This window comes from Emys orbicularis, chromosome 6, assembly GCF_028017835.1.
Source record: "Emys orbicularis isolate rEmyOrb1 chromosome 6, rEmyOrb1.hap1, whole genome shotgun sequence".
Lineage (NCBI taxonomy): Eukaryota > Metazoa > Chordata > Testudines > Emydidae > Emys > Emys orbicularis.
Genome location: NC_088688.1, coordinates 32,146,012 through 32,434,369, shown reverse-complemented (window position 1 = coordinate 32,434,369; position 288,358 = coordinate 32,146,012).

Genomic DNA, 288,358 nt, shown 5'->3' with positions numbered 1-288,358 from the left:
TGTAATGAAAATATCAAACAGTAAAATACTATGGTAATGAAGGCCATGAATCTTTGGGTTGGGGGGCGGAAGTGGAGGGCGAGAATCCCATTCCATGGCATTCTCTTTTTCTGGCTCTGACTGTGGAACTCCATTAAATTCAAATATTGTGTGTGGTGAAAAGATGACAGAACAAGTAGCAATGGTCTCAAGTTGCAGTGGGGGAGGTCTAGGTTGAATATTAGGAAACACTATTTCACTAGGAGGGTGGTGAAGCACTGGAATGCGTTACCTAGGGAGGTGGTGGAATCTCCTTCCTTGGAGGTTTTTAAGGCCCGGCTTGACAAAGCCCTGGCTGGGATGATTTAGTTGGGAATTGGTCCTGCTTTGAGCAGGGGGTTGGACTAGATGACCTCCTGAGGTCCCTTCCAACCCTGATATTCTATGAACAACAGAAATAGAGTCTGAAATAACTTTAGAAAAACTTCAGCTGTCCCCAGGTAATCTGAACAGATTTTTTTTTCAGTGAAACTAATTTTATAATAATAAAAATCTTTGTCTGATCCCCTAACATTTTTCACAGTTATTCCTTCTTCTTCTACTTTTTTAAAAATAAACACTTGTCACCACAAGAAAAAGTTGTAATTAATAACTTTAAAAGAAATATGGGAAATTTTTGCCTATGAATTTTTGTCTTCAAATATTTTGCTTTGTGTATGTTCTAGTTTTGAATCTCAGTATTTCTGATGCATTATAAACTAATGCATATTTCTGTTGTCTTTTCTTTTTACCTATTTTCCTATCACACACATGCACATTTATTCCTATGTATACACATTACATATTGATGAGTATATACCAGATGTATATGCAAACAGACTCATGGATTATGGATTATTTTTCCTCAGATTTTTCTATGTAGGATTTCTATTTTACACCATACTTAGCAATAAAGCGGTAGTGAAGAATATGCAGTTCTCAGCTTGTGATGCACAGCAGCTATTTGGATTGAAAGTACAGCATGGGAAAGCTGTCTCAACACACTGCTGCTACTGCTTCTGTTCTGAAGCCTGGGAGTTTGGGATTGACCCAGTCAACACAGTATAGACTTGCTTAGTGTCAAGGCTGCTAGTGCCAGGCCGTTCTTTTTTTGTAGGGAAGGGAATTACCTTCGAAAAGGAAACTTGAGTTCATGTTGATGTCAAAGAGCACATGTTGTTCAGGCCCCCTGGTGAAGTGGAATCACAACTGTTCAGGATTAAATTGGTTACATTCACAATACAACTAGAAATTGGTTACATTCACAATGCAAACACATGGAGATATACCTATCTCATAGAACTGGAAGGGACCTTGAAAGGTCATCGAGTCCAGCCCCCTGCCTTCACTAGCAGGACCAAGTACTGATTTTTGCCCCCGATCCCTAAGTGGCCCCCTCAAGGATTGAACTCACATCCCTGGATTTAGCAGGCCAATGCTCAAACCACTGAGCTATCCCTTTACATCTATCAGTGGTGGCATCTGAATGGAGAAGAAGGGAATTGAGGCCCATGCTGGGGAGGATATTCCAGTAGTTTATATGTGCTAAACACTTCCTATTTATTACTTCCTTTAGGATCATGTGAATCGGTCACAAGAGCTGGTGATTTGTGGCATGGACACAATATTGGGCATTTGGCCCATAGGTAGGTTCCCTCTGGAAGTTCACTACTGTGGTCCAGTGGTGAGGCAGCTCTGATTTGGCACGGATGAAGGGGTATGATATGGGGAGCCAGGGAAAGGGTCAAGATAGCCAGTAATTGGATCTGTAGGCATTGGTCAGGTGGGCAGCCAGTTTCCTTGGAGGTGCACAGCTGAGCCTTGGCGATGAGTTGAATCTGAGTTTGCATGGCAAGAGGGGCCTACTCCGGGACCAACTTATGACCTTTGAATACTCTTTGTCAGCCAGGAAGCAACCACCTCAAATAACTATTGTACACTTGGGTAAATCGGATTTGGAATTTTTAAGGGGGTTGACTTAATCATCACGGCACAGATATAGGGCAGAGCCAGAAGCTTTTTCCAGGGATGACTGTAAACTGGAGTGAAATGGTGCAACGAAGGATGTGACGGGGGGATGCCAGGCCTCAATGAGTTGACAAGGCCAGAAGATCATGAAGCATCAGGAATGGGAAGAATCAGTAATTAACCACCAAAAAGATCATATTTAGTAACTGGGTTACTGAGGGGACAATAGGGTAAACTTGTGTGTGTATGAGCAATGCACTATAGTTATAATAGTAACCTATTTTCTCCACTTCGATTTAAACTCTCAAAACTAATAACTCCCAGAAGTCTCCCCACTAGGCCTCAATACATGTTGTATGTAATTAAATATATGCACCTCAGATTTTGGAAATACCCATTTGCTATGGAACAGCATAGAGTTAAAAAATATGGAAATTTGTTTCTTGTGTTTTGGTTTCCCCCCCACTCCATTTAAGTGAAATGCAGTTGCTATTTTTAATATAGTTTGTGAGTTAATAAAAGTTTGATGAGGATATTCAATGTAAAGTTAATCCAAGAAAATAAGGATGTGATTGCATATTTTTGTCATTATCTTTTAAAATTTATAACATTTACCTTGCCAGGTAAATAAAGTCCTGGCATTTTGCATTTCATACAAACTCTCGCATACTTGATGAGGATGGGAGTCCCACTTTATTTATTTGAGCTATAAAATTTAGATCTGCGTTTGGATCCAGACTTTCTCAACATGTGGGGAAATTTGAATTAAGAGATCTAGTTCACATCGATCCCTTTCATGTTATTTCCCAGCAGTGGCAATTACTATTGAGGCATAGTGGGGAGAGTTCTGGAAGTTATTGGTTTTGAGAGTTTAAGTCGAACTGGAGAAAAAAAGTTACCATTATAATGGTAGTGCATTGTTCATACACACACACGTCATATATTATGCTCCCTTTGTTATATTTAGTTAGACCTCTTTAGAGGGTCACTGTTCAAATGTTAAACCCTACATTTTACTTGTCATAAAAGTTTTTTATTTTATTTTTGGTTTGAACTATAGCAGCTCTTTTCTCCCATCACAACTAACCAACACAACTTTTAATTGTGAGAAATTAAAATAGATTCAGCTTAATCCAATTCAGAACAGATCCAGCTGGTGGTGTGTAGTAAGGTGGCAGATAATGTGTGAGAATGGTTTTGCTTATGTTAAAGCTCCAGTGTTGGTGGTGCTTTTGTTTTGTTTTGACTGCTTAAAGGAATGGTTTGAAAAGAGAATATGATTGGTTTATGGTTGAGTTCCTTTAGGAAAAGTTTACAATAGCAAGCTATGTAAAAGCAATTTCTAAACTACAGAGCAATATACAGTACTGAGTTTATTTATTATATCTTGAGTGAGCCTATGATAAAAAAGTGTGCTGCTAGAACATGTTAGTTAACACATTCTAACACATTTGAAAAAGCCTACTGTAGACAATATACTAAGTCTTTAGCACATACTAAGCACACACTTTAGCACATACTAAGCTGGTCAAGTTAAAGCCTAGGCATGTACTAAAGTATACTGGGCCTTCACTAAACTAGTTTTTAGTCATGTTTGTCAGAAAATGCTGGCAAACATGTTCTAACATCACATCATTAACTAGACTAAACCAGATCTATAAAGGGCATGTCACTGTGTTTTCCTCCCCACTGGGCTCTTCCATGGTAGTGGCCAGCTTGGCCAATATAGATTTTTAAAAGCATGTCCCTAGTTGTATTAACTAAAACGTTCTAGCCCATAGTTTTCCCAGACTGTTCTGTCTGGGTTGCTCCCCTGCCCCCGCAAATAATAAAAAATAAAACATGCAAGGACGTGGCCCACAGGTCTCCCAAGATTCATGCAGATCTGCTGGCAGATCATTTGTGTGGAGACTTTATGTTAAACCATACCACCAGGGCTTCCCCCAATCACTTTTGCCCCTGAGTCATCCTCTCAGGTTTGGGGCTTGATGATGAAGAGGAGACTCCAGGAAAATTAACAAAACTCAAAATTACATTAACTTTTTGGTAGATTCCCTGCAGTGCTGTGGGGGATGATGTGAATCCTATTGCCCTTTCCACAGGCTCAAATCCCAGATCTTCTAAAAAAACCCAGAGAAAAAGGCTGTCCTGTCTGTGTGAAAATGTAGTGTAAGTACATGTAGTGACCCATAATTTTTAACCTCGGAGTGGACCAAATTCTATTTCCATGTATATCTGGTATAACTCTACTTAAGCCAATGGCATAACTCCTGGTTTACACCAGTCCCTTTAAAAGAAATTCCATCAAAGAAAGGCTGAATGAGTCTGGATACTGATCAGTTTACTTATTATGATTCCTGCCTGGAAAGAACACTGGTTGAACTGGGAGCTTTGAATTACTTCATTCTTTTCTTTTCATTGTTATCCAAGTTATCATTTTCACTCGCACTGAATCCTCTGACTTCTTCACCATTAACACATTATTTAAATGACAGCGTGAGTCACCCAGAAAGTCTTCATATGAAAGACACCACTTTCTGTTTATCACACACTCTCTTATGCTCCTCACTTGACAATCTGAAATGAGTATTTGAGTGAAAGATCTGACACCTGTGATACGGGACATGCAGTCTTTGCTAATTAAGAGCTGGATTGTCCTAGCAATGACACAGCTGCACTGTGGAGGAGGGGAAGGAGTAAGGACTTTTTTCCCATTTGCCCCTATATTAGGACTACCTGGATTGCAGCTCCAGGCACTGATGGTAGGTTGCGTAGCAGCTTCACCAATGATACTCTTCCACATGAGTAAGTGGGCAGGGAGGAAAAGGGAATGGTCGGAGTCATAGCTCCATCCACCTAGTTGACTTGTCCAGGTGTAAAGGAAGGGGTAACTTGCTCTCCCTCATGGAATTGTGAATTTGAGTCACAATTCTTTTCTGGGTGGCACAGCTGTGCACTGCCCCCTACATAGGGCTGAACTTACAGGTTGAGACTGGTCCTAAGCCATTAGTCTGTCCCCAAAGAATATCATTACTACATCTGGGTCAATAATTCATAGCTAACAGTTCACTAGACAAATGTAGCCTCTTTCTTGCTCACACAGTTCTGCAAATGGGTCATGCTTTCCTCAAATGTGTTAACTATTCTAATCACTCTATTTTTATTTTTACAAATACTGTTGTCCCTTCGAGTTGATCACAGATAGGATTTAAGCCTCCAGATTCCAAGTTGCAACTGTGTTGGTTACAGCAATGAGGAGCAGTGGGCGCTGTCCAGGGTTCTCTGCTTGGTGTCTTCCTCTGGATACCTAGTTTTGAACCTGTGACCTCCACTCCTTGACCTGTTATTTCTTATTTGTCTCCCAGGTTTCCCCAGTGTCTGTTGCCTTTGTTTGCATGCCAAATGGTGGCAGGATTCCCCTTCTTTGCTGCAATTAATTGTTCCTGGGCAACTCCATGGGTTAGTGCATTAACTCTAACCCATATTTAGTTGGATCCCAGGTCCAGTGGTCCCTCCCGCAAGGCTGGGGGAGGGACCTTTAGAAGCAGGCGGTCTTGTGCCTGCCCACCTCACAGAATTTCCAATAAGGCAATTGTGTTGATTAGTTCTGATTGGTTGCCCTAATCACATGGCTTAAATGCCTTTCCCTAATTGGATAAGTATAACTTGTACTCAAGAAGGCTTCAGGAAGTTTAGGGAGATGTATAAAAAGATAAATATTAGGGAATTTTGGAAATATTTAGACCTTTACTGTCTGGGGCACAATTCCTAACAAAATTAAGATACTGTAAAATGTATTGCCTGATTGCGGAGTTTAAATTTAAATGTAGTCTTGTGTATTCAAGTTATGTTATAGTTCTGTGTGTGTGAAAATTGTAATGTGATCCTTTTCTGGTTTACTTAATTGCCTTTGTTGTAAGTCTCTCATGATGGGTTTTGGAAATGCTGTTCTCCCTGCTGCATCATGCAATGTCCTGTTTTACCCCAAACACACCCATTCTGCTGAGAGCAAGTACCGGACTCTGCAGTTTCTACATTTTGGGAACATTTTTCCCCTCTTGCTTTTCCTTTTTGCTTATTCCCTTGAGTTAAATCCAAGAGTGTGACTACATAAGGCACCATGGCACTCTGAGTGCCTGGACCTTTCCCACCAGCATCACCCACAATATGACTTGCCTGCTGTGACCATTTCTCACACTGAGAGAAATTTAGGAGGCAGATTTCCCTAGTGATAAAATCCACCCTTAGCCAAATAAACCACAACCCTCTAAAGAAAAGATCTTCCCATACACTAAATGTCAAAACCTCCCCCTCCATTACCAAGTGCTATTACCAAGGCAACACAATTTAGAAGCAGCAGAGAGTCCTGTGGCACCTTATAGACGAACAGACATATTGGAGCATGAGCTTTTGTGGGTGAATTCACTGAATACCCACTTCGTCGGATGCATCCGACGAAGTGGGTTATTCACCCACGAAAGCTCATGCTCCAATACGTTTGTTCGTCTATAAGGTGCCACAGGACTCTTTGCTGCTTTTACAGATCCAGACTAACACGGCTACCCCTCTGATACTTGACACAATTTAGAAATTACCTATGGACTCTATGCACCACATTCTAAACGTGGCCTAATGAAACCTAAGTCTGCCTCTGGGCAATCCCCAAAGAATCCCATCCCAAATTTTACATAAGACTTAGTGCATGATCATAGAAATGTAGGAATGGAAGGGACCTCAAGAGATAATCTAGTCCACCCCCCTGTGCTGAGGCAATACTAGGTAACAAGCCTTCTCAGGTTGGTGTCATCTACAAATTTTATAAGCACACTTCACTGCATTATCCACGTAATTAATTAAAATATTGACTAGCACTGGGCCCAGGACTGACCCCTGTGGAATCCCACTAGATATGTCCACCCAGTTTGACAATGGACCATTGATAACTACTCTTATGGTCTTCCAACCAATTATGCACCCACCATGGTAATTTCATCTAGACCACATTTCCCTAGTTTTCTTGTGAGAACTTCCTGTGGGACTGTATCAAAGCCTTATTAAAAATCTAGATATATCACATCTATATCTTCCCCCTTATCCACTAGACCAGTAACACTGCCAAAGAATTAATTCATTTAATTCTAAGTTTACATCCAGTTACTTTACTAATACTGGGGCTTGGGGCTAGAGTCTGATCTCAGCACAGTTTGGATCAAAGTAACTCTGGTTCAATGAGGTCAGAATCAAGCTATAAACAGCTGACTTCCATGACAGGATTCGCTAAGAAGGGATTTAAAAAAAAATGTAGCTCAAACTTTGAGAATCTGTATGGTCAATCGATAACAAGTGTCAATGTTAGGGAGGTGAGCAGTTGTGCTAGGGGTTGGAGCAGGAGTCAAGCCTTGTGGTTTGTGCAGGACTCAGGAGTTAAAGTCCAGGGTCAGAGCTGGAGTCAGAGATCAGGTACCAGAGCCAAAGGTCACAGCCAGAATCAGGACTCAGATCTCAGGGTCAGAAGCAAAGTCAGATGCCAGAGACCAGGGTCAGAGCTAACGTCAGGAATCAAAACTTAGGATGAGAACCGGCTTGTCTGGAGTGTAGCAGGCAAGGACAAGGCTGGGGCCAAGGCAGGACAGAGCTGGAACAAGCAGGCATAGGAGCTATTACAGCTATAGGCAAATGCTTTGAGCCACTGGACTCAGGGCCGGCTCCAGGGTTTTGGCCGCCCCAACCAGCCAAACAAACAAACAAACAAACAAACAAAGCCGCGATCGCGATCTGTGGCGGCAATTCAGCGGGAGGTCCTTCGCTCCGAGCAGGAGTGAGGGACCATCCGCCGAATTGCCGCCGAACAGCTGGACGTGCCGCCCCTCTCCGAAGTGGCCGCCCCAAGCACCTGCTTGGTAAGCTGGTGCCTGGAGCCGGCCTTGACTGGACTGAAGCTGCTCCTACTGCTGTTGGGCTTAAGAGCTAGTTTACTGCTTCTTCCAACCAATTGGGCAGCATACCTAATAAGACAGACAGCTTACTACAGGCCATCTGTGCTTGTTAGATTGCCCGGAGATGGGCTCTGCTGTAGCCCCCGATTCCTGACAATAGGTACTGCTGAGGTCCATCATATCACACCATCTTACAACTAGGGCTAGCCGGAACACAAGATCTCCCTTTCATGAAAAAATTAATGATTTATAAATTTGTTTTCATTCCACATTGAAAAAAGCAAACCAAAACTTTTTCAGTGGTGAATCTCTCTTTCTCTTCTCTCCCTCTCTGATTTTGACCAGAAATTCTATCCTGGACTTCAGAAACCTTTCCCAATGAAAATTTTGTCAAAAACACATAAAGTTTCAATTTCAACAAATTGTGATCTTCCAAAGAAAAAAATGTTGCATTGAAAAATTCCTGACCACAACTGTGTACTCTATTATTCAGATTTGCTCTGTAACCAATAATACATTAAGGATTTGTCTACATGGTCTCTACATCAGAGGGGTATGATTTGTAAAGTGTACTAACATGCTACACCAGGGGTCGGCAACGTTCGGCACGCGGCTCGCCAGGGTAAGCACCCTGGCGGGCCGGGCCAGTTTTATTTACCTGCTGATGCGGCAGGTTCGGCTGCCAGAACCTGAGCTAATACATTTATTATGAAGCATTCACCCAGTTTTACTTAGAAGCTAAATATCAAAATAATCAGAATTTAAAAATACTGACAGCGGATCCATTAAAAAAAAAAGTAGAGCTCTTTTTTTCTTCCTTTTTGGGCAGCAGTTTTTAATTTGTAGGGTTGCAAGGGTTTCTGAGGATTCTTGAATCATCTAGCCATTGAAGAGGAGAATTGGGGAGAGGACAGTGCTTAATGATTCCACTGAGATTTGGGTGGAGAAATCTCCTATCTTTGTACATGATGCAAATTATTCAATTAAGATAACATCTGGAAGCACAACTATTTTCATGGAGCAGCTGCTCTTCCTAATAGTTTCCTCTATACAAATGCCCTTAGATATTCAGCATGAAATCCTATTGAAAGAATAATTGATCAATGTAATGGGGGCGGGAACAGAAGACAGTTTTCCAGTGACATAGTTTAGAGCTCAGCTGCAAAATCTTATGGCACATGGCATACAATATATCAACATATTATCCTAGGAACATATTACTTTTCAAATTAATGTTGGTTTTCAAAACTGGGCTAATTCTGGGTTATTTCTGTTTCTTTGTTTCAAAAATTAAAATATAATTTTCTGTTCCCTTATTCTGCAAAGTTAGCTAAACTCTTTTTGGTATGAAAAAAATTAACTGCATTTGATATATTAAAGGTGAAACATTTTTTACAGCTCTTGATTTTGTTATTGTTGGGGGGACAGGCTTTAAACCTCTTTTGTATGACTAGGAGAGCTTGTAAAGTGTGCAGCCTTAAAAAGTTCATTCTGGTTTTAGAGAAATTATAATTTTCATTAGTATTCCCTATGTTTACATGGTGATACTGTTAGACCCAGTAATAAACAGGGAGTAACATTTTCAGAAGTGCTTAAGTACCTTTGACTTTCAGTGGGACTTAGTCAATTAGGTGCTTTTGAAAATTTTACGTAGATTCTCAGCTGATGTAAATTGTTTCATTGACTTCAAATGGAACTATGCTAACTTCAGTTGACACCACCTGATGATCTTGGCCCATATCTCTAGAACTGAAATGAACCTTTTTTACTTACATGCATTGTAATTAAGGAGTTTGATTTTAGGTTGAAAGCAGGCAGGGCTTGGATGAGGACTCAGTCCTGTACAAGGATCCAATTAACCATGAATATTTTAACTGAAGGAATTACCATCCAATCTTGTGATTCTGGTGACTATATAAATCAGTTGATCTTCACTCCTGTGGATTATGATCCTCCCACAAATCCTCACTAGAATAAGAGTGCTTTTCTTTTATTTTTATTATATATTGTTATTCTATGTTGTATATAGTGTTACATATGTTCATTTGTAAATTTGCTTGTCCATCTGTCATCCCCCCCACAAAAAATACCCATTTTTGTATGATGATAGACATTTGTGTGCACAAATCTGGAAACAAGGATAAAAATGGCTAGATAGCTGTATAGTTATCCAATTTGCTCCTGCAAGAATGATGAGGGAAGAGTTAAAAATTGCACTGGGGCATGAACATTTGGTAGGTGAACTCACTATAATCATGGGCTAGATATTTACTTTAGCTATAGACACACGTCTGAGGCACAATTCCTGCACTACTCCCTGTACAAGAGTTTGCCGGGGCTCGACCCTCTCCGGGGCGACGGGGAGCCACACCGACTCACTATCCACCGGGGCTGGGCACTCTGTCTGGCGGCAGGGTTTCCCCGGCGGTCCTTGCTGTCCTGAGAGGCACGAGAAGCCCGACCCTAGCTTCGGGCGGACACCAATGTTATGTCAGGGCTCAGACCCTCAGTCGGGGCTGAGCAACAGTAAAAGGTATTTCAGCCCGGGCCCTAGGTCAGGGCGGGGCAACAAACACTAGGACAGGCGCTCAGGCCCTCAGTCAGGGCTGAGCAACAGTATAACCTAAGCCACAACAGGCCTGGGAGAGGGGGAGACTGCCACCCATGGGTTGGGTGGCAGGGGGGACGCAGGCCCTCCCACTACACTGCGTCCCAGCCCGGGGCCCTAGCAGCGGCAGAAGGCCCGCTGCTTAGTCAGTGGGGATCCTGGCTGCAATACACTGACATAGGCTCTGGTAATGTTGCAGCCAGACTGGGGTCGGCTGCCCCCGGGCTACTTCCACACTCCCCCTCTGGGCCTACCTGGGGGCTGGCGTCGGCCTCGGGGGGATCCTGGACCATGGGTTCGTCAGGCCAGGCGTCGTTCGGCAAGTCCGGCAACTCCTTCGAGTAGCGGGCGCAGGGCAGGCCCGGCGGCTCCTCTGGGTAGCGGGCGCAGGGCAGGCCCGGCGGCTCCTCTGGGTAGCGGGCGCAGGGCAGGCCCGGCGGCTCCTCTGGGTAGCGGGCGCAGGGCAGGCCCGGCGGCTCCTCTGGGTAGCGGGCGCCCCGGGCCGCGGAGGTTTCCCCACCCTGAGCTAGGCTGGGGACGTCTGGTCTCTTCGGCGGCTGGGGCCTGACTGAGGTCTGAGGGCCAGCCTTTATGCTTCCGGGTCGCCGCCTGACCCCCTGAGGGGCGGGCTCAGGGCTTCCTGGCTCTGCCCCCTGCGGCCTCCGGATGGGCTCTTCCCCCTCCGGGGCGACGGGGAGCCACACTGACTCACTACACTCCCCTTTTGCTTTGGGGGAGGAAGGAGAAATAATTCATTTACTATAAGTAATTTACTTCATTCACCCGCTGCAGCCTACACTGGCTCAGCTACTTTGGTCAGGAAATAGAGGGCTCTGTGACAGCCCATGTGCTGCCTTGTGGCTGGATGCAGCATTTCTGGATTTTCCCCTCACCCTAGCTTCACTGACCAGCCATTCAGGTCTGCTGGTAGCCCTCTTTTGTTCTCTGACTCAACCCTCTGGCCAGGTCACCTTCTAGTCTCACCCCTTTCAGGGTAAGTCACCGTCAGTCCAATAACAGTCCATCTGCCTTGTGCTAGGGATCCAGCCTGACTCTAGGCCCACAAGGCCTTATGACCCCTTCCCCGGGCCTTCACCAGGCCTTTCCTTGGTGGCCTGTAGGGGAACCCATTCCCTCCCTCTAATCTGGGTTCCAGTCAAGGGCCGCTGTTGCAGGCTATTAAGGTCTCCTTCTTCCAAGTTCCTGCATCTTCTCTGTAGGCTTCTTCCTACTGTGGTCTGCCTCTAGGCCTTCTTCCCCAGCTCTCTTCAGGCCTCAGGGGAAAGGTAACAAAGGAAAGGCACAACACAAAAATAGTCAAAACATGTCCCTGGCCTCCCTCCGTTCAGGAGACACCCGATGGACCATAGCCCAGCTCAGTGACCTCAGTATCATGCAAAGTTTGTATGAACTCTCTGCCAGCTTCATCCTCCACAGTGTTCCTTCCAGAACTGGTCAGCACCAACCTCTTAACTCTCCTCCTCCAGGACTGGCTTGCCTTGCATGATGGCTATGGGGGAGAGGGATGTCTGAGTCCAAAGCTGCTCCTAAATCCCTTCTTGCCTGGTACAGGGTTTGTATACCCCATCACAGACTCTTGTCAAGGGTTTGCTGATTCCCTTCCCTCCCATTCCATCTGCCCCAGGGAAGGAATAAGCAGAAGAATAGCCTCATTTATGCCTATGCACCAGTAGTCCAAGTAGATACGATGGGGGGTGGGGATTACTCCCTCTTCCTTCCCTGTACAGACTTGTAGTCACAATATAGCCCCATCAGTGTAACTTGTTTTATCTGCTCTTTGTTCATTATGTCCCTCCAGAAATCATTTCTTGAATTTCTTCTCTGCACTCCTGCCAAATATCTGAGCTGATAACAGGGTTGCTCAGAATTGAAGTCAGTATTTTATCTGTGGTCACATCAGAGCTATGCATATATACATAAAGAGAGAGAGTCCCAGGCAATCTCCAATTCATCGAGATACTTAAGCACATACCTAACTTTAAGCATATGAGTAATCCCATCAATAGAGCAGCTCACATACTTAAAGTTAGGCATGTGTTTAAGCACCTTGATGAACAGGTGCAGCAGAAAGGGACCATTACTTCTCCATTCTATAGTGTGAGCATGAAAATTTCACTTCTATTTATTGCTGCTATACCACATTTCTGCTTTCTGAAGTTCCCCATCTCATTGAATAGCTGAGCTTTGGAGTCATTCTCCTAATATACGTTAGTTAGTTTTTTTCAAGATGATTCAGAATCTATATGAATGTTTTGGGGCTCATTTTTTCCTGAGCCTGGGCTGTGGGAAGGAGGAGCGAGAAGTAGATGAGGAATGGGCTCTGTTTCCTCCTGTGCCCTGGTGAGTTTTGTTTGTGTGGTGTTTCTGTCTACTTTTTTAATTTCTCTACAGCCTTTGTGTGTTCACAGTAAGGATGTTATTTAATTCCTGCTCTCACACCACCAGCTGATATGTTTGAGAAGGATCAATTAAGAAAAATCCATCTCTCCTCCCAGGCTATTGTATGGGACCTGAGGTTGTGTTATGGTTACTGATCCACCTCCACCTGTCTTTATAGTCCCCACAAATTCTTCAGCTTCCATCATTTTGGAACTACCCTTAATTCTTTTATGATATTTGGTGAACTCCAAAGGTGAAATTATTGCCTGGCTTTTGTAAATCTTCGTATTGTCTTTCTATAAGTTCTCATAAAGCATTAGGGACAAGGTAAGCTTTACAAAGTTAGACATGACATTTTCAGCCACAGGCACCTTTGCTGTTATGACTTTTTCTAATAGTCTGTCTTGTAATTAATACAGATTTCTATGTTGCTTCCCTGTTGCATGCAACAGATGATACTCCAGTCCATCCTAAGCTTGTTTAGCCATTCTCTGCCAATCAGGAAGGCTCATTTCTTTCATTTGCAATGAGCAGCAATGATAAGAAGGTACCTTTCATAATGGACTGTGAAATGTGGACATCCTAATACTTTTATCTTTCTCTGGCCATAGTTTTTCAAAATTAGTTTCCCTGCTATTTATTGGCCATATTGTGAATCCCTTAACCCCACTGGCTTCGGCGACACCACTCGTTAATTTCTTACCAATGGGAGTTGGGGGTTCACAGTCTATCTCTATGTTAGAAAATGTTTGTACATTTAATCAGAAATTACAGTTAACATGGCTCTGTATCATCTATTTCCATTCTCATTTTCACATCAGGCTAACTCAATATGGATTCTAGTTCCACTTATTCCACGCTAAGTACAGTTCCAAGAAATGGTATACAACATAAAACCAATGGGACTAAGGCTCCTAATGGCAAGTTTTTTCTAAAGGTGCAGATGGGTGCTTAGTGGGATTTTTAAAAGTGCCTAGGTACCTAACTCCCATTGAATTCAATTAATTGTAGTTTGAAGAATCACTTCGGAAATGAGAGACCCGGTTCACGTCCCTGCTCTGACTCAGGCAGAGAGGAAATTTTTCTATGGGTGGAAACGTAGGTGCCTTGGGGTCTTTAGGAACCATAGGATTAGGTGGCAGCTCTTCAGGGATTTATGAGGTCAAAGTGACAGGTGAGTGTCTAAATCCCTTTGTGGATCTAGAACTAAATCCTATGTCACTTGACTTTGTCATCTAAATCCTGTGGGCCTTGAACTGCTGAACAGAACAATGCCTAAATACCTTTAAAAATCTGGACCTAATTACTTCACCTGGGAAGTTACTGTGGATTAGGCACAGGACTACAAGTGACATTTTCATTCACTTTAAAGTCCCTTTATACAACCAGAGAGGTGTGAAGGGGCCACAATGTAAGATAGAACAAGGACCAAGAATTCGCCAAGATGGTTAGGGAATCAACCTCATATTCTGGGTGTCCCTAAACTCCTGACTGCTAGAAGCTGGAACTGGATGACAGGAGTGGATCACTCAATAAATTGCCCTGTTTTGTTTGCTCGCTCTGAAGTATTTGTCGGAAGACAGGATACTGGGCTAGATGGACCATTGGTCTGACATAGTATGGCCGTTCTTATGTTCTAATGTATCATCCTGCTTCTAGGTATACCTAATCCTGCCTCAGTGTGGGGGGATGGTCTAGATGACCTCTTGACATCCCTTCCACACCTACATTTCTATGATTTTATATTTGTGGTGACCATGAAATTAAACTCTGTAAGCCTCATTTTTCTCAGCTGTAAAATGGGGGCAATTACTTTTAGGCTAGGATTTAAAAAAAAAAACTCTAAAGGAGTTAGGTTCCTGAACCCCACTGACAACGTGTAGGCTCCTTTGGGAATCCCAGCTTTACCTCGCACTTTGTCGTGTTTTGAGGAGGGACTTAATCATTTTTGTAGGAAAACAAAGCTAGGTACAGTCTTAGAATCATAGAGCTAGAAGAGACCGCAAGGTCATCTAGGCTAACCCCCTGCCAATATGCAGGATTTGTTGGGTCTAAACCATCCAAGTCTTATGCATAAAGAGGCCAGCATTCCTTGCCAAAACTTATTTTTCCTTAAGTTTGGTATCTGAGCTGTTTTTAAGTCATCTTTTCTTTTTCCCCTGCTGTTTTTAGGATTACCTTTGTTATCCTCCTTAACCATTTGGTTTGGTTTTTTTTCTTAACCCCGTTCTGATTGTTTGCTCTCCTGTTCCTTGTTCTGCAAGCTTATGTGATGCTGCATATTCTTGTTTGGCTGCCTCCCTCGATATTCCATTTTTTTTTGTATTTTTTTAATCTTTGAATAACCATGCCTAAAACCATAGAGAGCTTGATCCTGCTCCTACTGAAGTCCATTGGAAAATATCAGTTGACCTGAGTTGTTCAAGATCAACCCCATTGACCTCTCTACTTGTTCCTTGCATTCTTCTTTTTCAGAAGAAGTGTAGTATGATGTATGTTAGTGGTGGTGTATTTTAGAATCCCACAGTCATCTCCTACAGTGATGGATTTTAATACTTCTCCCAGTCTTACTCATTCTAGCAGCCTGATCTTAATTAGAGTTGAGTAAAAGAAATCCCATGAGAATCAACAGGGAATGCTGATGATCAGCATTTCTCAGAATCAACCTTGTGGGGCAGAACTTCATCTGCTGTCTTTTTTTTTTTTTTTTTTTCTTAGTTCCATAGACGTAAACTGGGAATTGGCCCCTTTACTTTCTTAACTCCTACAAATTTATTTTCCTTCAATCCTTTAAAGTAGTATCAGTGTACCAATGAAGTTAATTCCAGAACTCATTAAACTAACGTAGAGGTGCTTCAGATCATTTGATATGTTTACCCATAGAGCTGCCTTCCGATATTTCAGATTTGTCCTAGTTTATTAGCATTTCTTTTGCATAATACTGTACATGACACTGTCTTGGATTAAGCTTCACATTTCTTATGCACCTTAAAGATTTCTGCTGTCCCTGGTATTCTTCCTTTGCTGACCTTTCTAGGTTCAGGACAAATTACTGTGTGTGTGCATGTTCACATGTTTGCATGCTTAGTGTACACACACAACAAAATGCATAGATTTATACAACAAACAAGATATGCTCTTCATTATAATATCTGGGGAAAATAAACTGTTGGAAATCCTATTCTATTGGATTCTTCTGTCAGTTTATGAACATAGATTAATAGATATCTGTACAATGAATACACATTTCTCTGGATATCAGGAAAATCCTTTGTATATATTCGGGCCATGCATTCTAGGGGTATGTGCGTGTCCCTGTGTGTATACAAACACACTCAGATAGATAGATAGAGATGAACTATATTGCTTCTGAATAATATTTGTAATGCTCCAGATGCTGGAAATGACAGTCTTTGTGTATGGTATGTCTTCAGTACAATTTAGACCACCATACGCTCATTTGCCCTCAAGTAGGCCTATTTAAAGTATAATTGACTGCCCTGGCAATTATTGTGAATAGCAGCTGTCTGCTGGTGAAAAAGGCATATATATAATGAGAGAGAAAGGATCAAATACAAGCGATAGAAGAAAGGCATAAAGAAAATATCTATATCACGTATTTTAGACCAGATTTTTTAGAGAAAAGCCACAAGGCCTATTAGCCATTTCCAATTAGGGACTATCAAAAAATGAATGAAGGTACTCATCTATTTATGAAAAGCAGCTGGGTCTACCCTAAATATAAAACTGGCAAAAGTTTATTTGTTCTAAAATTGTTACAGCTTACAGCACTTCATTTATTTTCATTAGCTACGTTAGGTTTTGTGAAAACCTTTGTTGTATCATGTACCTTCTGCATCAGACAAAAACACCTTGCTTTGTTTTTCTCCTAAATAGCTACATAATTAGATGGATTATTTCATGTGTCTGTGCGTGTGTTTGCTGAAGAGAACAAGCCAGATAAATTAGCACTTAGCAGAACACACAATAGCACATAATATGCCCTTGTGTTTCGTATAAAGCTTTATTTGTCATTCACGGCTGGTTGGCAAAACTGACTTTGCTTTTGAAAATGACAGGTGGTACTCTGGTGCTTTCTGTATGAAAAAGAGAAACAACCTTCACCAAGACAGCTTCTGTCAATAGCTCCTGTGATTTAGCATTCAATCCTGGGCTTGTGTTTCTTCTAAAGTTTTGTTTCATTTGCATCTCTTAGGCCTGACATCATCAAGCCAGTTTAATAGTTGAGATTCTATGCCACAAGTTACATACAGTCCAGAAAGACCTTCCTCCTTCCTACAGGTCTGATTATAAGACAGGTGAAGTTCGGTATATTTCAATAAACTTCTACATTCCATGTCAGGAATCAATAGCACTCCTCCTTTCTTTAGGGGTTATTAAATTGCAGCTGTAACATTAGCCTTCTTTATCTAATTGATTGTCTTTTCACAGGGCTAAGAAAATCAATAGCAGTCAATGGGACTGCCCTGTTTTTACTTAATAGATGTTTTCTCCTAATTGGCTCCCTGGGTGGCTTCAGTGAGCTCAGTATGTTTTCAAAAGTCCACAATATGTTGCAGCTCTTGTAAACTATTTTACCATGTGCAACAGTTATTGATTTTATAATGAAATCTAGAAAATTCAATAGCAATCAGGAATATAGATCAGGATTCCTAGGTAAGTTAAGGCAAAGAGCAAACTCACTTTGCTACCACTTCAAGCTGTGATCCAATTAAATATCTCCTTAAAGTATTACATTTGCTAAAGACTTTCATCAAAGTCACTTGATCAACTGTACGAAACTGCATAAGAAGTAAAAAGTATGAAAAACAGATGCCAGTGTTTTGACCACACTTTGGCATTATAATTGTTTGCTAAACAATCATTGACAAAAAATGAATAAGAGAAAAAAGTGTGATATTTTCATCAAAATCATTACAATTAGCTGATCATTTAATTGTGTCCACCTTGACATCTTAAAATGTTAATTCAAATAAGCTGACTATTGAAAATCAAGTTAAGGGGGGGGGGGGAGGGGGAGGGACAAAAACCTAAACCTAAAGCCACTCAGCAGTTAAGTACCAAAATGATGCATTTGACCTTTGCTGAAAAGGTCAATATGTCAAATGCCTTATTCTCAGAGTCCACTCAACACTTAGAAGCTCAGTTCTGTCTCTGAAGAAGCTTCAGAGGAAGCCAGATCATGCTAGCACTTTTTATTTAATGCTGCCCCACGTCCATTCGATAAAGGGACTAGTTTTCTTTCTTTTGCATCATTGTCAAGAAGTAAAGCAGCATCAGCAGCATGTCAATCAAAATATGCAGGGATCAGCAGTCAGTGTTGCAAATAGTAGATACTAAGATGCTATCTATATTAGAGAAATTTGCATTGGTTACTGATGTAAGACCTGCTTTACATAGGTGAACTGCATCTGCATTAGAAGTCTGGAGCAAGGTAACTACATTGATTGAGTTACAGCCATCCAAATTTCTGTAATAGCAATAGGGCTTCACAAGATCTCCAGTGATGAGATATAGAAAGAGGGAAACTCCTCCTCCTCATTATACACAATTTTAAAAATAAAATGAAGAAAATCGGGGCTTATGTTGTCTTTTAAAGGATAGGACATTTTGATTTGTGTCTTTGTTTGCCTTTTAAGTAAATGGAACAAAGAGGAGAAGATGTCATCCCCGTTTAAATTACAAAGGGAATAAGATTTTCTTTGGTTTTGTTCTTTTATTTCATCTTTATTGGTGACATTGTCCTAATGCACAAAACAAACCCTTTGTTTGTCCCACATCTTCAGTGGAGGATTCTTCTAACTTCATCAGGCGGATCCTCATAATTTTAACTCCCCCAGCAGGCTATGGGTGCACGATTTGTTTCCTCCAAGAAATAAATTTCCCAGACTTGCTATCTCTCTAATGACTAAGTCTCTTTTAAAATCAGGATGGAACTGTTGTTTGCATACACACAATTTGGTTTGTATGTGTAAATGATAATTGCTTATGTATAGAGGTACAGTAATGACACAAGTTAATTAGCATCCGGGCACAAGCTAGTACTCATGGTAATATGTGGCATTACCATGAACTAAAGCAACCACGCATATGAGTTCTAAACATAAATCATGGACCCATCATAAGATCATATTGTTTTCTCTTTTGCCACTGCTGTGTGTTGGTCACAGAAATCATGAAAATCTATCACAAGAATCAAAGAATTTCCTGAAATTTTCATAAGTTTTCAGTGTTCTAAGCTGTATATGTGTATATTACATAATTTGTGTACACGTAAAATGGAGTGTTACAAGACTAGCTTAACACATGTCACAGGAGGTCAGCAAACTCTGAGAAAAAATATATGTATAATACAAGTGTGACTGAGTAAAGCCTTTTCTACCACAAGAGTATCTGGGTGCAGTATCAAGGAAACTAGGAATCCACAGAAAACAGTCCCACAAACATAAGCATGATGGAAAAACAAGTGCTTATGATTTTTTTTAAATACACACAAGAAACACACACAGTCCCCAATACACCAAACCTACCCTGAGTTCCTTCTACTCCACAAACCCTATGGCAAAACCAAATGGTTAGCTGCAGGTCAGCTGTCTGCCTAGAATAGCTGTCTTCTACATGTCCCCAGCTTCTCTCCTTCCCAGGTCACTGCCTCCCAAGGCAATTACCCTGACTCTTCATCTAACCTGCATAGTCACCAGGAAAATATGCTGGACTTTGAGGCCATCAGTCCCAGAAAAGTCTTCTAGTTTTCTCATGTGTGCTGAGCAGCTGCTCTCTATATGCCTGAGCAGTGTGAGTGAAAGAACCGTGGCTAACAGCCACTATGTTACGTTCAGTGGCATTCATGCAGAATTCAGAATGCGCATGAAGAAGGAGCTTGGGACCTGCTTCTGTGAGGTGCCAGGTGGGTACTGAAGTGGTTCGGCACACTGCAGAAGCAGGCTCAAAGGTCCCAGTCTAGGCAAGCACTTAAGTACATGCTGCTTTGCAGGACTGTGGCCTTAATAAATTGCCACCATGCTTGCACAATGGCACAGTAAGTATGTCTACATTGCAATTAGACACCTGCAGTTGGCCCATACCAGCTGAGTCAGGCTTGCGGGGTTCAAGGGCTGTTTAATTATGGTGTAAACATTTGGGCTCAGGCTGCATCATGAGCTCTGGGTCCCTTCCACCTCGCAGGATCCTAGAGCTCAGGCTCCAGATCGAGCCCAAACATCTACACTGCAATTAAACAGCCCCTTAGCCCAAGTTCTGCGAGTCTGAGTCACCTGGCACGGGCCAGCCGCTGGTATCTAATTGCAGTGTAGACATACCCAGTGATTTTTTCCTTACCATTCTCACTTATTTAGGATGAAGACCCATTTCCAAGTATAGTGTGAAGGAGATGGTCTTCAGCGTGCAGGTCTTGTGACTATCTCGAGGACAGAGGAGATTTGAAGTTGTAAGAGGACACTAACATAAAAGAGACTTTCTTGTATTACAGCCTAATGCAGCTCCTATTTAAGTCAATAGGAAGACTCCCTTTGACTTGAATGAGAACTGAATCAGGCCCTTAGTTAATGAGGTCAAAGCAAGAACAACGAAGCTGAATCAGATTTACTCTCCAGAAAATTCATAATGGCATAACCTACTGAATGTAAAAATAATGAATCAAATTCACACATGAAGCAGCACAGATCTGATATCAGATTCTGGTACATAAAATCACCATGGAAAGGCCTCTGGTGCTGGCTTCCCCTCACTCCAGGAAAGCCATATTGTGGAGCAGGTATATAGACACCAGTAGACCACTCTTCAGCTACAAGCCAGTGGGATCTCTCCATGGGCCAGGCCAGTGATTTTTCTCCTGAAGCATCTTGCTTTATTCCACTCTGTTGAATATGGATCACACCTTGAATCTGAATTGAAGTAAACTCAACATGATGGGATAGTATGCAACTTTTAAAGGTCAGATTCTGCCTTGACCTTCTCAGTGTGGGGAGGTATGGTGTGAGCAATCTTCATTCCCCTTGCATGACCTGTGTAAAAGCCAGTCTATTCTCTGGGGAATATAGGAGCTGCTGCTTCCCTGCTCCCTAAGGTGCATGGTGCCCCAAAGGAGAAAGGGCTGTTTCTACTTGCAATGATCTGTTTGCATTTACTTATTTGGGGCCAGGTTTTGACACCCAATACATGTTCCATTGTCTCACTGATTTCAGTGGGCCAACTCATAGAATAAAGTACTACTTATTGATTAAGGGTGGGGGGATTTAGCCCTTGAGGCTACCATGGATGCTGTGTTTTGCCCCTGTGCACGCACACATGCATATTTTGTGAGAACAGCTTAGCATCTAGTTTTGAAAACTGGGCCCTTAAGGTTCAACATATTTTAATGAAAGGGAAAAACAGGGGAAAGGCATATATTATGGATGGGGTGTAAGGTAGCAGCCAGCGACTTAATGTGGAGTGGCTTCACTCCTTTGGTACTATTATGTTGTTGCTGTGGGAGTGCAGGAAATTGGCAGGTACTTAAACCAATATTCTCTTCAGATGAAAATAGCTAGTTGGAACAATCCTTTTCTATTAAATCTGCAACCTGATTGTATTTTTTTTTCTACAGCCTTCTCTAGAAATACAATGACCAAGACTAAATGCATCATGTTCTGCCTGGAGTTATACCATGTACCATGTAATTTAAATGAAAAATGGTGATAGAATGGAACAAGGTCTTTTGTTTAAATTATGCAATATTTGTATGCTCGCTCTTCAAATTTAGTGCTCATCTCAGAAAAATGTGCCTGATGCAGGAGAGGTATGTTCATATGTCCAAAAGTGATGGAGTCTTGGGATGGATTAATGGTTGTGATTAAAATCAGAAACCCTCCCTGCCATAGCACATAAACTGTAGATTTGAATACAAAAGAGATGTCATAAAGGATGGGTGTCATTAAGAACATTAAAACACATTACCCATATTTATTTCTCCATATATCCCACTTCTGATAACTCTTTTTAATTTACATACACTGAAAAGCTATAGAAGCCAAATAAATAAGAGTTTGGATTATTATAAAAGAAGGACAGAGTTTGCAAAAATATGTAAGGTCCATAATCCTTGACACAAAGTTAAGGCAATGAAAACCATCTTGAAGTAAATGATAAAAGCATAATGGCACTGCCACTGTGATTAAAATATTAGTAAGATATACACCTCTACCCCGATATATCGCGACCCGATATAACACGAATTCGGATGTTACGTGGTAAAGCAGTGCTCCAGGGGGGCGGGGCTGCGCACTCCGGCGGATCAAAGCAAGTTCGATATAACGCGGTTTCACCTATAACGCGGTAAGATTTTTTGGCTCCCGAGGACAGCGTTACATCGGGGTAGAGGTGTATATTACTGGTTTCAATTAATAACTATTCTTATATGTAAAAAAGATAACTCCGGTGCCACTAGAAGTTTGTGTAAAAGTCACTGCTGGAAATGGAAGTAGCCAGTAGAAATTATGTATTTCATGACTAGATGGCTAGGATAAACACAGTGGAACCCTGTTTATCTGATCTAATTGGGACCAGGGCCAGATCGGATAATCAAAAGTTTGGATAATCAGGAGAATGGGCAAAGAGGTTATTTAAAGATGTGGAGTTGCTTTTAAACTAGCTGACCCCTCCCGAGCCCTGGTGCCAGGGGCTGACAACCCAAGCCCCACTGCCCAGGGATGAAGCATGTAACTTTGCTTCATTGGCCCCTGTGGTGTGGGGCAATTGCAACAAAAAGGTTGAGAAACACTGTTCCTGTTTGTGCGCTGGTGGTTTGGTTTATATGGAGAGCTGGATAATGGACGCTCGGATAAACAGGGTTTTATTATAGAAAGAAATGTTTGAAAAAAATCATATAGACAATCTTTCTTGTATATGTAAGTGTCAGACCTTACTATACTTTCATTTTTATATTTTCACTTAAAACCAAACAAAACTACACTTGCATCTATCTTTTGCTTACTCAAAATTTATAAACACAAAACCATAAAAAATGGTGAAATATTCATGTACAATGGAGTTCTACAAAGAGTGACAAACTCCAGCACCTGGTTCACACCATACCTCCCCACACTGAGAAGGTCAAGGCAGAATCTGGCCTTTAAAAGTTGCATACTATCCCATCATGTTGAGTTTACTTCAATTCAGATTCAAGGTGTGATCCATATTCAACAGAGTGGAATAAAGCAAGATGCTTCAAGAGAAAAAAATCACTGGCCTGGCCCATGGAGAGATCCCACTGGCTTGTAGCTGAAGAGTGGTCTACTGGTGTCTATATACCTGCTCCACAATATGGCTTTCCTGGAGTGAGGGGAAGCCAGCACCAGAGGCCTTTCCATGGTGATTTTATGTACCAGAATCTGATATCAGATCTGTGCTGCTTCATGTGTGAGTTTTTCATTATTTCTTTACTATCTAGTAAGAATATCTGGTAAAACAAACCTAACTAAACCAAGGATGATTAGAAGTATGTGCATTCTCTGTGAAACCGATAGTGTAAGTAGAAACATGTAAAAGTGTCTAACTCTGACACTAGATACCTTGTGAATGTCACAGTAAATACCTTCAGTTCAGGTCAAAAGGAGACTCAGAACAAGGCTGGGATTGGGCTTGACCACTTTATGCCTCCTTCATCCCTTGCACAGCCAGGCAAACTGGACTACAATCTGGCCCTCAGATGTCACTATTTTCACCAAATACACTACAGAACACCTACTAACATATGCTGATATATTATTGTAAATAATTAAAGCTAACCATACTTGTTAAATAAGTGAACATGGTGAATCAGTAATGTATTACTCTTGCTGTTTTTTTTTTTAATTGTGCTTTCATTTAGACACAAGTAACTAGGATGGGTTGCAGGGAAATTCCACAGTGAGAAGCCAAGGCAGGAATTTTCCCACTCATCCCAAGGAGACAGAATAGGAGTGGAACTGTTCTGCCCTCTTCCATGAGAGGAATGTCCAGAGGACCTTGCCTCTTTTTTGCCCCAATCATCCCTATACATGGATGTACTAGGAGTCCCTTTGGAGCTTCTCTCTGCAACATGAAGCAGCACATACCCCTACACAGTCTCAATACATTCTATCCCTTCATTATGCTGTGGAATCACACAAGTTCTGTGGCTGGTGGATCATTCACTCTCATGGAGGAGGCAGTAGGTTTTTCCTCTTGCTTGCTAATTCACAAAATTAATTAACTCACAATGGATCTCCCACTATGTCTGAAATAGTGAGATTGCACAGTATCTAACGCAACCTGAACCATTACTTAAGGTTTTTTTGTATGATATTAAATACTGATTTAATCTGTAACATCCTGCAAACACAGACTTAGAAAAGCTACATGTTAAGATTGAACTGAGATTCATTCACACATCGTATACTATTGACTTCAGTGACAGGAGGACTTGGTCCCATATATGCCAAGAAAAGCCAGCTAGAAACCCAGAGAAACAGAGATCTGGATGATATAAAGGGACAGATTCTCTGTTGGTGATCAGCATCATGTCAGTGGAGCTATGCCAATTTACACCAGCTGAGAGGGTATGGCCCTCTCTACCTGAGCTCTATGAGAAATTCCTATGTCTGATGACACAGGAAAAAGGTTCTATTGAAAGGAAATGTAAAAGCCTCATTCAAGTCATACTATGTCAATGAAGGATTTTGTATACCTCAGAACTACGTACCAAATCCATCCCTAATGTAAATCCATTGACTGAGCTGTACCAGGGATGAATTTGGCCTAGTAACTTTTGTAACATATCCGTTCATCATAGATCTTGAAATGGCGATGCTGATTTCTTTTATTTGTTTAGTTACAGCACTGCAACTTGTGTGAAAAGACTAGCTGTTAAATGGAAATTCTGCTCTGTTGACTGGAACAGGGTTTATTTTAAATACAAAGATAATCTGTGACCACAAGAAAGGAAAGACGTATCCATGAATGTGAGACTTTAATTCGCCTGCTTTCCCCTGTTAGAACTGTGTCTTGAAATATAAGCAAGGGGATTTATAATAGCAGACTTTTTGTACAGGCACTTTACAACTGTCTGTAACAAGAATAAATCTATAAAGCAAATTCAGCTCAATAAAAGCAAACTTCTTTCACTGACCTTAAACTAGGAACATTTCTGACTCTCATCTACATATCAACTTTCCACAATACTACTGGTTGCACACCTGCAGTATACTAACTGTTACTAAGTTTGAGTGTTAAAAGCAACGTGTATTTCAGACACGTGATTCTTAGTGTAACCAAACTTTCTGTGATATGAACTTCCCATTACTCATTACCTCCACTGTTCTGATTACTGTAACCAAAGGAGATAGAGCATGTGAGAGGAGAGTGTGTATCTGGGCCTTGCAGAATGAGTATGGGACATAGTTTAACAATTAAAAGCTGCTGAAAATGGTTTCCAATTAGTTTGTTTCTGAATTTGATGTTTTTTAATCAATTAGCAAACACAAGAGGGGTTTGAAGGGGTTAACTGGTGAAACCTAAGTTCATATCAACTAAGTATAAATCTGCAATTCCCATGCAGTAAAGACAACCTTTCCAAATGTGGGTGCCTAAAGTAAAGAATGTACATCCATATTTTGGGTCCTACATAACTTGCCTGATTTTCAAGATGCTGGGTATGCGCAGCTCTTACAGAAGTCACCTCTGAACCTCTGGACGCTGATAGGAGGTAAAATGTTGTTGCCCTTTAGAAGATTTGTTTAAGTAAAGGATTTTAGGAATTAAATACGTTTAGCTATTCGATGTCTCATCTCTACCCTTGCTAACTCTTCCCACAGACTCAGCCCTGATTCCTGTTTAATGCACTAGCAATGTCCGTACATTACAAATTAATGAATACATACTAACTATGTATGGCTCATGAAATCTGTTACATCCAACATATAGTAACTGACTAGTAAAACCCTGGCGGTAGCAACTAGGGTCCACTTACATTATATGTGCTGCACAAAAACTACTTTCTATTAAGCACAATAAACCCATATGTAAAGTGGTAAGCAACTCAGAAAATGGAAAGTTCAGTTTCTATAGCTCCTATTTAGCAAAGTATTTAAGCATGTGTTTAACTTAGGCATGTGCTTCATTGCTTTGCTGAGGATGGATGGTCTGCTGAATCAGTACTTAACTCCGTTCCATTCCTTCTCAGACTTAATAATCTGTAAACAGAAAATGAATTCATTATTTGTCATTTACAGTAGTTTCCATTAATCATGGAGCAAAAGATGTAAATAGAATTACATTAATATTAATGTGCATGTGTACACAGAAATGAGCTACATATATACAGCATGATCATAGACAGCATTAGGCAATGAGTGCTATCCCTATTTAGTAGAATGATAACAAGCTTTTTAGTAAACCCTGACTGACACTAGAAAGACCCCTGCTCTGTATTGTTCCTATTCATAGAACAATTTGTAGCAAGAGTACCTGATTCTCTCCTCCCCACATACAACTATGTTTCCTGTAATAAGGTCAACTGTAGCAGAGCAATGCGTTGCCTGTGTGGCTGCCAAGTTTCAATTGAAATGTTGTGATAAATTTCACTGCCAGGTCAGATGTTATTTTCTGGTTAAGGAGGGTTCAAACTGGTTTCTTAAAGAACCACTCTTGATTTTTATAGGGTCCAGTGATTTGTTCCTGGAAGTTGATTTACCACAGATTTGACCCCCTTTACTCTTGACTGACCTCTTCCAAAATTGTCACAACTCAGGTTCACCCATAGTCATTGGTTGAGAAAGTATTTTAGTAAACTGGGCTTCATTTAATTAGTGTGAAAATAGGCCTTACCAAATCAATAAGACAGGAAGCATTCACTTTATTGCTTTAGACTAGAGACTTAAAGGTCATGTTATATAAACAGAGTTGGTCACATAACAAAAGCAGTAGTAAATGCTGGAAGTCTCAACACCAATAATTTTGGTGACCTTTCAGGAAAAAAATAGAGACATTTTTATATCTTTCCTTAACAAAAATATTAATTTTAAATGATCTGGTGTCAATTTTGTTAAGAAATATTTACAGAGATGGTACATTTTTATGAACTTTTAAATTAAAGGGGAGAATTCAATGACTGTGTTATTTAAAAGAGGGAGCTTGTAAATTCTGAGCTCTATTCAGAGTCTTTGAGGAGAAGAAAATCAAAACAATAACTCTAGCTACAGTAATGGGAATTCAGTCCATCAAAGTATTTGCCAATGCAGAGTTTGACTCTATTTTATGTAAGCACTTACAGCAGGCCTGATAAATATCTACCCTACTATACACATGTTCAACGTCATAATTATTTAAAAGTCCATGATTTGCCATGTAAGAAAACCACATCTCACTAAAAGCATTCAATTTGGTATATTAAGGTTTTTCTGAATGGGAACATCTTCCCAGCTTAAGAAAGGAAATATGCACTTGTGCTCCTTTTATAACAAATCTGGTGTAGAAAGAAATATGCCAGACAAATCGGCAAGAATCATTACCATTCACTCAAGACTTTGCAAAACTGTAAATAAAATGATGATATTTATTCTCTACTGCTGCTATCTATTTACTCAAGAACACTTCTGAAAAGTAAACTAGTTGGTTTATGAGAATAACCTCCTTTCACAAGATCTTTCATCAGAATATTTCTGCCAATATCCTAAAAAGATGGAATCATTTTGCTATGTAATTAACAAACCTGGATAAATTACTTTGAATAGTCAAATTCACCATAATCATAGAGTTTACATTTTAACAGTGTTTAATTTAGATCTAAATAATTAAACTAATTCTAAAGTTGTGTGTGTAAGTGGCAAATATTTTCAAAGAAAGTGGGTATATTTTTCCAGAAAAATTATTAAGCCTAAGCCTTTGTGAACCATTTGTGTAGACAGTATGCACAGAAAAATAGCAAGCTGGAGAGGCAAATGACTGTTTGCTCATGCAATTTAGGAAGTGTGTATCAAAGGGTCTGATTAGACTTTCTTTTGTAGGTGCAATGAATTGCAGACAGAAATGCAAGCATTTAGATTTCAAGCTACCTAGAAAAAAGGTAGTTATCTATCTAAAGGCAAAACATTTCATCCACAATTAAATGGAAGGCACAATATATTATTTACAAAAAATATAGGTGATATTGAGTTCTCTTTCCCCTAAATGTTCTTTATATTTATTGTTTTATAACAATTCATTGATATGTTTTTGTCCAAAAAAGTGACAAAGGCTCTCACTATTATAAAGGCTTAGTAGTGCCTTAATCTGAAAATAAACTTATTGCAATCAGTGGGGCATCTCATGGAGGAGGGTACTATTCAACATGAATAAGGCTGACAGAAAGTAGAATGCAGCATATAAAAGGCAATAACACCAAAATAAAATTAGTTTTAAAAAGTTGTTATCTTTAATGGTTTTTGGTTTCCAAATTCGAGTACCAGCTTACAATTAAAAATATGGACAGGCTCTCCCTTGTGCATGTTATTCATATATAAGCCTTTAAGAAAGCTGAGTACTTTAGGTGTTCTTTTATAATGGAGTTTTAGCCAAGCTTTAAATTGACACTATGCAGTTGTCACTTGGCTTCTTTATCGATGGAATAATAGTTTAAAATGTAATGAAAGTAGTCTCTGCTCCTGTGTGATCCTTAGCAGATGTCGGCTGTTTACAATGCACAGGTTGTTTGTTGCAATTGGGGTATCACATGTAAACAGTTCTTCAGAGTACAATTACTTTAGCTCTTTATGGAGGGTTTGTCAGCTCACAGGACAATGCTAATCAAAGTAAAACCAACTGTCCTTTGCAGCATCAGCTGCTCCACTGAGGTTGATGTTTTGGCACTGAAACCAAGTCTCTTTTTCTTTACTAGGTAATTAGCAGTAACATGTCTTGCTGCTTGGCTTTGTTTCAGGGGTAGGCTTATTTCTTTCAGATTGGGGTGGACTTCAACAGCTAAACATTAGGTGGCCTCCTATGCTCAAGCTTGGTGGCCTGCTTGTCATATGGACCAGCAGGCAATTCTGTGCTTAATTGCATCCCTTTTTGGTTCTTTCTACTAGGCAATACACATAAAGTCTAGAGGTAATTTTTTTTTTAGTCTCTCTCTCTCTCTCTCTGAAAGAGAGACAAAAATATTCATAGAGATCCTCACAAGTAAACATTTGATAGAACAGTCAGCTAAAAATCATTGGCCTTCAAAGTTTTCAGATTTTATTATAACTCCACATCTTTAGAGGAAACTCATTGTAGACAAAGTTTATTCAAATGAAACCCAACTGTACAGACAGGCAATCTGAATGTGAAATATAGGGAAAATTCAATTACCCAGCATTATACAGATGAATGGCTTTTTTCCTCTTTGTCTGGTCATCACTGCTAATGTGGATTCTTTAAACAAAAGATATTCACTTAAATATAAATATCTTCAATGCATTGCAAGTCTAAAGCTAAGTGGGAAGACTTTGTGAGTGTGTGTGTGTAGGGGTTGGGTTTAGTAAATGTATGTTGCTGTTATTTTTAAATTACTCTTTTACTGAATTTTTAATGGGACAATCATACTCACACACACACACACACATTTCACAGCATGAAAAACAGAGAGAGAGATGGGGAAACTACACAATGAAAGAATCCCCAGTTGTTATTTTGTATCCGAAGATATTACCTTAAATAGACCTAAACAGTTTTGAGAAAATATTTTAGAGATAAATATTTTCGTGGCTGCAGAAAATTTCCCTAAAATGCGGCCGAGTCTATGTTCGTCGGCGCTAGCATTTATAGGGGATGACAAGTTTGGTTTGTATTTTATCTCTTGCAGGCAAATAGCAAAATGGATATGTCTTTTAATTAACTGTTTACTTGGGGATTAATGCCAAAGTATATTTATAGTAGTGGGTAAGCAGCATGCTTGCTCTTTAAGATAGTGTGTCCAGTGAGATTTTTGTCCTTTGTGTAAAAGGTTTGAGTTTCCCTCCCATGCTCATACACGAAGGCCTCAATGAGACTACTCACATGTGTGAAGTAACTTGGTGCAAGCTTTAACAGGACTGGGGCCTGAGGTGCTTAATAATATTTAAGCACAAGAATCACTTTGCTCATGCATTCAATGTCACTACTCAAATGGGCAAAGTTACTCACATGTTTTCAGGGGATTGGCCCTCTGGTCTTACCTTCTAGATAGTGTTGCAATATATAGATATATTTTAACTGGAGGAGTATGTCCTCCATTTTGACATCGTCACCTGAGAGACAGCCTCCCCTTTAGCTACCCCTGCCCTTTCGACTTTTTTTCAAGAGATAGAAAAAATATCTGCCTTAGGGGACTTCTTCAACCTTGACTACTTATTTTGGCCTGTTGGTCTGACTAAAATTTGGCAATGAAAGATAAAGGCTGTCAATGAAGCAGAGATTATTTCACTATCTCTAGATCACAAAATCCTAGGCCATGCCCTCTGAGAAGCACCATGATATGTGAGCCTCCTAAATGCTACTCTGTAGTTCCAGACCATAGTTGGAAACCAACACTAGAAAAGGGGCAGGATGGGAAACCAGCCAAAAGCAGGGGGGTCACATATTGATGGGGTTCCTGGAGCCAGAGGGAGGTACTGTGGTCTGGTAGTTAGGTCACTAGATGGCTAGACCTCATGGAATGTCAAGGGAACCAAAATGTATTAGTACCCACACTCCAGAGATCCAGGACAAAGATGTCTGAAAGAAAAGATAAGGAGCCTCCAATTATCAAAAAGTAAGTGGGTAAATGATTGTTCAGAGGCCTCATTAAGCAATAAATCCTGCACGCTGCTGAGCACCTTCCCCTTAATCCAGCAAAACTTGCTTAACTTTAGTCATGTGAGTAGTTCCTTCAAAGGACCTTCAAATGGGACTGCTCATTTGCATAAAGGTAAGCACATGCCGAAGTGCTTTGCTGGATTAAGACCAGAGTACTCAGCACCTTGTAGAACTGAGCCCCCAGGAGTAAATAAAATAGAGCTACATTCAGACTGGAATGCTGATAACACAATGCACCCATGTTCTGGTGATGCCAGACGCCACAGTCACAATGTCTCCCCTAAACAAACTTGAGGGAACCAAGTGAGAACCCATAGCCAATCTGCCCATAAATACAGTATCTGAACATTATAGCAGAGTAAGAGGTATACTCTAAAATTACAATTGTGCAAACACTTTTGAATATGAAGTCAATGGGCCCGCTCACAAAAGTAATGTTATTCATGTGCATACGTGTTTGGGCCATAACTGTGGCATCCTATGATCATCAAGGACAGAAAAGACTGCCTGAGCATGGAGATTTATTTCAAGCTATTACCTATGGGGAATTCTGAAGCTAGTTCTGTTTGCCACGCTGAAGAGTCACAAAACTCTGCAACTCTTCAGCATCTCCATGCAAAGCTGCAGTGATGGCTATCCAGTGATCATGAGCTTTGTTATACTTTTGTTGTTATGAAATAATAACAATTTGTATTTATTGGGCACCTATCATCTGAGTTTTGCAAAGAGCTTTCATAAACATTAAATGAATTATAAATGATATATGTTGAGATCGATAGCACTACAGTCTTGTAATGGGTTATTTTAATAAATGTGTATATTAGTGCACAAAGATAACTTACTATGTGCAGTATTATTTCTGTTAATTATACATGTATAGACACATTTTTCACATATATCTCTACACACATGTAATTTATGCATATATATATATATATATATATATATATTGTATATGACATTTAAATTCATATGCATGCATAAATTACATATATATATATACTATATCTATAGATATAGATATTTATATACACCTGTAAAATTACTGGGTATGCAAAACAGCTGTACTAGTTAGTCTGCTTCTCCAGAATTTTATATTTTCTTAAAAACATGTCTCAGCTGCTACCTTTCAACAATTTTACTCTGAGGCAATAAATAATTCAATGTGCTAATTTGACAGATGACTCTCCAGGAGCCTCCTACCATTACTAGCATCATTAGGCCATAATATGCATGATGGGCAAAGACCATTCAGCAAATGTCCTTCACTTGTTTACCCCTAAAGAGCTGTAGTCTGCACAATTAACTAATGAAGCATTATGGGCTCCCTGCACCCTACCCGTCCCTACTATTTCAATATATCAATGCACATCATCTAAAGGGGAAATATATTTTGTTTTCTTTTGGCAAATGATATTTACAGGGCAGCTATCAGCCACTCTTTTGCCCACCCCTGTGAATAAAGAGAAAAGATGGCAAAAATCATTATTATTACATTTATGTTCAGTGATTTATGTGGAAAATGTGTACAAATATGTTTTGTAAGCTTCATAGAAAAATACAGGGCTAGATTCTGTGCTCTGTCTCTTGAGAGAGGCAGCACATTAGATGCATCTCAGGGCTTTATGACATCTTTGCCTCACTTATACTCTGGGCTGCTGTAGGAGTCAAAATGGGAATAAGTTAGAACAGCACCAGTAAGTATATTTTTAAGGGAATTAGAACAGATTTTGGCCTCAGATACGGGCCACGGTTGAACACGTATCATGCAGCAAATTTTGATCTAATAGCTTGTAAAATAGATCACAGTGAGTTGCAAAAGTTATATATTGAATTCACTTGTGAATGCAATTTTAACAATGGGTTTACATTGGCTCTTTCTTTTTTTACTGTCTGACTTTCACCCCTTCTATTCTCTTTCTTTCAATTTTTTTCTTGAATTTTGTGTCCTTTTTGCTATTTTTCTCCAGTGTTTCACCCCGTGTAATTTCTTTCCCTTCTCCTTAACCTTATCTATCCACCTACTCTGTTCTTACCCCTCCTCTGGGTTGTATCCCTCAAGCCCTTACCCATGACCCCCATCTCCTATATTCTCATTCTATTTTTTCACTCCTGGTCAGACTGATGCATTTAGACCTATGCCAAATTGTGGGCCATGTGTAACAACACTGCCCCTAAAGGAGCTCTGTGAAGGATTATGTCTCAGGAATACAGCTGGGCAGAATTTTTCATCATAATGAAAAAAAAAATGCAGTTGAGATTCCAAAATGAAAATTTTGTGGTGTTTTCTAAAGTTTTCTTTTTACAAAAAAAGGTTTCAAAAACATTTTCGCTTCAAATGAGAAAACTCAGCTTGTTAGTTGTTCCACAACATCTTTTCACTAAGCAGCTCTTGATTGGACAGTTTAGTCACAGTTTGGGATTTAAAGTAATAAATAAATCAGTAAAGCCCTGAATTTGCAGTTAAATCTACTTTGGTCCTTCTGCCCAGACAGCCTATCTGGGTGGAGGGCTCCACCCCGACTGATCCAATAGCAGGAGTGGGGCCATTTTGGATTTCTCAATTGGAAAGTTCCATTTTTTAAAATTCTTTGATTTGAAAGTCTGAAATATTCCAATATCCAAAAGGATTCCGTGGGATTTTTAAAAAAAATAAATCTGAGACTGTTACAGAAATGAAAATGTTTTCAAATGTGCTGAAATTTCTACAACCACCACAACCCCATTTTTTACCACTTCTACTCAGGAAATGCAAGCAAGAGACAGAGCTTCCAAGTATGCAGAAGGAATGCATATGTAACCCCCTTGTTACTGTGTTACGTGTCCCCACCTGTGCCCAATCTACAGAGGCTGTGAATGTGTTACACCTCTTTGCTAGAGAGCCTGGCTTTCTAGCTTGATCTATAGTTATTTATCATTTTAGTTCTGGATGTCTCCAGTTCAACCCCCAGTGTCAGTCAAGATGAAAGATGTCACACATAATTGCATGGTACAACTTTGTCTGCCCCTTTCTCCAATGTGCCCAGTTATCTTCACAGACCACTGTGATGAGTAGTATCATGGACCAACAGCCTCTCTATCTTCTTTCGGCCCAGAGGTGTTTGAATTCCCTGTTCTTCCCCCAACACCTTTGTGCCAGGTGCTTTAGCAGGAAGGCTGAAGTACATTATGTGGAGATAATCCCACCACAGTGCTGATTTATTCAGGTTATCGTATTGAGATCTTATCGTCTTATCATTTATCACCCTCTGGTGAACACAACACCCGTTGCATCAATATGATCTTATTTTAAATCAAAGGATATACTGAAAAATACTTATTAAACTCTTGGCTTAGAACAACATGTAACCAGATCACAGTTTCTTCTCAGATAAAATATGAAATGTCAATTCAAGAAATACTAAATGACCCAACAAAGATTGTGCCAGATGCTCATTCAGTGCAAATTAACATCTATACTGACTGAAAATCTGGCCCATTCATTTTTCTGTTTACATGCTAATACTAGTGCTTAATTAAATCCTAATCAGAGACTAACTAAAATCCACCAATAAAAAGAGCCAATGGAAAAGGTCCAGACTATGCCCAGCCCCTGTGTAAGGTGAAGAGGAAGGTGTGAACACTTCACTTCTTCACACACTCCCCAGACACAGGCCAGAAACATTTGTATTCCTTGTACTTCTTCTGCTGCAAGGGGTGGATGGAGAGCAGGCAGGGCTGTAGTCCCAACCCCCTGAACTGATCAGATCTTTCATTCCCAGAGTGGAGAGAAATAGATGCTTCTATACTCAAGGGGTACAGCAATGGGGCCCATCTGGTGCTCTGGGAATCATTGTGCTCAATACAACCCAGAGCTCTCTTTAGGCCATGTAGCCTCACTCCTCTCACCAATGCCAGCCTGGTCTGTAAAGGTGCAATTGATTTCTTAGTGGTGAACATGCTATACATGAAAGAATTCCAGCCATTCTGAATCCTTTATCTTTGTGGTAGCTCAGCAACCTCATTGCACTGTTGAGGTTATGTGTTCCTCAAAAGAATGCCGATTACCTTACAGATAACTTTGGAAAGATCAACAATTATATCAAAGTAATTGCCATGGTAAGTGGCTTCAGTACTCAAAGTTTACCATACGCTGAAAGGATATGTTACTGTATAAGCATAGGTAAAAATTCAGCTTATGAGGTATTGTCCTCTGCCAGTTAATAGTGCTGGTTTCAGTATTAGTTCCTGTTCTCACCCTTCTGAAAGAGAAGGAACTCCCAAGTCATGAAGTAGACAGTCAATGGCAGCAAAACCCATACTATCAGATAGGATGGGAGCTGAGGTAACAACTACAAAAGGGTAGGTCCTCTACACAGATGGTTGTTGGTCTATGGTGATGAGGGAATTGGCCTCCCTGAGCATTTGTAGGGTTTGGGAGTCATGGTCTTGCTCCACCCAACAGGCCTACATAAACTTCTCATTAGGAAGAAGTGTTATCTAGTGATTTCAACATACCTCAAAGACATGCAAGGATGGTCTAGTGGTTAGAGCATTAACCTATGAGTTGTGAGTTCAAGTCCATGCTTTACCACAGACTTTGTGTGATCTTAGGCAAGCCACTTATGCTGTCTTTGTGTCAGTTCCCCCATCTGTGACATGGGGGTGATAGTAATTTCAGGGGTGTTGTGAGGGTATTAAAGACCATGAGATGCTCAGGCACTAGGATAATGGGAGCTATACAAGTACCAGAGATAGATGGAAATCGTTCAACATGATTCTGTTCATGAGGTGACAGCTTACTTACTTAATTTTATTAGTACATTTAGGCCCCGATCCTATAAATTTCTTGTGCACATGCAGAGAGCTGCAAGCAGGATTGAGGCCTTAGAATGCAATACAAGACCTAAAAAATACCCATACAAAGCTCAACTCAAAGCTTGAAACCTGCTTTATACATGGTTTATAATATTAAATGAAACAGGTATTTGAACATCTTATTTATTTATTGAAATAGCATAATCATACATCAGATTTAGAAAACACTGATTTTCATAGGAAGTATTTGCTCCAGAATATATGCACATAGGTATCTACGAGCATGCTCTAGGATAAGAAAAGTCTCCATTTCTGCCAAAGAATTAAACAAAATTCCATTGCATGAGCAATATTGTAATTTTGCTCTTGGTGAAAATAGAGAATTTTTCACAGAAAAATGACAACTTTTTAAAAATATATCCACAAAGATGGTTTTTAGCCAGATGTAAGAATGTTTATTTCTGTATGTAGACAGTGAAAATGACACAACCTATGTAATTTTTTTTAAAATAACATATGCATTACTACTGGTACAAATATTGGTAACAGAATATGCAGATTAATATTTTAATAAATAGTAACTCACAAAAGAACGTGGCACTGTATCTTTTATTCAAAAACCTAATTTACATTTCAGTGTAAAATTATAAGAATTAAGAAATACAGTATTAGGTCATAATGAGACACTTTTCTTCTATAGTTTCCATACAAAGACTTGTTTCAATATAAACTTCTCATTAGCACAAATGCAGCATACCATGGCAGCCAGCTAATAATAAAAGGGCATCCGCCATGGGGGAGTAAGAACAAAAATCAACAATTTGCATAAGGAACAAGGTTTAATAGGGTGGCAACTTGTGTTGTCTTGTACAAAACAATGGCATTAGCACTCCCTTATGGCCCATGCTAAAACACTGGACATGTGGCCTCAGAAAAAGAAAACCCCTCTCATCCCACTTTCTCCCAGTGGTGCTTTGTTGGTTCACAGCAAGGGCCTGACTTCATGCTCTGATCCCTCTCTGAGAGAGGAAGTCCAGCTCAATTCAATTTGCCTTTCTGCCTTTTAGTAATGAAACAACATGCATGTGAGCAAGCCCCATGATAATGTAGAACAGATGGGCAGATTTTTGTCTAATTAGATTCTAGACAGCTTGTTTGCTTGTAGTAAATGTGCGTATATTTGCAGATTTCACACTTATTACAGTGACAACAGATTAGTCAAAGACAAGGACAGAAAGCTACTTTTTTTTCTGTGAAGTTCTATGTGTAGATCTATTTAAGAGAGCTTCTTGATAAAATCAGTAAGCGTAACTGAATTATTGTTGGCTATCTCTTTCTTCATGGATCAAATGGCATGCACTTTGACCTCAAAAGACAATACTCCATACACATGTTCTTTTCTTTTTCAACAGATCACAGATAAGATAAGGATTTCCAATGTTTGTGTCACTTATGGTTTTAGATATTTTTGTCAGTCCATTTTAAGTACAGTACAAAGGGAGCTACTTCAAAGAGCCTTTTATTAGTCCATTGTAGTTATTCTCTTCATACATATTTACTAGCATGCTTTATTTTTATTATTATTATTATTATTTATTATTTACAAATAGTATCCTTAAAAACAATTTGAAAGTTTCCTATTAGAGCTTTGAAGTACCCCTGGAAAATTTCAGATTACCTGTAATGTCATTCTGCCCTTTAAGGCACACAGTATAGTATATTTAAAAAAAAAAAAAAAAAAAAAGATAAAATATCAAGACTGCATATATGCTGTACACAAAGGGCCAGATTCTGATCTCAGTTATAAAAGGGCATTCCTGGAGTATTTCAAAGAAGCTACTCCAGAGTTACCTAAATGTAGGTGACATCAGGAACTCCTCCATCCACCTACACGCCAGTAAGAGTCCACTCAAAGTTAGGCACCCCTTTGTGGGCAGATGTGGCATCACAGATCTCCTGCTGGACTAGCACCTCCCGGTAACAGCTACTCCAGCCATTTCTCTGCCTGGTAACCCAGCCCTCTGACCAGGTCATCCTCATTTGTCCACCCGTTCCAGGGTCCCAATTGTCCCAAACTAAACATTCAAAAAGTGTTTTTTGCAGAAACAAAAATCCCTCTATTCTCTCTAGAGTTCCTTCTCAAGAAGTCTTCAGCTCAGCCTGCGGCCTCCTTGATGGGCTCAACTACCTTCGGTTGGCTATCCCCTTTCTTGGACTGACTAGGGAACCGAGTCCCAACCTGTACTCTGGGTTCTGGCTGTACCAAACAGCTAGGTTTGGTCCATTACCTGTGCTGTGGTTTTCCTTGGGCCACTTCCTACTTCTCAAGTTACCCTCTGGGTCTCCCAATTACTTCTTTGGTTAGGCAGTGTCTCTCCCGTGTCTCCCTACCTGGAGAGCTTTTCTTCCTCACTCTCCTCCCTACAGCTTCCTTTTTACAACAGAGCTTTTCCCCTGCTGACTCCAGGCCTGTAGGAGCCTTCTTGCTCCCTGCAGTCTCTACAGATCCAGCTGCAGTCTCCTTTTATACAAGAATCACCCTGCAATCAGGGTTGGGTTAGCCCCAGGATCTACAACTCATAGGGCAAATCACCTATTACATCCTCAAAATAATTAATGATCATGGCTGTTTCTCACTGTAAATTCACCCATACCATATATGAGCCCAGTCCTCCATTCCTTGGGCATCCAAAATTTCCCATGATTTTAAAGGACATTTTGGAAGCACAGGATCTGGCCCAGTGTTAAGCTGTACATTTAAAAGCCTAACTCAAAAAGCAGTGATAGGTAACTGCCCCTCTTCCTCAAGTGAGCTCACCTGTAGTGTCCCACAGGGACCCATCCTGTTTTTCTTTCTCTTCATCATCTGCACTTGGAGAGGTGATGAGATGACACAGGCTCTGCTGATAGTACACTGGTGGCACTCAGTTGTATATCTTGTTTTCCACAGATGCAGCCAACGCTACTACAGTGATATTGGTGGCTGGTTGAAGAACAGCTGGTATGATGGCCAACATCTTGACTGTGACCATCTCAAAATGAACTCATGTAAAACTGAAGTGATGCTGCTCAGGAAAGGGAAATGCTTTGAAGTATAAACTGGGACACCACCCTCACCTACCACTGACAGCTTCTCCCCTTTGATTATCAGAGTGTTGCAAAGCCTAAGGGTTATCTCTGAGCCTTGAAAACCAGGTAGCTTCAGTTCTCTACCTACAACATCATACAAAACTTCACCCCTTCCTTCCACACAAACAGGGCCGGCTCCAGGCACCAGCTTGCCAAGCAGGTGCTTGGGGCGGCCACTCCGGAGAGGGGCGGCACGTCCAGCAATTCGGCGGACGGTCTCTCACTCCCGCTCGGAGCGAAGGACCTCCCGCCGAATTGCCGCCGGAGATCTCGATCGCGGCTTTTTTTTTTTTTTGCTTGGGGCAGCAAAAACCCTGGAGCCGGCCCTGCACACAAAGATATGGCCACAGCTATCAGGGCTGAATGACAACATTTCCATATTAGAGCTGCCCAGAAAACAGATGAATTTGTGAAAAAATATTCATCCCAGATTAGAACAAAATGTCAAAAATCTGAATTTTTTCACAGGAGCTGAATTCTCTAAAATTCCTTTGTGGGATAACTAACAGAATTTTCCAGCTTGTTTCCCAGCTCCCAGAGAGTCAGACAGCCCAGGGAGCTAGACACCTGGACAGTCAGGCATCTGGCTGTGCTGGGTGTTGGGGATCTGGCTACCTGGGTTGACTAACTCCCTCTCCAGGTTACCCAACTTCCTGGGCTGAATGACTTCTCCCAGTATGGGAATCAGGCAATTTGGGGAGCCAGAAAGCTTGGGGTGGGGTGAGACGAGATGTGAGCCCTGAGAACCTTGGAGTCCTGGCTATCTGTAGTCTGCCAGGTAACCAGCCAGGGTTCCCAGAGAACTGGCCAGCCAGGGAGCAGGGAGTACTGGGGACTGAACTGCCTGGGGAGCCCACCAGTTAGGGAATAGGGAGCACTGGGAGGATCTCAGGGAGCGGGGTAGCCCAAGGAACTTGAAAGCCTGGCAATCTGCTTTACTGTAGAACTTCTGCCTATAACCTTCCCCATTTTCTTCCTTCTACAGATTTGAAGGAGGAGTGCACATATCCTCACAAATTCCCTCTCTCTGACCCCTGGTGCTGTTGCCTCTTTGGAATATGGAACAGCCTATGCATCTGTGCAAGTTTGGAATCTTGCTCATGAAGCACACCTCAGCTAAGGCTTTGAAGTGTAACAATCGCCACAGTAGTCAGTAAAGGCTGAGCCCCTGTCATGTGACATGAGTATTGACCTTTATTAGCCTGATGCAGGTCATGTGACAAGACAATAAAATAGTGTTGTTTTTACTAGCACTCATGTGAGTCAGAACTTGATATCACAAAGTATCTCAGAATGGACCTGCGAGAGAAATCTGCCTTCATTCAGAAGGACAAGACGAGTCAGACGATAAATATTTTTTTAAAACTGCATTGTAAACTAGTTTTTATTGTTGGAGAGTAAGGACACTTTACTGTATTTTAAGGCACTATGTTACATTCAGAATCTAAATTTCTAAATTTGTAAATAAACATGTAAAGCCAAAGTTCAGGCTTGGATTTCTGATGGCTTTATTAGGTGAGAGAAGAAATCTTCCTGTTTACTACATTATCAGATCCTGTATTATGTAATCATTAATTGACAAAACATTATCTTAATTACAAATAATAATGGGCCAAGCTTTTGGAATAACTTCACTGAAATGAATGGAGTTACAGGGATGACGCTGAACCATTGCACACAATTATTGTTGTGGACTATGCTATGTGAATTGTCCATTTTGAACAAAATAAGCCTTGATTCAAAAAAATAGTGAACCAGCAGTGGTTTGTGAAAGCCACTTTTTCTGATTGTGAACTGTCCACAGAAACTTTCTGTGAGGCTTTTATTTTGCATAATTTATTACTTGCAAACTAACAGGCTGCTCCTCCTTGGGTATTGTGATCTGAGACCAGTTTGTTGGACTACGTCACCTGGGAAAAGTGATATTCTATTTTTTCTGTATCCTGACTGGCTGACTTTGTCCCATGTGATCAGGAGGGTTTGTCCCCCTCCTTTTTTTCCTCCCCCCAGAAGTAGTGGTTGGATTTCATTTATGCTCTTGTTCCATTAGGGTAGAGTTAATGATGCTTGCTTGACCTTAATGTGTTATTGCCTTCTTTTCTAAATTTTAGGGTTTTGGAAATAATATTTGATTTGTATGCTTTTACATTATTGCACATTTCTACCTGAATCAGTGCATCTCTCTAGGGGATTATGTCCCCTTTTCAGCAAATGCAAACCATTTGGGCAGATTCACTGGCTGCCTTTGAAGCCCCTGCTAGAGTAGTGGTAGCAGGAACCTGATGCTGCTATGACCGCCCAACCCACCACCATTGTGACAAGTAAGTGTAACTAGGGAATGAATTCAGCCCAACATGTTAATTCAGGGAAGGAGAGCTTTGGAATGAGTCAAATCACACCAAGGCAACTGTGCTCATCGGAGGAATGGAAACTGGAAGTGCTCAGGTGAAACTTTTGGGAGCTGGAGGCAATGGATTCTCAATGGAATGCCCTACTGGAGAACATAAAAGTGAGCTCTGGTTTTAACATACTCAGGACCTGATGCAAAACTCACCTTCAGCTACAATGAGGGTTTAGGAAATTCCTGAAGTGATGCACACTAGGATGGAAAACTCAGAAACTATTCATTTTTGTGATTAACACAGTACTGTGTGTACATATCCTGGTGATTGATGTCCTATAAATACTGCAGATTAGACAGGCAGACAGACAAAAAGAAAAGTGGACTGAAGTATCTGTGAACTATTCCGCTAGTGAACACTGAGCCAGATGTAGAAGACTGAAAACTATTGCTGTATAGTGAAGCTCTGTATAATGGTCTCTTGCTATAATTCTATTTTATTTTACTGTTTGCAATTAGGAATTCTGCAGCCTTAAACATTAGAAATTAAAGCCATGGATGATTTCTTAATTGTTCAAGTCCTCAGTACTCAATTAGCATCACTCTCCTTTCCCCTTACAACTGTGTAATACTTTACTAATGAAAAACAGGGATTCTTTATTTGCTATGGCCTTGGGGTCAATTATCAATTTATCATTGTGTCCTGCAGGTTTAAAATAAAATACTCTGTGCAGTGTAACCATTGTACAAAATTGACATTAAGTAGATTCTGTGAGTATGGACTTAATAAAAAATACGAAGAGTGCTGCCTAAAAGGGTTCTACTACTATAAATTCTATTAGGCTGCCTTTAATATAGGACAGTAGGAAACTGCAAAACTAAATTAAAGGTATCTCCTATCTATATATTGTATGAGAACACCCAAGAAAGAGGCAAAAAAGAAAAAGCACTTCCTTTTTGTTTTAAAGATTGCTTATTATTGTAAACTTGGCTTTAATATCAACAATGTAACTGCTGCTCTTATTGGTAAAAGGTGGATTCAGAGCCTTACTTTTTCATTTGTGTAAAATACTGTTATAGTATAAATGTATTACCAGGCCAATTGAAAACTTATTGGAATATAAAGTAACTGAAAAACAACACCTTTAAATCAGACATGCAGAAAGTAGTGAACCAGAAGTTGAATCTCTGCTAGAAACAAACCCCTTGTCTCTGGGGCTCATTGCTGTTTAATCATTACACAACTTCTGCCTTGCGGGGTCCAAAAGATGTTTTTGGTTAGGCCTATAGTCAGTAAGACCTAAAAGGTGCTATAGGCAACTGTACTGGCATGCCCAGTATGTGTGCAACATGCTCTAAAGGGAAAAAAATGAAGGCTACAAACCTTCATGCATTGGATGTTGTTGACCCCTAACATGAAATTCCCAAAAGAGGTGTTTCTGGGAATTAGGTCTCATTGTTAATCATTGTCCTGAAAGCCTAGTTTCTCAGATGCTGAGATGCTAAGAATTAGACCAATTCTGTGATTGGCCTAGTGAGTTTATGGTCTCAGTATTTTAGAACACTGTCAGTTAAGGAGAATATTGGTGAGGACAACCAAGCAGGTTAGATGATCTTTTTTTTTTTTTTTAAAGAAAAAGCTATCTCTTAAACAAGGATCAGGTTATGCTTCCTTTCTCTCTCTCCTATTTTTTCTTCTTAGTTTCTGTCAAGTTCAACCATTAACTCAAAAGAATATTAGCTGAAAAAGAAACCCATTCAAAATGAGACCACATATTTCAGCAGCTGGGTTGTATCCTACCATCTTGCTCCAAATGCCCTTCTTTTAGTTATTTGCTTTACATATGGTCATCAAATTCCAGACAAATAATAATAATAAAAAATAATCATAAATTAATAAATATCCTACTTATTTGTGAAGACAGCCAAGAATCTTATCTATATGAGCAAAACCTCAGTGTTGGAGAAGAATAACACTAGTGACTCTGACTCAAGATGAAACACTGAATCTGTTGTGCAGAAAGGCTGGATTCTTGCCAGCAGCTTCTCAACCTCTTTCCCCCCCATCCCGACTTCCAACACACCTAGCTCCTCCCCCCCACCACGCTGTGTAATCTTCACAAAAATAATCAGGGTACTGATGACTAGATAGCTGTTGAAAAATCAGACACATGCTATGCACAGCAGCAGTATGAGTGCCACTGCTTATCTATCTGTAGAACAGAACACATATCTGTTGCCTTACCTCAGGTGAGCTGGAGAGAGATCCAGAAGATAGAAAATAATACAGCGGAATTCAGAAACATGATATCTTTATGCTTTCCCCCACCTCCCCATTTTTAATTTTACAGCCAACTTTAATTAGACTGTCCCCATGCAGTTACTACTCTCCTGGGGCACTATTTTGTCACTACAAGAGACTACAAGTAATTCACAATAAACTCAGTAGGAGTTACACATATGCTGCAGGGAGTGATGGTGAGGAGAATAGGACCCCTGGCCCTGTTGAGAAGTGGTCTTGCTTGCCAGACAGGTTTTCCCAACATGCTCTCATAGATCTGTTTCAAATCTCTAGTGGCATCAAGCATTTTAAGTGTATATCAATATTTTCATTATTGAAACCAAACCGGCAAATATCACAAGAGGAGAGTAATTTTTCAACTGGCGCCTTCTTCTGTGGCAGCACACAGGGTGGCATGACTGAGATACTGCCTGTTTAATTGATTAGTGTACTTCAGATAGGGCTGGGTATAGTCCAGTACAGATCATTCTAAACATTGATAAATGACCACCTTTGTGTGAAATGGTTGAGGCGGGACCACTGCCCTTTGACAAACCAGAAAATGAAATGATTACTATTGGATTCTATTGACTTGTCTGGTTAGAGCAGTTGTGCTTCTTCCCAGAGGTTAATTGGACTTGAACTCAAGAAATTAAGAGGTCAGCTAGGGTCACAGTGACAGCAGGCAAACTTTTAACTTCCCACTAATAATATTTGTCAGGGGAAGGACATATTAGGGCTCTTCAGCCATGGTGCAGTTCAAGGATTTGCTATAAAATAATTGTTTGTCTACATTATTAAACAAACCATAACTCTGTCTGGTAAATATGCATATTAACATTTCCTCTTCCAGCAGATATTCTTGACTGAATGTGTCTTTCTGCTCACAATGATGTTAAATCCGATCAGTATATGTTGATGGGCATTACAAAATCTTCCTTATAAAGATTATAAGAAAATTCAAGTCTTTTTATTAGATTTGGAATAACTTCGCCAGTGAGAAAAGTGACTCTAATGTCAAGTTTTTGTTGTCCCTTTTTAAAAATTATTATTATTTTTAAGTCTATTAGTTTGGGGCACTTAGGAAAGCTTGTACTAGTTCTTGATTTTGTAAGCTTGATTTTTCTCCTGCATCAGTGTGAATCAGGAATAACTCACTGGAATTACACAGTGAAAAATAGGTATTGCGGGAAAACACAATCTGGCACTGTGCATTGTAAGGAGGGAGGCATTTTATTCTTGAGATTATTTTCCACATTGAGCCAAATGCTGCTCTCATTTACATTGTTTGTACAGATTAATTATATATATATATTAATATGTATAACATTTTTAGTTTCTTTTTCAAAAGGTTTTGCCATTTTCTTATATTCTGACTCTAAAGGATATATCTGCACTGTGGTTGAGACTGAGCCTCCTCGACCGGGTAGAGAGACTCATGCTAGAGGGGCTCAAGCTAACACTCTAAAAATTTCAGTATAGTTGTTCAAGATCTGAGGATCTGAAAAGCGATCAAGAATACACAAATATGCTTTGACTCTACCCTCTACTGAAGAAAGGTTCTGGAAATATAGTTTATTCTTAAAGAAGAAACAAGCTTCCTCTGTTAAGTCAGTCCCAAATCTTCAGAGGAACAATTTTGCATGTATGACTTGGGTATGTGCAACCCATACTTTGCGAATGCAAGCTGGGTTGTGTCAGTACAAAATTATAGCTTAGAAAATTCGTGCTATACATTCTGTCAAGGAAGTCCCTGAGCCTTGCGAGTTCACTGACATCTGAACAGTAAGTTTACAATTAAGACAAAGGGTAAAATTTTTGAAAGTGCCTAAGTGGCTTGGGCCCAGATTTTTAAAGCTAGGAATTGTGTCACTCAGTATTGGAAGGCCTAAGTGACTTAGATGGCTAAGTTCCATTTTCAAAAGTGCCTCAATCACTATGGAGTCTAAATTCCATTAACTTTCAATGATACTTAGTTTCATAAGTGTCTACATCATTTTTGAAAATGGTACTTAAGCTTCTAAATCACTTGGATGTTTTTGAAAATATAACCCAAAATCTAAAGGGGAAAAAAAAGGAAAATTTTAGCATTGAAACTTACGGAAACACAAACTCCAGGTCCAGCACCCCAAAACATTTCCGAAACTGTAAGATAACTCTTTAGAATATAGCGGTGACAGATATGGCTATTTCCTGCAATATCTTTGGGAGATCTTATAGTATTACGTTTACATATTGTTATGGGCCAGAGACTGTATGTAATTACATGTGGGAAGGTAACCACAGACCCTCCAGGAACTAAGAACAGTGAGGGGTGCTTAGGCAAATTCACTTATGTTGTAACACCTCCAGAGAGGTACCACCTCCTGTGGAGGCTCGCCTATACTAGTTCAAACTGAACTCTCCCAAGGCCAACAGACAAAGAAAGGACTTTTGGATAAAGAGCCTGAGTTTAAACTGATTTTGAGCCTTCTTTCTGATCCCGCAAAGGGACAGGACCTTCTGTCCAAAAGGAGGGCCCCAATCCTTTAGGAAAGAGTTGGAAGGACTGACACCGACGAGAAAAGCCAATGTGGAGATTTATAGATTTCAAGGCCAGGCAGAACCATCATCACATGTGGTCTGACCTCCTGTATTCTCCTAGTCGAGATTTCCCTATTTACGCGTCCCAAGATTGTATTAGCTCTTTTGGCAGAAGTCAAATTGGGAGCTCATGTTCAGCTGATTATCCACCATGACCCAAAACATTTTTCAGAGTCACTGCATACTAGGATAGGGTCCCCAACCTGTAAGTATGGCCTACATTCTTTGTTCCTAGATTTATATATTTACATTTAGCCCTCTTAAAACACATATGGTTTGCTTGCATTTGTTTACAGGATGAGCTAGATTGCTCTGAATCAGGGACCTGTCTTCTTCATTACTTACTACTCCCCCAATTTTTGCATCATCTCCAAACTTTATTATTGATTATTTTGTTTTCTATCATGTCATTGATAAAAATGTCAGCAAGGGATCAAGAACCAATCCCTGCGGGACCCCACTGGAAACACATCCACTGAATGACAATTCTCCATTTACAATTACATTTTGAGACCGATAAGTTAGCCAGTTTTTAATCCATTTAAAGCATACCATGTTAATTTTATATTGCTTTAGTTTTTAATCAAAATGTCTAGCAATACGAAGTCAAACTCCTTACAGAAATCTAAGTATGTTATGTCATTATTACCTGATCACATAAGTGTAAATTCTATTATTGTTTTTAATGTTTTCTCTGTAATGCTTTTACATTAAGAATAAATGTGCTTACTCAGCAAAAGCTGTGTGGTACCTTATAACTGTGAGCAATTACACTGTTTATAGCCTTTGGGGAGAAAAGCAAAGCAGGCCTCCTTAAGCAGTCTGATTTCTGGGAAATTCACAATGTAGGCAGGGTACTGTGAAGCCTGGAAATACATTGGTCAGGAGGGAATGAGACCTGTGTCTCTGCCAAAGAGAGGTGGCGGCTGGGGAGCCTACAGCCTGAGAGAGGGTGCCCTTATTGGACCATAGAGGGGGAATGGAGGTGCAATTGCCCTCAATTGTGACAATAACTATTGAAGTATTTAATCCTCAATGTAATGGAGTGCTTGTTTATGAGCTGTTTTCAAATGAGCTGGTAGAGTTAAAAAAGGGGAGGTGGGGAAGCTCACAAAAGTCTTTTTTTTTTTTTAATTTCCTGTAGTTTTCCTCAAAATTTGATTGAATTTCAATACATTTCAACCTGTTCTGCTCTTTCCTTCTGTTAGCGAAGACAGAGTGAGTTGGATTTTCCTTTGACTTATACATAATGGACAAAACTGTTCAATGAATTTCCCTTGGTTATCCCTTTGCACACCACACTGAACTCACTCGGTGTGTACAGGTGTCACAAAAGGTGAATTTGGAACATAGGATCTCTTTTCTAGTGATGATATGTGGACAGAAGACAACTCAACTTAATTAACAGGTCCCAGGTTGAATTTGCAAGACACAAGAACCATGTATTTACATATAACCTTAGCACACTGATATAAAACATATTGACAAACAATAGAAATAAAGACCAAGATACCATTTTTCAAGAATTCCTTTTGAGAGTAAAACCACAGATTCTGGACTCTATTCATATTGAATAAACCTTTTACTGCCAATGGATTACTCGCCAACTAAGGTACCATTCAATGTGAGAAACAGTGGCAGAATATGGGCCTTTGCTTGTTATACACAGCAACATTACATTGGCAAAAAAGAAATTAAATGGGTGCATTTTATAACTTTCATCTGAGTTAGGACTTGAGTTTCTGTGAGCTTGAAGGAAAATCAGGTTATGACTAAACATGGAAAAAGTTACAAAAAGTACTCTTGTTATGTCAAGTGGGCTCCAGGTCAGCACTTAATGTGTTTTATCGAGGGAGAGAAGTAGGTTTCATTTAATCTAATTTTCTATGTGGGAAGTGCAGTAAAACAGCCATGCAGGATCTGGCACATTGAAGAGTAGAATGGAATAGTGAAGCAGCAACTAAAAGAAATAGAAATGAACTCTCCAATTTCTGGGTCAGATGAGATTCTGTTGTACTTGGTGTTGGTATTGCTGGACTCTACAGTACAAGGAATCCTATATTTCACATTGCCGGTAATGGAAAAAGTTATTTATACAATTAGCATTTCATTGCCTTTTAGCAGACCTTGCAATCAGTAGAAACAAAGCATTTTTGTCCCACGTTAGAAGGTTCCAGCGTTTCTGTCTCAGAAACATGTTCAGTTTCATAAAACCAGATGTAGAAGCTTAGTACAAGATTTTCTGATTAATATGTGCGTAAAGGAATTTAGCCAAGTCCTCCATCCAATGTTCTCAATGCAAGATATTTTATGTAGCACTTTACGAATTGAAGCTAAAGAGCAAGTTACTTCTTCCGATGGCACTTTAGAGGAGCTGGAATGCACTCATGGGCTTGGGAACTGATCATGGGAAATGTCCTTTGCTGTATTTTATGCAGTAGTCAATAAAGCATTCTGCAATTTCTTCCTGTGGTTTATAGAGAGTTTAATCAAATTTTGAAAGTTGCCCCTTGACAAAAATGCATTTTTCACAATTTACATTTAAATATAATTTTGAATTAAAGAAATGCTTGGTACTTAGTATGTGTATGTGAATAGCCTCCTAGTGTATAACTGTTATTCTTGTCAGAAGATACACCTGTTAACTACAGTATGGGCTACTTACATATATTTTTTGGCTTCTATATTTGTAATTTTAAGAACAAAATTATCCGTTCACACTACAGACTGTTTCCTGCTACTGTATTGTGCTTAAAGGAGATTTGGCAATAGTTTTAGAATTTAGGCCTTGCCTTAGCCTTCCGTTCCTCTTTTTTGCACCTTCACTCTGCCTTACTTCTCCCCCTTCCCTCTGTACATCCTTTCATGTGTGGTGTTCTCATTCTCATGCTAGCGATTAGACAGGTAAAAGGCCAGATTTTTAAGGCTCCATTTGTGCATCCATGAATTGAGTGTGACAGACATGGCAGTTATCCTTGGAAAATCTTATTGTATTAAATGCAAATGTATTATTCTGGGCTGGGATTGTATGTAACCTCCCTTGGGGGGACATGTGATGTGAGGACTGGGAATTCAAAGGACTATGTGGAAATTGCACCAGGAAAAAAAAATGGACTGTTTAGGACAGTAAGTGTGAAGTGGATTTCCTGAGAAATGCCTAGGGAGACTTAAGTGCAAATTCCCCACCTCCGGTTATGCAAAATTCCAGCCTTTTGAAACCACACCCTGAGGAGAGGGTGATTGCTGATTACCTGTTCTTGGTGGTTGGAGATAAAAGCCCTTAACTATTTAAAGCAACAGGCTGATCTGCCCACTTTGGGTTTTGGTTCTGAATCTGAGCCAGTTATGAATTTGTATCCATGAGAAAAACCTAGTTCTGGGTTTTGAAGAACTGACACCGACCAGAGCTCGAGGCTGGAGTTGGGGTGATATCTGGTAAATATTTTAGCATGCTTCTAGGTTCTTTTATGCTTTCACATTAAGAATAAATGTGCTTGCTTAGAAAGAGCTGTGTGACAACTTCCAACTGCAGGCATGTGATGAGGTTTACAAAGCCCATACTAAGATCGAGGCGGGGAAAAGCTGGAACAGTACTTGGTCAGGAAAGCTTTGCCCCTCAGGCACTGCCAAGCCTGCTCCCAGGGGAAAGGAGCACTATAAAGAGAGCTTCAGCAACTTAGGTGGGTGGGGAGGAGAGAAGCCTTATTGTAACTGGGGTACCAGATCAAATACAGATACACATCTGTGATATCTGCATAAAGTAGGGTATAAAACATCACACCCACTTCCCGTTTCTCGGGCTCTTGAACTGGTGTCAGCTGCATCTGTGGCTTTCTGAGGTGCTCCACTAACTGATTCTTCATCCCTGTATTCTTCTTTTCTTTTAGTGTATGCGTACAAAATGCATTTATTAGCCCTACTACTCTGTGGACATGGGTTGCTTATTTGGATAGATTTATGTTGTTTGGTAATTATATGTGGTGCAATCATTTGGTTTCTTTGTCGTGTTATAATTGAATCTATACAGCTGGATCGTAGATCACGTTAATCCCTTGAAGAAAGAGAGGTGGTTCTAAGAGAAACTTCTGGGTAGCCAACTTTGGAAGGCACCTGTGTTAACTGATAAACATTGATGTGGTTAATTATCAACATTATAGGTGTAGAAAATAAGCAAGTGCCTGAATTTAAGCATGTTAGTAGTTCCATTGACCCAATGGTGTTACACGAGTAGAGAAAAGACATCAAAGCCTCTTCACCTAATTTACATACTAGTGTAGCCCTGATAAATGATGCTGCTGCTGAAGTGCCTTGAGGAATCAGAGCCCTTAAGGAAAAGTTAATGTCACAGGTTGCCCCCTTTTGGATGCCACTGATGTGCTGAGATACCACTGAGCCTGCCTGTTAGGCCAACCTGGGCACCCTTCTTACCTGTCTTGCTGAGCCAAGCTATTAAGCTTCCTCCAGCACACACACAGGCAGGGCCATACCAAACTGCAGAACATAACAGACACTGAGATCAGTTCTGGGAAGGCTCAGCTTAAGGGACTTGCCCCACCACTCAGGTGTCCACCTCCCTTGGAGTGCAGACCCAAAGATATATTATGAAATCTGCCTCCTCCCTCAATTATGAATTGTACACATGGGGTTATGTTATAAACAAGAAATAAGTTTAACTACAAAAGGTGAATTTTAAGTGAATATCAGAGATAATAGACGGAACAAAGCAGATTACTGAGCAAATAAACCGAAGTTCGCAAGCTATGCTCAATATACTTAAGAAACAAAATGTAATTTCTTACCCTAAATGTTGTTTTTAGGCAGGTTGAAAAGTTTCTGTGGTTCATAGTTCCAGTTATAGTTCTTTTCAGACTGGACCCCTGTCTCAGGTGGCTTTAGCAGCCCTTCTTCTTGGGCAGACAGGCCATAGAGCGGAGGAGTCCCGTTTGCCTTCCTCCCAACCCTTAAATAAGATTTACATGAGGCAGGAATCCTTTGTTTCCCAAACTTGACACCCCCCCGCCCCTTCCCTTCCAGTGGAAAGTTACAAGAAGTCCCAGGTAATATTTAGTATCAAGACAAGACCACCTGACCTAGTAGTGTCACAGTTACGTCCCCGGATGCCTCCCAGGAGGGAGAGAGATTAGTATCTTCATGGTTTTGTTGTTCCTTCCTGATGGCTCATCAAATCTGATGGCCTGTCGTCTGGTGGGTGTCTTCCCAATACACACCCAGTTATAATTGTTACCTAGTCCATATTTCTAACTTGAGATACAGAATGACAGCTTCATACTTTTGGGTACTCGTGCAATTGAATAGGCTTATTAGTTGCTGGTCAATGACTTTTCTTAATGAATATTAGCCATAATTATGTGATGGGATTCGCTTTGATGGGACCAGCAGAGAAAAGGAGTTCATCACTGAGCTGGTGATGGTTCTCTGTCCAAACCCAGCCCTGGCCCCAGGCACAGGTTAGAACAGCATGGGCACTGCTCTAACATATGTCAGTTAACAATGGTTTCCAAGGGGCATATGCCAGTGGGAATTACTGGAGCACATTATGCTCTTCCTCCCCGATTCCTGCACCAGGATTCTTTGGGTGGGAGGTGTAGTAGCTGTCTTTACCGTGAGAATTTCCAGCACCAGATTTCCTTCCAGTCTCTGCTCCTCGGCACCACTCAGCAGTGAGTCAAAGAATCTACTGCTATATGTCTATGTTTTTAACAAACCAAATCCTTATTGAAAGTATAAAGAGATTTTAGTATGTGTAACGTTGCTTTATATGTAGATTTCTAAGTTCCCTTAAAAGATTGATTTATTAAAAATTATGCTGGAAATTGGAACTTTTTTGCAATGGGCAAAACACAAACTTCAGCTACTATAGTTAGCACAGATGCTTCGTTACTACAGTAATGAGTATGGACCAGATCCTTGAACAGATTCTTTGTGAATATGCACACAATCTCATGAAGATAAGTAATGTACAGATTTTTGAAAAAGAGCCTGAGTTAGGCTAGGAGAAAAAAACAAAGGATGAAGTTGAATATACTGTATCTGTGGAATATAAATTATTGATAATCATTAGAGCCTTGTAGCATGTACTTTAAGCCTCTTTCTTTTCATCTCTGCTCTTTTCCCAGCAGTGCAATTTCTTGCAGATGATGCTCAGATGTTGTCTATTCTCAGAACTTAGAGTTTTTGGTTTCTTTATACAAATGATAAAGATTCATTTCCCAGATTTCATAGCCATATTGTGATGCTGGAAGTATGCACATATATGCCATACTAAGAATAATGTAGACAATCACACAGCATGTTATTTGACCAGATGGTTGATAACATAAACATAAGAAAATGTGATTATTTGTAGCCCTTCATGAAAGGTAATGTTCAGTCTAATAAAATGACTAATACTTGTTTAAATAAATTACAGTAATCTTTGTAGTGCCGCTGAAGCTAGGTATCTGTTAAAGTTTAGTATGGAATCATATCTCTCTCAGTTTAGCACAGAAAATACAGTCTATAAAGAAAACATATGGATATTGTGTGTAAACTTAAAACAGTCAACAGCCATGAACGGAAGGTATGGTGGAGTAAGGTTTATCTATGTGTCCCTCATTAACAGACTATCTGAATACCTCACAGTCACTAATGAATTTTATCCGCACAACACTCCAGCTTACAAATGATGAACTGAGGCACAGAGCGACGACTTATCTTGCCCAACATCAAATAGGAACACTATGGTAGAGCCAGCAATTGAACCCAGATCTGCTGAATCCTAGACCAGAGCCTTAAGCACAAGACCATCTTTTCTCTCTGAACTACTGTAATTCAACCAATTTTACATCTAACAGGTAACACAATCTTTTTTATAAAATACACTATGATTTTCTTTTCTTAATGGCATCTTCTTCTGGAACAATATTCCAAATAACGGGTACAATTAATTCCTATGTTTGCATGTTTAATTTTACATCTGTATCTGGAATGTGTTTTAGAACATCATATATTCCATCACGACAAGTAAGTCTTTAGGGCCAAGGTTTGGAAAAATAGGATTTCCTATTTAGAAGTAAGAAGTTAGGTTCCTAGGACCATATTTAGGCTCCTAAATAGCAGAACTGACTTCCAACCTCTTTTGCAAAGTGCTTTCTGATCTAGAGATGGGTATTATTACAATTATTTTCAAAAGTGTTGAACACTCAGCAAGTCCCATTGAAATCACTGGAAGCTACTTCATGCTCAGCATTTTGAAAATCAGGCCACTTATGTAGGAGCCTAATTTTAGTCTCCTATTTTTGAAAATCTTGGTTTAGGTTGCAAAAAACCTGACCAAGTTTATTGTCCCAATCCTGTAATCTATCTTCTAAAGCCAAAGAGCTGAGTAAAGACTTCTATGGGCATGTTCTTTATCCACATCATGATGCCTCCTTATGGAAATGGTTATTGATTCCCCATTGAAGTTAATGGAAGTTCTGCCTAAAAACAAAGGAGTTCACGGCTTTGCCACCACATGAATTTCTGAATGGTATCTTTTGTAGGCTTTGCTTTCTTTCTACTCATTCATTCCCAGATATGGTTTAGTTCCTTTCCCCTTCACAACCATGGGAGATATATTAAAAATACTTGTTTTTAAAGAAACTGCAACATCCATAGCAACATTACAGCACGTCTGTGACTAAGTCAGTCTTACTGTGTCACCTTTCTCTGTGTCAGCTGTGGTGCTCCCTTATTTGGATAGAAAGAGACAGAGGGAGATGACAGGAGGGTCAGGGGACTCTTCTCTTTCACTCTGAGTCTTCCTCCAATGCCATCTGCAATCAGATTGTTAGCATGTCAGTTCAATCTGTCAGAATCCCCTGAGTGCTGTTCAGTCAGCCATGAGGAAATACCTTGTGTATTGGCAGCGGATGTCCCTTAACAACACCCAGTCACTCAGTCATGCAGCCTAAATGGGGCAGCAGACAGCACCTTCACACCAGTGTATGTTAACTGAGCTCTCCATTGATGTATCTTGACCTAATAAGAAGACCAGCAAAAAAGGCCAGGGTGAAGAGCAGAGAGAGGCTTGATTGTTGCTAACCTTGCCTTGTCTGTTAAAAACACCAGCTTTCTTTCTCCAGTCAGTCAGCAGAAGCAAATTTTATATGAAGAACTCAGAACAGAAATTCTTTTATGCAGTATGGGAATGTAACCACTAGATGACACCAAGAGATAATTCCCATAGTCCTGATTTTCTATTCTTTATTCATCTGTCTGTTCAAAAGGTGACATTCTTGCTGAGATTGTAATTAAGATTACAGAGGTACACAAATTAAGTGATCTGGCAAGTATTAATAGTTACCTTACTTTAATATTACCAATTACTGTCCTAGAGTGCAAAGAGCCTGGAATTTATGATCATTTGGACAGTGGACCTCAAACACTACCTCTCTTTTCCTGCTGTGTGTACCTTTAATTAGTTATTATAGCAGAATCATTTGTATCACCACAGTTAGGGGTTTGTCAGTATTTCCATTGCTCTCTCTCTCTCTTTTCAGTGGCTTATAATTCACTGGTAAAAATTCACTCTCTGTGAAAACGTGGTATTGCCATGTCTCAGGACAGGAGTGAGTATTTCTATCCATTTTAAAAGAATTGTGTTCCTCTTCTTTTTTTTCTCTAACAATTTTAATTCCAGATGATGTTTTTAGATATTTATTTGTACTTCTATTTTTTTACTGAAATGTTAAACGTGACTAGTCCATAATATGCATAATATGGACTAGTGCAGTTTAGGATTTGTGAAGAAGGAGAATTTTTTTTAATTACTGAGTTATATAATTTTCATAACTGGTTACCTGACATTTGTAGACTTTTTGAAACAAAAAAATGCATTTAAATGCATAAGCATTTAAAGCTGACAGGCTTGCATGGGTGCTTCATTGATCAAAATGCTCTAAATTTCAAAGTGGTGCACAGAGACTTAGCTATGTGACATTAACGTCAAATAGAGCTGCACAGCCTGCTTTCAAAAGACAGAGGGTTATTTTGTCAATTCAGCAACTGCGCAAGCTTGTGGGTTGCTTAACCTCACCAAATCTTTGTTGTACCCCAGACCCTCCCCCCAAAAAATCCCCTTTTACCTAAAGCAAAAAACCCCCACAAGTGTTCATCGGTTTTCACAAAGAAATGGTGTCATTGTTTTTCTAACATGAATTTATGAATTTGTAAGTACCTATGTCCTTTATGCACTTTAACCTTCATATTGCTAAATTTGGGTCTACAGTTGTTGTCATTATAATCATTACAGTTTTGTCAGTGGACTAATAAGAATTACATATTATATCCATTATAATACATTTTTTAGAGGATGGTGAGACTATCATGGCTTTATTAATAACTTGTGAAGAGTAATGGTAAAAATTTCAATCATGAACACTGCACATATAAGCAAAATCAAAGAACAAGTGTATGCTTAAATCAGGTACTAGAACTGTGACACTAACCAATTTTGATATCTTCTTTTGATGGTTTCAGCAAGGATAGCCCTTCGTGGAATAAATTATAGAACTGACCTACCTGGACTTCCTGAAACTTGAGGTTCAAATCCCAATATGGCAGATTCCATTCTTCACCCACATGAAATACTTTGAATTAGTTCAGTGCACTTTCCTCTTTGTCGTTCTTTTTATATTATTATTAATAATTATTCATTATTATTATAGTAGCACCTAGAGGCTCCAATCATGGATTAGAGCTCTATTGCGCTAGGTGCTGTACAAACACAGATGAAAAAGACAGTTCCTGCCCAAAACCTTTTCAATCTAGGAAAAAGATGAGACAACAGATGGACACAATTAATAGATGGGTAAAGAGGGAGCACAAAATAACAGTGAAAGGATTGTGATCAGTATAATAAGCAGTGGTTACACATCTCTTGAATGAGACCTGAAAAACCAATGTCATGTCAGCAATTCATGGATGTGAACAATCTTGTAGTACTTTTTGGAAAATAAGAAGTTTACCTTGGGATCCTTGGCCACACTTTCTGACCCATTTGCAGTGTGTAGTGTCTGTTTGGTTCCTGCACTCCACTTTAGAAACACATTCATAGACTATAAAGCAAGAAGGGACCATTCTGATCATGTCATCTCACCTCCGGCAAGTACACTGTCGTTTAGTGATGCTGTAGTATATAGCTTGTGAAGTGTTTGGGGATCGTGCAGAATGTAATGGGACATGCATGTAAAATATTACTACTATTATTACTTTGTGATTTTTTTCTTCAAAAATGGAGATTTTCATGAGAATGTGGACTGTGGTGTTATCCTTCTACTTGTGCTCAAACACAGATTTTCACAAAAGTGAAAAATGGTGAAATCCTGCCTAAGAACAAACCACAGTGGTCAGCATGTTTACACACAAAACAAATGCACACTTTCCAGATTAAAAGGGATTTTTTTTTTAATTTGTGTGTTCACCTGAGAAAATTGAGTTCCATTTTGATTAGAAGCAGTGAGCTATCTGAAGTGAAAGCACAAAATGTGCTTGTTGCCTAATTGTGAAAAATCCAATTATTTTGCACACATCAGTTTTATAGGCCGTTCAGATTGCCTCATAAAATTATAATGGTTTCCCTCGTGCTTCAAATCCATTGTGAAGCATTGGGCAGATAGCTGAGTTTCTGCCACCTGAGATGCATCTACAACTAGTAGAAATGGTTGATATTTTCAGACAAAATTAATTTTAGTTAAAAAAGCCTATTTTTAAAAAATCCTGAAAAAATGATTTTTTGTAAATCTCATTTTTGGAATTTTTAAAAAACTTTAAATATTTATCAAAAACATCATTGAAAGAATTATCTAAATTTTGTGCACTGAAAACTTTTTTTTTTTTTTTTTTTTTGTAAATGAACTTTTTGGTAAGTGAACTTTTATAACTGTAGCTGTAAGAGACTGTTGAGAGATGTATAGTTGGAAACCTTTCCATTAATTGTTTCCTTCCTTTCAGAATGTCTGTTATATTAACTGTAATGGCTGAAAAGTAGTATCACTATCACCAAGCATTCAAAAGTCATGAGTCAAGCTCCCAAAATCACGAGATTGTCTTAAAAATCATGAGGTTGTTTGTTTTTTTAAATAATACTTTGTTATTTTTATTGGCCTTCTAGCACCTTGCTAGCCTTTGGGGTGCACTGTTTTCACATTCTCAAGCTTTTCTTCACATGATGTTGGAAAATTAAATCGGAGTTTTCAGCTTTTGATTCCAGTAGCTGGAGCTTTAAGAATGAACAACAAATGTTGTGAGATTCCAGATAAAATTGTAAGCGTTATGCTGCGAGTAAACAAACATTTCTAGAAGTCCATACATAAATACCAGTTCATTCATATTCAAAAAAGCGACTGACGAAGTGGGTATTCACCCACGAAAGCTTATGCTCCAATACGTCTGTTAGTCTATAAGGTGCCACAGGACTCTTTGTCACTTTTTTCAGATCCAGACTAACACGGCTACCCCTCTGATACATTCATATTCAACTAAGTCAATAATTATTTTTTAATTCCCTAAAAAACATATTGTTGCAATGCAAAGCTTTTTATTCATGTAAATTCTATCCTACTACAAGGGAATTTTTATTTTAACATAAAAGAAACAATCTACAATTATAAACAGAAGTTTAACACACACAAAAGCGCATTTGTTCAGCATCATGATTGTAACACAAACCAACACTCCTTCCTCATTCTTAGGCCCAATTATTCAAAGGGAGCAATTTCTAAGTACAGATTACAGGATTCCCTTTCTACCATCCAAGTTATGATTGTTGTTGTTAATTATTTGTATTACGGTAGCACTTAGAGGCCTCAGAAGAGGAGTCCTATTGCATATTCATCCTACAAACATAGAGTGAGACAATTGCTGTTCTAATGAGCTTACCTTCTAAATTGACAAAACAGAGTGGGAGGGGAAATATGCTCATAGAGGTGTAGAGACTTGCTCCCAAGTTTACACAGTAAGTCTGTTTGTAATGTTGTTATAGCCAGGTTGGTCCCAGTATATTAGAGAGACAAGTTGGGTGAGGTAATATCTTTTATTGGGCCAGTGTCTGTTAGTGAAAAAAACAAGCTTTTGAGCTACACAGAACTCTTCTTCAGGCTCCATGTAGCTCAAAATCTTGTTTTTTTTTTCACCAAGAGATGTTGGTCCAATAAAAAATATTACCTTACCCTCCTTGTCACAGTAAGTCAGTGACAGAACTGCGTATGGTGCACAGGTCTTCTGACTCCCACTCCAATACCTTATCCACTAGAGCAGCACACTGTGGGCTTTATTTCCTCCCTAATATCCATTAAAGGTGGCTAGATATGTACATACGGTGAGACCTAGACTGTGCCACAACATCCAGCCGAGTTAAGGACTGAATGTCAGTACTAGGCCCCAATCCTGCAAATAGTTCTTCCCATCCATGATCTTATTCCCACACAAAGTTTCACTGAAGTGTGCAGGATAAACTAACTGTTTGCAGGATCGGACACTTAATCTGGCATTTCCCATTTATTTTTGCTTTTTCTATATAACTCTAGCAGTTATATAAGTCTAACCCTTCTACCAGGTGGTGGTGTCAGCAAAAAGGGGCCAAGTTCAATTTTTTAGGGGTTTCCTTAAAGACTTAACTAACACCGGCTTGACCCCCCACCCAGAAACCTGGTACACTGTTTAAACCACACAGGGCTCCTTTGATGGGCAATTCTTCCCCACTCACAAGCACCGAGTCCAGGGGTTACAACAACAACAACAACAAAATGTATTAGGAAGAGTTGGGCAGCGGGGAAGAAAACAGAATACATTTGAGAAACTCGGCAATTAACAAGTTACCAAATTCAATGATGTAAGACTCCCGCCCCTCAAGGGTGTCTTAACAATAGTACTAACCTCAGTCCTTGTTCTGGCCACTTCCCTCATTCCCAGCTCCCTGCTCAGTTAGCTGGTATGGGTTGGGGATTCCAATGATTCTAGCAGGTCCGTGCTGCCTGGGCTGCTCTGGGGGCTCTACTACCTAACCCAGCTGGAGTGATTTCACCTTTAATTCCTGAGTAGGGAGGCCAGCACCAAAGGCCCTTGGGTATGCTGCTGCTCTGTCTGGGGTTTTGGCCCAAGCTGCCTAGCTCTGCCACCACTCTGCACTGTCTGTTGCCTTACAGAAGTTGCTCCTGCCACTGGTGCCCTTCGTCACCTTGGACCTGCTGCCAGTTTGTACTCTCCCCACCAGCAATTTCACTCAGATCTTAGTGGGAGATCAGTCCTCACCACCAAACAACAGGACTTTTTCTTTTCTCTCTTCCTTGCTTAGCTTCATCCAAGCTCCCTTCTCCAAATGCATCTGACAGCAGTCTGAGTCAGGGTGACCCAGGTGCCTTCAATGTCGATGTCTCATCCTTGTACTTCCCAAGATGGTCAATTGCATTTTATTGCCCCCAAACTCAAAACTTAACTGGATTTTAACTAAAATGACCCAAGTCATCCCCAAACTGAAATGTTAATGAGGCCTAGCCCATTCAGTCAGCTCTCTTTGCTCTCCAACAAAGGCCAGCCAGAACTCCCTCTCCAGTGGAACCTGTGTCCATCTGCAATTTGTAAGCAGTTCTGGGACGCCCTTCTCCCATTTCACAGAGGAGTCAGCACTGAGCTCCCTTCTTCCTCAGTCTTCAGGCCACAGGGCTTCCATCAGCATAATTTGTGTGCATTGATTATTGATAAGAAATTTCAAATGAGCATTCTACTGGACTTTAAAAAGATATATCATAGAGCAGGTTAAAAAGTAATGTAGTCATCTAATTTCTTTTTTTCAGTTTTCTGATAGAGATTCTTTATTATTATTATTTTTTGTCCAATTTACAGGTGCAGAATTAAAGAATGTGTTCACTCACTATATTATTGATGCACTTAAGTGGAGTGTTCCAAAGCATGTAATTACCGTGTAGGCTTATGGCCCTGAAGTAGATGGGGATAGTGGTGCTGCATATCCATGATTTGAAGGACATACAGTGATGATTATAGAGGCAGTACTCTACATCCATTCCAGCCCTTTTGTGTTTAGCTGGTTGCCATGGAAAATAATTGGATAGAATTTAAGCCACTTTCTTCCAAGTGGGAAATTCATAATTTTACCCTTCACCTAATTTTGAACGTACTTTTAAAGAATCTTAAAGTTTCTGCAGGAATTACGTAGAGCTGTGTGTGGAGCGGGGATGGGGGAGGGGGATATGTTTCTACACAAGGTGGAATCACTACAATAGGACTTCTTTTATATATTTTTTTCTATATAAGGAATCAGATTCTTACCCAATAAAATAGCCCCACTGTGAAAGGGTCAGCTCACTGCTGGTGCCTCCTCGTGGCCAGGTGTGGCATGGCAGCTCTTTCTCCACTGGGGTCTACAGCTGATGGCCACTCTGCCGCTATCATTGCCTGCCTCTTCCTATGACTTGTCCCTCCAGCCAAGTCATTTCAAAGTCTCTCCCTTTCCCATGTAGTCTATGAACAAAAAGCAAGAGGATTTAACACAAATAACTGAATTAGTAATAGATAGAGGGGAATGACTCCCTCTGAGGGTCAATGTAAATATTGTAAAGGTTATATGATTTAGGGGTGTTCAGGATGAATTCTCTATCCTTGTTATAGGGAAAGGAGGTAGTCCCTCTCTGATAAAGTGGGAGAAGGTTGCCTCTGCCCTATGGGGGAGAGGAAGTGAGAGTTGGAGGAGAACAAGGGGATGGTGAGGAACAGAGGCAGGCAGGGGGAAGCCTGGGAGAGAGAGTGAGCCCTACAGTCTACACCACAAACTTATGTCGGTATAATTACGTCCCCTGCGTGACACAGTTATACCTACCGAACTCCTGGTGCAGATAGCACTATTTTGACTGGAGGACTTCTCCCTTCGATATAACTACCTCCTCTCAGAGAGGTGGAGAACCTACACTGCTTGGAGAAGCTCTCCCGTCAGCATAAGTAGCATCTTCACTAAAGTGCTGCAGCTGTGCCACTGCAGCCCTGAAAGTGTCGACAAGCCCTGAGAGAAAGAGAGAATCTGAGAGTTAACTGAGAGAAAGAGGGTGAGGAGAGAGGCAGCCAGAGGGATGGAAGAAAACTGGGACTGAGAGAAGCCGAGAGTGAGTAGAGAGACTGAGCTGGGGCAGGACAAACAGATGTGCGGGAGAGAGTCCCGTTACTTTAAAGCTGGTTGGTCAGGTCAATCTGTGTATGATGGCATGTTTCTGAGCATCTGTTCCTGAGCATCAGTTCCCATCCTCTCCTGTCATTGATTCATATTGTTCCAGAGATCTGGAGAACCAAAGATTCTGGTCTGGGTCTGGTCTAATGTACACCTCCACAAGCCAGCACCACTGGAGTCAAGTCCTTCCTTCAACAAGTCACAAGAGGCACTTGAGGATCAAAGGCTGAATTGGGCATTAGACAGCATCCAGTGAGAGATTTGGGGAAAAGAGAAATAATAACAATAATTAATAACCTATACGTTAATAGCCTATACATACAACAGTAGATATAGATATATTTTTATTTAGAGGGTTATATTTAGCTAAATACACTTAGTAGTAAGTTATTGTGTGTGTGTATTTGAATTGTTATTTTTTATTATATATATTCCTCATATATTTAACATTATTCTAGGTATGTGGAATCCAGTTCTGTTTGTTCTGTGTGACAGACCCAGACCAGTGGGGTACAGGAGTCTGGTAGAGGGCAAATATACTGGTCACTGGATGAGTAGTTTTCTGTTCCCTGAGTGACCAGAGCAGGGGCTGCACTAGAGTAATCAGGAACCTGCTAGAACCAGTTAAGGCAGGCAGGCTAATTAGGACACCTGGAGCCAATTAAGAAGAAGCTGCTAGAATCAATTAAGGCAGGCTAATCAGGGCACCTGGGTTTTAAAAGGAGCTCACTTCAGTTTGTGGTGTGAGTGTGAGGAGCTGGGAGCAAGAGGCACAAGGAGCTGAGAGGGAGAGGGTGTGCTGCTGGAGGACTGAGGAGCACAAGCATTATCAGACACCAGGAGGAAGGTCCCTTGGTGAGAATAAGGAAGGTGTTTGGAGGAGGCCATGGGGAAGTAGCCCAAGGAGTTGTAGCTGTCATGCAGCTGTTACAGGAGGCACTATAAACAACTGCAGTCCACAGGGCCCTGGGCTGGAACCCGGAGTAGAGAGCAGGCCTGGGTTCCCCCCAAAACTCCCAACTTGACCTGGACTGTGGGTTCTTCCAGAGGGGAAGGTCTCTGGGCTGTTCCCCAACCCACATGGTGAATCTCTGAGGCAAGAAAATCCGCCAATAAGCGCAGGACCCACCAAAATAGAGGAGGAAATTTGTCACATCTGGTTTAAATATAATCCCTGTTATGTATTTATTTATTTATTTATTTAGAACCAGTTATATTATTTTGTCTACCATTAAATAACCTTTTATCATGGAAACCACTCTGAAACCTTTTATCATGGTGTAACACCCCCACCCCACTCCCAGCTCTCACCTGCAGAGTGAATTATACCACCACTGAGACAGACCATTACTAAATTTTGATTGGTGCTTTTGGGACAGAGTGACCCTTGGAAGTATTTCCAATTATAACACAATAACTCTACTCTGAAAGGTCAGTTTATATCAGGATCTGACTCTCCCTTCTCTCAGGGAGGGACCTTCAGTCAGTGGTTATCTGGTAAGCTTCTGCCTTCCCTTGGCCCTTTCCTCAGGAGCTGAGGGTTGCAGGTCTGATCTCTTCCTGGTCTGCCCACAAGTGAGTTGTTCTTCTCCCCTTTTATGCTCCTCCTCCAGCCTATGCACTTCTTGCAGATGTGGCAGAGTGGGGCTGACTGAGTCCAGAGCAGCCCCTTAACTTCTTGTTGTCCAGTGTGGGGTTTGTATACCCCCCCAACACACTGCCTCCCCTTCAAGATGGCACCTGGAGAACTGGGGCCAATTGGGGGCATGGTCAGAAACAAGCTTGAATGGATTTCCCATGAGGTAATATTGGGGAGAGGCCACAGCCCATTTCATGACAAGTTCTTCCTTTTCTATCACAGAATATTCCTGCACCCAATGGAACTGTTTGTGGTTCAAATAGAGTGCCAGGTGTTCCTTTCCAGTTGTTTAGTGGGGCAATACTGCACCTAGTCCCACTTCTGAGGTGTTGGTTTGTAAAATAAACTCTTTTGGAGAGGACAGGCTTTTTACACAAGTGGTCTTTCAACTTCTGAAAGGGCTTTTTGCAGGCCTCAGACCAGTGAACCTTCTTGGGGCTACTGTCCTTAATTAGAACTGTGAGGGGGGGCTGCTATCATTGAAAACCCTGGCATAAATGGGCAGTAGTAGTCTGAGAGCCCCAAAACCTTTGGACTTGTTTCTTCTTGGTTCACATGCTTTACATGACTGGACTTTGTCCACAAGGGGCCAGACCTGGCACTTTCCCAAAGTATATCTCAGGTAGGTGGTCTCTTCCTTCCTAATCTTACACTTTGCTGGCTTTGCAGTTAGCCCCGCCCCCCATAGGGACCGAATTATGGCAGCGACTTGTGCTAGGTATTCCTCCCAACCTTGGCTGTAGATGACCACATCACCTAAAAAGGCTGCTGCATATGAGCCATGTGGTTGAAGAACTTGATCAGTGAACCATAGGAACTTTGCTGAGGTACTATGGAGGCCAAAAAGCATAGTCCTAAAATGATAGAAGCCAATGGCTTGGCAAAGGCGGTTTTCTCCTCTGATGCCGGTATGAATGGGATCTGCCAGTAACCCTTGTTTAATTGTAATGTGGTGATATATCAGACCTCAACCAGCTGGTGTAATAGCTCATCCACTTGGGACATGGAGTAAGCATTGACCCTCCTGGAGTCTATGAAAAACAGGATAGGGCTGTCTGGCTTTGGAATGAATACAACCAGATTTTGCCATTTGCTGCAGGATTCTTCAAGAACCCCTTGTTGCAACATTGCCTAGACTTCTTGCCTCATGGCCTCTCACATTTTTGGGGTGTGTGGCTGTGATTTCTCCAGAACTTGTTGCCTAGGTTCTGTTTGGATATTGTGTTGCATGAGATGAGTCTGCCCCAGATGGGAGACAAACACCATCAAAAAGGCTTTTACTAGGCCTCTGACCTGGGCCCTTTGTTCCAGGCAGAGGTGTTCCCCCATCTGAATAGGATCTGGGTCCAGTGAGACGGGCACCTGAAGCTCCAGTTCTGGCTCAGGAAGATAAGGAGGGATAAATAAGCTCTCTCGCTACTTCCATGGCTTCAGAAGGTTAACATGGTAGACCTGGGTTAGTGTCGTCTTGTAGAGCGACCTGATTTCATAGTTAGCTGGCCCAACTTGGCTGACTACTTTGTATGGCACTTGCCATTTAGAGAGTAACTTGGACACTGCACTTGGGAGTAGAAGTACCCAATCACCCACCTTCAATATGCGCATATTCTCTCCTTTGTTGTAGACTTGCTCTTGTGCCTGTTGAACATTGAGGAGGGTTTTTTTGGCAAAGGCCCCTAGGGTTTTGAGCCTCTCCCAGAGCTTTAGTTATGCACTGGATAACATTTGCCATCCTGGGAACCTGATCTGTCCATGTTTCTTGGACTAGGTCAAGAATCCCCCTGAGGTTGTCTCCAACATAAGAGTTCAAATTGGGAGAATCCAGTAGATGATTGGGGAAATCTCAAACAGAAAATAACAGGGAAGGGATCAGCTGATCCCAGTGATGAGGGCCTCAGCAATAAACTTTTTAGACATTCCTTTCAGGAGCTGGTTGAATTGTTCAACCAGCCCATCTGTTTATGGATGATAGATAGGCATACATAAAGTCTTTATTTTTAGTAGGTTGCATACTTCCTTCAGCAGCCAAAATGTAAATGTGATGCCTTGAACAGTGAGAATTAAGTACCCCAACTATGGCAAAGACTTTTGTAGTTCTGCTGTAATAATTTTTGAATAGGTGTTGCGCAGTGGGATTCATAGAATCATAGAATATCAGGGTTGGAAGGGGCCTCAGGAGATCATCTAGTCCAATCCCCTGCTCATAGCAGGACCAATCCCCAACTAAATCATCCCAGCCAGAGCTTTGTCAAGCCTGACCTTAAAAAACCTCTAAGGAAGGAGATTCCACCACCTCCCTAGGTAACCCATTCCAGTGCTTCACCACCCTCCTAATGAAAACGTTTTCCCCAATATCCAACCTAAACCACCCCCACTGCAACTTGAGACCATTACTCCTTATTCTGTCATCTGGTACCACTGAGAACAGTCTAGATCCATCCTCTTTGGAACCCCCTTTCAGGTAGTTGAAAGCACCTATCAAATCCCCCCTCATTCTTCTCTTCTGCAGACTAAATAATCCCAGTTCCCTCAGCCTCTCCTCATAAGTCATGTGCTCCAGCCCCCTAATCATTTTTGACTCTGGACTCTTTCCACATCCTTCTTGTAGTGTGGGGCCCAAAACTGGACACAGTACTCCAGATGAGGCCTCACCAATGCCGAATAGAGGCGAATGATCACGTCCCTCAATCTGCTGGCAATGCTTCTACTTATACAGCCCAAAATGCCGTTAGCCTTCTTGACAACAAGGGCACGCTATTGACTCATATCCAGCTTCTCGTCCATGTAACCCCTAGGTTACATCTGTACCCATCTTCACTTTTTTACAGGGGTCGAATGAGGTCCAATCCTTTCACATGAGATGTGGACTACGGGGAGTGGGAGCAGAAGGGCTTTGTCACTTCTTTAGGTGCTACGAGTTGTCATTCATGGCAGAAGCTGCTAAAGTCTTTAACTTCTTGATGAATCCCGAGCCAAAAGGAACTATCCAAAATCCTGGTCAGGGTCTTCTCATGACCAGGGTTACCTGCAGAGTGGACAGTATGAGCCAGTTGCATAACTTTGAACCCGTTAAACTTCCCACATCATTTGGTCTTTCTCCAGCTGGTACAGTTGCTCTGCCTGGAGCTCAAACCGGGTCTACTGTTCTGTTCATTGTAGGTCTGTCACCTCCCCCTTAACCACTGGCAGTTGGTTTTAAACCCGGATGGAGGTTTCATCCTCTCTCTGGTCTTTTATGAAATCAAGCTGTCTAGTTAGGGCATCCCTCTCCTGTAGGGGTTCAAATATCTCTTAATGTTTAGGTGGCCCTTCTCGAGGAGCTTCCTTCTGGCTGAATCCTCACTCTCCATGGTCCAGCTCCTCACCTACACCTGCCAACATCACAGGTTTTGAGATTCCCCTCAGTTACTCCCTCTAGGACCTCTGGGGCTCTTTTATACCCCCTCAGTATCTCAGAGAAATACTCCCAATTCCAACCCCAGATAATGTGGTAGGCTAGTGTTAAGGCTAGCCTCACTAAAAGGGACTTTGTGTTTTCCCCTACAGTCAACTGTACATGTGAACTGGGTTTGATGTCTCCATGGATAGACTGTAGAAAGATAATTTCCCTGGCAGCTTCAGGGTTTGGGACCAAGTTGTCCTGGACCAAGGTCTGCCCACACCTGGAATCCACCAGACCCATTACCTCATTTCCATTTATCTGAACAGAGACCATTACAAGACTTTCTGCTGTCCACACCTGTCCATAACCACACTCCATATAAGGGTATTCATGATCCTGATGACCTGGGCACCCACATGAAAAGGAAGCCTGCACTGCTGGCTACATGGTCGCTGTCCCTGAGTCTAATGTCAGAGGTATCCCTTCCCTGTGTGGCTTGTCTGATCCCACCCCCTGACTTTCCAGCAGAGGAGCCCACAGGGGCTACAGGGGCCTTTGTCCTGGCTGGGCCCTGAGGTCGTTGGGTTTCCCAATGGGGGCCAGCCCAGGGCCTGGCTACTTGCTGGACCCTTTAGAGGTTGGTGCTTCCAAGACCACACTGCTCACCAATTCCCTTAGTTGGGTTCTTCCTTGATTCAAAGGGTTCTCTTGGCCTCAGGCAGCTTCTCATGTGATATGACCAGAGCCATCTTCTCAGCTAAATAATTTTCTATCAGCCAGACAACACTGGCAAGGGACTCTGGCTGCTGTTTGAGTGCCCAGTCCCTACCCCCTGCTGGAAGTATGTGGGCAAACTGCTCTGCCATGATGACTCCAATCCAAGTTTCCAGCCTTAATCAGCATAGGTCTCTTCATTTCTGGTGACCATGTTGGACCGAGCTCCCAGAGGGTATTTCTTCCCACAGAACCTCTGTCTCCTCTATGATGTCCAGATAGTCAAGTATGGCCACTTTCACATGCACAAATTCTTGGGCAGACTCTGCATCCAAACCCCAATATTCACCCTGCGCTGATCTCGTCCAGTGGCCACTGGGCTGCCATCACTTGTTCAAATGTTACCAGGAAAGCCTCTGGGGCATCCACAGGGCCCATCTTTTTGAATTTCACTGTCATGGGTGGGGCCATCGAGCCCACATCTTCAGTCCCTCAAGAAGAAGCCATGGGGACTCCCTGAAGCTACATCAGGGCCACTACCTCTTGGACCAGCCATTGCTGCTGTTCCTGCTGTTGTGACCCTAAAGCCTGGACCAGATGCTGCCACTGGGCATCCATTTGTTGCAGGAATTGTTGCTGCTGCTGGGCTGCCTATTGCTGCTACTAGTTTTCAGTTGTCCATTTGAGAAGATGCTCTAGGTCCATGTTGTCTATGCTACCAACCCACATCTTTAGCTTGAGGGTGTATGAACATCTGGATCAGTCACTCAACCCCATCTTCAGGGGTTGGAAGGATGCCTACTTTCTTTACCAGGTGTGAAGGGGTTGGCTCATTGCATGGCGCCTCCTCATGGCCGGGCGTGGCATGGCAGCTCTCTTCTCTCCAGTGGGATCTCCTACCAGTGGCTGCTCTGCCTCTGTGATGGCCTGCCTCTTCCTGTGACTTGACTCTCCGACCAGATCACTTAAAAGTCTCTCCTCTTCCAGGGTAGTCCATAAACGAAAAGCAAGGGGAATTAACACAAATAAACTGAGTTAGTAAGAGAGAAAGGGGAATGCCTCCCTTTCAGGGTGTGTCAGGATCTGGCCATCCCTTCCCTCTGGGAGGGACCTTCCGGCAGTGGTTGCCTGAGAAGCTCCAGCCTTCAGTTGGCCCTTTCCTCAGGAGATGAGGGTTGAAGATCTCGTTTCTTCCCCAGTCTCCCAACAATTGAGCTATTCTGCTTCCTTTTTAATTCTTCCTCCAGCCTGTGCATGCCTTGCAGATGTTGCAGGGTGGATCTGGCTGAGCCCAGAGGAGCTCCTTATCCCTTTGTTGTGCTGTGTGGCTTTGTATAGCCCATCACATCCAGATTTTGCTCTAAGCAAAATTCAAGGGTGTTTGATCTCAGGGGTGATGGGTAACCTGAAGGTGAAAGATCAAAAGCAAGATCAATATATAATTTAGTATCAATTAGGGATCATTAAAGAGATTGGTATATAATATGAGCCAAACCAAATCTCCAGCCTTACTTAACCCAAACCTTTTTGAGCTTTGAAAATAGTTAGCAGTGTTCTGTTTTAATTTCATACTTTTCAGTTATCATACATTGCATCTGTCTTTTCAGGAGCTGGTATCTTTCTTTTGAGGATTGTGGGTTAAAATATTTAACAGTGCCTAAGTGATTTAGGCTTCAAAATCCCATTGGAACTTAAGTTTTTGAGTCACTAGGGTTTTTTTTGAAAACTTTATCCTTTGTTTCACTTCACAAAGCTTGCATGGGGGAGATAATATGGAAATCAAATAAACATATTAATCTTTAATGTGTGTCAGACATGGGCTATTTGTTATTTATACTTATTATTTTCTCACTTTTCAATACAAATCACATGAATGTATTGACATAACTGGACTAGAAGTCTGCAAAGGGCAAATGTACAAAGCCTAATCAAAAGAATAATATCAATATTTTCATAAAACCCTTAAGAATCCTGCTGTACATAAAGGTCCAAATCATTGGCCACATTAATCATTGGCTGGTCAGTAAGGAGCCATATAGTCCCAGCATGTGCTCTGGGAGACAGTGCTTCAGGGGATGCTCAAGGACTATGCAACTCTTTAAGAGGGTACTGTAGTATATAGGAATTGGGTATATCCCTTTAAATAATTTGTGAGCCCATTAGTGGCCCTCACAATCTTTCACATTTCTGAAGCCACCAGAACCCTGCCAGAGCAGCAGTATATACATGTAGCTAGGTCTTGAGTGTTACATATGTTTAGGAAGCACAGTTATTTGGACCTTCACAGTGCCCATGTCATTCCTCCATATTACATATGTCATGTAAAAAGCAAAAGGCACTACAGGTACACTATGTGCTGCCTTCCATGGCAGAAAGTTGGGAGGTAGTAAATAGCACTACTTCCTCCCTGTCCTCACAAGGTCTGTGATTGTGGTTGGCCTCTCTTCAGAGATGCAAGGGGCGGAGAGGAACATTTTACTGTCCTGTCTCTCTAACCTCTATTGCACTCCCATGGAGACAAAATAATGCAGTAAGAATAATGGGAGAAAAAGAGGCAAACAAAATCCTAGCATTTTCACACAATCTAGAATGATGAAATCTTGAGACAAATCTTCAGATGCGTTCGATAGACACTTCAGTTCCATACTGATTTCAGATTGCGGGTTTGACACATTAAAATCAAGACCTGTTTAAAAGGGCTCTTTTTGCCTTAATAATGAAATTAGAAAAAGTATGATTTTAATTAAATCAATCTTCCATGCCAAGACTCTATTAGTCTGACTAGATCAGGAATTATGTGGATTCAGAGGCCCTGAGAGGAGAGAATTTCCCCCCCACACACACACACTAAATATAGAACTCTCCTTCCCCCTTAGATTCCTAAAAAGAACAATCTGAGTTCTGCAAGCTTGATCCTAGAAGCTTGGTCCCTGAATTTGTGGATACCTGATTAAAACATGAAATATACTTAAGATTTAAAAGGACAGTTACATTGTTTTAAAAATTCAAAATGTATTCAAATATAGCCCAAGGTTAGAATCAGAATAATTGCTCTCCATTCCCACTAAAAGTCAATTACTTACAGTCACTTTGATTTTTGCAAGCTCTGTATCTTTTGATGCATTAGAGATTTATCCTTTATTAGAACATTAGGCAGCGCCTTTTGAACTTTCCATTTCAATGTTAAGTCATTGAATTTTCTTTGTTAGTGGCTTATGAATCAGCCTTTGATGATAGTTAAGATTTAACTCCAGTTTTTACCATACACAGGGCCTGGGAAATTTGCTTTTGAAAATGGTGTCCAGGCTAGAGTCTGAAATGAGAGAATCATCTAGCTGAGTTGTGAGGCTACCGACCTCTGTGATTGCCTTTCTTTGCTTGAGTCAGTTGTGGATGCAGAGCGCAGCTTCAAATTGTCCCTTCTATATCCAGTCTCAGAGCCTGTGACAACAAAATTGTCTAATGCTAAGGGCTACAGTGACCACATCTTTTCAGTGTCATTATACTCACCACAGGAAGAGACTGACTGCAAAAATGTAGTGTCACCAGGTCCCTCAAAGACTGCTGAATGAATCGGCTTCAGAGGAGGTACCATAGAGTAGCTCCTTCATAAAGATGTCATTGCTCCAAAAGGGGTCAAAAAGGCCTAACTTCTTCCTGAGGTTTTGGATTTATTTTTAACCAGACTATGAGCTGCCTTCCTGAAGACATGCTACATCTCTGGAAGGGCTTGGGCCATTGGTAGCCTCCCTAAGGAGATTCTGCCTTGGATGCCTTCCATAAACAGATGTTTAGCCAGGTACGCTCCAGCTGCTCTGAGCCAGTTTGATGCACAACCCAGGTTTGTGCCTGCTTTGTATCATCAGAGAATAAGAGTGAATTGGTGTTTTGTTTCACTGGAGTGAGGTTACTGGTGTCCTCCTTGAGGAAATATGGCTGCTTCAGATGGAGGTCAAGCTGAGGGCTGTCTTCCTCAGGAGATCATCTCCTCAGTGAATGAGTGCTTTCCTTCCCCTTGCCCATTGTGTGGTTGCCTGGACCTATTTCGACCCCTGGTCATCACATCCAGAATCTCAAAAAACTTGGGTGGTCTAAAAGATTGAAGAAAAATATCCTAGAAAATGAAAGGATAAGCCATTTTAAATGGGGAGGAGAAAATAAAAATATTGCTACTAGTAAAGCACCAGATTCCTCTGTAAATGGGAAAGAGCAAGAAGTGGGACAGATATGACAGCTGTAGCAGCAGCAGTGTCTCATCATATTATGCATCCATCTCTTTCCTCTGAGTGGGGTGAGGAGAGTCATTCATTTCTTACCTCCTGAGTCAGCCTCTGCACTGAGCATTGCCACAAATTAAGAGAAAAGGTCAAAGAGGGGCAGCTGTGGCCATGCTATGGAAAATTAATCTAAACGTTCTTGGTATTTGTAGTTTAGTCACATCAGGCATACAGTATCAGATGTTAGCAGTGATCAGAGGTATGTGTACGGGAAATTAGGACGCACACGAGCTCAGGGTTCACCTTTTAAAATAAATGGGCGTGATCAGGACGAGAAGTAGCGGAAGCTGCCTGTGAGAAATGCTTTCTGGAAGATGGATTCAGAATTGAATGGGGAGGGGAATGAAGAGAGCAAGAAGAAGTGCTAAGGAAGAAGCTGAATTTCCTGGAAGGGTAAAATACCAAATACAAGTGGTTCTGGGTATCTTTCCCTGTTAAAGTTTAGAAACAGTAAGGAAATCTGATTTAAATCAGCCTATTGCATCCTGCTGTTCTATCCCAGATCCTCCCCCCCCACCATAAATATGTCCTTTGTCCAAACACCACCATCAGCAGGCCCCTTGTTCTTCCAATCCCCTCCAACAATGGCCAAAATAGCTTCTCCTGCTCAGATCTCCTGGTTTCAAACATTCACCTATTTTAAGGTTATTTTATAAGAAAACCGTTGAGAAAGATAAAAAGCAACAGAGAGTCCTGTGGCACCTTTAAGACTAACAGATGTATTGGAGCATAAGCTTTCGTGGGTGAATGCCCACTTCGTCGACATGCATCCGACGAAGTGGGCATTCACCCACGAAAGCGTATGCTCCAATACATCTGTTAGTCTTAAAGGTGCCCCAGGACTCTCTGTTGCTTTTTACGATCCAGACTAACACGGCTACCCCTCTGATAATTGAGAAAGATGTCATTGTCATGGAAACAGACTACAATGGAGTAAGAAACATGGCATTAGATAGACAGAGGTGGAAACACTAGATTGCCTCATATGTCACAAGGAACAAGAGTATCTAATCTAAAATGATCCTATTTTTAAGACTAGACTCCTCCTGCCTACATCCTTCCCTGCTTTATAAAGAGCCAGGAATCCCTGTGACATCCTACAACTCTCTACCCTTTCAAGATAAGTAACACACCCATCTTCCAGCTATACCCAACCTTAAAAATGCATTGCTATGTTGAGCTGCCTCACTTTCAATTCTCTTTTCAACTGGTGATTGCATCAGAGTGCATGGGAACTGGAAACCTTGACCACAATGCTAATGTTTTGAAAGATTTTTTAAGAAACTGTCTTTATATTAACTTAACTAGAAATGGGCCTAACAAGTCTGAAAATGCTCAGGGGCTTCCCAGAACCATTGACCACTCTTTTGCTTGTCGTCACCACCACCATCACGGTGAATCACGAAATTTACATTTTCAGTCTGAATCAGCATTGCAATAGCACAAAGAGCCTTTCTAAACTCCCCCCCCCCCTTGTAAGCTATTGTTTGTGTCGTGAGCTCTCTGTCTCCCCTCTATTTCAGACATTTGCTTGTAAAACAAGAAAAAAAAATCAATGTTCACAGGAAGGTGATCCTCTAATTAAAAAAATATTTTAAAAACAAGTATTTGGGTGGGCTTGGGGTGATACTAGGAGGCTTATGTGTGACTGAGTTGGATGTGTCTAAGCTAACCATAACAGCAAACTATACAGTACAGCTCAGCAATGATTGCATTGTCAGTATTCTCCTGTACTGGGAAGCAATGTTTCATTTCACACACCATTTGCAACTTGAAGCAATAAACCCCAAAGTCTGTTTACATCCTCAATACAAAACAAATATATACCTTGAGCCAGGGCTCTATAAAGTTGAGCACCCAGAGCATGTTTTTTTATGGCATTACCTGCAACACAAGCCCATACTGATAGCTAGGAAGCCACATATACTGTACTTAGCACAAAGTGACCAGAAATAATTTTGTGTCTTTATGTTCAAAATTGTTTCCTAGTGAAATAAAATTCAGGGCAGGTGCACCTACCATGTCACAAGCGGCTCTTAATAAAAATCATACATTATCTTAACCCAGAGTAAAGACAGACAATATGTAAATTGATTTAGAGTTTTCTGCTTAGGGCTACTGGGTACAAATGGCATTTTATTAACAATTTGCTACATACAAGCAAGAAGACAACTGATTCCTCAAATACAGGTAAAGGTACATTCCGGTTGCTGTATTTGTTTGCCATAGGCTGAGTTTGGTCAGCTGCATTTATAGGGCTAGACCCTGGGCTGGCTTTAAGTCAGCCACACAGTGGAATAAAGGGGAGCATGGCACCGTCATCTACTCTGTGCATCAATGTTAGACCTGCCTGGATCACAGTTCTGAGTATTTTGGGTGAGGGGTGTATATCTGATGCTCACCACCATAAGCAAGTGGATGAGGAGGGACATGAAGACAGGAAAGATAGTTCAGTGGTTAGAGTTGTAGCCTGGGATTTGGGGGAGACCTTTTAATTCTCTCCTCTTCCCTCCCACAGGCTCCCTGTGTGATCTGGGGCAAGTCACTTAGTTTCTTGGTGCTTCAGTTCCCCAACTGTAAAATGGGGATAATAGGGCTTCCCTACCTCACAGAGGTATAAAGATAAAGATTATGAGGTGGTCAGATACTAAGGTAATAGCAGGCCACAAAAGTACCTTGTATAGATGAAGGTTCTGAGCCATGACCATACACCTCATTTCAGATACATAAGAGGGAGGGAAGTATGCTTGAAGTATGTGAAGAGCTGTAGCATATTACTTCTAACCCATGCAAGCCAGGAAACTCCAGAAGAGTTGTGCCTCACAGTGGTGACTCCAAGGAACACTACAACCTGAGGTGATGTAAGTTGTGCATCATTCCTTGCTTTGGGCTGTGCTTAAAGGCACAGCCTTCATAGCAAATTTGTGCAAGCCCTGCTGCCTGACACATCAGGAAACGCTAGGGTAGGGAGGTTACATATCTGACTGTGGATGGTGAGCTGGTTGCATTCTCTTTCTCAGCAGCCGTGATAGGAAAGAGAGACCACTCACAATCCTAAAAGTATTTACAGATTACAAATATTTTTTTAAAAACCTCTGTTTTTCTACAGGATGCTATGAGACAGGACATTGAAATCTGCTACACATCATAGCCATTTGTTAAATAAAACAGATTATGCACAAGCAGAAAAGAAAGCTGCCGTTCACAGCCTAGGGAATCTACACTCCCACACCAAAAAGGGGATAATTTCAACTCAGTTAATCATTATCAATTCACAGACTCCCGTAGAAGAACAAACCACAAACCACACTTCATAAAACCCAGAAAAGTTCTTTTTTCCCCCCTTTGTGCTAGGATGCTCTTTTGTAATCATTCTGCAGCTCTTTCAAGGGTGTCAATATCCAGGTTTAGTGCCCCAAGAGTCATCAACTTACACAAGTGGTAAAATACTGTATAAATCACACATCAGTTTGGCCATAAAATACTTTAATTTTTTAATGTTCAGTTTTTGATGTACATTTAATGTGAAGAATTTTTAGGTTTCTTTCAGTCTGAGTGCTAAGAGGCAGTATCTTGAATTCAGTACTTAGTCCACTGCAAATTATTACACAAATGCTTAACTTTCAACTTCAGTTGGACTGCTCACATGACTACAGTTAACCAAGTGGATTAATGTTTGAAAGTCAGGGTCTAAGTTACTCACTGAATCCTCTTGAATAAAGTCCACAACTAGAATTTTTGTCCCACAGGAAATTATGACATTTAAAAATGTGTTTCCATTCTAGATCAGAACAAAAATGCAATACTTCGAAACATTTGGCAGAACAAACATCCCAAAAGGTTTTGATTCAGAAATGTCCTCATGAAAAAAATCGACACTTTCAATGGAAACAATACAATTTGATATTTTGAAATGATATTTTTGTTTAAAATTGACCTTTCAAAACAAACAAAAAAAGTTTTGTTTCAAATGTTGACTCAAAACACTTGTTTTTATTTTGATTGTCCTGATCTGAAAATCAACTGATGATGTCAATCTACGTTTTTCCAACAGGACATTTTTTAATGCAAAAATTTTGACCAGCTCTGTCCAAAACCATGTTCAATAAAGGAGCAAAAGTGAACCAAGTTAAAAAAGAAAAACACAACAGCAGGTTGGAGTAAAGGTGATATTAGCATTAAACCTTTATTTCATGACCCTGCAGTTCAATCAGCAGCAGCAACAACATTATCCTCAAAATCTGTCACATTCAGGGGTGGCCTGTCCATATAGGCAAACTAGGCGGTCGCCTAGGGTGCCAAGTTAAATGGGGCGCCAAATTCGAGGGAAAAAATCAAATGAAAAGATGGAAAAAAAATACAAATAAAATAATGAAGATGTCATTATTTCAATTCCTGTGCGCATATGGAGGGAATATGAATTATAATTCATTTCTCTATATTTCTGAGAATTTATTAATAGGTCAAATCTTTTATTACTCCAAAACTAAATAATATTTTAGTGGGTTTTTTTTCAATTTGCGAAGTAAATTTTGATAAGCAATAACTCAGCCACAATGGAACACATCCACCAGCAGCAAGAGCTTCAATGCTAGTGACACCTAACTCGAATATACATCAAGGTCGCATAGACGGAAATTCATGTAGAGTGGAGATATCGTGAGTTGATACATGTCAAACGGTCATTTTAACACACGTCACAGGTAGATGGTTAAGAATGTCAGCATTATAAATCCAAAATGTGAGTATCTTTAAGTGTTATTAAACCTTAGCGTTATTATTGGGCTGTATAATTATGAACGTTTCTTTGTTATAATGGGTTCACATGTAATAAATAAGGTCCATAAAAGAAAAGTAACAGAGTTAACGCTTAATATACTATGAAAGTGATGATGTCACATTCCAAACAGGTAACTGTGAGGAAGGGGATTACTTTCCAAACAACCGGTGTCGGGTTATAACATCGAAAAAGGTCATTTTGTTTCTGTGTAAATGCTGTAACTAACTGTTTTAATATGTAAGTGAGTGTATGTTACTAATCATTGAACCTTTAAGCAGTGAAAAGATGTGTTGGGATGGCTGCAATGTGGTTTAAATCGCCAACCATGTGGTGGGTGTGTCAGCCATCCTTAACGCTATAATGCTTGCAGTCGGGAGCACAGTACATAACAATATTCAAATGCCCCATGGCAGAAAGAGGAAAAAGAAAACCCTCAGGAGCTGAGTATCATAAACGAAAGGCTGAGAAGTAAAAAGACTAAGCAAAACAGTAGGGATCCTTCCTGAAATATTTTCTCTTTAATCCAAATAAATATGGAAGCAATTCACAGTATCCAGATGAAGGAATTTTACTTGGAGAGGAGGAGGTTAGCTCACATCCGCATGGAAGCAGTTTGGAACATCAAGATGAAGGTATATTATTTTGAGATGAGGGTAGCTCACATCCACAAAAAAGCAGTTTGGAAACTCAAGATGATGGAAACTTACTTCTAGATGAAGGCAGTTCACAGCATCAGACTGATATGGAAGTGGAGAAAATGTATTCACCTTCAGAGACACATGCAGAAATTGAAGTAAATGAAGTAGAATGAAGAAAGGATGAGGAAGTTACAAACAAGGTACAGTATGGGGACCCAGCTTCATGGCCCAGATGTGATGACGGTGTGCGACAAATTCTCGTGGAACATGGACCCATACAGGTTCATGGATTTCCCTTCCCTAAGGATGGAAATAAAAGAAAATTCTCTGCTCAGCATTACAATTTTCTTTTTAATGCATTTGCTAGGATTTGAATCAGTTCATTCTGCATATTTTTTCCTAAGTAATGAACGTGTGTTTCATGATCAGTTATTTTACATAGATGCTCCTTCATGACTGGATCAAACAAAGCTAAGTATTCAACACATTTTAAAAAGTTTCCATTACTTGAAGTGTATAATTTTTCATTTCTACCGCGGCCATGGAATGCTAAATTTTGCCCACCGAGAACTCTCACTAAAGCAATCAGATGCTCTAATATTTGTTGCCAATATTCTTCTTTTTCCTTGATCACACGTAAATTTTCTTCATCGATAGTTTTTCCTTTTTTCAATCATAATTCAAGTTCTTTCCAATTTTGAAAACATTCCAAATGTTCTGTACTTCTTTCATGTGAAGAGAGAATTGAAGATATGTTTTTCCAGTCCTTCGAACCATTTTCAGTAAGTGATGTACCAATTGCTTGATTTCTAAACAACTTGCAGCAAAAGCAAAACACAAGTCCTTCGACACTGAATATTGTAACCAGTTTCGATGAATTTCTTCCCCATTAATGAGTTTCCTCTTGTAAACTCTCAGACAGTTTTCCAAACATTTTTATAGCTCTCCGCATTCTTTTAACTTTGCCAGTTTCCGTAGCTAGTGGGGAACATAGCTTCTCAAAGTTAAAATTGATAAAAACATATCTGCGTTCAACAATGGTGCAAGAGAGACTTGTTGGACTTGTCAATAGAGCATGAAATAGCTGGAAAACTGGATCTAAAAGAACTAGTGACTGAATTTTCAAGAAAAGTCATGTTTTAAGAGCCAGATTGGTTAATAATAACCTGAACGTGTTTGAAGAAGCACTTTAAGAATTCAATGTGATGTTCTATTACTGTACCCTTCTTTCGATGAGAACAACACAGTTAGTTTGAAACCATGAGAGAGTTTATTGCAGTTAACTTGGTCATAAAACAACAACAACAAACTCAAATCCAAACTCCTTGGTTTGGACAGAATTTGATTCAATGTGTTCTAGCAGTGTTAATTCACAGCCCAATAATTCACACCGCATTATCATATCCCAATAATGTTATGACTTCCTTTATAGCTTAAAGTGTAGATGTCATACAGCTTTCTGGTAAGAATAATTTTCTTTCTACTAAACCTTTTATTAAAAAAAAGTCAGCATTAATTATCATTAGCTTTTTTACTTTCCCCTTTGGACCCTGATTCCTGCCTTTTAGATTTCCCATCTGTATGGCTGCATCAGCACCCTCTGTCAGTGACAGGTCACAAACACCACTGCAGGATTCACTGCAGCAGACCTCCTTTCTCAAGAGAGACAGCTGCTCACAATCCCTTGCCTGGAGCAGTGAGACCTGGAAACTTATTTCTAATCTGGCTACAAATCTTCATCCAGCTGGTGGCTTCTTCTCAACAATGAAGGCTAGGATGGGCCCCATGGTAGCATTAAGAACTGAAACCACACTCTGCCCTACTTCAGGCTCCATATGTTAGCCCTTTAACCCTCCACAACCCTCTCTCTGTCTCTCCCTGTCACTCCTCCAAACACACACGCGCACACACAAAATGAAACCATTGTTACAAACTTTTTTTCTTCCCATTTGGAATCACAGTTAGTGTCACAGTATCACACTTTTGCTGCTCTGTTTAATGTGCAGAACCCAACACTATTATTGGAGTGATGGCCGTTCCAATCTATTTCCTAGTAAAAAATTCAGTGCAGAAATAATGATTTTAACCAAATTTCAAAAGTCCCAAACACCTGACCCACTTGTGTTGACCAAGGGGTCACAGAGAGAGCACAAGTTGGATGGAGAGAATGGTTCAAAAGGAAGAGCTGGGACTCAGTAGTATCCTTCCATTCTTTCCCTCATTCTCACACAGGGTGATATAGTGCAGGGATGGGGATATGTGGATCGGATGGGGCCATTGCTGAGTGGTGAAAGGCAGCACTGAAGGATGGCCTCTCCCAGTGGTATCTTTCCTATTTCAAGCTGAGAATTTGATGACCAAGTCATCACTATCTTATATTGCTTTCCACTCTACACTGTGGTTTTGGTGAGGTTTGGAGCACCAGCCAGCAGGGAAACTAAGGAGAACATCACTCCAAAAAGATTTCCTTGCAGATCTTAGGGAACCTTAGTATCCTGCTTGAGAGAATGATCTGAAAGAAGCTGAATTAAAACCAAAATTTCAACGGGGCCAGGATTTCACCCCTGGGGTTTTCTAACCCTTATGTTGTATTCTTATTGGGATTGATATGGCCAAAGATATTAGTTGATCAATTTAAGGTACGTAGCATGATAATAGAATCAGATAGAAGTTCACTCCAATTTCCTTTGCTTTTTTGCACTTGTAGAACTCAAATATATTGCATGGTCTAGTTGGTGAAGTATTCTGAAGGTGGTGGTGGGGGGAATTAAATGACTAAGGGCCAAATTCTGGCAGACCACATAAGAGAATTTTACTCAGATGACAACATTGATGGTTGAGGGACACTAGACAAGACTTTTTAAAAAATATACTATTTTGGGTGCCTTGGTTCTTGAGACACTTAAAGGGGCCTGATTTTCAGAAAGTGTCAAGCACCCAAAAACTGAGGCATTCAAAGTACCAGAGGCTTTTAAAAATCATCCTCAGCCTCAAAGAGCTAGGCTGCTTGGGCAATCAAATCATGGCAATTAATACTGTAGTAGTGGAAGCTGTTGCTCTTCTTTACTCAAGATTTCATCCCTGTGAGTATGTACGTTAAATGGATCAAGTAGTCCTGCCCTTATCCTACCTGCAATGCTTTTGTGGGGGAACTGCAGATACCAGGATGGAGAACATCTCAGCAGTGCTTAGGGAGGTGAAGTGATCCAATGCACAGTGTCTATGGTGCTGCAGGTTCTCTGAGTAGCCACCCTAACTTTAAAACTATTCGGTGTCCTTTCATGGGCACACAGGGCAGAGTTTTGCCAGCCTTACTTACATTGGGGTGGTCCTTTAAGAGCTCATTGGTGATATTCCAACTATGAGTCCTTCTTTTGATGGGAATAATGTGGAGCTAGTTGGAAACCATAAGGGACTTTACTAAACCTCACTTCATGAATAGCTCATTAATTTCAATAAGGTACTTGTGAAGGTAGGTGCTAATTAATATGATGAACAGGGATGGTGAGGGCAGCAAAAGCAAACTGCAGGATTTGGCCGTAAAATCTTTTTTTTTTTTTTTTTTTTTTTTTTAAAGCCACTACTCTGGTTTATCACTTTTGTAAGTACCATATGAGTACTTAAAATAGTTTAATCAATACTTATAGACCTGACTGACCAAAAAGCTTTTAAAGAATTAATAAATGTAGTCTGTGATGGAAAATAAAATACTTTGTAAAAATTCATCATGCAAATAAATGCATATTTAGTTTACCTCATAGAATAGAATTGCTCTTGGGTTCTTGTTTTATAACCTTGCCTGAAATATTTCTTCTTTCTTTTTTTTCTTTTTTTTTAAATTGCATTTTTTAATTCAGTCAACTAAGTAACTAAATATTTCATTTTTTCATCGTTTAAAATATTGTCATACTTTATATTTTAATATGTGAACCTTTTAATACATGATTGTCTGTATTAATGGAATCTATCTACATACACAGCTAGACCAAAATATGTCCTTCAATTTTTTTTCACTAGCCTTGCTAAAATACATGTCAGAGTCTTATTTGATTTACTTTCTCTGATTTTGTATATATAAATCTTTTAAATGAATGTAGGACCTGTTGTGCAGTTATGGTGTCATTTACATAAGCCTCAAGTATGGTGAGGGCATGAGGTTGACAATGCATATCCTGGAGTGTATTATTACTTTTATAAAATCATAGTTCTTTCAATGTCTTAGGAAATGCATTCCAACCTGTACAGATATGGTCTCATAATTACACATCTGAGAATCCTCATTAACCAATCAGGATTGCCTCTTCTATGCAAGTCATTGTGTATTTCATACAGTTAATCGTATCTGTAAAATCTCTTTTCTTACATTTCAGATGTGTAAAATTGTATTACAAAATATATTATAAAAGTATATGTTTTCCTGACCAAAAGGATAAACATGGACAGTGAAATAAACCAGAATAGGAAAAAGAATGCAAAGTATCTATTCTGTTCATCCCTTCTGTCTAATTCATTGTCCTGTTAATACGTGATGGCCTCAATAAAAGCATCAAGGTACTGAGGAGCAGCTGACAAATTAGCTACTAACGTTCCGTCCAAACCTTATAAAATAAAGCAATAGAGAGAAAAGGCTTCAATCTAGATATGTTATAAAGACATCTCTTTTAAACTTTGCCATCTGACTATATGTCAAATCACTATGAAAAATACAGGCTGTAGCAAAATTTTCTTCCTTTGCATTCCTGTACCAGAGAATTTTATATGTTCTAACTGGTGGTGGAAAAAATAATAAAAAGTGTGGTTAAAGCAGGTGCTGCTTGTAGTGTTTATATAAACACATTAGCACTCTTTTGACACAGCATGACCTGAACAAGTAGTTCATCCTACTAGTAGCAGGGAAACAATAACTGAGCATGCCAGAGCCGAGTTCATTCAGACGCTGAAAATTAACACCAGATTATGAATACGCTTGCCACTGGTAATTAATCGTGAAAATTGCTGGAGGAGTTCCCCTACTGTGAGGGATATTGGCAGAACTATTTACTGCTAATAGGCCTTGTTTAAGCTCTCTCCACCCCCCACCCCCACCCCCTTAGAGATAAAACTTACAATAGCCTGCATAGTAACTGGTAGATTGTTATATATTCTCCTGGTCTGTTTGCTTGTTAGCATTTCTGAATATCCCTTGTGTTTTCTGCATTATTATTAGACATATGTATTGTGTTTTACTCATTCAGACCATTAAACTGTCCCTTATAGCAGAGGATAATTTCACATTCTGGATCCCGTTTTCCTATTTTCCACAGTAATCTGACATTATCCTGCATTTTATGGCAGTCATTTGGAGACATAACAAGGGCGGGCTTGTGTATTTCAAATCATATAAGAGCTTTTCTAACCTTAGGCAGTAGTTTTCTGGTCTACAAAATCTTTCACATGTCCATTATTTTGAAAAAAAAAAATCCTTGTATTTGGTTTTGTATGATCTTCCTTTAAAATATAAAATAACGAGCAAGGTGTTTTTATTCTACTGTCTTTTTAAACATATTTGCTCAAACATGTAGGAATATAAACATGGTATTAACTATTTTTATTTTTGTGCAAAAATGGCACAATATTATGTGAATAGGCTTGCTTGACTAAGGTCATACAATCTCATTTGCCCATAGATATTACATACAGTGCAGTCCAACCAGTGTGTCTGCCTGCTCCCTTAAAAAAGGGCATTCAATACTATTTTTTCTCAATTGTTAACCATTGTATAAAAAATATGGGCCAGCTTCCTTTCTTATTGAAATCAATTGAAGTTTTGCTATTACTTTGATAAGAGAGAATCAGACCATATGTCTAACAACATTTTGTCTTTGTAGGATATGAAGTTTACTTGGGAATTACCACTAACTTTATGAACAGATCTGGGGTCTTGTCCCTTAGGTGTTCACATACATTTAGTTTACTCATATATATGAAGTTATTTTAGACAAGTCAGTTATGTCTATTAATTGTGGCCACTGGACTTTTATCAGATGATTCAGATCAATCCTTTAAAAAATATGTTTATCTCAATCCTTGCTCCAAGAGAAGTCATCCTGAGTTTTGCCATTAATTTCAATGGGAGCAGAACTGGCCCCTCAGTCATTTAGTTCTTGCAGTGAGGTTTCTCTTTCCCTCCTGAAAACCTTCAAATAGCATTTTTCTCCATCCAAAACTCATAGGTACGTACAGAATGCAGAACTGACCCATCCTCTTGATGGTATTCACCACTCTTTCTTTCTGTGGTACTCTTTCCCTATGTGGTACTCACATAGAGTACCACTGACTAAAAGATACGGAACAGGGCCATAGTCTTTGTTTGTGTGACGTCTATATATTATGGCCCTGAGCCAAAACCCAATGAAAACAATGGACTTCAGTGGACTTTGGATCAGGCCCTACAACATTAACATCAAGAATGTTAAGAAATACCTATGATTATTGTATTTGCATTGTCTGTATTTTTAATAGTGGTAAATATTTGGGTGTACTTTCATTAGCAGCACTCCTCATTTTGTTCATGTAAACAGAGAGTTTTTGTCTGGAAAGCGGTAAGAATTCCCTTTGTTATTAATATCCTTTAAATTTCTGGGAAGAATTCAGTACCTATTTAAAATGGAAAACAGCTAGCATATGGACTATATTGCTCAATGCAGCTGCACTTTACAGTGTAGATTCCGTGCACAATATTTATTTATACTAACACAATGAAATGATATGTGGACCCTTCCTCTGTCTCCACCTCCAATTCTCTGAAGCTTTCTTTTTCTTTAGCCGATCCCTCAGGCAACAAAAAGCAATGGCTAACAATTAGTAGCTGTCATACTGTTCTGACATGGCACAATAAAACATAGCAGAGGTTAAATTGTCTCTGGTTTATGTTAAGCATAACAATTCTGGTCATTTGTAAGCCTCAGGAATAACAGTTTTATATAGCTTAAAATGATAAAACTAGCTAACTAAATACATAAATTAGATGCAGTACCAAAGTACTTTGAATTTCATTTGTGAAAAGAACACAAAGCACCATTCAACAAATGGCTTTTGTTTTGAGTGAGATCATGATTATAATTTCAGATATCTGAAAGCTGGATATAAAAGTGGAGGGGGGGGGAGGCAACAAACGAGTGATCATTTTCTAAGTAATATGGGTATTTTCTTCTATTTAAAAAGGAAATGGCACTATTCAGGACTGCACACACAGCTATATACCGAATTTTGCAAATGCTTCCTTGCATCTTTCCCATTTCATTATACGTTTAATGCATCATGGACACTTCTTAAAATTAAATGATCACAGTCAGAATGAAATTTGGTTTCTGAACTATTGGAATAAAATTGAATTTCAGAATATATCTAAGGCCAGATTTTGATACTCTTACTTATGCTGAGTAACCACTTTACTCCATATTACTAATGATGCTACTTAGCATTAACAAAGATATCAAAATCTACCCCATCATATAATCATACTGGAAAGCAATGTTTATAGCAGTTGTTACTAATTATCTGTACTCTTAGCAAAGCGTCATATCTTGCCCTCTTGGGCATCATAAAGTTTCTGTTGACGTGATTTCCCCCAAATTTTGTATTAAAAGAGTTCCCCTTTTCTTTTTTAGTGTTTTTAAACCTATAAGAACTATCTCTGTGTCTCATTGCCCACCACAATAGAATCCTGGTCTTGATTGATCTGTAGGAGCAACTGCAACACAAATCAATAAAAAATAATAACAATAATATTCTCTAATGGCTGAAATTTGGCATGGAGGGTTTCCATATTCTGTGGACATTTTGAAAATTAGAAGAAAAAATGTCCTCGTCAAAGCTTGTTTTTTGTGCTTTTGTAATTCATAGCACCTTTAATTTACAAAACCAAACAGACAAAGAGTACATTTAATTCAGTGGAAGCTTTGCCACTGATTTCACTGGGAACAGGATTGGGGCCAAAGATGGAAAGATGGTAGAACAGTACAAATAATCAAAGTTTGACTACCTGTATGTGCCAAAATGTGTACACATCTACGTACAAAACCCTCTATGACCATAGTCGCTGGAGGGGCTATACTGATTGCTCAATCAAGGCAAACTGTATTGTATTTGTCTGTGTTTACCTATAGGGCAGATGATCCCCAAAACTGGTGGTTTATTTTATAAACAGATTTGCCAAGCCAGTAACTAAAGAGCTTACTGGTTACCAAGAAGCTAAAATACAGTTCCCTTTAAGCAATACAGTCTTTGGCTCCCACCAAGACAGCCAAGTCTGTATAGTGAGGGTAATTTAAAATCTTATTCACCATATATAAAATTCTACCAGTCCCATGAGATTGGACACATTACCCACCAGGTCGATGAATATTTCAGATCTTACCCAAATACACACTTGCAGCCAATTCTTATTAACTAAATCTAAGATTTATTAAAAAGGAAAACCAAGTTACTGGGGTTAAAAGATCATTATACATAGGGTGACCAGGCATTCCATTTTTAAAGGGACAGTCCCGTATTTAAGCTCTCCTGCAGGTGTCCTGCCTTTTTCTTAAAGATGAGCTCTGCAAAGACATGGGTCAGTCATCCCTTTCCCCCCACTGTCCCCTGCGGCTGGAAGCAGGTCCCATCTCTTCCCTCCCGTACAGTGCCAAAAGGATGCTGCTGCCCACATTCTGGTGTGAACCCTGGCAGGAATCTGGGGAGAAGGGCATCTGACCCTGTGTGCCCTCCCACATGTGTTGCCTCGGGAAGATGCGGTGTCAAGTACCAGGAGAGGTGGGTACGTCCCGGGGGCCCAGACAGTCAGGCAGGGTGGAGAGCGCCGAGCAGGGAGGGTCGGGTCAGTCATCCCCTGTGTGAGAGAGAGGGGTGTGTGTGTGTATCACCTCTCCCTGTGTGAACTCTAAAGCCTTAAAGATAAGTAGGTAAATAAAAATAATCCAACTACGCAGGGTCTCAGTTAACAGGGTCTCAGTCAACTTGATGTTAATTTGAACATTTGTACTGCATAGTTCTGATTGACTGCCATTGAACTCGCTTGAATACGAGTAATTTTACCAGGTGTCCCATATTCAGCATAGGGAAATATGGTCACCCTAATTAGACATACAGATATGAATAAAGTTCTTAGGTCAGTTTCATAGGAGAGATGATGAGGCTGCTTATTTGTAAAAGTCCTTCCAGAACCAGTTCAATGGGTTATAGTCCAATAGGCAGTCCATGTGTAGAGTTTGTTCCAATTCTTACATGAGAATTTGCAGGACTAATCTAGGCTACACCTGGATACCTCAGTCTTGCGATTTGAACTTACCCTCACAAAGTTTAAACAGATCTGAGATAAAACAGGATCAGGCCCAAAGCTTCCTTTATAGCTGAAGCTCAGCAGATTAGCCTCTTGGCAACAAATGATCACAGCAGGCATTCCTTGGATGCATATTGTTGCTTTGACATAAACCCCTATTTCCTAGGCATATACCCATAACTAGTTGCATTGATTACCACAAGGCAATTAACCATTCAAACAGTTCATAGATAGTTTACTCCAAGATAAATAAATACCATTATATTATTATATCATGAATTTCATCTAAATGTTAATATTCCCTTTTGATCTCTGAATCAATAGAATATAGTAATGAAACATTACAGACTGGAACCAAAATTTAGCATCTACAAGCTAATCAAATCACATTGTAAAACTTCTAATGAGGTATAGGTAAACACAGACAAATACAATTAGTATATATTCTTAATCCCCTAACAATACAGGCCTACATATCAAGGGCTTTAGTTTATTACGTGGCTTTGCTAACTGTCTACAAGGAATGGTCCTATTTACCATTTCAATACTTCTAATGTGTCCTTAAAGGTTCATTTTGGGTCACGCAGCCTGCTGGTTGTTTAGCCCTCACTGGCTCATTTGCACACCCCCATTTCCATGTGTAAATTGAACAATTGCACACCATTTGGTATTTGATGCTTTTAAATAGTTATTTGCGGGTGAAAATCACCCCTTTGCAGAGGAACAGTGAAAGACTTGTGTAGCTTAATGTAGGCTGCATAGACCTTTTTCTGACACTTTGCACATGGATTAATTTCACCTTTTGTATGCAAAGTCAGATTTTGCACAAACAAATACGGGTGTGCATGCTCACACACATTTTACTGCACACTAACTTCCACTCACACTTTCTATATTGTTGCCCATTGTCTACTGTTGTTGTTTTAAAAATAAGTAACAGTGTCTAAGAGTGACTTTTACATGATCTAAGCATTTAGTTTACATGATAGACGTAAGAGCTCCAAAGGAACCATTATGAGCCATCATGACAAAAATCCATTTAAGAAAATGTGCCTTTGTACAGATTTGTACAATAGACTGTGTAATTACAGCATATGGGGTAAATAGTATATGTTTTCAAAATTAGTATGCATGCTAAAATACATGTTTACCCTAAAGGCTTTAACAGCTTTGAAGCAGTTATTTTGGTCTATCAGGTAAATAGCACACATTTCCTATATGCCATACAAATGTATATTATTATGTAGTATGTGTATTATTACATAATAGACTGTCGTGGCTTTGAAAGAGATAAAATATTCTATTGTGTCAATCCTCATGTAAATTCATGGCACCTTATTTTCTCATCTTTTATATTAGGAACAGAAATAACAACAACCAAAACAAGGAAATTAATTGACCAAAAAACAGTTCTGAAATAATCATCAAAAAAACCCAGCAACATGAAGGGTCTGATCTTCAAATTTCAGTAATCCAACTCATTTTGAGTTCAGGGTGAACATTGCACTTTGGTGTTGTAAGGAAATCAGATCGGTGTATGATTTTACATATCAATAATGCTGTAGCACTTAATCATACTGGAGTAGTAAAAGAACAGAATTCTCAACCTTATCTCTGAATGCCCTTTCTTTTGCAGGCATTAGGTTATTTAAATGTACATCCTTGTTAATGAAACTTACATTTTTTACATTGTATATGTGTGTGTCTGTGTATTGGAAGACTTGGAAGTATCTAAGTAACGAGTTATTATTTCAGATATTTGCAATACCAAATTAAAATAGCAGATGGAGAAGAAAAAGTCAGACTCACTAAACTTAGGCTATGTCTACACTACTGCAGTAAGTCGACCTACGCTACACAACTCCAGCTATGTGAATCAGGGGTAGAGTACAGGGATCGACTGGAGAGCAATCTGCAGTTGATTTGGCGGGTCTTTATTAGACCTGCTAAATCGACCGCTGGTGGATCGATCTCAGAGCATCGATCCCGGCTGTAGTGTAGACCTGCCCTTACTGCTTAAGAGAATTTTAACGTCCGACACCTAGTCTATACTCTGATTGTAGGCCCTAGTGCATAATTTTAAGTATGTAAGTGGATGCACTGACTTCAGTGACTTTCTTGTGGACTCAAAATTACTCCCTTGCTGAATCTTGCTGTATTTTGGACTACTTCAGCTTGCTGACCTTGTGGACCAAATTCTACCCTTATTAACATATGTGGAGTTGCAGAGGTGTCAATAAGGATACAATTTTTCCTTGTCACATCATAACATATTCTCTCCAGTTCGGCACACCCACAGTACCAGAAAGGTCTTGACAAATTAGAAGGGTTTCAGCAAAGTGTAACAAAAGTGATGAAGAGTCTTAACAATTGAGTTATGAAGAAAGATAAAAAGAGCTACGAAGCACATTGTGGCTGAGCTTAGTTCACATGCAGTGGAGTCAGGGGGAAGAAAGGCACAGACATTTTTTTCATTTCACACTCCTAGCATGCCCTTCTCATGTTGATCCAACTTCCACCCACATCATCATCCCATCAGGGCATAGAGGAGGGGTAGGTTTGTCTTCTGGCCTCCTATGGGATACACCTCAGAGCCTGCTCCTCAAACTGGATGATCCCTGAGGATCTACACAGAACCTGGGAAATCTCTGGGAGGCTGCAGACTATAATTCAGGGATTCTTTGTGGAGCTAGTGGGGAGACAATGACACCATCTCCACTTCTCCCATATGCAGATATGGAGGACATCATTTGAATCTCTGTTAGGTCCCTCTGAATTTTCTCACAGTCTTGTCTACCGAAGAGCAAACTAAGAGCTTGTCTACCTTAAAATAGCTTTGTCACTTTAACAACGCTGGCTTAGTTAAATCGGCCAAAATCCCTTAGTGTAGATGCAGTTATTTCTGTATAAAAGTGCCTATACCAGTACAGATTATTCCAGTTCAGAAACCAAAATAAACCATACTGGTGTAAGACAACTTTATTCCAGTATAACTGCGTCTAGACCAGGGCTTTTACTGGCATAGATATATCAGCAAAAAAATCACATACCTAACTGACATAATTAGCCATGTGGATCATTCCTAAATGATTTTACCATCTAGATGTTCATCCCATTGGGAGATTTTTAATATTTAATAAACAGCACTTCTCGTCATAAGTTAACTTTCACTCTGTTCAATATTAACAATTTATTCCTACTCTTTGTTTTCCATCTTTTAGCCAGTTTCTGCTCAATGACTGTACTTTCCCTCTCAAACCAAATGAGCTTGGTTTCCTTAATAGCATCTTGCGAGGAACTTTGTCAATAGCTTTTGCAAGTCCGAATAAAGTGTAAAAGTTTACTTTGCTACTTTATGTGCATAACATCAAGCAAAAATCTATGTTAGATAATATCCTTCCTTCCATCAAGCATAGCAGAACTCATGAATAGAGTCCTGTGAAATTCCTTTACTATTTCATTTTATTTTTGGGGAATTTTGTGTTATTTCATTTTATCCACACTGGGGAGTCCAATCCTACCCTGGGGGTTGGAGGTCCTGGGGAATTTGTGTCCTGCCCCCAGAGGGTGGGAAGCCTGGGAGCGGGGTTATAGATTGATCCAACCCCACACTCACCCCACGGTGGTGGCTTCTCTCTGCTGGGGCTGGGCCCAGCTCACATCTGAGGGAGTTGCAACCTGGAGCATGGGGTTGCAACGCCCATGTTTGGCCTGGCCACCTTTCCATCATGGCGATGGAAGGATGGCTGAGCCAAATTTTAGTGAATGGTGCTGTGACCCCATGTGACAGGTTGCAATGTACCTCATTCAAATATAGCCCAGCCACCTTCCCATAATGGCATAGGAGCAGCTGGGTCAAACCTGAGTGGTGCCATGACCCCATGTGGCAGGTGGCAATTCTTAGGAGCAGAGAGATGGGTCCAGCCTTGTGATACAGGAGACACTGCATTGTTTTTAGTCTTATTTCATGTTATTTCATATTTGTGAAAAACACAGGGCTCTATCCTTAGTTACCCCTCCTCCAGACAGTCCCTAATAGATTGGAAAAACAACAAGGAGTCCGGTGGCACCAGAAAGACTAACAGATTTATTTGGGCATAAGCTTTCGTGGGTAAAAAAACCCACTTCTTCAGATGCATAGAGTGAAAATTGCAGATACAGGCATAAATATATATTGGTACATGAAAAGTAGGGTGACCAGACAGCAAGTGTGAAAAATCGGGATGGGGGTAGGGGGTAATAGGAGCCTATGTAAGAAAAAGACCCAAAAACCGGGAGTGTCCCTATTAAATCAGGACATCTGGTCACCCTAAGAGAAAAGCTTATGCCCAAATAAATCTGTTAGTCTTTAAGGTGCCATCGGACTCCTTGTTGTTTTTGTGGATGAGACAAACATGGCTACCCCTCTGATACCTAATAGATTGGCTCTCACCTACATCTGTATAAGGTTTTATCTTTTTTTTTTTTTTTTAAGGAACAGGCCTGTGTTGGAAGCAGCATGGAGGCAAAATGCCCCAGCAGGAGTTCCTGGATACATTGTACTTGTTTCAGGCACAATGATTCCCAGAGTTCCAGGGAAGATAGAATGGAAAGAGTAAAAAGTCCACTCTGCTCTATTTCCAGCCAGTTCTGTTGGGGGGTGGTGGGGAACCACAGTCTCATTCTTTCTTTGCTATGTACTAGTACCAGAAGCATAAATCTGGATCTGTAGCTCAAAACCACCTCTAATTATAGCTTAGCCTTTTGTTCCCAGCAATAGCCATAAGGACAGTTAAGCTCTGAAATAGGCTTCGAAACCACCATTGGAGGTTTTTAAGAACAGGTTGGAGACACACATGTCAGAGATGGTCTAGGTTTATTTGGTCCTGCCTCTATGAAAGGGGCTGGACTGGATGACTTCTTGAGGTCCCTTCCAGCCCTACATTTCTATGATTCTATGGATAGGGTTCCCAATGCATACAGGATTTCTGGGCGTAAAACCAACACTATTATTCAGGTATCCTATTGTTGGCAGCCTCAACAGAAGCTCCAAAAGACAAAGAGGCATAGAGAATGAAATATCTTCTCACCCCTAAAGGTGGATTCTCTGGGTCAGGGTTGAGTTACATTGACTGAGTCCTCTGGCTTCCGCTGTCACTGTCCATGCTGTACTTGTTCAGGAGATAAAGGACTCTACCATATTTTCAAGTACACTTTGGGATGTAGGGGGTCAGACAGGAGTCAGTATATTTTAGAGGGAGCATGTATGTAGAGGAACTCACATTGAAACTAATAGGAGCTGTGTGGGCACTTAGCACCTCTAATAAAACAAACCTTTTATATGGCTGATTATTTAAATATGGATTTAGATATCTAATACGAGGCATTCAGGCTTGAAAATTCTTACCTATCTGCCTTGCCCAAATTCACACAAAGAGTCAGTGGCAATCAGGAATATAATCCAGAGGTGAAATCCTGGCCCTATTGAAGTTAAAGAGAGTTATGGCATTGATTTCAGTAGGGCCAGGATTTCACCATTGGAGCCTGTACTCCTATTCTCTTTCTATAACCACAAAGCAATCTCCCTGTCTGAAACTGTAAAAAAGCTGAACTTCCTATTAGCTTTGTGAGGAGAATTTTGCTGAGGATGAGGAGTAGGAGATCCATCCAACCCATGAGCACACTTCCAGATTTCAACGTAGCCCTTCTGACTGCCACCATTATTTCAGTCTATTGACTGGAATAGAAGTTGCAGCCCTTCCATATCTTGGTGTGCAGGCCACTTGTTCTGTATAATTGTAGCTCCACCCACATCTCCAACCAGCCCAATGTCATCTCCAACTCTGGCCTAATCAAAGCCAACACTGGAACTTCCTACAGGGTGCAGAGAGAATCAGAAACCCCCCTGTGCTGCAGGCCCACCCATTCCTGTCCCTCCTCACTGTCACCTTGGGGTTATATGCAGGCCTTTTGCAACAGGATGAATTTCATCCTCAGAGAATAATTTGTTACCAAGTATATTTTCACGAAGAATAAAATAAGTTATGTTTCATGTTTGCATGATTTTAATGTGGCAGCTGGAGTTTTTGAAAACAGCACTCAAAAACCAGAGAGTTTTAAGCACAGCAAAGCTCAAAGCTGGCTGCTTCATTCATGCTTTTGTGTTGGAAAGCGGCTGTGTCCTAGGATAGTGAGTCTGAAGACAGAGCCCCTTTTGTTGCATTTAGTCAAACCACAGACTTTGCATAGTTTTGCTTTTAGTCCTATTTAGACCAAATGTTATTTGTTCTGCTTGCACAAAAAATGCATCCAGTGAAAATAAAACAGGTCTTTGCACAGAGATTTCCCCTGCTTTAAAGACTTCCTTTAGTGTTTTAGCCCCAAAGACACAAAAAGAGCAGTTTGTAATGAGTGCAGAATTGCCTTGTCTTTTCACTTGTAGTAGCACTTAAGTGTCATGTTAAGCCTGAGGCAGGAGAGACTTTTAATGAGCTTGTTCTGACTGGAATTGTGTTTACTGTACTCCTTTCAAAATGCAGTGCAGGATCCCTTCTCTTATCAGTGTGTAAAGTCTAACAGATTGCAGACTCAAATTTCCCCTTCCAGGCAATGCTGGTTTTGTCTATTGTTCACCATGACAAAGTTTTTCATGAATTCTGCAGCTTGGGTTACTGCCTTGTTTTCCCCAGTATCATCCTCTAGGCTAGTAATCCGCATTTTTCAACTTCCAGAAATTGCCCAAAAGGCTGCTAGAAGCACTGCACTTTAAGATATCTAGGTACACGTATTTTTAACTGTTTTCATTGGGATCACTTGTGATGAATTTATACAAGTAGTCTCAGCAGGACTGAAAAGGAAAAACAATTAAGCAATGTCCGTAGGGGATGATTGCCCTTGGCATTTGTGATTACAAGTATGGCATACAGGGTTTACACATTCAAACCTTAGTCACCAGAAGGGAATACATATGGCAGAGAAATCTTGTAAATGCAATGAATGTTGGAAAGGCTCTTACTGGAGCAGCTCAACATTTTTGCTGCTTTCCCCCATCACTCTCTATGATCTGCTCATGTTTGCCTTCTAACTGAACTCTTCATTCACTCTACACTTTGTGCCTTCCTTCATGCCCTCCCTTATGCCTGGAACAATCTGCCATATAACACACCAAGCTCCATACGCTCACCTTTAAAAAAACTTCTCAAAGTCCAACTATTCTGTGAAACAGAATGAACTCTCAGCATTTTGTGGTTTTGCTTTTTGTTTCCCTTGTGGTGCCTATAGACTTGTTGGCATACTTCACCCACTGTGCAGTTCATTGATGGCATTGTAGGCATAATAATAACTAGCACGTGTATATTCAGATATAGGTTTGTCACACTTCCTAGGTATTAAAATGCAAGGGAACTAAAGCCAGTTTCTTAGTACTTTTTAATCAAACTCCTTGGTTAACACACACACATGCACACACACTCTGTTACTTGCTGACAGTTATCAATATGCCGTCACTGTTACGCCACACTCAGTGGGAGGGGAGTAGCTTCTGTTGGTTCTGATGTCAATATTGGTAGAAGGTTAGCTAGCGATGCTAAATGAACCATTCACATTGTTCACTGGTTTGACATATAAACCTTCAAGGTGCTCAGGGTCCACCATCCATGGAGCTATTCCTCTCATGAACCTGACCCTCTTTGCTAACCACATATCCCAAATTCTTCAGGGAAGCTACCATGGAGTAAATTCAGAACTGGTGACATGGATCTGTAAGTGACACCTTAGTAACTGGGTCAAAGGACATCTAATAGAGGCTAAAGGAGTGTAAAGTTCCAATCGGCACCTTGCAGGATCGGGCTCTAAGTGACCACGCTGCTATAGAAATGGCATTGGGAGAAAACAGGTAGAGACACAGGACCACGTCACAAAATGGTGCTGGTCTCTTTTGGATCTCCTGAGATTCACTGTTTCTGGGAGCAAAACCTGCCTAGATTTGTAATGGTAAGTTTATATAAAATACATTACTGATAGTTCTGGAACTCCACACTGATGGCACCACAAGAAGTTATACAAAAATACATCCATAATTAGGTTATTGATTACTTAATACTGTCCTCACTTCTTTGATTCTAGTATTGCCAACCCCAACAGTTCAAAAATCATGAGTCAGGACATAAAAATTGTGAGATTGGTTTAATCATTAGATTTAAAAAATAACTTGGGGGGGGGGTCTTTTTATTTGTCTTCAGTCTTTTGAGCCCTGGGGGTTCATGTTTCCAAGTTTTTCTCTTCAGCCATGAAGGCTAGAAACCAACTTTCTTTTGAAAACAAAACCTTAGATTTTCTAGGAACTGGGGCTCTAAGAAAATCACAAAATATTGTGAAATTCACAATAAAATCACAAGAGTTGGGTATCATAGAATCATAGAATTGTAGGGCTGGAAGGGACCTCGAGAGGTCATCTAGTCCAGACTCCTGCACTCATGGCAGAACTAAATAGTATCTAGACCATCCCTGACAGGTGTTTGTCTAACTTGCTCTTAAAAATCTCCAATGATGGAGTTTCTACAACCACCCTAGGCAATTTATTCCAGTGCTTAACCACCCTGACAGTTAGGAAGTTTTTCCTAATGTCCAACCTAAACCTCCCTTGCTGCAATTTAAGCCCATTGCTTCTTATCCTATCCTCAGAGGTTAAAGAGAACAATTTTTCTCCCTCCTCCTGTAACAAACTTTTATATATTTATAAACTAAGTCTTCTCTTCTCCAAACTAATCAAACCCATTTTTTTCAATATTCCCTCGTAGGTAATTTTTTCTAGACCTTTAATCATTTTTGTTGCTTTTCTCTGCACTTTCTCCAATTTGTCCACATCTTTCCTGAAATGTGGCACCAAGAACTGGACACATAACTGCTGTTGAGGCCTAATCAGTGCGGAGCAGAGCAGAAGAATTACTTCTCATGTTTTGCTTACAACATTCCTGCTAATACATCCCAAAATGATGTTTGCTTTTTTTGCAACAGTGTCACACTGTTGACTCATGTTTAGCTTGTGATCCACTATGATCCCCAGATCACTTTCTGCACTACTCCCTCCTAGTCAGTCATTTCCCATTTTGTATGTGTGCAACTGATTGTTCCTTCCTACTCTTCCTTTGTCCTTCTTGAATTTCATCCTATTTACTTCAGACCATTTCTCCAGTTTGTCCAGATCATTTTTAATTTTAATCCTATCCTCCAAAGCACTTGCCACCCCTGAATTTCTTCTGGTATTGCAGGATATTCTACCACATTACTATATTGCAACACTGTGGGTGATGTTATTTTATTTCTCTTCCTATTTTGCGATGTAATGTTTATGTTACATTCAGAAAATTATAGAAAAACAATTAAATTTTTACATAATGAATGATGAGAATCTATTATCTGAAAAACCGAACTCTTTAGAAAACTATTCATTGTATTAAAAAAAAATTTAAGTGGGATAATTATATTTTGAATTAAGACACCTCAAAGTATTATTTTTATATTATTATTCTTAAACATCAAATTAGGAACATGAATAATATTAAAATGAGGAACTCCTATTTTTCAGCTTAAGTTGTTTTTTCTGATTGTTAAGTGATTATGGATTAGGTATGAACATGACAGAGATTTAGTTTACTAAGCCTGTGTCACACAAATTTTAATTTACAGTTATACTGCTTAAAATTAGAATTTGGGAGAATCTGCCTTGTAAGCAATAAACCTGCATCCGTCTCAAGTGAAAGAGCACTATAAGCACTCAAGGGGAAGTTATAGAATAGTCAGTAATAACAGGAACAGTTAGGGCAGAACTATTAGAACTCACCTGGCTGGACTGGGAATATGTCAAAGGCACCCAAGACAGAAACAAAAAATATCAGAAGAAGCAACTGTGTTGTGGCTCAGAAAAGCATAAGTAGGAAGGATAAAATCTGATGATGATGTATTAATTATATTATAGTAGGCCCCAGTCTTGAAAAGGTTACACATCTGCATACATTTACACACTGTGAATAGTCCCATTGACTTTAGTTGGCATAAAGATAAGTATGAATATAAATCTTTGAAGAATTCTGGCCTTCTATTATAAAACCAATAGTGAGGGTACCAAACACACACTCCTTTTCTCTTTCTTTATCTCAGTTTCTTCTGTGGTTCAATTTGTTTACTACAAATCAATGCAAAAAATAATGATTACTGTGGGCCTAACTCACCACTCCTATTTTACAGTGGCATTATTCCATTGCAGTCAAAGAAGTTACATCAGTGTAATTAGGATAATACAATGGTGAATCTATCTATCTATCTATCTATCTATCTATCTATCTATCTATCTATCTATCTATCTATCTATCACACATGTAGAGTAACTGATATCTAAGTAGCATCATTCTCAGTTACTGTTCAATACTATATAGCTTTTAAAAATGTAAAGGAATTGACAAATATAGGATAACTTTTTGATTTGATCTTTACCGTAGCCTCTTTTGTGGAAGATGGTTTTATGGGCGCTTTTGATCTTCACTATGAACATCAACTAATGTTTACTTCAGTAACTTGATTTTTTCACCTCCATATGGTTCCAATTCATTGTAGCTCATGCTTTGTTTTCAGAAGTCTTCAGATACTCTCCCATTACTTTTACAGAGAGGTCACTCTATATTGTCTTCTTGATCTTTTATCATCAACACAAATGCTAATCCCTCAGCAGGATTTATAGTATTGTAGAGATTTTTGAACAGTAGCAAATAAACCCAGTCAAAAACATATTCATTTTTGTATACAGACTGACAAAATTACCTATATTTAAGACGTTCTCAGAGGAGCTTCTCTTCAAGTTCAAAAATAACTTTTTCTTTTAATTTACTCTACATATACTCAGCACCTGGCTTTCAGTAAATCTGCATTTTAATTCAGTTTTTCAGTTTATGTACATATAAATTAAATGATTCAGCTGAAATCATACAATGATTTATTGTCTTAAAGAAGATGAGAAGAACACAGAATATTTTTGGGCTTTCATTCTTTTGCTCTAACCATTAGAGGACCGTGATCTCATTCAATTCAAGAATGTTCTTGTATTTTCAAGATACAAAACCAATGAAATAAACAATGAGGGTCTATTTATCATATTAATATTGGCATGAGTGGACTTCCCAGTGGCAATGTTATCTTTATTTGCATGTTCTACTATTTTGCCCTTATACATTGCCCTCGACCCTCTGATTTCAAAGCACTATCATTACAGTCATTCATTCATTAAGCTACAATGCCAGTAATGTACATATTAGAAATAGGTCCAAACCAAAATCCCAGATATGAAGACCCTGAATTTAAGAGTCTTGAAATAAGGTTCTGGGTTCAGATATTTGCAAGTGACTTCTCTCTTTATGATGGGCCAAACCAAAAGCTTACACCCAACCACCTCCAAAATTGGGGATATTCAATATCAGAATATGGCTTTTGCAGCTTTGTGTAATTGTTTTAAAAATTAAATACCTGCACTTTTGTTAGGGCTAGACCCGCTATTCTCCTCTGACTTACATCCCCATACAGTCCAACTGATTTCAATGGGGATGCAAATCAGGGCAAAAATTGGCCCAGAAAGATTACAGTTACAAAACAGTACAGCTCTTGAGTACACAGTTAACTTTTTGTCATATACTTAAGTGCTTTGCTGAACTGGCGAGTAAATAAGTTGCCAACAGCCACATATGAGACAGTGACAGAGTTAAGATGAGAATATAGCAGTCTTGAGTTCCAGTCATTTGATCTAGCTAAAAGAAGTGGTCTTGTTATTAAAACAAACAAAGAAATAATAATAATAATAATAAAAACCCAAGCCAAACTCACTAAATTTTCCCACGTCTGGATTTCCCAGTAGATCCTGTCTTCTACTAGTATCTGTCTTTTTAGGTTTACAAATTTTGTGGCAGTCATTGTGTTTATATCTGTGCAATGCACTGTGCCAAAGATAATCTCAATGCTAACCAAGTGATAAGGTCAAAAATCATTTCTAGCCTCTAGATCATGCCCAATCTCCTGAAGTATATTGGGATTTCAGAAATCTTATCAAACTTCCATCTTTACACAATTAGGTTAAGAAAAATTCTGGTAGCTGTGCAGCTAAATTTTCCCTATCAAATCTCAAAAAGAGAGTTTCATTTTTGTTTGCTCAAAATGGACAAAAAGAATGTCAGGAAATCAATATTTAGTAGTTCATTTTCAACAGAGAATTCAGAGTTAAATATAGAATGTATCCACTAATTAAAAATGTGTATATTTAATACTTACTGTGGTTATTAAAAGTAGAATTTGAACTATGGTATGGTTTAAATTCAGTGTATTTATTATTATTCTTGGACTGAATACCTCTTTTCATGAAATAGTACTGGAAAGTGAAGTTCTTTGTTTCAGTGAAGAGCAAGTCTGTTTCAAGGCAAAATTAGTGCCTTCTCTCTCCTACTATTGACCTCGACTTTGACCTGGCTGGACCACCCTTACTAGAATGGGAGGTAATAAAGTCCTTGCCTGGCTCAGCCCTATGTCTGAGCTAAGCAGAAACTATCAATCATGCAAAATTAAGTGTAGTGGTTTTGTGATGTAGACATTTACTGGGGACTGAACTGAGATCAACAAACACTGCTCATTTAAGTCTCCAGGACAGACTCAAACTAAGCAAGATTTTTAAGTAACATTATTGAAATTATTTTACCAGCATAGAAGTGATACAGAAATCTAATATTAAAAAGAGGCAATACAATGATTCCTTTTTTAATCTTAGCGGATAAAATTGTCAAATATCAAACAAAGAGAAAATATGGAGGGGGGAGGCTATTTTAACTGAAAAAATAGCTTTCCTGTGAAATAAGAGTTTTATTATCTTGTGTGGAACAGTGAAAGACAATATTACAAAAATAGTCTGTTATTAACTATATACCCTATTTAATATTCAAATATATATGAAAATTTGCCAGATATGTAGGTAATGTCTACACTATAAGCAAGGGGTGTGATACCCCTGCTTGTGTACATCTCTCATCAAGCTAGTATGTATAAATAGGAGTGTAGCTGAAGGAGCACTGGTAGTGGAAATGGATGCAAAGCTCAGCCACGCCAGGTACAAACCTGCCTGACACTGGCGAGTTTGTGTACATGAGCAGGGTCGTCACACCCCTCGCTCAGAATGCAACCATAGCCTTAGAAATATGTGCAAAAATTAAAATACTGTGCAAAATTCAAATGTACACATTTCATGGTTTTTTTTAAAAAAGGTTAGCCAAAAGTTTACATGTATTCCAAGCATTACACAATAAAGCACTGAAGAATGTACACATAGACCATTAGGCTAATGTTACACACGTTGGGCCTGATCCTACATTTGCTCACCCAAACCTCTCAGCCAATGAGAGTTCTGGGGTGGGGAGGGGGGAGGGAGGGTCAAAAAGTGCAGGAACTATTATTATTTATTTATATTACAGTAGCACCTAAATGCTCCAACTAAGATCAAGACCCCATTGTGCTAAGCACTGTGCAAACACATAGTAAAAGTCAGTCTGTGCCCTGAGATTTATATTCTAAATAAAGAAAAAAATACAAAGATTAAATGGGGAAACTGGGAACTGAAGTGAGTTGCTCAATGTCATCCAGCAGGTCAGTGGCAGAGGCAAAAATGGAACCCATGGCTCCTGATTCCTAGTCCAATGCTCTGTACATTAGACCACACCACTTCTGCAGGAGGGGCCTATTATTAAATGCATTCTCCCCAAAATGTTGTTGAATAATAGGCTATAGGTTTCACTGTTGCTGACACAGGTACACTAACTCCAGGGAATGCAGGGCAAGTGCTGCAGGCTCTTTTCACTAAGCCAGACCAGCTCTATGGTGGAACAGCCTTGGCATCTTCCTTGTCCTTTGGAGAGACTAGTGCCAGCAGAGACGCTGGTGTTGCGGAATGCTTGAAGTCCCTGAGCACAGGGGTGTCTGTTGTGGTAAGTTCCTGCACAGGAGGGCAATATGGGAGGTGGGGGGGAGAAGGGCCTTGCATCCTACTGCTTCCATATGCCCTGGCCAAGGGTCTGTATGCAGTCTGGACCCGTATATTTATTAAAGGTAGAAAGTGCAGCAGTTTACACTCTGGAGGTTATCTTCTTAGCCAGAAAGGCTATAAACAGTTTTTAAATAGAAGCTTAGTTTCTGGAGAACATTTTTGCAACCCCCAGAAAACAGCTTCACTACCCACCTTGAGGTCATGACCCCTGGATTGGGAATTACTGATATGGTGGATATCCTATGTCAGTACCATGTGGTCCTGCATTGCTTAAGACTTCTGTCTTATTAGTCTCACTAACACCTCTGGCTTACAGACCAATGGGTCACATAGCACTGATTGTCTTGCTTTGCTTGAGTTGTGCTTCCTAAATTCTGTTGTTGTATGCGTTCTGAATACTTAAATCCAAAGAAGCTGGCTGTGTGCGTGAATACACTCTCAGGCATGTTTTTCACAAAGAACCTTTTTCCCATTGCTCATTCATAAATGGAATGTTCATAATTTTGAAAATCAGGGCCTTCACTGTCTGCTTTAAATGACCTTCACTCTCCTAAAAATGACCTAACTTTGACCTCTCCCCCTACTAACCTATCCTCTACACACCTCTATAAACTGTTTTTTTCCTGGAGCTTTTATTCATCTTTATCTTTCAAAGTTCTTGTTGGTTTTTTATTTGTTTTTGTTGTTGTTGTTGTTTTTTAAAAATTGCCTATTCAGCATTTTGACATTTTCTGGCCAAAAGGCTAAAAGTACAAGCTTTCGTTTCTTTCCCTGGAAGATGAAAGAGTTCTGGAGTGAGTGGGAATGGCTGCTGTTGTGCTTTGCTTACAATGTTGTGTATGATTTGGCTGCTGCTATCAAGGGCTTTTCAAGCCTTGTTGTTGAGAAATCAAGATGATATCCTTTTGGCTTGTTGTCCTCTTGTCAGAGTGAATACACAACGTGATTTCAGGGCTTCATGGCCTTTGTTAAACTACTCCCCTCATGCTATATTTTCTAGGGCTCTGCCTACACTAAGAAAATAGGTTAAAAATTCCCAATTTTGCTCAATATAATTCCACTCCACCTGCTCCATCAACAATAAGAGCACTAGTGTAGACAGGCAGCTGGCTGCCACTACCATTTAACTTTTGGATTAGTCAGTGAGACGGCACATTGCTTCAATTGATGGTGGTGGCGGCATCAGCAGAGATAGAACGTTTCACGTTTTATATTTAGCTTCCATTGGCTTCAACTGCAGCTGTGACTGCTCAGCATTTCTGTATATCAGAATCCAAGATCTCAAACTGGACATAGAAAAAATGAGAAATAGTCAATTAGTGGCCACCTCTGAAAAGTTTAGTTTAAGTGGCTTAAATTATGCAGGAACTCTTTGGCCAGGGCAGAATCCAGTTCTACAGGGTGACAATCAACTTCCTTAACCATAAGACCATCCTTTCTCTTTCTGCAATCCCCTGCCTCATTGATTACACACCTTCAAACTTCTGCAACAAGTTAAGCAAGACTTATACAAACAACAGCCTCCTTCATTACACAGCCTGATTAATACCCAGAGCCCAGTGCACTAGCTAGGGGTCCTATGGAAAAATAAATAAGATATGTAATTAGGGACTGCATCATAATATATATGGACAAGGGGCTGAAGTAAGGTAACCTTAATTCTGGCACTTGCTAATTTTTGAGTGTGTGATTTTGAAACATTAATTTTCTTTTACATCGTGTATGTGTGTATGTGTGTGTGTACAATATCCTCAACTGAAACTGAAAAAAACTGAAAAAACAGAAACTCCAACATACAGAATCATATGCCTGCCTGGTTCATTTGGCAGGGTTAGAAGCTTTAGATCCACAGCACAGACCTGTGTCATTTGAGTTAACAAAGTAACTGGTAGAAGTAGTATGCTATTATCCTCTGTGTGAACCAGCCACTGGAGATGAATAAGACCTTGGTTTCAGAGATATCTGATGACAGCAGAAGAATGTTGAGAGTTAGAAATCTTGGTTTCTATTCCAGGTTCTAGAGTGAAGTGTGCTGTAGTGGTCACAGAGCCTTCTGTTCTTGTTCCCCACAAGCCTGACCCCAATGCTCCTGTCCCATCCAGACAGTTCCTATCTCAGTTCCGTCTCTCCCCATCTCCACAGTGGCTCCTCATCCCAGTCTACATTCGCCCATATAATCTCATCTTCTCAGTCTGTCCACCCACCCTAACTCCTTGTACCAGTACCAGTCTCCTCACCTAGCCAGTCACTACACCCTCCTCCAGACACAGAAGCAACAATGCTATCCAGGCCTTCCTAGACTGGTAATATATAAATTCTTAAGGCAGATGGATGTTAGTTCTTAACATGTGAAAATGATGTTCTAATACATGAATTTCAAATATATTTACTGAAGACAGGAAGTCTAGGCATCTCAACAAGGGACATCCAAAAGAGAGTCTGTTTTGAGGTCCTACGTCATTATGAAGGGGATTTGCCTGCGGTAATTATTTCTTACGGCAATATAAGGAAACTTTTGAACACTGTCTAACTGGGTTTAGAACTGAGTAGGAAGAGAAGAGCAACAGTCTAATGGAGCCCCCATCCCTTTCAACTCAGCATTAACCCAGAGGTGACTGGTTATATAATCAATCTGCAGTCTTGTAAAATCTACCTGTCACTTGATATTGAGCTATAGGCAAATGAAAATGTATTCATAATGTTGATGTGACATAATTTAGATCTGAATGGTATATTCTAGGCCTGAGTTGTATTCCTTCATTTTCACATTCTAATTTGCAAATCCTAGTCCTTCAGCAAACCATTAGATTAGTAACAAAAAAGATTAAATCAATAGATCTGACTAGTGTACAAAACTCTTTCAGGTACACCCCAAGTGACTTTATTGAAGTCAATAGTAAAGAGTTACCTCAGCTCCCGCAAATGCTACACCCCTGTATTTCCCTCCCTGTCTAGGTATGGTGTTTGGTCATTGTAAGTGAAGTATAATGAAGCTCAAATGTAATGTAAACAAAGAGCAACTTTCTTTTATTGGCCATATTAACAAAAAAAAGTAAAGGGCACCCAGAACCTCACAGGAGTGGGCAGTAATAATACCAAATAATGGTCACTCTGCTCATACAAGAAGTTCTATTGAAGCCAAGGGACTCCTCTTAAAAGTAAAGCAAGCATAATTTTGACCATAATCATGTAATTGATAGACATGTAAATTGTCAAGTGCCATCTGCAGTCTTTGTTTGATTCCAGTATACAAAACACCAAAACGTGCAGGCAAATCAATTTACAAGCATTTTCTCATTTACCATTGTTCCATGCATGGGAGAGAAAAGTGTCACCCACTGTATGTACCATACACATTAAGCATACTCATCAGGTCTTTCTTCCCAGTGAACAATGGAAAAAATGCCACAATAGGGAACCCTCTAAAGCAAAACTACTCTCAATAACATCAAGCTGAGATACAGGCTTTTGACTGCTGTTATTTTTCTCCTTGCTAAGTAATGTAATAACACAAGGCATGACAGAATTCACATGTTCTGGAGCATGATTAGAAATCTCTGTGTGTATATGAATTAATCTTCTTTAATCATGACCAACTAGCATAGTAAAAACAGTCCAGACCATATGCCTATTGCCTTTGGAATTAAATCAAGTATAAAGGAATCAAAAACTCTTTTAGAAAACTGTGCTAGGACAGAATAAACTAAAATCCATACAGTATGCCAGGAGAATGTTATTTCAAATGTATACTAAATACCATGAACAGATCCTATGGCAAAGAAGAATACCCTACATTGCATCTAAATGGGTGGTAAGCAAGTTATCTAGTAAAATAAATATATGTGGCAAATGACACATACCTATTTAATGACACTTTGAGTTCATGTGAAGTTTGGCAGTGTAATAAAAGTCTTATCTCTTGCTTCCACTGTTATTGCACAGATTTAAACTGCTGTCTCAGAGGCAGTTTTACTATCTTTTTTCAATCTATCCCATAAAAGTGAGACTTGATTTGCTCAGCATGAGAACAGATCAATAAAAGCTAAGTTATACAGCAGATTATATCACTAACTTAGAGATCAAAGATGTTAAATACAAGTTGCATAGGAACAATTAGATCAAAAGTTCAGTTCAAACGCACTGTTCATGTTTGCAAAGCTCAAAAGAAGTCTCATCTTCGTATGCACAATATTGTCACTTTCATTTTTTATTTGTGTTGCTTTGGATATAGGAAAGATAAGATCATTTGTATACAGACTTGAATGGAAGGATTCTAATGAAAGAGACAAAAACATTACTATAGAATGTTAGGATCATTTTTACATATTAGTATGTGAGAAATCTACTCTGCACATCCGATAAATGAATACTTATGTTTTCTAAATGAATTTACTAACGTTCAAAATTAGCAGTGCTGAATGAAGAAAAGAAATGTACTGCTTCATGTAATTATCGTCAAGGTATTGACCATCTTCCACAATTGGGCCTTCAGTCTGACCACGAGGGGTTACATGTGAGTTCATCTCCCATCCCAGGGGGAAGGCATCGAGCAACACCTCAGATGCTGCATCCTCTGCTGCGAATGGCTCACATTTGCTGCCATTTACTCTGCAGTCGCTGTTCGCTGCTCCCGCCATTGTTCACTCTGCTGCCACCAGCCATAACTGCTGCCTCCGCCACTCTGCTATCACTGGCCATGGTCCCACAGCTACTGCCTCTGCTACTGCTGTCTCTCTGCTGTGATGTCACATTCTGAGGTTCCACCACTTAACCCAGCTCTCAGTGATTTCACAGGTAGTGGGGAACCTCACTGGTAGTGCAGGCTGTACAGTCTCTTTCACTGCAACACTGCCCCACAGCAGATCTAAGGCTCAACATCTGGTTATCGGTGATTTCAGCTCTGTACAAAACAAGGGCTCTCAACTGAGTGTAATCAGCTATCTTTTTAACCAGTGGAGAGGGGAGGGTCAAGTGGAGTCTAGGACTCCCTTGGCAGAGCCCACACCACCAATTCTGTCCCCAACCTCTCTCTTCTTCACTGGGATTTGGCATCTTTACCCCTGCTTAGCAAATGAGGTTCAATTGATTACAAGATGTTGTTGACTCTCCAGTGGACCTTAGTGGGAATGGGCAGGGCTGCTCTTGAGTGGCTTTGCTCTTTTCTCTGAGAGCGACCTCGGTGGGTAGTTGTGAAAAACTGCTTCTCTGCTCTTAGTGCCACCCTGATATAGGGATGTTAGGAGAGTGAGTAAGGAGGCATGAGGTTGTATGTTTTGAAGAGTTTGATGATACCCAACTATATGTATCTATCTTGTCTAATTTGGATAATGGAGTTCTGCATCTCTGCCACTGTCTAGGTGAGACTGGGGAATGGATGATTTAGTGGGGTGGTCACATGAAAACAGCCCTAGGAGAGGGCTGAGGTTGCAAGAGGGCTGCTCCTGGGGAAAGCAGCAAGCCTCGGCTGATTGGTGAAACAGCCACAGCTGCGGCCATGCCCCAGTCAGACCGTAGCTGACCCTATAAAGGCCAGTGAAGCCAGGAGCTGTAGGACTCTCCCTCTAGCTCTTGAGGGAGAAGGGCCCGGCTGCCTGGGAGCTGAGAAAGAGTACCTAAAGTGGAGCAGGGCTGGGGGAAAGGTAGAGGAGCTGGGGAAGCTCCAGCCTGGAAACCCCCCAGGCTGCAGGCCTTGTTAAAGGCCGGAAAGGGTACTGGGGTTGCAGAGGGGCAGCCCAAGGGTAGGCAGAGACAGCAGGTCCAAACCTCCCTTGCTGGTGATGAGTGACATTTATACTGCAGTCTGCCCCAGTGAACGGGGTCTAGATCGAGACTGGCAGTAGCCATAGTCTGAGGCGAGGTGGGGATAGAGTACATCCACCGCTAGTTAATAGTGTTTGCAATTTAGATCCCCAGTTGCATATTAGAGCAGTAACCTGCTCAGCTTTTTGCCCGAGGCAAGGAGGTTTCAGGCTTTCCTTTTGGATGCCCACCTTGCCACCGTTATCTATGCTTTTGTCACATCAAGTTTAGACTACTGCAATGAGCTCTACCGGGGCCACCCCTTAAAACCGTTCAGAGATTGAAGCTGATGCAGAATGTGGCTCGCTTACTGAGTGAGGCATCTCACTGGTAGCCTACTGGACTCTGGGTAGAGTTTAAGGTGTTGGTTATGACCTATATAGCTCTGAATGATCTGGGACTGGCCTACCAGAGGGACCACTTCTCTCCCTGTGCCATACTGCCACAATTGCAGTCAGCGGGGGTGCCTAAACTGGATCTCTTGTTATTAAAAAAAAAAGGTGGCGGCTATCATGGCATTCTCTGTGAGGCTATCCAGGACTCTGAAACTTATTCCCCTTCTTGGTGCAAAACAGTCCAAATTTGCTGACTTTGGGGTATTGTGAAAAAGACATCTGTTTGATTGGGTCTCTGGAGAAGGCTGAGGGTCTGATTCCTAGTTGACAAAAGTGGTAGGTGACTGGCTGGCTGGTTGAGTATTTGTGGAATTGATTTTAATACTGCTAAGGTTTATTCTACTGTATTTATTCCATGATTAATCATGTTGGGGGTGCCTAGAACCTTGGAGAGGTGTCTTTTTATTATTTTAAATCTAAATAAATAAGATAGTGTAAATCTTAAGTAACTCTTCCAGAAGTGGATGGCAATATATCATCTTCAAGGAGAACAGCAGTGACATTCACACACACAACTGAGGGGGTCTTAGTCATAGAAATCATGGAAACATAAGGCAGGAAGGGACCTTGAGAGGTCATCTAGTCCATCCCCCGACTCTCAAGCAAGATTAAGGATATTTAGACCTTAATTTATTTAGACCCAACAGATGTTTGTTTAACCTGTTCTGAAAAGCCTTTGATGACAAGGATTCCAGGAGGTAACCTGTTTTGCTTAACTATCCTTATAGTTAGAACGTTTTTCCTAATAACTAACCCAGGGATCGGCAACCTCTGGCACGTGGCTCGCCAGGGTAAGCACCCTGGTAGGCCGGGCCAGTTTGTTTACCTGCTGTGTCTGCAGGTTCAGCCAATCGCGGCTCCCACTGGCTGCGGTTCGCCGCTCCAGGCCAATGGGGGTGGCGGGAAGCTGCGGCCAGCACATCCCTCGGTCCGCATCGCTTCCTGCAGCCCCCCATTGGCCTGGAGTGGTGAACCACGGCCAGTGGGAGCCGCGATCGGTGAACCTGCAGACGCGGCAGGTAAACAAACTGGCCCGGCCCACCAGGGTGCTTACCCTGGCGAGCTGCGTGCCAGAGGTTGCCGACCCCTGAACTAACCTAAATCTCCCTTGCTGCAAACTAAGCTCATTACTTCTTGTCCTACCCTCAGTGGACATGGAGAACAATTGATAATTGTCCACTTTATAACAACCTTTTATATATTTGAAGACTATCACCTGGTCCCCCCTCAGACTTCATTTCTCTAGACTAAACAGTCTTTCAACATTTCCTCATAGGTCATGTTTTTGAAACCCTTCATCATTTCTGTTGTTTTTCTGTGGACTCTCTCCAATTGTCCACATCTTTCTTTGTATGGTACCCAGTCGAGGTCTCACCAGTCTCAAGTAAAGAGGAATAATTACTACCTGTATCTTACATACGACATTCCTGTTAATACATCGCAGAATGACATTTGCCTTTTTTGCAACAGCATTTCACTGTTAACTCATTCAAGTTGTGATCTACAATCCCCAGATCCTTTTCTGCAGTATTGTTGCCTAGTCAGTTATTCACCTTTTTGTATTTGTGTATTTGATTTCTTCCTTCCTACGTGTAGTACTTTGCACTTGTCTTTATTGAAATTCATCTTACTGATTTCAGACCAATTCTCCAATATATCAAGGTCCTTTTGAGTTCTAACCGCCATCCAAAGTGTTTGCAACCCCTCTAAGCTTGGTTTCATCTGCAAATTTTATAAGAGTACTCTCTAATCCATCAGCCAAATCAGTAGTGGAAAGTATGGAATAGTATCGGACCCAGGACACATCCCCACTTGATATGTTCTCTCAGTCTGACAGAAAACAATTAACTGAGTATGGCCTTTCAACCAGATGTGCTCCAATCTTAGAGTGATTTCACCTAGACCATGTTTCCCTAGTTTGCTTATGAGAATGCCATGTTTGACCATGACAAAAGCCTCACTAAAGTGAAGATATATCACCTCTACTGCTTACACCCATCCACTAAGTTAATTCTCTCTCTCTTCCATGCAGAAGAGATCATAAGCCACATCTACATTTGGAGCTAGGGTTGTGGTTCCCAGCTCAAGCAGATATAATTGCACTAGCTCTCATTGAGCTAGTGTGCTAAAAATAGTAGTGTAGCCATTGTAGCACAGGCTAGCTGCTCTGAGTATGTACCCACAGGAGCTGGGTGGGTTTGTACTCAGGACCTCTAGCCCATGTCACCACTCATCACTGCCCAGGATGCAGTATTGTACTATTTTTAGCACACTAGCTCAATGAGAGCTAGTGCGAGTATGTCTATGTGACCTCAGAATCACACCTTTAGCTCCAAGTGTAGATATAGCCTTACAGTAAAACGTCTCCAGGGTTTTCCCACTCAGGCAGGAGATGGGGTGATTCATTTTCTCCACAGATGAGAGTCAGAGTAGGCAATGTGTGTGTGGTGGTGGGCAGGGTCTCCATAGGAGTAAGTGAATATCAAAGAAGGTTTCAAGAGACTATTATCTTATTAGGAAAAAATTGAAGGCAGTGGCATGGGCACTTCCACCCTCATCTATCAGGATGCTGTATGAGGTAGATACTCTCCCAGATCATTGAACCAGCTGGATGCTTGATGGAGGTGGGAATCAATGGTGCAGGCATAAGAGATGTCCTGGTGGGAAGTGTATATATTGTATAAACTGATCACCCATTCTTTTATCATTTTTTTCATGTGAAATAAATGGAAATTGTAGGCTCCCACATTAATTAATTACCATTAGTGTACATGTCATACATTTAAACTGAATATATGATGCTTTGGAATGCATCTTAAACTGAGGAAGAAATTGTCACAGTAGCAGACGGTGTGGAGAAGAATTAAAATTAACTGTTTATGAAAACATAAATTAAGTCACAAGTGTACACAAATGAGGTCATTGAATATTAAGCTAATTACCATGAAAGAAGAGTTCATACTAACTGTGAGATTTGCCAAATGTAGAGAATTTAGTTATGTAATTAGAAGTGACAGAAAATGACTGAACTAATTAAACTAGAGCTGTATAAGCAATTTACCTCATTAAAGGTTTTACAGTTCTACATCTGCATCAAAGTTATTTGGTGCTTAGTTTAAATAATAATAAAGGATGAAAAATCAAGGTTAATTGACATTTTAATAATGAGTATCTAAATTAAAATGATCTTATCTACAGAAAAGACTTCCTCTGAAACAATTACAGCATGCATTCTCTGACAGATCTATTTATTCTGCAGTTAGGAGAACAAAATAAAATCAGAGTTGATGGATTACTTCAATGGATGACAGGAATATATGATCCACATTTGTTATTAAGTCTTTACTCACCTTAACAATCGATTATTATTATTACTGGGAAAAATTTATCCTGCTATATTTATTCATTAACAGAGCTGTGGAATTTTGGACAGATGTATTCATAAAGGGTGAAGTCAACTATTCCAATATCAACCCTACATCCTTCCTTGTGTGTGAGAGAAATGAAAGTGGAATTTATTCCTTGTTCTTTCAAATCAGGAGCCAGGATGCTACTCCAACCTATTAGCTAGAAGAAAGACTGCAACTGCTCCACACCACTTATGGAACAGGTTGCAGGTAACTCATCATCAGCATATACACAGTGTGCACAGCCATTTAATAGATTTGTCATCAGCCAAGTGAAGAGCCGGTAGCCTGCCATTAAAGTAAGTCAGTGGGCACCCATCAAGGATATGCGACATAGTGTGAAGTTGACAGTATCTACATGGAGGTCACTATCCATTGAGCAGGAAGTGAATGGCGTGGCCCTTCCCTAGGCCTGATGCCGGTGTACTCTGTCATAGCTATCTAAGCCTTCTGTGAAGCTGTTTCACCCAGTGCTCTGCCCTTTTGCAGAGCCCTAATGTGGACCTTAAGCAAAGCCCTGCGATGACCCTGTGCCGATGGAAATCAATGGTAAAGCTTCCATCATCTATTACCTACAGCATTTACACCCAGGTGAACAGATGTGCTTACGTTAAGTAGGCTGTTGTGAGTAAAACAGCCTAAAATACAATATTAGCAAAAGCAATAGAAGTATGAAGACATGTGCCAAGCCATCCCACTTACCAATTTACTTGTCTTTTCCCTCCAGCCTTTGTCTGATTTTGTCTCTTCAAACTGTATGCTCGTTGAGAGCGAAACTGTCTTTTCCTATATGTATGAACAGTACCCAATACATTTGGGGCACTACAACAATGTAAATAATAGACAAGTGAACAGCCCCTTCTCCCATAGGCGGAGTGGTTCAATGTTTGTAGCTACCATTTTAATGGAGACCTTAATTTACCAGATACATCATCCAACTATATTTCTTCCTATGTCAGGGAAATATATGTATACAAGTGAAACATCCGTATTTCATCTATCTCTTTCACCCATCATTTTCTTTCTGCTAAATGTTAACTTCCCCCATTTTTCCCTTATAGTAAATATTCCTATAGTTAAACAGAAAACACAGAGCATTGAATGGAAGTTGATTGGATCTATACTTAACAAAGCTGTGTGTAAAGTGAATTCTGAGGCTTTGTTTAATAGAACAAACTTTCTGTTTATGAACAGAAAGCAATGATGCTTATATTAATAGTCTCAAAGATATTACCAGTGGCCACCTTCAACCCAGCTAAACTTGGAGAGCAATTAATTCAGTTTTATAAGGGACCTTGTTGGGCCTAACTGGGGATGGATTAACAAGAGGGTTTAATATACCTGTGGACTGATGGGGCTTTGTTTGCATTTATAAAAAGCCACACTTTGGGAGCAGTTAGCAGTGGTTATATTCAGAGAAAAAGTTTCCTGTGGGTAGAGGAACTTATTTATAGTATACATTTTGTGATGAGTTTCAAAGTGTGACTCCAGGAACACCTCAAAGCCAACTGATGGAGGGCCCCCCATACTGTAACTCACATCAGACCTGACACACTCATTGCCCCAACACATTGTTGCCAAAATATATGCCTCAAAGGTGTCAGGCAAGGTATCATATGTAAAATGGTGACGAGGTGGTCCTGAAAACCATTGTGTCATGTATGTACAGGTTGGGTACAAAGAGTTTTAGATGTGTGCTGGAAATGTTCTTAAAATGTGCAGAGCATAAAACTCATCCTACCCTGCACAATGGAATGTGTATTAACCTGTCTGACTAGATTGGTTACAGGTGGAGGACAATGGAAGTACATTTGCATATAAGGTAAACAAAGCCATCAAGCTAAATGAGTGAGGGAGACCATTTAACAATCCTGTCAGGGAACACAATTTGCTCCCCAGGAAGACTTCCTGGCTCTTCAGGCAGAGACTATGAACCTTAAGTAATGTAAGGGGAGCAAAAAGAGCTTTTAGTTATTAATTACTGAGGAGACATAGGTTCAGTACCCATTGAACCTATGGAAGTTGGATCCCCTAGTCTGGAGGGCTAGGAATGCTGGTAACTTCATATAAATAAGAAAACTGCTTAGACATAGATTACGACTTGATAAAATTAAGTTTTAGTCAATAGCAAGTATGTGTTATTTTGTTTTATTTGTAACTATACCTGTCTCTTTTATTCTTGCTTAGTATCACTTAAATCTCTGTTCTTTGTTAATAAACTTATTCTTGATTTATTACAAAACCATCTAAGTGCTGTGTATTAAAGTGAAGAGTGAGTCTTCAGCTAACCTAACAGGCTGATGAGTGCTCTGTCTCTTTGGAGGCAGCAAATTTAATAATTTCTGTGAGTGTCCAGTGAAAGGGACTGGACACTGCAGGGATATGTGCCTGGCGAACTCAGGAACTGGGGTTCACTGACATTACCTGCAAGACAAGGTTTTAGCTTGCAGAGTCTTAAAGAGTTTTCTAGCAAGGCAGACAGGCTGGTGTGTCAGGGAATTGACACAGTTTAGCAGGAGCAAAGCTCTCAATCTTGCTAAGGCAGAATGGTAACACAGTGGCTCACAGTTCTGGGTTTCCTGAGCATGACATCATACAAAGGTATCATCTGATTTTGGGAGAGTTAATGTACATCCTGTGTGACCATCCCAGAACAAGGTACAATTTTACTCTAGCTATCATAAAATGAAAAAATTAAAAGCTCAGCATAAAAGCTAAAATAGTATGGAAGTGGATCAACTTCTGCAGAAGAAACCAGCCAGGACAGCATAAACACAGCATTTCATACATAATTTAGAACAAGTCTAAGAAGCAAACCAATATTAGTAGTAATAGCATGCTTCGACTATTTGCTTCAAGCATTTTGGGTTTTGTATTACTAGTTTCAGATTAATCTAACCTTGCTCTATTCCCCCTTTCACTTCTCCCAGGCAAATATGTATCTTCTTTTTGCCCCTGTAAAAGAGGACATTACAGAATGTAAATTGTACAGCCATGCAGTAGTCATAATACGAGTAGGAGACTTTAAAATGTGCAGCTTGGGAACTCTCAGGACATTAACCAATGGCATTAAATAAGAAGATAAATCACAGACAAGCAGCTCATACGTGCTTCTGTATATCTGGTCCCCACCGTAAAGGTCTACAACCATTCAACAATGAAGAGTGCAGATGTGATAAATTAGTATTAAACTAAAGGTTAAAAATACAGTTACTGCAGTTAGTGAGTGGTTTTTAATGGTTGTACCCATAAAATAAGCTATTGCTCTGAAACACACAAAAAAGCCCTTGAATTCACATTATTGTATCTGGAGACCTTGTTTAGTAACTTTCCTCCATCATGGCTACAGTAGCCAAAACACATTTTTGAGAATGGTCATCCTCTAAACTGACCTTTTATTTTATTATTCAGAGAATAACCATTTAATTTTGTTTTGTTTAGCAGTTCAGTGTGGGCAGGAGTCGAACCATGGACTTTCCTTGCCCCAAAGCCTGAGCCTAAGAGTATTTTCAATAGCGAAGTCTCATCTCCCAGACACAGGAATTAGGTATGGGCCAGGTTTCAGCTTCAAATGACTGGCGTTGTTTAGTAGCTATATAGAGAAGAATTCTGGATGAGTCATCCAGCTTTCTTCTGAGGAGCACTTGCTGCAGTGGACTGCCTACCACACTTTAAAAGGGTGCATCGTGTACTGCTTCCTACTCCCTGCCACAGGAGAGCTCCATGGCTAGTGTAAAGTGGGGTGTTTTCTGGCCTTCCTTCCACAATAATTTTTCCATTTTGAAGAGCCTCACATAAGTGGCAATGTTAGCCTACGTCAGTGACTGCTTTCTTCAATTTGACAGAGGGTAGGGACACAAGCAGTAAGTACAATTGCTTATGCTCTCTCCTCTTGGGTACTCACAGAAGGCAGCCACAATCGCATCCAATTATTGTCATGTTAATTGATATTACATAATTATTAATAATTATTATGTCATTTTGTGTTAAAATCTATTGAATAACATCACCATAGTAACAACTGAATGCGGATGATGCCAAAGCTGCTTAGGTAAATATTATGAGGGGCTCCGGATATACATTATGGTATGTGCCAAGACTTGGAACACTTGGATTTACTTGGATTTTTACAGAATTTAATGTTAATGGATGGTGATGTATTGATAGCTCTTTAACCTGCATTTCTCTAGCCTCAGAATGGTTACAGCGAGAGGGTGCCTCACAAATGTACTTCAGCCATGAACTTCGAAGGATCATCTCTAGGAGTGAATGGGCAGTTTCGTCCATTCAGTATTTGGCCTTTCTGCTGAGACAGCGAACAATGGTGCAAATTGCTGATATTTTTTTGTAAAGTGACCAACTGTCCACTATGAACTGAGCAGAAGTTATCAGCTCATTACATTATATACAGCCACTCTCCTGGTGAGAAAGGTGTTAATGACAGACTTAGAGGGAAAGAATCCATAGCGTAGGACTATTCTTCTGAACCATCAAGCCCCATACTATAGCTATCCTCAGGATTATCTGAAAGATAGTGCTATTCGGGGCTTTTTATTTGCTTTTCAGTTTTAGTAGGAACTTCTGAAAAGTTTCTGTGTGTAGGAAGCCGGGGTGGCCTCCCTCTGAACCAGAGGGTAAAGAGCCAGTCTCTCAGCCTGAGTGGGCGGAGCCAGGCCAAGCTTACTCCGGAAGGGGAGGGGTGGATCAGGAAGTAAAAAAGGCAGGGCCCTTAGCCCAGTTAGGGCAGCACCGGGGAGGAAGACAGACACAGACTGCTGGCTGTACCCTATAGACCCTGCTGCTGAACCAGGGGATGCCCTGGACCAGGGGAAACCTGATCCAGAGGAAGGACTCAAGCTACCAGGACTGCCAGCCGCAGAGTACCCCGAGGAACTGGAGGAGCGGGGCAGCGACCCGAGCCCGAGTGAGCCCAACGCTGAGAGTGAGCTGGAGCTACCAGGGCTACCAGCCGCTGAATACTCTGATGAGTGGGAGGAACCAGAGGGACCCACTCGAGAGACCAGGTAGGAAGTAGCCCGGAGCGGAACTGGACAGTGTGGTGAGTTAGTGTTTGGTCAGCGTGTTACGGACGGATCCCCGCTGACCCAGTGGTGGGACCCTCTCCTCCCGCCACTGTCAGGGTCCTGGACTGGAACGTAGTTGAGTCGTGTGGGCCTGCGTTCTCCTACCCCTGCCACCCTGCCTTGGGGTGGCAGAACCCTGATAAAGAGTTAAGGACTCTTGCCGGCGCTCCCCTGCCTGAGTGGTGTGCCATGGACCCTGGCCGGTACTCTTGTGTCGCGCCAACTGCGATGGCACACCTCCCTCTGCTAATTCCTCGTCGACTGAGAGGTGTCACCAAGGCCTTTCGGCGAGGCAGTAGCTCCCCACCGCCCCCAGAGGCTCGGCGGACCAACTCAGACCTTGCGACACTGTAATTCTACCCTGGTAAGATCCTGCTTGGCCACACATGTATAGGAGATTGCATAGGGATTCTTTATCTTCTTTATCTTCTCCTATGTAAATGTTAGGAAATCTCTTCATGGCACCGTGATGAATTCTACTGGCTGCTACTGCAATTGCCAGTGCAACACAACCAAGTCAGCGTATGCCAGTTAGTGGGCATTTCAGCCCCCAGCTGGGGAGGAAATAAGCAGCAACAAAGTGGTCTGGCAATGTGTCTGCTTAGTTTGCTCTGAACTATCCAGTCCTACAACTGAAGAATGGTTTTGGTGCCTGACACCTGGCACCGGTCTGCATGGGTTTCATAGAAAAAAGCAAATCTTGCCCTATATCAGGCACAAAAAGATAAGATCAAAGAGATTTAACTCTTGGCTGTATAAGTTTGAGACTTTGAGTCAAGATCTTAATTTAATTTGTCAGAATATAGTTTTCTAATATAGCATGCCTGCTGTATTTTGTCCGCTCTCTGGCCTTAATCCCAGCTCCTGGTGCAATGATAATTGATGTATGAAGACTTTTTTGGGGGTGGAGGGGTGAATCATGAATTAATAGTGCTATTACTCTACTACACAATGAAAAACAGCAGTCATGCTGTTTCCTTGTGAAGATAAACCACTGCCTTTCGTTTTGCATGAGTCAAGCAGCGTTTTGGCCCAGTCACCAAGCAAATTCTCTGAAGAATATTCCTCTTTTTTTAGTAGCTTGTGTTGGCTTTTAGGCAGTGAGAACTTGTTTATCTCTGTGACAAGGTGAGATTTGGAGACAGATGTGTTTTCCATGGGATCTTATCCTATTCTTGCATCAGAAAGACAATTAGCATCCTTTGTTTATATTAAATAGACATAATGAAGAGGAAATAAGACTCATAGTCATACATGAAAGTTGAATGTGTCTGCTTCAATCATATTTTAAATGACAATGCAATCTACAAATGATAAAGACAGCTAATCTACAAATGATAAAGACAGCTAATTGTTTTCCTCCTGCACCTAATGATCTGTTGACAAACATCTTTGATAAGGGATTTCAAAATACAAATGCTAAGGGCAAATGTGATTTTTTTCCTTTGGCTGAACAAAAAATAAGCAGGAAATCTTGAGGAAAAACAAGGAAATGGTATTGTTATTCATCAACATCACTAGCCCCACAAAAAAAGCATTTATTGTAATAATATTTGTAAAAAAAATTCATTGTACAGTGCAAACTGAGATAAAGCCACTATATTAAAAAACCAAAACTAATCAAAACAAACAAACCAAAAACGCTAGAGTAAAAGAAATGTCATTGCTTAGTAATGGCTTAGGAAATAAAATCAAATACTGGATGACAACAATACTGAAAGTTCTTTGGTCTTATTTAGGCTAGAGAGGAAGCCAATATTGCTATTGACTTCAATGGAAGAAGGCACAATCTCAGGTCCTGAGTACTAAATCATGGTTCAGTCCTGTATATCTCTATTCAGATGTATATATCTCTGTCGCCTACAGAAGTTGGTCCAATAAAATATATTACCTCCCCAACCTTGTCTCTCTTATATTCATATGAATAATCCTTACTCATATGAGTAGTGTTATCAAAGTCCATGATGAATTGGGGAGTCAAGAATACTCATGTGAGTCAGGCTGTACAAAATCAAACCCTCATCTAAGGCCTGATCCAACTGCCACTGAGGTCGATTGTATTTTACTGTATTTTCCACTCCATGCATCTGATGAAGCGGGCTTTAGCCCGCGAAAGCTTATGCCCAAATTAATGTGTTAGTCTCTAAGGTGCCACAAGTATTCGTCGTTGTTTTTGCTGATACAGACTAATACGGCTGCTACTCTGAAACCCGAGGTCAATGGGAATCTTGCCACTGACTTTAAAGAGTTGGATCATGATCTTTATGCTCCAATACATCTGTTAGTCTATAAGGTGCCACAGGACTCTTTGTTGCAGTTTTGCCCTAGGCACTGAAGGCCTTATCCAAAGCCCACCAAAGTCAATGGGAGTGTTTCTATTGACTTCAGTGGCCTTTGAATCTGGCCTTGCAAGTCTCCTGAGAGGTGCTGATCCTCCTTATCTCCTGGCAGGCCCTTAAATTGAAGTTTTATATGAAAAGAAAACTGTATACATTTGGGTTGAGTATATTAATCAGTGCTACTGCGGAGATTTACTATAAGCAACCTTTTACAAAGATATATATTAAGATAATCTAATTTTAAACTTCAAAGATTTGTGTTCAGCCCCAATCAAATTTAAATGATATAAATGACTGTTGCTTACTAACTATCATACTAACTAGAGAAGGAACACATTTTATATATATGATTTTAAGGAAGATCAGTTTAATGTAGAATCAAAGCAGGCATTTCCACATTTTCCCAGTTTATCTGCAAAGCAAGATATGTGATCATTTTCCAGCTTACCCATTATGCAAAAAAATACCCAATTTAAAGCAATGACAAATATGAAGTAAGTGAAAATATATAAACTTTGTATTACACACACACATGCACATGTATGTTCAATTATCTCTCTTCATGTGAGTAAATACTATTAGCAAAAATCAATACAGTTTAAAGGCATGATTTTTCCATTGACTTGAATGGGAGCAGGATCAAGTCCTTACTGAAACATAAACTATGCTAATATACTTAGCATTGGTTTTTCAAAAGAGCTGAAAAAGAAGTAGGTGCCCAACTCCCATTGAACTTCAATGGGAATTAGGTAACTAACTTAGCTAGTCTCCTTTGAAAATCTCACCAACAGAAAATAAATCCATACTTTTAGAATCTTTATGATGGAAACATATGTTCTCATTAAAATATAATCAATAATCTTTTCCCTAAGATTGTAATTAGTAGGAACTTAAATGTGTATAAACAAACATTAAATGAAGCCAAGGTTGCACCCTGGCAGTCCCTTGTATTCCAAAACCACTCTTGCCTTCTGATACAAGAAATTTTACTTTCAGGTACCACTGCCATCAGGAACTATGATGATGAAGAGGTAGCTGCAGTTTCAGTCTGAGCTGTTGCATTCACTATATGGGACTTTAGAAGTAGATTCATTTTGAGACTAAGCTACTCCTAGCTCAACAGAATTTTATTTGTTTATTTAAAAAAAAAAAAACTCCCAAATTTTCAGTTCTTCTCACTGCTAACTTCAACCCTGATTTCAATAGAAAAAGGTCTCTTTAAAACTGCTGGTTACTTAGTCTTTTGTAAAAACAACGAGGAGTCCTTGTGGCACCTTAGAGACTAACAAATTTATTTGGGCATAAGCTTTCATGGGCTAAAACCCACTTCATCAGATGCATGGAGTGGAAAATACAGTAGGGAGGTAAAAATACACAGCATATGAAAAGATGGGAGTTGCCTTACAAAGTGGGGGGGGGGGTCAGTGCTAACGAGCCAATTCAATTAAGGTGGAAGTGGGCTATTCTCAACAGTTGACAAGAAAGGGTGGAAATCACTTTTGTAGTGCTAATGAGGCCAATGTAATCAAGGTGGCCCATTTCAAACAGTTGACAAGAAGGTGTGAGTATCCGCAGGGGAAAAATTAGTTTTTGTAGTGATCCATCCATTTTGTGTTGAGAGCCTCTTCAGTGTCACAGGCCACGAGGTCCAGATTGAAGGTGAAAGGGAAGGTACTACAAATTAATTTTAAAGTGATTAAATAACATGATTAAAAATATATAATATGAAAAAAGATCAACATTTTTAAAAATGGAGGTTGAAAATTAAGCTCCTAAATCCATGTTTAGAAAGTTCTTGTATGTTGGGAGAGTCCTGGGCCCATCCCATCCTCATTTATATCAACTGGTTTCTATGAAACTGCAGGGATATCAAGATCATTGTGGCATAGGGGTTTTAGTCTGAAGTTGCTTTTATATAAAACTGACCAAATTCTTCTCTGGAGTAACTCCACTGACTTAAATGAGAATACAGCAAGGAAGAATTTGGTCCAATATGTGTATACTTATTTTCTTTTTAAAAAATCACTTCTGTGTAATTGAGAGATTTAGTGGCTAATATAATCTTCCATTGCAAAGCATTATAAAGGGGTACATACAAACTGTTAAAAATATTTCCAAACTTTAGGTAGGATTTTACAACATATTCATAGAAGAGAATCCGTCCTACCCATTGGGCCACTGACAGTAATCTCAGCATACAGCGCCTAAATATGAGAAATGAACTACCTTCCCCATCTCTAGCTATCCCTCCTGATCAGGAAAGAATTATATTGTTGATATAATGTGGAAAAGCTTGCCTTGCTGCCACCTGGCTAATACCAGTGCTGTGTAGAGACAGGAGACTTCTGTGAATTCCTTTCATCAGCACAGAATGTACTTAATGATTATTTTAAAATAACAGTTGAAAAAAATACTGTGAAGTGACAGAAGGTCACATGCTTTCTTGGTGAGAGTTTGTGTCTTTAAGAACATTGGACCATATTCTGTCCTGGCAATAATTGACATCAGTGGAGTTTCACAGCTGGGAATTTTGTTTTGTGTGTCATCTTCCAGAAATGGCAATTAATTACTATATGAGCCAGACTTTGTTCTAATATATGGTTTCATAAAATAAATTAATAGCGAAGAATCATAAAGCTCCTTCAGGTTTTTCTGCAAAACACGCTAACAATGCTTTTGCCTTTATCCTCTCTGTGGAACTGTGCACCATTCACATATACCACTGAGGAAAAATATGTTAACATAAAGAAGTTTGGTGAATCACAAAGCAGAATTCTTTATGTAGCTTGTTTCCATATGAAAGTAGCAACATTTGTGCATAAATGGCTTGCAGCATTTTTTATGAATTGGGCCCTAAGTGCTCATGATTGTCCTTGGTATTCAGTTTTCAGTCATTAAGTAGCGTTGAAACAACAGGAGGAAAAAAAGGAAACATTTTGTACCTGTGGTACTCACTTGGACAACACAATTTTAGCAAAATAGCTACACTCTTTCCCCTTTTTGATATAAATTATGCAGGGACAAAATGATGAAAAGGCAAATAATATATTTCTGAAACATTAATAGTCAATGCCATACTCCAGATGGGAAAAAAAAGTTACACTGATTTTCCTATCAGATTTAGATTCACTTTCCCATCTTTGCCAGTCTAACTGCTGCCTTAACAATCAGATTGTGTGTGGAAAAAGAGATGATGCTTTTCAAATCTCTAGGTTAATATTCCTCCCTGCTCTCCCCCTCCTTTACACAATAATCATCCTTCTTAGTAAGGGACTGATTCTACACCCTGCCTACATATCCAGGCAAAATGTTAGCCTAACACAAAACCTCTTTTTAGTGTGTATTGCAGGAATCATCCCATTCATTATCTTGCTTCTTTCCAGCTCTTGCAAAATTCCATACCTGAATCAAATGTTCCAGAAAAAGGTAGCTTTTTTTTTTCTATTTTCTTTTTAAATGTTACCCAAGCAAAAATTAGTAGTGTTGCATCTCAGAATCACCAGCATTTGAACTCACACTAGGCTAGGGATGGCAAACCTGGAAGAACTATTTCTTTGTGTGTGTGTGCATATGTATTTTCTCGTAATATCTATTTCCCCTTGTCATTAAAATTTATGTTCTTCTCAAGAGAGTTTCATTGAAACTCTACGAACCTTTTCATAATGTATTTGCTTGTCTCTCTGTTCTATTGATCACCCTCTTTTTTCCAGTGGACTTTGTACACTGTTGGAGCTACAGAGGATATGTTGAAAGCAGGAGGAAATATGGCAGGGGTATTCCTACGCCACAAGTATTCTTTGCTTCCCTCAAGGTCCATGGCTATCAAGACCCATGTTAAGCTGAGTGCTGTTATAACTTCAGCCAGGAGCTGAACTGTCCCAAAACACTCCCAGGATAGAATGGTTGCAAACCATCTGACTTTGGCTTCTGTATCAATTTGAAACAGTCCCTAAAGGAGAGGAATGCTCCTTGTTGAATCATCAGTACTGCAACACCTGGAGTTTTCTTGGCGCATTCTCATACAAGTACCAGCTAGGTTAGACACAGCTCACAAAGTATAATGAGATCATAGTCACATGAACATAACACTAGAATGGCCACACTGGATCACATCAATAGTCCATCCAGCCCAGTATCCTGTCTTTAACAGTGACCAGTACTAGATGCTTCAGAAGGAATGAACAGAACAGGGCAATTATCAAGTGAGCCGTCCCCTATCATCCAGTCCCAGCATCTGGCAGTCAGAAACTTTGGGACACTCAGAACATGGGGTTGCATCCCTGACCATCTTAGCTAATAGCCATTGGTGGACATATCCTCCATTAACTTACCTAATTCTTTTTTGGACCCAGTCCAATGCAGCTACAGCAGGAAACCACCTTGTTACTCAAACAAATTTCCTGTTCCTTCTCCTGGCTTAAATAGTGTAGTTGGACCAATCGGTGGAACCAGGCAATCCTCCAATCAGAACTCCCATGGGTGGTGCCTTGGCTGGGGCTATAGCCCTAGTAGCTTCTCAGCCCACCTAGTCTCTGTAGCCATGGGGTGGAGAACAGGATGTGGCAGGTGTCTGGGGACTCCCAGGCCTGGATTCAAGACCCAGGCCCTCACAAGGAGGAGGCTGCAAGGAGTCTATCATCACCTTTCCCTTGTGCAGGGTCAGCCACATATCTAGCCAGCCATCTAGCGCGAGCTCCAAAGGGGTTGGGAAAGGATAAGGGAGGATGTGAAGCCATGGATCAGCCAGTGTGCTAGTAGGTCATGCAGCAATAGGTGTGTTCCCCTACATATCTAATGTTGTGCATCCCAAAGTTCCCTGTAGGGCAGTGTGTCTCTGTGCCACCCTGAAAGTTATCCAGTGGCTAAATGGCCTAATCTAGCAAACAAATCCAATAATTAGAATGTTCTGAAACTCAATGTAATAAGTGAGAGGATCATTATTTGAGATGGTTGCACTTTGGAAGAGGAGGAGGAGAAAAGAAAAGCCCTGGCATGACAGACACAACTGGGGATCAATGTGATGATTGTATCAATTTCAGATTCTCTACTAACAATAGGTGTCTGATTGGACACCACTGACTTTATTGAGAAGTAGATGGGATATAATGCACCTTTCAGTGCATTAGTTCTTTCAGCTGATTGGATGAAAGATAAATTTCACATGGAGGACAGTTTGAGTTCCATCATTCTTACAATTATATGGCACACCAGCTAAATGTGCCCTGTTGCTGCTGCACTTTACAGCAGCAAATTAGTGGGATTTTCTTAATGTATTTACTTGCTGTAGACTGTATTACACCATTCTTCATAAAATGGGAATATGGGTCTAAATGGCTTGCTGTTCTTAATTTCAATAATTCCATTTAAAGGACAGTCATTTTTTCTTAAAAGGGAAAAAGGAGAATAAGAGGTATAAACAAAATCCAAATAAGCATAAGCAATAAGGATATTAAGATTTTTTTACACAAAATATTGTTTTATTCTGATAGGCAATGGGACACGGTATGTAGCAAAAGTACCTGTAAAACAAATCTTCATCCCTATCTTAGTCCCTTAAACCAGAAAAAACAACAACACTGTGGCCATGTCTACACTACAAAGTTAAATTGACTTTATGTAAGCCAACATTGAGCCTCCGATTTAAGCAAGTCGATCTTGCATGTCCATATGATGCTCATTGTGTCGGCGGAGTGCATCCTCACTAGCAGGGCTTGCATCGACACAGGGACCATTGCACTGTGGGTAGCTATCCCACAGTGCATGTAGCCAAGTGGAATTTTGGCTTGGGCTTGCAATGCCTTATGGGACCAAACCATTGGCGCAGGTGGTTATGGGAACATGGCATTAGCCTCTCATGATGCACTTACCTCCCTCCCTCCCTGAAATCAATGGCAAACAAAACAAGCCTTTTTTGTAGGACCCCGCTCAGCTGTACACTGTTGTTGTGAGCATTACAAACATCTCATGCCTTATCCTGCAGTATTTACACAGCCGGGCAGAACAATGTGATGCTACGCAAGCAGCCCTGCTGGAAGACATAGAGCGGAGCAATTCGCAGTTGCTGGCGAGAGTCATGCATCACTTTGACACGGTTGAGCACTATTTCTGGGCCCGGGAAACAAGCACTGACTGGTGGGACCGCATCGTTATGCAGCTATGGGATGATGAGCAGTGGCTGCACAACTTTCAAATGTATATGGCCACTTTCCAGGAACTGTGTGAAGTGCTTTCCCCAGCCCTGAAGCACAGCAATACTAAAATGAGAGCTGCTGTGACAGTGGAGAAGCGAGTGGCGATAGCTCTGTGGAAACTTGCAATGCCAGATTGCTACCGGTCAGTGGGGCATCAATTTGGAGTGGGCAAATCTACCATGGGATCTGTTGTGATCCAAGTTTGCAGGGCCATTAACAGACTTCTGCTAAGAAGGGTAGTGACTCTGGGCAATGTGCAAGATATAGTGGATGGTTTTGCCATGATGGGGTGATAGACGGAATGCATATCAGAATCTTGGCACCAGAACCCTTGCCAAAGAGTACATAAACCGAAAGGGGTACTTCGCAATGATGTTGCAAGTGCTGGTGGATCACAGGGGCCATTTCACTGACATCAGCATAGGATGGTTGGGAAAGGTGCATGACCCGCGCATCTTTAGGAACACAGGTCTGTTCAGAAAGCTGCAGGCAGGGACTTTCTTTCCAGACTACAAAAATTGTGATCCTGGGAGACCCAGCCTATCCCTTGCTCCCATGGCTCATGAATCTGTACACCGGCAGCCTGGACAGCAGTAAGGTCCGATTCAACCATAGGCTGAGCAAGTGCAGAATGGTGGTGGAATGTGCCTTTGGATGTTTAAAGGGGCGCTGGTGTTGTTTGCTTACTAGATTAGACCTCTGTGAAAGCAATATCCCCACTGTTATTTCTGCCTGCTGTGTGCTCCATAATATTTGTGAAACAAAGGGAGAAAAGTTTCTGCTGGGGTGAGGAGTTGAGGCAGATTGCCTGGCAGCCAATTTTGAGCAGACACCAGGGCAATAAGAAGAGCAAATTGAGGGGCTCTGCGTCTTTGTGAGGCTTTGAAACCCAGTTTCAGCAGTGAGCCACAGTAATGTGACACTTATCTGTGTTGTTCCTTACCAAACTGTCCCCTCCATTGCATTTTATCCCCTGTAAACTCCACCCCCACCAACCACCATGTGTTGAATGAATAAAGAGCCTTTTCTCCTCAATCCATTAAGTTTTATTATGCACACAAACACACAGAGACAACAAAGAAAAGTAAGATAACCTGGGGTAAAAGGTCTGATAACACTGCGGGGGAGAGGGGGGGAAAGCAGGGAGAAACAAGGAAAGCTTACTTACAGAAGCACTGTAATAACAATCAAAGGTGTGGGAATGGGCATCTTCTGGTCCTTGTACCCTCCCCTGGTGTTGAGTGCAAGGGATACTGAACTCCCCACCCCACCTCATAGGATGTTTCGGGGAAGAGGATGTAGAACTGGGCGATGATGGCAGCAGGTTCAGCATAGGCTGCAGAGGGACTCTAGCATCCAGCTGCCTTTCTTGAACCTCAACCAGATGCCTCAACATGTCTGACTGTTCCTTCATAATCCACAACATCTCTTCTTTCTTGGCACGCTCTTTTTCCCTGCATGCTCTCCTGTCCTCCCTGTCCATGTCCATGTCCTTGAACAGTGTAATTCTCCATGCTCTGAGCTCTGTCTGGTCTCTCTTGAAGACGCACAGTAACTCATTGAACATGTCCTCCCGACTCTTCTTTTTCCGCCTTTAATCTGGGAAAGTCTCTGTCCCAGTGTGGAGGATGCGCCGATGGACAAGGTTTCAGCTGCAAGGAATACAAAGCACAAGGGTAGCATTGATAGTGCCTACATTGTTTCTGGTGCAAGGTTAATTTTTTTAATGAAAAAAACACCTCTCAATACACTTCACTGCAAGCCACAATGTAATCACAACTGCTGACTATTGCAAGAGTCAGTTTGCTGTTCCAGCCATGGCGAGTAAGGCCACGAGGCATGGGCGAGAGGTCTTGTGCTGATGCTTTTGTGAAGACATCCTTGAGAAAAAAACCCTTTCCCCTAGCAACCTGGATGGTGCTTGAGGACAGGCACCAGTGTAAAACCCCCCAAATAGTTTGTTTTTTTACAAAAGCGGCACTGGGTTGGGGCAGGGGGAAGGGAGACAAAGAGGAAGCCACCACCCCCCTTCCCTTTTTTTCAATGCTGCTCACTATACACAGTGATCCCTTCCAACCACAACCACAGCATGTTTGGGAAAGCGTGGTTGTGTGACTCAGATTTCCCCAAACAGGTGTGGGGGGGGCAGATTACTTGTTGAATTGTTTGCGGTTTAAGGGCTAGTATTGAAAACTATCCCCATGTTGGCTTGTGGATGTAGAATTAAGTGCTACGCCTCTCGAGTACAGAAGTCGACTTTACAGGCCACTTAGGTCGGTGGAAGGGACTTGGTAACGTAGACACATACATTATTAGATCGACTTAATGTGGCTTACGTCGAGCTAAGTTTGTAATATAGACCAGGCCTGTGAGATCAGCTAGATCAGCAGGAGATTTAGACCGAGCTGGATGAACGAGCGTCTCAGAGGGGTGATTAAGAAAAAACAGAAAGCGTACAAAGAGTGGAAGAGGGGAGGGATCAGCAAAGAAACCTACCTTATTGAGGTCAGAGCATGTAGAGATGGAGTGAGAAAGGCCAAAAGCCGTGTAGAGTTGGACCTTACTATTAAAACCAATAGTAAGAGGTTTTATAGCCATATAAATAGGAAGAAAACAAAGAAAGAAGAAGTGGGACCGCTGAAGACTGTAGATGGAGTGGAGATTAAGGATAATCTAGGCATGGCACAATGTCTAAACGAATATTTTGCATCGGTCTTTAATGAGGCTAATGAAGGGTTTAGGAATAGAGGCAGCGTAACAGAGGGGAATAATGGAGGGGGGGTTGACATTACAGTATCCGAGGTAGAAGCCAAACTCGAACAGCTTAACGGGACTAAATCGGGCGGACCGGATGATCTTCATCCAAGAATATTAAAGGAACTGGCGCGAGAAATTGCAAGCCCGTTAGCGATAATTTTTAATGAATCTGTAAACTCAGGGGTGGTACCGTTGGACTGGAGAATAGCTAATGTGGTTCCTATTTTCAAGAAGGGGAAAAAAAGTGACCCGGGTAACTACAGGCCTGTTAGTTTAACATCTGTAATATGCAAGGTCTTGGAAAAAATTTTGAAGGAGAAAGTGGTTAAGGACCTTGAGGTCAATGGCAATTGGGACAAATTACAACATGGTTTTACGAAAGGCAGATCGTGCCAAACCAACCTGATCTCCTTCTTTGAGAAAGTAACAGATTTTTTAGATAAAGGAAATGCGGTGGATCTAATATACCTCAATTTCAGTAAAGCGTTTGATACGGTACCGCATGAGGAATTATTGGTTAAATTGGAAAAGATGGGGATCGATATGAAAATCCAGAGGTGGATAAAGAACTGGTTAAAGGGGAGACTCCAGCGGGTCGTACTGAAAGGTGAACTGTCAGGTTGGAGGGAGGTGACCAGTGGAGTTCCTCAAGGTTCGGTTTTGGGTGCGATTTTATTTAATCTATTTATTACTGACCTCGGAACCGAATGTAGAAGTGGGCTGATAAAGTTTGCGGATGACACAAAGTTGGGAGGTATTGCCAATTCGGAGAAGGATCGGGATATCCTGCAGGGAGACTTGGATGACCTGGTAAACTGGAGTAATAGTAATAGGATGAAATTTAATAGTGAGAAGTGTAAGGTGATGCATTTAGGGATGACTAACAAGAATTTTAGTTATAAGCTGGGGACGCATCGGTTGGAAGTGACGGAGGAGGAGAAGGACCTCGGAGTCCTGGTTGATCGCAGGATGACTATGAGTCGGCAATGTGACGTGGCCATGAAAAAAGCTAATGCGTTCTTGGGATGCATTAGGCGAGGTATTTCTAGTAGGGATAAGGAGGTGCTGCTTCCGTTATACAAGGCGCTGGTGAGACCTCATTTGGAGTACTGTGTGCAGTTCTGGTCTCCCATGTTTAAAAAGGATGAACTCAAACTGGAACGGGTACAGAGAAGGGCCACTAGGATGATCAGAGGAATGGAAAACCTGTCGTATGAAAGGAGACTCGAGGAGCTCGGTTTGTTTACCCTAACCAAAAGGAGGCTGAGGGGGGATATGATTGCTCTCTTTAAATATATCAGAGGGATAAATACCAGGGAGGGAGAGGAATTATTTCAGCTTAGTACTAATGTGGACACGAGAACAAATGGATATAAACTGGCCGTCGGGAAGTTTAGGCTTGAAATTAGACGACGGTTTCTAACCGTCAGAGGGGTGAAGTTCTGGAATAACCTTCCGAGGGAAACGGTGGGGGCGAAAGACCTCTCTGGCTTTAAGATTAAGCTTGATAAGTTTATGGAGGGGATGGTTTGATGGGATAACGTGATTTTAGTTAATAAGTCAATAACGTGACATCGCTGGTAATTAGTATCAATGGTCAATGTGGGTCTGGCTGGAGAATCTTGCCCGCATGCTCAGGGTTCTGCTGATTGCCATATTTGGGGTCGGGAAGGAATTTTCCTCCAGGGTAGATTGGCAGAGGCCCTGGAGGTTTTTCGCCTTCCTCCGCAGCATGGGGCAGGGGTCGCTTGCTGGAGGATTCTCTGCGACTTGAAGTCTTTAAATCATGATTTGGGGACTTCAACAGCTGAGTCAAGGGAGAGAATTATTCCAGGAGTGGGTGGGTCAGATTTTGTGGCCTGCATCATGCGGGAGGTCAGACTAGATGATCATAATGGTCCCTTCTGACCTTAAAGTCTATGGGTCTATGAGTCTATGAGATCAGTTCCTCTCCTGTTGGCCCATTTGCTGATCCTTGTATAGAACGTGCTATATGAGAGCTTCCATTAGTATATTAAGGGCTCAGTCCTGTAAGATACTGAGCACTCTTGTCACAGTCCAGAAAACTGCTTAAGAACATACTTAATTTTAAGCATGTTAGAAGTCCCATTGATTTCAATGAGATCATTCATGTGCTTAAAGTTACACAAGTTCTAAAGTGCTTTGCTGGGTCAGGGCCAGAGTGCTCAGTACCTTGTAGGATTGAGCATTAAGACCCCTGCTCAGCATAATACTGGAAGTTAGGCACATGCTTAAGTGTGCAAGTAGTCCCAAACCAAAGGGGAGTTTAATTATACAATTAATTGGACTTATTTAACATTATAAACAATCATGTAAACAGTTTGTCTAAATAAAGGGTGAGAGAGTTAACTTTTAAGAGTAATTCAATATCTTCTGGAAATTGTCTATATGGTTCATGAATTCGGTGGCCTAGTATATTTACCTACTAGTTGTTAGAGACTACTGGGATTCTGAAAACAAACAACCGAGGACTAATCTGATCTAAGCAGCTTTCCAAGGAACATTCTTATCATTTATCAAGCCCCTTTGCTCTGTTAGACTTCACCAAATGACAAGGCTATTTTCAAGCCATAAACCCCAATGCCCCATGCAGTTATGGCATGCAACCAAAGAAGACTGGAGGGAAAAATGAAGTCATAATTAACAACAGCTGCTCACGCCTAACATTTCCAAACAACATCCCAAGATTCATAAATTTATTTATTTTCCCAAATCCAGAATCATTTGAGACCCTTATGATTTATCAGCTAGGTAAACTGAGGAAGCCTCAAATTGGTCTCTGGGGTCTTCTTTGTTGTCCCTACGATGAGGTGACCTCCAAATGAATTCTGTGATTGATATAGGTTTGATTGCTGTTTGCTTGCTACATTCAGTGGTCAGGATCAAAGTAAAATGACAGTAATTTTCTTTACTCACATAACATTATTAACTTGGTGCAAGGTTTTGTCATCAAAGCACAGGGAAGTGTTTTGTCCTTTAGAGGCTGCTATTAAAATATAGAATGGAACGATCACATTTTATTGGCTTAGCCTTTCCCTGCACTGCCTATAAAAACAGACACTGCTTTAAAACATCTCACTAATGTTCATTTTCCTGAGGGTGGAGCTGACCTCAAGTAGTTTACAACTTGGCTGTTAGTTAAGACTAATTAACTTTGACTTTGTTGTTAGAATAGTCTAATCTGAGATTTCATCTTAAATAACTTGAAGAAATACTCTGTTCAACTAAAACAATGGAAATAGCGAGCATTTATATGTTGGCTATATAAGGATTTCTTTTCTTCTATAGTGTTCATCTTCCTAAGAATATTTGTGGTTACGTGTACTTTTAAAATTCTTTTTATGCTGATCCAGAACTCTTCACCAGTGAAAATCTTACTTTGTAATTGTCGGGTTTGCCTTATCTGTTTGCTTCAGCTCTCTTGCAAGTAAGCATCAAGATTTAACTGAAAATAACATGACAGCTATGAAATAACTATTTTTCATAAAATGTTACAACTTAATGTTGCTAACAAAAAAGCACTGAGCCGAGGATGAAATAATTTGCCATTACTAATTTTTAATTGTGTCATTAATCATGCAGGACTCACTCTGCGAGCTTCCTTGTAATGTACAAAACTAAGTGAGAACATCTACAGACAGGAAGAGTAAGCCATACTTTATTTGCTGATAACGTTATTTTAATATAAAATGGACAAGAAGTGGACAATCTCATGTTTTAATTATGCTAACTTTAGAAAAGTGACCTTATCATTACTACTTGTACAAAGAAATAATTTGCATTAGACAATAACTTTTGACTAAACAAGAATCGTTAATAGCAAAAATAACACAGGTTGAATTTGTATAATAGCCATGAAAGTGGTCTTAATGTAATGTTTGGCTTAATATATCAATTAGATCAATACATTAAGGATCACTTTAACCTAAGTAAAAGTTTAATAACTTAGCTTTTGAGAAATAATGGCGCTAAAGCTAACAATTGTTCTTTCTTAAAGGGTCGCTTTATATACATTTGCACATTTACTGACTATTAACATAATATGCAAAACAATTCAGAAATGCATTACACAGTATCGGTATACTAAATTAATTTTTGCACCAGCAACACAAAAGAAACTTCTGAAGTTGCATTTTTAATTAAGTTTACACATAGATGAAAGAAGTTGGATAAAAGTTTTCAAAGACAGCACCATAAAACAGCACACCCATACTCGTAATAATTCTATGGAAGCCTAATTGATAGAATAGTGCATAAGAACATAAGTGCTTGGTTTTGTCTGCTTCGCTTCATCCCCACCCTCCTTTTTTCTGATTGGGCAATGGATTGGTGGATAATAAAATCCATTTCTAAGACACATGTATTTCTTCTACTAAGTAGTCCTATCCAACATCACTTGGTGGCACAGTTTGTTGCAATGGCAATCACTGCTCTGGAATGAACCAGGATTTAGCATGAGTATTAAAATCTAGGTCAAGTTTGAGGGAACTGGTCAGGCACAAACAGGAAGTTCAAATTGCAACTGGCTGCACTTAAGATGTTAGTATCCGGCAACAATAATACATAAATCTTATAAACATATTTCACCCAATGGGCTAGCTCCTCAACTCACGTAAATTGGTGTCGCTTAATTGGCTTCAATCTTTTTATTACAAAACAGTTTTCTGAATAATAGCTGAGTAGCATGAGCAATGTTACCAGCTGCAATGTTCGCAAACTGCCATCTTTATTCTGTATTTATACTAAAATAACAGCGGGTATGTGGACCATTAATTGCTTCGTCCTTTTTCTGGAACCTGTAGTTTAGATCATTTTACACTGCTATTTGAGGGGTTTTGGACAAAAGATATAGATAACTTCAATGAGAGCTACTCAGCACTTTTGAAAATCAGGTCACCTATGTATGCAGCTAAATGAAGTTTTAGGAACCTAAATATAGGTCCCCATTTTGAAAAATCTTAGCCTTATATATTGGACACAGGGACTTCCATAGCATGATCATTCTGTTGCATACATCTGAATCATGATCTGAAACAAAAGGCTTTCTGCCCTATTCCACTGCAATTGTAGTTAGGAACATGGCAATTCCACACTCCAAAAGCTACTAACAGAAAGTAAAAAGCCATATCTCTCTCATGCTCAAATTGGAAAGGTGGCTCCTACAATGATGGCCACTATCCCTACTTCGCTGCTCACACTTCAAGAGACATTAAAAATTAGGATATAGTAACATATCACCCACTGACATCAATATGTGGAAGATAACAACATCAGCCAATCTTTTTTCAGCTGGAAACATACAAGTTTCTTTCTTATACCCACTTGGACATAGCTCACTGGTATTTCCCAGCTGTGTTCATAGTGATAGAAATTCTCTATGTTGACTTGATCTGCTTCTATCCAGGAGCTGACTGTGACTGTAGACAGGTTATCTATCTTCTGTGATGTCTTCTTGGCACTGGCACAGTTAAGTGTGTTTCTATTTCTGAGACAGACTTAAATGAAACAAAAAATGTTTGGCTTTGCCTATGCTCTGTGGGGGAAATCTGCCCCTTTTCAGTGGGCCAGAATCAAGCCTGTGCACCTAAACTCTCAAAACAAGGCTTAAGTGGGACTTCAGTGTGCATGGTAAAGTTGCTTGCTGACCTTTTGCAGAGGTGTGAATTTCACTCTTCATAAAAAGACATCACACACCACGTTCTTGATCAATCCATGTTATGCATCTTATTGTTCTTGCCTACTTTGTGGACGACATGTGTCGATGTGTTTAAGCTTATCTAATTTAACACTCTTGTGGTTTTGTTTTTCGCTTAGTCTCAGTGTCTGCCATGGGCTTGCCTTCATACAGAGTGCCTGCGGGAAATATTTTCCTGTTGCATGCATTTTTATATCCCAAGTGATCTGTTAAACTAACTGCTGGCAGCTGGATGTGCTCATGAACTTTGTTTCTTTCCTTCCTCTGTTCTTCAGGTACTCTCTTCTATATGTAGCACGTAATTTATTAGTAAGCATGATCAGGCCCTGGGTAAAGAAACATGTGGTGCCAATACTTCAAAGCCAAATTCTGCTCTCGCTAAAACTAGTGTAAATCTGGAATAAAAATCTGGAGTTATTCCAGATTTAATAGGTGTATGGGAGCAGAATTTGTCCCTCAATGACTCCAAAGAGTATGGACTGTCTACAGAAAGCATGCTACTTGCAGTGTACTGTAGGCTTCCCATTTAAAAAGTTCTTCATTTTAGTATTTTATGGAAAGGGGTCAGCCTCCTGATTAGTAAATATAAGTCACCCTAGCAAAGAGGCAGTATTGTATGCAACCAAAATATATGTATACGTTAAATAGAAATAGTATTGCCATCCAGCTGAATTCAGATAAGTATCCCATACTACAACTAAGTGAAGTGGTGGTCAGTGCTAATCCAGCTCTAAAATGAATTAGTTTTCCAAAGGGGAAAATAACTCTCATGTATTTGCATAGATGAGAATTGGTCCCATTTAAAAAGGCAAAAATTGATCAAGGGGTATAAAGAATCATTTCTATGGACTCACCATCACTGGGTTGACCTTTAGCCCTGCTAAACAGGCAGAAACAAGTTTCTACAGACATGCTAACTTTCTGATGAATAAGTTGGCCGGGTACATATTTCTTTGTCTTCAGTCAAAGTCAGAGAAATGAAACACTTTGTCTGCAAAGAGCTCACAATAATTAAGCATGTCAGTGTGTTTTAGTGGTCTGCTGTTACTCAGCAAACAAGTTTTGCATATCAGAAACATTTCATTTTTAATACTTTTACAATAGGAAGAATTAAATTTGTTGAATTATTTTGCAAAAATTTAAAACTGTCATTGGCGCATCACTGAGTCACTACATGACAAAAAAAACATAGTTACACATGCCATAAAAATACTTTTCACATGGCATAAGGCAAATTCTTTTTTTAAAGTAATTCTTTACAAAATCCACAGTTTTCACTGAAACAAAAATGTTTTCATTTATAATTTTCATATAAAATTTATACTTGTTCCCCCCAATATGAAATTCACAGTGAATGTCATCAGGGAAACTAAATAGTCCTCATAGGATAGTGTGATCGTGTATAGTATTTCTTTTGAATGAGACATTTGAAAAACAAATGTATTTTATTTCACCAAAGTTAAGAAAATTATATTTTAAAATCCTCAATTTAATACTTTTGTTAAGACACTCTTCCTTCCAGGGAACAATCTCCCTTGGGTTTTTCTAACCTCATTTCTAGCAGCTAACCACAATAAGTAAAATTTTCCAATGGCAAATATTTTTTCGGTTAGCCCATAAAAACAGAAAATGCATGTCTAGTCTGTATGTACTTAGTGATATATCATTTACCATTTTAAATTAATATTAACAAGGATAAGAATGAATGAGCAATTTAAAACATTCTACTTTTAAATAAAGCTGAAATAAAATTTCAAAAATATAACTACCACAAAGACCAGACAGTCTCATTAAACCTGCTTATTTCAAAGAAGCAAGAGTTTATTGTAATCACATTATGAAAACAGAGAACTTCACAACATATGGAGGGCACAGAACTATCTATGTAAGAATATTTTGGAAATTTATCTTACAAAATTTCTGTGGTCAAAGAAAATCCCTATGAAATTAGTAGAATGAAAAGTAGTGTGAAGAATTGCTACAAGGATTACTCCAAATGTCAAACGCAAAAACACAGCACAACTAGTCTTTTCGGTTGTGGTATATGATTAGTCTTTAAGGACAAAGTATGGATTTGCAAACGTGAATATTGCCATGAGAACAGAATATTTTTTTAGACTATGAAAGAACTTTGATCACAGATTTTCCAAGATATTTACAAAACCTTATTCCCAGACATATAAGAAAGCATTATGAATAACAAAACTAGCCTGCAATAGGGCATAAGAACCAGAACCCGATCGCTGCCCATTCCCAACCCTGCTATTCCTCTCCAAAAGAAAACAAAGCAAACCCCACAACTGTATAGATTACAACCACCAACCTAACCAATGTCAGAGCCAGCACTGGGCCCATATGCTGTTGCTTAACAAATATATTCGAGAACATATAAAGATGTAATAAAATGCTTAATACCTTATTTAAAGAAGCCTTTTCAGTGTAAACTGAACTGCAAGTTCCAAATTGTCTGCAGTTTTGGACTCTTGAGTGCCCTGTGTTATATTATTTGTGTTACTGTGAAGTATGCTGGAGATGATTGTATAGATTGCTATCCCTGGAGACCCTCTTGAAAATGAGATGTGTATCTCATAAACCTATCCCAGTGACCAATTTTTAAAATAAATAAATACTCTATGTGCCAAGTATGCTTTGTGTAGACAAATCTATTGGTTCACTGTTTGAGAATGCACAGGACGGGAGGGGGAGAAAAAATAGCTATATGTAAATCACTGGGAACAGAAGCAGAAGGAAAACAGACTCAAGTTGGCCATCAAATTAAATGTTTTTGATGTTGAACTTTTGAAAGTATTTAGAGATGAGCCAAACTGGAAGCTGGTTCTACTGCTAGTAAAGTAAATGGCAAAACTCCCATTGTGTTCAGTGGGAGAACGATTGGGCCCCTAATTTGGAAACCTGCAAATGTGAAGGTACCTAGTTCATAATATAGCCACCTTGAGTGATGCCATTTGTCTAGCACAGGGGTTCTCAAACCGGGGGGTCGGGACCCCTCAGGGGATTGTGAGGTTATTACATGGGGGGTAGCAAGCTGTCAGTCTCCACCCCAAACCCTGCTTTGCCTCCAGCATTTATAATGGTGTTAAATATAAATTAAAAACACATTTTTATATAAGGGGGTCTCATTCAGAGGCTTGCTATGTGAAAGGGGTCACCGGTACAAAAGTTTGAGAACCACTGGTCTAGCGCCTACAGTTTAGGGGATTGGCATATCTTTCATTTTCCACATCTTGTGGTAAATTTGAAATATTAGGAAAAAGTGAAATTTAAAGGGAATCCCAAAATGACAAAGAATATGAGGGGTAAAAGCTAAGAATATGTCAATCCTTGGCTCTTGCATAATGCTTTATGACGCAAATCTTTGCCACAATGGAGTCTCACAGACTCATAGACACTCATAGACTTTAAGGTCAAAAAGGAGCATCATGATCATCTAGTTTGACCTCCTGCACCTTGCAGGACACAGAACCTCGCCCACCCACTCCTATAAAAGACTCCTAAACTTTGGCTGAGTTACTGAAGTCCTCAAATCATGATTTAAAGACTTCAAGTTACAGAGAATCCACCATTTACAGAGAATCAATAAGTGTTTTGCCATTGACTTCAGTGGGACCAGGATTTGGTCCGGCATCTTCAATATGGTTTATCTGCATTAATGTTCTAAATTAGAGCCAGAGATTGGAAATTTTTAGGAGGCACCATCTTTTTAGTCCTGTGTTTGTACTGCACCTGGCATATTGAGGTATCGGTCCATAACTGGAGCTCTACGACAATACTACTACTAATAATAATAATAATAATAATATTTGCAGCAGATAGTTTACCTATTTAATTCCATTTTCTGTTTGAATTGTCTGTGAACAGACCACTATTTGAAAGAATGTTTAGTTGTTTGAACTTCTATGAGTGTTTTTACACAAACATATACCAGGACCATGATTGCTCATGAACAGGTCAACCACAAGCAGGGGTATAGAGTATTGACCTTTCCTAGCTATCTTGCACTAAAACCTGCAAGTGCTTCTTGTCTCCCCTAGGATTTTACAGCAAGGTAACTATGATGAGCTAGTTATCTCACTGTAAAAAAAATCACCTTTTTGCCATTGAAGACATAACAAGAGAGTACAGTTATCAACTTAACAGTTTCTCAAAAGGATTTCATGAAGGACTCAAAACATCAGCCCTTTCTAGGTGTAATTAAAGGAAATACCCTGGCAAATGGATACAACATGGAGAATTATAGTAGCTCAGATTTTCCTGGGGGGGGGGGGGATGTTTCTGAGGACTGACTAATTTGCCTAATTTTCAACCCACTTGCATATTGCAGTTCAGGAAATGTTTAGGAGCAACTGTGCGAAAGAGAACTGGGAGAGAAAATTCTAATAATTGGTGAGTAGGCAGAATGAAAAACTAATACAGAGCAACTGAGATAAAAGGAATGGAGAAAAATACTTTTTAAAAAAATGGATGAATGGTACAATTTTCAAAAGCATATAAGCAATTTAGGAGCTTAAATCCCAGTTTCAAAAGTGACTTGGGCACTTAGGAATCTAAGATCCATTAACTTTCAATTAGACTTATGTTCCTAGGTGTCTAAGTTATTTTTGAAAATAGGACTCTGGCTCCTAAGTCACTTTGCTGCTTTTGAAATTATTACTCTTTGTCAAATATACCTGTGCAGTGTACCCAATCATGACAGCATACCACTGATGTGAGTTAGAGGTTGCTTCTGTCCCTCAGGGCCAGCGTTAAACTTGCTGGGGCCCATGGCAGAAACTAAGGAGTGGGCCCCCACCCTGCCTCCCTTACCTGCTCACACATTGGATTTCTGTAATGTTTTTGAAGCCAAAGCCGGAGTTCCGCCACATGAGGCTGAAATCCAGAGGCCCAGGCAACTTCCCTGCTTGCTACCCCCTAACGCCAGCCCTGCTATCCCTAATATTTATATCACCTTTTTACTAGAAGAACATGTTTTCTTACATAACTGCATTTTATTTGTGAGGAGGTGCTGGGAACCTGAGAGTTTCAATTAAAAGGGGACAACAGTAGCTCTGGTTAAAACATTTCTATTAACACTTTTTTCAATGCAAAATGGCTTTTCAATTAAACAGATTTTTTTGTAATAAATAAATAAAATCCATTTTCAGAGAAAAACTGAAAGCCCTTCTTTTTTTAATGAAAACTCACATCATTTCTAATAAACATTTCTAAAATGAACGACGAATAGAGTTTTTTCCAGGAAAAAAACTAATTTCCTGACCATTTATGAAAAAGAATGTTTTAGAATACAAGTTAGTTTTGTGAACTCATAGAGGGTTTGAAAAAGCTCAGCCTTCACTAAATTCAACTGTGTGTGTAGACAAGGTCTAAATCTCTCAGACTTCTGGAATCATCTTCTTTCTTTCACTCCCCTGTCCATTCTCCCCTTTGTTTATACATAAGACTTATTTATGTGATGTGAGACTGAGGCTATTGTATCTATAGCTTTTGGGCATTAAAGCTAACACAAGTATCTGTTTAAATACCCATTAAATAAAATGAATGTCAAATCCATTGGTCTGGTACCTAATAATATTTATTACAGTAATTTTATACCATGCAAATCTTTTTTTACCCTTCCTGTGGTTTGTTTCGTGGGCATTTTTGTTTTTCCTAAATAGTTGCTATTCTTATACATCCATTATAGACTCAGCTGCTTTGTTATATGGTAGACTTTTAAAAATTGAAATAAACAAAACTCAAATGTTGAAAGGAAAAAGACAAAAATTATGTTGGGCTAGGTTCTGCACTGGTATAAATCAGTATAGCTTGTTGAAATCAATGGAGCTACCTTGATTTACATCTATTCCATTTTGTGCTCTTTTCTGAGGAGAATATGCTTCCAAATCTTTAACTGTATTGGCAGACATATGCAGCTATTCCCAGTCATATTATTCTGTTAATATTGCACATTTCCTATCTAGACATGGCTTTCCTACTACAGCATAACCCCTCCTACTCCCCACAACCCACCTATGGTAAAGTAAATGGCAAACAGATCATACCGCACGTCTACAGTAGCAGCACGTGCACAGCCTTCTGTGTGACCATACCAAGTGTACTATGGTTTCATTGTGTATTTGTCAGCAAGCAGAAATTTTTGAGGCATGTCTTCACTGGCAACTGTATTTAATATTGAGCATTTGTATGTAATAATACTTCGCCAATAACTGAAACCTACTGAAATTAAAAACTGTAAAAACCAACCCACAGTTTGAAATTGGCCAACTTCTCAACCAGCAGTGGTCATCCTAGCTTATGTAGCTACAATTCATGAATGATCAAAGGAGTTTTAACTCACAAGAGATGAAACTTTTATGTGTGTCCTTCCTTTTGTGAATGAACCAGTGAGGATAGAATACTTTGCCAACTATTTTGCATACTACAGTATTTAATATGCAAATCTTACACAAAGCATTTTTTCGGGTACTCTAATGAAATATCCACTCAAATGCCATTCAACAGCTGCTTCCTAGGTAAACAACACCAATAGAAATAGAAAGAAATGCATAATTCATGCACATAAAGAAAACAAACTTTTTTTCAGTTTGGTGCAATTTGGAGCTAGAAAATTTCAGTTTTCAGGTTTTTTGGGGGGCGGGGTTATGAAAAGTCAGAAGTAGTTTTTGCTGAAAATTTAGATGAAAAATCAGTTGGGTTTTTTTTTGGGGGGGGGGGATATTATTTTCTGAACTATTCTACTGTGCATATCTTTGGGGACAGTCTATTTTCCTTATCTGACTTGCTGGAGTTCACATTGTGAGGGTTTGATTTCCTACAAGCATTGCTTGTATAAACAGTGTGCAGTAAACATCTGGTGGCACTGAGTTCCACAGGATAATTGTGCATTGTCTAAAACTCTATTCTGGTTACTATGAAGAAGAATTACTTAAAATATGATTTTGATTTGTATAGAAAGGTTGATATATATTTATCAGTAGCAATACTACTGAAAATAGCATCACTTATATAAAATCCACTGCATCACACAGTGGCAGTATTAAAAACTTATAAATTACCTTAGGTAATTAAATAATATTTGCAGTTAGTTAACCTCACTATTTGCAGTATACAAGCTATTTCCCATAGGAAATAGAGGGAAGGTCAGGGGCATAATGCAGACAATGAAGTTGCCAATTTTACCCAAGAGAAATAGATATGGTAAGTTTTTACAGTAACACTAGCATATACAGAGATCAAAGACAATCTTGTGGTTAATGCAGAATATAGAGATCCAGGAGACATGGGTTTAGACTTCCTATGTGAACTTTTAAGATAGTCAATTTGAGGGTAACCATATTTTCAAATTGGGACACGGTCATTTTTTTCAATTTCTCCGTCTACCCTTCAGTGTATTTAACGTCCTGAATCCTCATTCTGAAACCATTGTTAAAGATTTGAACATTTTTTTAAACTTATACGTTGTTTCCATTTTTGCCTGTAATCAAAAATGGACAGATGCCAGTCACTCCACCCTATGGACTCATTCTAATACTATTTTTAGCACATAAGTCATTCAAAGCAGGGATTGTCTCTTTCTGTGTTTGTACAGCACCCAGCAGAGTGGGACCCAATCCTAAATGGGGAATTTGGATACAATAATAAATAATGCACTTTTAAATACTTAAAATATTGCCACCGTAGAAGGCTTGTAGCATCCGCCCATATAGAAGTTTCAGGGATTTATGTTACTTTCCCCAAAACTTGCAATTTAAACTTGTTATTATCAAATACATTAATCTGCCTAATTATCATGTATATGAATGTTAAAACTTAGATGTCTTAAATCTTAGACCTGTCTTATGCCTTCCACTTGAAAAATATTGGACAGCAGGCTAATATACACATAATAACAAGGCCATGTTATTTATTCAGCACAGCAAATGGGTTAGGTTAGCACCCATGCATAGATGCTACATGTATACTACATAGGGATTTTGTTATTTGTCTTTAGATTCTAAAAAATATACAAAAATACATTTGGGTCCAACCTATTCCAAAATAGTCCGCACAGCTGCTGGTTGTCTCTCGAATATTCTGGGACTGACACGGCTACAACAACACTGTGTATACAGATGATAAACACCTGAGAATTTAAAAGAAATTATTACTATAGGAATTATGTCTGTATATCAGTGGAATTCAAAGCCAATGAAACAGCTTCAGAGATGACGTGTAAAATCAGATCCCCTTACTCTGACTCAGCTTACTCTGTGAAGCGCGAGTGTAGTCGCGCTGCCAGCGCTGCGAGAGAGCGTGCAGCGCTGCAGGCGCTGATTACACTGGCGCTTTACAGCGCTGCACTCGCTGCGCTCAGGGGGGGTGTTTTTTCACACCCCTGAGCGCAGCAAGTGCAGCGCTGTGAATTGCCAGTGTAGCCAAGGCCTCAGAGTCCTTGGAGCTACTTACACCTGCCACGCCAATCAGGTGTAAATTATATGACAAGGAGAGGAGGAAAGGTGTAAGAAGTTATAAATTAAGGGAGAAAGAGGCAACTTCTATTTACACCTTCTTCCATCTTCTGCATATGCAAATTACACTGATATGCAAGTTGGTGTAACATACATAGTGAGGGGACTGTAAAAAAGTATAAACTAACTTGGATTCACTCTAGATTATCATCATTATAATCTATTCTGGAATGGTATTGAGGTAGCATCTAAATGACCCAGTAAGGGATCAGGGTCCAGTGTTGCCTGGAAGACTTTTGTTGACCTAAAAAAAAACCTAGAAAATATCTTTTCTCATAGCTTTGCAGTCTCATACACTCAATAAGCAGCCACTAAATATTTTGTTATTCTAGGCAACTTCTTGTTCTGGATCTATGGTAGCGATATCTCCATCCACACTGAACATTATACTGCAAGCAGCGTCTTTCCTAAACATTTGATCTTTTAAAAAAATGTAGGGGCAGATTGGGTCCTGAACTCAGCTTGGTATAGGAGAAGCAGAGAGCCATCAAAGAGATTGTTCTGGCTTCTTGATTCTATGGGCTGCCTTGCCCCTGCCCTGAAGAGTTAAAGGCTGCTCTAACTTCCAGCAGTTGCATCTTGTTCCAAAGGAAGCAGCAGAGGGTCAGTGGAACAGAGCAGAGCAATTCTCTGCCTCTCTCACCCATAACTCATCCCCTTACTCCTCCAACATGCCTCCTGTGTCAGGACTGGCACAAGACTCCGCACTGCCAAACTTTATGCCAACTGAGAGCTCCCCAATGTTGGTGGACTCCTAAATTAGCCTGTAACAGGCAGAATCTGGCTCTTTTGAACTGCCTGAATGGGGCAAAGGAGCTGGATCGTAGATGAGAATCTAGTCCTGAGTCTTCTTTATGGTCTGTTTGACGACACCTTCAGTTCAAACAATTCCAATTAATTCATTGGATGATGATATGAATGTGAATGCAATTTTCTAACTGAAGACTTAATAATTTGACTTCGTCCTTTTGCCACCCAAGAGTGCCAACCTTTCAATAATACATACTTGTAGGTACAACAATGCCCTAGAGGTCTGCACATATTAATTGCTTTTTTATATTTTTAGTTTTTGTTTTTAACAAAATTTGTTTTCTTTTACTGCCTACTATTAAGTTGAAATCATCCCAGGGCGTATATTTGGGGGTAGGAAGAGAAAAAAGTTTTAACTTTAGTTAGAGGCAGGTTATCCATCGCTAAACGGTTTATTGCAGTTGTATTTAACCTGGATAACCCTAGTTAAGGTTTACATCTGGTTTCTTAAGGAAGTCCAGGTAAAGGCGTAACTATATAGCCAAGTTTGATATTTTGTATAGTCAGAGTTAGTAACAATTTTCTCATATTATCTTCAAGACTTTTAACCCAATGTCAAAGAAAAAATTTACAATTCTTTGGCAACTTTGCAAACATGCTAAATAATAATTTGATGATGGAAAGTCTCTGTGTGTGTTTAAAAAACACACAAACATACATATATGTACACTATGCTTGTGTTTTTTAGTTTTCTAAAATAATTTTCTACCTTCATATTCATTTAGGTCCCCATCTAAAGAATACTGAAGTCAATGGGAGTCCTTCCATTGACTTAATAGGCTTTGTGTCAGGCCCATAGGGTGAAATTAATTTAATTGAAAAGGGCCAGCAGAAGGCCTATGCTGCAATGAATAGGGCTTAATAAGGGCTCATGAGCCCTTAATGTAGGGCTTAAGCTGTATTTAAGTGGGGATTAGACCTTATGCTGACCCCCTGCATAAACTGAGGGCTGCAGAAAGTCCTGTCCCCATTAGCAGCCTTGCTCATAGTTCTGCTGAGCTAGGGAAAGCAGCTTCAAAATGGGTGGACAGGTATAGTCATACCCGTTTATGGCTAAACTGCACGCTGTGCCAATTCTGCATACACCAGCATGGATGGTAGATGTCCCCAGAATCAAGCTAGCACATTGAAATGAGCCTTATTTAACCAAAGAATGAAAGGAGCTGGATATTTCCTCAGCGCAGCTCCAGCTTCAGCTACTACCAATTGACCATCTGTTTGAACTCTACCAGACAGAACATTCTAGACCTGGTAAGGTAAAGTAACCACACTTTACAACTCCATACACATCAAGGGGCAGGATATGGAGAGGCAGGAACATAGCCAGTGGGTCTGCAAATAATGGAGCTAGTGGGCAGAAGCCATCCTCCAACACATACCCTATGTAGGGATTACACAATGGTCTCACTCTGATTACAGCCCAGGGACTAGAGTACTAGCTGTGGAAGGATGTCAGAGATGCTCCACGCCCCTGGGTTTGGTGGTAGATTTCTCCCTCCCTCAACACTCACACAGTTATCCCTCACAAAGACAGTTTATGATGTGGTCTTTGTGGAGAAGGTATGAATTTCACTTTTAGGGGCAAATCTTCTTGTCACAAAGCTCAAACAACATTTATTGTGTAGCCACTGGGGGTGTGGTGGGGGTGAGGGTGGGGTGACCTTGCAAAGGAGTGTTAGAAAAAGGAGGGGGGTTGAATGGGAAGGTGGGATTTTTCCCTTAAAGTATAAACCTTAGATTACTAAATAATATATAATGATGTGGTATAAATAGTCATTTGCCCTATGGCACTTCATGATAATTAATGCATTAAACTTTGATAATAGCATATTTTCCCTTCTTCACCTCCTCCTCCAGTCTGTGACTGTCCTTCTGGTAATGTGCTTTTTAGTAGAGTGCCAGTAATACTCTGTCAAATTGGGCCTCGGTTTCCTGGAATCATTAATACCATGCTTTGAGAATTAGTCGCGGCTGAAGGTACCACAGTTGTAGATACCGCTTCATTCTAGTTCCCTGAGAAAAGATTTAGTGCATTTTTAAAAGGACAATTTTGCAGGTAGAAGCCCAAATGGATTTTCAACTAGGCCTCAACCTTTTTGAAACTGATGTTGAATAATCTTTTACTGGTTGCCATGCCAACTGATACCAGAGGAACACTCTGCTGTGTGTTTATCCCCTAGAAAGCTTCACCAGATGTCTTCAACAAATTGCCTTGAAAAGACTTTGGTCTGTCAGCCTTGTTAGGAGATAAAAATCAGACTGAGATGTCCCTGCCTCCACTTCTGATAAAACTAACCCATAAAATATGTAGATCAGCACTACTCTAACAGTAAACCGGTAAAATCTCTCACCCCCACCCCAAAACCCCTTACTTCCTGTAGCAGGATTTTTAAAATATTTATGTTCTTTTTTCTACATGAAGCACAAGGCCATTATGCTTTGCAGCTGACATCGTCTGGCAGTGCAAAGCCAGAAGCATCTGGCTAGCAGCACAGAATGAAAGCAAGTTGATAAATTATTGATTTACATAAATCAACACCCTTTAAATATTGGTCTTTTGAAGTAAAAAAGCTTTTGTGTTATTTCAAGTTGAAAAGTGTTAAGATGATAAATACTGAATCAGCTGCATTGTGATTTTCTGTCCCTCTCACAGACACCAAATATATATCTCTATGATCAATTTCAATGTTCTTGAGGGACGGCCTTGATAGACAGAAATATTTCACTTGATGATCTCCTATTCCTTCAGCTCTAAATCTGTCTTTGTACATAGTATGTTGTCTGCATCAATTAACACTGAACTAAAACAAGAAAAGTAACCATAAAAAAAACAGGTTTCAGAGTAGCAGCTGTGTTAGTCTGTATCCGCAAAAAGAACAGGAGTACTTGTGGCACCTTAGAGACTAACAAATTTATTAGAGCATAAGCTTTCGTGGGCTACAGCCTACTTCGGATAAGAAGTGGGCTGTAGCCCACGAAAGCTTATGCTCTAATAAATTTGTTAGTCTCTAAGGTGCCACAAGTACTCCTGTTCTTTTTTCATAAAAAAAACAAGGCTTAAGGAAACATTACGTTTTGAAACTAAGGGCCTTATCCTGCAGAGTGCTGAATGTCTCCTGAATAACCACAACTTCCATTGACCTTAACAGGAGTTGAGAGTACTCAGTACCTGACAGGAATTGCTCTGTACCGTTAGTTGGCATGGAGAGTTTCACAAATTCTAGGGCATTTGGCATACTGAGTTAAATACAATACAACTTTGTTAATACACACTAATTTGGAGAAGACCTCCTATTGTGAATTAGCCCAAGAATGAAAAAAATCATAATGCATCACAAAATGTACTCTACTTATTTATTTTGACAATTGCCATTTAGTGCTCATTACTTATAATACTCTATACTATCCCATGTAGATAGTAGATATACTGTGGTTTATTACACATTGATACATATTTGGCATATGCCACAACATTTTTGCATATGAAATATAACATGTGCACATTTAAATAATATATATACTTTAATGGCAGTCTTAACATTGGGGTTTCCTTTTACAGTACATGTTCTTTCTGACCAGTATGATCTATTGTATAAATACACGCTGTGTTTAGATGCATGTCTAAAAGGCATAGTTATTCTCATGATTTGCATAGTTATTTTCATGACTAGCTAATATAGTCTATAATTTTTTTAAGGCCCATATTAGTCACTCAGCAAACCCCAGCCACCATGTGATTATCTTGTACCACAGAAAGGTATGGGATACTGATGCTGGCTCCATGGTATGCAAACCTATTCAGGAGCTTAAACTACACACTTGAGAGATAGGAGGGACACACCTCTGTGCACAGAGGGTACATCTACACTTGCAGTTGGAGGTATGATTGCGACACATACCCAAACTAGCTTTAGTCTAGCTTGCTCTAGAGCCAACAGCAGTCAAGTCATGGCAGCATGGACTTCAGCCTAGCCTAGTTACTTGAGTATATAACTAGGGCCTGGGCAGGGTTGTATAGCTAGGCTGAAGCGTGGCTTCATTGCTATTGGTACCTGAGCTAGCTAGATTAAAGTTAGCTCGGGTATGTCTACATATGTGGCAGTCACAGCCCTCAAATGCAGCATGTAGACATGCCCAGAAAGGGCTGGTGGTGAATGCTGTTCTTCAATGAATGTCAAGGGGCTTCCATACATAGGAATGGAACAGAAGGAGGGGAATATTCTAACTATTTCTTGTGGGGATAAGACACCACATTACTTTAAATTACCTCTTCTTATACTTTCTTCTGGCTCCTCAGTGTGTAAATCAGGCCAGCTTAGACACTCACAATACTGACACCCCTTTTACCTAAATCCCTACCAAAATATTGTTATTATTAATAGTAATAATAATAATTTATCTTAAGCAGAGTATACCCTGCACTGGAAGAAGTGCCAGAGACTCCAGGGAGACCACTAGGGACTTAGCAATTGCTATTTATTTTATGTGAAAGGCACTCAGATACTGTGGTGATAGGTAACATCTAGATAAGATCTAAGAATATGTCTACACTGCACATTAAGCCTGTGCTCTGACTCAGATTTGAACCCACATCCCCACTTCCATTCACACACAAGTCAGTCTGACTTGGGTCAGTAAGCACTCAGGACCTGGGTCCTTGAACCCTGCTATGGGGGCAGGGCTGGCTCCAGGCACTAGCCTGGCAAACAGGTGCTTGGGGCGGCCGCTCCGGAGAGGGGCGGCAGGTCCAGCTATTCGGAGGCAATTCGGCAGACGGTCCCTCACTCCCGCTGGGAGCGAAGGACCTCCCGCCGAATTGCCGCCGCAGATCGCGATCATGGCTTTTTTTTATTTATTTTTTTTGGCTGCTTGGGGCGGCCAAAACCCTGGAGCCGGCCCTGTATGGGGGATAGGTCTGTGACTCGGGTCCAAGCCTTGTCATTTTGCAGTGTGTTTGCAGGTCAAGCTGCAGACCTGAGTCAGAAGGTCTGCGTAGTGCAGTATGAATACATCAGCACAGCTCTGAGACCCAGGTCCAGCAAGTGGAAACACAGGTTTACAATGCAGTATAAATGCGGCCACAGGCTTGAAATAACTGAGTCCGCAAGAATGACCAGGCATAGTGTGCAGTGTAAACATATCTAAGAGTCTGACTGAGATCAAGGGGACAGAACATAAAGGGTACATCTACACTGCATGCTTCTTTCAGTAGCACAGCTGCCCTAGCACGAGTACAAATGGCAGTGTAGCTAGTGAGGCGCGGCTTAGGCAAGTAGAGTTAAGACATACCTGAAGGGTGTGGATGTGGAGGTGAGTCACACTCTTTACAAGCCATGCCTCCCCATCTACACTGCAGTTTTTAGCACTGTAGTGTCCTGCTGCCTCTCAGAAGCTGGAGCCTTTCCCCTCTGTAGGAAAAGACTCTTGGAAGCTGGTCTCTCTCACCAACAGAAGTTGGTCCAGTAAAAGATATTACCTCATCCACTTAGTCTCTCTAATATCATCTGTGGAGCTTGAATTGATGTAGAGCATCATCTCCTGCATATACAAATTGCATCAACAAATTGTTATGGTCCTAACTCCAAGATTCACATGTCAATAGCACCTATTTACAAAGCATGTTAACCCAAAGCATATAAATTTTGGATAGATACAAGGAAGCTGAATGTCGTCAATATGTGACATGAAACAATCTTATTCTATAAATGCACTCAGGATGAAACCTTATTCCTTCTTTTGCAGCAGCAAATATTTGAATACACTTCAAACAACTGAGCCAATTTTATTCTTTCCACTTAACAACTTTGGGTTAAATTTTGCCTTAAGCGCCCACTGAAATCAATAGCAGTTGTACCCAAGTAGCTGCGGGTAAAATTAAGCATGCAGTATCAAATTTATACTTAACAGGCTGATTTTCAATATTCTCTTCTGTCTACGTCTAATCATACCCCAATTGATCTGCACACATGGAAGGAACCATCCATGTATGGATCTCTCCCTCCCTACCTGTACAGGGAATCAGCTGCCTCTGCAGTAGAATTCCTCCTCTCCCTGGAAGCACTGATAAGTCACAGACATATTTCCTGCTCTAAGGAATTGATAATCTGTTAAGATATCTGTAGACTCTGCCATTCTGCCTGCCGGGTTACCTTGAGCAAGTCATTTCGCCCCTTTGTGCCTCAGTTGCACTGTTTAAAATGTGGATAATGTACTTTGAAATCCGTGGATATAAAAAGCTATGTAATAGCTAGTTTATTTATTTGTGTTATTGGAGCACTTAGGAGCCCCAGTCATGGACCAGCACCTCATTGTGCAAGGCACTGTACAAACACATGTGCCTCTCCCTTTCCTCCCTGAGTTACTTGGGAGCAAGCAACACTCACCTACATGCCCGAGTGCCTGATGTTGTCGACAGTAAAGGAGATCCTGAGTATCCTAGTGGTAACATTGGATAAGTGGGAATCCTCCATCCACCCCTTTGCTGAATCCTTTTTCTTATAAAGGAAACTAATCTTGATGGTGCCTCCACCTGGCTGGGCCCTGTACACACTCACTGGTGTGCCTTGGGAGCCTCCAGGAATAAACCTGAGCTAATCTATGCAATGGGTCTAACTCAAAAGTACCAATTATAAACAATATATACTTAGATTAGAGTTAACAGACCTTTACTTAACAAAATACATGATATTACACAGTTTGAGATTAATTAAAATGTCACAAACATTTAAAGTCAGTAGGGGGGACTTCTATAAATCAATTAATAAATGCAGTTTACAACAGTAAATTAAACTTAACCAACTTACATTGACAGTGGCACCATTTACCCCACTCCTGAGTGTGCGCTCCTTTGAATTTCACAGTTCTAAACACTTACTTGGGTGGGTGCTTGAGGATCTTGAAGCTGGAGACAGCACTCTGTTGGTTCAGTAAAACAGTCCAGCCAAGGCAATAAGGGGCTGACCAATCCCAATTTGGGATCATTCCAAGCTGCACAACCCATATGAGGATGGGAGGTTTTTTAACCAGGGGTCAGTAACCCTGGATCCTGGTTAGACAATAAGACTACTTCCTCTCTTCTCAGACTCAGGCAAGCCGGTAAAGTCTCTCTACTATCCCCTTCCCTTGAAAGCACTTTCCGGAATAATAAAAGTGGTGATTACTTGCACTGTCTTCACTGCTTGCCAACCTCAGTCAGTTCTGGGCACTGTCACTGTCTCTGCCCTGGCTCCAATGAAGCCCAGCAACAGCCTCTGATGTTCCCTGCTTAGTCACAGCAGGCTCTCAGCAGCAGCTTCTGGCTTTCCATCAGTAGCTTAGACAGAACTCCTCAAAGCAATGTCAAAGCCTGACAAAGATCTCAGCTCCCCACCACATGCTCTCTCTGCCTCTCTTGGAAGCAGAAGGCTCTCTCTTCCCCAAGGCATCATGGGACTTGTAGTCTCCATGGCGGGATTGCTATGCTCAGAATCTTCCCAAATGGAACACTCCCTATCAAGTTCAGCTCCTCTAGTAGTGGGTGCCTACCCACAGAACAAAAGACTGTCTAAGTATAAGACAAGAGACAAGAGATGAATACAGATAGGGGAGTACAAGAAAATAATGAGACAAAATTGGTCTGAATGATCAACAGTGGCCTCAGTACATCAGCAGCCTAACCATACACATTTGTTGTTTTTGATTTGGGTCTTAGTGAGGGGTAGCTCCCTCACAAAGGGGGCCAGATTTGGTCAGAGTCTGTGCATTGGCCTCTTGTTTCATAATAGTTCTTGTGTTTGCTAATAATTTATTATTTATTCATTATTCAGACATTAGTGGTTCAATTAAATTCATACAATAAGTATATATTTGAATGTTTGCTTAAATCTTAACACATCTATTAAATTTTAATTGGTTATTAATAACTACAACATTAATTAATGCTTATGTGATGTGAGCAGACAAACACTTAAAGTAAATCCCGTCTGCTAAACATCCATTTGCACTCACATATGACCTGAGAAAATGATTTAAAAGAGCAAACAGGTTTTATTTTAAACTGTTCTCCAGATGGAGGTTATTAGCCAATCACAGCACAAAAAAAGCTATAACTTCATTCTGCAGCAAAATGACTGCTCTGAAGTCTAAAGCAAAGTTGCTGATATAACTCACTCTGGTGATTTCTGCATAGCTTATTCCCCAAGTGCATCTGATCTCCATTCTAAGCCCAGCTTTCTTTTTTAATTAATAAATATCAAGCTGTCCTTAGCCCCCTTTTCAACACAGTGCTCCTATTCATATTTTAAACTCTAGTTATCCTTTAATAAGAATAAGCTGTGTTTTGTTCATTCCACCTCATTCAGTAACATATCCCTATGGCTTTCCGTCCTGATTCAGAAAAGTGTGCAATACAATAAATCCTTCTCCCTGTGACCCTTCATGTAAATTTCTAACCAACATATTCAGTACTGAGAGAAATTCAGTGCTCCATGAGCATTGCAGTGGATATCAGGCTACCTTGGAGCCTGAAGTTCAACCAAACCTGATAGTGGGTACATTGGAAGACCCAAGCAGGGGTAAGATTTAGTCTATTTCATATTGTTCAAAGTTGGAACATCACTTGTGGTATATTCTATATTAGTAATAGGAGTCATTTTCTCTAATAATAATCATCCTGTTCCTCTGTGCAGATAAACTATTTGGTCTTTAGATTTGCAGGATTCCCACTCAGGAACCACTTTATTGTATTATAAAATGTAGTACATGCATATTACTTCATTTATTTATTTTTCAAGATGAGTGGGACTGGGTGTCTCAGAAGACTGGGAATGGGCTACAGAGGACTTCACTTCTAGGTAAGTGACTCAAATGTGTCAACTGAAACTCTATTATCTGGTGGACATTTAATAGTTCTGATTAAATTAGTTGTTGGTCTCCATTCTTAGTGGATATTTGTCTACACCCTGGTTGGTAGTCCTTTGACAAGCAGATTGGTAGTCTCAACAAAGAATTGATGGTAGAGATATAGAAGTCTTCTAACCCATCAAAGTGGACTCTCCAAGTCAGGACAGTATGGGAAACTTCTCTTGTCCATATATTTCCTACTCTACAGTTTCCACTGATGCCAGTGTCAATAGCAGTATATATGGTTACTGAAACATGTTACACTGCATTATTTTGTAATTAATGTATTTTTCCCAAGAAGCAATTATGTGTAACACCTATAAATACTTACAGGAGCTATGATGTGCATTAAGAAGATTACACATGATATCCCAAAATGTAAAAGTAATGTGTTATTTCCAAAATGTCTTTGTCATAAATTCTTTATTTAAACATTTAACACTTCTTAGCTCTCAGTTACTAATATTCAGTAACAGGTACCATCAACAGGTATGAAGGTTTGGCTCAGTTTGCATAAACAATGACAAGGTAGCAGACAAAAGCATAAAAAGATTCAATAGCTGGAAGTGGAAGCTACAAAAATTCATCCTGCAAATAAGGCATACATTTTTAATGGTGAGGATAATTAACCACTGGAACATCTTACCAAAGGTTGTGGTAGATTCTTAATCACCCAAAATCTTTAAGTCAATACTGAATATTTTTTCTAAAACACATGAGCTATTTCAGCCACTCTACTGGGCTCAATACAGGAATTACTGGGTGAAATTCTATGGTCTGTGTTTCGCAAAAGATGATCCTAATGATCCCTTTGGGCCTTAAAAATCTATGGGTGAGATCCTCAGCCCCACTGTAGCCCCCTTATGCTGCCTATAAGTGCAAGAGTGACATATATGGGTCATAAAAGCCCAATTCCTGCCAGAGGAGGATTCCCTCAGCAGAGGCATTGCAAAGTAATGGAGGGAGGTGATGGAATCTCCATCCTTAGAGGTTTTTAAGGCCCGGCTTGACAAAGCCCTGGCTGCGATGATTTAGTTGGGAATTGGTCCTGCTTTGAGCAGGGGGTTGGACTAGATGACCTCCTGAGGTCTCTTCCAACCCTAATCTTCTATGATTCAAAGGACAGCCATTCAGGCTGCATTTTGATGATCCGACAAGCCCTGGTGTTGAGGCATTGCAAGAAGTGGCAGAGGGTGTGTTGTGGTGGGGCCACAGCACAGAGGGATGTGGAGATTTGGGGCAGCACTGTGTCCCATAGGGCAGAGCATTGGAACAATTTTTATAGTGGGGGTCCTGAGAGCCATTGAACAAAACTGTAAACCCTGAATATGATGGAAATCACTTCAAGCTGCTGCTCTCCCAACACCCCTACTTCCAGCACCCCTGCCATAGGGTGGTCTGGAAAGCTCCCAAAACTTAGACAGGCCCAAGGGCTGTTTAAGTTACAACAGGAGACTCTGCAGCCCTTGGATCAGCCAAGGATCAGAAGGGCACAAACTCCCTTAAGTCACCTAAGCTCCCCTGATCCCCCTGGGGTTGAGTTCTGTGCTACACCTGTTAGAAATGCAGCGCAGAGTCTTTCCCTACAAATCTATGAAGTTCATCAATTAAAACCTCGTGGGTCTGCAAAAGTGGCCTGGAAATATGAGATTTCCATTTATTCTATTTGGCTGGAAATACACTGAAAAGCAGTATTTCTGGATCTAGATGAACCCAGGAAGTACAGAAATGCAGGTACATGGGATGAAAAAGAAGTAAAAAATAGTTATGCATATGTTAACATTCAATCCTCAAAAATGTCTGGGTTTCAAGTCAGTTTGAATACAGGGATCAGAGATGCATAGATTCCAAGCCCAGAAGGGACCATTGCAACATCTAGACTGACCTCCTGTACAACACAGGTTACAGAATTTCCCCACAATAATTCTAAACATCTAAACTTGATTTTAAAATTGTCAGTGGTGGAGAATCCAGCACGACCCTTGGTAAATTGTTCCAGTGGTTAAATACTCTTAGCATTAAAAAATTAAACCTTATTTCCAATCTGAATTTGTCTAGCTTCAACTTCCAGCCATTGGCTCGTATTATATCTTTCTCTGCTAGATTGAAAAGACCAAATATTTGTTCCCCAGGTAGATACTTATAGACAGTAATTAAGTCACCCCTTAACCTTCTCTTTGTTAAGCTAAATAGATGGAACTCTTTGAGTCTATCACTATAAGGCAGGTTTTCTAATTCTTTATTCATTTCCATAGCTCTTCTGTGAACCCTCTCCAATTTATCAATGCCCTTCTTGAATTGTGGGCACCAGAACTGGACACGGTATTCCAGCAGTGGTCGCACCAGTGCCAATACAAAGGTAAAATAACCTCTCTTCTCCTACTCAAGGTTCCCCTGTTTATGCATCCCAGCATTGCATTGGCTTTTTTGGGCCCGGTGTCACATTGGTAGCTCATGTTCAGCTGATTATGCACCACAACCCCTAGTTTCAGAGTCACTGCTTTCCAGAATAGAGTCTCCCATCCTGTAAGTATGACCTATATTCTTTGTTCCTAAATTTACATTTAACCGTTATTAAAAAAACATACTGTTTGCTTGCACCCAGTTTGGCAAGAGATCCAGATCGCTCAGAATGAGTGACCTGTCATTTTCATTACTTACCACTCCCTCAATTTTTGTGTCATCTGCAAACTGTATCTGTGATGATTTCGTTTCCTTCCAGATCATTGATAAAAATGTTAAATAGCATAGGGCCAAGAACCAATCTAAGCAGGACCCCATAGGAAACAGACCTGCTTGATGATAATTCGCCATTTGTAGTTACATTTTGAGACCTATCAGTTAGTAAGTTTTTAATCCATTTACTGAGTTTCATGTTAATTTTATAACTTTCTATGTTTTTAACCAAAATGTCATGAGGTACCTTTACAAAAGTTTCAGTAGATTACATCAACGCTGTTACCTTTACCAACCAAACTTGTAATTTCATCACAAAAAAATAAAATCCAGGTTAGTTTGAGAGGGTCTATTTTCCATAAACCCATGTTGATTTGAATTAGTTACATTACCCTCTTTTAATCCTTTATTAATTGAGTCCAGTATCAGCTGCTCCATTATCTTGCCCAGGATTGACGTCAGGCTGAGAGGCCTATACTTACCCAGGTCATCCCATTTACCCTTTTTAAAAATTGGCACATTATCTTTCTTTCAGCTTTCTGGAACTTTTTCAGTGCTCCAAGACTTATTGAAAAACAACAATAATTGTCCAGTGAGCTCTTCAGCCATCTCTTTCAAAACTCTTTGATGCAAATTATCCAGACCTGCTGACTTAAAAATCTCTGATTTCAGTAGCTTCTGTTTAACATCCTCCAGAGATACTAGTGGAATGGAAAGAGTGTTATCATCACCATATGATGAGCCTATATCATCTGTCCCCCCCCCCCCCAGATACAGAACGGAAATATTCAGTGAACACTTCTGCCTTTTCTGCCTTATTATTGATAATTCTACCATTTCTATCTAGTAATGGACCAGTACCAATGTCAGGATTCTGTTTGGTCCTAATATGTTTTTTTAAAAATCCTTCTTATTGTCCTTTATTCTGATGGCCACAGATTTCTCCTTGTATTCTCATACCTGTTTTCTACAATTCTTAACTTCTGATTTATTTTCATCACTATCAACTACCCCTTTCTTCCAATATATATACTATTTTTATAGCTGCCTTCAGTTCCTCTCTAAACCAGGCTATTATTTTTTTTAACCAATACAGCCTTCTTCTTCAATTGTGGGTGTTCTTAAATGATTCCCAATTATCAGTCGCATTTTTCTGATTAAATTCTTCCTCCCAGCTGATTTGGCTCATAATTGTTTTCAGCTTTGTGAAACTGGCTCTATTCAAGCACCAAGTATATATATTGCTGGCCTGGACTTTATTCTGCTTGCCCATTACAAATGTGATCAAGTCATGATCACTTGTACCTAAGTACAATTTTTAGTTCTGTGGTCAGTTCTTCTTTATCTTTTAAGTCAACCTCTAATAAAGAATTCCCGGGTTGGATGAAACACTTTTTGAGTTAGGGTAAAGATTCAGGTCACAGCATATTCTCTTTATTTGTATTTAGTCACTCATTCTTATTGGGAATTGTTAGTGCTGAGAAATGGAGCAAAGGGTGGCTGTCACCAAACCATCAGCACCTTCCTGGCCTGATGAAAGAAGCCTCACAAATCAGAAAAAGGAGCCTCAGTTTTTTTGCATATGTTATTTTTAGGAACTTCGGATTGATTCACGAGGGTAGCAAGATCTGAGAAAAGAAGACCAGAGCAAATACCTAGGCTGCTACTGTTTAGAAGAATAGTGGCACAGAAAGAGAACAGTGATTTGGCTGAATCAGAGCAGGGAATATGAAACCTTGTGTTCTTACTGTGGTATTTGTCTTAAATCATGTGGGAGGAACTTATCAAAATATAGTCAGGACTACACTGCTGCTATTATCTCTGATCTCTGAAAGATATGTGAACTATCAAAACTAAACCTAGCATATATCATTTCCCAATCTCTTGTAAATACACAATAAAAATGTGTATCTACCTGTTGCACATAGTAACTGTATTCATCCACAGTGCATACCTTAGTCATGTACTCCTTTTGCTGTGGTCAATTTATATTTCATATCTTTTACCTAGGGATTTGCGCTTGGGAGAAAAGGGCTACTCAGTCCATTAACTGATCTGAATTTATGATGATAAATCTCTTGATGTTCAGCCATGACAGGAATTACTCTGCTCTAATGAGTAATAAATGTGGATAAGTCATGTGTCCCTATGGATTACTTGGCCAGAAATTACATTTAGAAGAAGGCTAATTGTCTAAAATTTATCCAAATTCAATACAAATTTTATTGCCACTAATTGCCTTTCCAGGTTTTGCAGCATTAAGAATATTTAAATGTATTTGTCATAGCACTCTTGTGCATATGTAATGCATGAGAATAGCAGCAACTGCCATCCTGTTTAGGCATTTCAACTATTTCTGTAATTTAGCACTAAATCATTATGACTTGGAACACAATTTTCCATTTTTAATACCATAACAAATTATGTTTTAAAAATTGCATTAATGTTTCTGTCATAAAACATGCCTTTACTATACTTGTTTTGTAGTTTTGACATGCCTTAATTACCATGGCAGTGTTATAAGCAGGCAATACTATAATAGAGCCACATCTGCTAGTGCCACTGCTAGTTGAGTTAGCAGTGCCATGATAGATCCCATTTTTCAGGTATTTACAAGTGAAGCCAAATACTTCCCTTTGAGCTGAAATTCAGCACGCAAAGTGTCCTAGTTTTAATATCTGCCCAAGTGTTAACAAAAGGTAGAAGATGAGAAGGGAGAAGTTATTTCTTCAGCATTAGCTGTCCATGCCCTGTCTATGTTGGGATGGACAGAAAGTTCTGTGGTACTATACACTCGTCTCAGGAGAAATTAAATGTGAACAGTGGAACAACCACTGCATATTTTATACTGATGCTATTGCTTATAAAATACTAGTCTAAACTGTGTGTTCTGACATATAATGAAAACAGAGGACTCTATCAGGAGATAGGATCAAATTGTACTTAAAAGATCATGATCGTAGTATGTCAGAGATAACATAGAGTATACTGTACTACATCTATTATGGTTAGGATTCTCATGTGGTCTGAAACACACTGGGCCTAAACTGTAAAGTAAACCTATCCTATTTTGGCAGCATGTTGGCCCTCAATTCAGTGGCACGTTTCTATGAGGGTAGAAGGGACGGAAAAACATTGCAATGCACAGATATTGACTGAATTAAACATCAAAATAAACAATGCAACCAGTGCAGTACTGTTTGTTCCTGTTAATATATGATTCAGTAAAAAAAACCTGAGTTTGGGAATGTTTTCAACTGATAGCATTTTATCTAACTGAAAATAAGGCAGGGCCATGATTTCACTCCCTTCCCTTTGCCACATTATAATACATCACTTATAATGGTGTCTCAAATTGCTCTCCTCCCAGTACAGCCAAGGAGCCTGGGAGTGCATGCCATTTGGTGCTGTCTCTAAGGCAGTGTGTCTGTGCATTGTGCCCAGTGCAGGGATGTGGCTAAATGCCACCATTTAGCCCTTAGTGAGAAGAAGTATCTTTCTCTGTCCATCATCACTTATATATCCTGAGCTAATGCACTCTCAAAAGGCAGGCTGTCTCACCACAGAATCTAAGTCTGTTTTCTCAGTTGCTGATGTTTTCTCAGTTGCTAATCCCAGTGTGTGACAGGATACTGAGCAACATACAGTCTGTCAATAAGCACAAGAATAGTCCATCCAGCTGATCAATGATCATCTCTTATTAGGAATTTCACGGTATACATTTTTTTTAAGTTGTCAAACCTACTCAAATCTCTTGTTTTATCTGAATGGGTTTGCCCATCCCTAATTATGATATTATATGTATAGTAATATTCAACTTTTCTTTAAATTACATTTGTATAGTGAAGAAAGCATCATTTAGGACTTGACAGCCAAGGTTCTGCCTCAGGCGACACTTACTGCTCACGATTACTGTAATGGTCTTCTTGCTAGTAATCCTGTTTCTCTAGCTTTCTGCTTGAAATTTATTCAAAATTCTGATGCTTGGTTAATTTATTACTGTCCTGCTATTCTCATGTAACCCCTTTATTCAGGTAATTGCATTGGTTACCTCTAAAGCTGAGAATCAACTTCAAAATTTTATTGTTAACATTAAAGGCTCTTCAAACCTTTCCCCCTTTCTATTTGTGAAATCTGGTTCATGTTTATGGCCCCTCTTATAATTTATGTTTGGCTTCTGACCTAACTTTTTCTCCACCCCCATCCCCCACCATTCACTGTTATAAAATATCAGGCCTCTGCTTACTTAGCACCACTGGGTTGAAAGTCCTTCCCTTTAGAGAGTTGGGCAGCTGAATCGGTGAGCTCATTTACATCTAAACTTACACCTTCTTTTTTTCTGTTTATTTCTTTCATGATTTTATTGTTTGAGAAATGTATTTTATGACTTATTTTATTGTAGTTCTTGTTCTTGTTTTTAACAATGCCCTAGTATTTATAACGAGTGTATATAAATAAATACATAATATAATATTTATTATTATGATGGTTTAATATTTATATTAAAATAATGACCAGAGACACCAATCAAAATTCAGGCCGCTTTGTGTTAGGCATGATTCAAATGCATACAGAAACATGGTACCTGTTCTGAAATGTCCTGTAATTAAATAATGGCTTCAACCAAAACCAGTGATCCAAACACTAGCACATTTTTTGGAGGGGAGAGGGGAAGTCAAAATCTGGAGCGAAATCCAAATATTGTGATTAAGCTCCATCTTTAAAAATATCTATTTTTTTTAGATTTAAACAATAAAAATGCCTAAACAAAAGCTTTAGATGCCATAACAATTAGTTAGATTTGCAATCCCTTAATAATGATAATCAATAATATTAAGATAGAACTAATCCATGTCAGCTCAACTAGAATGGTAAGGATGCCTTACAACAACTTTTACAGTACTTTTCCTTCCCAAATTGCTTTGCAAACCAATTTACTAACAATATCCTCCTATCAATTAACATGAAAAATTTCAGTGGACTCCAGTGGGAGTCCCAAGCATGGAACAATGGCAGGATATGGCTCCCTACACAGGAATCCTGTTGGTGTGGTTTTGTTTTATTATTTTTCCTCAAAACAATTCATTATCATCTTGATTCTGTACCATTAAAGTCAAAGTGAGCTTTGCCGTTGACTTCAACATACAAAATGATTGAGTCTAAATTAGCTGTTATCACTCAAGAAAGAGATCTTGGAGTCATTGTTCATAGTTCCCTGAAAACATCCGCTCAATGTGCAGTGGCAGTCAAAAAAAGCTAACAGAATTTAGGAACCATTAGCAAAGGGATAGATAATAAGAAAGAAAACATCATAATGCCACTATATAAATCCTTGATAAGTCCACACCTTGAATGTTGCGCACAGTTCTGGTACCCATGTCAAAAAAGATATATTAAAATTGGGGAAAGTACAAAGAAGGGCAAAAAAAATGATTAGGGTTTTGGAACAGATTCCATATGAGGAGAGAGTAAAAAGACTGGGACTGTTCAGCTTGCAAAAGAAATGACTAAGGGAGATATGATAGATCTCTACAAAATCATGCCTGGTGTGGAGAAAGTGAAGAGGGAAGTGTTACTTACTCCTTCACATAAAACAAGAACCAGGGGTCACCCAATGAAATTAATAGGAAGAAAGTTTAAAACAAACAAAAGGAAGTACTTCTTCACACAACGCACAGTCAACCTGTGTAACTCATTGCTACAGAATGTTGTTAAGGCCAAAACTAAAATGGGTTCAAAAAAGAACTAGATAAGTTCATGGAGGGTAGGTCCATCAATAGCTATTGGCCAAGATGATCAGGGCTGCAACCTCATGCTCTGAGTATCCCTAGCCTCTGATTGCCAAAAAGCACCTGGCATTGACCACTGTCAGAAGACAGGATACTGGACTAGATGGACCATTGGTCTGACTCAGTATGACCATTCTTATATTCTTTACATTGAAAGTGAACAGGAATTGGCCCTATGAGCTGGAATCTGTCCTATGCAGTACATTCAGACACTTTGGCACTTCCATTCTATTTTGCTACAGGTGAAATAATGTCCCTGGTGAAATCAAGAAACCAGACTGTGCACTGGGAAGTTCCATGGCACTTAAATATTTTCCCTCTCCAACCCAATTTAGCCACTATGTGATTGGTACAACAATGTTAGAACTGCAGTGTGTGGAGTTTTGAAAATTGCTGAAATTACAAGCTATCACTTTAAATTCTAAGAGGTTTCCTGATCCTGCTTATACACTAGTGGGCTCTCAGGGAAGAGTGTGATCAGGGTTTTCAGCAGTCAGTTTGCAAAAAAGCAGTCTGGAGTAAGGTATGTTGAATTGTGCTTCCTTGCCTTAAGTAGTGATCTGCTAACTCTCTCTCTCTCTCTCTCTGTCACTCTCTCTGTAATTGGGTGCTTGGGGTTTAGGGATCTAGATTATGAGAAATAAAGCAGTAGTACATTGCAACCTTTCAGGAAGAGTATTTTCTTTCTAACTCTGCGTGTATGCAATGAACATATATATCAAATGTCCTCTCCATCAAGGAATGAACAAGTTCAACGTTGTGTCAATACCACTGGACCCTCCCCAGTCCAAAAAGCAGTTTTCATTATTTTGTTCTAGATTACAAGTTTTCTTTGAAATAAATAATCACTACAGCATACTGAGCATATATGAAGTGTTATAAATTAACATTTTAAAAAGTCATATAAAATAGAAGCGAGTAAATAATATGTAATAAATAATTGATTAGATGAAGCCGTCTTTTTTTTAATGTTTTTAGTGTCTGAATTATCCAGGAACAGGTTGTGATTTTCTCAGAAATATTCATTATTCAAGTATATTCCCCAAACTTTTCTATATAATTCTTGATCTGCATCTTTTAAAATAAGGTTGTGTAGCATTCAGTATTCAAAATTTGAAATTTGAGCTGTTTTGACTGTGTACTGAGATCAGTGTGATTTTGTTGCCTAATTGGATGAGTATAACCTTTCAAATCAGGCTGCTGGCGTGGATTCTTGATTACAAATTCTAAATATACTCCCTGTAAATATTGTTATATATACTTAAAATTCAATGTTTTGGCTAACATTCCTGCCAATAAACTCTCTTCTTAGAAAATTATTATCATTATTATTTATCTATATTGCAATAACTCCTGGAGGCCCCAGACTCATTATGCAAGGCATTGCACAAAGATATATATAATAAAGAGATATTAGGAAATTAATACAGGATGGCTACAGTCAAAGCCCATTTATTTAAAGTTTTGAAATAATATTTGAAGCAAACACAATATTTCCTCATCTGAAATAATCATGATAGTCAAAATCAAATGTAAGCTTCAGTTTTAAATTGTGACTGACAGTTTATATTAATCCTCTTCAGTCTGAACATGTATTAAATTAATTTTTCTGATGTCACTTTATATACAGTATTAATCTCACAACAACCAGAGATATATGAGTTCACTGATTATAACACATACAACAGTATAACAAGATATAGATTTTTAAATGTATACATTTCTAATTTTTAAATTAAAAAAAAAATCTTAATGTAGGGCCCAGTCCTGCTGTCTTTGAAGTCAATGGCAAAACTCCTGTTGATTTCCATGATAGCAGAATTAAGCCCATTATGTTTAAACACCTACTATGTGGTTTTCACACTTTGAGATCTTGTCTGACTTGGGGACAATTACAGTCCTGACTGTGTGTGTGAAACATTTTTGTGCATTTAAAAGCTGTTTGTATGTGTGAAAAAACAGGCTGGGTATGCACACTTCTCTGAGTTGTGAAAGATTCTTTCATTAAACAATGCTGCAGGTGGTGCTGTAAACGTGTCTATCACTGAATATTGTAAGAAAAAGCAATGATTGGTAAAGGATAGAACGCTGTCATTACTAAAGCTGTCCAGTCATTCCAAATTTTATATATAAAACAAGATCAAGTGCAATAGTTCAGTATGAATGAATATACAGTCAAGCATCGAAGATGAAATTCTTGGTCTCAAAATTTTCCCACTGTTAGGCAAAAATATCTGGATTCAGACTGAGGCTGGAGATAGCCCTTTGTCTTAGTGGAATAAGGGATACGTTATTAATGATTATTTATTTATTATTTTTATTACCATTCAGCACTAAATATGAAACCATCCTGTTTAAAATACAATATACTTGACTAAATCTCGGTCACTGATTTGAAGTGTGCAGTAGGGCTTACTCCCTCTGTGTCCCAATTTCACTATTGTTCAGTGAGGAGAGTATTTACCTTCTTCACAAAATATTGTGAGTCTGAATTAATTAGGGGAATATTTTGGCCTTCTCTTATGTAGCCACGTAGTTTGAGAGAAAGATTCTACACTGCCACTTTACAGCGCTGCAACTTTCTCGCTCAGAGGTGTGAAAAAAAACACACCCCCGCCGAGCGCTGCATGTTTCACCGCTGTAAAGTGGCAGTGTAGACAGTGCACCAGTGCTGGGAGCATACCTCCCAGTGCTGGTAGCTATTTTCCTCATGGAGGTGGTTTTTTTATAGCGCTGGGAGAGCTCTTCCAGTGCTGGTGCCACGACTACACAGCTAGTGAAGACATGCCTGGAGTAAGGAGTCCTCTTGCCCCTACCACACAGCCTTGATGAGGGATGGACAGAATTATCCTCAGGCCAGCTCCACAAAAGGAGTATGCTGAAACCTTTGTAGGGACATCAGAGATCATTGTTCCCACCCCCAGCTCACATAGGAAGCTTTGTACCCTCAATGCAGGGCTCTGAGTAAATATTGTGATTTAACTCACAATGTCTGGCAAGTTCTTGGAGATCTGCTGCTGAAAGGCACTACCACACAGCCCTGACAGAGCTTCCCCTGATGGGCACTCACCAGGCTGCTGTGTTTGGTCCTCATCCACTAGTCCCATGTGCTCTTAAGTTTCCCTTGATCCGAACAGGCTGAAACCCTGTCTGTGTCCTTAGCCTGTCTGGCACACTTCCTGAGCACAAGTATCAGAGGGGTAGCCGTGTTAGTCTGGATCTGTAAAAAGCGACAAAGAGTCCTGTGGCACCTTATAGACTAACAGATGTATTGGAGCATATGTTAGTCTATAAGGTGCCACAGGATTCTTTGTCGCTTTTTCCTGAGCACAGGTTCTCTGTCACTCCTTCATGGAAATGGGACCTCTCAGTCCAGCTGCCCTAGCCCCTCAGGACCACTGCGGACCACAGACTCACCTGTATCTTAAGCACACCCTATCCCAGAGCTCCACCCTTTTGCGCTCTCTGGGTTTACAGTTCACCTCTTCAGTGACACATGACAATGAAAGCAAATAGATGTGCAGGGCTTGTAAGGGTTCCAGAAGCCACCCATTCATTACTTTAGCTGGCACAAAAAGTACACTGATCTAAATAAAATAACAAACACCTACATTTATTTCCCTGTCTCACTTTCCTCATCACTCTTCAGCACGCTTTGGGACTCAGGTCAGAGTCCTCTAAGGAGTCCAGGATTCCCCCTCCTGCACATGGCTGCTCCTCCAAATCATGGAATCTCTCTCACTCCTGTGAAGCCATTTCTTTCTTCCTCAGCTAGTTCTGAAGTTACAAATAGATGCCTTTGCTACAAAACATGGTCCTCTGTTCTTCTCTCCTGCCCAAGCTTCCTTTGTCTCTCCTGATCCACCATCTTGGGGTATGTCTATACAGCAGCTGTAGGTGTGATTCCTAGTGCAGGTAGACATACATGTGCTAGCTCTGCTCAAGCTAGTACGTTAAAAATAGCAGTGGTCCAGGTGATGGCTTGGGATAGCTACCTGAGTACAATCCCACCCAACCCCCTGGGTATGTGCTCAGGTGGCTGGCCTGAGCTGCTGCCCATGCCACTGTGGCCACACTATTTTTAGCATGCTGGCTCAAGCACAGCTAGCATGTGTATGTCTGCCCATGCTGGGAATCACACCTCCCAGCTGCTATGTAGACAAACCCTCTGTTTTTAAAGGGGAGCATCAACTCCTTGGTTCTTTGTCTGCTTCTGGGGAAATTCCACTCCTCCAAACTCCTTCTCTGCAAATGAACTTGGTTGGACTGGTTTCCCCAACCTTCAGCCATCCTATCATCCTGAAGTTCTCTCATTTGAATGGGAGCCATCATCAGGGTTTAATAACCGTCTCTTGTTCCTGGATTCGGAGATACATGACACAGCACTGTTAGGATGTGGCTGACTTCACATATAATGCGGCACTCAATGGTACAGCAATTTCATAATATCAACCAGAATTCATAAGTGGTGTAAAGACAGATTCCCCAAATCATCATTGGCACCATATATAGTGTTACATGTATAAAAATGTAATTATTATGATACCAAATCCTGCAGTCAGTAAGAATATTGTCCGAATGACTTCAGAAATTAGTCCATTATTTATGCATTTATTCATTCCATTAAGAGGTAGGGGTCTTCTCCCAAGCACACTGAATTTGATGGAAAGTCTCCCATCTACTTTAGTATGCTTTGGATCAGTGTGCTTTGGTGTGCTATGTCCCAAATTAAGGATCTGCTCATGCCTTCTTCGCTCTCAGATTTCAATAATTTAATTCATGATTCTAGTGGGAGCTTTGCCTGGCTGAGCATGCAGCATTGCATCCTAAAATTGGAAAATAATACTGATAGTATTAGGTATTCTATATTTTACAAGAGAGATTTTCAAAAGGAACAAAAGCCCCACTGACTTGCAACAGAATTTTGCTCCTAAATTCGTTAGGTGCTTTTAACAATCGTCCCCGGCAATGTCATTATAGGATCACGCAGACTTTAATAATTTTTGATAACTTAAAATACTTAATATAGCTTGGCATCTTGCACTGAATTTCCTTCTTTGTTTTCCTTTATTTAAAGTGTCTCATAGAAGGTTAGAAAATGTGTATTATTTACAATTGAAAATGAGAAGACATATTTAGGATAAATACATAGAGAAACAAGAGTATATTTGTTTAGTGAAGTCTTGCTTATTTTTATGTGTAACTTAATAAATGGAAAAGGTCTGGAAATAAGTCATTACTAGGAAGGTTATGATACCATTATTTTTATCTAAGTCTAGGTAGAACAAAAGGATATAATGCCATCATTTAATACAGTGGTTTTCAAACTTTCCAGATGACTGTACCCTTTTCAGGTGTCTGATTTGTCTTGAGTACCCCCCAGTTTCACCTCATTTAAAAACTACTTATTTACAAAATCAGACGTAAAAATTCAAAAGTGTCACAGCACACTATTACTGAAAAAGTGCTTACTTTCTCATTTTTACCATATAATTATAAAATAAATCCATTGGACTGTAAATACTGTACTTACATTTCAGTGTGATATTGAGCCTGTTCTTCACTTTTGAGCCTTGTCTGAAGCACAAGCCCTGCCACCTGGGGCTGAAGCATGTAACTTAGCTTTGTGAGGGGCCCCTTTGGCATGGGGCCCTGGCCAGTTGCCCTGCTTGCCACCTCCTAATGCCTGCCCTGCAGTTGCGAGCCCCCTAAACCCAACCCTTGACCACCCTTGAGGCTGTGAGCGCTAGATCAAGAAACACTGATCTAGATGAATTGAGTACCCACTGGAAGACCTCTGAGTACTCCCAGGGGTACAGGTACCCCTGGTTCAGAACCACTGGTTTAATATATTCCAACAACTGTGCAACTGTGGATGATTTGAAGTATTTTGGTTTCATTTCCAAACTTCATGTAGCATCGGACGTGTGTTTTGTGACTTTCCCTAACACCAGACTTTATGATTTTGTTTTCTGTTTCAATCCATTTCTTATTATTAATATTTCCATGGAAGAGCTGGAATGGGTATAGGAGGGTTCCTACTGTGGCTAATGCTCATGGGCAGCGCGTGAATCACTGGCTGTGGGGACCACTGCACAGGGGGAACCACTGAGCAGGAAGCGGGGGGAGGGCTTGGGGCGGAGCATGGGCGGGGCCACGCCAGCCTATGATATCTATCCCCCTGGCTAGTGCTGCTACTAAACAATAGATGGAATCTTGCATTAACACTTTCTTCAGTGTTTCCTCTCTCTCCTTTCACAGTTATGAAACCATTTTCTCCCTTTGTATTTCTTCTACAACACAGATACACACACTCTGTCATTCTGTAGGCAAAGCTCCTTACATGAATTTTCTAGGTATCCATATTTCTCTTTTATCTCAACAACCATTGCACACAGTCTCGTCTGGTGTTGAATTAGTGTAAAAACAAATGTTGCTTTGTTAATCCGGAATGTTCTTGTAAATGTGCCTGATAAGGACACTTTCTGATTGCTATTACTTTGCCAGGTCGTCACTTTGCACAATCTATGATGACGTACGCATTATCCTGTTTAGCCATGGCTGGCTGGATGAAATCTTTCCATTTCTAGCCTCACCTCTCCCTTACAGGATCATAAAAATGCTTGGTGATTTGGATATGTATGGCTTTACTGATTTGTGCATTCATGCACACCCACACACAGACATGTGTGCACATAGCTGATATACTTAAATATATGTCATATTTCCTAGAAACTTACACCATTATTATCAACTTATTTAATTACTATCATACCTTAACATGCATTGTATAATGTATTAAAATTCTCTTTTTCTCTCTCACACAGACATATGTATTGGGTAAAGTTGAATCTCACTTTCCATTATAAGATTGATTTGGTCCCCCTCGAAAATATCCAAACACATTCTTCTCAGCTTCAAATTTGGCCTAAGTATGCTGTGACCAGTGGGCACCTGCTTGACCAAATTAGAGGTTATTTGGACATGAGGTTTTTAAGAGAATGGGCAAAAATATATTGGTCTTAACCATAATAAAGAAATATCTTCTCCTTTCTGCTGTATCCTAGCTACAAAACTACTTGTCTGAGAAATGTCAAATAGGTTTATGTGTAAACTCTTGGTGAGGTCTAGTGCACATGATCAAATCTGGGATGTTGAAAAGCATATTAAATTATTAAAAAGTTATTCAGTGCTGAATTAGGAATGTCAGAAAGAATGGCATCTAAGAATCCATTGAACTCATTAAGGATTGGTGTGGGCTTTGAAGATCCTTATGAAGTTTGTTACGGTATTGATGAGCTTTGAAAATAATTCTAATTGCAGAGTCTCAGGGCACGCAACAGCACACATGCCCACACACAGTAAGGCATACGGGGATGGGTCTCTCCTCTTGCAGACCTCAAAGGGACTGACGGTGCTGAGTTTCCTAAGCCATTTCACACACTTGTTCACTCTCACAGGCACTCCAGCACTGATGAGTCTCCTAAGGTTCTCCAAGCGCCGATGAATTTGCCCAGCCACTTGCAGCCCTGATGCAGAACTGGTTGCTTGGTCTGCCTGCAGGAGCAGAAAATTCCAAAGACTGCACAACATAATGAAGAGCAGGCTCACTCTGTGTCTTACCTGAAAAGGTCTGAAAGGACAGCAGAATGATGGAATTGCAGGCTTAAGTTTGGCAATTTTTTAAAAGTTATTTTGTCACTTAATTGCAAGAATGGTGCCAAAAGATTCTGGAAATAAACTAGGTGTGAAAGGAAAGTCCCAAATTGCAAGCAGAGAAGTGACAAGGACCTCCATTTTCCTGACAACTTCCTTGGGGAAAGGGAATTGTTATAAGGATGGGTTAGGCAGCATTGACAGCTTGTCTGTTTGATATGTGCAAAACATAGTGCTTCATTCATCTTGATTTTCTCTGTGACTTTTTCTCACCCAGGTAATTAGCAGAAATGTTTATTTCCGTATTGTGGTGGTCAAATGACTTAAAGGAAGTGAAAGAGAAGAAAATTTTATGTTAAAAGATTCCTTTGTTTCATCGTTATGTTGCAATTAGAGATGAACAAATCTTTCCATTAATATTGGTTTGGATTCAAAAATTAATTTTATTTCAACAATGTCTGTGATCTTCTGTGTTTGCTTCTGTGAACAGCCAAGCAGCCTAGCATTATTTGCTAAAATTGAAGTGTGATGCCTGAATATTCAGTGACAGTGAAATTCAAAATGTGCTTAGGGTTGGTTAATTAAATAAGTCAGTCAGTCAGTCATGGGACAGAAACAATAACATGTGATCAAGGTAACAAAGGTCCAAATCCTGCAATATGCTCTGCACTTGTACCCAGGTTGAACCCTATGGAATCCACTGGAACTCTGCATGGACAAGATTCCGCACACATGATTTCAATTGCAGGATTGGGGTTTGACATGGTGCCATTTTGGAAGTCTCAATATGGAATACTTGCTGTGCAGTATTCATAAGCTATGAAATACTGGTTACGTTTTTCAAACCAATTCAAATCAAAATTTTAAAATAATGAGTATTTTGCAGTCAGCTGAAAAATAACAAAAACATTTCTCAAACCCTGTCTACGCTTATGGTGGCATGTAGGGTATGTGCAGCTACACAGTTGCATTCATGCTCACTGTGGTATGTAGCTACCTGTGGCTGTGAAAGGCTCCAGCAGGGAAGAGGCAGCAGGAAAAGACTCCAGCAGCTCCCTGCTGCCAAAGTCTTTCACTGCTGCAAGGACAAGATTAGCATGGGGGGAGGTAGCAGGGAAAGGCTCAGACAGGAAGGAGCTGCAGGAGCCTTTCCCTGCTGTCTTCCCCCCTGCCAGAGCCTTTTCTTGCCTCCAGGCTTTCCTGGTGGTGAAAGCCTCTGGCAGAAGAACACTACACTGATAAAAATAGCAGTATAGATGTGGGAGGCACTGCTTGGGCATATAGAGAGCTGTTTAGGGTATATATCCTAGGATTCAGGCCTGTCTCTACTCTACTCTCCTAAGCAGTGTCTCACCAGCTACATTGCTATTTATACCTATTCTAGCTGGGCATGTAGTATCTGTATTCTATACACTGCCACAAATGTAGACCTACCCTCAGGGGCTAGAGATGGGGCATTCTTGGTGCAAGGCCCTTGACTCTGGAACTCAATTCCTCCAGTGGTCCAACGAGGACCTCGGGTCACATTGCAAGGCTGATTTATTGCTCCTGTCCTGTGCCTGAAAAGATGCTTTAGGGGTGAGGAGAAGGCAGAGTTTCTGTTACTGTGGGGTGTTGTTGAGTTCACCCTCTGTTGCTTTTTACAGAATTCAGACTAATACGGCTACCCCTCTGATAGTTGAGTTCACAGTAGCTGACACTGAATCAGTTTTGTTATGCTTTAACTTGCAGTATATGAGCCTAGCTAATGTAATAAGCACATTTTATATATCAATTAATTGATAAACCAGGATCCAGATTAACTTTTTTTCCTAATGGACTTTTTTGGTTATTGATTGATTGGCGATCCCTCAATTCGATCTCTACCATGGATTTACATGTGGGTCCTGAGATGGTTGTTATTTGTTTCAAGGACCTACCTTTCATCTGACAAACTGTTATATTTTTATTTTGTTTCTTTGTTGCTAAACTCTGTTAAATCTGTTCTCATTAGTGCTGCACAACTGTTTTCTCCACCACAGGGGGAATATAATAGTATTTTGTTTAGTGGTGTTTTAGGCTAATGTCCTTCAATGAGAATAGATTTGTAGATTTGATGTAGAGCTAATTGGATTTCTTGAATATTTCACTGGAGCTAGCCAGAGTGACCTTCTCCCACCAGTGGAAGCCTAAGTTATTTTCTTTTGGAAATAGTACTCATTTCTTCTTGATATGTGTGAGTTGCCCTTAGGTGGTTAAATAGTCTTTTTCTTTTTGTGTGTGTTTTTCTCCAGTGCAGCTGGTGGTGAAGGCTACCAGAAAGCATGGAATTATGCTGATTGTTGCCTCTTCTGAGCTGCATCTCAGCATCTCAGGGCTCACACTTTCAGAAACATGTGAAAAGAATATCTTTTATATAAAAGATTTCAGTTGAGATGTACAATGCTGCATACAATACTGTTTTTCATCTAAACATTAACCAGATAAGCTTCATACAACCCTCCGAGGTAGGTAAGTATTGTTAATCTACATGGTACAGATGGGGAAAAACAAAGAGAGGTTAAGGGTGGGATTTTCAGAAGTGTTTAGTATTGGTCTAACTCTGTTCCCATTTAAGTTAATCCTTGACTCAGTGAGAGCAGAGTTAGGGCAATGCTGAGCACTTTAGAAAATCCTTCCCTAAGTGACTTGAGCAAGAAAACAGAGATGGGTGAGTCCAGTTAAAAATATTCACACATTCATTTTGATTAGAACTGTGAAAATACTTCCGTGGTAATTACTACCTTTTTTTTCATTTTCTGTATTATTATTATTATTATTATTATTATTATTCATTCCCATATTTTAAGTGATGTATTGTTTGGTGTTTTCTTTTGTTGTTGTTTTGTTTTGTTTTCTGGCAAGACTGTGTATAGAAAGAGAAAATATTGTGAATTCCTATGCAAATGCGTTCATTTGAAAGTTCCCTCCAGAATGTTCAAATGACTATGCTGAACACAGTTCATTTTCCTCTTGTTCTTTATAAATATTTCAGTTGTGAGGTCAGAGTACAGAAATAACACTACATGACTTCGGTGATCAATCATCACAATTATTTGTCAAAAGCAACAGGAACACACAAGCCCCATCTGACAAATCTGCTTGATTCAGGCCTTCATTCACCAGTTATTAGTTGAAATATGGTCAGTCTAAGTTTTGGTTGAATAATATTGAACATAACTATAGGAATAAGGCCCTATTTATCATCTGTACTTAGCTTCTGCTGGACACCGCTGGTGGGAAGAATATGGAAAAGTGGCTTCCTGTTTCTGGGGCCAGTTCTTTTCTGGCCCAGCTTCATCTCAGCCTTGGCATAGATTAGAGAAGCTGATCTTGGATCCTCCACAGGAGGCCATTTGTCACCTGGGGATTACAAGAGCACAGCATGCTCTGAGCACTCCCCCTCCATTCCCCTGGCATACCTCTCACACAAGAGGCTGCACAGAAGCTGCTCTACTGGCTCTATGCCCACTGCAGACTCTCCTACACTAGAAGAGTCTCCAGCTGGGAAGATCTGACTATTTCTGGTTAGCATGGCAGCAGTTTTATCAATGTGCATGCTTCTGGCTCAATGCCCAAGGTATCATATCAAACAAAGGTCAGTTCCATCCTGAAACCAGCGAAAGCAGCCAATGGAAAAACTACTAGCCGGTATCATTACTATGTGTAATGTACAAGCTCTTGGAAAGGATGCTTTTGCAGAGACTTACACCCATCTTTGATGACTACATCCCTAAAGAGCAATCTGGTTTAGACTGGGATGAAGTACCTGCAATCAGATAATCATGCTGACAACCTACATCGAAACTGACTATCAACTTGGGCTCAAAACAGAGTGGCCTTTGTGGACCTCTCCATGGTATACAACACAATTTGTTGGGATGTCCTGCTTCAGAAAGTATCAAAAATGGTATGTTGCAGAACAAGGATCCCACTCACAGTTATGCAGACATCTAATGGAATAGACCAGCAGACCTTGTCTACTAAAACAACACCATCGCTCTTTAATATTTATATCAGCGGCATGCCACTGATTCAGAAATAGAAATTTGGATATGTTCATGATCTCATGCTCACCATCCAAGCAAGCACTTTCTTCCAAGAGGAATGCATCCTCACAGAAGATCTGGAAAAAAAAATGGATGAGTACTACTGGTTATGGTGACTCCAACCAAACTACCCTAAAACAGCTGTCTCTGCATTCTGTCTGAGTGACCAACATTTAAAGAATCATGTGAATATCTCCTTTTGTGACACTAAACTCCACCTTGGGGTGGTTCTGGATCATAGCCTCACATACCACCAAGAGCTGATGCAGATCACTCCCAAGATAAAGGCTAGAAACAATATAATCCACAAACTCGCTAGGACCAATTGGGAAGCAGACACTCACACCTTACATATAGCCACCGTGGCACTCATCTTTACAGCAGCTGAATATTGTGCACTAGCAAGGGCAGATGGCGTACCTATTAAACTTGTTAATGTGTAATTGAACACTGCTATGAGATTTGTCACAGGAATGCTGAAATCAGCACCAACAATCTGGCTTCCCATCCTCCCACATATTTTACCATCCTCCCTCCGAAGAGCAACAGCAATAATACAAGAATACCGCCATGGAGTAAGGAACATCAACTTTCCCATTTATGAAGATATCCACCCACTGCTCTTTCCTCCCTCCCTGAGATGCCACCTTAAGCCCAGGAACCCCTTCTGGTTAGCGGCCAAGGCTCTTGAAACCTCAGCACTGCCACCAAAAGACAAGTGTTGAAAGCTTTTGGAAAAGAGCAGGATCAAGAATCAAGACCTAATGATGGAACCAACAGAACAACCACCTGGCTTCACCGTACCACATAAGATAAGGATCATAGTGAACCTCATCAGAACCTCACATGCCTACTACACCAATGGAAAATGAAAGACAGCACACTATATGAATGTGGAGAAGACATCCAAACCATGGAACATCTAGTGAACCACTGCCCTCTAAGATCCTTTTCCAGAGGGACAGCTTTGAATCATTCTATGTAACTGGAAGACACAGAGTAGATAACAAACCTGGATGTCAATCTTTAATGTTGCTTTTCAAGATGTCACACAAAAGAAATGTTGTGAAAGAGGCCAGATTACTCCAGAACATCCAGCCCTAGATAATTTGCAAACAGAAAATAAGGGCTCAATTCAATAAATTAATTATTCAATACAAGTACATCATCCAGTTCTATTAAGGAATTCCTTACTCCTACTCCTGTGCTCAGACATGCAACCATACATTTTTCCTGTTTTGTATGTGAGTATATGTAGGGGCCTACCAAATTCATGGTCATAGGATTTAAAAAATAATAAATTTCATGATTTCAGCTATTTAAATCTGAAATTTTAATGTTGTACTTGTAGGAATCCTGAACCAAAAAGGAGTTGTGTGCGTGTGTGTGTGTGTGGGGGGGGGGGGGGTCACAAGGTTATTATGGTGGTGGGGGGGGTTGTGGTACTGCTACCCTTACTTCTGTGCTGCTGCTGGCGGCGGCACTACTTTCAGAGATGAGAATCTGGAGAGCAACTCTGAAGGCAGCAGCACAGAGGTAAGGTTGGCATGGTATAGTATTGACACCCTTACTTCTGCACTGCAGCTGGCGCAGGGTGTTGCCTTCAGAGCTGGGTGCCCGGCCAACAGCCTCTGCTCTTCGGCCACCCACCTCTGAAGGCAGTGGCAATACCGTAATCAACCTTGGGACCCCCCGCAACTCCCTTTTGGGTCAGGACCCCCAATTTGAGAAATGCTGGTTTCCCCCATGAAATCTGTATAGTATAGGGTAAAAGACCAGATTTCACAGGGGGAGACCAGATTTCATGGTCCGTGACATGTTTTTCATGGCCATGAATTTGGTAGGGCCCTCAGTCTATGTGTAACTACTAATCACATGCACTATCTATAACATGAGTAAGACTTGATTGTACTATTCTAGCATTTCCTCTCAAATATATGCACAGCCATTAAAGTAATATTTATACCTATTTTCCCCAGTCAGGTTTACTAGGAACATACATATAAATTTATAATAAATTATTAAATACAATTCTAATGGCAAAAGGCATGAGTACAATGTAATTAGTTAAAAATAGACCGCATGCAGGCTATACATATAGTGTGTATGTGTGTAAGTCTGCACGTAATATACAGGATTTTCAAATGTGTGATATCAGTACATTTACTACTTAGTAGTTCATAATGATGACATATATTCTGCATGAATACAGCTCTCAAGAAGGTCAAATAATTTCTCCTCCATTAGTTAATCTGCCTTATAAAAGTTGTGCCTTGCATTAAAAAAAAAATAAATAAACTGAATTCTGCAGTTTTTCTTCACTGTCCTTCATGTGGCGTTGTCAAGGTCAAATAATTCAAAGTCCTCAAGACTATATACATTGCAGGGGCCTTTCTTTGTGCAGTGAAAATAATTTATGGTATTGGAAGGTTTTCTGTTTGTTTGTTTGTCTCCTGTTTTGCTGTCTTCACTACCTATATATGGCTGAAAACGAAAATCTCTCAACAATATTTATAATAAGTTCTTGGGTATGTTTTACAAATCTAATGTCCTTGAACAGTCTTTTCTTTTCTTTTCTTTTCTTTTCTTTTCTTTTCTTTTCTTTTCTTTTCTTTTCTCAAATGTTGTTTCTGTCCAGATTCCTACTGAAATACTTGTGAATGAAATATTCTACAACATTAAAAAAAACAAAAACCCTTACACAATGATGACTAGTAAATAAATTAATACTCAAACAGCTAAAATTGCTGTTTAGCATAGTTTCATTTATAAACCTAGCAAAAACTGGACTTAGTTATCACTAAAATTCAGAAATCTAAAGAGATTTAAATTCAATCACTTATTCAGCAGTAAAGTCAGATTAGTAATTGTGTTTTGTTTGCAGAGCACTAGGCATTTCAGTAAGTTTGAAGATTAGGTTGTTTTTAATGGTAACACCACAATAAAGAAGAAAATGGCCTTCAGACAAGAGCCTTTAAAAGGGCAAATGTTTTTAAAAACAAGTGGAGTTTAAACTGAGCCCTGTTTCCAGCAGATCTTTTTGTTAAGATGTGGGAGGAAAGGATTTAATATGTTTTTTAACCCTGTCTTTGCTCTTGCTTCACTGTGAAGAGATCCATATTACTTCATTGCCAAACACTGTTAATGCCCACCACTATAATTCCTTCAAACCTTTAAAGTAAGTGTCTTCCTTTCTATCCAGTAGTGTAATTTTCAGAATTGTCATTGACTCCAGAAAGATTATCTTGGCATTTCATTGTTTCATGCCATCCAAATATTGACTAAAGTGGCACCTTCGTACTGTAAAGTGCCCTTCCTCCTAATACGTGGGGGGGGGGGGAAGAGTATTGAATCAGCCTTTTAATACTTAGCTGATTATACACATTCCAAGATGTATGTTTACAAATATTTTTTTGTTTCTTTTGCTATTTGCATTCTGGCTCTCCCTCTTTCCAGGTTTCCATAGCAACTTTTGTACAGCTTGATAATTAGAAAGAAGTTCTGTTTAATTGATCTCCTAATGTATTGCTTAATAGTAACTGTTAAGCAGTCTTTTGTTTCCAGGTCATATTTAGGGTTCACGTATTTGCATAAAAACATTTCATTAGTTGAAACCAATCATTATTAGTAATTTTCTTCCTTTAGTTTTAATATTGAAATCCTTATTGAGGTTTTCCGAATAGCAAATGTTTGTATCTTGCAGAATGGGCTTTCTCTGTGAGCCTGGATGCTTTGTTTCTCTAAGCAGCAAGAAAATTACTTTTGTCTTCTGTGATCAAAATTTTGAAGCTTGGTAATTTAAATAGACTATGCTAACTATAGGTTGCAGAAAATATTTAATTGAAAAGTTGTAATGTTTTAGTAGCCTGTACAAATATGAATAGCAATATAAAACCTAGCCAATACTGAGATTTCTTTTCTTCCCTCCCCTACTTCGACTGTGCCAGCACAGAAGCTGCACACATTCTGAAAGTGTAGAAAGTGTAGAAAAGTTGAATGATTTTCAGTGGGATACTGCACAGTTAAAACAAAGATACAAAAAGGTTTGTGAAACTAACTAAATGGCAATCTACCACTGTAGCAAAACAATGAATTTTGTATCTGTGATTGCTGTATTATAGGCAGGGCCGGCTCCAGGCACCAGCTTACCAAGCAGGTGCTTGGGGCGGCCACTTCGGAGAGGGGCGACACGTCCAGCTGTTCGGTGGCAATTCGGCGGACGGTCCCTCACTCCCGCTCGGAGCGAAGGACCTCCCGCTGAATTGCCGCCGCAGATCGCGATCACGGCTTTTTTTTTTTTTGGCTGCTTGGGGCGGCCAAAACCCTGGAGCCGGCCCTGATTATAGGAAGTGATAGGACCTATCAGAAAAGAAATACTGGACTCAATTGTCACACATGGGTGTAAATCAGGAGTTACACCATTGCAATCAATGGCCATACATCAGTGTTTTATCAATATAGCTGAATGAGGCTCACTGTAAATATTCAGTTTCTTTTTCTGTGTACTTTGTATTTGGATCTTTGTCTGAGGACAGAAATCTAATTCTAGATAAGTTGAAACTGAAAGTTTTTCCAGGCTTGCCATTAAACACCAAACCTGATTTTCCCAGCGTTTGCGCAAGACTCTTCGGACCATAATCTAGAATTAGTGAATGTTAAAGGAATTATTTTAAAATAACATCATCTGAACAAAGCCTGAAAATATATGTTACCAGGGATAGTCACACCATCATTCTAAGCTCCAGAAAATGTAATTAGCACATATAATCTTTCTCTTTTCTTTTTTCCCCCTCTTGCATCCTTGACCTCTGTGTGTCTTTGTAGAAACTCTAATAGCATTAACATTATGCTACGATTAAAAAGCTAGACAGCACAACAATGCTGCTTGACAAGATATTTTTACAATCATTTTTGATGTCATTTTGTTGGGATTGAATGTCCTTTGAACTCTTGCAAATTAAGTGGATATTCAGTGTATGTATACTCATATGGTATCCTTTTGTGTTATCTCTTAGGTCTCTTCTGCTTCAAAGAATGAAGTATTAATTTCCATTTATCCTAGCACCTATAATTTTGTTAAACAGCAATTATTCATGCATAACATAAATTTCATGTTTAAAAACTGTATTTGCTACCACTTTGAAATATATTAAATGTATGTTTTCAATTATTTGTGTAGCGCTTATGCTAGTTAAGTTGATAAAAATGCTTTATTTCCTGAACTCTTTTTGTCTACTAACATTAGAATGTAAGGATAAAAATTAAATGAGCCCTCAACTTGCTGGCATCATATTGTTCAGCCTTTAGTCCTGTTGCCCAGCCACAATAGAATGGGGTGGGAAGTGGACAGTAAAGATCTGGATGAACTGAAAATAAACTATCTTGGAATAACATCAAAGTTCTGACTTAATGGAGTTGGATGAGGTGAGGATGTTGTAGCTTGGGATTTCCTTGCTTTTTCGGTCAGTTCAATGTGACTCTTGATGAGATTTGAATATTTTATTTTTATATAAATGTAATTGCTTTTTGTTTAAACATTTTTATGTCTAGCTAGTATAGAAGTGACAGAATCACCAAAGGTGCAAGAACCTCCTTCTCAAAAGGAGCAGGACCGATTAAACATAAATGTATGAATGAACTAGGCAAACATTTGAGCAGTGAAGAGGCACAGAGCAACAAACAGGGAGCTCCAGAGGAATTTCACAGAGGGAGGGGTAGCAGAGTGGTTTGACACTAACAGGTTCCAACAAGACAAGGAGCATCAACTGAGATTAGCATAGATAATACGGAACTGAAAAATCCGGTATGGAAGAAGTGTGCTGTTCAGATTTATGAACATGCAGATTTCCTTGCTGAAGAAGGTGGAGGGGCTGGAACAGGATTTGAAATCATGGGTGTAGTTTAGGGGGTAGGGGGAATGTTGCCCCCCCCCAACTGAAAGCCTTGGATGGGCGTGGAATTTGCCCCCCCATGCGCAGCCCCATTGGCCTTACTGGAGCCCCTCCCCCCCCAATATAGAAATCAAATTACACCTATCGAAATTGCTTATGGAAAGTAGTAAAGCCAAAACAGTCCCTGGTGAATGTACTGTCTCAGTCTGTGTTGCCTTCAGAGACATGGCAGGTCCAGATAAGAGATGGGATAAATGTGGACAAAGATAAAAGAAGATGGAAGAATGTGGAAATTAAGAAGAGAAGTATGACAAACAGAAGGGAAATGTACAGGGAGACATTTAATTTAGACAAGGGTAATAGGTATTTTGCTGTTGACACAAAGGAGAGACAGACTTAAACAGCACACTGACCAGTGACTGAGAATAGACTATAACTCCAGAAAATGGGAGTTATCAGAAAGAACACAAGAAAGCTGTTTTGACTGGTGACTCTATGGTGATTAATTGACTTATATTACGCTAGCACACAAAATATGCTCGGCCCCATACAAATACACAGGAATGTACAACCCCACCCAAAAGTGCTTACAAATCTAGAAAGGCAGATCAGCTGGCGATCTGTGGGTGAAAGAGATAAAACACACAGGGAAAAACTACCTGTAACATAAATAAAGGAAAGGATGATGTGCTGTCTTCCCAGGAACATAAGAAAGAATGTGACAAGAAGGCTGAAGAAGATCCTTGAGGCATACTGTAGAATTCCCACTAAGTGTCACTCACATTGAAACAGCCGGCATTATTTCAATAAAATCAAAGTGGGGAGCAGGAAGTGTAGTGACCTTCCTCATGCCATGACTGAATAAAGAAAAGAATAACCTTTAGAATTGTTCTTTAGAATAACCAGCTGGTGTACCCATGTCATATGAAGGAGGGTTTGGAACTTATGGAGCATCAGAACACCTTGTGGTGTCAGTTTGGAGTACAAAATTCCATTTAAGCAGATGGGGTCCAAACTCCTGGGTTCAAAACTAGCAGAGCATGCTTGATCAATTTTAAACAAGTAGAACAGGGGAGAAGAGAGCTCTTAAATCAAATAATTGAATTAAAATAGGGCAAAGGATAGAGTTGTTTTGCAACATAAGATGAAGAATAAGAAAAGGGCAAAAGGACAAGGGGAATGACAAAAAAAGCAAGAACAAGCAGTGATGTTAAAATGACTTAATGGACATAACTGAATCACTGTGGGGTAATTCTCATAAATGGAATAACTGGTACAGAGATGGACAGGAGAGACAGAAAGGGAAGAGGACATGGAAGGCTGATTTTAAATGTCAGGTATTTGCTATGCCTGTGAGATACAATTTAACAATGAAGAGAATGGTGGGTATGACACTTTGGGCAAGACTACAAGGAATGAAAAAGAAAGCTGAAATTACAGCGAGCAGAAGGGCATGATAATGAGAAATCCCGCACCATTTCTTAAGGTGTTCAAAACCACAGAATACTAGACTAAGGGGGAAACTATGTTACAATGCTTTGGGTGACACAAATATCTAAACATGCATCCTCAAAGAAATTCCTAGGAAGCAGAGAGGACAAGTTTATCATCCAGCAAGTAGATAATCCAACCAGAGGAGAAACTATTTTGGATCTTCTTCATACTGATAAGGAGGAAGTGATTGAGAATGTGAGAATAATAGGAACCAAGCACTAACAATCAAGAGCTACTTAAATTCAGCATAGTAAGGAAAGAGTAAAGAGAACACAATGAAATGAGATCCGAGGAAAGCAAATTTGGATGACTTAAGAATTCTAGTAAATTCAGTGGAATAGGATGGAAGTATTAAAATCCTTGGGGTGCAAAAATGCTGGAGAATTTTAAAACATACTATAATTTAAGTGACACAGACTACAATTCCTCTGAAATATAGGAATGCAAGAAATAGCCATTGTGGCTTTGGGAAGGACTAGAAAGATCTGCGATTAGAAAAAGTTAAAAAAAAACTATACTGAAAATGAAGAAGGTGAGAGAAAACCAGTAAAGATTAGATTGACTCAGTTAAGGCTTGCAGGGAAGAGATAAGGCTGGAAAAGGCAGAGACCCAGACAAGGAGGATGAGGGGGGCTTTTGCAGATATTTTTGAGGAAAAATAAATACAGAAGCAGACTCATAAATACAAGAGGAAGGGACTGAAGTAGATGACTCTAAAATGTCTGGGATTTTTAGCTTTCTTTTAAATCTTTCTTTGATTTTAAAAAACAGAGAAAATAGAAGTAAACAACTAAGAAGCAATGAATCTCTCTTTAAAATAGCTCAATAAGAAGTTCAAGGAGCACTTAGACAGAGCACCAAATATTCCTATCTAGATCACATGCACAGTGAAGTGTTAAGGAAATGGAATTTAGCTAAGAACCTACCAACCACTGGCAATTATTTCTGAAAGTTAGTAGACAAATGGAGAGGCTCTAGAAGAAAGTAAATGTGGTATCATCATCCCAAAAGGAAAGGGTAGTGTTTCTCACAATTACATTCAGTAAGTCTAACTTCAATCCCTGCAACAAATACTAAAAGGGGTGTGGGGGTTTTTATGATACAATTATAAAATTGGATGAAAGGGCTGCAGGAGACGCTATGATCTAGATCACTGAATGTAATGCAACTACTCAGTCTCAGCATAATTTGTCTATATAACCTGTCTACGAAACTCAAGGTGAATTGTTCCAGAGCAAGAATGATCCTGCAGCGATACAGACAATTTAGGATGTTGTATCTCTCTCCCTGCTGTCAATGTAGTAGAAGAAAGGTATTATGGGAGTCATATGAGCTGCCCATGGGCCACACAGATCCTGAGCTACATTTTCAGTACCTTGTGATTATTAAATCAACAAAAATTTGGGGCAGCCTTTAGGCTGCTGTGGTCCTCAACATCTCATTGGCTCTGATCCCTGGTAGCTACCCCCTTCATCCACCCTCATTCCTTGGTAACAACATTACAATGTAGCTTCACTACCAATGACTCAGACTGGCCACAACTACCCCCTGGATGCCCCATGGGGAGACTCCATAACAAAATTAACACAATCTAGGGCTGTATTACTTTTCTCAGGGATTCTCCACAGGACTGGAAAGGGGATGATGTGTGTCCCCCAGTCTACCTATTCCTTGCTCTACCATTATGTGGACCAAAGACTCACTGAGAAACCTCCATACTGTCCAGGAATACAAGGACCGTGTGATCACATCCAAGCCATAGGCAACCTTGGTCCAAATGGAGGTCCAAAGGGAGACTGCATTGCAGTGTATTAATGTTGCCCGAATTATACATATCTAATTAGCCCAAATTAATCTGCAGCTATATAGGACATTTTTAAAGTTCAGTAATGCAAAGAGCTAGATTACCTATGGCACATAATTTTAACCACTTTTAAAATGTATGTAGCTCCTTTGATCCAAAGTGTTAAGAATGGCAAGAATATAGCAATAAAAGAAAAAATATCAGCAATCCATGATAAAAGGAACCAAATTAACATTTAGATGTCTTGAGTGAGAACAAAATAAAGGCCTTACAGGAAGAGAAGACATCAAATCAATAGATGTAGAATTAAAAAGAGCAAAACAAATAGGTTGTGAGATAGGATTTAAAAAGATGAAGAATGTCAGAAAAACAAAGAAAGAAGGATAGAAAGTTCCATATAGGTGGGTCTAAAAGGGATTGAGCATCATAATTAGAAACAGCAATAAAAACATGAATCATGTTAAAACGTTTAGGGGAAGATGAATGAATAAGAAAGTAGGGATCAGAGGAGAAGGAAGGTTTGATCAATAAACTTTAGACCAGGGCCTTTGTAGAACCCATCCCCCCACCCTCCGGTATACCCCTCCTCCCCCCATAACCTTGGTGATACTGTTCAAGGTTGGACAGTGGAAGAGTTTATAAGCCTTTAACTCTTTTGGCCCTTGAGATCAATTCAACAAGCCTGGAAGCAGAGTCGGAAGGCTGAGCTCAGTTCAGAAGGGAGGTTTTGTGAAGAGCAGAGTGAGACAGAAAAAGAGCACTGGGTGGGGCAGAGGATGCCAGAGCTGAGTATGAACTTTTGTGTTGTAATTATGGACTTTATTTTGGGAACTTGAGGATAGTTTTTAACTGTTTCTGTTATTAAACCAACCCTAGGCAGGTGTTAGCTTACTAATGTTTTAAAATTTATCATATAGTTATAACTCATTGTAAACTCTAGGAATAGACTCATAGAATCGTAAGACTGGAAGGGACCTCAAAAGGTCATCTAGTCCAGTCCTCTGCACTCATGGCAGGGCTAAGTGTTATCTAGACCACCCCTGACAGAAGTTTGTCCAACCTGCTCTTAAAAATCTCCAATGATGGGGATTTCACAACCTCCCTAGGCTATTTATTCCAGTGCTTAACCACCCTGACAGTTAGGAAGTTTTTCCTAATGTCCAACCTAAACTGCCCTTGCTGCAATTTAAGCCCATTGCTTCTTGTCCTATTTAATGAGAACAATTTTTCTCCCTCCTCCTTGTAACAACCTAGGCACATTTGAAGAAATTAGGTTGCATGTTATAATTCTATTGGTTTAAATGAGCCAGTGGCATGAGGGGATTGGAACATGTGTTAACAGTTCTAATTGGTAGGTGACGATCATCTGCACAGAAACAGAAATACTACAAGATGTGTTCTATGCTCCTGGACCTGAAGCAACAGGACCGACTCTCCTCCCAGCACAGACATGTCTCAGTAAGATTCCCTCAGAGGCAGCAGAATACAGGTGGCTTTACTTCTTCAGGGGTAGTGTTCATTCCTTTACACAGAGGGGGCGTGTAGTGGTTGGAATCATGGGCGGCCGGTGACCCGGCCATTGGGGGAGGCTAGCCGCTGGCTCCTCCCCTTGTACCCAAGATCCCCTTCTTCCCCCCTTTGTCTCCCTCCTTCCCCCTGCAGGATCCCAGAGCACCCCCACCACGGCACCACGGCCCCAGGGACGGGCAGCCAGGGGGCGAGGCCCCAGTCCCGGTGCTCTGGATGCTGCTCCCGGTCCCGGTGCTCTGGGTAGTGCAGCCAGCCCCAGTGCACCTGCCCCAGTGCTCCGGGCAGCAAGGCGGCCAGCCCCAGTGCTCCGGAAGGCCGGGTGATGCGGCCGGCCCCAGGGCTCCAGGCGGTGCAGCCCCAGCACCAGTTGCCCTGACTCCCTGCAGGATGCAGGCCAGCCAGCTCCAGCCAGCCTGGGCTGAACACTCTGGGAACCACAGGAGGGGGCCTGGGCTGGGGACAGAGTGTGGGCGGGGCCACTCTCGGTTGTTTGGGAAGGCACAGCCTACCCCTGCCTATGATACCCGCCGCCCGAGGTTGGTATCAAGCTTTACTGTCTAAAGTGGATGTATTTTCAAAATCAAAAACTGTGTCACTTTTTGGTGACATTTTTTCAAAATGTAAAATAATTAAGTGCTCCCCATTCTGGCTCATTTCCTTTATCTGCTCCATAGTGGTAGGAAAGCTCTACCTGGAGCAGCGGAGAAGCTAAAAGAAATGCTGAGTTCAGCAGAGCTTTGGACTCCTCTGTGTCTTGTTTCCTTCTTCCTGGTGCTGGCGACCATGCAGTGGAACAAAGCAAGGGATCCCAGGGCCAGAACAGGAATTTTGACCAGATCACAGGTGCTGACTTTTGTTTTTGCTGGTGGGTATTCCTCTCCACACCCTCCCCTCCGTTCAAGCGGTGGGCAAAGCCTCAGGGGAAAGAGCGAGGCTGGGGTCTCGGGGCAGAGCGCAGGTGGGGCCTCAGGGGGAAGATGCTAAGTGGGGGAAGGGCCTCAGTGCAGAGCATGGTTGGGGCCTTGGGGAGAGGAAGCCAGTGGGGACGAGGTTTCAGGATGGAGCAGTGAGCAGGGTCTCGGGGGGAAGAGTCGGAGCATGGGTGGAGTGTGAGGTGGGGCCACAGTCCCAGCACTGGGGCCCACAAAAGATTAATATAGCCCTGCAGGTGTTGAGCATCCCCCCCCCTTTTTTTTTGGTGAGTGCTTGAGCCCCGGAACACCCACAGAGTGGATGCCTATGGACCAGGTCATTGATTCAGTGGACTTAGAGTATAATACTGTCACTTAGCAAGCTTTGGCCTTGCACAATGTCTCATACAAAACATGTACTCTACATAATGTGGGTGAAAAAGTGGTGCTAAATACACTTGATATCATTCCAGAAATATGCCTTGAACAATACAGAGAAGGTTTGGTTGATTACATGAAAAACTGGAACATGGGGGGGGGGAAAGCTCTTGGGACGTTGGGACATCAACATAAAAAGAACACTGTCCTATATTAAATCCAGGATGGATGGTCCCTATGCTGGGGACAGCCAGCTGAGACAGCATAATGCCCTTGTTTACATGTTACATTCCTTCCTACTTCACTTTTAAGTTCAGTCTACATCATGGCTCCAGCTGCAACTGCTACTGAAAATTGCAGTGGTGTGGTAGCCATGTTGGCTCCAGGATATTAGAGAGAGAAGGGAGGGAGGGTGGAAGTAATTGTGACATTGCACTCCATATGCTTTATGGAAGTATGCTTATGAATATGACATAATTGAAATATACTTTATGCTAAATAGCCCTTGTATGGTGTCATTAGAAAGTTTGTAATCTACTAAGTGTGTTCATCCTATTTGTTTGCATGTATTATTTCTATATCTGGAGTTAGGAGGATAAAATATAAACATGTATCACTGATGTAAACATATTAAGTGGAGGCCATTAAGGGTGCTCCAGAAACAATTAGTTGTAAATGGCCTTACTTACTTGAAAGCCTTCCTGTGTACATGTGGGCTAGCCTATGGGGAATGGAGACTAGGGGGTCTTACAGTGACATGTGACCATATCACCTGATAATGAAATCCATCTTAAATCTGGTACTTTTCCATTTAGAAGGAGGGGTGGGGACCCAGAGAGACAAAAGATTCCTGCCTTGTGCCAAAGCTATAAAAGGGGGGGGAGCAGAACAAAAGGGGCGGCCAGTGATGAGAAAACCCCTGCCTACCACCTGAGATGTCTGCTGGATCTAACAAAGAGTGTATCAGGAGAAAGGATTGGGCCCAGACTAGGAAGGAGTCTAGTCTGTGAAAGAAGCTTATTGGAACATCTTTGAGGGTGAGATATTACCTGCAATCAGTTTCTTAATGTATTAGGCTTAGACTTGCATGTTTTGTTTTATTTTGCTCGGTGACTTACTTTGTTCTGTCTGTTATTACTTGAAACCACTTAAATCCTACTTTTTATACTTAATAAAATCACTTTTGTTTATTAATAAACCCAGAGTAAGTGGTTAATACCTGGGGGAGCAAACAGCTGGGCATCTCTCTCTATCAGTGATATAGAGGGAGAACAATTTACGAATTTACCCTGTATAAGCTTTATACAGAGTAAAACGGATTTATTTGGAGTTTGGATCTGATTGGGAGCTGGGTCTTTGGGTACTGGAGACAGGTAACCTGCTCAGCTGTTTTTAGTTAAAATCTGCAGCTTTGGGGGCATGGTCCAGACCCTGGGTCTGTGTTGCAGCAGGCTAGCATGTCTAGCTCAACAAGGCAGGGTTCTGGAGTCCCAAGCTGTCAGGGAAAATGGGCTCAGCTGTAATTTCAGCACATCAGTGACAGTCCCAAGGGGATCTCTCACAGTAATATCTTTTATTGGACCAAGTTCTGTTGGTGAGAGAGACAAGCTTTTGACCTTACACAGAAATCTTCAGGTCTGGAAACATTCCCAGAATGTGATCTTTTTAACTCCACCACGCTGAAAGTTCTGCAAGGTGCAGTAACTACACACAGATCTTAAACTACCATATATCACAAGCATTTCAAAAGCATGAAAATTTTACAATGGAAGACACTTAACAGTACATATCCTGTATATCTCAACACTAGCACCAACACAATATACCACAGATAATGTTCTACAATCTTCCTGCCCCTGGGAGGCAGGGGAAAGTTTGGAGACACTAGCTTTTGGGGTTTTTTTCAATGTTGTGATACTATATATATTTACTGTTTTTATCCTCATCCAATTTAAGTCACTGTAGTTAAATCAAACGCATAATTGGTTGATTGGGTTTTTTTGGAGGACATAATATACAGGTGGCCTGTAGCTACTCACTGAGGATGAGTGAAACAACTATATCTGTTAAGCATGTGTCCCGCCCATTCTCAGTGTTCCCCTGCCTTTTTAGCTCTTCCGGTTCTCCAAAAACTGCACCTTCAAAATCACTCTGTACCAAGCCTCCTGAGCATCTTGGTGAATAAAGCCCTGTATTTCACCAGCACATAGTATTCACCAACTACATCAGGGGACTTAATATACTGCCCTTAACACCTAAAGATTTTTCTACAAATGTGGTTTATAGTTGTTATGGTATTTTACCTGCACACGCCAACTTTGTATCATTTTCTTTTGATACAAAGAATTCCATGCCAATGAAAAGGCTCAGCTGAGAATTGAGCAAAGCCCCCAGGTGTCACCGTGTGCCGCCTTAGAGCAAAAATTCTCAGGATGAGCTTTTTATTGGGCTGAAACTGAAGTAAACAGGTGAATGACCCCAGGCATCCTATTTCACATGATAAAAAGGTTAATTCTTAAGTATTGTATATTGGTGGAATATAGAGTTTAAACAAAGAAAGAAAATAGTTACAGTACAAACATAACTGTAGTTAAATAGTTTTGAGAAAGAGTATTAAGTTTAACACAAACATATTTAAATAGTAATAACAAAACATGAAAAGGAAATAGAACTATACTTCATTGGCACTGAATAGTTGTTCTGTACTTGGAAGGTTACTCTATCCCTTAATGATGCCAGGTATATGATAGTAGAAGGTTGTACATGAAGGACATTACTTGTAAAGCTCGGGTAATTCCTAGGTTGATGGAATAGAGTTAACTTTGTGAGCACTAAATTTAGCAGGCATGATTTGCTACCTTTCAATATAAAATATCCATTTGTTAACTAGGAGCAATAATTAGCTCAAAATACAATTAGTACAATAACTTCCAGTAATCTTGATCTTCTCTAGCCCACATTTTGCTCATAATATTAAATAAAATATTTAAAAGTGTGACTACTTTTATATCATCATCTTTTAAAACCTCACTAAGTTATTTTAATCAATATACTTGTTTTAAGTAAAAGCCATTTAATCTTCTGACTTATACATTAACCTTCCATTAAGTATTAGTGAAGAAGTTAAATGTACCTTAGTCAATAATGCTAATGCAGGAACTGTTGTATTACCTATGGAGAAATGTGTATTCATATTATGTTAAAGTGGCTATCCTTAACGATTAGCCATTATATGTCAGGAAAGTGATAATAAATTTGAAATATTTTGTAAGAAAATGAATTATAATGTTGAAACTGAGTTCTCTGTACTGTAATAATTTTGAAATGAGGTCATCTACTTCTTCTGGTCAGTGCTTTTTAAGGCAATGATATTGAAGTGATGAAGATACCCTTAGTGATACTTTAACCTCACCTTGTAGTTTCACATCTTGGTGGGTAATAAATGAGACTGGCAATTGAACTATATTAAACAGAAACATATGAATCTACCTGAAGGTAGGTGGTAGAGCTGCTTTAGCTTACATTCTCTTAGCTCTATTTCTACCTAAAAATGTCTACCACTAATGGTTAAAAGGTAGGAAAAATACTGCCAGTGTTTATGATTTCAAAAAGTGTCTCATGTGGAATTCTATATTTTAGCTCAAATTGTGGCAACATGCCAACTCCAAAATCTTTGAAAAGGCCCATTTTTTTCATTTTTTTCCCCAAAGCTTATTCCTAGTACATGCTTTCTTCCAAACAAGAATCCACTGTAAACAATATTCATATCCAAACAAACTCAAGAAAGACAAAGAGAAATATAGTGAACCCTGTCTTAAGCTGCTATTTAAGAGACCTATAGCAATCTTTTGCTTAATTCAGTACATAGCCTTCTAATAAAGGTGGAGCAAAAGTGTACTCAGTACATTTGTAAGCACTTAAGAAGCAGTCTCTTGAAATAGGAGGTTGCCTAAAGAGGATGGTCTCTTGCACATATATACCATTTGTAATTGTGACTGAAAATGCTTTGATTTTTTTTTCATAAAGTAAAAAAAAAAAATTGGCTCCTTTTCCCATCTTTGACTCACCACTGCACATAATTATTCCATTGACTCTAACCTCTAGATGTCCTTGCTTGTATCAATAGATCCCCTTCTGCTGACTATACCAAAAAGGTGTCCTTCAGACATTGACACATCCAGGTGTCTCATACATAGGGAGCACCTCTTTGATAATGCAAAATTATACCCAGACTTCTCAAAAGTGGGGACCAGATTTGATCTTATTCTGTGGAATTTATAAAACACAGGTTGGTATGAGTGCCGTGCCAAAAGCTTGATGCTGAAATCTGTATCTTTTAAACACTAAATAAAAACATCCGTTGTGATATGAACAACTGATATCCTTTACACAATTGCACATCTTCCTGAGCTTTCTAAGCTTTCTTCTGAGGGAGGCCTGATCTTCACCCTCACTCTTGCTGTTTTGTGTTGGTGCCGTCTCTTTTTCTTTATGTCTGGGGTTACAAAGATACTCAAATTGAAGGCATTTGAGGGCTATTAAAAACCACCCTTGGATTTCAGGAGAATGTAAGAAGCAACAATATTTGAATGATAGGTGTATTGATCTGAACTGGAGCTGCATGGTGGAAATGAAATATTCCACACATGTAATGAGCACTTCACCTGCCCTCTAATCCACATTGCAAACCTCTAAGCAGTTCCAATCAGCTCAGAATTTTTTTTTTTAAAGTAAGAGAAATACGTTCTTCTTTCTCCCACCCAAATGTGCAGAATTTCCCCCAGCGGTTTCACCATGCCAAAGCTCAAACTGGCAAATGTTTAGCCCAGGACCACTAACTGGCATAAAGACTTATTGCCCATGAGAGCTTTATTTCACAGGAAATGGGAAACTCCTAGCTTCCCAGCTGAACACAGCAATTGTTTCTATGCAGTGCAGTCCCAGATTTTAATTTGTAATACTACATATGGAAATGCTATTTTAGGGAATTTTTAGATATTCGAAAATGTGGTAAGTTATAATCATTTTCTTCTCCCTCTAAGCGCTCTGTTAAGGCAGCTGGGCTTTACAGATGGAGGCATATAAGAAAGAGTACAATAGTTATAATCTCTTGGACATTTCTAAAATAGTGCGTACAAATGTGGTACATGCAGAATATATGATAAAGCCCTCTGACTCCCTTTCCTTCTTCTCCCTTGTCATTAACACCAAAGTCTCTCATCTGCTCCTTTGTAACCCTACATCCACTGTCAGTGTTACCAACTCTTGCGGCCTGCTTCATAATTTTTGAATGCTTGGGGCAGGCAGTACAGTACTTTCTTGATCCCATAATCTGCTTCTTGAAGAACTACCTTACAGCCATTCTCACCCTTTCCTGCTCCTTCCTCCTTAACCAACCATTCTTCTGGTTCATTCCCTTCAAAATACAAGTATATCCAGGCTGTGGTCTCACCATTTTCAAAAAATCAACCTTCACTCACACCTGCCTCTTCTGCCACCTTTAACCTTTAAACTCAAGCCATTTACAGTGTCTGCCTTGAGTTCCTCTCCTCTGATTCCATCCTGGACCTCTCCAACATACCTTCCACCCACTCAATCTGTATTTATAAAGGTTGTGAACAATCTCTCCTTGGCCCGGTCTCAGTCTTGGGGCCTAGTGTCCATCCTCACTCACCCTCCTTGACCTCTCCACTGTTTTTGACTCTTTGATCATAACCCACCTATTCAAGTCCTCCCTTGCTTTTTGTGACACTGCCATTTGGCTTTCCTCATGCTTCTGGCCATTCTTTCAGACTCTTTTTGGATGGGTCTTCCTTTTCCCCTTTTCCGGTTTGGAGGGGAGGGGTCTCAAAGAGCTGTGTTCTTGGCCCCCTCCTCTTCTCCTTGTCTTTGAGGCATCTCATCCACATAGGCTATATGTGCAATACAAGCTAGGGATGTGATTCCCAGCTCATGTACACATGCACTAGCTCTTATCAAGCTAGCATGAGTATAAACAGTAGTGTCACTGCAGCAGCACAGGGAGCATCAGTGGGGGCCGAGCTTAGCTGTGCTGAGTACAAACCCACCTGGAGCAGTGGGTACATATTCAGCATGGCTAAGTTGTGCACCCACTGCAACTGCCTGTGCTACAGTGGCCAGACTGTTATTTATCCTTTCACCATCTCAAAAAGCACTAGTACAAGTCTGTGTACGCAAGCTGGGAATCACCCCCGGGCATAGCCCATAATGTAGGGTGTTTACACGGCAGCTAGGAGCATGCTTCCCAGCATGAGTAGACAGACTTGTGTTAGCTGTGCTGGAGCTAGCTAAAAATAGTAGTGTGGCCAGGAGTAGCACAGGCAGCAGTTTGAGCTAGCTGCCTGAGTACAAACCCACTCAGGACCCCTTGTGTATGTACTCAGGTGGTTAGCCTGAGCTGCCGCCCAGGCCACCCCTGGCTACACTGCTACTTTTAGTGTGCTCGCTCACGCAAAGCTAGCTCATCTCTGCGTACTTGCATGGGGAAGCATGTTCCCAGATGCAGTGTACGCATACCCTTACAGAGCTACAACTGACAGCTCTATGCGTATGAACCATAAATCTTTCTCCTCCTGACTTGTCTCCCACCTTCCAAATCCTCATTTTAGTCTGTTCTTACTTCTCTTCGGGATGTCTCACACGACCCATTTATACTGAACATGGCCAAAACTGATTTCATTATCTTTCTTCCCAAAACTTCCCAATTCTCCTCATCTTTTGTCACTGTTGAGCACACTACTACTTTCTCTGTCATGCTGGTCCAAAACCTGAGCGCTATCTTCAACTCCTTCCTCTTCCTCACCATCCACATCCAGGATGTGCTGGAATCATGCCACTTCTTTCTTCATGTTTCTAAAAATCTTACTTTATTTTTCTGTCCATGCAAGCAAGAGTCCTTTCTGGGCCCTCACCAGCTCCCACCTTGATAAGTAGAGCATTCTCCTTTCTGACCATCCCAGTGCTCACTTCCCTCTTCTCTACTCTCCCATAGTCCATACAAAACACAGCCAGTAGGTTCATATTTATGAGACATTGATCTGACCACATTCCAGTTCTCTCTTTTCTGAAACATCAATTTCAAGATTTTTATCCTTGCATTCAAGGCATAACTTAAATAATGTTGTGCCTATTTACCTTACCTCTTTTCATGTCACTCCCCACATCTTCTGCTCCACCAGCAATGCCAACCTCAATTCTCCAATTTCCCGGTTTTCTCACAGCTACCACATTTTTTCCCCACACTCCCTCTTATGTGTGAAGTGCCTTATCTGATCTGATCTACCAGGACACTCTCCTCATTCTAATACGTCCTGAAGACCCACTTGAACAGCAATGCCTACAATAAATGTATGTATTTTTACTAAAGTTTAGGAATGGAATTTAGATGCCTTCAAACAACTCATTTAAAGTTTTAAAAGATTTTCATTCTTATTTTCATTGTCTATTCTCTATTTCAGTTTACAGGACATATTTATTGCAAAATTATCAACTAGAGTTGGGTGGGAAATGTTTTTTTACATCCTGCAAAAAGGTTTGGTTTCAACAAATGGGCATTTTCCAATAAAAAACCATTGAAAGACCAGCTCTGTTACCACCAACCCTAGATAATGTTTATAACAACCGATAGATGTGATGCTGAAAGCCGCAGAGCTAAAGTGATCCAGTAAGAGGGATTTGGATAAATATAAAGAATTGTTCTGAAACAATGTAGAGTATCTTCCACCTGCACAATGCCATTAAGGTTTTTGTATTCAGCACTGATCAGCTATTGCCCATTGCAACTTCAATGGAAGTTAGTTACTTCTATCCTAAAGCAGCAGAACTGACCTCAAGGATAGGGAGAGCAGATGAGATCTGCATAAGAATTCAGTCAATGAGATTACAGTGAATGAAGTCAATGGAGGTTACTTCTGTTCTTCAGTCCATCATTATAGAGCTTTCCTGGACAAAACAGAAAAATGGCTAAAATAGAATTAAGACATAAACTAGCAGCAACTCCATTTCTAATCCTCTATCACAATCCTATAAACATTCCTGACAAAAATTAGGTATTTTTTTCTTTACTCATACATATTGTCTGTCTCTTTGTCTGTCTCTGCCTCTGTCTCCACTAATTATTTTCCTTTCAATCTTTTAGGGAGATTTTTGTGGCCAGTATTTGCTAAATTGCACTATTTTTTAAATATATCGTAAGCTGTTACCATTTTATGTCTGTACATTTAGTATAGGATCTAAAGAAATCATTTCCCCCCACATGCACCATAAGTTGTTAAGGTGCAGATAAAGACATTATTCAAGTCTCATAAATTCAGTTAACATGCCTGATGTAAAATCAATTAGTTGTGGTAGAAATATGGCTTCATACGGACTGAAGTATCCTAATTGCCTACTATGGAGTTCTACTTATAAGTAAGAAGAGATAGGATGTGTTTCTGCTTCAGTTAAATCCTCATAATTCAGTTATAAAATTCTAGTGATGAGGAAGTCCCCAGAAGTTTGGAGTTCAGCTCAGAGAAGCGTTCCAAAGGTCAGATGCTTATTCCGTTTCACCTAATACAAAGAGGTCCTCACCATGCCTCACAGATCACCATTCCCATACAGTTCAAATCACCCCATTTCCCTGCAGCAACCTCCATTATTCAGAACTGGTGTTGTCTTCCATAGTGAGGGGTGAGGAGGGTAGAAGGTAGACTACTCAGCTTCCTTCCCAACCCCATCATATAAATAGCATGGAGAATTGGTTTGGTTGTCCATCTTACGTACCACACGAGCATGCATCAGAACTCCCTGTTCATAATTTCAAAGGATAGTCTTAAAAGTCCAATTTGACTCTGAGTGTATGCATGAACAGTAAATGACATTGAATCCCCAAATAACACTTTCTAAATAAGAAACAGTTACATTTAATCATGATTTTCCTGTCTGAAAAATGTATGTCTTATGTCTAAATCTGAAATATTGTGAAAGAAAACCAGTAATAACAGTCATCATCCCCTCCTATGTTGACATTGCAAAGCTTCTTGGTATTTCATATTTGTATGTCTTCAAGGGTGCACACATGTATCTAGGATTCACCCTTCTGTATGTAGTGTGTCAAAGCTTCAGTGAGAAGGCTTAGTTTTTGAAGGATAACTGTCTATATTGTGAATTCTGGCTTTTCTTGGCTTTTTCCTGAAGGCTGAGTCCTCCCCAGTCTTCAGCTACATGCCGATCTCTCAGTACAGCAGCACCTGCTTTATATACAATGGTCTAAGGACCCAATTCACCAAGGTGCTTAAGAATGCAGCTAATGTGAAGCATGTGAATATGCTGATTGAAGTCAATGAGACTACTCATGTACATAAATTTGGGCACCTGTGTAAGTACCTGCCTGAATTGTGCTCTCATGGAAGCTCCATTGGTTTCATGAGAACAGGAACAGGCACCATTATCTGGTAGTGCCAGAGTGGGAATAAATGTACTCAGTCTTCCCTAAGATATGGGGGTGGGGGACATACATGTAATGGACATAACTTTCTGGTTTCTGACTTTCTGGTTCAGCTGTGAATTTTTTAGAATGTCAAAAGATAACGGTATGTTCTGTATTAAAGAGGACAAGTTCCTGGCTGAAAAGGATGAATTATGTCTGTGACATCTCCTTTCTATAATACCTGGTACAAATACTGTCCAAAAGCCAGAAAGGGGTTGTCTGCTTTGCTCTACTTTTCAAGGCAGGAGAGGAGAAGCAAAACAGGCATGATAACTCTTTAACAAGCAAGGTAAACAGCTCTGTTTATGTGCTGGGACATCAACAAAAGAAAATAAAAGTGTCATATTTCTGAGCATGTGTGAGGACCCTGCAATAGATAATTTTATAAATGGGTTTATATTGTTGTGTTTAAATATTTTATCTTTGGGTTTGGATTTGGTTTTTTTTTTTTTGTTATTAGTTATATAAATGATGCTATAAGAGAAATGAAGATTCCCCTTTCAAAATAGCAGAGACACTTAGATCATGCTTTTCAGGAGCCTGTGCTCAGTGTGTGCTGCTGTTGGATGACTGGCATGTAGCTGAGGACTGAGGAGGACTCTGCCTGCAGGAAGAAGCCAAGAAAGTCAGCGTTCACAGTATAAGTAGTTATCCTTCAAAAACTAAGCCTGGTCACTGAAGGTTTGACACACATACACTATGAAGTGTGCATCCAGATACATATATGTACCTCTGATCACTTACAGTGGGACAGACTGTGAACACCTTTGCTCAACTGATGAGCATCTACACACAAGTAGACTTATTGACTTCAGGAGGATCACTCCAGACCTGATAATTACCAGTTTTCTCCCTAGATTACAGGTTTTAAGATCCCAGAAATCCCTTTTTCTTGGCTGTCCTTTCCCCTGCTTCCTGGGGAAGGACAACTTGGTACCTCAGCATGTAAAGCAGCAAAAGCTCCGGCCCCTTCTTCCCCACAGTTAAACAAAGGGCTGCACACTGGTGCAGCGCTCCATCTCCTTAATCTCCAAGACCGCTGGGGAGCATGTGCCTTTGACACCCTGTCTTCCCCACCCCACAACTCTTTTTTCTCCCTAGAAATACTTGCCCATAACTGGGTAGCTGAAAATGAAAAGGTTTTTCTTCATTCCCCTTAAATATGCTCCCCGGATGCTGTTCATCTGTTTAATGTCTCCTGGACCCACTCCATCCTAATTTCTGCTGATTGCAGCCTACAGGGAGAAGAGGAGGTCCAGGTACTCAAGCACTTCCCTCTGCCCTACTGTGGGTTTCTCTTCCCCCACCCTGAGGTAGCAGCACTAAGAGGTAAACGGTGGTAGAGAGGAGAGCAGAGAAAATGTGGGGATGGGAAGAGAAATGCAAGGTAGGAGGGTTAAGGAGGAAGCATAGGGAAGGAGGAGAAGGTCTTTGGAGGATGGGAGCTTTAATGTGCATGTGTGGACATTTTTTATTGGCAGGCGCCTATGTGGCAAATCTTATATGTGTAGACTTGTGAGAAGGAACTTGATTTGGGCACAGAGGGTGACTGGGGGGTACAATAATGTGTGTGAGGGAGAGATTTTGGATACGGGAGACAGGAAATTGGATCTCTATTAGGAAGGTTTTATTGAGGATGGCAGAAGAATCTGTGTAATTTTGGGGGGAGACGGCACAAAAATGTCTGTTGTTGTTACTTAAAGCCTCCAGTGAGGATTTGGGCCCCAATGTGCTAGGAACTGTGCAAAAATGTATATTCAGGAAAACAAGATCCCTGTTGCCTTAAGGAGCTTACTGTCTAAAGCTCCAGTCCTGCAACATGCAGCAGGCAGGCAGATTTAGTCTGGAGAGCTCCTTATAAGTGCGAGCACTTCTAAACTGGTAACTGGTCTCCCCCTACTTACTGACACATCACGAGGGTAACATTTCTGAAGGAAAAGGAGGAGATATCACTTGGAAAAGAATAAAACTGACATTTTCCATTTAAATTTGGTGTGAACATTTTAAAAATCATTTAACAAATTTACCCCCACAGGACTATTTTTTGTTAGTAATTGCTTAGGCAATTAGTTTAGAATTGTTATGGGATTTGTATTCAGAAAAACATATCATTCTATTTGTCCCAAAGAAGTGTAGTCTCATAGTTAGAGTTACTAATGTCCATTGTGTTTATGAAGGTACCTCCATGTTCAATGATCACATTAGAATTCTCTTTTCTGTCACAGATAATTGGCATTTAGAAAGTCTATACATTTTATTAAGCTTTAGCATGATCTTAAAAAATTGCAGGATGCATCATTGTGTATTATAATTCTCTAGTTGCCAGGGTAAAATTAGTATGTGTTAGCATGTTTAATATTATTGAATTGACGAATAATCTAAATAATAAGTGATAGAGCCTTTAATCTGATAGTCAATAACACCAAAAGTCTCATTGACTGTTCAAGAAATATCAGCTGTAGCTTGTACATATTTTTCATTCTAATAAAACAGTTCTACTGTGTACAAAATGAAATAAGCAGTTCATTTACTGTTTCCTTGTAATACTGATGTAAGCTAACAATAGGGTCTACACCTACAAGTAAAATTAATCTTTCAGACTTAATTAAGGGAAGTGTATGGAGAGCCCGTTCTGTTTGCTGATGTGATGTACACATATCTGTTAGAAGAGCATAGACAATTAATCATTTGTAATTTTTTTCTAAATATGTACAACTTCTTTTAAGGTATGAGGATGGGCAAATCACTGTTATCCAGATGTCATTTTTGCTTGCTTGGCATTAAAAGCTGTTCTAGGAGGATGAAGAGCTTTCACATTTTTTTGCAGTATGACAAGAAATAGGGAAATGACCTGAATGTATGCAATACTTAAATGTTGTCAGATATTCATCATATTTATATGCTTTGCCTGCCTTTCTGCCCAGGGTGATTTAATACTACATTAAAGTAGAACCTGGGAGGACATCATAAACAGCTCTTGTTTAAAGGGCATTGTGAAGGAGAGCCTTTAATCTGATTGATGAAATAAATGGAAAGTAATCTATCCTCTATTCAACAGCTTGTTGATGATATGAAAGAATTCCTACTCAAGCCAGCAAGGCTTTAAAGAGAAAGACCTCTTTCATCCTGTCAGCTTCTCATTTTTAGAAAAAGTTAAGTTTTTCATCATGGTTCAGGGGAGTTCTTGTAAAACGTTCATTGAAAATTTAAGAGCAATTACAGTGTCAGACAGCTAGAAAAATTGCTTTTACTGAGTGAGAGTTCTCTGACAGATGCATTGTGGGAGAATTGATTCTTTCTAAGGGATAAGTGAATTGTCATTGTTAGTCTCTTCTCATGACATCTCGCTAGATGTCATCTGCTTTGTAACAGAAGATTTGAATCAGACAACTGTACTCAACACTAGACAGTGTCTAGATTAGTTCAGCAAAGAAATAAGCCTTTACTCTGCATGGCATCAACTGAGCTTTTAAAGATTATGGATGAGCAAGGGTTTCAGGAAAAGTTAGAAAAATCAAAAACAAAGCTTTATAACCACTTCAGAAAGCCTGGATGTTTAACCTGTAAGGAAGTCTGTCAAATCCTTGAGGAAACCACATAGAGAAAAGATCAATAGAATACCTACTGGCTCCATTAGCTTGATGTAAAAAAGGGAAGAGGGAAACCAGCTCTTCCATGAGAGAAGCTGCATTATTCCAGGGATTATGCGGGATCAGTTCTCTTTACAGAAAAGAAGACGAGAAAAAGAATGAAGATTCTTGGTGGGCCAGAAGTGGAGTGAAAGGGCTTGTCAGGTAATCTAACTGATGATAAGAGAGCAGTTTATTGACTAGGAGGTGTCTCTAATTAGGTATTCATTAGCATAAGGGTAGGTGCCAGTTCTAATCTTCAGTTAGACTGAAGAAGTAAGGATCAGAAAACAGGCTGTCATTCACTCTTTGCAATCCATGAACTAACTTCTACACAGCATATGTTTGTTGAACCCAGTACTAGTTTTGTATTATTTTATGGTTTTGGAATGTAGGAATACACTCAATGCATAAGAATGCCAACAGTATTTTCCCTAAATATTTCCAGCAAAATTAGTTAAACCTTCACAGTATTCATCTTATAAAGAAAATATCTTAATGAGTGTGTGTGCATTAGTTAAACCTTCACAGTATTAATGTTATAAAGAAAATATTGTCTTAATATGTGTGTGTTTGTGTGCATAAGTGTATGCATTAATATGAAAAAGAGAGATGGCATTGTACACACCAAATAATGTATCTGTTTGAAACATTTTTGAACAGTTTTGGGCATCTAAATCAGATAGGAATCTAACCTCATTAATTTCACTTACATTTGAGTATAGCTAAATGTTCTTAAAATGAAGTCACTAGAAAGTACCAAATTATTACCAAAAATCTTAATTTTAAAAATTATTCACCACATGCTCTGATCAATGCACACTTGACCAATTAATATCTTAAAGATATTTTATGGCCAATCTTTAGGTAATAACAGACATTTACATTTTGAGCTCTTTTTTTCTGTGCTCCTCACATACTTGAAGAAATGTATACAATGTGCCAGTTAAATACTAGATATTCCTTTCAGTTTCACAGGAATTAAACATTGATGCATTTGCTATTCTTTATGCATTTAATTAATTAATACTTTGATGGGAAAATATTACCATTTAGAATTAAATAGCCTTGAGCATTTTGGATGTGTTTTATTTATTACATTTCTTTAAGTGTTCAATAGGAATGGCTCTGTCGTTTTAACTAACTTGAGATAAACTCACTTTGGGGAGAGTAGGCCTGAACTAAACTATAGTTCCTTTCTTTACCATGTTTAGAATAGCTGAAGTTTATATGTGCCGTTAAAACATTCTTTGAAAGCTGTTGAAACACAAAGTGTCAGCACAACATTTTCAAGAAGGCTGTGTCTCCAAAAATCACTGACCTATGTATACTTCCAATACTGTTCCTGGCATTTTTGCCATTAAATTTCAGTAGACCCCTTTATCAGTGTTTATGAACTGCTTGAATGAATTGATAATGATGAGGAAAGATGAACTTGTATGCAAGAGAAATAGTGCAATTCAAATAGAGCAACAAACAAAATTGATAGTGCTACTTTTTATTGTTTTCATTTTTAATGTCCCCATAGTCGTATATTTTCACCTAAATATATTAAATAGTTTGCTAACAACTGAATCAGTTTTTCGGTCTGCCGATATGTTGCAGTACTCACTTATGTGTGTACTAAAGATGTAGAAAGCTGCATTATTCAAAACAACCAAGTCCTATTCTAACTGCAAAAATTCTCTTTCTCAAGAGCCCATTACAGAAAGGTTTTTCAAATACTTAATTGTTAAATCTGAAGATCAGATATGTATAATTAGATTGCAACAAATATTCAAACAATGAATTTATTTTTAACTGCCATGTACATCAACTGTCTTTCAAATGATAGAGAGAAAACAGTTTACATTAGCATGTCTAGGGGAGAATCATACATTATATTACATTAAATAAACCAATGCAATGCTTAAGAATAAGGGGCCTGATTCAAAGCCCATTGAAGTCAGCAGGAGTCTCTCCACTGACTTCAGCACCTTTTGGATCAGGCTCAATGTTTACAACCCATACCTGATACTACTTCTGCACACAACTGGTTTTACTCCTACTATGGAGATTTTTATTTTTATTTTTTTAAGAGGAATAAGATACATATCTCTTGATTAACATAAAATTAGATTTCACCACTACTTAACTTGGCAATGTGAAATACAGAAAAACAATATGGACTTCTCAATTAGATATAAATAGAAAGTGATTCATGTGACAGGCAAAATTAGCAAAAAAACATAGTTTTAATACTTTCTCAAATTTTCCGTGAAATGTTTGTTTAAGCTATCACACAGCATTGGAAGTTCTACAAACTTATTCACAATATACTATAGCCCCTCTTTCCAAGACCATCACTACAGTCAGAACACTTGGGGATTATAGTTTTTTATCCTTACTGATATGTGTGGCTGTAATGTCTCAACTTTAGAAACATTGTGCAGAAGGAAGACTATATGAATTATGGATTTCAAAGAAGAGTATTAAAGTTGTAGCAGGGGGAAAAAATCAGTATTTTTAATGAAGTTTTTAAAAAGACCCTCCCCCCACCAAAGGTTTTGTTTTTGTTGTTTTGAACCAGTTGAGGTAAATCAGCAAAACCCTAAATTTAATTTTTCATCATGTGTTTCCTTCTGGTAAGGATGTAATAATATTCCTGAGTTATCGATAATATTTTCACTACTAATGCCAATATCAGTCTAATGTTCCTTTCTGGAAATTATCACAATACTTTGATCATTCCTTTTGTATGTCAGTTTATCATGTTATTGACTTACATTATTTAATCATTGCTATCCAGTAATTAATTCTCAAATATTACAATGGAAAGTACAATAATGCGGAAAGAAATTTATACATATATAATATATATATTATTTTTACTAAGAAACAAAAGAAAGTTTATGAAGTAGTTAAAGTTGGAATATATGGCTTCACTCTGGTGTTCAGCTGCCAAAGTTGAATGTGATAGAAGTCATCTGTGGTTATGTTTGTGTAAGTTTGTCTTTAGTGGCAGAGTATATTATCTAGTGTCACTTTATGAAACTTTCAATGGTGCAGCCTTTTTCTTTTCCAGTATGTGTGTAAGAATTACTTTAATCTTTTTACTCTATGAGAAAAGATAAATATTATCTGCTGTATATACCTGATGAAACACTTATCTTTTTGATAATTAATGAACCCATTTTAAGTACATGTTATGCTATCCATCTTTTGTGGTACTGAAACGGATGACAGTGTGATTATGTCTTTGAAAGATAAGTAAATGTGTGTGCTCTTAGATCATCAGGCTTTTAAAATACCAGAAAAGTAAAAGTATGGAAAAATGAGGAATATTTCTTACTCTTCTTAATCTTAACCTTGATTTATAATATAGTGGTTGCTGCCCTTTTTATTCATAAATGCACACCATATTATACTACATATACAAACATGAAAATTCATGTACCCCAGAAACTGACTGTATTCATGTTTAACTTATATTCCATTTATGCTTTTTTTGTACATTGACAAAATCATAGTTGTGGTGCCACAGTACAATACATTGAACTTTACATTGATTTTTTTTTTTTACACATAGAACACAAAAGTGTTGGTAATCAAAAAATTCTATGCTTGATATAAGAATTCTCAAAGCCATTACATTTTTTTTTAAAAAGTTAAGCTTTGAATTATATTTCAATATCATTGTCAATATAAACTCATTTACAATGTCACACTGAGAATGATAATTGATGGACTTCTCAAGATGTCACTGAAGAAAGGTATATACTTTGAATTTCATTATTGTTAAAGTATATTTCAAAAAAAGTCAAACAGATCCTCTTAAATGGTATAATTTTTACCTTCCGTGTTACAGTATGGAATAATGTTCAATTATCTCATTTATCTTGGCTTCTGGAAAAGCTTACACCATAAATTCTGTTTATTAAGGGCAAAATTATACTGTCAGATTCACACATGCTTATCTTTGAAGAGTGACTTGCAGGCTACATTTTACCCTTTATAGAAGAAAAAAGGATTTAAATGGGAAAAGGTCAGTGGATCTCTGGGCATTATGGGCTGTGCCTTTCCCTTGATTCACAAATACAACATCCACTGGCATTAAATGGAAATGCTGCTGCAGCTTGCAGGCAGCATATGGTTGTTTATGGCCAGCAAAGCTTTCACCAGGTTTCACCCTTTCATTTTTCTGATTTGTACATATGGCTGTTTGTGTCTGAATTTCTACCAAAGTCAATGGTTGTAACGGTTATTATATAATAGGGATGGGCCAAACTCAAGAGCTTGGGAAGTTCAATCTCAATAAGCAAAACAAAGATTAGATGTTTATCTGAATCTTATCTAAATTACCTGAACCTCTCAGGTCTGCCAAACTGTCTGAAAAGTTCATGAGTACATGCTCTATCCTGAGGCTTATAATATTTTCTGCTTCCTGATTGTGCTGGAAAAAGTGCAAGAACAGCCTATCTTACGGCATTTTGGCACTTCTGCATTTAGTTCCGTTTTCTTCTTAATGGCTCGTAACTTTGCATATCTGGATGATAACGATGAACTACAAATATTTTCTAATTATAGTTATTATTACGCTGGTCACGTACAGAAATAACTAGGAAGCCTGTTCTTGATTGATTTGTGGTAACAAAGCACATTCTAGCCATAAGCATGCTTAAATAGAGCCCTACTATATCCACATACACTAATACTGAGTTGTTAATTATAAATAATAATAATCTATGAGCCTGTATTTTATTGACAGATGGAATAATTTAAAAAAAAAAATAGGAACCAATCTGAACTTCTGCTCCCAACTAGAGATGAATGGAACTTCTTTCTGAAGTTTTAAAAATAGTGGTGTACTTTACATAACATTTGGAGACATTAAAACTAACAGTAGCACATGAAATAGCCTACCAATATATGGAATCGTGTCTGGTAATTATTTCCTCTGTCAGAGTTAGTTGTGGTCCCACAAGGATTTATAAGAAAAAAGTAAAAGAAAAAAGAGGAGTAGGTACTTGATTGATGATCCACAAACTAAATTCCTCATAAACAAAATCTGTGTGGAAAAGTTAGTTAAATAAAATTTTCATATATAAGGAAATCCTATTGTTGGTTTGTTTGGGATTTTTGGGCAAGTGGGGATGGGTAGTTTAGAAGAGGTCTAATACTTGTAACAGCAAGTTACATGGCCAATATTATGGCAATCAAGGCTGCTGGGGATTGCTATATATTAATGGTATTCTTGGAAGGCAGAACTTTTGCAACCATAATACCACAGAATCACTCAATTTGTTGTTTTCTGACACTGTTTTCTTTCCCCTGTTTTGGGAAGCATATTATTAATAATTAATTTCCAGGGTAAGGCTGGGTAGTGTGCCGAATAGCAGAGGCTGCTCAAGACAATCTGCTGCTCTAGGCAAAACTTCAGCATACCGCCCCTCCCTCCAACTCAGATGTTCTTAACGGGGAGGTACAGCCCCTGGGAGGTGTGTTGGACTTTTAGGGGCATGAACCTCCTGACGGTTTGGTAGTTATGGTAGAAAGGTAGGAAGGGAGAACTAAGCGCTAGGTCACAGTGACACTTGCAAAGGGTTTGGCCTGATGAGGGAGCAGCTGGGCCAAATTTGAGTAAGTAGCGCTGTGAGTTGGCAGGCACAGTCTCTGTGCCGTTCAGCTTTAGCCCAGCTGCCCTGCTATCAAGACGGAACCTGAGTAGCTGTGAAGCTTCTAGAAAGGCTAATGTTCTTTGCTGAGGGTCTAATTGCATAAAGCAGGGTATTAATTTGTATTTCCTTTGATATCTGATCTAAACCCGGAAGCATGATGTAACCTCTGGAATCTGTTTTACCCAGAGCAGACATCCCTCACGGTGCGGAAAATTCAATTCAGTTGGGGGTGGTCTTAAAAATAAAAGTCTGGGTCAGATGTAGTCATATCTGTTTTACCAAAATATAGATCCCTCCCCCCGTTTTTTTCTTTGTTGCCTCTCTATGGAGTAAGGTGGTGTGATGCTTTAAGGAAGCAAACTGGCCTTTTGGGGGCCTAGCCTAACTTTCCTACCCTCACTTCCTGTTGAAGCCCAGACTCACCATAGCAGTTCTGTCTGGGCTCTCTGTGGTTTCAGGCCTCGTCACTGCCTGTTCTGCTGCTAGCTCTGTGCAACTTTTCAGCTGTTCTAGCTGGGCTGGAGAGCTTGCTTATCTGTCCCTGTTCACCCTTTTAGCATGGATATTCTGAGAGCTGCTGGATCTTTATTCAGTCCAACTCTGACACCATGTAGAGATTACAGAGACTCAGTGAATGCAAGACCAACTTTATTTCCTGCTTACACTGACTCTTACTTTTTTACTCTGTGCTCCGCTAGTGGTGGCTATAAACATTCACAAATAACACCACACACCCAACGTTGGAAAGGGGTTAGGAGACCCTACCCAACCCCTACCTGCAGCCTATGCCATGGGGCTGGCTGGACTCGGCTCCCTACTCTGGGTGTTGTGACCTGGCCCCTGCAGTCGCAATGCTACTCACTCAAATTTGTCCCATGCCCTCCCATCAGGGAGCTGGCTGGGCCAAACCTGAGAGATGCTACAACACCAGACACCAGGGGCCAGGTGGCAATGCCTGGAGTGGGGAGCCAAGCCTGGCCAATACTGAGGCACAGGAGCCGCAGGAGCCACTGCTGTGGGGTGTGGAGCTGAGGGAGTAGACCTTAGCTGCCCATCACAGGGGCCTTGGTCTGGAACACAAAGGAAAAGAGATGGCTGGGTTCCCCTACTAGTCCACTGGAAAAGGTGGTGTGGAAACACCCTGACACAAGTGGGAGAAGGACGTTTTAGTGTGGAGCTGGGCCTCCAAGGAGAAAGCTCTTGCAGACATCACTCTGCACAAGAGTGGGAGGACAACTGTACAGAGCCTGGGAAGGGGTGAAGAGTCTGCAGAGACTTAAACAGGGGGATTGCCAGCCTCTTCCTGGTGTGGGGACTGAGGAGGGCTAGATGGAAAATTTGGGGCTGCACAATACATCATGTGGGCATGCATACTTTTTTTTAAAAAAATGGGGGGCATGTAATGTATTTTTGTAGGGGGGAAGCCCAGCTCTGAAGGCACAGCGGAGAGAGCAATGCTGCCACCAGCAACAGCGGAGAAGTAAGAGTGGCAATGCTATACCATGGCATCCTTACTTCCGCATAAAGTTTGACCTTTGTACTGGGAGGAGTGGCTATGGGGGAGGGCTAAGGCAAATTCTGGGTGGCTATAGGCTCCACAAGCCCCCCACCCCATCCCCAGTGCTACCCCGGCAGTAAATCTGGGCAGGGGTGAAAGTTTATTGGACTCTTTGTTTACCCTGGAAGGGGTGTGACTAAATGTGACCTGGCCAGAGGGCTGGGACACAAGAAGAGGCTGGTCTCCAGAGAGCCAGAGCAGCACTCTACAGGGGGAACTAGATGAGGAGAGCTTGCTACTGCACTCCCAGCCACGTGGGGGCACTCAAACGCTAAGTCCACTCTTCTAAAACCCCACATGCTGTTTGCACATAGAATATATTATTTAATGTTACAAAATATGGGATTTCAAAGTCTTGCTCAAGGCAAAAGCAACATACTTTAGCATGTACACCTCTACCCCAATATAACGCAACCCGATATAACACGAATTCGGATATAAAGCAGTAAAGCAGTGCTCTTGGGGGCGGGGATGCACTCCGGTGGATCAAAGCAAGTTCGATATAACGCAGTTTCACCTATAACGCGGTAAGATTTTTTGGCTCCCGAGGACAGCGTTATATCGGGGTAGAGGTGTATTTGCAGACAGGGATTTTGCAGGGAAGAATGATTGTGTGGTTAAGGCACAGGCCTGGAACTCAGGTGATCAATGTTCAATTTTTGTCTCTTACCACAGAATTACGGTATGATCTTGGACAAATTATTAATAATTATTGCACCCTTTATTTTGCCTGTCTGGATTTGTAGCTCTTCAAGGTACACAATGTCGCTTATTATGGGTATAGGTCCAGCATCTTACACAATGGGACTTCAATCTCAATTGGGTCTTGTAAGTGCTACCAGAATATAAATTACTGTTCATAATAATATATGTTAACGGCATAGATGTAAATATGAAAATCAAATATGGGGACACCTTACATACACACACACACCCTTTTCTAACCTATTCTGAGGTACTGTTCACTACACACAGATGTTCACAAGTTATAAATCTTTTGCTTACAAAGTAAAAACTAAACCGACAGCATTCAATCTGTAATAAAATGTATGCGGTACACTGGGAGTCATGTACCCATTTCAAAAAGGGAAGGATACATCCACTAAGTACTACGTACACAGGACAAAGCCAAATGCTTGTCAGGTAAGAGTCATACCAACACCAGAGGCAACAAGCTAATAAAAACATCGACACTGAAAGTACATCAGGAGCACAAATGTCTAAAAGAAGCCCAGTAGTAGATGAGACAGAAGGAGCTAATAGTTTAGTAGCTCATACGTTACTTGTTGTAGTGCTGGGTAAATGACAGGCAGCCTAAAACCCCGCTTTTTAGTAGCAAGAAATAGAAATAGTTTGCTTTTTGTTTCCCCCTGAAGGACCAAATCCACTGGAATGAGGTTCTTCTTGAGACATAATAGACTAGGATGGCCCTTCAGGAAAATGGGTTACTGAAGAATCTGAAAAGTCAGCAATGAAATGTCTAAGGTTGTTTTTTTTTAATTGGTGATGAATTGCAGGAATAATTAGTCTGTGGAGTTTTTGTTTGATCTGAGATCTTGTCTCATTTGGTTTGTGGTCAGTATAATTTTTAGAGACCATGAAACATACCAGCAGGAGAAAGTTATCATTCCCAAAGAAAATTCAGCACCAGTCACAGCTTAATGCTTTTACACACATGTACAAATTTGACATGCCTACTATTCTCTAATTATTAGTGGTCTCCTAGTATTTTTTTTAAGAACAGGTTAGACAACACTTCTCAGGGATGCTCTAGGTATATTTGGTCCTTCCTTAGCACATAGGGATGTACTAGCAATCTCCTGAGATCCCTTTCAGACCTACATTTCCATGAGTCAGTGATTCTATGAATACGTGGTGGGAATGGCTCTTTGTTAATATCAAAAGCTACTTCCCTCTGCATTCCAATTAAAATGGTAAATTCCTTAGCAGAGCTCATATAGAAATACTGTTATTTCCATTTTAGTTCACTTGTCAAGAGTGTAGAGAGTGTTCCCATTCTGGTATCCTAAGGATATGAGGTGACACATCTGACAAGCAGAAATAGATTGGAAGTAGGTCCATTAATATATCTAGAAATCATTTTGTAATTGATCACTTTTAATATATATGGGGGAGTTACACCCACACACCCAAGGAATAATATACTTTGCATTTGGTTCATTACTGTCCCCCTCAATTGCATGCAATTACGTCCTCTCTGTTTTAAACACTTCCCTTTCCCTCCTATTTCTCCTTGTCTGAAATAATTAAAAGCTTAATTTACAATAGACTATTGACCGCACCATAATATTGCTCATTGCTGAAGGAAAATTATACTTCATATGGGCACAACCTCTGACCCAAAATATTGAGGTAGTTCAGAATTCTGTTGTGTGTTCTAGTAGATAAAGCACTGGACTGGGAGTCAAGGGACACCTGGTGAAATCTTGATTCTACTGAAGTCAACGGCAAAACTCTTATTCCTGTGCCTCAACCAACCTGCTGCGTGACCTTCACTTCACCTTTGTTTCCTCTCCCACCCTTTTTTCTGTCTTTTTTTACTTAGATTGTAAGCTCTTTGGGACATAGGACTATGTATCACTGTGTTTGCATAGTGCCTATCTCAACGATGCACTGATCTCAATTGAGGCCTCTAGTCAATACTGTAATATACATAACATACTATTAGTAAGAATAATATCCCAAATAAATTCTGGGAAGGACTGTGGAGGTTGTGGGGGAAGGATAGTGAAGGCTATTCACCCTTGCAGGTCAAATGTGTTACCACGACTGTTCTACTTCATCGAGGCCTGCTATGCTTGTGACAGTAGGAGAAAAGAAGGAGTTAGCGTTTGCCTCCATATGTTTAAAAGCCATTGGGAAATAAAAGAGCATAAGCAGTGAAATTACATGACTTCACACAAGGTTCCTTCTGCCTATGTTATGTAAATGAGATAACCATCATAGAAGTTTCTTTCTTTTCTATATTAAGAATTCTACATAAGGATCCACTAATCTTGTATATATTCTCTAGTCTAAATTAGCATTGAGTTAAAATTAAAATGTTAAAAATCATTGGAAAAAAGCCCTGGATAAGCCATCACTTTCACAAAGCATTTTTCATGGTGGTAGCAATGGGAACACTTTTCCTGTAAAAGAAAAAGGAGACTAGGAAACATATTTTGATCTGTTCTCCTCTGTGTCAGCAGTAAAATTCCACACCATTGTCTCCCTTGAAATTCTTGTCTAGCTCCCTTATAAAACTGCTTATACTAATTTATCCTGTTGTTGACCTTGGAAGTTTATTACATGCATTAACTTGTCCTTGTGTAAAGAAATAGCTTTAGTTTCTGGCTCTTTGCAATCATATGTTTACTACCCTCTTATTTCCCTTGCCCTATTCAAAGGATTCTTAGGCTCCATTATTAACTTTCTCCTTCAATGTATATTCTATTACACACAAAAGTTATATAAAAGAAATATTAATATTCCAATGCCAAGCACTCAAATGTTAACAAAATCCAGAATTAAGGCTGCCCGTGCAACCTTAGTTTGGGCGCCTTGTACACATACATTATGATACAGTCTTTAATTACATGATAACATGGTATTTTTTCTACAGGACCACAGAATGGATGGTCCTCACTGAATGGCAGTTATTGAATATTTTGTCTTCTCATTGTACAATGTCTAGCCCCATGCCTCATTTACTGCACATTATTCAAACCCTGCTCTGAATATAGAAATGTTAATTTCCGCAAGAACTTTTTTATGGTGCTCATCACTTTAGTGTCTGACTGCTTCACAAATACTAATGAATTTATTTTTCACAATACCTTTCTCATACAAGGCAGTATTATCATCCTCATGTTATAGATGGGAAACTGAGGCACAGAGAAGTTAGGCTCATCAGTGGCCACTAATTTTGGTGCCTTGTGTAAAACCCTTGGCCTGATTTTTCAGAGTACTTAGCGTTATATTGTATTTTATATGTTCAAAGCGCAGCTCTAATTGATATCAGTTGCAATCGGGATTGATCAGAACCACTGTAAATGCAACCTCAGGTGTCTCAGGCAGTACATCCAGAAAATGAGAAACAATCAATTAGTGACTACCTATGAAAAGCTTGGTTTAAGGGTATGTCTACACTACACGGTTGGCTGGGGTCAGCTGACTCAGGCTTGTGGGGCTCAGGCTGCAGGGCTATAAAATTGCTGTGTAAAAATTTCAGCTTAGAGTCCAGGCTCTAAGACCCCACAAGGGGGGGAAGGCCCCCAGCTCTAGCCTGAGCCTGAACATCTACACTGCAATTCTGTAGCTCCACAGCCAGAGCCCCATGAACCTGAGTCCGCTGATCTGGGCCAGTTGCGGCTGCGCTGCAGGCCTTTCATTGCAGTGTAGACATACCCTAAGTGACTTGCCCATCATCACATAGGAAATCTGTGACAATGGCAAATAATCTAGTTCTCCAAGGCAGCATTCAACTGCCTTATTCATGTGACTTTTCTTTCTCTTCCAGAAATCCCCTTGCCTTATTCATTAAACACCATCTAACTTCTGCAACAAATAAGGCAGGAGTCCTACAGACCACAGTCTCCATCACTACACAGCCCTACTTCATCCCAAGAGCACTGTCTATCCTGTATATAGAATGAAGCAGAGATCCATTGGGGAAAAATAATGCAGAGGTCTCAGGTTCAATCCTCATTACTGACAATCCATCATCATTGAACTAAACCAATGTAGGCTTCAGTGTTCACATGCCCTCAAGCTGAATTAGGTAGAGGTTTGAGATCCCACGTGGGAGTGTTTCCTTGCAAATCAACAGAAGCTTTGACACTGAATCCCATAATAGTAGGATCAGCCAGTTTCTTAATTTTTGTTCTTTGTCTGAAGGTATGATGGGTTCCTCGGGGTGCAACCTGGAACTGGGGTACTGCTGAGCCCCCTGTCTTACCAACCTGGGCTCCCTCTCACACTGTGCTGCTGTGGCAAGCTGCAAACCCCTCCAGGTACTGCACTTACACAGCCATCCACAGGCAGTGACACACCCGGCTACTTATATGAATGCTTCACCTAGCCATTCATGAAATGACAATAGAGACGCTTCAGCCAGTTTCCCCCAGCTCCCCAGCCTAGGACCCCTCTTGCCCTGGTTAGAAGGCTGACCATTGTAAGTTTATAACCAAGTGCGCACCTCCTCAATATGGAGAGGACACGCACCAGCTCTTGTTCCTGAGCAGATTTCCCAAGCACTTCCAGCAAAATACATTGTTTTAGGTAAAATATAAAATATATTTATTAACTACAGAAAGATGGGTTTAAAGTTATTATAAGTAATAAGTGTACAGATCAAAGTTGGTTACCCAAGAAATAAAAGTAAAATCGCAACCTGAGTTCTATTAACTTGACAGGATTTGAATCAAGCTGTGTCTCACCCTGATGGTATAGTTCCTTAATACACAACCTGAGACCACCTCCCCAGCTAAGTCTGTCCTCCAGACATGTTTCCAAGTATTGAGTTGTGGGGAAAGAGCAGCCCAGTGATGAGATCACTTCCCCTCTTTTATAGGTTCTTCCAGCTTGCTGGAAAGATCTTTTGCTATGACATGAGTCAAGCAGTGTCCATTGTGTAGGTGCTCCCTCTGAGAAGTCTTTGTATACAGATCCCGTGATAGTCCTTTCTAGTGTGGATTTCCCTTAATGGGACATCCACGCTGTCTGGTTTCTCCATTGTTGTACCTGAAAGGCTGGTTGTGGGTGTTTCCAATCTTACAGCATATTTCAGTTACATACACATAGCAAAACTTCATAACTTCACACACAATGATAGCACATACAATCCAACAGGCTACTAATGTTCAACAGATCAAGACTTTTAAAATGATACTTCGTAAGGCATATTTTGTACAAAACATATCATAATTATATGACAGTGGTGAATATGGGGGTTCCAGGGTGCTGCTTTCATGCACAGTGTGACACAACAGGGTTTTTTTTAATTTACATTTTGATAGTTGTGGTGCGGGGGAGTTAGTCTTGGAATACTTTGAATTTGCAAACTCTGCAAGAGAAAAGTGGCACTATCACATAAATCTATAATATTTTCCATGTCCCTAATTTTCTCCTGTTTTGTTCGGTTTTGCTGCTGTCACAGAAAAAAATAAAAAAATGCAATTCCCCTTCTGTAAATGTGATCTATGTGAATGCTATCTAGGTACAGTATATGTTGGATTTATATGATTAATGTGACTGAATATGCAAATTGTCCCTTTCATAAACTGTAGCCCACATGCAATGCCATATGTAACATATATAAAATACACACTACTGCATATACAAAGCATATAGCCAAAGAAATTCACTCTTTTACAAGTATTATGGGCTTTAAAGCTAAAGCTCACTTCCTTCATTACTCCTTAATATTTTAAGAGCTTTTTAAAAATAATGCACATACACAATCAGCACCAGCTGCAGTCCCATTAGAACCAGCTACGGTCCCATTAGATGCCATGGTTTCAAGATTTTCACATGGAGAATGCTCTCTACATATGTTTAAATGGCCAGTCTGCATAGTACTGTTTCTTTGAATATAATCTTTTTGGTAGAAAATCCCTTCTCTGTATGAAGGCAATACCATGACACAGTTCACCCTCATGAAAGGCTGTCTCAGGGGGCTCTTGCAGCTAGGGCGCCTCCTCCAGGCTGCTCTGGGAATTAGCTCTTTCCAGGTCCAATGCCTTCTTCTGCTGCTCATTTGCATGCCCTGCAACCTTTTCTCTGCGAGTCGAGGGGCTCTCTCTTTAGGCCTTGGCCCTCCGGCCAACTCACTATGATCCTTCCCTTCCAAGGTCCCAAAGTCCCAAAGGATGACTGTTCTAGACAGTCCTCGGGTCCACTGCCTGGTCTGTGCCACTTCCCCAAGGGCTGGTAGGGGAACCCAGACCCATCCTCTACTCCAGGTTCCAGCCCAGAGGCCCTACAACCAGCAGCCAAGGTCTGCACAGTGCCAGACCTTGCTACTATTTCCCTGGTCTGGTCCTCTTTCACCCATCAGGCTCTATGCCTCTGTCAGGCCCTTCCTCAGGGCAGGACCCAAGGGGTTCTATTCTCCCTCTGGTTTACCTCCTATCCCTCTCTAAGGCTAGAGTGACTGCTCATCTCCACTCTGCAGCCCCCCTCTGTTCTCAGCTTCCGAGTTTTACACCGGCTCAGTCTGTTCCTGTCCAGCAGGTCTCCATCTTCTATTAGGGTTTGACTAGCTAACCTAATTGTCCCCCAGGTGCTGCCTATCAGGTTCATTAGCCCCTTCCCAGCTACCTTAACCCTTTCAGGTCAGGGGTGGAGTGAATAGCCCATCACAAAGGCACTCTTCCTTTTTTTTTTTTTCCTTTAGAACATTTGCATTCTAAGTGAGGCCCTACTTGAATCGTGGGATATTTCTCAAAAAATTGCTTTTGAGTTGCATACAAGCCATGGAAATTTGCAAAAAAGTAATACTGGACCTTATTGTTTGCCTTAATAAAGTCATTTCTACTTTTCTGCAATTTTCCGCTGTCGGACGTCCAGGGCTGAGAGCGGGGACCCAGGACTGAAAGCAGGGACCTGAGGCTGACTGCGGGAACATTGGGACTGAGAGCAGTAGCTCCCATTGCGGCAACCGGGGACTGAGAGCACGGGTCCAGGTCACAGAACAGGAACACGGGACTCAGAGCGGGGGCTCCCACTGTCAGCCACCCGCAACTGAGAGTAGGGGCCCGGGGCAGACAGCAGGGGGCTCCCCCTCTCAGCCTTGTGCAGAGCAGAGCTTCCGCTGTCAAAATTGTGGTGGAAGCCAAATATCGCAATTTATGCAATATCACAAGTAGGGCCTTAATTATAAGACAACAGGCTTGATAACTAAATCTAGTTAACAGTCACAGAAATCCCCATTTTCAAACTTGGATGCCTAAAGTTAGACACCTAATTTGAGATCTAGCCAAACATCTTCCATTAAAATTAATCCACTGCACTGTTCTGAAAATTTCAAACCTTGTTCTACGTATAATCCGCTACATCTCCCCACCTCCCTTATTTAATTTATTTAGGCACGATAACTATATTTCATCAAATCATATTTATGTAGGCATCAAAATAAGACTAGAGATCATAATCTGGGTATTTAATGTGCCTGATTTAAGTAATCGGCTTTGAATGGGGAGCTCAAATTGTGTGCACACCTCAAACAAACTGGTAAGTTGAAAGTTCTTAACATTTTCTGAATGATGAGAGGGCCCAGATCCTCAGCTGGTGTCAATCAGCAAAATTCCATTGACTAAAGTAGAACTATTCTGATTTACAGCACCTGATGATCAGGGTCAGGGTGTCAAATGCCATTTCAAACAGGGCAAAAGGGAGACTTCACAAGTTGGTGCCATGTGAAAAACCTACCAAATTGTTCACAACATTAGGTCCTGATCCTAGAGCATCCTCAGAATCAGGCTCTAAGTGAGGGTAGGAGCATTGAAAATATATCAGCTTATTTTTCAGCCATCAACAGAAGATAATCAAAAAGCAGGTTGTCACCAGGAACAACCATTCTTGTAAATGCTCGTATCCAGAGGCGGGAAGTGGGTATATTAACAAAGCCATTGAGACGTTGTCTTAGTGTATATCTACACTGCAATTAAATGTCTGTGGCTGGCTCGTGTCAGCTGATTCAGGCTCATGGGGCTTGGGCTCTGGGGCTGTAAAATTGAGGTGTGGACATTGGGGCTTAGGCTGGAGCCGAAGCTCTGGGACCCTCTGCCCTCACAAGCTCCCTGAGCCCTGGCTCCAGCCCAATCCCAGAGGTTTGCACTGCGGTTTTACAGGCCTGCAGCCTGAGCCCCACAAGCTGACATAAGCCAATCACAGATATTTAATTGCCGTGTAGACATACTCTTAGAGATCTCTCTGCATTAAGCTACTTTATTCACTTTGCTCAGATCAGTCAGCCATGTGCCATTATTTTGAGCCCAATCCTTGTGTGGAGGTAGAGATTGGCATGAATTTTATTCTATGCAAGATTTACAGGCTTGCTGCGGGAAAATTTTTGGTTCCTAATTTACACTTGTAAAATACAGTAATTCTAACTTTTTGCTGAATAAAACATCAAGTCAAAAGATTTAACTACATTAATTATACTGTGTCAGATTTTGTGAACTAATTTCCTAAAGTTTTAACTGCAACTCTTTGCACTTTAAAATATTTTGACATTGTGTTTATAATGTGGGTCACATTCTGACGCCATTTGCACCACTGTGCAAGGCAGAGCATTCACACAACTAACTGGAAAGTGGTCAATTTCTGCTACTATATCACTATTTTCTTTTACCCAAGTATTGGCAGAAAGCAAGAGCCACAGAACACCAGTTCTATTGTACATCCCACAGTTTCAGTTGCATAAGGGAGAAAGAAGTGTGTTCATGAAGAAAGAAGGTATGTTCAGCCAGCAGACAAGCTGTTGCAAGCTGACCCTAAAAGAACATAGAAAAAACTATGCCTTGCATTTGCATAGCTTATTTCAAATACAAGCTGGGAGAAGCCAGCACAGAATGAGAGAGGGAAAGAGAGAGAGTGACAATAAAGAAGCTGGTGTATACAAGAGGGGAGTATTTTGCTGTCCATTTGTAGTTCGTTGGTAGATGGATAGCAAAGGAAGGAAGAACAACACCAGTTACCCTCTAATGCCCAGCCAGGATCTATTCCAGATCATTTGCACTGCTGCTGCATAGATCTGGATGAATTTTTTCAAATGGCTTTTTGTTGTTGTAAAATATGTGCATTTTTTTAAATTTTAAATGAATATTTCACCAAAAATGTGGGGTCCTTTATTCTTATTTATTTTTTATTGCACAACGGGAGAGGGAAAAGGGGAGCTGTTTCATTAATCAACCACAAATTATGTTCTTAGCAAATAAAATCATGTGAAAATGTAGACGAATACAATTTTCATATGAAACGGAACACTATCTTTAGTGGAAAATGGCAGGATAGAAAAAGTCTGGATGAGAATTAGCTAATACTTGTATCACCAAATTACATGATCAACATTCTGGTAATCTGCACTTCTGTGGATTGCTGTAAATGATTGTTATTTGTGAAACTTTCAACCATAATACCACAGAATTACTCGGTTTGTTGTTTTTCTGACAGTTTTCCTCCCCCTAGAAAGACCATTTTGGGAGGCACATTCTTCCCAATAAGATATTTTTTAGATTGATTTCCAAGACAAGACTGACTATTGTGCTGAACAGGAGACATCATATGGAACTAGGATCTGCCTTGTACAGCTGAGGTCCAATGGCTATGGATACTTTCTGTTTAGGGCTTTGAGTTTAGAGATTATATATCTATATAAATACCTGTATAATGTTATATGTTAATAGAGTCAATTGAATACAGAAAACATTATACATAGAAATAATTATTTGGAGAAATATGCTGGTAGTTGTTGAATAGTTTACTATTTCTTTGACAAATAGTACTCAAACACCCATAGAACTGGTTTATAAGAATGATTGAATTAGCTAGATGGATAGCTGGATTAGATATGATAGATAAGATAAGATAGATAAGATAGATTTGATAGATAGGAAATTTTCATATGAATGATTTTCTGATGGAAAATGCAGTTTCTGCACAATTATAATTTTCTATGGAAAATTTTTGATTTTTCCAAAAATGTTTGATTCTCTGTGGACCAGAATCAGAATATTTCATTCTTTGAACTCACCTGGAACAATATATTTAAATCATTTCAACAAAACATAAAACTTCATTTCCCATAATGCATTGTCTTAATAAAATTGTAATTCTGGTGCCCCAATTTCTCCTTTTAGCTGGGTTCACTGAAGCACTATCTCTTCCAAGATCTGATTTCCTTCTGACTGAGCTGTATGGTGCCTCTGGGGAGTCACATAACTAGGAATGCATTATAAAAAATGTAGTCCAGCCAGAAAGCTTGACACATAGGAGAGCACAGGGTGCTCGGTGTACATCTTCCATAAGGCAATGTGCCATAGGGAAATTAAATTTATTATTGAAATGACTTGAAACAAAGCATTTTGGGTCATTAAAAAAAATTGTGATTTCAGGAATGTTAAAATGCTTCATTTTTACATTTTCATATGAAACAATTTTTCAGAATTTCTGTTCCATGGACAATTTTGAAATTTCAACTCCCCTCCCTCCTCCCCCCCCCCCCCCTCATTTCAGGATAAAAACAAATGTTGACATTTCCCATGGGATAGAATTCTTAAATGTCACTCTAGTCTAATATTTAGCTGAAAGCCAGGTAAAATAAATCTTAAAAGGATTATGCTTGTTCTCCATCCTTACATGGGTCATTTCAGCTGTAAGTGCTCTATACCTGATCACTTTGCAGTACAAATATTTTTTTTTCAGTTTACCAGGGAGAATGTTTAGATTCCCTTTTAAATATTCATCCCAAGTGATTTCAGATTTAAAGATAAAATCATGTTCTATTCTTGGAAACATGTGTGCTATAGTAGCAAAAATATTTTCCAGACTGTTATGTCATTTGTATAGAGCCTGTATATCTAGTCTCCATTGATATGCTGTGTTATTCCCTAATTTCCAGCATTAGTGCCAATCTTAAAAAGGGGAACAAATTATAGACCAGTCAGCCTAATTTCTATACCTGGAAAGAGACTGGGACAAATTATTAAACAATAAGTTTGTAAGCACTCAGAGTATAACAGGATTAAAAATAGTAGCCCATATGGATTTATCAAGAACAAATCATACCAAACCAACCACATTTTCTTCTTTGATAGGGTTGCTGGCCTAGTGGATGGGGGAAAAACTGGAGACTTGACATATCTTGATTTTAGTAGGCTTTTGACACAGTCCCCCATGACATTCTCATAGGCAAACTAAGGAAATGTGGTCTAGCTGAAATTACAATATGGTTGGTGCACATCTGGTTGAAAGATTGTACTCAGCTGTCAAACTGGGAGGGCGTATCTAGTGGGATCTTGTTGGGGACTGTCCTGGGTTCAGTACTGTCCTGGGTTCATTAGTGACTTGGACAGTGGAGTGGAGAGAAGGCTTATAACATGTGTGGATGATGCCAAGCTGGGAGGGGTTGCTAGCACTTTGGAGGAGAGGATTAAATAATAAGAAACAAATAAAAAGAAACTTGCCAAATTGGAGAACTGGTGTGTGTGACGGGTTGGACCACAGAAACCCCCTTGGGAGCTGCCAACTGATGTGCCAAGACTACTTCTGCCCCTGCTTTCCTGCCCTGGCAGCTTGGGACTTCAGTGCCCTGCCTGGTTTGAGCCACACCCACTAGCCTGCTGCAAATCCAGACCCAGGTCTGAACCACATCCCCTAACAGCTGTAGGCTTAATTAAAAGCAACTTAAGAAGTGTTCCTGTCTTTAACACTCAGATGCACAACTCCCAATGGGGTCCAAACTCCAAATAAATCCATTTTACCCTGTATAAAGCGTATACAGGGTAAACTCATAAATTGTTTGCCCTCTTTAACACTGATAGAAAGATATGCACAGCTGTTTGCCCTCCCCCCCCCCCCAGGTATTAATACAAACTCTGGGTTAATTAATAAGTAGAAAATTATTTTATTAAATACAGAAAGTAGGATTTAAGTGGTTCCAAGTAGTAACATACATAACAAAGTGAATTACCAAGTAAAATAAAATAAAACACGCAAGTCTGAGTCTAATACAGTGGAAAACTGAATACAGATAAAACCTCACCCTCTGGTGTTCCAGTAAGCTTCCTTTTACAGACTATTCTCCTTCTAGTCTGGGTCCAGCAATCACTCACATCCTCTGTAGTTACTGTCCTGTTCCAGTTTCTCTCAGGTATCCTTGGGTGTGGAGAGGCTATCTCTTGAGCCAGCTGAAGACAAAATGGAGAGGTCTCCCAGGGGTTTAAATAGATGTTCTCTTGTGGGTGGAGACCCCCTCCTCTCTCCTATGCATAGTCCAGCTCCAAGATGGAGTTTTGGAGTCACATGGGCAAGTCACATGTCCATGCATGACTCAGTTTTTACAGGCAGCAGCCATTACTTACATGCTACCTTGAAAGTCCTCAGGTAGACTTCTTATGTGGATTGGAGCCTTCCAAGATTCATTGTCCTTTAAATGTTTCTTGATTGGGCACTTAATTTGCACATTCCTTTTTCAAGAAGCTGACCAAATGCTTTACTAAGGCTACTTAGAAATCAAGCAAATACACAGCCAATATTCATAACTTCGAATACAACAATGACACATCCATACAAATAGGATGAATAGATTCAGTAGATCATAACCTTTACAGAGATATGTTACATGGCATATGTAGCATAAAATATAGTCCAGTTATGTCAAGATTCATTGTCCTTTAAATGTTTCTTGATTGGGCACTTAATTTGCACATTCCTTTTTCAAGAAGCTGACCAAATGCTTTACTAAGGCTACTTAGAAATCAAGCAAATACACAGCCAATATTCATAACTTCGAATACAACAATGACACATCCATACAAATAGGATGAATAGATTCAGTAGATCATAACCTTTACAGAGATATGTTACATGGCATATGTAGCATAAAATATAGTCCAGTTATGTCATATATATACATTCATAAGCATATTTCCATAAAGCCTTATGAGGTGCACCCTCACAGTGTGACTCAACAAGATGAAATTCAATAAAGACAAGTGCAAAGTACTACACTTAGGAAGGAAAAATGACTACAAAATGGGGAATAACTGGCTAGGCTGGGGGTATAGTGAATCACAAATTGCACATGAGTCAACAATGTGATGCAGTTATGAAAAAGGCTAATGTCATTCTCTAAACCCCCAGAATCAAGTCTTGGCTGGGTCAGGTCTGCATTTCACCATTTTATGAGAGTTATTTTAAATTAAATCCTCTTTATTTTATGTGTAGTTTTAGGACAGTATTTTAAAAACTGACGTTCATGTACATTCTTCAAGGACATTAACCCAGGACTAGATTTCAAAACATCCCACGCCCAGAGACAAACACAAAAATGTCTATGCCAGTATATGTCTGATTTGTACATGCAGATAGCTACTTTAACACCTATCTGGTTTATTTCCTACAGGGTGTTTATGTACAGTCATGTTCATTGTTCGTATGAGTACACTATAGTACATGGGCTTATTTGAAAATCAAACCCTAAAGATTCCATGGCCTTTTTTGTAAGAATAGCAGGTTGCCTGGATATTCTTGATCAAAGTTTTCTTTCTAGTCCTCAAAAGTTTTCAGAGTGCCTGCTGGTTGCTGTCTGATAATGCAAATAACTGAAAAAATAATAATGAACATTTATTTAACAACTGACAGAAAATATACACTGGTTAAACTATTTGTAAATAGTTTTCATCCAGCTCAGCTATTTAGTTATTCCTACTGGCACTGCTGACACAGCTCTGGTGTCAAAAGCAGATACCTAAAATGAGTGCACTGGTACCTGGGGTCTTTGCTCACACTCAGGGGGAAGAAGTAGTTAGGAGAAGGTAATTGGTTTAGGATTTCTGCCTGCTTGTGCCTGAAGGATGGGACGCAGGTTAACAATGCAGCTGTTGAAGATGGCTGGTCTTTGGTAAAAAGGGAGAGGAGGGCTGTGAGTTTTATAAATTAGTATATTAGTTTAATCAAGAAGTGCTGCTGGTCTGAAGGGCTGCATGGGGGTAATGGATCAACAGATAAGGAAGAGAATGGAAGACATCAAAAAATCCTTGGTGTCGGCTTCTAGCCTCAGGTTGAGCTGAAGACAGATACTCTGCCAATGAAAACTGTTGCCAGTAGTAGTCTATGCAAAATGCTTTGGCTGCTAGCCTATAGTAGAATTTTTGTGCCAGATTCCTGTGACATGGGCAGCGTGGGCCTGTTATTTTCATGTATATAAAGCACAAAGAAATAAATGTGATTTTTGTTGTTGTTGTTGTCGTCGCTGTTGTTAAAGCAAGGCTGGCAAATATTTGTATTTTCTGCAACAAGTCTTGGCAGGGCACAGGAACCAGCTGTGCACAGGCGTGCACCTGTACAATACAGAAACAAAACAAAAAACTAGCGATAAGTGAATAAAGATTTTTTTTCTTTCTGTTTAATGCCAAATTGTCAAACCTTCTGCATTTTTCTAAGACAAGGCCCCCCCTGAAAGGCCTCAGAAGCCAGCTGAGCACAGGAGAGTCCACCTGAATTCTAATGAAACAAAACAGGAACAAGGAGCAATAAGTGAACAAATGGAGCTTTCTTTCTATCTTTTTTAAAAACAGTTTGGCAAATATTTTTATTTTCTATGGGAAAAGTCACGCACTAAGCAGTGTTTTGCTACATGTGATATAGAATTACAAGATAAAAAGAATGTCACGTCTCTTCGTCAACAAAACAGTTCCTTTGCATTGAGCAACACAATATCTCAATACAAATTGAGGGAGAGGGATAGCTCAGTGGTTTGAGCATTGGCCTCCTAAACCCAGGGTTGTGAGTTCAATCCTTGAGGGGGCCACTTAAGGATCTGGGGCAAAAATCAGTACTTGGTTCTGCTAGTGAAGGCAGGGGGCTGGACTCGATGACCTTTCAAGGTCCCTTCCAGTTCTAGGAGATGGGATATCTCCATTAATTATTATTTAAATTGGAAAACAGATGGAGAGAGGGAAATGATAAAAGCCCGGTCATTCCATTACACACATTCTACCTACCAGTGCCTTAAGTTTAAGTATATGTCCAAAAATTTGGCTTCTTAACCAAAACTCATCAGAATTTACCTATACTTCTCTGATCCAGAAGTCAAGCTGAAAAATCTCATAAACCTTGTATGACTTAAGAAACTACCAGCACTTCCTGGCTTCGGTCTGATTTGAACGGTCAGAAAAGGTCAGAGACATGTGAAAAATAAGAAAACACATTTAAAAAGTTAACTGCATATATTCATTCCTTGAAAAAAATGGGTTCAATCCAATTCAAGGTTTAGGCAAAGGGTGGAGAGTCAAATCTTAATGACTCATGTATTCGGGATATCTTTAATGGGACTGAACCCTTCTGAACAATAGTGGTTCCAGCAGCCTACTAGACCCACATGCTTTCATTTTCTTTTGTAAGCTCCATAATTGGCAGGCATATCACACAGCACTGCCAGTTTTATTCTTCATTTTGTTTGGCTGATCCGCAGCCAGCTGTGTATGGCTGACAAATCCAGCATTTCTATGTGACAGTTCATCATGATACGTATTCTTAACACTGGTGACAATCCTCAAGCCCTCACTCAGCTAAAACTCCTCTTGAATGCAGTTCTGGTCAAAGCTTCAAAATGGATTAGGATTCCCAAACAAGAGAAGTCTTAATATGTAATTAAGGCAGCACTCAGGCTTCAATAAAAAGAATATCATTAGAATTTTTTTTGGCGGGGGGGGAGGGGTGTTAAACAACAACCATTTCTGTAATCACAGTAGCTTTAAGGGTCTTTTGATCTTCCAGTGTCCACCTTTATCCTCAAAAGTCCTGCCATGGTGCTTCATGGGAAAGGTGGCTACAGTCTCCTCCTTATCTATGAATTTGTACCCAAGGCTCTTTAAACTTTTTGGATCTGCACCTTAAAGCTCTGAGTTTAGTTCTTAGTTGGACTTGACAGATATTTTACTGGTAAATTATAGAAATAGAGAGGAAATCAACAAATAAAAAAAGGAGAAACAAGTGAAAGTCACCTAGTGAATATGGAAAGTTTTGCTAGATGGGCCATAAGCTTAATTTGCAGAATAGTGGTACATTATAGTGAGTGGTCTTAAAAAGGTGCCAATTAACTCTTTTTCCTATTAGGTAAATTATTAATTGTATTTTTGATATTCCCCATTCTAACTAGAAAGGAATACCGCAAACACGATCATCTTACCTGATGGTCACAAGATAAAAGCCAACTTACTCAGTATGCATATAGCATATCTAAACCCGCCAACACTTTACATAAAATGAGTGCCATTGAGTACTGACTGATTTACAGTACACTGGAAAGGCTTCAGCTAATCTGAATCCATCATGATCGAGCTGCTTGAGGAGGAAACTATTTTAGAATTTGCTTCAAATATATTGTTAAATATTAGAAGAAAGCAGTGGGTCAGATTGTGCAGTAAGGGGCACACATCTGGTTCCCATGGAAGGCAACAGGGGACAGGGTGGACTCTGACTATGCTTTTTTATTACCTCTATTGGCAATATTTGCTAATTTTATTAAATCTACTAATTGCATAATGCTTTGGCTTTTACTGCTAATGGCTTGAATTACAATTGCTACAGAAAGGCAAAATGTGAACACTCCCTCAGAGGACAAATGTTTCTTGAAAAGAAGGAAGCTATATTTATTTTAAAATGCCAACATTATAGAAGGACTTTCATAGCAAATGATAATATTCTTGTGCCCCTCTTCCTCCAGGGTAACCAGTTCCTGTCCACCATTATCTGATCACTATATGCACAAAGCCAGGTTAAGGATTTGGGGGTGGAACAATGAGATAATTCTTTGTGTCCCTCCTAAAATGTAACTGATTCATAATACATTAAAACAATTTATATAGGTGTGAAATTTCATTCCTCCACAACATCCCAATGCAAAAATAAAACTAGTTGAGTGTTCCTGGCATTCAGTTTTTTGGTTTGGCTTTCAGGGCAATCACCGAAAGGAAAAGGGATACACGTGTGTGTAATGAAAGCTGAGATTCTCCTTTATTAAAGTCACTTGCAGCGGTGTGAGCAAGACCTAAAAAACTAGCTTTGTTAGTTCTGTGACGGGTTAGATCACAGAACCCCCCCTTGGGAGCTGCCACCCGATGTGCCCAGACTACTTCTACCCCTGCCTTCCCTGCCAACTCAGGACTCCAGCACCCTGTCTTGCTGAGCCAGACACTCCTGTCTGCTCCAACACAGACCCAGGGTCTGAATTACTTGCCCCAAAGCTGCAGGTTTACCAGAAAGCAGCTAACAGAAGTGTTCCTGTCTTTAACACTCAGATGCCCAACTCCCAATGGGGTCTAAACCCAAATAAATCCATTTAACCTGTATAAAGCTTATACAGGGTAAACTCATAAATTGTTTGCCCTCTCTAACACTGATAGAGAGATATGCACAGTTGTTTGCTCCCCCAGGTATTAATACATACTCTAAGTTAATTAATAAGTAAAAGGTGATTTTATTAAATACAGAAAGTAGGATTTAAGTGGTTCCAAGTAGTAACAGACAGAACAAAGTAAGTCACCAAGCAAAATAAAATAAAATGCGCAAATCTAGGTCTAATCAAACTGAATACAGATAATCTCACCCTCAGAGATGCTTCAATAAGTTTTTTCCTCAGACTTGACACCTTCCAGGCCTGGGCACAAATCTTTCCCCTGGTACAGCTCTTGTTCCAGCTCAGGTGGTAGCTAGGGGATTCTTCATGATGGCTCCTCCCTTTTGTTCTCTTCAACCCCTTTATATATCTTTTGCATAAGGCGGGAATCCTTTGTCCCGCTGGGTTTGCACCCCCCTCCCCAACCGGAAAAGCACCAGGTTAAAGATGGATTCCAGGTCATGTGACATGATCATGTCACTGTAAGACCCCAAGCCTTCATTCCCCCCAGCCTGACTCACAGGAAGGCTTGCCTGCAAACAGAGCCATCCAGTCAATTGTCCTGGTTGATGGGAGCCATTAAGATTCCAAACCACCATTAATGGCCCACACTTTGCATAATTACAATAGGCCCTGAGAGTTATATTTCATATTTCTAGTTTCAGATACAAGAGTGATACCTTTATACAAATAGGATGACCACACTCAGTAGACAATAAGCTTTGTAATGATACCTTACAAGAAACCTTTTGCATGAAGCATATTCCAGTTACATTATATTCACCCATTAGCATATTTTTATAAAATCATATAGACTGCAACGTCACAAGTTCTATGACTTTTTATTTTATTTATTTATTATCAATTCTTGGAGCAGGGACCAAGTGTGTAGCAAAGGTCACATAGGAGAAGATGGAGGCAGGATAGACTAAGTCAAAGAGATAGCTCCAAGCATAGGGGTATGTATTAAAATGTAATATAAAGACAGATAATAACACACTTGTGAGAGGTAATATCAAGTTGTTTGTATACAACATACTGTAAAACATAGACTTGAAGAAACAATAACTAAGACAACTTGGCCCCAGATCCACAAAGGGAGGCACTTAACTTCCATTGATTTTAATAGAAGTTAGAAGCCTAAATACCTTTGTAGATCTGGGTCTTAGTGCATACAGTGGGTGAAATGCTGGTCCTATGGAAGTCAATGGGAGTTTTGTCAATAGAGCTAAAATTTCACCCAATAATTTCAGTGTTGGCTCATGTTTGGTATACTAATATTTTTAATAAAAACAACGAGGAGTACTTGTGGCACCTTAGAGACTAACAAATTTATCTGGGCATAATCTCTAAGGTGCCACAAGTACTCCTCGTTGTTTTTGCTGATACAGACTAACATGGCTACCACTCTGGAATATTTTTAATGACATGATCTGTTTATGTAATATTATGATTGATGCATTATAAAACACTTCTGTGATGAAGTGTAGCAATGTAGTTAACATACTGATCTTCCAAAAGATTCTACCTTTTCTCCCAACGCTCTTTGAAACTTGTGTTTGTGTCCTGCTGTCAAGTTAATCAGCGTCAAGCTTATTCATTGATAAGAACTCAGATTCATGAATAAAAGACATTGAATGCTTTCTGCAAACCCGGGTGTAAAAATTAAAGCTGATCTACTTGATTAATCCTTATGCAGCTCATAGCCCAAGCACACAGTGACCTTGTCAGTATTACAAGAGTGATATCTGCACAATAATGAACCATCTTCTTTAGTTTCAGCAGTGCGTTAGGCACATACTATAGATGTTTTCTTGCAATACCAGGCACGTTTGTCCTATTGTTCCACCTATTTTTCTTTTTAACCAACATACTTATTGTTCATCGTGCCAGAATACCCCACTCTCCATTTCTTGTTGCAAGGCTATAATTTTTCATAGCTTTTACAAAGTTGACTCCATTGTCCACAGCAATGCAGAAAGCTCTCACTTACTTCTAACAGACTCATAACATCTGCTCTTTCACTATTTTGAACACACTGAAAGCTAGGTTGTTTCCTTCAGAAAAGACATGAATGTTTGTGAATAGACTGAAAACATGCTAGCAAAGATTCAAGAGTAAAAGAAAAATAATAATGCACAGAAAAAAGAAATAAATTAATTCTGTCTGATCTGGCTCTTACATACATAGTCTCTTTCAATACAAAATGGCCATATCAAAGCTATATTTTGCAAGGTTGAAAAACTCAGCTCTAAATTATTCATTTATGGTGCCAAATATATGAACAAGTTTGCATTCACTGATTACTTTTAAGATCCTTGACATGATTTTTATGACACAGATTTTTGCCTTACGTAAGTCTAAGATATTCTTAAAACTGTTTCTCTCATGCATGCACATACACACGTATTGTATAATTAATGATTTTGTTGGGTCTTATGTAGCTTGTGAGGGCCATAACAGAATCAGTGGGGCTAATCCAAAATCCTTTAACCTTTTTCTCTTTTAATATCCACAGTGTCATGTAGTCCTGTCACTTCTTCTGTGATAACAGCAAATCCAGTAGAACTAGTGGGATCATTTTTTGACTAAATCAAATTTTGTCTCCATATACTGTCTTGCTGAAGCTAAAAAAAAAATTGTGAAGATGTGTCTTTTTCTATTACGTTTCCATCAGGAAGGTTTTTTGGGGTCCAAGGCTCTCTGATCTTTTCTGATGAGAGAGCACCTTGGACCCCAAAACCTTCCCATATTGAAAAGCTCAGGTTTCAATCAAAAAATGAATGTTTGGAAACAGTTCCATTTTCATAAAAATGTTTGAAAGGTTTTGGTTTTGTTCTAATACAGAGCAAATACAGAATAGCCAATATCCTAGAGGTTAGGCTAGTGATGTGGGAGAGCCAGATTCTGTCTAGAGAGTTAATCTTTCCTCTTGGAATTGTTCCACTTTATATAAATAATTAAATATTCATTGGGCCAGAGAAAGAGAGAAGTTAACTCTATAGCCTTCTGTCTATAACACTTTCTTGGGAGGTGAGAGACATAGGTTCAAGTCTCTGCTCTGAATCAGATTGAACCTGAGAGCCCTGTCCTCCAGGTTATTGGCTATTCTGCGGTGGGTGTCTTTTTCTCTAGTCAGAAATTCCATCCCAGACTTGAGAAATCTTCCTGACTAAAGTTTTGTCAAAACTGAGAAGGTTTCCACCAACAGTTTGAGTTTTGATGAAACAGCATTTTCTGAAGAAAAACAGTTTTGTCAAAAAATTTCAGACCAGAGCTACTTCTAAGCCATCTTCTTGCATTTACACTGTTTTCCTGTGTATTACGTTGGCTATATTAATTTGTAGGCTTGTTGAGGCAATAGTCTTGGCTTTATACGTATTCTGGGAAGTACCATGGTAGAGCCAGAAAATACAAGGCACACAAAAATGAAAACTATTAAAAAAAATAAACCAACCTTAAAAAATTACCAAACAAAATGCTCGATACTACTTCCGTTTAAATCAATGGAGAGATGCCTATTGCCTTCAATGAGAGTTACAGCAAAACCCAATTCACTCTACCAATTGTTCTCATTTTTTAATTGTTTTAGTGCTTAGGGTTGTTTATCTTGAACTGCCAGCTGTACAGTTTCTGTGATTAATATTGTTTATGTCTCTCAAAGAGGGCTTTTGTTATGGTCTAGGTAAACTAGAAACTATTCATTGTTAATAAAATATCAGAATTGTTCTTGTTTTGGATAGCAAGAGTGGGTTTTCTGAGTGACTTTTCAGAAGTTACAGAATAGGAAGAATAAACACAAATGTACCATGCTGTAAATGGTGAATGGCAAAGCTGTTAGAAAGTAAGATGAGTGTGTGTAACCATTTTTCTATCTAAACCTGATTAACTAATAGTTGGATAGCTTTCAAAGGTTCAAGTTATATCTGACATAAGTGAATGGAGGTAATGATATATGCTTCATTCACCAAAGAAACAAATGTTTTGTTTCCCTACTCTAATTCTGAACTTTGCAGGTACCTACAGTGATATAATATACACTAGTATTATTGTAAAACAAGAGTTTATTACATGGCTAAGTAAGTTGATCTTTGTAAAAGTGCACAAGTGCATTGAAATAAAATAAAAACTACTTAATCCAATCTTCTCTCATACAATTTCTTTCAAGGAGAACAGACACAGCCTGTTAAAATAACAAAGAATGTAGAGTTTCCATTCATGGACAAAGTGTCCTCATTCAAACTCACATTCTAAAGCTACCTTTCCTCTCGTCTCAATTTTCTTTGCAGCAGAGAAATGTGATTCCATGGAACCTCCAGTGATTTTGTTTTCTGTTAACTGGCAGAGCTTTTCGAACCTCACAGACCTGGTGACACCTAAATGGCACACACTTTGGTTTGTCTTGTTGTGTGGAAAAGGTAGATGAAGGGAGGAGGAGAAACATAAAACAGGTGGGCAAGGGCAAAGTGACATTCACAAATGTTTCTTAGATCCGTGCCAGGTTTAGGATCAGTTCTGTGATAAAACAATTGCTTTACTGAAATGATTTTGCACAAGGTGTTATATTACTTAGGAAGTCCTGAGAATTCTGTAAAACCTGACAAGCACACCGCACAGAAAAAGGTAAGATCATCTGAACTTTTAGCCAGAAATGAACAGAAACTAATATAGTTTAATGGTAATTAGTCTAGTATGTGCTGCTTGTAGAAGTGCTGCCAATAATACCATGTAGTAACTGCTATAAAATGCCAACATCTCTGGGTGTGTTAGGGATTAGATGGAAGCTTTTAGAACTGTATTTGGCTTGATAACTAGGTCACTTCTGAAATAGCTTTATAAATTAATTTTACAACATATGATCTGCAAGATTCCTGGTAGGGAATCCTGAACATTGCACATTTCCTATTTATAAGGGGATTTACACCAATAGTTTGTCTAAGAGCGTTTTAAATTCAAGTTACAAAGAGATTTTGTCTTTTGACATTACCATGTTGTTGCGATGCATCCCTTGTGCATTGATACAGCAAGATCAAAAAAGTAGGTTAGAATCTAAATTAAAAAGGATAGTTTGGCTATGTGTAGACTCCACAAAGTGAAGACACACTAAAAAAAAAATTCAGCCGATATGCATCTTTTTATGAAATTTTGCTTTAATTGATAGACTGATTTTTTTAAGATGTGGAATTTAGAAAATAATAGAATTTTGCAGATTTCATAAAATACCTGTTTCAGTCAAGTTAATTCAAAATGAAAGATTAAATTATTTATGTACTAAGGGTCAAATTCTCCTCAGCCCAGAATCTGTGCAAAGCAGGGTCATAAGAGCAGGAAACAGAGAAGGGAAGATGCAGAGTTTTCACCACATGCTCCTTTCTCCATGTTCAGCTTCCACCACTGCAGAACTGATTTGCACCTGAGAGCCTTGTCAAATATGGGCAAAGCTCTGACCACATCTTCTGTTGGGGAAGAAAAGTCCACTGGGAGTTGGTGAAGGAGGAATCTGACCCGGTGGAGAAGGAAGGCAGGTGGTTACTGAAGCCAGCTTGAAGAGAATCTTGTGGGTTTTTGAGACTAGAAGAAGTGAATAGGGTTATGACTAGGTGCTAAAGTGTGGGTCTGGTGGCTGGTTGTCAAGATGGGCTTTGGAGGATAGAAATGGTCACTGTGTCAGGAGATACATCTGGAACAGAATGGGAGCAAATTGGGAGGGGATCAGAAACAGCAGGCTGAGTGAAGGGAGACTCAGATGCCAGGGGTATTCTGCGTTTGGCTGGACATAGGCTGCTGGTGGGGACCAAGGAAGATCATTGTAGTTTGCCTCTGTGGAACTTAATCTAAGATAGGCCTATAATATATATGCTGTAGGTTTTTCTCAGTGCCACATAAGGAGAATCTTGGCTATAGGCAGGAGCCAGAATTTCAACTTCTAGGGGAAGAAGAATGATCCAGTGCTTAGAGTGTTTACCTGAGACTCAGGAAACCTATGTTCATGTCCCTGCTTTGCCACAGACTTTCTGTGGACCTTAGGCAAATCACAAAGGCTCAGATCTGCAAAGGTATTTGGGCTTCTAATATCCATTGATTTCAATGGATGTTAGGAGCCTAAATGCCTTTGTGGATTAGAGCCATACTCTCTCTGTACCTCAGTTCCTATCTATAAAGTGGGGGTAATAGTACTTCCCTACTTCATGGGGGTGCTGGGAAGACAAATATGTTTAAAAAAGAGAGATTATGAGATTGAAGTGTCACTAGAGGAGGTTTTGGAATTAATTGATAAACTTAACATTAACAAGTCTCCGGGACCAGATGGCATTCACCCAAGAGTTCTGAAAGAACTCAAATGTGAAGTTGCGGAACTATTAACTAAGGTTTGTAACCTGTCCTTTAAATCGGCTTCTGTACCCAATGACTGGAAGTTAGCTAATGTAACACCAATATTTAAAAAGGGCTCTAGAGGTGATCCCGGCAATTACAGACTGGTAAATCTAACGTCGGTACCGGGCAAATTAGTCGAAACAATAGTTAAGAATAAAATTGTCAGACACATAGAAAAACATAAACTGTTGAGCAATAGTCAACATGGTTTCTGTAAAGGGAAATCGTGTCTTACTAATCTATTAGAGTTCTTTGAGGGGGTCAACAAACATAAGGACAAGGGGGATCCAGTGGACATAGTGTACTTAGATTTCTAGAAAGCCTTTGACAAGGTCCCTCACCAAAGGCTCTTATGTAAATTAAGCTGTCATGGGATAAAAGGGAAGGTTCTTTCATGGATTGAGAACTGGTTAAAAGACAGGGAACAAAGGGTAGGAATTAATGGTAAATTTTCACAATGGAGAGGGGTAACTAGTGGTATTCCCCAAGGGTCAGTTCAAGTACCAATCCTTTTCAACTTATTCATAAATGATCTGGAGAAAGGGGTAAACAGTGAGGTGGCAAAGTTTGCAGATGATGCTAAACTGCTCAAGATAGTTAAGACCAAAGCAGACTGTGACGAACTTCAAAAAGATCTCACAATACTAAGTGATTGGGCAAATGAAAATTGGGCAAAAATGGCAAATGAAATTTAATGTGGATAAATGTAAAGTAATGCACATTGGAAAAAATAACCCCAACTATACATACAATATGATGGGGGCTAATTTAGCTACAACAAGTCAGGAAAAAGATCTTGGAGTCATCGTGGATAGTTCTCTGAAGATGTCCACGCAGTGTGCAGAGGCGGTCAAAAAATCAAACAGGATGTTAGGAATCATTAAAAAGGGGATAGAGAATAAGACTGAGAATATATTATTGCCCTTATATAAATCGATGGTATGCCCACATCTCGAATACTGCATACAGATGTGGTCTCCTCATCTCAAAAAAGATATACTGGCACTAGAAAAGGTTCAGAAAAGGCAACTAAAATGATTAGGGGTTTGGAACGGGTCCCATATGGGGAGAGATTAAAGAGGCTAGGATTCTTCAGCTTGGAAAAGAGGAGACTAAGGAGGGATATGATAGAGGTATATAAAATCATGAGTGATGTGGAGAAAGTGGATAAGGAAAAGTTATTTACTTATTCCCATAATACAAGAACTAGGGGTCACCAAATGAAATTAATAGGCAGCAGGTTTAAAACAAATACAAGGAAGTTCTTCTTCACGCAGCACACAGTCAACTTGTGGAACTCCTTACCTGAGGAGGTTGTGAAGGCTAGGACTATAACAGGGTTTAAAAGATAACTGGATAAATTCATGGTGGTTAAGTCCATTAATGGCTATTAGCCAGGATGGGTAAGGAATGGTGTCCCTAGCCTCTGTTTGTCAGAGGATGGAGATGGATGGCAGGAGAGAGATCACTTGATCATTGCCTGTTAGGTCCACTCCCTCTGGGGCACCTGGCATTGGCCACTGTCGGTAGACAGGATACTGGGCTAGATGGACCTTTGGTCTGACCGGTACAGCCGTTCTTATGTTCTTATGTTCTTATGGGGGCCATATACGAACCTAGGTATCTCTAAAGTATCTTCTACATTCAGGTATGTGGAGATGGAGTAAAGATTCCTCTGTGTGGACTTTTCAACCTCTCTAAGCAGCCAACGATGCCAGACACAATTAATCCTTAAATGACAGTAGTCTAATTCTGCACATTTGCCTAAAAACAATGATTAAAGAGAGAATTTCATAGAATAGATATAATAGTGAAATAGTCACCTTAACAAATATATTAATTGTTACATAATAATGGAATGTTATAAGGTTTCAAAGCAAGAAATATCTTGTTTGGGAATTTATTCCATTTCTTCATTTATACTCCATTTTGTAATTGCCACTGGACTCCTTTTTTTTTTTTTTGATTGTCTATGAGTGTACTTTTGCAATAAAATTATTACATTTATTTTAAAAGCAAGCCTTTCCCCCCTTTAAATTAAATCTCACCCTTCAAGTTAGCTCTGTACTTTAAAGAGAAATGGGCGAAGTCGGTAATGCTCATGTTTTGATTTGGCTTCTTTAGGCAGGAGTTTGCAGTTCAAGTCTGAGGCCAAATAAAAGTTTGGGTGCAGATGTGACAACACTGGAACCTTACTAGTTCTTCTTATGAGATTTCACCCCCTAATGACTGAAAACTCACCAAATCTCATGAGATTTGTGCCATGCCTGTCTAACATTTCTTGCAAATGGTGAATCTGTGACTGCAGTGAAAACAGATGACAAACTGGATAGCATATTCTTATTCATTGTTCTATTTAACGCTATTTTGTGAAATAAATAAAATGGTTACCATCTCATAATATTCCCCTCACTGAGCTGTACAAAAATAAAGATTGCCTTTTCTAGCTTGTAGTCACTCAATCTTGGGCTCTGATCTTGTTCTATCTCACAAGCAGCTATCTTACTCTGAACGCCTGAAAGAAAACTTCTGTATCCAGGAACTAGATGGATGACCTACTAATTATCATCTCAGCAACTAAAATGTAGTGCATTCAAACAGAAAGCTCAACAAGTAGAATTGCAAATAACAAACCTTGACTCCCTGTATCACAAAGCAAAACCCATCGTATACTTCAATAAAATCCAATGTAATATACCATTTGGTATATTTTCTGCCAGCAGTACTCAATTGTTTTATATATTCAAATTTTAGTTAATGGATTAAATGATTTTACATTCTAAATGGAGACAGGCTTGGTTAGTACTTAGATAAAAACTGTACAAGGGAAATCCAGATATTGCACAAAGTAGTTGGGAACAAAAATCAACCAGAAAATTAAATGGTTAGTGATGAGCAGAGTAATCATGACACAAACTTGAATTATTTGCATGATGATACTCATCAAGGGCTAGATTAGGGATTATGCCTTTAGGCATGTCCCTGGGCAATAGGTGGTGCATAGATTGCAGCCCCCGCGGGTAGCACTGGGAGGCATTGTGTGTCATGGATAGCCCCAGTTTCTTCCCAGCATCCCCTTTCTTTTGGTGAGGGTAGTCACTTTCTGCAGGCCAATGTCCACAGCAAATTAAGCATAGGTGATGTGTGTGTGATGCTCGGCTCCTATCCCTGGCAGCCGGGTCCAGGCGGGGAGAGGAAGGGGGTGGGATCAGCCTCTTCTTATGGTGGCTGCTCTGGGTCACTGCTCTGCTTTTGAGAGCATGGATGGGGATGCAGCGGCTTCCGCTCCCTGTCCGGGCACGGCTGCCAGGGACAGGGGCCGAACATGCCGGGAAGGAGGCGGAGTGGGAGAAGGACAGAGTCCCCCTCTCCCCGCAGGTAACTCTGGTGGGGCAGGGAGAGTGCGGTGGTCCCCGGGCTGGGCAGAAGGTGGGGGGTCGCTCGGGAAGGTGCCAGGAGCAGGTTACCTGGTCTCTGCTCAGCCAGGGCCGTGGCTGGCCGTAGCTGGGCCCAGAGGCACATGCTCCCCACTCCTGTGGCCCCAGCCCTGGCCCAGGCAGGTAGGGCTGGAAGTTCCTCCCAGAGGAGACACATGGGGCCATCATGTGTCCTCCCCTTTAAATTGTGCCCCCCCAGTATCAGGAGTCGTCTGTGAAACTAAGACCACACCAGTTCATATGTGTACCGTTGGAGGGCAGAACCAAAGATCCACCCTTTCCCCACCCACTCCCTTCCCACCTATGCTGATGGGGAATAAGTGGATGCACAGCAACTATAGGCAGCCACATAGGGACATTAAGGGGGCTGTTAGTCCACCTAAACCCCTGAGCAGAGATAAAGTTCAAGCCACAATCTAGCCCCATATTTGCAAAGCTGATCTGCAGTATAAGTATCACCACCACCCAGTTGATATCCCACCAAATTTTCCAAAGCCAATTCTTCTGATACTGATCCTTACCTCCCCCCCCACCCCCTACATTGCACCATCAGCATCTCGAGTCTGCTCTGGTGGAGTTTTCCTCATGCTTGAGCTCACTGTAAAGAAAACACTCAACATTTGTTCTTCAGTGTGCTTAATAATTATAATTATTTATCATATTATTTATAAAGTCATATAGATGTGTGTGATGACCAAACTGAAAAATAAGAAAATATGGTCCCTTGCCCCAAGGAGTTCACAATCTAAATAGTAGTTTATAGTCTCCAGACCTGATTGTGAGACATCAGTACTGTCATTGAATAGTACTTCACACCAAAAATAGTCCTATGGAGTTAATGGTCCCACTTTTGGAGTAAGGTACTACTCAGAATGAGTAAGGATATCCCAATTTGGCCCTAAATTATTTATATCTGAATTATCACAGCAAAATGTACTTTCACACAGACCTGCCATAAAGTTATATTGCACTTATATTGGTTTGTGGAGTAGTAGCTATAAAACTGGGTATTTTTCTTTTACAGAACAGGGGATTAGCTCTGAATATAAGGAAGGGAGAGAGGAGAGTTTCTATCACTGCTTCTGGAACTGGCATCAGCACTCCTGTCATTGCCACCACCATGAGTAAGCAAAGATACCAGCAGTGCACACTAAAAAATGGCTGTGTTCCAAGTAGCACATTTCTTTCAAACACACACTCTTGGCAGAGAATATTGAAAAACAGTTAGACTGTCTGGTTAATGTTTTGATCACCTCATATGGTCTCATACATAACTTCTTTTTGTGTATATTGGTGGCAGTATAACAAAAGAGCTCATATTCCAGTATTCCAAAGTCATTCATATTAGTTGTGTTTCCCACTGTCTAAATTTGATCACACACAGTTTTCGTAAGAGAGACTATCAAGTAGCAGCCCTTTGTGTAGTATCTCTACAGATATTACACAAAGGGTCAATCCTGCCATCCTTTCTCAGGCAACATTCCATCAAATCAAATGAAGTCAATGGAAGTTTTGTTTGAGAGCTTGTCAGTTTATTTCAAGAAATCTGGAATTTTGTCTTCAAAGTATCAAATAGGTTAAACTCTATGTACCTGAGTAAAGCAATTTTGCATTAAATCAATGGGACTTTCACCTAAGCGAGGAGTGCAAGATTAGAACTAGAGATGTGTGAAAATAGCAACTATTTTGTCCTGACACTTTGTAAAGAAAATACTTACACTTTTGCTTCAGGCTATTTTCTTAGCTCAAAAATTTCACTGTTCATGAAACTTTGTAAAATGGCAATTTTTTACAGAATATGAAATTTCAACATGTGGTGTATTTTGATGCAAAAAAATTTATCTTTTCAAACAAAATTTTAAAAGTTTTCAAGTTATCTATCAACAACAGGTTCCTTTTTGAGCAAAAATGTTCCTTGAGGGGTCAATGCTAAAAATATCATTAAGTTATACCTCTGCTCCACCAGTTGAAAAATAACATCCCCTGAAAATAATGAAATCTAGACTCAGCATTGGCCATAATTATCTTATAAATTAGGTTGTATTTCTACCTGATGAAAAACTGCTAGCTATGCGGGCCAGATTCTCCCATGTCCTGCACCTTGGATAGTCATTATACTAGTGCAAAGTACTACTAAATCATGATGGTAACAATTTATAGTCACTTTGCACTGATATGTATGACTATATGGTACTAAGCAAAAAGACATGAAACTCAGTATGTATCAACTTTTCATTGAGACCCTCATTTCAGTAACAATGACAACCCTGGTATGATAGACTCAGACACGGACTCAGCATAGGTTAGTTAGGTAAACCATTTGAGATAACATAAAAACCAGCCAAAAGAGGGACTTGGAATCAGTAATAAGAGTTGTACAGCTTTCACTTCCAGGCCTATATGAAATGGGTGAATCAACATGAGTCAAATTCTTCGTGGACATGTGTCTACATCACCAGAGTGGCATTAAAAGGCCCCTTTACTATCAATTCACATTGAGGCCCAAAACTGAATGTATCAATGGGAATTAATTATCGTGTTACCATCAAATGCTGTTTCTTCAGGCCAAAGTTGAGGCCCGTTGGTAGGTCAGTATGGGGAAGTTTGCATTACCACGACTTACGTTGGACTAGAACCTTCATTCTCTAAGATTGTCAGTCTCTAATATATTCACAATGCGGAAATGTATGCAGAAACTTTAAAATGTTTGTATCACAGCATTCCTCTAGTTCTGTTTTGTTCTGGGTGAGGTTTATTTATTTATTTAGTATCAGTACATGAATCACAAAAATATAACTAAAACATACAAATTAAATAGATACAGCCAAACCTTTCTCTCTCAGACTCGTCACGTCCTCTGCAAACTACTTATTTTTAGACAGTTTTAGACTGATTTTTTTGTGAGTCTAATGTGAAATCAAAGCAATCTGTGGTTTTCTCTGATTACTGGTTTAGTGCGAGTGAGATTTCAAAGAAAATCAGACTAATTCATGTGTTAAGAAATAGTCCTGCTATTAAAATGCTTCAAAGTTACATTATGTTTCCCTTACTTCTCTAATAACAGACTTTTTGATAAGACATAATTATGAACAAATATTTTTCTCTTTATTTTTAAATGTAATTCAAAACTGCTAGCTATGTGGGCCAGATTCTCTGATGTCCTGCACCTTGCATTGTCATTACACTAGCGCAAAGTGAAGTGAGTGCAAAATACTACTACACTAATTCCAAGTAGGTGAGACAGCCCTTAGCATGAACCTTGTATAATGGAGTTGTTGGGAACAGCAAAAGAAAAGGCCAGAGAATCTGTGCTTACTCATATTCCGTGGCCCAAGAGAACAAAGGTTCAGTATCTGGTATTCCAGCTACATATTGAAATATATGCTCCAGAAGGGCTGAATTGGAGACTCACAGGTGAGGGCTGGGTCAGGTTTTCAGACAAAGCTTGATTATTTGTGTATGTGAGAAGTAAATTTCACCCACCAGTTAATTAAGCCTCATGCCACCTGTGAGACTAATAATGCTATTACATTGAATTTACAGATAGGTAAGCTTGAGGCACAGACAGTTTAAGTGACTTTTCAAAAGTCACACAAGGAGTCAGTGGCACAGATGAGATTGGACCCCAGAAGTCTTGACTCCCAGTCCCCTGTTGCGAGCACTAGAAGACACTGGAGTTCACAATAGCAGTGATTAATTTCCCACACACCCCAGTGCAAAATCTGTCAATTTATTTGTTGTTTCTTTTCTAGGACACACACACACATTTTATTCTTCATCCCTTTACAATATTTGAAAGAAATGTATGCCAACTGTGTTGTGTTTTTATTTCTGCAGATTTTATTAGTGTAGAAAAGAGATATATAAGAGCAAAAGTGCCATGCTCTAGCATAGGCTTGTTTTAAATGCAAGCAAACTGATCAATAGCTATAATATCTGACAAGCAGTAAAGTGTCACATAAAAGGGAACCTTCTAGTCCACTTGAAATTTAATAGCATGTATTGATAGGGGGGTTTATTTTGTTTTGTTTTCTTCTTCTCTACTAAACAAGCAATAGCAAGGTGCTTTGCTCAGGATGCTATGATAGATAGTAATTACTTAGTTAAGAGAGAAAGAGAAACCTTTATATATCCCATACCCCGAGGCATCTTATCTTCCTAATGGATGAAGATGGAGGGTGAAACTAATGGTTAAAGGAATCCCTCAGGCTTAACCGTTTGTTGGTGAAACACAACAGAACTCATAACTGATTTCTTAAATAAACTGTGCTATGTAGCAGCCAGGACATTGTTTACTGTATATGTAATTCAACTTTAAATTCCTTTGAGAAAAATATGTCAATCCTGTTTAATCTGTCATAAAAGCTTAGATGCTTTGTATTCTTTCCACTATGAGAACAAGACAGGTGTAAATTAATTTTATAATTAGTATCTTTCTAGCTATATTAATCTAGATTTTTAGGTCATTTTTTCCCTTGGATTTTATTGAATCCAAGATCTTTGGGACAGGGGACAATGAAGTTGTCGTCCATGACTGGAGCTTCTACGCACTACCACAATCCTAACAATGCTAATAAGGACAAATATAATACTGTAGGCAAGTAGTTCATTTTCTGAGACTATGCTCAAATTACAGAAAATGAGGACTTGCTGGAAATTAGCTATCTGAAATCAGGACCATATATGGTAATTATAGCAATAGTATTCCATAATCAAAACAGGGCATGATCTGAACCCATTGAAATTGATAGGCTTGCACCTTTATAGCCTTCAAATTGCACCTGTTCACTAGGAAGGATGTTTTAGCATAGTTTTCCTCTCCCCCACACAGGTGGAGCTGACTTTCAGTGGGAGTTGGGCACCAAAGTATCCTTTGTGCCTTTGAAAATCTCCCCATTAGAGTCCATTTTCAAAGGCCAAGGGCCATGTTGTTCCCCTGTGCAGACAAAAAACTATCACAGGGGCCAGGAAATCCCTACTAATCTTTCCACTGAGGGTGCCAGGTTTGCCTCCTGCAGAATGGGTGGAGATATGGAACTGTAAAATCTATAGGTAGCCCAAGATTTGCAAGCAAAACCTGTGGATCTCAAGCCATCTTTTGAGGGCTAGTGCATGGCTCAAGATCTAATAATTTAATATATGGAGATGTACCCATCTCCTAGAACTGGAAGGGACCCTGAAAGGTCATTGAGTCCAGCCCCCTGCCTTCACTAGCAGGACCAAGTACTGATTTTGCCTCAGATCCTTAAGTGGCCCCCTTAAGGATTGAACTCCCAACCCTGGGTTTAGCAGGCAAATGCTCAAACCACTGAGCTATCCCTCCCCTCAGAGGCACAGGCACAGTGTGTTTATATTGCTCTCTAAGCTTTCCCCATCCCCATGTGCAGTAATGGCCCCTCCGGTACCTGCCCCAACAGAAGAAGTTTCAAAGTATTGAGAGGCAAGCTGAATAAACTATTTTACCAGGTCAACAATAGCTTAAGCTGTATTATTATGACAGTGGGAGGACAAAACCAGGAAGCGTTCCACCTGCCCAGCTCTGGGCTTTCCCAGCTATCCAAGTCCTGATGCCAGAGTGTATCTATGGAGATCCAGAATTGTGGGAACTGAGGCGCATGCTGCTCCCCCTTTATGCAATTCCAATTCAAAATCCATATAATCTGGTTTCCCTCCACCAACTTGTAGGGAATCGTTGATGCCTCCATAATATAAATGTAGGCCAGTAAACTAGATTGAGATAGTGAAAAGTTTTGTCAGGTTCCTTGTTAGTTTTAATTTAGTTAAATAAAAAATAACCAAGGCTGTGTTAGTTTATATTATTGAATAATGGAGCTTGACATGTCAGAAGATGTCAAATATTTGTAAGAAGTTAACATGATGCCTTGCATTTTTCCAAATGTATCTATTATGTCTGAGGTTTGTAGCTACTTATTTTAAGTGATGACTGTCATTTGGAATCAAGTGTCAAGAAACTACCATGTGTTCCTTGTCTTTTAAGAAGTTATAAATGACACCATTCATCTTATTACATGATAGACTTATAGCATCGTGTCATTATAAGACGCCTGCCTCTCTGAATGTGATAGAGATTCCATACTCCCTTGACTGCATCCTGCAGCTTAGCTTGATGGGGAAACCATTTGGAAGTTTTTTATTTATTTATTTAACAAACACTTAACCAACTCTGCTTCACATGCCAGCTACCTACTCTCTGACCATAACTTCTCAGTGCAGTCTAAATACAGAAACTGTGTTGAAATAAACTCAACTAAATCAAAATACACACTGATTCGTTCGTTTAAAAGTTTTACCTGAATCTACTGCACTGTGGAAAAAGTGGTCATATTTAAAAACACACAGGATTGTAGCCATAAGATAAATAATTTAAACATGTTGGGAAACTCTTTGTGAGATATAAGTGAATTCATTGTGCCCGCTGGGATATTTACCAGATGAAAAGTGTGACAACGACAGTACCCTGGTTGTTTGGTACATAATTTAGAGTATTCCTAATGAATATTTCATGTAGTATCGTTTGTGTATGAATTGTATGACATGTATATCTAGATTCACAAGGGGCACTGTCAAACTCCTCAGTTTGAAATAGGCACTTATAAATTACTTAAGAATATTGTTGAAAGAGGGATTAGTACACATTCTAAGCATGATCATTATTTTGGGGCAAAAAGCAACATTGCTCAGCAGAGAAAGAATATTCTGAAACAAAGACAAATAAATGAGCGCTCACTTCTTCACTAGCAACCAAGTTAAATTCTTAGAAACCCAAATGGAAGAAAATACAGTAAAATAAATATTTCCTGTGTAAGAGGATTTCCAGAAGTATGTATTGGTATATTAAAGAATCTTATATTTTTAACAAGGGTGAGGAGCTGTGTCAAGTATTTATTAAAACAAAAATAGATTAAAAGAAAGGACTGTTGATTCTGCATTTAGATCCCTATCTCTGTATCACAACAAAGTGACTTAGTGAGTCTTCAGGTGAATTGGATCACTTAATTATAGAGCTGGTTTAATAATTACAGCTGGTCAGAACATTTCTGCCAAACTGACATTTTGGAGAAATACGTTATTCCATCAAAACTGAACAGTGGGATGGAGTGGAAAGGACAGCAAGAGGGAGACAGCCAGTGTCTACAGCAGTTGTTTAGGCCTGCCATGTGGAAGAGTTAGGCTGAAGTCCCTACTCTGCCTGATTTGGAATGGTCTAGGATGAAAATCTCCACTCAGATCAAAGATGTGAAGCTGGTCTCCCAGGTCATCCTATACAAAACACACACAAAATTCTATGTTTGTGAAATTTCAGTACCTCGGAAATTGCGACAAAATGGAATTGTCGTCCTCTTTCAGCTCTAATAATAATATAAAAAGTCAGTATTTTCATGTGTAAATGCTCCCTTTCACTAGCCAGCTTGCATTATTTTCTTTGTGAGTATTTAGAGTGCTGGTTTATTCATGAAATTGTTTTTAAATCATGACTTCACAGATGTCAGCATATGTGGCTTCTTCATTCAAACATTTATACTAGTGCATTACTAAGTCACTATCAGTTAGTTTCAGTTATCCAGTCAGGGGGCAGAAATAATACCATGTAAATTAAGTGACCAATCACCAGTCACAAAGAGTAAATTGTTGAAGTGAACATCCTATAGTCTGGAATTTGTCCATATAAACTATTCAGTGAGTACTTACAATTAACAAATGTGTTAGTGGAAATCAGGATTGGGTCAAGAATGATTTATGAACAGAAGAAAGAGATAAATTCATTGGGTAATTTATTCAGAATAAATAATTTAACCAGTTTTACTTAACGGCAAGATTCTTCCATCATTCCAAAATATACTTAGCACATAGAGAGAGAGAGAATTTGGATACAAGAAGTTTTTTCAAAAATGGGTGTCTAAATTTAGGCTCCTAAATCCATAAGTGGCCTGTTTTTCAAAAGCACTGAGCACTCAGCAGTCCCCATTAACTTCAAGCCATTTATTTAGGAGTCTAACCCTTCAGACATTCATTTTTGAAAATTACTGTAGCCTTGTTTTCAGCAACCCTCCTTCCGCAATCACCTCCCTGCACCACCACTCTCTTCAGAAAACCCTCTCCCCAACAAAATAAAACAAAACAAACAAACAAAAAGCCCATAGCTTTGCAAGCAATGAAATTATATTGGCCACAAGAATCTTCTCTGTGGTATAACATTATTTGTGATTTCCAGGATAATGAACAAAATGTAAGCCTATGACTTGTTTTTTTCCTCCACTAAATAATGCCTTTTTCCATTTCCTAAATTTTTGTTAGGATTCAGAATAAGAAAACAATGGAGATACTTGGGCTGACTTTATGCAGTGACTTTGTGTGAATGACAGAAACAAATCCTTAACAAAGCAGAACTATGCATGATGTTGCTACACTGACATTTTATTAATGGATAGTACCTTCAAGAACGGTTTTCATGTAAATAAATTTAAAAAGAAAAAGTGTTCATCCCTGCCATTAAGAAATATTCATTCTAAATCTTATTCATCTCAATCATAGAGCAAACAAAACTTTACTTCTTCATTTATTGTCCAGTGCCCTGATTCAAGCAAAGCTCTTAAGCACATGCTTAAGTCTCATTTACTTTGATAGGACTTAAGTACATGCTTTGCTGAATAAAGATACACTTAAGTACATGTTTAAATGCTCTGTTGAATTGGGGCACAAATTCCCTTTGGAGTCTGTGACCCTGATACTGTAAGTTGGGTGAAGTCAACAGGACACTGAGCAGGCAAAAGGGACCACCAATGCAGTACATTTTGCAGGACGAGGGCCAATGAGTCCAGAATTGAACCTGAAGGTCAAGAAGCACTTTGCCATTGACTTCAGTAGATGCAGAATGGGGCCATGTGGGGAGGGTCATACATTTCACGTGGTACTCAGGGGCTTACAGGATATAATAGCATCCCACTCAGATATTTTTAACCTATGTGACTGGGGACTAACAATTTAAGAAGAGAGAGTGAGGACTAGAGTCACAAGGTGGATTTTGGTGCCTGACATGTTAGGTGCCTAAGTCCAGTATTTAGGCACCAATGGCATTCACAAAACCACCATTCAGCTACCCCAATCCAGTAGGTGCCTCACTCCTTAAGTGCCTAGGTTTCTACCATCAAATTTCGCCTAAATTCTTAACGCTGGGCATGCACTAAACCACTTAAGTTTTGATCGTGAGGGTCCTAACTCAGGCCTGAGCTCAAAGTAGGCTTTCCCTTGCCTATCTTACCTGTCAGGCCCAATCTGGTAGTCATGCACAGAGGCTGCCTAAGAGGCCCCACACAAAACAGAGATGAGGAGGCTCTAATACACAACATATCCAATAGCCTAGTGGTAAGAGCACTCATCAATGATGTGGGATACTTGGCTTTGAATTCCGTCCCTGCCTGAGTCAGAGCAGCATCTAGAATAGTGGTTGCTCATCTACCACAGGCGTGCCCTAACCACTGGCATTCTGGGTTGGGTCTCTCCTGGTGAAGCTATTCCACTCTGTATGAAATACTGAAATTGCATTGGGCCAATGTAAGAATATGAATGACTTTACACCCAGGTGGTTAGGGCACTCACCTCAGAGAGATGGGTTCAAGACCCTGCTCTGATTTAGGCAGAGGAAGGATTTGAAACCTGATTTTCATAATAGGTGAGTGTTCTAAACAGTGTGCTATTGGGTATAAGGACAACATTATTCCATATTTTGTTTTCTTGGTCTACAGGTACTCACAGTCAGGTGCTCCTGAACTCTAACTTCACCTTTACCACTGAGCTATTATCCATCAACCTCTCTATCTCATTTTCCTCATCTCTAGAGTAGGTATGATAATAACAACCAATACAGGGGTGTTGTGAGACTTAATTAGCTATTGCCAGATTCTGCTACCCTTTCTCATGTTAAGTAAAGCAGAATTGGCCCCATAATTTTTTGCAGTGTTTTGAACATGGAAAGTACCATGTAAGTATTAAGAATGATGATTGTTATTATTCCTATATGTAAATTGCTTTGCCAGGCAGCCTGCATTTAGAAGAGTTCTCACACTTGGAGAATTAAAAGAGTGAGTACCATTTTTGTTAGTTTGTGGCATTTTTTATAAATGGGAACCTGAGTGTTCACTTGAGTTCTTGGGGGCAGCAGGCTAATTAGTGGGCATACTCAATACTATGATTTGCCAAGAAGATCAAGGTTCTTGGCCATGTTTCCAGGTTATTTTTAGATTGGCATCTCAAAATAAACAAAAACGTAACTTTAAAAATGGGATGGGGGGAGTAGTGTTTCAAAGCCTTTGGAACACTGCTGCTGTTATTTTAACAGTATAATTTTAAATCTTTTAAAATCAGAACAGTCTTCTCTCACCAGAGCTTCAGTTGAAGACAGTACTAAGAGGAACCTTTCTAAAAGACCGTTAAATGAAGTTTCTACTTGCCTTTTAAAGGACATTTCCCTTTAGCACTACTCCAAGTAAAAACAGCATAGTGGAAGAGCAGGCTTTTAACAGCTCCTATGTGAGGTGGTTAAAAAAATAGCAACACCATTCAAAAGTCTTGTAAAAATGTTAAAAAATACAAAACAAAGAGGGAGGGAGAGAGAAAGAAAGAAGTAAAAGAAAATGAGAGAGAGAAATAAAAGGAGGGAAAGAGTCTGTAGTAGGATAGAGCACTTTCAGAAAACTTTGATTATGTCTGAACTGGCTGTGTTTAATGGCTAACAAGTAGAGTAAGCCACGGGTAAAACCCTGGTCCCACTGAAGTCAATAGCAAAACTCACATTGACTTCAATAGGGTCGGGTTTGCACTTCATCTTTCCACAATCATGTAAACTATTCCTGGCAGATTTTTCACAATGGAAAATCCTTTCCAAAAAGGCTTTCTCTTGCCTCAGAAGGCACTTGCTTTGTTACTTGGTCTCTCCATAAAATGCAGGTAGCCATTTGTGTTTGCCTATGACTGTGATGTGGGCAACATCCTATGTAAGTGACAGGTTAAATACCTGCAATTTTTAAGTTATATTGTTGTTGTTGTGTGATGTTTTGAAGTCTGGCTGAAAGGTTCGGTATAAGTAAAAATGTCTTAATTTTTTGAGGTGCGAGGACAACTGAGATGAGCATGGGACACTGAGAAAGGCTAAGGAGGTAAAAAGGAAAATGAAAAGAAAATATCAAAAATGTACAAAGAGCCTTTCCTTCTGTGTCTCTCTACAGGTAGCTGTCCATCTTACCTCTTTACCCATCTGACTGTCAGTTGCTATTTAGAGATATACAGTATATTTGTTCCTTTTGTGTCTGGGTATTAGATATATTTATTGGAAGACTATCAGACAGGAATATTAAGTGAAAAAATGTATGTCTTTTTTATGCTGTTTTCTCTTCTAACCCAAATCTATGTCTTTTGAACAACATACTTCCTAGCTGTCCACAAAAATATCATTAGTATCATGGCAGAATATTATGGCATAACTAATGTGGCATACCCTGACTTTCTTATTTTGTATAAGTGATTTGGTAGCTGCATAGGATCATTAATAATTCTAATAGACTGAGTGTCACTAACCAATCAAATGGGACAGGAACAGATTACCTCAGTGAAAACAGCACAAACTGAAGGTTTTAGTAGCCTTTTGACGAGAATGCTGAAGGAACCTTCTGGCCACTTACAATAGAATGTTAATAGTTTATGTCACTTTAACTCTGACAGCTCTGAAGTGAAAGGCCACTAATCTCTGTTTGTAATATCCACGGTTGAAGAAAAAGGTAGCATTTCTGCTTAAGCAGTGGATAAGAATTAACTGTCTGAAAATGTAGGGAATGCTCCACAACCTGTCTGGGAGACAGAAAAAAAAAAAGCCCCAAGAAAGCTTTGAAAGAGAGTTCCCGCCATCCCCTTCTCTTGTATTGATACAGGTGATTAAAATGGAAGGCAGCTTTCAAGACTGATCAGTTCACAGATCCATTCCTTTATATGAAGGATGCTAGTTTGTGGCTTCTACAGATTTCACATACAAATTACAATGCAAATTTACCACCTACAGACTGCAGTCTCACACTGACATGCAACAGCAGGTGGGCCAGGGCATATAAAAACACACTAGTCTGTGAAGTGAAGGGGAATGTCCAGATTCAAAACTCTTCTTTAGGGCTCCATTATTTGGAGGATAAATCATGAAAGGAGGTATGTTTATAATTTTGGCTGAGTAAAAATCTTATCTGGCTCCGACTGAAGTCAATGGAAATGCTGTCATTGACTTCATAGGATCAGACACAAATATAGGCACAGCATCAAATATTATTCTGGCAATAATCTGTTATATCTCTTAATTCCTAGTAGGCTTGGATGGCATTTATAATTTGTTTTTCACTTAACATCCTGTGTTGCTTTTTTTTAAGTCTGGACAAAAACATGATTTATACCATAAGCCAATAATTCGCTCTCTGCCAATTCAATTGCACATCTTCTTGTGATTAGGTGGCAAGATACTGATGCTTGAAGTACTCCGGTCATATTTCTGCACTTTAGATGGGCCAGGGGAAAGTGAGAAGTGTATTTTAGAATTGATGTTCATGAGCATTTTGAATCTGTAGACAGATTCAGGGAAACCCAGGTCCTGATGCAAAAGGGTTAACAAAGATAGGGCAATTGCTTATTAAATTTGCCACTTAACTGTGCAGTGGGTTAACTAGACAGCCACCTATTCTATGGAAGTTAAAATTTTGTATATTTAGTCTTGTAAAATTATCTTGTTTGTATTTATCATGATACAAATGATCTGAAGCCTTCTGTCAGCTGGCACTCAGCCTATACAAGCAGTGAACCCCTGAGTACATTATACATTGTCATCATCACATTTCATTTACTTTGAGAAAAGTAGGGGCTAATATATCATATGTATTATATTCTTTGGCATATTGAAAATGCTATAAGTGCTTTTATGAATAGTAACTGGCAACTGCATTCACCTATTTTGATTTAATGACACTTAACCATATATAGGGTTAAATTTTAGAAACAAGTTAAATTATTTTATTTGTTCAGATTTTACTTATTGTTCCTCCCCCCCCCCCTTTTAGTTCTACTTTGGTTCATTAGATGCAGTAATATCTCCCTTGTCTGTGACAATTTCCATTAATATCTCAAAGGCAGCTATTAAGTATCATTACAAGAAAAGATTATAGAAGGATACTGCATACAATAACAGTGAAGATAAAGACAATAGTCACATTTTCATTTGTTTCTTTGTTCTTAAGATGCAAATCAAACTTCAAGCTCGTTCGAGTCTTCTTTTCTTCATTTATACTTTCAAAGCTTTCTAAAAAGAACAACCTTCACGGGCAAATAAAATCTGGTATTTGGATTATTTCAACAAAGGGTGTACATTCTCTGTTAGATTTTGCTCTTCTTCTTGCCCCCCAAGATCCTAATTGTCAGAAAAAACAAAAAACTTATTCAAATTTTAGCATTTACATAGGACTTTGGAGGAAGGAACAGTTATATTAAAGCTATCTATTGGTTATTGCAAAGACACTTTGGAAGCATTCATCAGTACTAGCCATATTCTATCATCCCCTCAAAACACTCAAAAGATTTAGTGTTAGAAAATTATCTAAATATATATCAACAAACAAACATGTGTAAAGGTCTTTCCAGCTCCTAAGAATGTCATGAAATTAAACTATACAATGATGAGTTTCCTGTACTGAAGACTTTCAAATCTTGACATTGTGAATACTGTAGCCAGTATGAATGATGTTGTATTAAGAGAAACTGACAGCCAGACATATCCTCAAAGGTATTTATGTGCCTAAGATTTCTTATTAATTTCACTAGGGAATTGAGCCACTGCTCAATGGACTGGTGGTATGGCAGTGATGTAAGTCTAAAAGATGGATGTGCATATAGCAATACTTGCTGTTTTGTATACAAATATATATCATTTTACACTATATCCACTCTAGCACAGCACTACACTGCTGTCACTGATCTCTGGGTACCTATCCCACAGTGCCTGGTACACCTCTAAGAAGCAGTGGCTTCTGAGAGGTTTTAAAGGCCTTCCAGGAGCAGAGGGAAATTGTGGAAGAAAAAGTCAAACTCCCATATTTTCCAGGGAGGACGCCCATAGATACCTTGGTGACAGTGCCATTTCCTCCTAATCTTTTTTTCATGAAATGTAGGCCAGGATGAACATTTAGCTCTCACTACATGTGCTGTAAAGAGGATCCATGGTAGCTTTTGAAAACCAGCCATGAGGCAGTTTAGTGGGATGCTGTCACAGGCTGGTTGATGTGGAAAGCCCTGAGCTAGGACTTGCACGAGAACAAGCGTGGGGGCTGAGTGCTCTATACCAGAGCAGAGAAGGCTGCAAGAAATAGAGCCCAGCAGGGGCTGAGACTAGGGCCAAGAGGGTGAACTGAAGAGAAACCTGTAAAGGGTGAAAGAACATTGTGTTTGTTGGGACTTTTTAGTTGGACCTTTTGTTAACCTTTTGGATTGTTTTGTGTGTACATTTAACTGTGCTGAAGTCTATCAATTAGGACTCTTTTACCAAAAATCAAGCTAAGTGAATAATTGATTTTTCAGTTTGGTGGCTGAACTGAAAAATGTGCGGAAAAAAAAAATTCAAGGCTGAACCAAACTGAAACTCTTTTTTTTAGTTTTTCATTTCATTTTGTTATATTTTAGGGTGGTTTTCTTACCCTTTTAAATGTTTTTAACATAACTAGTTAAATTTCTAAATGACATGTTGTTTTGAGATAGAAGGTCAAAATGTTTTGTTTAGAAAATGTCAAAATGATCTGGTTTTACTTTTACACTTTTCTTTTTCCTTTTTATTTGACCAAAACTATTCGCCAAATTCAACACACATTTGCAAATTATTTTGGTTGACCGAAAAATGCATTTTTCAGCTAATGCACTCTACTGGTAAAAAATTGCCCAGCTCTAGTACCAAGCAGAATTATTCTTTACTAGGCACTGCTGTCATTAGGCACCTGGTAGAAATACTAGGCACGGAGATCATGGACCTTGTTTTTTACTGTGCCCACTGAGAAGGCACAACACAGAGGCAACGATGGCTTATTACTACCATTGCACTCTCAGATTTTAGGCTGATCAGCAGAATTTAGAGGCCAGTAGCATAAGAGAGCAGCCTCTAGAGCAGTGCTTCTCAAAGCCGGTCTGCCGCTTGTTCAGGGAAAGCCCCTGGCGGTCCGTGCCGGTTTGTTTATCTGCCGCATCCACAGGTTCGGCCGATGGCGGCTCCCATTGGCCGCGGTTCGCTGTCCCAGGCCAATGGGGGCTGCGGGAAGCGGCGCGGGCCGAGGGATGAGATGGCTGCCCTTCCCGCAGCCCCCATTGGCCTAGAGTGGCGAACCGCGGCCAGTGGGAGCCGCCATCGGCCGAACCTGTGGATGCGGCAGATAAACAAACCGGCACGGACCGCCAGGGGCTTTCCCTGAACAAGCGGCGGACCGGCTTTGAGAAGCACTGCTCTAGAGGCTGCTCTCTTATACTACTGGCCTCTAAATTCTGCTGATCAGCCTAAAATCTGAGAGTGCAATGGTAGTAATAAGCCATCGTTGCCTCTGTGTTGTGCCTTCTCAGTGGGCACAGTAAAAAACAAGGTCCATGATCTCCATGCCTAGTATTTCTACCAGCTTTCCCTGAACAAGCGGCGGTCCGACTTTGAGAAGCACTGCTCTAGAGAGATCCTAACTCACAAGATTCTTGCACCGCTCCCTATGGGATACTCCTGCCCCTGACTGCCTCCCTAACCCCCATCTCCAGCATGTTTCTGCACCAGGGGTGTGGAAGTGGGTGCAGTAGGGCTGCGTAACTTGGTCCGAATCTGCCTGTGTACTAGGGGAAATTCTCTTGGAGATATTCAGTCCCTTACATCTCATAGCAGAGTAAAGGGTCCATAGAATCTGGCCTTATAGCATTAAAAACGTAGTTTAAATTATTGTTTGTTTCTGATGGGGATTTTTAAGGGTGAGTGTGTGGGAGCTGTGTTGTTTGTTTGTTTTCATATCCTAATGCAGTTATATTTTTGTGTGTGAAAGTACTTGCTAATTCCAGTCAGACACATAGATGGGATATGGAGTATCTTCAACAGTAATTTCCTGAATCTAAATCTCTAATTAACTGAAACAGAATAAATAAATGTGGTTAGATGTAACCCATGTGCCTAATAGGGAGATATCTCTTTAAGAGACCCATTGGCGGGAGATAGGAATGAGTTGTGTCTGGGTCATTTTTGCTAAGCCGATTTAGCACTCCACATCCAGAAGCTTCTGGAATTGGGTGTGGTAGTTTGGGGTCTGCTCCAATAGGTTCCTTATTGCTGGGGTCAGACTCCATGAGGGCAAGCAAGCAGTCAGGGCAGCTGCTTTACAAAGGGCCATGTGTCCTATGTGAGTTGGGAGAAGCTGAGCCCAGGAGCAGAAAGTAGGCTGTTGTCCCTAACTCGAAAGCTTTTTGCAGCAGGCTTTTCTTTAAAATGGATACACTTAACTGAGTGAGTGGTTAATCAGTTAACAGTGATTTCAGCAGAGGAAGAGTCTGCACAGATTCCAACTGAAGATTCCTACAAGCAAGTGGAGGGAAGAGGTTGTTTTAGACTCAGCAAACTGTATAGATTTGGTGATCAAAGACTAACTGAGACTTAGGTGAACTAAACCTAATCTTTTGGGAACTCTAAGTTTCTTCTCACTGTGTTTCTGTGGGGACTAAACTGTTCAGATTTTAATTTGTTTTCTTTATTTATGCTTATGTACAACTGTGAAGATCATGTCTGTGGATTATAAAATAGCCATGTTATGCTGTAAAAATTAGATTATTATTTGTTTCTTTATCATAGGATTTTATAAAATTATTTCATTAAATTCATTTCTTTAGTTCCTTTTGGGACTTGAATGTGGGGCTGACCCTGTGCAATCCTTGCTGAAAATCCTTAGAGACTGAACTCTGGGACTCCAGCTACTTTTCTATGGGAATTGGGGGTTTTAGGCACTGAAGAAGGGCAGTGAAGTGAACTCTAGTTCACCCAAAGGTTACATAGACACCCAGGAATGATTTCTCCTTCAAGTACTTTAACACCATCATCAAGTCTAGGTGGGCACATAGGCCAAGATTTTCAAAAATGGGTGCCTGAAGTTAAGCTTCTGAGGCCTTATTTAATGAACTGAGTTGCCTGATTTTTTAAGTGCTGAACATGCATCGGTTCACACTGACAAGGAGGTTTCAAGCATGCAGAAGGAGCAAGCCTGCCACCTCATCCCCTTATACACTCTAGTTTACCTCCTGTGGCTGGTCAGCTAATCTGGCCAGTGTGTAAGGAGGGTAGAGCTGACTTCTTCTATTCACTTTGGTACCTTGTATACCCGCAGGGAATGGAGCAGGCCTGTAGTCCTTAAAACCCTGGAGCTGCAATTTTGCCTAACCTTTATGGAGGCCACATAAGTTCTGGCAGGCTCCTTACACCCTCTTCTCCAGTCTCAATCTTTGGCTCCTAGGAACACACATAGCCACAAGCTGTTATCCATTTCCTAGGGAGCTGGTCCACTTCTTTATAAAAGCACAGCAGGAGGGACTGTAGTAAACACTGGAACACACAGCGCCACCTACTAACATTATTACTAGTGACTTAACAGCAGGATGCTGCTAATCTCTTCTTGATGACTGAGTAGATATGTGAGACTTAATTTCTGCTTTTGCAGTAGCCCTCCACTCCGTACCAAAGATTTGGGAGGCAGCTTACTTCATAATGATCTAAAACAAAGCAAGTTCACATCCAGTGGGCTTGTGGGTACTTGTACACCAATGACAGACACAAAATCAAACCCATTGCCTCAATATTTAAGTGGGAATGTGTAAATAAATTGTTAATGCTAAAGAAAATGGTGAAGTGCTCTCCATCATTAGCTACTCAGAAATAGCACATTGCTCATGGTCCAAATCTCAACTGGAATCTTCATTGTCTTCAGATTGTTCAAGGTGGCAACATACCATTCCTTTGTAAAGATGGGAAATATTGAAATTATGTATATGATGTTTTCACATAGGTGGCTGACAGTTTACAGAACTATATTTCACATACAAAGGGAATTGGGGTGAATCTGAACACATTTATGCAACTGTCTATGATAGTTACTATATAAAAGTAACTTTGTATAGTTTTTCCTTTAGCATGCTCAAATAATGTGTATTTTATACTATAGCTCAGTAAACAGGGCCTGGATCTGCAATCCTTAGACATAGTGAGGAGCACTTACCTTAGGGGTGGCCTTTTATTTGCTCCCTTCTAGACATGTCAGCTGATCCCTCCCAACTTTTAAAAAAACAGCAGAAAAAAACATTATTTTTCGAAGGGTTTCTCTATTTTCATTTCAGAATGTAGCCTGTAGCAAGTACATAAAATGCTAACATGATAGCATGCCATAATAGCAGAACTGAGCTTACCATTACATGATCTTGCACAGGGAGAGAAGGGGGAAGAGATTGTGCTGCATCAAACTGAACCAAAAGGCTGTCAGTTCTCTTGTGTCACGCTCAGTGGTGACTGCAGCAGAATCTTTGTGATACTGAGTAGCAGGAGCTGTGCCAATAAAATCAGTGGGAGTATTTCTGGGAAATAGGTAATGCTTTAGGTTTTACTACACCTGGAAGTAGTGCTGACTAGCATTACTAATAGAAAGCCAGACTTACTCCCACACAGTGGAGTAAGAGGGTATAAAACACTCTGTGCTGGGGTATCCACCCCACACAAGACCTGAAGGGGTTAAGGTGGCTAGGTGGGCCAATAAACTGCCCAAGCTGCACCTGGAGGAGGAGCCAGGGAGCAGGGATTAATTAGAGATAAGGCTCAGCTGGACAGGGACAGGTGGGGCCTGTATAAAGCCCAGGAGCTGGGAACTGCAGGGGAAGTAGTTAACCCCTTGGAAAAAAGGAGATGTGTTTGGTGCTATAGAGACAAGTAGCTTATAGTTACTCCCTGGGAGGAGGATGGGCTGGAAAGGTAGGAAAGGCTCAGAGGAGAAGCAGCAAGCATAGGATAGTGCCGACTTTGGCTGCTGAAGAGAGGGCCCCTGAGCAGGATCCTGGAGTAGGGTGGGCTAGGATTCCCTTAACAGCCACAGGGGAAGTGGCATACACAAGGCAGTGGAGAGTGGACTGCCTGGGACTGTTTGCCCAGAAAGACTTTGATACCCTGGAAGGGGATGACCATAGTGGCCTGACTGGACAGTCACAGCATGAAGAGGAAACTGGAGCAGAGGGGCTGCAGGGTGAGAGGGGATGATGGTGGAGAGGCTGCCAGAGGAGGGTGCAGCACCTGGAAGGAGCTAATCCCCAGAGCAGTCAGGAGGAGGTGCCCCTAGTGGTGAGTGGACTCTGTGAGACACCCCTTTACTTCCCTGTGCCAATTACCCATAGCACAGATCTCAGGATATAGGGGACAGCAGCCTCCACTGGGTCATTGTGTCTCCTCCTGTGAATATAGGCAAAGCCTTGGCTCGTCCCCTATGCTGTGCCAGCTAGTGCAGCAACACCAATGAGCTAGGGGGCATATACTGCACCAGGTTGGAGCTGGCACATGACACTTCCCACTTGAAACAAGGGGATAGTAGGAGATTGATTCTCTGAATCACAGTTTGGTTCCTGGCCTGCTCATGGGGTAGAGCAACTGCCCACTGCTCCCTATACAGGGCTTTTGGCAAAGCCACAGTTAAGCACAGCATACTTACTACTGTTGTAAGCACTTGCCTTTCTGCGCTGACCCTGCATACACCACAATATGACAAATGTTGCTTTCAGCATTACATCACAGCCACTTTCCAAACAGTGAACACCTTTGCTGTGCTTTAGGTGTCTAGAAGTAAAAGTCTAGGCATATACATGGGTCAAAAAAAAGAAAAAAAACAGACGTGATCAAATGGAAGAAGCATACTGTCCTGTGATATTAGCAGTGAAATGGAAAGCAAGAGGCTGCCTCTCGTATGGTCTATGCCATAGAGGAAATGCCAATGATAGTTACTGACACTGCTGCACCAGATGCTACAACATGTATTTTATGACCCCGCACATATATGACCCCCATGCCACATATCCACCAGAAGGAAGCAACAGCTCTTCAAGGAATCTCTCTTTCTCACTCTCTGTACCAAAAGTGCCACAAAGGAGATGACTTCCTAGGACTATAACTTTGTGCTGTAGGTTTCCTTTTCATAGTTTTACAGTCACTGAACTTGCTTTCACCTTCTTGTAATAGTTTAACTGTCTACTCTATCAGATTTACCGCTGTATGGAAGATATATTCATATTCATTGTATCCCATGTAATTTAAAAATCTGCCTGCGTAGCTTGGTGCAACATTTCATGTGAGAATTTTTTTAAGAGGTCCTGTAATATCTGATAGAAACAAAGTATTTTATATTACTGGGAAGGTATCATCCTTATAACTATGGAATGACCTTTTTTGTTTTTTATTATAGCGGTAGAACCGGAGAGGGAGGGAAAGGGTAGCGTTTGCTAGAGAACGTACCGCTCTCTGAGACCTACTTACTCTAAAAGCTTTGCAAAGAGAATGATGTTTATCTATTTGGAATTCTGATTCATTTGCTAGAAATGTGTTCTTTAGGCATGCCAAACTATTGTGAGACATAAGAGAGTTCAGTATTTTGAATGAACCTGTGGTATGTATGATGTGTGCAAGATACTGAAGTGTATGAAAGCTGATAGGTGATATAAGTGTTGTTTGAGAGGAGGATGAGCATGTCTTAAAGAAAGTATATTTGTGTGTGTCTTTGTTTCCTGCCAAAATAAGGAGGCGATGGATATGAAAAGTAACAATTTAATATACTAGTGTGATGATATTTTTTTTCAGATACTCCAGATGTTGAGAGACTCTCATACATTTCTTTTCATCTATTAAAATAAAATGGGGTGGAAGAAGGGGGGAAAGGGATGTATTAAAACAAACTGGAAATAGGAATTGCTTGTGCATGAACACAATTCATTTGTCGTTAGAGTTGGGCCAAAGATGTCATGTGACAATAGTGAAGAGTGACTTTCATCTCACACTGAACTAGGAACTTTATTAGAATAAGGAAAACAGCAGTATCCCTAAAGATACTCTCTTGCTTTGCCTCACTGTAGCGCTTCTACCTAGAACCTTCCCTAGTGTTCTTCTCGAGGGCTTCCTGCTACAGATTTAAAGAAACAGTACCCATATTCTTACAATAAGGAACAAGTTGATACAATGGGTTAATTAGCATATACTTTTTTCATCTATTCATATTGCACCTGGATTCCAATCTTAGTCTAGGTTACATAAGAGGAAATATGGTCTCAGCTCCCAACCTACTTCCTATTATTGCACATGACAAAGCCACTACACAGCTTGGTACCTCTGGCAATTTCCACTCCAAGAGGAGATCAGGATTGCAATAGTAGGAAGTGTTGCAAGACAGGAGTGAGCTGCATTTCAAAAACTGTATGTAAAGTAGCTTAAGGATTGTTTTACTACACAAAGAAAATCAAAGTCTCTCCTTACATAAGCACTAAATTCTCATAAATCTTAAGACAAACAATTGTTGGCAATCCTCATTCTCTCCTACTCTTTTGGTTCTTTAAGCCATAATATAAGATAACCACCACTATAGAATATATTATCGATACAGTTAGACTGGGGAGGCAGGATTAGGAAGTAGATTCAGGACAGATTTTTTTTAAACTTTCTGGTCTGAGGTCAAATTAGGGCTAATTTTTTTTTTATTCAAATCCAGCAGCAATTATAGACAGCCCAAGTGTCTCAAGTTGTATGTACTAAAATTGAAGCATCCAAAACCATAGTCACCTTTGAAATGTACCCCACTGACTCTAAGCAAATATAAATCAGTGCACTGGAATGAAATTTACATGACTTTACTCGTCTCAAAATGTGGCCTGGTGTGTTCAGTTCCAACTGTCGGGCTCTGATTAGTAGGCAGAATGGATAAACTCTTTGGCAGAATGAGGTTAGTGAGGATGCAGAATGTAAGGAGTAGGATTAAAGCAATGAAGTATATGCAGAGATGCTGAATGCTCTATCTAGAATGCAGGGTATGGCTTCAGGGAAAAGGCTTCCCCACTCCAGAAAGTATTATATTTGTTTTTGTTTTATCCTATGCAACACATCAATCATGGGTGCAAATAATATAGTTTTTGCAGTTTAAAAGTTATTTGTGGCCATATCAGGCTAAATTCTTTTCTTAGCTACACAGTCTTGAACCCAGAGTAAATCCACTCTAGTCAATGAAGTTAATGAGGGAGCAGAATTTGGCTCATAATTTCACATTCAGATCTTGTTAGCATGCTTATAGCTATGTCTGCTATCACAATGTATACAGAATACAAAATGTGAAACCAAAAGCATTTCATGGAATATGATGTACTTTTCTTCACATGTTAAGGGGATTTCTTTGATACAAGGATGGGAAAATGGTCACATTGAACATCATACATATTCAGTCAAGCAGCAAAAATATATTCATGACTTGAAATGGTATCCGCCTATTATCATGAAAAACTCTGAATGTTTTATACAACTGTGTAACTAATACTTCAGGGAATACTGGGAAATAAAAGAAGGCAGGTATGTTATCAGGCATAAACATACACTGTTGAATGTCACTGACAAATTAACCGATTATCATATTTTATTAGTTGCATTGCTCAAGAAGCATTTTGTTTATTCTCATCAGCCTGCTGTCTTTTGTTGTTATAATTTACAATTACATAAGCAATCTACTGCAGCCTTATTTGAAACACTTCAGAATCTATTGGCCCTTTTCATCAGGAACACAGTACAGTTTTGCTCTTGTGTAATTCTGTCTGTTGCTCCTACTTCTAGGGAAGAAGGATTTTAAAAAGCACATGAAAGGGAAGACTGATTAACGTATGCTATCTGCGATGATAGCAGTAAACTTAGCTGGTTTTCTCTTCTGAATCTCAGTACAGGTGGCCCTTTGTTAGTGGGACCTAAACCAAATGCTTTAACTCTTTGGTAGAAACAAAGGCAAAATCTGCTCTAAAGCAGATGTAGCTGGGACTAGATCTTGGTGCTCTTAATTCACAGGCCATGTTAGGATTCCCATCTACCAAATGCCTTTCAGATGGATTAAACAACACTGTTTATAGTGAAGTGTGTAATTACTGTGCTAACAACATGAGGAAAAATTAATATTTGAACACTGTCAGAAAAAGGAGACAGGAGGAACTGAAAAAGTAGGTGGGGGAAGAGAAACTGCACTATTTGACAGAGTCTGTACACTTAAAATATAATTGGTGGGATATTTACCATGTATTTCCAGGTTCCTCTGGGATGATGCTTTCTTCTGGGATGATGCAAAGTGAAATAGATAGTTACTGTAGTTGTGTTGGTAAGTGAGTCTCAATTTAAGTGAGAGTCTAAGGATGACATTGTCTGTGAAAATTGTAAGGGCATCTAGAGGGAGTCTGTTGGTATATTTCAGAGTAGCAGCCGTGTTAGTCTGTATCCGTAAAAATAACAGGAGTACTTGTGGCACCAGCTGATTTGCGAGCGCATTGGATTGCCTGATGTGCAGGAAGTGGAGGCGCTTATGCCCACTACTCTGTTGGTATAGAAGCTCCAGAAGAAAGTGTACATAACCTCTTCACTTGAGAGTCACTCCAAAGTTTGACCCCACATGTCTAAGCCCAAAGGTCTTGTTTTGGGGCATTCAGTAATAAAGAATTGTAGAAGAAGGCCAGCTGGGGAGCTCCTGCAAAACTAAATTAAACAGATTGTACATGGCTGAGAAATAGCACCCAAAGGAAACAAACTAAGTGTTCCGCCTCCTCATCTAAGAGTTGTTACACCAGTATATAGATGTGTGAAAAAAGTGGGGGGATGATAAGGGACCAAGGGCCCTAAACCAATCTCAGTGACTCTTTGATACAACAGAGCATAAAGAGTTAGAGGGCTGCATACTCCGATGATGCCAACAGTTTTCCAGAATAATCCTTTTGACAAGCTCATGTTACTGTAAAACAGTAACGAGGCACTAGTTCATGTACCAGCTATGAGTTCTTTGCAAACCATTCCTCTTGTTAATCTCTGGCTGAACTGAATCCTGTATCTGTTTCCCCATCTGATCAGTTTTGAGTTCCAGTGATTCTTGGGGTCCTTTTCTATACTGATTATTTCAATAACAGCATGATGCTGAAAAGTGGTGGTTTGATTTGGAGAGAGTCGATTTCTGTATGCTCAGCTTGGGACACTTCAAAGGGGCCCAATTTTCAGACAGTGCTGAGCATGCATACTCTGAAAATCAGGCACCTTTAAGGTGTCTCAGCTTGGGCACCCAAAAATCAATGCACCCAAGATTAGAACTGAGTGAATAATTGAACTTTCGGGTTTACTGGCAAATCTTGAAAAATCAAAAATAACATTTGAGTTTTGGGTCCAACTGACATTTTTGGTGAATAGAAAAAGTTGGAAAAAATTCATTTTGGGTCAATTGAAAAATTTATTTCCCCTAGTTTTAATAAAAGCAAAGGAAATAAAGGCCTATATTTCCAAAGCACAGCTACCAAAGTTGGTGGTGATGGGATTCCCCCTATAAACTTTAGCATTTAACTGGCATGTGGGAGACCCAAGTTCAAGCCCCCCCCCCCCCCGAAGCAGGGACTTGAGCCATGAGATTTACTTGATCTTTCTTGTGAGTGCCCTCATCACCAGACTACAGGGATATTCTGGGGTGGGGCTCCGTCTCACCCGTTGAAGCTGTTTCATCATATATAAATTAATAGCCACGGTGACAGAAGGAGAATGAGAGTGACTCGATAGCCCCATGGTTAGGGCACTTACTGGGGGGATGCGTGGGTTCCAATCCCTGCCCTACTGAATATATATGTTTTTATACAAAGTGGATAAGCTTCAACAGGAGAGACTGAGAAACACTCAATTTAGAATACCCTTAGCCTGGTGGTTAGAGACCTCTCTGGGGAGAGACTTGGGTTCTAAGATAAGTGCCCTAACCAGTGGGATAAAGGTTATAATGGAGATGGCCGTTGCCGCCTCGGATTTTGGTTTCTAAAGCCTCTTGTGAGTGAAAATATCAAAAGGAGACATTGTAAAAATGATGAAACAAACCATTCTCACATTTTCAGAATTTGTTTTGTTTGTTTTGACTGAAACAATTTGATGAAATCAACATGAATTCATGAAACGTTTTGGTTGACCTGAATTACATTTTTCAGCCAAAAAAAAAATGTTTTGGCTGAAAAAATGTGTCTGGTTCTATGCAAGATTGCTAATTATCTTCAAAAATTGGGGTTTGAAGCCTGTTTTGCCTTTCCTTTAATGTAAGTTTAACACAGTCATTTATATGAAGTGATAGGGACCTGAAATTTGTTAACACACAAAATGACAAAAACCAACTCAATCAGACATTGTAATAATTATCCTAATATTACATGAAATTGTGTTCAATTTGGGATTTCATCATTTTACTGGGATGTTTAAAAATTGCATTGGCCTTATAGAACAGAAGTTGAGAATTGCTAATGGCAAGAAATAATATTTTATACCTTCATGCACATAATAATGATGATTCTTCTCAGAGACCTCCTGTATCCCATGGTTTCCTAAGATATTGCTTTAGCCTGAGTTAAATGCAGTATCTAATTGCTAACTGCACTGCATTATGTTTATAAAATATGATACTTATTTTTTCCACTTGAGTAGATAAAGTGGGTATCTATTTATATTATCATGAATGTTTAGTCAGTAGAGGCTGATTAGTTACACTGAAGATCAGCAGAAGCAAATGCAGTCTCCTGAAAGAAATGGCAAATTTTGTGGCATGTGAACACTAATGGACAAACAAGAAAAGAATTGTGCTCTATAATAATGTCCTGGTGTTCTTCTTATTTGGCCTATTTACACAGCTAGAATTGTAAAATGTAATAATTCATTCAAGTTTTCCTTTCTTCACTCACCAGATAACTAATTTTCTTGGCACAGCTCAGCACTAAATATACATAAAGATAAAGCCCTCAGCCGAACAGTGTACGTTATTTCCTTTTAGTGTGATACAGTTACAGTGTGTCACTTTGCTGCATTTGATAGAGTTCATTTAGGTGAAGAGGCTCTGCTTTAGATGAGCTCTGTATTCCACTAATGAGTATTTTCGATATATTGCTTCTTATGAAAAACTGACAGCATTGTAATAATCTGTTTAGACATTATTTTCCAAGAAATATTGTGTTAAATATTTTAGACATGAGAGATCATGGACATATGGATGTAGTTGTGCGTGTCTTGTCTAATTACATGCATTATACGATTTGCCATTGTTTGGTACTGTTGTACCATCTTCCATTCATTTAATAATGCTTTTGCAAATTGGCAGATAGCATTTGGGCTAAAATACACACAGGGTTTTTGCAGGAATAAAACATGCTCTGCCTTGTCTCTAGTGTAGAGCAATTTGTCAAGTAATTAGCCAACCTAATTAAATTTTTGTAGCACTAATCAAACGAATATGCTAAAATTTTCTTTGCACAGCCAGTTTGCTGTCTGCTTGCATTTAACTTGATGGTTTGAAAGAGGCCCTACTATGTCTGCCACTCCACTTAATCACCTAATTTGCATTTTATATTGGTAAATCAAATTAAGCACCAGTGGCTTTTAGTATGATTGACTGTGGTCAGGGCTGTTCAGATGGGACTTTTTCACAGAAAATTAGGCACATTTTAATATGAGTGAGGCTGTGCTTTCAGCATTCAGCAAACTACATTCACTCAGCTAATTAAAAGTGCTTGTTGCTTTTTGCCAACGTATGATAGATTTATCCAGCTGTTGCATAATTTCTTGATGGAAGTTTTTATCTTTATATACAATAAGATTGTCTAAACAACACTTGAAGCCAATTTGCAAGAACTATATAAATAATATTTTGTAGGAGCTATTTACTTTGAAAGAAATATACTTCTCTATAGTAGACAGAAATCTGCTATCCTAGTCCTTCTAATGAACAAAGAACAGCATCCTTGATACTATGAATTTTTTCAGTTGTTGGGTTCATTGGACCTCCTCCATAAAACTCATGGGAAGGAATTAAAGAAGATATTCTTCCCAATCATTCTGTTAGGAGGTGAAGGTTGACCCTACTGTGGAAGAGGTCATGGCAGTGACCCTAAGCTCCACAGATGGGACTACTTATAGGAACAAAGTTATTCATGTGCATAAGTGTTCGTAGGACGGGGTTATTTTTTTAAATTTCCTGGCCATATGTTGAGTTGTTTGAACAATAAAAATGTATCCAATTTTTTTTAATTTAAAAAATGTCAAAACTCACAACAAATATGATTCACAATGGATTCCCCGACCAGTTGCACATTATGTACCTGCTAACAGTGGCTGGAAAATAGAAAATTGTTTTCACTACAATTTTGGCCAAAAAAAAAAAAAACATTTTCCAGCTTTTCACTGAAATTTGAACATTTATTTGAAAAGCTCCAACTGGGTCTACCTTAAATGTTTGCAAGGAGAGCAGACAGATGAAATAAATGTCTAGTAAGGGGGATGATCTCTGCCTGTTCACAAGGAACTGTGGACGTGAATACAAAGTTGTAAGCTACTATACAAGACAGTGAATACATATGCTGTTGGTTTGTCACAAAAGTTATTGCTCTCTCGGTAGCATCAATTGGGTCATGAATCACCTGTGATAAAGAGCCAACTCTGGATCTGGCCAGGCAAAGAGCTTATGCTTTGAAACTCTTGTTTTATTGTGTTCTTCCCTTCAAAATGAAATTGATGATCTTGAAGCAACCTTTTATAATCACAGAGGCAGTGTCTACATTGCCTCTTTCTCCTACAATGTCCTGTCATCGCTACCATCTGTCTAGTTGGGAGCAGAAGTGTAGAACAAGTACTGGTATTTTTAGCCACTGTCTGCCTGCACCTTGTCTACACTAGGGCTCATATCATTGCTCTCATTGATGGAGCTGGACTGGTAGTAATTTCAGCAGGAAATTTTAGGAAAATCAGTTTAGTGTGAATAAGGTAAGACGTGTTCACACACGTTAAATACACAGGGCAAAAGCATACCATTAAATGTGGAGACAGACTCCCCAGCAAGAGCTCCAGAATGCAGGGTGCACAATGTCTCCTGGACTTCCAGGGAGTCCAGCGGCTGTGCCACCCTTAAAAAGGATGCATTGTACACTTCTGCAGCTGGCAAGATTTACTGGCTTAGGTGTGGGACAATGCCCCTGATCTTTTGGAATTGTGGCTGGCACTTGCATGGGTGATGGGGAGGATTAAACGTGTGAAATGGACTCTTTGCATTATCCTTCTCTTGAACATCCTTGCAGGGACTAGTCACTAGCCCAATTCATGGAAGGTAGGAAAGGAGCAAATATGGCTTGATAATGGAGGACGTGATAACCCCTGTAGAAAGAGGTTAATTTCACAAATGATATGAATTAAATGTATTAAAATATTGTATTTTTTTCTTATGACCTGAAGAATTATGCAACACATTCGTATGCAATGGCCCAAATTCTCTTCTCCACTTTTATGAGCAGAGCAAGAGCAAAAGCTGAGGATCCTGGGAAATAGGTAACTGTGGTAAACCTACGTTCCCCAGCCTATGGAAACCTCTCCACAGAAACCCAAGGGGATCCACGTCTGCAGGTTGTCAGGAGACAGGACAGGCTAACAGCAGGGTTGAGAGGCCACAGCTATCAGCAACAAGAGTTCTGCACAAAGATCAGACAGTACATAGTTTTTACAGGCCCAGTCCTCACATAAACGAAACTTCCAATCACATCAAAAGGTCTATGCAAGTAGAGAATGATGGTTCATGTTGTAACTGTTATATTTGTTTTTATCATAAAACACTATTAAAGACATTTGTAATTACAGAATTTAAATTATCTGTCAAAGATATCACCCTACAAAAGTACTAGGCCAAATATTGTACTCAGAATAGCTAAAGATGTATTATGTACTGTTGCTCAGATCTATAGAAATGGACTACATTCAAATGAATTCAGTCTCTTACAGAGAATTCCTGCATGTAACATATTAGTATTTGCTCCTTAACATTTAGATAAAGACTGCAAATTGAAAGGACTACTGCAGCCCCTTGTAGTACTGTTGAATCTGAGTACAGCACAATGGTTAATGTATTTATTCTCACAATGGTTAATGTATTTATTCTCACAATGCCCTTGTGAGATAGGGAAGTTCTATTAACCCCATTTCATAGAAGAGGAGCTGAGACACTCAGGGTACATCTACACTGCACACTCTTCACAGCTGCATTTCAAATACATATACTGCACTTCCCCACCAAGCATGGATATAAAGAACAGAGTAGATGGTGAGGCACTGCTTCGGTGAGCAAAGACATACGGGAAGACTTAGAGTATGTACCTACCCGTCTCTCTGCTCACCCAAGCAGTGCCTCCCTCTCTACTCTGCCTCCCCACTGCTGGACAGAAAGGCTCCAGTAGTCTGGCAAGCGGGAGGCAGCAAAGTAGTACTCCCGCCGCTCCCTGCAGCTGGAGCCTTATCCCGCCGCAGGGAACTGTTGGAGTGAAAGACTGGCAGTGGGGAAAAGCTCTGGCAGCTCTGCCCTTCCAAACTTTCACTGACACGTGTAGCTACACACCACAGTGTGGACTCAACCTACTTTTTACTGAGGCATGTAGCTACACATACGCTACACACTGCCACCAAAGAGGTGTAGTGTAAACAGAGCCTAAATGACTTGCCCAAGGTCACTCAGGGAGTCTGTTGCAGAGCCAGGAATTGAACAGGGGTCTCCTAAATCTGACTAGTGCCCTAACCTGAATACCATCCTTTTCTCAGTTCAGCCTTTCCAAAAGAGGATGCTTGCACAGCTCTTATGTAAACATCTCCCTTCCAGCATTAATGATTACTGAGCTTTTATGGCTAGTGCCACTAATACCTCGCTATTCCCAGAGATCTGACAATCTCCGTGATTGCTGCTTTTAAGGTCATTACTGTGAAAATGTGAAATCACAGTGGACATTCCTCTCTACCTCCTGACATTCCGTTGTGTATATACACCTCAGAAATGAAACCCAAAAGTGTGTAAGATATTCTTTAGTGGGAAAAGCAACAGCACAGTCATTCTTATAGCAGACTACAGCTTTGCATGTAATTTGAACAATTTCAATCTAATAGTGCTACATTCTGGCATGAGGAATTACAAGCTGTATATTTGTACAGCTAAGTACTGTGTGTTGGTTTCAGATTGGAGAAGCTAAAGAGTTCATCCCGGAGCTAGTAAAATCTTTGCTGTGATAAAAATGTGTTTATCAATTGGTACTCATCATCAGAGTTTCACTTTTCAAGGTTTGGTTTTGTTCTTTTTGCTTAATGAATTCTCCTTTTACACAATATAGAACTTAGTTCAATGAGCCAACTAACAGGAGTAAAATTATTCACATGACTCTTTGCAGGATCAGGTCTTTCATTCTCACTTATTATATTTCATGACATGTGATTTGGAAATACAGACTTCTATATTGGTATGTTCATTATAACAGGGGCGCCAACTTTGTGACTTTTCGGGGGGGTTCCCCAACCCCCTGCTCCACCCCAGATCCCACCCGCACTCTACCCCTTCCCCCAAGCACCCGCCGCTCCTTCCCTTCCCCCCCAGCACTCCTGCATGCCGCTGAACAGCTGATTGCAGCAGGCAGGAGGCATTGGAGAGGGAGGAGGAGGAGCTGATTGGTGGGACTGCCAGTGGGGAGTCGGCACCTATGCTTTATAATCATTTGAGATCTGGTTCACCACAGAGGTGATAGCTAGTTTCTATATTGTGTAGAGATGACACTGGTAAGAATGCCTCAACCTGGTCTATATGCTACCATTTCTATTGTTGCTTCCACCAGTGGTGAATTATGGGCCCCATGTAGATGCATCCTAAAGGACAGGAGGTATAGAATGGGAGATATATACTAATTACTACAGGCTGGAGTGCAACCAAAACACAGTTGCATTTCCACAATCAGTTACAACAGGCTGCTACTGAAGATTTATTGCACAGATCCCATAGCAGGATTTTGCTCTAAAATTGCATTTGCAAGTAAAATTAAACTTTGGAAAGATATAAATATTAATAACTCAAAATAATAGGGAACATATTGAGTTAAAACTTTCAAAACTATACCTATGGCTTTAGTAACCTAGCACTAAATCCAGTTTTCTTTCTCATGTGACTATTCTCATTGATTGGGACTGATAGTTTAGGTAAGATTATCCCAGAGTACTGTTCTGGATATGTGGGGGATGGGCAAAAGTGCAAAAACAAACAAAACCCTAACAAAGGTAAAATAAAAGAAAAACATAATGGAGAATGAGACAAAACCAAAAAAGCCATTGTTCACAGTTATCCAGTTAAAGATAATGCAAGCATGCAAACAAATGCAACTACAATAGAGCTCTCTTGTTGACATGATTGTTTTAACAGACTAACTTCATTTTAGGAGGAAGTTTATTATAATCCACATTGCAATCTGCATGCTGCAGTCCATGGAATTCTTCAGGACTTTCATTCTATTTCACTGCATATAAAAAGCCTAACCAACTCTAGAAACAAAGGAATGAACTCTACCCTTTCCTTTGTGAGTAAAGAATTGGTGTTATTTTGCCACACAAGGGAGACGGGATAAGTTTGGGCGGCCATGCAGATTTTCATTTTGATAATAAGGTTAACATGTGACCCTATCTGAACCAAATGTAACAGATGTCTGAATACTACCATGCAGATTAATCAAACGTGGGCCCAAACCACCTTGCCTTATGCTCACATGATTATGTGATCAGGATTTGTGCCTGCAAATATAGCATTCAATGAAGAAGGAAGGTCTTGTGGTTAGGGCACTGGACTAGGACTCGAGACCTTGGTTCAATTCCTGCTTCTGCTGCTGGTTTGCTTGGTGACTTTGAACAAATTATTTTCCCACTCTGTGCCTCAGTTTATCCATCTCTAAAATGGAGCTGCTGATACTGACCTCCTTTGTAAAATGCTTTGAGATTTATGGATGATCAGAACTAGTTGTTTATTAATCATAAGCCAGCAAAATATACTACTGATGAGGTTATTTTGAAAAGAAAATTGGTAACATGTGCATGCAATCCCATCTTTATCAATAGCTTGATAGCTTTTATTTATTTTTTCTCTAAATTTTCCTGATTTGCTTTTCCAGCAGTCTGGCCTTTTAATTTTCTATTAATGAATTTAAATTGAGCTAAATGTAGTTTTCAAAATGTTGATATTTGTCACTCTCCAAAATATATTCTGAAAATGCTAATATTACTAAAAAACAACAAGGAGTCTGGTGGCACCTTAAAGACTAACAGATTTATTTGGGCATAAGCTTTCTTGGGTAAAAACCTCACTTCTTCGGATGCATAGAGTGAAAGTGAATATTACTAAAGTGCATGTTGTTGCAAATCTTATGGTAAATGAAATACTTCAGTGTCACTTCAAGGTCAAGAATCACTCTCCTAATAATAAAAAAACTTTAAGAACCGAGTTTAAACACTAGCATTCAACTCCAGCTTCTCCCATCTCCAAGAATTAACTATTGCTTGATATATCTTTGTTTTTTATCAGTCGCTGTTATGACTGCTAAAAAGGTCACAAAGGACTTATGGCACCATAAGGGTTATTTTTGTTATTCTAAGGAGGAAGTTTCGACATATAATATACTACCAAGATAATATAGACACTCGCCAAGCTTTTGTCAATTAACCTAATCTACATGTAGGCCCAAATTTTTAACAGAAATGCCAAAATTCTTTATTTTGTCTAAACTGACAGGGGTTTTAAGACCTGATTTTTTCTGCCCTTATTGATATAAGCAACGGATGCAAACTTAGGCCCTGAGCCCCAGATTATCATTGAATACAGAAATGAGCTGCAAATACATTTTGCATAATGGCATGACTTTTATTACAATTCTCCACTATTAAACTCATAAATATATGTTAATGTTAGGAAGACACATTTCCATTTCTTAGCACAATTTGGAAGAAATGAAGGTCTCTATGAATTTGGTTTTATATGCTGTATCTTGCATGCTAGAGAGAAAATAAATACTGTAGTAAAGCCTAAGGGCTGCTATTAACTTTGCCTTATACAATTATTCATTTGGCATGAATTGACCTCACTTCCAAAAGGGCCGGATCCTTTTGATTTCAATAGGAGGCTTTTTTTGTGTGTGGGACTGGAAATTCAGGCCTTTAATGATAACATTTAGTTACTGCTAGGTATCATTCCTAAAGGACCAGTGTTTTATTCTAATTTTCAATTGCTGTTTTTTCCTTTAGTGGGCTTTTTTGTTTAATTTTTCATCAAAAATAAGTTCCTGAAAGCAGTGGCTGCTTGCTGAGTCAGTATTTTCCTCTGATGTCTGCCATCTTGTACTGAGTTTGTCTAAGTTTTCCTTTTACAAAAAAATTACTGTAGATCTTGATCCTGCAAAGTCTTAAGCATGTGCTTAACTTCCATGGAATTATTCACATGCTTATAGTTAAGCATGTGTGTCAGTCTTTGCAAGATCAGAGCCTGAGACTCTAGCTATTATGATTGTGAAGAAAATCAACAAAATGTGAACTCAGTGTAAACTGATACAGTAATGTCTCCCTGAGTATGCAGAAACCTGGAGACAATACCTTTGAGAGATGTTAACTGTCTTATTCATTGCAAAGATGTGTTAACTCAGAAGCTTTGCTGGTGGTAGATACATTTTCCCTCAAACTGAGGCCCAGCCTCTTTGTGCTTGTAGTTCAGTTAAACCTTTACCTCCACTTTTATCTGAATGAGAATTCTGATATAAAATGGATGACACAAAATAGCTGCAGATTTGTACCTGCAGTCAGGTACTTAGTGGTGTGTCTACTCACAGTTGTGCCTGCAACCAAATTGCAGATGCAAACCACTTCACAAGCACAAATTGAATCTGCAAAAGTGAGGCCTGATTTCTGAAAATTTACCCTTAAATGAAAACAACACATATTGTTTATTACCCTGAGAAGAATGTAACACTGGATTTGAACAAGAAGGAAAAGAATGCACTGTCATGCACACGGATTTAGGCAATGCAACAACAAAACAAGTGCCATATATACAGCTGAGAGATGCAACTGAAAATGTAACTGTATGCTAGTAATACAGCAGAATCTAAGGAATGTCTGCTGACTCTGGACAAACAATAACCACCACAAGCTGCTGCTATCAGACTTAAACAATAGTGTTTTGAGCAGCTTATTCAGGTGAACTAATTAAAGACAACGGGTTTCTTCCCTTTATTATGGCTTAGTGGTGAAGTAGAATGTCAGCCAGTTCACTCAATGGAGGGCTTGTTTGGTCTCTTTGTGTGGTATTTATAGCATGGTCTGGTTAATGTCAGTCTTCACTTTACTGGTATTCTCTTAAATCCTGAAATTTTACCCAGACTTTTACTAATAAACCAAATCTTCTCATAGACAAGCTATGTATATTTCCAACATATCCAATGAAAACTTTCAAATCCTTTTCTTACATATGCTCTTTTGTCCTGAGGATAGCTATATTTCATTCAAACTCCTTTTTTGTACTGTAGTATTTTATATCCCATTCTAGTCTTTGATTCCACTAGAATCCTTGCCATTTATATTTATATGCATATTTCTTAAAACCCTTTTGTCCACAAGACTGATTTTCTTCTTGTGATGGACTTTGTTAGCCATGGAAAAAAATAGAAACCTCCTGTAACAGCTACCAGTGAGCTGTTAGGATCAGCCTCGATATTATGGTCAGTTGGACTATTTCCATATAAAAAAAATTTGTTCAAAATAATATTGATAATTTGCTGTAGCACAGACGTATTGAAAAGAAGGTGTTTCTGTCATTCCTATTTCTAAGAATGGAACTCGTATTTCCCCCAGATAATAGGGTTCATACAAACCTTTATTTCCAGTTTAGTGCTTATGGTGTCCACCTACAACTGGTCTTTGCTTTGAGTTTCAAATGTGAAGGTTCAGAGCAAACTCATAGGAAACCACCAAATTTTGCGTAATTGTACAGTGGAATCATGTGGAATTATCAATTTTTCATGGTTTCAACCCAAAAATATAAATGGGCCCAGGTTTGCCTGAAACGAGAAACAAGCAAATGTGCTCAAAACTCAGCCCAAGTTTGCTGAAAGATTTCACAGTTTCAAACAGTTCTAATATTAATTATCCTTTTGTATATCCCTTAATTACGATATAGTTCTTCCTATTTCCAATGGAATGGTCTCATCTTGAATAAAAAATTTGCATAAAGAGCACAGAGTAATTTGCAAATAAATAAAAGTACAGATCAGTAGTGACAGCTGGAAAACAGAATTTCCATGCTGCTGGAAATGCCAACGTTTTAAAATTTTTCATCAAAAATCTGGGTGAAAAATCAAAATTTTGATATATTCATATAATTGAATTTTTTTTTAAATTGCTTTGGAAACATTAAAACAACCTTATTGAGGAACCATTTCATTTCACTAATGTTAAAACATTATAATATATCAAAATGAAACAGGAACAAAACGAAAGGGGAAAATCAGAACAAAATATTCCATACTGATTTTGAATTGTTTTGAAAATTTTCTGTTAAATTTCATCCTGTGAAACACTTTGATTTCAACAAAATGATATTTTCAGGGGCAAATATGTTCCACTGACAATTTTTCGACCAGCTCTACAGATCAGCAATAGAAACAAAATGGCATATATGCCATACTTGTTCCCTGCATAGAACTGCCAGTGATGTAAAGAGGAAACCTGCTTGCAAATTGGACCCAATCCTGTGTTTCTTGTGCACCCAATACTCTCATTGTCTTCTGTTAGTCTCAATGAATGAATGCAGAATAAAGTCCATTATGGCTTTAATAGTTATTATAAAATAACAGGAGTACTTGTGGCACCTTAGAGACTAACAAATTTGTTAGTCTCTAAGGTGCCACAAGTACTCCTGTTATTTTTGCGGATACAGACTAACACGGCTGCTACTCTGAAACCTATAGTTATTATAGTGTATCATCAGCTGTGTGTTAAACTCCTATTGGAAGTCCATAAATGGCTATTAGCCAGGATGGGTAAGAATGGTGTCCCTAGCCTCTGTTCGTCAGAGGATGGAGATGGATGGCAGGAGAGAGATCACTTGATCATTTCCTGTTAGGTTCACTCCCTCTGGGGCACCTGGCATTGGCCACTGTCGGTAGACAGATACTGGGCTAGATGGACCTTTGGTCTGACCCAGTACGGCCTTTCTTATGTTCTTATGTTCTTATGGAAGTCAATGGGAGTTTTGTATAAAAAAAATCAATGGCTCTTTTTCAGTCCCTTTCTTTTCTTCTATTATCTGCTGTAAGCACAAATTACTTTATATCTGACATATAGATTATTATATAATTCAATTATCAACACTTGCATTAAATGGAAGATTTTTTTTCAAATTAAGTGCTTCATATTTTATATCATTTAAATTTATAAAATACTAAAGATTTATCAAGTATCAGAGGGGTAGCCGTGTTAGTCTGAATCTGTAAAAAGCAACAGAGGGTCCTGTGGCACCTTTAAGACTAACAGAAGTATTGGGAGCATAAGCTTTCGTGGGTAAGAACCTCACTTCTTCAGATGCAAGTGAAGAAGTGAGGTTCTTACCCACGAAAGCTTATGCTCCCAATACTTCTGTTAGTCTTAAAGGTGCCACAGGACCCTCTGTTGCTTTTTAAAGATTTATCATTAATGCAAAATATCCTAGGGCATAAAGATTCAATAATCTTACAGATTAAAGAGTATTGAGTCAGAGCCATTATAATCTGAATGTGAAAAAACAGGAAGCCTTCATAAACATTACCTTTTGCCTCCTCTTTCTTTCTTTTTCAAAAACTCAACAAAAATGCTCAGGGCAAGGAATTATACACCTATCATCACAAGTGACTGGGAACTCTGCCATCCATAGACTGTTTACCACATCTGCTTCCAGTTCATACTCCAGGCCCATTCAGGTCTGGCACCATTGTTAAGTCACTGAGAATTTGCTCAAGTTGGAGCAGAATCATGCTGTCAATCCTTGGCATCTCCTTTTAGGCCTCGTTTTTACTAGAGAACAAAAGACTGTTCTTAACTCAGGTTAGTTAACTTGACTTAAGTAACACAAGGTAAACTCCTCTGGAAGACAAGAAAATGTATAGTTTTCACATGAGTTAGCAGGTTGAGGTAAACCCTAGGTTCCTCCATAGTCTTTAACTCAACCTGCTAACTCATTCAAAAGCTACAATGTGCCTTGTCTTCACTAGGATTTAATCCTAATGTTAATTAAACTGATTTAGCTAACTCAAATTAAGAACACACCTTTTTTCTAGTGAAGATGCACCCTTAGACTATGACCAAATAGAGCTGGTGCTCTCTAATCAAAGAGGTGGGTCACACAGAGGAAGCTCCATAAATCTCCTTTCTTTGCTGCACTCAGGCACCATCTATAGGGTGGGAAATATAGCCAGAGGAAACCAGGGATACCAACTTTTTGAACCACGCATAAGAAGTACTATATAAATTTAAAGAATTATTCATTAGTAATCATCATTATTATTAGGAATGGACCCAAGTTGTTTAGTTTGGATTAGCATCCAGATTTTCCCTATTTTAAGACTGCTCATATTGTGGGTCCAAGTATGTGCCTGCTGTAGAGATCAACCCTGTATTGCCAATCCCCAGCATTAAAAATTAGGTGTCAAGCTCCCAAAAATCAGGAGAGTCATCATAATTAAGCCAATTTTTTTTAAAAAAAACTTGAGTTATTACTTGCCTTCTGATTTCTGTGTATTTGGGATGCACTAGCTTCTCATTTTGGGGCTCTTCTCTTCAATGATGAGGGCTATAAAATACTTTTTTTTTAATTAAAGCTGAAATTCTCATGTATTCTCTCAATTTCAGGTGCTGGGGCTTTAAGAAAAAAACCCATTATCTCGAGACTGGGGAAATTGGCAACACGATAGATCCATGAAATTCACCTCAAATCTACATTTGGGTTACAATTCTGCCCTCTATTACATGGGTGCAATTCCAAATGAAAAATGAGCCACTGGGCCTTTTTCACATTCACCCATATTGCAATGGCTTCATTCCCCATTTTCACAAACCAAACATACCATAGGGAGCAATCCAGCACTGTCGTGGGAATGGACCAGATGACTTAGTAGATATCTTCCATTCCATCTAACTTCTGTTATTCCATGTTTTAAAAAGGGTGGGCCAAAAAAATTTCCTGCTGAAAATTGTAAAGTGCAACAATTAACGTGAAAACCAAAGAAATCGAAAAGGTAACATCAGCTCCAATTTGCTTTGTGCCTTTTTATTCTGAGCTATTCTGAGAGCAGTACCAGTATTTGGTTGTACAAATCAACTTAAAGAATTAAAATTAGGATTGTGAGGAAGAAAAAAATATACACATATGCCTATGGCTAATCTTTTCCCTCTGAGCCATATAGGATCCGATTTTTAAAGAAAAATGGAAAATGCATGCACATTCTTTGTCCCCTCAGAACTCATGTTTGTTCATATAAGGCAAATACTCAGCCTAGCACCCTGTACAAGTAGTTAGGCTGGACCACGGATAGAAAGTGTCCATAGTTCAGCTATGAACCTTCTCCACAAAGATGATTTTAGCCCAATAGCTGAAGTAGCCATCCACTCCCCTAACACAGCATCCCGATTTGTGTGGGGGAAGCTGAGATCATTCACATAGCACCAGATCTGCCAGCTCCTACCCTCCCCTGGCTCGACCCCCACCTTCTGTACACCGCTGCACAGCAAAGAGCTGGGCTCCATGGCACGCAGGTGTGCAATGGTACTGCGCTAACTCCATGGTTTGGGAGCCCTCTGCAGCCTTGGAGGAGAGGCCTGTATAGGCTGACCAGATAGCAAGTGTGAAAAATCGGGACAGGGGGTGGGGGGTAATAGGCACCTATATAAGCAAAAGCCCCAAATATCGGGACTGTCCCTATAAAATCGGGACATCTGGTCACCCTAGGCCTGTATTGCCCCATAAACCGTCATTTGTGCACACAAATATGGATTTAGCATGTACAAGGTTTGGTGAGATTTGAAATTTGGCTCTGCATCAATAGTGACATGATGCATCCTTTCTGGAAGTCCAGCCTTCAAGTTAGGCCTTTCTGCAAAAGGCATTACAGGTGTCATTTTTTGAAGCACAGTTTTTTCCAGGAATACTGCTATTGCTCTCCAAAGGAACTAAACAAGCAGGTAGCCTTGTGAGAGTTACAAGATGCCCTACTGCATTTAAGTGCATCCTTGTGTTAAGAAATTCTTCTATCTTAAACAGATCAAACTGCACTACTCACATGCATAAGGTTAAGCACATTTTAAATACTTTGTTGGATCAAGGCCAGAAAGCTTCACACTTTACAGAGTTGAGCCTGTGATAGGGATAAATTGATACACAAGAAATTTTAGAATGGGAGTTTAGGTACTGTTTAGATACTGTCATGGTGAACAGTCCAGTCAACTATAAGCAGTTGAATTTGAATCCAAACATCATCACTGTACCAGTGGCTTGCCAAATTTTCTTAAGAGTTTTCCAGTCTTGCCAACCTCATGCATTCAAAAACCATGTACTAGCACGCCCCCTCCTCTCTTCTCCCCCGCAAATCATGAGATTGGCTTAAAATCATTAGCTTTTTTAATTATAAATGTGTGGTTCTTTACATTTGCCTTCTGAGTCTCAGATCATGTTTTAAAGCTTTTCTCCAACACCATGAAGTCTAGAAATACACTTATTTTTAGTTGAGATGCTCATGCAGTCTCTCAATTCCAGCAGAAGGGGTTTTGGGAAAAAAAGAAATATCATGAGGCTCGTGATATAATCATGATAGTTAGCACTGCTGGATTTCTAAGCTTGACTGGATTTTTTATATTGGTACAATTTATATAAAAAACCCACCTAAATGAATTAATGACTGTAATTATGACACTTTATGAAAATGTAATAAGTAGCCATAATGTCCACAGAAATATTGCAAAAATTAGTTCCCTGTAGTTCACCTTTAATGCTGTTTATCTAGGGAAGCACAGGCTGAGTTATTGGCACTATCTCCGTTCAAGCTGCATAGGGTTATATGGAGGAGAAACAGTACTGAACCAATATTTAAACCATGTGGTGGAGCTGTGTTTCACTTAGCTTAATTAAAAATACCAACAGTCTAATGACTATACAGTAAACTACAAATAAAGAGATGAAAGTCATAAAAGGATTTACATGTTTTGTTTCTTGTAATTAGCCACCAAGGCTGGCTGATTAAAGACTTTATTTAAGGCACAGGTCAGACAAGTTTTGTGCTGTCTTTCAGGTGCAATATATACTTGTTTTTATTTATAAGAGACTTTGAACCTGGACATACTAAAAACCAAAAGTGATCAGAATTCAAGATTCAAAACACAGGAACTCCAAACTCAAAAGGTTAGGGAAAAACAAGGGAGGGATCATTTTTTGTTCTTTGCACAGGCTTTTGCATGTCTTTAACTTGGAGTATAAAAACACAGTAAGAAAAATAAGAACTAAAAAAAATGGGGCTTTGTGCACCAGAAAATGTAAATTAGGGAAATTTCACTGAATAGACTAGTAATAATGTGCAGCATAGCTGTAGAAGTTTAAAATACAGAATAACAAAATATGGAAGCATATTATCTCATATTTTAATGATGTACATCACCTTATCTAATAAGCACCTAAAAGGATAACCAAATGACAATAGGCCATTTGTCTATTTTCCTCCTTACTTCTTCCTAGACAGTCAGGACTTTTTTTTTTTGTAGTTATTTTCCTTTTTCTCTTTATCCTCATTCCTCTCCTTCTCATTTCACTTTCTTCTCTTCTCATTCTCTTCTTTCTTGCCTACACCTCCTTTTTCTCCTCTTCTTTGTTATTCATAGTTAGAGCTGTTGAAAAGCTAAGTTGAAGATGTGAGTGTTACCCTTAGTTCTGGAGGCAGTGAAATTTGCAGTCGTTCTTATCTCCTCTAGTAATGAGTTCCAAAGCCTTGGCCCTGATGCCAAGAAAGACCTGTCTCCCATTCTCATAAGCTTCACTCTTGAGGTTGACAGCTTCATAGTTCCTGAGGAACAGAGCTGTCAAGGGAGGCCATCACAACAAACAGAGAGTCTCTTTGAGGTATCTCAGGCCAATTCCATGAAGGGTCTTAAAGATTAACACTAAAGCCTTGAATCTGACCTCGTATACTATGGGTAATAGTATGGTGAACTGAAGTCCCATGTGATATGTTCTCTCTCTGGTGTTGCTGAGTAGGACTGCTGCATTCTGAACTAACTCAAGATTTTTTTAATACAGTATTAAAGTGTTAATACCTATGCTTAGAAAGTCACAATAGTGTAGTCTGAAGGTCAAAAAGACCTTTTGGCACTGATCCTCCAATTCCAGCGTGCCCCAAATTCCCATTGATTCCAACTGATTTTATAATTAGGGCCCTACCAAATTCACAGTCCATTTTGGTCAATTTCACGGTCATAGGATTTTAAAAATCGTTAATTTCATGATTTCAGCTATTTAAATCTGAAATTCCATGGTGTTGTAATTGTAGGGATTCTGACCCAAAAAGGAATTGTGAGGTGGTCGCAAGGTTGTTGTAGGGGGGTACTGCTGGCCGGTACTGCTACCCTTACTTCTGCGCTGCTGTTGGCGGCGGCACTGCCTTCAGAGCTGGCAGCTGGAGAGCAGTGGCTGCTGGCTGGGAGCCCAGCTCTGAAGGCAGAGCCACCACCAGCAGCAGTGCAGAAGTAAGAATGGTATGGTAACCTTTATTTCTGTGCTGCTGCCTGTAAAGCTGGGCCCTCAGTCAGCAGCCGCCACTCTCCGGGCTTCCAGCTCTGAAGGCAGCACCGCAGAAGTAAGGGTGGCATGGTATGGTATTGCTACCCTTTACTTCTGCACTACTGCTGGCAGGATGCTGTCTTCAGAGCTGGGCACCTGGCCAACAGCCACTGCTCTCCAGCCACCCTGCTCTGCAGAAGTAAGGATGGCAATACCTCGACCACCCCTAAAATAACCTTGTGATCCCCTGCAACTCCCTTTTGGGTCAGGACCCCCAATTTTGAAATGCTAGTCTCCCCTGCATGAAATCTGTATAGGATAGGATAAAAGCACACAAAAGACCAGATTTCATGGTCCGTGATGAGTTTTTCATGCCCGAGAATTTGGTAGGGCCCTAGTTATAATTCTGACTGGATTCAATACAATGAGGGCTTGGGATGCACAAAGACTGTGGAATTCACACCTTTGTTCTACATTTTTTTAATCACCTTGAACATATAGATATAGGGCCTGAACTAGTAACCAAGATCCAAATCTTTTAGGGATCATTAGGTTAAAACTAATACCTTAAACTTCCCATGGAAATTAAATGATCACCAGTGCAAATGATGAAGCATATATCTAATGTTCTGTCTTCTCAAAACACTGATTCTGCAGCTCTTTCAAGCTCCATACATGTAGCCCTATGTAGAATGCATTGTAATAATCTAACCCTGAGGAGACAGATGCATGAATTACCAGGCCAAGGTCTGCATCTGAAATTATGGATGCAATTTTCTTATCAAGCCCAAATGATAAAATGCAATTTCGGCAACCCCCTAATGCCTGGGTATTCAGAAACATTTTGGGAGCCAACAATCCCCCAGTTAGCAAACCTTCATAACAGACAGTGAGCATACCCTCTCATTTGGAGGTACCCTCATAACCTTAACCTTGTTTTTTTTTTTTTCTGTTTGTGTTCCCCATCTGTCAAGGGGTCACTCACCCCACTGGGGCCTCCTGCTGGGCGTTTTGGGAATTAGCTCAGTCCCAGCAGGTGTGCCCACAGGTGGTAGTGGCTCTCCTGTATTCGCCTCTGCCTGCAGACCCGTTATGGCTCCTTCATCTTCGTTTCTGCTTCATGGCACAGCCCTCCGGCCGTGTCACCATCCAGTTTCCCCCCCGCCCTCCTTCCAGGGGACTCCTCCAAAAAGAGTCCATCCACTCCTCACAGCAGCTTAGCAGTCCACAGCCAGCGGCTAGTGAGGGGGGGCCCAGGCCCACCCACTACTCCGGGCACCAGCCCAAGAACCCTGCAAACAGCGGCTTCCTGCTGCCTCTTCCTTCCAGCTCACTGTCTCTATTCCCTGGGCCACTTCCCCACAGCCTCAGTTCCTTCAGCCCAACACTGTGGCATTTAATTTCAAAAAGGGGAACTATGCAAAAATGAGGGGGTTAGTTAAACAGAAATTAAAAGGTACAGTGACTAAAGTGAAATCCCTGCAAGCTACATGGGTACTTTTTAAAGACACCATAATAGAGGCCCAACTTAAATGTATACCCCAAATTAAGAAACACAGTAAAAGAACTAAAAAAGAGCCACCGGGGCTTAACAACCAGTGGAAGTCCAATTCTAGTGAGGTAAATAGAAAGGAGCATAAACACTGCCAAATTAAGTGTAAAAATGTAATAAGAAAAACCAAAGAGGAGTTTGAAGAACGGCTAGCCAAAAACTCAAAAGGTAATAAAATGTTTTTTAAGTACATTAGAAGCAGGAAGCCTGCTAAACAACCAGTGGGGCCCCTCGATGATTGAGATACAAAAGGAGCGCTTAAAGACGATAAAGTCATTGTGGAGAAACTAAACAAATTCTTTGCTTCAGTCTTCACGGCTGAGGATGTTAGGGAGATTCCCAAACCTGAGCCGGCTTTTGTAGGTGACAAATCTGAGGAACTGTCACAGATTGAAGTGTCACTAGAGGAGGTTTTGGAATTAATTGATAAACTTAACATTAACAAGTCACCGGGACCAGATGGCATTCACCCAAGAGTTCTGAAAGAACTCAAATGTGAAATTGCGGAACTATTAAATAGGGTTTGTAACCTGTCCTTTAAATCGGCTTTTGAACCCAACGACTGGAAGATAGCTAATGTAACGCCAATATTTAAAAAGGGCTCTAGAGGTGATCCTGGCAATTACAGACCAGTAAGTCTAACGTCAGTACGGGCAAATTAGTCGAAACAATAGTAAAGAATAAAATTGTCAGACACATAGAAGAACATAAATTGTTGGGCAAAAGTCAACATGGTTTCTGTAAAGGGAAATCATGTCTTACTAATCTACTAGAGTTCTTTGAAGGGGTCAACAAACATGTGGACAAGGGGGATCCAGTGGACATAGTATACTTAGATTTCCAGAAAGCCTTTGACAAGGTCTCTCACCAAAGGCTCTTACGTAAATTAAGTTGTCATGGTATAAAAGGGAAGGTCCTTTCATGGATTGAGAACTGGTTAAAAGACAGGGAACAAAGGGTAGGAATTAATGGTAAATTCTCAGAATGGAGAGGGGTAACTAATGGTGTTCCCCAAGGACCAATCCTATTCAACTTATTCATAAATGATCTGGAGAAAGGGGTAAAAAGTGAGGTGGCAAAGTTTGCAGATGATACTAAACTGCTCAAGATAGTTAAGACCAAAGCAGACCGTGAAGAACTTCAAAAAGATCTCACAAAACTAAGTGATTGGGCAACAAAATGGCAAATGAAATTTAATGTGGATAAATGTAAAGTAATGCACATTGGAAAAAATAACCCCAACTATACATACAATATGATGGGGGCTAATTTAGCTACAACAAGTCAGGAAAAAGATCTTGGAGTCATCGTGGATAGTTCTCTGAAGATGTCCACGCAGTGTGCAGAGGTGGTCAAAAAAGCAAACAGGATGTTAGGAATCATTAAAAAAGGGATAGAGAATAAGACAGAGAATATATTTTTGCCCTTATATAAATCAATGGTACGCCCACATCTTGAATACTGTGTACAGATGTGGTCTCCTCATCTCAAAAAAGATATACTGGCACTAGAAAAGGTTCAGAGAAGGGCAACTAAAATGATTAGGGGTTTGGAACGGGTCCCATATGAGGAGAGATTAAAGAGGCTAGGACTTTTCAGCTTGGAAAAGAGGAAACTAATGGGGGATATTATAGAGCTATATAAAATCATGACTGATGTGGAGAAAGTAGATAAGGAAAAGTTATTTACTTATTCCCATAATACAAGAACTAGGAGTCACCAAATGAAATTAATAGGCAGCAGGTTTAAAACAAATAAAAGAAAGTTCTTCTTCACACCGCGCACAGTCAACTTGTGGAACTCCTTACCTGAGGAGGTTGTGAAGGCTAGGACTATAACAGGGTTTAAAAGAGAACTGGATAAATTCATGGAGGTTAAGTCCATTAATGGCTATTAGCCAGGATGGGTAAGGAATGGTGACCCTAGACTCTTTTTGTCAGAGGTGGAGATGGATGGTAGGAGAGAGATCACTTATGTTCCTGCCTCTAGCTCCAGCTCCCTTTGCACTCTTCCCAGGGCGTTGAGCCTGTAAGTCCTGGCAGCCCTCCAGGAGCCCTCTAGGAAGCTAGTCTTCTCTCTAGAGCTCTCTGCAGCAGGCTATTTGCTCTGGTCTGCAGCTTCCTTTGATATAGGCTGGCTGGTTCCTGATTGGCTGGTCCAGCCGCCTCCCTAATTATCTGCAGCAGCTGCCCTAATCGTCTCTTTCCCCTGCAGCCACTCCTTTGGCCGCCTGCCGCTCAGCCTCCCTAGGCTGGTTTTAACCCTTTCAGGGCCAGTGCGGGGCAGGTGCCCTGATCACACACCCTCCCCCTCAAGCCTACAGCCCTCGGGGTTTCTGTTGTCTCTGGCCCTGCATATCCCACAGCTGGACCCGAATTTCATCCCTCTCTTCCTCTACTCTTTTAAGAGGAAGTAGATATTCTTGCTCTCTTTGGCATATTGGACCTGGGTTCTCTGGAAGTCCAAGTTCCCCTCTGATACTTGCAGGGCCTCTTTTGCAGCTGCTAGTCTCCCCTGCAGCTCTTACACCTACCCCTGGAGGTCCCCCAATCTCTTTTCTTCCATAGTCAGGGACTCCACAGCAGTCTCCTGTGCCCCTGGATTCACCCGTCTCCTCCTGGGTCCTCTCCATCCCAGGCTCTTAGTTTATCTTCTCCCCATCACCCCCAACCAGGTGTGGGAGATCACTCTCTGCCAGGCCCATAGTCCTCACTGGCCCATCTCCCTAGTCAGTTCCCAACCTGGCCTGGTTCCTGGGCACCTCTTTCTTAGCCCATTTCTCATTAAGAGGGCAATGTCTTTTTAGGTGGCCCACTTTCTAGCACCAGAAGCATCTCTTCTGCTTCTCCCTAGCTATGGGTCTTACCGTGCCCATTTCTTCGTCAGGCTTTTCTGGTCCAGACCTGGCTCTGTGGCTCCTGTCCAGGCACTACCTCTTTAAGTGCCCCTGTCACCCACAGACCCAATATGCCCATCCCCACCCTGTTCTCCTCACAGATGAGGATCTCCTGGGCTTCCCTTTTCCTCTCAATAGGTGCATTCACTCCTTCTGGGTCCCGGTCACCCCTAGGTATAACAAGGCACCTTCACCACTACCGGGCACCTGGCCCTGGCATCCTGCCTGCCCTCTCTATACCTGCAGCTTCCCTGGATCTCCTCCCATAGCATCTGGAGTATACACAGCTGCTGCTTGGCTACCTGGGCCATATAGGTCTTCAGGTACTCTTGGGCCTCTCACTGTCTCTGTTGGGCCCTGAGTAGCTGCCTAAGCAATGCCTGCAGTCCCTCTTTCTGCTGGGGCTACTTCTCCATAGCCCATCCCGGGAGGGTACACGAGCCCTTCACAAAGTAGGCTTCCTCATATTGCAGTTCCAAAGTCTCTGAGTCTCTCAAAATATTATCCCCGGGCAATCCCCTCACAGTCCTCAATCCTCCCCTCAAATCAGGGGTGACTGTGTGCCCGCATTCTCCACCACGTTTTACTCATCCCACTGGAGCCTCCTGCTGGGCATTTCAGGAATTAGCTCAGTCCCAGCGGGTGCGCCCTCAGGTGATGGTGGCTCTCCCATCCTCTCCTCTGCCTGCAGACCCATTATGGCTCCTTTCTCTCAGTGTCTGCTTCATGGCACAGCCCTACGGCCATGTCACCATCCGGTTTCCCTCCCTTCTGGGGGACTCCTCCAACAAGAGGCCATCCACTCCTCACAGCAGCTTAGCAGTCCACAGCCAGGCCGCTCCTTCAGTGGCTAGTAGGGAGAGCCAGGCCCACCCACTACTCCGGGCACCGGGACCCTGCAAACAGCAGCTTCCTGCCGCCTGTTCCTTCCAGTTCATTGTCTCTATTCCCTGGGCCACTTCCCCGCAGCCTCAGTTCCTTCTGCTCCTGCCTCTGCCTCTGGCTCCAGCTCCCTTTGCCCTTTTCCCAGGGCCTCGAGCCTGTAAGTCCTGGCAGCCCACCAGGAGCCCTCTAGGAAGCCAGTCTTCTCCCTAGGGCTCCCTTCAGCAGACTCACTCGCTCTGGTCTGCAGCTTTCTTTTATATGGGCCAGCTGGGCCCTGATTGGCTGGTCCAGCTGCCACCCTAATTGTCTGCAGTCGCTGCCCTAATTGGCTGTTTCCCCTGCAGCCACTCCTTTGGCCACCTGCTGCTCAGCCTCCCTAGGCTAGTTTTAACCCTCTCAGGGCCAGTGCGCGGCGGGCGCCCCATCACACCATCCTTTAAGCATAAAGTCTGTCTTATCTTTGTTGAATCCTAGCCAGCTATCCTTTATCCATACCCCAATCTCCTTTTTAAAAATCTTGCCTGCAAAAGGAACTCCAGGCAAATATGCAAAACCAAAATATAGAGAAGTGAGAGAACTGAGTTTCACAAAATGCAGTATTAAATCCCAACCCTTGCTGTTCTTCACTGTTTCCTATTTACTAATGCATTGCGATGCTCTGATTTTGCTTAAGTCAATAGGGTTTTGCCCATGATTTCAATGAGACCAGACCACTAATTTGTTCCTTTTTACTTCTGAATTATTTACGGAAGTTAAACCTATAAAAATCTGACAGACAGACTAAAAGAATTACTCTTGATTTACAGTTTTATGTTTTTAACATGACTGTTTTCTACAAAATAAAATATTGTAATTTTTTAATCGAACCTTTATTTTATTTTTTCTTTCTTTTCTTCAGACAGAATAATAAAACCAAGCAAGTGCACTATGTGATGGGGGAACTGTAAGGGTGAAGACCCTGTGTAATAAGGGTTTTTAAACGTCAGCTATTTGAAATAGTTTTCACTAGTCTGTCTCGATTCATAAAATGTTACATACACTTTAGGTTGATATTTTGCAGACTTTCTTCATAAAAGCGAGACTGCTTCCAACATGAGTTGCACTTGCCTGCTGTTCTCTCATTCAGCAAAGCCTTTGCTTTTTTTTTTTTTTTTTCATTGTTCTTTGAAGGACTTTTCCTATTAAAAAAAAGTAAAAAAAAGTCAACTTTAAAAGAGGTGCATAAGTTAAAGCTGGCCACTTAAGCAGGATTTAACATGACTATGGACAGTGTAATAATGTGACCAGTAAAAATTTGTAGTACGGTACTTACTGTAATATAAAAAACTTTGCACCACTTCATATAATAGATATGCTATTTATAAACTATAAATCACTTGCTTATAGAAATAAGTCTGGCCAACTGATATAAAATTTCGATTGTTAAATTTCATGGGCCAGATTCAGCTCTCAATTACACTTGTGTAAATCCAGAGTAACTCCACTGATCTCCAAAATTCTGGATTTTTATCAGTGTAACAGACAACAGAATCTGGCCCTACATATTTTAAGGTAATATTTTCATATATATATTTTCTTTTCAGTATCCTTAAAATAAAAAGCAACAAAAAAAAATCTTCATGCATTTTCTCTTCTTTTGTGCTTGCCCTTCAAAAACACACTATCATTAACATGAAATGTATATGGCAGAAATATACACTGTCAAGTGAACCTGACAGCTGGTATGTCTACTGCAGTATGGCACTCTGCAGATACCATTTTGTTGCTACTCTGAGAAAGATGTAAAATGGAGTTTGCCACCATATTTTTTGCTGAAAAGAATAATTTATATTGCACTCTTGCTTTAATATTTTTGACACATTTTTCTTCAGATTTTGCAAACAATGAATATACTTGTACAAATATATTTTGTTTTATGACTTATCTGTCCACTTCCATAGATCCCCAAAGTCATTAACACTGGCCTGTTTTGTTTGTCTGTTCCATGCATTGAACAGAAGATGCCTACAGAACACACATTTGTTTTTCTATTATATCTGATCTTTTTAGAAACAATCTGAAATTGTTGTACTGAATGTTAGTATGTTTGAGCTATGCATACATTTATGCACAAACTTGGAATAAAATGGTTCTTAGACATACAATTTTTTAGCAGTATTACTTTCAATCTAAAGATTTTATTCCTGGGGCAACCTAAGTAGTGTACCTAATGTAAGTAAACCACAAGAAAACTTTCTGTTGAGAGCTGGTTTCACAACCAAAGGACTGATTTTTCAAGCATGGAAGGCGCATAAAGAAAGAGAGTCCATTTCTGTTTATCTTACACCAGATGTCCTTTTCTCTTCAGCGTGACTCCTTGTGTGAGTAAGGCAAGCAGGATTGACCCTTAAACATTATAAATTGCTACAGAAATCTACCTAAGGCCCTTATCCTACAAACACTTAGACCTTGATCCAGCAAAGCACTTAAATGCATGCTTAATGTTAAGCACATGCATAGTCCAATTGACTTCAATCAGACAGCTCATGTGCTTACATGAAAAATAATTCTCATTTTCCCTAAGGCTTCTTTCCACCACTCTGGCAGTGAAAAGGGGCCTACAGTAGACATAAATGGGTAATCAGGCTCAAACATATGCTTAGGTGCTTTCTTGAATCAAGGCTTTAAACATATGCACATCTTTACTCAGTACTAGGTTCTCAGAGCAATTATTTTGGTGGCCTGAGAGTGCGGCCACCAACCCTTGCTGGTGGCCACTCTTACAATTTTTCCAAGCCCAAACCCCGGAGCTCAGGGGCTGAAGCCCAAAGCCTGCTGAGTGCACACACTGGCCCCACGTGTTTGCAGAGGCATTGTCCGGAGCCCCCAGGAGACTGCATAATACACGGCACTGCTCACCTGTTGGTGGTGCCAGCAAATACAAAAGCAGCCAGGAGCAACAGCTGGTCACTGCAGGAAGGGGTCACTGCTTCCCCCACCACCACCCCCATCTCTGCCCAGGAGGCTGTCATGGCTGCAGAAAAATTTCCTGGTGGCCACATGCGGCCACAGTGGCCACATTAGAGAAACACTAGCTTATCAGCTTTTATAGTGTCTTTAGTAGAAATAAGTAACTAGTAGAAAGAACTGTGTGGGAATATTAGTACAAATCCAAAAGTGAATTTTGGTTTGACTGTATTTGGACTCTTTCATATTTGCTTTCTATGAACATGCAAATACTCAAGCTTTACTAATGTAAATACTTCTGAGAAGCAAATGTTACACATGGATACTTGAATATTTGCCCAAAAATGTATTTTAAAGTATTTATTTGATTTTTAAAAATGCATTTTCCAGCTATACACTAGGCTAATCAGTTATATAAACCATTCATTCTGAAATAGAAATAATACAAGATGAATTATGTAACTAACCAACCCTACAAGTTTATTTGCGCACCAAGATATCTGGGTTAATCTGGCTACTAGCCGAATCCAAATGCACAGCCATAATATAAAAGAAAGCATACTATATAAAACAGAATAGTACAAGTATAAGAATAGTGTATTCTTTCAAGATGTGTTGATACATTATTTCCTTAAATTTGTCCTGCTGCTCATTTAAATGAAATGACACCCCCGTACTCCTGCTCCTGCACCCATTGAAGTCAAAGGGAGTTTTCATGTTGATAGGGTGACCAGATGTCCCAATTTTATAGGGACAGTCCCGATTTTTGGATCTTTTTCTTATATAGGCTCCTATTATCCCCCCCACCCCCTGTCCTGATTTTTCACATTTGCTGTCTGGTCACCCTACCTGTTGACCTCAATAGGAACTGGAGCAAATACTACATTAACTCCTGATCTTGCAAAGTTTTATGCACCTGCTTAAGTTTATGCATGTGAATAGTCCCAGTGACTTGACTTTACTTAATTTTAAGCCGGTGCTTAAGTCATTGCAGGATTGGGGCCTTTTACAAAATACAGTGTAAAAAGATATTTAGAAAAATCTCTACAAAATTAAATATCTTTTCCAGATTGGCTTTATATTACGATTTGACATAGCTCAGCAATACCTACACAAAATTAATTTGAACTAATACTCATTGTAATAAAATGTCCAAATAAAAGGGAAGAATAGGTGATAATGCAGTGTTAACTCACTGTCAAGTCTTCAAGTTTGACGTTGGTCATAAGTGATATGACCTACTCCCCTATGGACATTTGTTTCACAAAATGACTGCACAATCTGGCACAATCTACAGTTTCCGCTCTAAGTAGATGTAGCTCTAAATTCACTTGGGTGTTGCAGGTCATGACCAAGCTGCAGCAACAGAGGTGTTTCAGGAAGCTTGCATAATATTTGCCTGCATTCTGTCTGGCCCTGGCTAGTCCTTCCAAGTCTCATTTTCATGGACACGCCGTGAAATTAAAAACATCAAACCTTAGTCTCAGTGTAAAAGAAAACATGCAACAAACAAGTGCACTCCTACCATAAAGGCAATAATATATTACAGCCATCGTTAGAATTTCTTATGGAAAGTAGCTATAAAAATTCCTCAAATGAATTATTTTATTTTAAAAAAACATTTATTAACCACTAAAATAAACATCTTTATTTCAGCTGAGTCCTGTGATTATGTTTACAGCACTTAGGCACTTCCCAGAAAAAGACAAAGGGTGAAATCCTGACTTAACTTATGTCAATAGCAAAACTCCCCTCAACTGCAATGAGGCCATGATTTGGCCCCAGATCCCTGTCCCAAGATGTTACAAACTAGGGCTCTGATCATGCAAGGAAGTTTCCTTCCTTCATTCATTGGGACTTCAGTCATTGGGAGTCTGCACAGGAGAAGTTCATTGCACGATAGTGGCTTAAGTTAAGATGTAACATAATGCATAGGTGACAAAGAACAGCATAGGGAGGGCTGAGAAAGAACAAGGATTGCAATATAAATTCACATGGTGATTTGTACACCCTTCTCCATTGCCCTTCATCTTATGCAGTCATTTACAGGGCTACAGAGAATTTGGCCCTCTGATACACTAAGGCTATCATGGCTACAAAATGTCTATAGAAAACATGTATTTTTGATAAATATAACACTTTTTAATTTTATTAAGCATAACAATTCATAATGTAATATAAGGTTTGGTACTGTAAACCTCTGCACATATGAGCACTCCTTAATCCTTGGACCAAGGCCCCAGTTGTACAAAGAATTATTTTGAGATTAACTTTTTCACTCATAAACAAGTCAATACTTTCATGCCTAAAATTAAACATATGCCTAGTTTAAAAGATCAGGGACCAAGTGAGCAAACAGTTTCAGGGTTGGGTCCATGCTGAAAAAAATTAAAATGTGGTTACTTAAATTACAGACTGATGGCTGAAGGATATACTATCTGATAAATGTATGTTAAATAATGTTGCAGTTCACAACTGCCATAATTGCTTATGATAACTGCAAAACAATGTATTTTAAAAAGTTTAATTAAGTTAAAAAGTGCATCTTATTTTTCACCTTCTATGCATTTTCTTTTGGAATACGCCTCATCCTAAATTACAACAAAACAAAGCAAAACTGTGATAAAGAAATATATCTCTATATTACTTAAAAATATTGCTTAAAATAGAAATAGTGATTGTATCATAGATGGAAATTGAATAAAGATTACTACGTGTACCTTTTTATGTGTGACTGAATCTTTAACAGGAAGGGAGTTAAGAAGTTAACTCTAAGTAACAACAGAGCTGCAGTGAAAGGGGCATGTTCTTTTTCATGTGCATTGTCTAAGTTAGAATGCCTGTCATTCAATGGAATAGATGTACTTTGACTCACTGGTGGCGATGGATAGCCTAAGATTAGCCTGAGTCCTTCTCCTAAAAGTTGAGTTCTGCAACCGGATGCTGACACTTCCCTGCTGTGCTATGGCATGTTTCACTAATATGGGCCAATAAGATTAGCATCAGGCAGCAATTACAAACTCTTCTTTACGTGGCATGAAAACTTTTTATTTGTAAGTTAACTAATACTGTATTTCAGCCATCTTTGGTGGTAAGAACTGTACTCTGATTCACTATAGTTCAAATAAAAACATAAGTAATTTAATTGAAGCCAGAATATGCCACCCAGATACAGTACTGTGCAAGCAGCCTCACTGACATTACTGGGAATTCTCACAGATTTGCATGCTTCATTCGTTATATTGGTTGGAACTGTTACATCAAGCTAAGGTCTTTCTACCCTTCTTTCAGCCCAATCTCATACTCTGCAGAAATCCCAAATGTATTGTAGGGACACTGGGTGGAGAGGTGCTGGGAAGGAAGGAGAAAGTACTAGGAAACAATTGCTGGTTGTGGCATGCTTCTCTTGAGTCAAGACCATTTACAAGTAGAAATTCCCTTAGAGGTTACTGCATGTTCACAAGCAGTTCTTTCTGAGATTTTGATATTGAAATACAAAAATTTGAGCACTGAAACACCAAAAGGTGTGAATTAAATTGATTTAGTTATTTTGGTGTAAATCTGTGTGTGGACACTCTAATTTCAATTTAAGAGCACTTTTTCTTTCTTTTTTTTTTTTTTTTTTTGCTTTAACTTAAATCAATTGCTTGTTGTCAGCATAAGTTCATTGACTTTAGCTATTTTCATTTTGAAATTAAAGTGTCCACACACAGATCTGCATCGAAATATCTAAGGAATTGACTACACACAAAGTTACATCAGTTTAGCTTTTATGCCGATTTAGCTAAACTCGTATAACATTGGTTGTGGGACGTTTTAAAATTGTTAATATCAGTTTAGCTTGTACCTGTAAATTTACTGACAAAAGCTAAACTGATAGAAACCAATTTTAAACCAGCATAAGTGTTCATACACAAAGTTGCAGCAGTTTAACTAAATTTGTATACAATCACACCTCGTGCAAGTTTGTGTGTAGACAAGGCACAAATTAGCTTTAAGAAACAGATTCAGTTAAACTGCTGTAATTTTGTGTGTAGGCCAGCTCTTAGACACAAAAGTCATATGACATTTTCCTGTCCCCCGACTGCATAAATATAGGTCTTAGACTCAGGATTCCATAGGAAATATTCATGAACAATATGAGGAATTCATTAAAATGTCCTGTTTCTGTGATTATTCCTGGAGTAAATGTATGTGCTAGAATCCCTGTAGAACACAAAAGGAGTGCAAACTACTACCAATGGTTGGGAAATTTTTGACAAAATGTATTTTCATTTGAAAATGCCAGTTTGTCAAAACTAAAACTTTTCACGGGAATGAATCAGTTTCGATTAATTTTTTTACTTAAAAAAATTATGAGAAAAAAAATTCTGAAATTGCCTAAACATTTCATTTTGGCATCTTTGATACGAAAATTTGTGTTTTACTGACTCAACACATTTTTTGTTTAGAAATTTAAGCTATTTATAGTAGAAAATGGTCAAAATAGGAACAAAACGTTTTGAAATTAAATGCAACATTTCAAAAGACCCAGTTCATTATTTATTTATTTTTGGTTTGCAATTTGAGATTTCAACTTTTTTTTTTTTTTATCCCAGTTCAGGATGGGAAAAGTTTTTGATACTTCAAAAAAATTTGTGGAAAGGGGAAATTGTTTTCTGTCCAGCTCTACAAACAACATCAAAGAGGATTCATTTAAAAAATTCAAATGAATATTTGTGGAAGTGTTTTTTGCAATATTTGCCCTTCTCTAATCCTTACTCAGAACTTCAGCAGCAGTTTGCCAAAGTGGAAAATCAGGGCCAGATTGTGAAACCCTTATTTCAGGTTAATAGCACCTTACTCAATGTATAGGGACTACTTGTGAAGTAACATACTAGTATGAGTAAAGGTATAAAACTCTGGCTCTGAATAAAGACCTCAGCGTTTAGCCTGGTATGTTTAAGTTATTGTAACTGAAGAATGACTTCTTTTTTCTATCTATCTGAAGTCAGTGAGATCAGTTTACAGGCAAATCTGTAAGGAGAAACCTCATAGTGTTTTCACAAACCTCTCAGGCCCAGCCATAGATTTCTCTACAGAGGGAGTGACCTGGCACTAAGTTTCTTAAATCCACAACATTGATTCTTTTGAAATTGACTACAGCTATCTCAATTATGGGTTCAAATGATAAATTAAATCTAATGACCCTGGGCCCTTTATATGTAATTTCTTTTATAAGCATCAAATTTGTCTCAAACTACATACCTAAAATAAATTACTGTTTTAATATATCTGCATATCTGTCTGTTTTACAATGGGAATAATGACATTCGGAATGTACTGAACATGCCTATTGGAAACCTAATATGGGTTCCACATAATAGAGGAGTTTCTGGGACAAACAAGTTGTACTTGACAGCTTGGATGTATGCAAAAGCTGTCACAAATTATCCATTTCAAAAGGAAACCTAGGCAGATCTTGTTGCATTTCCAGAAATGGAACAAAGCATTACTGTATGGTTAAAAAATGGATGTGAGCCAACAGTCAGTACCCTAAGGTGAAAGAAGGATCTGCCTAATAAACCCACAACTTCCAAACTGGTGTTTTAAAATAATGGACAAGTAAAAAATAAATACACATTAAGTTGTAAGTTTTTACAGTATTAATAATGAAGAGGGTGCTCCTCTCTGCTGAGTTCAGTGCAATATTCCAGTAATAAAATTGCCGGAAGTGTGGAGTAAGGAGAGCGCACAAGAAGACAACTGAAAAAAACTTGCATCAGCTCCAGGATAGCCTCTCATTTCTATACAGCTGTAAGAGCTCACAGTAAAGCCCTCGAAGGGGCACATTTATATGCTTTATGTTAATATAAAATGCTTGGAAACTGTTGAAAAGGAGGCTTAGTCCCCGAGAAATCCTAGTTTAAACCACCCTCTTAAGCTAGTGCATGACTATGACGTTTCATTTAAAAAGTAACTGCAATTCTTTTTATGACTTCTGAAAGGTCACCTTTCATTCAGATTTGTTATTGTCCTTTTGCATTTTATTGTGTTGATCAAAATTATCTGTGTCCCAAGGAAATTCCGACAGAGTGGCACGCTTTCATGTTTTCATAATCTAGGGCCTAATTCTCCCTTTCTCTTCGCTGCAGGGAAGGAGAACCTGCACATATGGGTCTGTCCTTTTGAAGCATGAAATGTAGGCAGGATCCTTCCATAGCACCCTCCTCCCCTTGAAATCTGCAGACTAATGGGTGTGACCCTTGTCTCCTTCCTGGAACTGGAAAGAAGAATTACCAGTACTTGAAAACTGCACACTGAAATCTATGGAGTTTCTACTGACCAGTGCAGGAATAGCTATGGATAGCAGAGAGTTTGGTCCTTTGATTGCAAGCTCTTCAAATCAGGACACTGTTTTATATTTGCCTGTAAATCGCCAGGTGCATTAATGTCATTACAAACATAAATACCCAAACTAAACCATACTGAAAAGGACATTTCTTCTCAACTTCAGGATCCTTTGCTACTGCAGTCAGCCAGCCAGCTGCTCAGGGAATTCCGCAGTTGATTTTAAACCAACAGGAGAGTTAATGGAGTATTTTCTGCTCTTTTTCAGGAGCAAGTATCAGCCCCATGGAGGTCCATTGCTCACCAAAACTCCATCTGGAGCCCTGGAGTCTGGCACAGAAAGACTAATAGACTAATACTTTAATTCATTGAGCCACTGTGCCCTTGGACTGGTCGTACATTTTTTAATATGAACTATAACAGTAATGACATTTAATCATAACTTCATTACTTTCCAGATATGTTTTCAGCACAGTTCCCATCACACATACATAAAAAGTGCCATGTACCTGACTATTGCCATCACTATAATATATATTATTGAAGGGCAGGCATAGGAAAGAAGGGGTGTGAGATTTTTGGATGTAACTAATACATTTAAATGTACTAAAACATGGATGTCCCAGCTGGCTGAATCCTTGAACAACTAATTATGGTGCAACCTTGTTTAATTTTTCACAAGAATTATCTGCTTTGGACATCAGCCAGAAAGAAGGTAAGAGAATTTTTTCCATTGCTTAGAGAATAGCTTGTGTTTATTCACTGAGTTCATCAGTGAAGCTATTTCTATGACTATACCCATGATATAATTACCTCCAAAACTATACAGCACAAAGCAAGACAAAATATGCCAGCTAACAAAATATCTAAGACGGGGAGGTGAAGTTTACATCTGGAGGTGAAGATTTAATCTTGAGGACAGATTGAGACTGGTACTAACACAGCACAGGATAGTGCAGGGGAGTAACGTCACAAGTAGGGTGTGATGAGGACAGTGCAATGCCTGTGTGCCAGATTCTCCCCCAACCCTTGTGAAGGGAGAAATGGGGAGTGAAACCTTGGCTCTACCTCTCCATGCACCAGTCAGCCTACCTGGGCTGATACAAGGAGAGAAGTAAGCTGCTCTCTTTTCAGAGCTGTGGTAACTTGTTCTCCATCCCTGGAGCAAGTGAGGAGCAGAGAAGGAATTGTGATTTGCTGAGAAATCATGATAGCTTTGAGGCTTCTCTTGGTCAGGTGATACAGTTCCTTGCCAATCCAAACACATTGCTGAGCCTAAACTATCAAACTTCCATGTCTCATTCACAAAAAAGTGAAAGTAAAAAGAATTGATTACATGTAATTGATGATTTTACCAGGGTCCTGGGTATTTCTGGGGAAGAAGTTTACATTTATCATAGAATCATAGAAAGGTAGGCCTGGAAGGGACCTGGAGGGGTCATCTAGTCAATCACCCCATGCTGAGGCAACCAAGTAAACTTAAACATTCCCTGACAGCTGTTTGTCTAACCTGTTCTCAAAAA